Source organism: Sorex fumeus, unplaced genomic scaffold, assembly GCF_029834395.1.
Source record: "Sorex fumeus unplaced genomic scaffold, SorFum_2.1 ptg000041l, whole genome shotgun sequence".
Taxonomy (NCBI): Eukaryota; Metazoa; Chordata; class Mammalia; order Eulipotyphla; family Soricidae; genus Sorex; species Sorex fumeus.
Genome location: NW_026606098.1, coordinates 5229631 through 5501443, shown reverse-complemented (window position 1 = coordinate 5501443; position 271813 = coordinate 5229631). Strand labels below are relative to the sequence as shown.

The 271813-nt window shown below is 62.7% G+C and overlaps 13 protein-coding genes across 17 annotated transcripts; 6 read left to right on the top strand and 7 right to left on the bottom strand.

Moving 5' to 3' along the window:
- Positions 1-32375: 32375 nt before the first annotated feature.
- Positions 32376-37901, bottom strand: RRP1 (ribosomal RNA processing 1). The gene is made up of 13 exons (XM_056119234.1): positions 37741-37901; positions 37110-37192; positions 36324-36381; positions 35522-35607; positions 35344-35405; positions 34578-34707; positions 34417-34481; positions 34174-34313; positions 33868-33965; positions 33442-33539; positions 33350-33369; positions 32957-33070; positions 32376-32693 (listed from the first exon to the last, which is right to left on the bottom strand). Exons 1-13 carry the CDS (start codon positions 37871-37873, stop codon positions 32536-32538), a joined length of 1245 nt encoding a protein of 414 aa, XP_055975209.1. The 5' UTR covers positions 37874-37901; the 3' UTR covers positions 32376-32535.
- A 6054-nt stretch (positions 37902-43955) lies between these two features.
- CSTB (cystatin B) lies at positions 43956-45581 on the top strand. Its single transcript, XM_056119240.1, has 3 exons — positions 43956-44088; positions 45148-45249; positions 45358-45581. Exons 1-3 carry the CDS (start codon positions 44023-44025, stop codon positions 45484-45486), a joined length of 297 nt encoding a protein of 98 aa, XP_055975215.1. The 5' UTR covers positions 43956-44022; the 3' UTR covers positions 45487-45581.
- A 1235-nt stretch (positions 45582-46816) lies between these two features.
- Positions 46817-207863, bottom strand: PDXK (pyridoxal kinase). The gene is made up of 12 exons (XM_056119236.1): positions 207858-207863; positions 54382-54480; positions 52004-52058; positions 51489-51593; positions 51169-51252; positions 50867-50913; positions 49818-49903; positions 49413-49458; positions 48822-48933; positions 47607-47743; positions 47377-47443; positions 46817-47288 (listed from the first exon to the last, which is right to left on the bottom strand). Exons 2-12 carry the CDS (start codon positions 54466-54468, stop codon positions 47176-47178), a joined length of 939 nt encoding a protein of 312 aa, XP_055975211.1. The 5' UTR covers positions 54469-54480; positions 207858-207863; the 3' UTR covers positions 46817-47175.
- Positions 61281-71870, bottom strand: RRP1B (ribosomal RNA processing 1B). Its single transcript, XM_056119227.1, has 16 exons — positions 71701-71870; positions 68054-68136; positions 67160-67217; positions 66490-66575; positions 66252-66313; positions 66014-66143; positions 65754-65818; positions 65469-65635; positions 64900-64982; positions 64626-64723; positions 64127-64146; positions 63751-63876; positions 62929-63677; positions 62070-62222; positions 61805-61868; positions 61281-61537 (listed from the first exon to the last, which is right to left on the bottom strand). Exons 1-16 carry the CDS (start codon positions 71828-71830, stop codon positions 61344-61346), a joined length of 2268 nt encoding a protein of 755 aa, XP_055975202.1. The 5' UTR covers positions 71831-71870; the 3' UTR covers positions 61281-61343.
- HSF2BP (heat shock transcription factor 2 binding protein) lies at positions 72485-107448 on the top strand. The gene is made up of 8 exons (XM_056119643.1): positions 72485-72620; positions 72723-72873; positions 82450-82553; positions 86716-86865; positions 87086-87218; positions 93507-93624; positions 101842-101945; positions 107240-107448. Exons 1-8 carry the CDS (start codon positions 72585-72587, stop codon positions 107446-107448), a joined length of 1005 nt encoding a protein of 334 aa, XP_055975618.1. The 5' UTR covers positions 72485-72584.
- SIK1 (salt inducible kinase 1) lies at positions 117930-126007 on the top strand. Of its 2 annotated transcripts, none has more exons than XM_056119229.1 (14): positions 117930-117951; positions 119392-119553; positions 119772-119888; positions 121197-121260; positions 121357-121518; positions 121599-121723; positions 121867-121990; positions 122226-122446; positions 123014-123148; positions 123242-123349; positions 123441-123648; positions 123799-124077; positions 124287-124482; positions 124698-126007. In XM_056119229.1, exons 2-14 carry the CDS (start codon positions 119404-119406, stop codon positions 125032-125034), a joined length of 2226 nt encoding a protein of 741 aa, XP_055975204.1. In that variant the 5' UTR covers positions 117930-117951; positions 119392-119403; the 3' UTR covers positions 125035-126007. The 2 variants fall into 2 exon arrangements, with proteins under 2 accessions (XP_055975204.1, XP_055975203.1); XM_056119228.1 differs by lacking the exon at positions 117930-117951 and adding an exon at positions 118667-118785.
- Positions 153695-155184, bottom strand: CRYAA (crystallin alpha A). The gene is made up of 3 exons (XM_056119642.1): positions 155041-155184; positions 153990-154112; positions 153695-153898 (listed from the first exon to the last, which is right to left on the bottom strand). Exons 1-3 carry the CDS (start codon positions 155182-155184, stop codon positions 153695-153697), a joined length of 471 nt encoding a protein of 156 aa, XP_055975617.1.
- U2AF1 (U2 small nuclear RNA auxiliary factor 1) lies at positions 162204-168400 on the top strand. Of its 2 annotated transcripts, none has more exons than XM_056119238.1 (8): positions 162204-162324; positions 163324-163411; positions 165723-165789; positions 167434-167483; positions 167571-167669; positions 167745-167878; positions 167957-168049; positions 168134-168400. In XM_056119238.1, exons 1-8 carry the CDS (start codon positions 162281-162283, stop codon positions 168270-168272), a joined length of 714 nt encoding a protein of 237 aa, XP_055975213.1. In that variant the 5' UTR covers positions 162204-162280; the 3' UTR covers positions 168273-168400. The 2 variants fall into 2 exon arrangements, with proteins under 2 accessions (XP_055975213.1, XP_055975214.1); XM_056119239.1 differs by lacking the exon at positions 165723-165789 and adding an exon at positions 164984-165050.
- Positions 174259-183815, top strand: CBS (cystathionine beta-synthase). The gene is made up of 16 exons (XM_056119230.1): positions 174259-174291; positions 176506-176680; positions 177660-177766; positions 177890-178024; positions 178392-178471; positions 178586-178720; positions 178931-179000; positions 179632-179723; positions 180248-180373; positions 180633-180717; positions 181029-181134; positions 182069-182146; positions 182230-182364; positions 182435-182543; positions 183147-183231; positions 183483-183815. Exons 2-16 carry the CDS (start codon positions 176514-176516, stop codon positions 183581-183583), a joined length of 1611 nt encoding a protein of 536 aa, XP_055975205.1. The 5' UTR covers positions 174259-174291; positions 176506-176513; the 3' UTR covers positions 183584-183815.
- On the bottom strand, positions 188412-208537 carry PKNOX1 (PBX/knotted 1 homeobox 1). 3 transcript variants are annotated; one of them, XM_056119232.1, is made up of 12 exons: positions 208395-208537; positions 200712-200819; positions 196513-196619; positions 195749-195876; positions 194681-194852; positions 194177-194347; positions 193257-193353; positions 192516-192613; positions 189991-190119; positions 189677-189753; positions 189109-189281; positions 188412-188641 (listed from the first exon to the last, which is right to left on the bottom strand). In XM_056119232.1, exons 3-12 carry the CDS (start codon positions 196561-196563, stop codon positions 188430-188432), a joined length of 1308 nt encoding a protein of 435 aa, XP_055975207.1. In that variant the 5' UTR covers positions 196564-196619; positions 200712-200819; positions 208395-208537; the 3' UTR covers positions 188412-188429. The 3 variants fall into 3 exon arrangements, with proteins under 3 accessions (XP_055975207.1, XP_055975208.1, XP_055975206.1); XM_056119233.1 differs by having other exon boundaries at positions 193257-193356; positions 195749-195870; XM_056119231.1 differs by having other exon boundaries at positions 188413-188641; positions 193257-193356.
- A 9967-nt stretch (positions 208538-218504) lies between these two features.
- On the bottom strand, positions 218505-224489 carry NDUFV3 (NADH:ubiquinone oxidoreductase subunit V3). Its single transcript, XM_056119563.1, has 3 exons — positions 224358-224489; positions 223466-223586; positions 218505-218718 (listed from the first exon to the last, which is right to left on the bottom strand). The coding sequence occupies exons 1-3, from the start codon at positions 224403-224405 to the stop codon at positions 218555-218557; spliced, it is 333 nt and encodes a 110-aa protein (XP_055975538.1). The 5' UTR covers positions 224406-224489; the 3' UTR covers positions 218505-218554.
- A 3991-nt stretch (positions 224490-228480) lies between these two features.
- WDR4 (WD repeat domain 4) lies at positions 228481-234598 on the top strand. The gene is made up of 11 exons (XM_056119384.1): positions 228481-228593; positions 230515-230577; positions 231117-231260; positions 231738-231894; positions 231998-232110; positions 232359-232419; positions 232818-232916; positions 233179-233243; positions 233388-233571; positions 233648-233717; positions 233842-234598. Exons 1-11 carry the CDS (start codon positions 228505-228507, stop codon positions 234012-234014), a joined length of 1218 nt encoding a protein of 405 aa, XP_055975359.1. The 5' UTR covers positions 228481-228504; the 3' UTR covers positions 234015-234598.
- Positions 234599-236268: 1670 nt separating this feature from the next.
- Positions 236269-271556, bottom strand: PDE9A (phosphodiesterase 9A). The gene is made up of 19 exons (XM_056119382.1): positions 271413-271556; positions 258130-258200; positions 257079-257156; positions 256013-256056; positions 247703-247757; positions 246735-246805; positions 245542-245626; positions 243821-243902; positions 243253-243327; positions 242822-242908; positions 241566-241670; positions 241244-241326; positions 240835-240991; positions 240147-240260; positions 239446-239550; positions 238413-238541; positions 237599-237694; positions 236862-236990; positions 236269-236401 (listed from the first exon to the last, which is right to left on the bottom strand). The coding sequence occupies exons 1-18, from the start codon at positions 271479-271481 to the stop codon at positions 236901-236903; spliced, it is 1596 nt and encodes a 531-aa protein (XP_055975357.1). The 5' UTR covers positions 271482-271556; the 3' UTR covers positions 236269-236401; positions 236862-236900.
- Positions 271557-271813: the final 257 nt, after the last annotated feature.

The window sequence follows — 271813 nt, the reverse complement described above, 5'->3', positions numbered from 1 at the left end:
TGGCTGTTTCCTCACCGTCTTCGGGGTCCACTGTGGCCAAAGCCAGCCCCGGGGCCAAAGCCAAACCCCAGTCGTCCGGGTGAAAGGTGAGTGATAGACATGAACCCCGTCAGTTCTGACCCAGCCAAACCCTCCCTCCCACCTGCCTCCAGGTCCTGCTTCTCTGGGTCCTCGCAGTGGGTGACCCAGAACCTACCCCTCCCTGTGCCGGGGGCCAGGCCACCCCACCCTGAAAGTGACCCCAGGGATGCTTCGGAAGGGGCAGGGTCCTATCAGCCTGGAACAACGACCCCGTGTCTGCACTCAGCCCTGCGGAGCCTGCCCTTTCAACCCCCACACACTCACTTCCTGCGGTCGGCACCCCTCTCAGCCTCCCCCTGGGCCCACCACCTCCAGGTGGGGCCTGCCTCCCCCAGACCTGCCCCCAGAGCCGCAGCAGCTCCATCAGCCCCCGGGAGCCCCAGGACAGTGTCTTCTGTCCACCCACTGGCAGAGCCCAGGGTCAGGGGTCACACACAGCCCCCTCCCCCCCCGTGAGTTTCTGCATGTCCACATCAGCCCAGCCCAGTGCCGTGGCCGCAGGCACAGGTAATGTCAGAGCCCGTGGGGCAGTGAGCCACCCTGATGCAGAGGTGAAGGGGGTAAGCTGGGGCAGCCCAGACATGTGACCCCACCCTGGTCAGCCCTGGTCATTCCCCGGAACGACCAACACCTCCCTTCACTGCCCCCCACACACACACAGGCGACTTCTCTCCTAGGAAACAGGAACCCCTACTGACAGGCAGCAGCCTCAGGCCCCATGGCATCCCCACCACAGACAGACACGGTGTAGCTACCCCTGCACGTTGCAAGGGAAGTGAGGGCAGCTCCCAGGACAGTGCTTGGGGCTGTCCCATGAAGGGACATGCGGAAATGCCACAGGAAACACCACTCCCGGGCCTCTTAGAAGCTGGTCCAGGGAAAGACACACAGAAATGCCACTTGGGCCACTGAGTGACTTCCACAGATGGGACGGAAGGACCTGGGCAGGAGGGGCAGCTGCCTCCTGAGACCCCCATTCCTGAGCCTGGCTCCCTAAGGGATGCCATGGTCCCCCTCGAGCAGGAAGGGGCAACTCTGAAGCAGAGTGCAGAGAGGGACAATGGGGCACGAGGGGCCCAGGAGCAGAGGAGATCATGAGGACAAGTGGATACATGGCAGCAGCCCCGTGCTCAATGGCAGCACTGGCCAGCCCGGGGACCCGGGTATGGGGGGTGGGACACAGCGCAGGAGGTCAGAAGGGGACTTGCACGCCCGAGCAGCCTAAGCACCACAATCACCCGTGATGCCATATGCCCTCCTGCACAGGCAGTGACCGGTGCCCAGCCAGAGGACCTGATCCCAGAACCAGCCTGACCCGCTGCTAACCCCAGGAACTGCATATGAACCTGCCTTCCCCGTTTCCCTGGAAAGTGAAGTGGAAGGAAGTTCCCAGGCCTAAGGACCCAGCAGCCCTGGGACACAGGGGGCCAGCTGGGAGGGGGCCCAGACACAGAGGACGGGGCTACCCAGCAGCACCACGCCAGACTGGCACACCCACCAGGGCCAGGGTCTCTAGAACCCAGGTACTGGACCCAGGAGCTCGGCTCAGTCTCAGAAAGAAGGTCGCCCACGCCAGATCCGGGTCCGCCCATCACGCAGTGCCCCACCCACCAGGCCCCACCCAGGTCTAACCAGACCCCGCCCACTAGGCAGAGCCCTGCCCAGGGCAGTCAGGCCCCGCCCACCACACAGAGCCCCGCCCAAGGCAAAGCCAGGCCCCGCCCACCACACAGAGCCCCGCCCAGGGCATAGTCAGGCCCCGCCCACCACGCAGAGCCCCACCCAGGGCAGAGTCAGGCCCCACCCACCACACAGAGCTCCGCCCAGCACGCCTCACCTCAGCCGCTTCCCGGGTCCATTCCCACTGGAAAGGCCCCGCAGGAAGTGGGGGCCCCAGGTGGAGCCTCCAAGTGAGAAGACCCTGGCAGGCTCCCCACCCGGGCTCTCCCAGCCCCAGGCTTGCCAGGCTTTGCCAGCTGGGCAGTGGGGCTGGAGGCTCGTGAGAACTCCTGGGTCCAACGACTGTACAATACACATGGGACACACATGTGAGGACCACAGAACCTGAGTCAGGAGCCCGCGCCTGAGCAGACACACACGAACTCAGATGGGAGTGGCCGCAGCACACACACACATGCATCTGCACATATGCACACCCATGCCACACATGTGTGAACACGCGTATTTTCACACGTGTGGACACATGTGCACTTGCACATGCATGTGCACACGTGTGAACACACACCCACTTGGTCAGCTACATGCACACACAACATACATGCATACAACACACCTACACAGCGTGTATGCACACACTCAGGCCCGGGTTTCAACACACATAACCTTGTATGCACAAACTCGCATGAACGTGCACCCCTACCCAACTCCCACATGCATGAGCACATGCATGTACATGTGTGTGCACACCCATATTCTGCCCCAGGTTTGGAGGTTCAGGGGAGCAGCTGCTCCCTTTCCTTCTGTGCGTGTGTGTGTGGGGGGCCATACCTGGCTGTACTACAGAGCTCAGGGTACCATATGGGATGCCGGGGCTTGAACTTAAGTCAACCGCATGCAAGGTAAGCGCCTCCCCGCTGCACCATGCCCCGCTCTTCCCTTTCCCTTGGGGGTCAGCCCCTTCCCTGCCTCCCATCCACGTCTCCCCGGAAGTGGGGCAGGTCTGTGTCCAGGCAAACACCAGCCCTACAGTATGGGGACCCAGGTGCCAGGGGTGGCAGGTCACAGCATCAGAAGTGCCTGCACCGTCCCCACTGTCCCCAGGCCCCCTCAGGAGCCCCTGCATGCCAGACCCCTCCCCACCCACCTTCCTCCCAGCAAATGCGCTTCATTCTCCAGCTCTCCCCTGCTCGGCACCGCCCATACCGGGCCCGGTGCTGGGGAGTGGTGAGCAGCAGCCTGCAGGCTCCGGAGGGCTCCTCACACACTCATACACTCGCGTGTACACGCTCTCGGGGACAGACCTCTTCCTGCAACCATCCAGGCCCTCACCGAGGGAGGGCAAATGCCACCACTTCCTTCCTTGGATGACCAGAAAAACCATTGCACGGGGCCGGCTGCCAAGACACATGGGCCTGGGGGCCGGCGGCGGGGACAGCGGACGCCACTCGGGGTCTGGACCTCACCTCCCGGTCTCCACGCACCGCTCCTGGGGGGTCCTGGCCACCCGGGCTGAGCAGGAGCCTGCAGCCACAGCCTGGCTGTGACCGGGGACTTGGCCAGCAGGACGCAGGGACACGGGGACGGCCAGGCCACACACCACCTCCCAGCACAAAAATAGCCATTGGCCGAGCGCAACAGGCGAGAGACCAGGAGCCCAGCGAGCGCCCGCCCCCTCAGCCGAGCCACAGGGCACGGGGCGCCCGTGCTGCCAAGTGGGTGAGATGTCAAGGCCATTGCACTCTGCCAGCGCCTCCTGGGCGCCCAGGGCCCGGCCAGTCGGGGTGAGGGTCGGGGCGGCTCAGTGCACACGTGCATGCACACACACACATGCACACACACACACACACGCACACACACCTGAGCTCGGCACTCACACACATGCACACACACACATACACACACACACACCTTAGCTCAGCACTCACACACATGCCTGAACTCAGCACTCACATACCTGCGCACGCACACAGACACATAAACACACAGACACACACACACACACACACACACACACACACACCTGAGCTCAGAACTCACACACCTGCACACACAGGCAGCCCTGAGCTTAGTGCTCACACATGTGTGCACACACACTCACCCCAGCAAAGGTAAGCACACATGCACAGGTCACTTGGGGTCTGGGCTCCTCTCCGGCACCGGAACTTCAGGAGGGTCTTTGCCTCCAGTTTGCCCCTAGCTGAGAAGCAGAGGGACTGGTCAGGGCACGGCTCTGGGCACAGCTGACCCCACACTCCCGCGTGGGGCCTGGGCCAGCGGTGGCACCACACCCACAGGCCATGTTGTGGCTGATGCTCTCAGCACTGAGGTGCAGTGACCTTGTTCCCCGATTTCCCCAGAGACCACCCGACCTCCATGTCTCCCTGAACCACTGCCCTGTGGCCCCAAGATGGAATGCCTGCAGGAAGCTCTGTCCCCCCACAGACATGGGCCCTGTGAGGGAGGGGTCCAGGCCACGGGAGAGGGGTTCAGCCACAGGAGGAGGGTCCAGGCCATGGAAGAGGGGTCCAGGCCACAGGAGGGGGATCCAGGCCACGGGAGAGGGGTCCAGGCCACAGGAGGGGGGTCTAGGCCACGGGAGAGCGATCAGGCCACAGGAGACGGGCCAGGCCATGAAAGAGGGGTCTGGGCCATGGGGAGGAATCCAGGCCACGGGAGAGGGGTCTGGGCCACAGGGAAGGGTCCGGACCACTGGGAGGGGTCCAGCCACAGGAGGAGGGTCCAGGCCATGGGAGAGGGGTCCAGGCCACGGGAGGGGGGTCCAGGCCACGGGGAGGGGTCCAGGCCACGGGAGAGGGGTCAGGCCACAGGAGACGGGCCAGGCCACAGGAGAAGGCTCCAGGCCATGGGGAGGGGTCCAGGCCACGGGGAGGGGTCCAGGCCACAGGAGGGAGGGTGTCCCGTAAGAGAGGAGTCAAGTGGGAGCCAGCCCTTTCTCTCCTACTCTGCTGGGTCCTCAGTGTCCCCCAGCCCTTGCTCCCAGAGAACACCCCACCCCACTGTGCCCACCTCGTCCTAACTGGCCTGCAGCTGCCCTGGACTGACCCAGGGAGGAGGGCACGGTGGGCCCCGAGCAGGGGACCAGGCCCCAGTCTTGGTGGCTGCTCACTCACTACAGAGCAGTGACCAGGGGTGGAGGCGGGTGCAGGCCAGGTGAGAAACCACAGAGACCCCCCTGCTCCGGAGAAACCCCATTGCCTCTGAGAGACCCCACTGTCCCCTAGAGACCCCCCTGCCCCCGAGAAAACCCTCTGCCACCGGAGAGCCCTCTGCCCAGAATTGCCACCCTCCATCTCTGTGACCCTCTGGGTGGCTCTGGTGCCCCGTCCCCGGCCACCTCCAGCCGAGCCCCAGAGGGGATAGCTGGACGGGCAGATGGCTCCACACGCAGGGACGGCCCCCGCAGCCCCATGCCCACTCACCAGTAGAAGTAATAGGCCAGCGCCACGGCCACCAGCGCCACGCAGAGGCCCGCAAAGAGGCGCCCGCCCACGGCGGGGCTCCCACCCTCCAGCATCTCCCACCGCCGAGTCGGGCAGAGCCCAAGGCAGAGCCGGGGGTCCCGCACAGAGTCGGCCACCAGTGCCCACTAATCCAATAAGCAGCTCTGCAGCCTGGACAGGTGGCGCCCGGCTGAGCCAGGACACGTCAGCAGCCCTGCCCCCACCTGGCCGTCAGACTCTAGGGCTTGACTCCCCCCTCCCATGCACCAAATCCATATCAACCCTCGGACCCTCACCCCTCCCCAGGCCCCCCAGGCCTCCCCAGCCTCCCTGACCGTAGCTCGACCTCCTTGACCTTAACTTGACCCTCCCCTGACCTCAGCTTGACCCTCTCTGACCTTAGCTTGTCCCTGTCCAGCTCTTTGGCAGAGCCTGGTTCAGTAGACACACCCCATGGGGAGGGGACACGCGGGGCCCCAAAGGGCCAAGTGAGGAGCAGAGCCACTCTCGGACCCGCTGCCGGCAGGTGGTCAGGCCCTGAGGTCACACAGCCCCGCAGTGCGGCCGCGCCCCATCAGGACAGGCCATGCCCACCCCTGTGGCCACTCTGAGCCCTGAGCGCTGGACGGTCAGGCAGGGCCCACACGGGGATCTGGGCCCCGGGCAGCTGCCTCCCAGTCCTGTCACCAGCCACACGGGGAGCAAGGCAGCAGCCGGGACGCTCCATGGTCCTGCACAGTGGGACACCAGCAGTGAGGGACCCACCCAAGCACTGGGACGCGGCCAGGCCAGGAGGGCCTCGGACAGTCCAGGTGGACTGCACTGTCCGCAAGCTAGGGGCACAGGAGGCCCCACACAGCAGCCCCTCACCGGGCCTCACACGGCCCCACACAGGCCTACACGGGCCCCTGGGGCCTCCCAGGGGCCTCTCCGCCCTTCCGGCCTGTCCTTTGACCTGGCTCCCCACTGTCTGGGCCAGGAGGGGCCGTTGCTGGGGTCCGGCCAGAGGCTGTGGAAAGGCGCCTTGGTGTAAGCGCTGTGACTCCCACAGCCTCCCAGGCAGACCCTCCAGCCGCTTGGCATCCACCTGGACCCCTAACCTGGGTGTGCACCCTGCTTCCCCGCCCAGCCTCAGAGCCCGGGCACCCCTGCGAGAGAGGGGGCGCGGGGAGGGCCCAAGGAAAGCCGGACGCAGAGGCCCCCGGGCCTCAGAGGAAGCCCCGCGACCACAGAGGCCTCAGGAAGCAGCTGGACACTACCCAGGCCCCCCACTCTCCCACCCCCACAGCCTGCGGGGACAGGTTGGCCCCCCAAGCCCCACACCAGCCCCCAGACGCAGCCCCACGCCACACACAGCCCTGACCCCGCTCGGGGAGACACAGGCCTGAGACACGCGGGGACCCCTCGCATCCTCCTCCCTCGGCCCAACCCCCAATGCCCAGGGAGGCCATACTCGGCACAGAGAGGCTCCACCCGGGAACCGGGGCTCGTGGGCAGTGGGGGGCTTGGACTGTGCCAAGGCCACACCCGGGACACTGAACTGCTCACCCAGAGGCCACATTGGGCACCGGCCATCACAGGGCTGCTGGGCCCCGATTGTAGCCAGGCTGGGCCCTGCTGGCCCCGCACTGCCCATGGCAGGATGGATCCCAGGTTCCCTGGTGGCCCCTTGGACCCGACCCTGCCCCGCAGCGCCCAACCCCAGGGCCCCGGGGTCACTGCAGCCCTGGAAGGGTGGCGCAGCTCACCCAGCCCTGCCAGCCCCGCCTGGCGTCACCTGTGCTCAGGGGTGTCGCTCGCTTCCTCCCAGCTGGCGCTTCTCCCTGACCGTTTATCCGCACCATGCGCCGCGGCCGTGGAGACGCTGCCACGGCCTCACCGCTAACGCCCGCCCCGGCACCGCCAAGTCCCAGGGCCCAGCGCTCACCCTGCTGCCGGCCACGCTGTGCCCAAGAGGCGGGCAGGAACCGGCGAGCAGAGCAGGGCCTGCAGCTGATCACAAACACGAGCAGCTGCCCCCGGGGCCCACCGCGGGCTCTGGGGACCCGCCGACGGTGGGGGGCCGAGCCAAGGCGGCGGGGCCGGGGACAGCAGCCTCAGTGCCCGTTACCAGGCGAAGCAAACACGGAGTAAACACCGGGCGGGCGGGGGCCGTGGGGACGCGGGGCTCCCCGAGGGCGACACGGCCGCCCTCCTCCGGCCCCCGCTGTCCCCCGGGTGCTGACGGCCCGCCGGGGCGGCCTGGGCCACAGCCACATGGGGGCCCTCTGGGGCAGGACGCTGCCCGACGCCCGCCCTGGCCCCTTGCCATGGGCGTCTTTCCTCAGGTGTGAGGGCTGGAACTCCGACGCTCCCCGCACGCGTGTCCCAGGGAGGCCAGTGACGCGGGAGGAGGAGGGTGGCCAGCACAAGGTTCCGAAGGGCCAGCAGCGGTCACCCACAGCCCCACCCACAGCCCTCCCCCCCGCATGGATTCGGCGCCCTCCAGCATAGAGCAGGGTCCCTCCCAGAGCAGACAGTGGCCATGCAAGGCTCAGGGACCGTGGGGCCGTGGTCAGCGCACTGCCAGCCAGGACGGTCGTCTCTGAGCCACAGCGCGTCACCCACGGGCACGGCAAAGGTGGGGTGCTGAGTGGGGTTACTCGGGGTGCTGTGCAGAGTCACACGGGGTGCTGTGTGGGGTTACTCAGGGTGCCGCACAGGGTCACACAGGGTGCTGAGCAGGGTTACTCGGGGTGCTGCGCAGTCACTTGGGGTGCTGAGAAGCAGAGCAGTGGCCGCGTGTGAGGGGGCTGGACTCCTGGTCTGAGCAGCTGGGTCTGGGGGCCCAGTCCTTCTTCAGACGTGGAGCTCAGCGGGTGCAGGCTGGGCAGGTGGGTCTGGGAGATCCCCACAGGCTCCTCAGGGCGGCGGGGAGCGGCCGCCCCAGTTCCCATCTTGGGCATCGCTCAGCCCCCCACACTCTAGGAGGGACCCCCAAATGCCACAGGAAGGCAGAGCACAGAGATGGGGCCTGGGACCAAGCATGTCCAGCAAGTTCGGACACCCCTGAAGTTTCGAACCGCTGGGGACACCACCTGCCAGCAGCACCCCATCCACATGGGCCCACCTGGGCACACCCACACAGACTGGAATGAGGCCCAGAGAGGCTGAGTAAGTGGCCCAAAGTCACACAGCAAGGAAGGAGCAGGGCCTGGGCTTGAACCCAGTACCTAGGAGCCACGTCCAGTGCAGATTCAGGCCAACTCAAGCACGGCCAGGTTTGTGGCCAGGCCGGCCGCCAGCCAAGCCCCTCGACACTCATGCCTGCCCCTTCCCGTCAGCTGGGACCCCAAGGCCCCCCAAGGCCCAGTGTCCCACCCCAGAACCACGTCTGCAGCACCATCCATGCGCAGCCTGGACGCACCCGGCAACCGGCCACCCCCTTTCCCAGGGCCAGGCTTGGCCTAGAACTTTCCAGACTCCCGGGCACGGCCCTGCCCACAGGGGCGAAGAGGCCCAGGTGTCGCAAGAGGAGTCTGTCCTGGGTGAGAGCAGATAACGAGGCGGGAACCGTCGCAACAGGCAGGAAGGACGAGCGCCCGGGCCAGTGCAGCCCCGGACACCGGCCAGAACAACGACCCTGCAGGGACGGAGCACAGGGCGGCCAGCACCCAGCCAGGCAGACACGCTGGGGGCGAGGGCAGGACGCGCCCCTCAGAGCCCACCCAGGCCCTGCCCTGCACCCCGGCTTTCAATGCGCAGGGGCCCCCGGGCACGGGGCCTTACCGCACCCCACTCACCCCCTGCCCCCTGCTCCCCTGTCCCCAGGGCCCTGCGGCTGCGGCACGGCTGAGGCGTCCTTACCTGTCAGCTCCTGGCCTGTGTGCTGCGGCTGTGCCGCGTGCGGCCTGCCCTCTGCCCTCCCGGCGGGGCGGGCCCTGAGTGGGGCCATGTGGGGCGGGGCCTGGGCGGGCCCCAGGTTGTCCCTTCTGCCCGCTGCAGCCCAGGAGCCACTGTACAGAGGGATCTGCGGCCCACATGCCCACCAGGAAGCAGCGGGGTGGACGCTGGCTTCTCCCCAGCCACAACACACCATGACATGCTATGACATGCCACAATACGCCACGGCTCCCTCCCGCCCGGCTCTGCTGGACACTGCGAGCGTTGCCCACATGGAAGCTGTCCCAGGAGTTGTTGGTGGACAGTGCCAAGCTGCGGGTCCGGGTGGTCCAGCCACTCTCCCAGCGGGGGGCTGCTGCGTGGGGGCCCCATGCCAGCCTGTCCCGGCTGGGCATGGCCAGCACTGCCCCCGCCCACGTGGACGCCCGAGGACCTCACCTCCGGCCAGCGCTGCAGCTGCCCAGCTGCAGGGGTCCCTCGCCCCAGGAGGGGCTGGGAGGGTGGGGACAGGGCAGTGGCCAGCCTTCTCTCCTGCGCCTGACTCAGCCCCGCCCCCAGCGGCTCCTCCACCTGTTCCACCGGTTCCAGCACGGCCTCCCGCCCCCACCACAACGCCCCCCCGCCACGCCCGCCCCCGCAGGCTCAGCCCAGCCTTCTCGGCTCACCACAGAGCCAGACCCACCCACTCGGCTCCCCGGGCCCCACACACTGCTCTGCTCCCGTCTCAACAGACACAGAGACACAAACCACGTGTTCGTGTGCATGTGTGTGCACGTCTGTGAGGGCGCCCTGTGCCCCGTGGGCTTAGGGGGGCATGTGAGTCCATGCAGGTGTGTGCAAGTGTCTGTATGTGGCGTGGCTATGTCTGTACAGGTATGTGATGATCCTGGGGGCACGTGTGTGTGTGTGTGTGTGTGTGTGAGAGAGAGAGAGAGAGAGAGCGAGCGTGCTCGCATGGCACGGCATGTGATCATGAGTGCACACATGTGTGAGCGTGTGCTTGCAGGTATGGAGTGTGATTATGAGTGCATGCGTGCTCATAATGTGTGTGTGCTCACCTGGCACGCCGTGTGATTGTGAGTACATTCTTGTGTGTGTACTCACACCACATGGCATGTGATGATGAGTGCACGTGTGTGTGAGTGTGTGCTCACGTGGCTCGGCGTGTGATTGTAAGTGCATGCATGTGTGCACTCACATGGCATGGCATGTAATCGTGAATGAGTGTGTGCGCTCACGTGGCACAGCGTGTGATCGTGAGTGCATGTGTGTGTGAGTGTGTGCTCCATGGCACAGTGTGTGACTGTGAGTGTGCAGCCACACAGGCCCTGGCCTGTCCCGCATGTGCTCCAAGCTGGGAGCGAGGCTGCTGCAGGCCCTTCGCTCCCGTCCCCCGGGTGCTGTGAGGGGCTCTGTCCTCCGGACACAATGACCCTAACACTGACCATGTCCTGTCCAGGCCCACTCTTGTCCGGGCCAACGCTGTGTCCCACCGGGACAGGTGCCCTGAAGCTCCCAGGTAAGCTCCACCCGCACCCACAGCTCCTTCCAGCATCCAGGGCATGATCAGGACTACTGGGAGCAGGTGGGCCTAACACGAGGTGGGGGGGGGACACAGCAGCCCCCGGGGCCCAGCCCGACAACACCCACTTCTCCTGAAGGGGCCGGCCAGGCCGGCTGCTAGGACACGTGCAACCCAGGACCACTCAGACAGGCGCCAACTCACACCACACCTACTTCCCCATACTTGCTGTTCCCACACCTGTTCCCCCACCTGCTGTCCCTCACCTGCTATCCCCACATCTGCTATCCCCATGCCAACCCCAGGTCTGTGAGCTCAGGATGAGCCGGTGTCCATGCAGAACCCCGGGCCAGTGCACTGTGCCTGACAGCCCAGACAGGAGCCTGCGGAGACGCCCACGCGGGCCCGCCCCATCTCCTGAGGTCTGGGGTCAGGGGAAGCCAAGTTCACCAGGGACAGCTCAAAGGCTCAGCCAGCACGATTACTGATTAACGAGGAAGCGGAGCCCCACCCGGCACCCCACTCCCCAGCCCCTCGCACCCCCACACCCTTACGGGACCACTGACACACGCAACACCCCACACGCTACACACGATCCCACAAACACAGTCCATTTGCATTGGAACCACACCCCACAAGCTGCAAGGCCTGGCAGGCACACACAGGCGCAAACCCCTACGGGCTACATGCAGCCCCTCACACTCACACACACACAATTTCGCAGCACACCCCACACCCGTCAGGACCTCGGCAGCACGGCCACCAGCCTGGAGGGGGAAGCCAGCCCCTTGTCATAGGAGGCGCATCTCCAGGACGCGCGACACACCCCTGTACACACCACTCAGCCGGGCGTGTCCTGCAGGGACAGACATGCAGGTGGCAAGCAGGCAAGCAAGAAAGGTGAGAAAGGTGGGGTCACCGTGGGCACACGCGCCAGGGCCCCGGGCAGGCCCGCGCAGGGGCAGAGGAGACCAGCTACTAAGGCTGTGTGGGCAGGCAGGTGGGTGGGGGGCTGATCTTGCAGCACCCGGTCAGTGGGTTGACGCCAGAGGCAGGCAGCAGCATGGCAACAGCACCCGCTGCCCCCGCGGTGTCCTTCAGCAACAGCACAGAACATTCCAGAAAACACACAGGCATTGTCTGTCGGGAGAGGCTTCCCAGCCTGGGCCCCTGGAAAGAAGGACAAGGACCACAGGCAGGAGAGGTCGGGAGTGGACACATGGGGAAGAGGCCAGAGGCTGCTTCTTACACTGCCTCGCGGCACAAGCGTCAGGTCCAGACCTGTAATATCAACAGGGGAAGGGCCCCAACCTGGACGCAGGGCCACTCATGGCCCGGGCAGCACCGGCCACAACAGGCCAAGGCCACGAAGCCCATCCAGGGGTGAATGCTGCAGAGCTGGGGGGGCACTGACCCCCCACTACATCCATGCGTCCCTGTCCACGGGTCACTCCCAGACACAACCCGGCCACATCCACCATGTCCACGGACCCCGCCACACCCGTCACTGCCCCACCGTGTCCACCACCCCCACTGCCCATGGATGGAGGACTCGCCCGACATCGCCCTCTCTGTGTGCCACGGCCGCTGCAGCCACAGTCCCACCAATTGGCACGTCCACACGTGAGCGCCCTCTGTCCCCCTACAGAAGTAGGGCTTGTTCCTAGGTGCATGTGCACACCTGCACACGTGTGTGCGTGCATGATCCTGGCGTGCACCAAGAAGGGCTCTGGGTGGAACACGGGAAGTGAGCGGCACAGTGGAGAGACTCCGGCTCCTGGGTCCCTGCATGTGGACACCTGCCTGCTGGCCCTGACTCTGCTCGCTGACCAGACTCTGCTCGCTGACCAGACGCTGCCAGTAAGGAGATGCCCTCAGTCCAGGAGCCCCCAGCCCGCTGCCTGACCACGGCCTGGGGGCCCGGAGTGAGGGGCTGAGACACAGCAGAACAGACCTCCAGGCGCCCCCCAAATGAGCCCCCAGGAACAGGCAGACCCTGAGTCTCAAGAGCAGGAGCGACCTCACCCTGTGGCCCTGCCGCCAGGAGCGACTGGCATGAGGGGCCCCAGTGCGGCTCCCCCGGCCACGCAGCAGGAGGCTCAGCCCCTCCCACCCTGCGTCCGTCCATCTGCCTGTCCATCTGTCTGCCCCCCTGAGCAATTTCCGCTCTTCTGCCAGCTGAACTGCATGGGCCACAGGCCTTCGGACACGTGGCGTGGTGCCACAGCTGCACCGACGCTCGGCTTGAAGATCCAGGGTGGGTTTGGGGGCACTCAGGAGTGGGGGGCACCGGAGGCCGACAGCCCACCCTCCTCCCACCCCCGCCCCAAGGGAGCCTGGAGACCTGAGGGGCGGCTGGGGCACGGCTGCGGGCCCCTCACCAGCCCAGCCACGCGGGCACAAGATGCTCCACGGAAGAGTGCGAGGTAGCGCGGGGCCCCCAGGAACGCTTTGTAGCCCCCCACCCCGCTTTGTAGCTACTGAAATGTGCCAAGACGGAAGCCCCCAGGCAGCCCAAGGCCCGTGAGGCCCAGCAGAGCCCGCAGGCCCCAGGCCAGCCCACAGGACACCTGAGCCACGAGAAGTCATGGTCAAGAGTTGCCAGAGGAACAGGCGCAGGGGAGAGGGAGGTGGGTGGCAGAGGGGGACGCGGCCCCCAGGCATAGGGGATGCGGGGCAGTCAGAAAACACCCCCCCCTACCCCCGGAGTAGAAGCCCTGAGACGCTGGCATGCGTGTCCTTTAAGAGCCCCCGAGGCCAGGTACCTCCAAGGTCGGCTCCAGGCAGGCCAGGTGTGCTCTGACATGTGTCACACACTCACCCACTCCAGGGCCTCCACAAACTCACCGCAAACTCACCGGGCACTGGGGCACTGGCCTGAGGGGGGAGGGGGAGCAGGGGCGCAGGGCTGGGGGAGGGGCCTCCACGGGAAGAGCCTCCCCTCCCCGCTGCCTCCCTGGAACCGGCAGAGTCCCCACAGCACCTCCTGGAGGCTGCAGGCCGTCACTCCTTCCGGGCCATGGGGGGGGGTGTGGGCACAGCCCCCAGAGTCTCCCCAGGGGCCGGGCCAGCTGCTGGGAACCTCGGGTCAGGCCTCAGGCCCTCCCTCCAGCCTAAGACCAGTCAAGCGAGATGGAGCCCTCGGGGCTGGCAGGCGTCCCGGTCACTCCCACGCGCAGAGGACGGACACCAGCTCTCTGAGGGGCTGATGCGCCCCCCCCCACCCGCCTTCCCCAAACTCCCCAGCCACCCCAGAATAGAAGCCAACCCCATGCGACCTGGTGGCGGACCCCCGCTGTCCCCAGGGACCTCCTGGCAGGCCCCACACGTGCCTGGGGGGACAGTCACCCTGCGTGGTGTCCCTGGGGGGTCCCATAGGCGACGCTGGCTCCCGAGACCACCATGTTGTCCCCCACAGACCTGCAGGGGGCTGCCGTGAACGGGGTGAACAGGCTCACGCCTGCCCAGCCCCCACTTCGTGTCACCCGGGATCTAGCCCATCACTGTGGCAACCGAGCGAGCCGAGAACCAGCCGCCTTTGTCCCCCTCAGACCATTCCGGCCGTGGCCACGAGGTCCATGCAAATTTCCCATGAGCCTTGTAAATTTCCACTGGGTGCTGCCTTGATCTCTGACTCCCAGCGGGTTTATTTTCCGTGACATGCCTCCCGGAAGCCTGTGATCTTTAAGTGCTGCCCATCAAGGAACATGAGCTGTGACACCCTCGAGGTGCTGTGCCTCCCCCCCCCCCCAGAGCCACAGGCCAGCCCAAGCATTCTGCCCCTACCCTGCCCCAGGACAAACCTCCCTGTGTCCCCGCACCTGCACCAGGAGGTGGCGTTTCCATACTGGCTCTGGGCTCGGCGGTGGTGGCGTGCAGATGGAACTCTTGCACCCCTGCTTGCCCCCACCCTGCCCCACACCAAAGCTTGGGGTCCCGGCTCTCCTTGAACTGGGCAGACGGAGTCCCCTCGCGACACTGCGATGGGGTCCGACCACAGGGTGAGCCACAGAACTGTTAACCCACCTTGGTTAACAGCTGACAAGGTTGGGGGCTGCGGCCTCGGTGGGGTCACCCAGATGAGGTCAGGGGCTGCAGCCTCAGGGTCATGGAGTTCAAGGATCTCTAGAGAGTCACTTCTGGTAGGGTGCCAGCCACCCCCATAGTGCTCAGGGCTCACTCCAGCTGTGTCTGGGGCTCACTCCTGCTTACTTGGGGGCCAGCGCGCTCCTCCCGCCTCAGTCACTCCTTACACGGCCCCCTTGTTTCCTGCTTGTACCAGGCAGCTGCAGGCTGAGCGTCTCAGGGGCCCGAGAGTCCGGGGTTGCTTCTCGCAGCCATAGGCAGGCCTGCGACAGCTCCAGGTGGCCACTGGGACGGCGTCGGGCCGCAGGGCAGTGTCTGCCCCTCAAGGGCACGGGATGACCGGAGCCTGGGGACAGAAGCCAGCCCGCCCATGGGCGCTTCAGGGAGACCCTCTCCAGGCCACCAGGCTGGGCCCATCCTGCTGTTCCCCATCAGTCTGGGTGCTGCCCCACCCCCCAACTAACCCCTGAGCCCCTCTGCTCCAGCTCTGAGCCTCTCACGGTCATTCAGCCTTGCAGACGGTCCATCTGCTTCATTCTAGTTTCTGGCCACCTCTGTGTTAGTGATTGTTTCTCAGAGGGGGAGCCACATGCGGGTGCTGGTGGTTTCCTCTGGCTCTGTGCTCAGGAGTCACTCCTGGTGGGTTCGGGGGACCCAATGGGGTGCCAGGGATTGACCTGGGTCAGAGGAGAGCCTTCCCGCTGTCCAATCATAGGCCCTGGGCTAGTAAGACTTTTTTTTTTTTACTTTTTTTCTTTTTGGGTCACATCCGGCGATGCACAGGGGTTACTCCTGGCTCATGCACTCAGGAATTGCTCCTGAAGGTGCTCAGGGGACCCTATGGGATGCTGGGAATCGAACCCGGGTCAGCCACGTGCAAGGCAAACGCCCTCCCCGCTGTGCTATCGCTCCAGTCCCAGTAAGAAAATATTTTGTTTTGGGGCCACACCCAATGATGCTCAGGGGTTACTTCTGGTCAGGAACTACTCCTAGTGGTGCTCGGGGGCCCTTTGGGGGTGCTGGGGGTCGAACCCGGGTCGGGCTTGTGCAAAGCAAATGCCCTCTCCCCACATTACCCAATCACTCAGCCCCTGGGTTAGTACTTTCTTTTATTTTTTTGTTTATAGGGGGGCCGCCCCACCAGGGGCTCGGGACCCCTCCCAAGACTCACAGTCAGCCAGGCGGGGTGGTAGGCGCTGCTGGGACCCTGGGAGGGGTCACCTCCTCCAGCAGTGGTCGTGCCAGCCGCAAGCGAGGAGCACCCCCACCCTGACCTCCCGGGCCCTAGCCTCTGGTGTTACCCTGACTACAATCCCACTAATCGTGGTATCTGGAGCACTCCGTGTCCCAAGGCCACCGCCCAGTGTCCCCGCCCCGCCAGCACCAGCTCTGAGCGCTCCCACGCCCACTGTACCCTCTTAGCAAGTCCCGTCTGTTTTCTCTAGTTGCAGCTCTGTGATTTGCAGTACTGCAAGGACAGCTTCCCATGGGAGATCACTCTGCCCGTCCCTTCCTCCCGGCTGAGGACTCAGCACGGCAGCCTCTAACTACACGCACGCCACTGCAACTGTCCTGTTATGTCCTTTCTCGGAGATGCATAGTATTCCACTGTGCACACCCCCACCACCACCACTTCTCCATCCGTTCACCCGCAGGTGGGTGTACGGGCTGGCTCCTCACCGTGCCGAGAAACTCAGGTCCTTCCTGGCGGTGTTCTTGCGTTCGGGGCACGGATGCTGAGACGCAGAGAGGCCATGTGGGAGTTCTGTCCCACGTTTCCTGAGCCCCCGCCCCCGCGAGGTGGCTCCTCTCCCTGGTCAGCCTAGGGGACACCTCAAAGCTGCTGTTTCGGCCTCATTCCCGTTTCTGGCCCCAGGATCCTGGCGCTGGAGAACACCAGGCAGCTCCTGTCAGGCCTCAAAGCCTGGTGATGCGCCCTGCTGTCCCAGAGGCACCCTGCTGCCCCCACTCAGGCTGTGCCGCTCTCCCGGAGGGTCCCTTTCAACAGGCTGTGGGACCCTGCCCACAGGCAGTGCCGGGACCCTTCAAGACTGGGCAGTGAGAGCCTGCCCGGCGGGTTTGCCTGGCCAAGGCCGGCACCCAAGCCGGACACAGCCGTAGCGTCCCATCCTTCCTCCCGTAGCCCTGGCAGGTGGATTCCCTGCAGCCGCATGCACCCTCACACAGCTGCCCCCTCGACCCTACCCAGAGACCCCCACAGACAGGCTGAGTGGCCGCAGGAGAACCTACCCACCCGCTCGCCCCTCCACACACATTTACCCGGGGAGAGGTCGGCTCTGACCATGTCCACTGGGCCACTCAGTGCTGCAGCTACTGAGCAGAGGCAGAGACCCACGTCATGGGGATACTGGAGATGTCCACGGCCCTGCTCGAGGGAAATGGGCCACTCGGCCCCGCCATGCACCCCTGCAGCATCCCTCCCCCACCCGACCACACCCCCGCAGCACCCCTCCCCCATCCAACCGCACCCCTGCAGCACCCCTCCCCACCCCTGCAGCACCCTCCCACATCCGACTGCACCCCTGCACAGCTCCCTCCCCCACCCGATCGCACCCCTGCAACACCCTCCCCCACCCGATCGCACCCCTGCAACACCCTCCCCCACCCAAATCAGAGCGGTGGCCGTGGCCGCAGGAGAAGGAGAGCAGAAGGGGTGCGGCCAGGCGGCCCTGAGTCCAGAACGAGTTCTCACGCGCAGGAGGGGCTGTGTCCGCAACTGCAGAGCCCAGCAGGTTCTTGGGTTCTGGGGGAAGAGTCCAGCCTTCCTGGGGAGGCCACCACAGACTCAAAGGCTTGAAAAGGAAGGTGGCAGGAAGGGGCAAGGATCAGTAACAGGAGCAATGAAACAAGAAGGGGGAGGAACGAGGAAGTCGGGGTGGCTGGGACGTGCCGGGAAGGACAAGATGAAGTCCGGGTTGGGACGGGCTGCGGGTGGAGCCGAGTCTGGGGGGCACCCAGAGGGAAGGGGAATGACCAGGAGGGGCAGGGGAGCAAGGGACCAGGCAGGGAGGGCAGTTCCCAGATCCCCAGCACTGCACCTGGTCCCCGAGCCCCTCCGAAGCCATCCCCGAGCTCAGCGCCGGGAAAAAGCCTGAGCACCACTGGGCTGGAAACGGCAGCGTGGGCAGGGTCTGGCCCGGGTTCCATCCCCACCACCTCAGGAGAGCAGAGGCAGGAACAAGCCCTGAGCACAGTCGGCCCTGGCCCAGGGAAAACAAAATAAAAGCAAATAATCCACTGTGGGGCCCAGAGACATGGTACAGCAGGCAGGGACCTTGCCTTGTCCGCGGCCAATGGGGTTTCAACCCCAGCACCCCACATGGGTCCCCGAGCCTGCCGGGAGTGAGCCCTGAGCACCGCCAGGTGTGGCCAAGGAACTGAGGGCCGGCCCCAACAGCTTCCCAGAGTCCTGCTCAGGAAGGACAGTGGCAGAGAGCCAGCGGCCCCGCAAGAGGCATAAGGCGTTGCTCCACGGCGGCCGGGGCTGGCATGGGGCCTGGTGGCCACGTGCGTTCCAGGGCAGCCATGTGGGGGTGTGGGCATGTTCAGCCACTCAAGCTCCATCACAAGGCAGCTGGGCCAGTGGACACTGTGGCCCAAAGGCTGAGCATCACAGGGGCGCCCCCTGACCCCGCATCCTTGGGAGGCCACAGAAGTAAATCAAGGAAAGGCAGGAAGAGAACCAGAACATGCAGAGTCGGGCCCCCAAAGGACCATGGCCTGGATGCGTCTGACTATGGACGGACAGAGGGGTGACGGGGCGTGGGGCCGTGGGGAGTCTGGGGGGCACACGGTATGGGGGCACAGAGGTATGAGGGCACAGAGTGGGTGGGGGCACAGGGGTTCGGGGGTGGCTGCGGGGCACACAGGAGCAGGTAAGAAAATATGGGGAGTTGGGCTGGAGCGATAGCACAGCGGGGAGCGTTTGCCTTGCATGCAGCTGACCTAGGTTCGATTCCCAGCATCCCATATGGTCCCCGCAGCACAGTCAAGAGTAATTTCTGAGTGCATGAACCAGGAGTAACTTCTGTGCATCGTCAGGTGTGACCCAAAAAAAAAGCAAAAAAAAAAAAATATGGGGAGTCTGCCCACACACACCTGCCTGGGCCCCCAGGTGGCACCATCCCCGTGGGCTCCTGGGGAAACGTGTCACCCTGTCCCGGGGAGCATCGGCCGAGGCCAAGACCCAGCGCCCAGGGCCTGCAGGAACCGAGCCAGGCGCGGCCAGGCTTGTGCTGAAGCGGGCACAGTGCCCCCCTGCAGGGACGGGCACAGGGACAGGAAAGAGCCAGTCTGAGCTGTGTGGACACCCAAGCCTTCTGCAGGCTTGGGGTGAGGTGGCTGCCAGAGGGGTGCAAGGAGCAGAGGGAAGCCGAGGAAGAACTGTCCAGGGGAAAGGAAAGAATGTTCCAGAGACAAGTGCGTGTGGTCCAGCAGGGGGCTTGGTGGGTGGCTGAGAGGGCGAGGCAGGCACTGGGGGTCCTGAGGGGCGGGGACAAGTGACATAGGGTGTATGGGAGGGAGGAAGGTTTGAGGTCACCGAGGTCAAGAAGGGACAGAAAAGGGGCAGAGAGAGCAGACGGGCTGGCCTGAGAGGGCCTGGGTCAGGACACCCCCGGGGCCCGCCCGCAGGTCCTCAGGGTGACAGGGGTCACCCAGGGTGACGGCCCCCCATGGCTCTGCCTGACGCCCACGAGTCTCCTTCCTGCCTTCCCGGCGCTGACACCTGACAGGGCCGAGACCGTCTCTACCGCCCCCGCCCTCGGCACTACCTCCAGAGAGCTCCGCAGGGCTCCTGTCTGCATGTGTGCGTGTGCATGTTCGTGCATGTGCATGCATGTGTGTGCACGTGTGTGCGCCTGTGTGTGTGCGCATGTCTGTGCGTGCATGTGCATGTGTGTGCGTGTGTGCAGGTAGTGCCCATGCACATACCTGAGTGTGCGTATACACGTGTGTGTGCTGTGCATCACACTTGTGTGTGGCCTGCTGTGGGCCCCCGCAACCTCCGCACACTCAGAACAGCTGGAGCGTCCCGCCTCGGCCTCTCCGGGGCTCAGTGCAGCCCGGGCCGCCTCGCCGAGCTCAGCCGTCACGCATCTGGCAAGGCGGGCCCGGACAGCAGCCGGGCAGGGTGGTGCCGAGAGGCCCAAGTCTGGGTGCCACAGCCAGACTCACCCAGCTCAGCTTCACACACGACAGCTCCCCACCGCGGCCGAACAGACAAGGAAGACGGCGTACGGCCCGGGAGTACTCAGCTTGGGCTCAGAGAGCACCGCGCACATGGGCAGCTCAGAACACGTGAACGCCATTCCACATGGAACAGTCGGGAACAGCATCTGAGAAACCAGAGAACTTTGTTTGGGGCTACACCGGCTCTGCGCTCGGGGGCCACTCCTGGTGGGCTCAGGGACCCGCAGGGCCACGGCTCGGCCCCTGAGGACTTTCATTATCTGGAAGGCGGTGGGTGGAGAAGTGCGGCCTCTCGTGTTTGTGATTCCTCCTCCCGCTTCCACAGGGGGCCCTGCCTGGCCCCCTCCCTGCCGGCCGTACCCTCCCTGATGCCCGGCCACTGGGGCCCCGGGCGTCCCTCCTCTAAAACCCGCAAGAAGCACTAGCCGGGGAGCTGGGCCGCTGGCCCCGGAGATGGTGCCAAGTCCCCTCCTGCACTGAGCTGCGACACAGCCCGAGCGCTAGGAGCCTGTCCCGGTTCCCGGGCTCAGCGGGGGAGTTGCCCACCAGGTCCTTGTCCATCTGCACAGCCGCGACCCCCATGCTCCAGCCAGCAACCCTGCTCCCCACAGGACTCTGCTCACACACACACACACACACACACACACGCACACTCACTCACATACTCAGCTCTGCTCACACTCACACACACTCAGCTCTGCGCACACACGTTAACACTCAATAGCACACACACATATTCAACTCTGCTCACGCTCACACCCCGTTCGTGGCACTCAGCCTCACACGCACATCAGCCCCGGTGCCATCCCATCCATCCCAGCCGTCCCCATCCATCCCGGCCGTCCCCATCCATCCCAGCCGTCCCCATCCATCCTGGCCCGGACGCCGCTGAGTTCCCACACCTAACACCCCTAACAGAGAAGGCACATCCCGGCTTCTTCCACTCACTGTCTGGGGCAGCAGGGGGGTCTGAGAGGCCCCAGAACCATGAGGGCGCCTTGGTCCCCCCCGCTCCTGCAGCCCCAGCCATGGCCTACCCGCTCACAGTGAAGCCCAGGCCTGGGCATAGGCTCGAGCCCAGACTCCACCTCGGGCCGATGTGTCTGCGCAGCCCCGAGGAGCCAGGAACCCCACGCACATGAAGAAGACCTGCCGAGACGCCTTGCAGACGGACAGACACAAACATGGCACCTGGAGGCATGTACGGTGACTGCGGAGCGTGACACGGGCTATGAGCACTGCATAGCACTCTGGAAATCTGAGAAAATCTACACCAGGGGCTGGAGCGATGGCACAGCCCTTCCTCACACGGCCAACCTGGGCTCAGCCCCTGGCATCCCATATGGTCCCCAGGGAACTGCCAGGAGTGACCCCTGAGCATCGCCAGGTGTGGTCCCAAAACTAACAAAATCTAAGAACACAGGCAGCTCTGTACCGGCCAGGGGAGTGGACACTCATCCCAGACTGACCGCGCTGGACAGTTGGCTCTCTCGCCTTCTCTCTCGCTCTCACCCTCTTCCTCCCTCTCTCCCTCAACACCCTCTCCCTCTGTCCCTCTCCCTCTCTCTCTCCCCCTTTCTCTGTCCCTCTCCTTCTTTCTCTCTTTCCCTTTCTCTCCCTCTTTCTCTCTTTCCCTCTCTCTTCCTTTCTGTCCCTCTCCCTCTCTCTCTCTCTCCTTCTCTTTCCCTTTCTCTCTCTCTCTCTCTCTCCCTTTTCTTCTTTTTTTTTTTCAGTTTGGGGCCATACTTGGCAATGCTCAAGGCTGATTCCTAGTAGGCCTCAGGGAACCCTATGGGATGCCGGGGATGGAACCCGGGTCAGCCGCGTGCCAGGCAAATGCCGTTCCCCCCGCTACGCCATTGCTCCAGCCTGCATGTGGGACAACTTCAGTCAACAGCCTGACCAAATGTCACAAAATTTGAAAAGTGGATCTCCCACTACCGCAGGAAAGCAAGAATGACAGGCGGCCGCGTGGGGACTGGGTGCCCCAGAGTTTGGCCGGGGCGGGGGCGCAGGGCCACCCCACCCAGGGACATGGGGACACGGGACCCTGAGTGCCAGAGCTGTGGGGACTGTCTGGAAAACAGCCTGTGTGGCGAGACCGTCCTGCCTGTGCTGCCCTGCCCATCGTGAGTCCATCCGCTTCTGCCCTGCCCCTCTGTGCATCCATCCGCTCCTGCCCTGCCCTGTCCATCTGTCCATCTGCTGCTGCCGTCGCAGTTCCTACCAGCCAGTGTTCCTGGGGCCTCTCGGATCGGGGAAACCCGTCTCTCATCTCAGAACTCGGGAGGCGTTTGCCAGGCCCGAAGGGGACGACGGAACAGTGTCCGGGCTGGCCTCAGGCACCTCTGCTCTGGGACCCAGCGCTGGGGGGGCACACGCGGGCCTCCAGGGCCGGGCTCAGTGCTGGCGGGGGTGGGGGGCTGCAGGCCCAGGGCCAAGGGCCGGGGCCTGTGGGGTGCTGAGAAAGACGCTTGCTGAGGCTCCACCACCAACCCTTCTCCCCTCCTCATCCCGCCCCATCCTCCTCTCTTCACCCCTCCTTCCTCCCCGGCCCGTCTCACCCCTCCTTCGTCTCACCCCTCCTTCCCCTCTCCCCTCCCCCTCCCCTCCTCATCCCTCCCACTCCTTCCCCTCTCCTCCTCATCCCTCCTTCCCCTCCCTCTCCCTTCCCTCCTCATCCCTCCCACCCCTCCCCACCCTCCCCTCCTCATCCCTCCCTTTCCCTCCTGTCCTTGGCCCTTGCAGGTCTCAGCACCGCCTGCAACCCACTCCGCCCCAGGGCCAGGCCAGCTCGGCCCCCGAGCCACCCCCCAAACCTCCTATCTCACGAGCCAAGGAGGGGGCCCTCCCTTCCCGCCCGACTCTCCTATCTCGGGCTGCCCGTGGACACTCGCGTGGGGGTCTAGATCTTCCTCTGCAGGCAAAGCTGCTCTGGCTCTTTTGCTCTTTTGTTGTCAGTGCCTGGGCCACACCTGGTTGCTCAGCTGCTACTCCCAGCACAGTGCTCAGGCCCCTCCTGGTTCAGTGCTCGGGGACAGTCCCCGGCACCAGCCCACAGAGTGACCGCCCAGCCTCACAGGGCAAGTCGGTAAAAGAACGCTTCTCAGGGACGAGAGTGACCCCAGGGGCTGCCTGCCACCCGGGCCCGGGGCTGCTGGTTGCTGATGCGTTTCACCCGTCGAGAGAGGGGCTCTGGGTCTGACCTGGGCTCGGGTGCGACACCTCTGTCCTGCCATGTGCTTGGGGACGTGGGGACACGAGCGACAGGCCAGGGGTGGCCCCGACTCGGCCCCCGAGCCTCCACCCCACCTGGCCTCTCTGCTGGGGCATCTCCACTGGCCCCGGCTGTGGCTGCCCGCTGAGTGCCCACCGCAAGGGGCTTGGACGGGGTCCCCGTGCCCCCCGATGGGCTCAGTGACACTTCCAGGTGCCCACTGTGGCCTTCCCAGTGGCCACCCACGGCAGCACCCCAAAACTAAACCGAGTGGCCTGCACCCCTCTTCACCAGCCCCCAAAGCCAGGCCTGGGGAGTGGCGGAGCATTGACGCGTGGGCCTGGGGCCCAACCCCTGTTGTAGCTTGCACGGAGACCATTTCCGTGCAGTTCCGGTCCTGATGGCCAGCACCCTGGGCTCAGAGCGGTTCTGGCCATGTATGAGGGCCTGGGGGCCTGGCGCAGAGGCCTCCATCCACAGCCTGGAGCCGCTTATCAGAACCTTAACACCCCGCCAGCTCGTGGCCACAGCGCCAACCCCGTCTCCAGTGTGTCCAAGGAAACCCGTGAGCCCAGAGCCCTGACAGCGGCCAGCGGGACGGGCACGTGGGGCCTTGGGGCTCTGAGAACAGCACCCCCACTTCTCTCACCGCCTCGGCTTCCCACACTCCTGCCGCCCCACGTGGCCTGAGGAAGTGGACAGCTGGGTGGGCGCTGACCTGGGCTCCAGGCTGACCAGCCCCTCTGGGCCCCCCACGCGGGCACCGCACCTCTGCAGGTCTGGACCACAGGGTCTACGGCAGCCGGGCAGGGGACACACCCAGCAGGACCTCCCAGCAGGGCGTGACAGTCCAGGGCAGAGGGCCAGGCCTGCCTGAGACCCCTGCCCACCCGCCTGCCAGGTTCCAACCAGTGCTGTGGGCCCAGCCAAGGGTCCGGGGGGAGAAGCCAGTTTGCCTGTGAGGTCTCCGCAGCCGCCAGGCCCAGCGCAACGACCCTGCTGGGTAAGGAGGGTGGGCAGATCCCCCCAAGCCCCCAACCCCGGGACCCTGGGACCGGCAATCTGGGAAGCCGGGAATGGGCAACCCTGAGAGGCCGGGCAGGCCGCGGGCAGGTCCCTCCAGGCCGCCTGGGCAGCGCCTGCATCTCTGCCGGCCGGAGGGCTGGGAGGGGGCTGCTCCTGCGGGGTCTCCACCGCTCCCTCCCGGGGCACACGCCGCCACCTGTCCGGAGGGGCCTGGAGCACCGCGCCGCAAATCCCCCGATTCCGGCAACTTCTCCCGAAGTTAAAGGGACCGACGCGCATCGCGGACGCAGGGCGCGGGCGTCCCCGGGCGGCGGACGTCCCTGGGCGGGGGGCGTCCCTGGCAGGACTCCCTGGGCCGGGGGCGTCCCTGGCGGGGCTCCCTGGCGGGGGTCGTCCCTGGCGGGGCTCCCTGACGGGGCTCCCGGCCGGCGTCGCGGGCGGCGCTGCGCGGGGCGGGGGTCGCGCCCCCGGCCCGGCCGGGGTCTCACCTGCGGCGGGCGGGGTCGCTCCGGGCGCGTTCGGCCAGTCCCGGGGCCGCTGCTGGGCCGCCGGCCCGGGGCCTGCTCCGGCCTCACTTGCGCCGCCCCCGCCGCGCCACTTCCTGTGCGGAGCCCAGTTCCGGCGGGCGGGCAGGGACACGCGGGGGACACGGGGCGGGACACGGGCGGGGACATGGGCGGGGACACGGGCGGGGACACGCGGGGCACACGGGCGGGGACATGGGCGGGGACACGAGCGCGCACACGGGAGGGGACACGGGCGGGGGGGGGGGGGGGGGACGCGGGAGGCACACAGGGTGGGGATACACACGGGGGACACACAGGTGGGGTACACGCAGGCAGGGGAAATGCAGGGCAGGGGACATGGGTGGGGGCCACAGGGGACACGCAGGGCGACACATGGGGGGATTCGAGGGGATGCGCAGGGGGCGGGTGCAGGCCTGGGGGGGACACATGCGGGCCTCAGGGCGGAGGTACCTGTCGTTGGGGCATGCGGGGTGGGGGCAGAGGGTGCCAGGACAGGTGACTGGGGGCACACATGAGGGTTGCGGTGGGGCTTGGAGGTCCCACAGGGACGTGGGGTGGGGGACCTGTGGACAGGGCTGGCAGGGGTGCAGGGATGCGGGTGGGGGTCATGCAGAGTGGGGGGATGTGCAGGGACACAGGGGTGTGGGGGGGCAGCAGGGAGGGGAGGGCAAGGTGGGGGAAGGGGACACGGGTATGTGGGGAGGGTGCTGGGCAGGGAAGTGGGGACAGGAAGCAAGGAGAGGACATGGGGACAACTTGGGGACAGGACAGTGGTGGGCGCCCAGAGAGGGCTGAGGATCACGTGTGCGGGGGGGGGGGAGGGGAGCGCGGCCCCACCTGTGTTCCTGTCCCCTGGGGTGTTCCTGAGCCCCCACGGAGCCCTCTGCGGGACACGCCCTGGCGTGCAGGCTCTGGGCGCCCTCCTGGCCGTCCGGGAGACAGTGCCCAGCACCTGCAGTGGGGTGGGGGTGTCCGGCACCAAGCCTGTAATCACCTGAACACAAGCGCCCATGATCCGGTTACACAGGTGCCAGAATGTTTTTGGTTACCGCCACCTTTCACCTGACGCTTTCTAGCGGCTGAACAGGAAGGTTCTGCCTCTGCGTGGGGCACATTCTAGCCAGGGCCGGACCCCTTCTGTCCCCATGAGCAACGAGGGCGGGCTCGGCACCACGCTGGCCTGAGGCCCCCAGCTGGCCCCTGGCCCTGCCTGTGCTGAAGGACACTCCTGCGGGCACCCAGAAGAAGGTCAGGTGCTCCGGACCCCGTAGAAGAGTCCAGGGCTGCAGGGCAGGGAACCTGGTGCCTAGCCGGGCCCTCAGCTTGGTTCGTTCAGTTGTTTGGCGGCCACACCTGGCGGTGCTCAGGGATCACTCCTAGGGGCTCGGGGGACCATATGGGGTGCCGGGGATCGGACTTGAGTCGGCCCTGTGCCAGGCAAACCCCCACCCTCTCATACATACACACTGGCCCATCGCTCCCGCCCCTTCTTGTGGCTTCTTAAATTCACGGACAAGTCCTGAGCCTGTTGACCCTTGAAGAGTTCCTTTGTGCTTTCAGGAGCTGAAGTGATAGCACAGCGGGGAGGGTGCTGACCTTGTACATGATTGGCCTGGGTTCAATCCCTGGCATCCCATAGGGTTCTCTGAGCACTGCCAGGAGTGATCCCTGAGCATTGCTGAAGTGTGACCCAAATCCCAAAATGTTTGAATTTAAAAAATTATTTTTTCCCCAGGTTTGCTTGTGCTTTTATTCTGCTGGGCTGGAGGGTCTTGAGGGGTCTCTGTGCGGGCTCCACACACACGCACCCCATTCACCCGTGCCCATGATCACTTGGTCGCCACCCTGTGAAAGAGCAGAAGGAACAGCGAGCCGCCCCCCCCAAACCCGCCCTGTAGGATGGCCCCAGGGCTTGACCCCAGAAGCCCCCCTTCCCACCCCCCAAGTGCGTGGTCTCTCAGGACCCCAAGGGAGGACACCGTCAGGAGAGGGGCTTTCTGTGGAAGGACAAGGGTGCCCCATGCTACAGCAGTGCCTGGCCGGAGCAGGACTCAGCCCAGGCCGGGTAGGCGAGAACTGTGACCCTGGCTAAGGGTGTCCGGCTGGGCCTCACCTTCAGTTTCTCTCGCTGAAGAGCAGGTGCGGGCCGGACCCTGCTGGCCACAGGGGCCGCAGCTGAGTTCCCCCCAAACCAGATGCCCAGCAGCCGGCCGCCACATGTGGCCCAGGCTGACGTGCCCATGGGCGCCGGGACAAGCTCGGTGACTCCCATGGTAGCCCAACACCGGGCGCAGGGGGCCACCTGGAGATGCCTGACTGATGACTGAGCCCCCTGACACCCCGGGAGGGGGGGCCTGCCGAGAAACCTGGAGGTCAAGTCAAGGTCACAGGGTTGGGGGGCCAACCCAGTGCCCCCAGGGTGGGTGGGCTCGGAAGCGGGACCCCCACCATCTCTCCTCCTTCCGGGTCCTGGTAGCTCATCTCCAGCCCATGCCCGCACCTCGAGGTGCATCCTGGGGCCGTGCTCGGGCTCACATATGTCAGCCCCGCACCTTCCCCTCACTCCCCCCGCCACGCTTCTGAGGGCCCACCCTGCTCGGCCCATCTGAGGTGCCACCTGGCCGGCCTGGCCCGGCTATGCTCTCATGAGTGTCACGGTGTCCCCAATCCTAGGCACTCTCCATATCGGGTGCCCTTCCCTGCAGCTCAGTGGCTGGTGGGTGGGGGGTGGGTACCACAGGGATGAGGCCAGCTCTGAGCCTCTCTTCTCTCATAGGCTGACCCTAGCTCCCGCCCAGCTCTCTCAGCAGCTGTTGTTTTGGGCCTCACCCAGCAGTGCTCTGGGCTTACTCCTGCTTCTGCACTCAGGGGTCAGCCCGGAGGGGCTTGGGGGCCGTCTGGGGGTCAACCTGGGCTGGCTGTGTGCAAGGAAACAAACTCCCGGCTTCCAGGATCTCCAGAACTTTTTTTGCTTTTTTGGGTCATACCCAGCAATGCACAGGGGTTCCTCCTGGCTCTGCACTCAGGAATTACCCCTGGTGGTACTCAGGGGACCATATGGGATGCTGGGAATCAAACCCAGGTTGGTCGCATGCAGAGCAAACGCCCTACCTGCTGTGCTATTGCTCTGGCCCCTCTCCAGAACATTCTTAAAATCGTTTTACATTGTTTTGGCTGATTAGGAAAAGGAGGGGTGCAGAGATATCTCAGGACCCGAGCAGGAACGGGGTGAGCCCAGGGATCTGCTTCCTCCAGACACCCAATCTGGGCACCACTTGGACCCTCTCTCATCCCCCTGTGCAGCCCGGCTCCTGGGACAGTCCTCTCAGGCATCAGGATCCCCCTGTAACACAGGCTCCAGCTCCGGAAGCGCTGGGCTGTGCCCTGAGAGCTGGGCAGGGGCTGCACAGATCCCCCCGGCTCCTGAGCATGTGCTGAGCAGGGAGGGCTTGGCTGGGGCCCAGGTACCCCAGGACAAGCAAATACACACACACACAAACACACCCATACACACAGGTACACTCACACAAGCTCACTGCACACACATGCACTCACACATGCTCACAAGTGCATGCTCTCATACATGCATACATACACACACTCACGTGTACACTCACACACGCACACACCCAGCATGCTCAGGGATCTGACTGGGTTGGCTGTGTTCACGGCAAGTGCCTTCACCACTGAACCATTTCTCTGACCCCTTAACTTTCTTTCTTTTTTTTTTTTTTTTTTGCTTTTTGGGTCACACCCAGCAATGCTCAGGGATTACTCCTGGCTCTGCACTCAAGAGTTAGTCCTGGCGGTGCTCGGGTGGGCCATACGGGATGCAAGGGATCGAACCCGGTTTGGCTGCATGCAAGGCGAATGCCCTCTCTGCTGTGCTATCTCTCTGCCCACACCCCCCTTCTTTTTGTTTCAGGACCCGGGTTTAGAATACTGTTAATACCAGCGTCTCAGTGGCACTGTGCCAGCCCCTGCCAGGCAGCACCCCTCCAAACCTCCTCCCTCACACCCTTTATAAGTTCCACGTGGCCATGGTGGGGTCACACAGCCCTGTGTGGCCTAAGGCGGCATGCAGTGGCCTGGCCCAAGCATCCATGCAGGGAGCGGCTGCTGGGGGAGCCTGACCTGGCCACACGCCATGGACAGTGCCGAGTCTGAGACAGTCACCGCAGGCCTGGGGCCAGCACCAAGAGCCATCGCCTTGGGTCCCCGCCCGCTGTCCTGGGAGTTGCACCACAGCCACCACTTCACAGTCACTTGCTTCTGACACCAGACTGAGTCACGTCAGGTCCCAGGCTGAGAGCTTGGGGGGCTTCTCGGAGTCGGGGTGCAGACTCCCCGCCACTCCCACCACCCCAGTGGCCTTGGTGGCCTCAACCGTAGACCCTGAGGTCTCTGGGCCTTGTGAACTGGCTCCCTAGCTCAACACTGACCTCCCAGTCGGGGCATGGCAGGCTGAGGGGGAGAGAGATGCGGAAGCCACTAAAATGACACCGACACAGAGGCACAGAGGAAAGCCAGCAACAGAGTGGACCGAAGCCTCCCTGGGCTCCACGGCCCCAGGCGGGCAAAACATTTTCACATAGAAATGTTTCTCCGATATTGATTTAAATATTTTGTAATAATTTAATATTTAATATTAGAGCAATAATTGCTTCTATGTATGTTTGGTACAGGTACTTTCCATGTACACACGCTTTGCATGTAAGTGTGCACGTGTGCTTGCTGTGCAGGCCAGTGCATGCGCCAGGCTCTGGGTGGTGGCCGTGAAGCCAAATGGGTAGCCCCCTGCGGCCCCGGGCCTCCTTCCTAGGGCTCTGAGCAGGCGCTGCTCCCACAGGAATCACCAGGGTCACACTCTGGGCTGCACCTGGGCCCCGTCTCGAGGGTTCCAGGAAGGCAGCTGCGTCCACGGCCTCTTGCCCTCCCTCCCTTGCCCGCTAGGTCCCGGGAGGCAGGCTGACACCGGGCCCCATGGCATGAGTCACATGTTTGTGCCGGACGACACACGAGGCAGTTTTCCTCACGGAGGCATGGGCGAGCCCGGCCCCATGAGACCCTGTCGAGACCTGGCGAAGAGTGGCCCCAGGTGCCATGCAGGGATCCGCCCTGTGCCACCGCCTCCTACGGGACCCAGCACCCGCCCAGACAGTGACAAAGGGCCCGAATGCAGGACCCAGAGCCAGGAAACCCCTAGGAGGTTGGACATGTAAGATCTGGCCGTGATGGGGGACAGAAGGCGCCCCAGGACAAGTAGATTACGGGGCTGCCAGGGTTCAAAGGGAGACAGGCCTGCAGGTCCCAGGGTGGAAGTCTGTGCCCCAAACACGCTACCAGCAAACACGTAAAATATGCAAGTTAGCATGGGCTGTGAGGGCCGGGGAGACGGGACAGCAGCGAGGGTGCCCTCCCAGCACAAGGCCACTGTCCTGGGCTCCATTCCGTCACCAGGAGTGATTCCGGAGCACAGAGCCACAAGTCAGCCCTGAGCACCGCCCCCAGAACAAAATCAATTTGAAAAATAAATGGTCTGGAGTCAAGAACAAAATAAGATTAAGACAGGGTGAAGGCAAGATTAGACTTTTTCTCTCCAAAGACAAAAAGAAACAGCATGTGACCAGACTCTGAGCCTCGTCCCCCTCAGGAGCGCGGGTCCGACATGAGGGGCATCAGCTCAGTGACAACGAAAGCAGGTGGGGAGCCGAAGAGCAGTATCGCCAGATGGGAGCCCACCCCGAGCACCTCATGCCCCCACCCGAGTGGCCCCACAAAAAAGGAAATTTTTTTTTTGGGGGGGGGGGAAGGTCACACCTGGCGATGCACAGGGGTTACTCCTGGCTCTGCACTCAGGAACTAACCCTGGCGGTGCTCAGGGGACCGTGGGATGCTGGGAATCGAATCCAGGTTGGCCGCGTGTACCCGCTGTTGCTCCAGCCACAAAAAGAAAAATTTTAAATAAAAGAAATAGACCAGGGATGCTGCTCGCGGTCAAGAAAGCCTGCCTTGACCGTGAGGGCCTCAGTTCCATCCCCAGCACTGAGAGATTTCAGAGCCCAGAGAGACGGGCCTCTCCCTGTGGAGTTGGCTCAGCGGGCTGGAGCTCAGGGTCTGCAGCAGGACAGACTGCACAGCGCCAAACGCTGTTGGGAGCAACCGGAGCACTACCAGAGGAAAGGTAAATACCCAAGGCGGACCCAAAACAAAAAGAAAGAAACGGGCCTGAAGCCAGTGACACTAGTTGCCCCTACCTCATCCCCTGAGGCCCCAGGGGCCGCTGGGCACCGCAGGTATCAAAGTTGGGGGCAGCTGGGGGAAAGGGGGGCAGCTGGGGGAAGGAATGTGGCAATACTTTCTTCTGCTCATTTTTTCCTCTAAATCTAAAAGTTATAAAATAATCTTTTTGGGGGTGGGGCGGGCGCCAGGGCGCTCAGGCTGCTCAGGGCTCTGGGGCAGTGACAGCTCTGCCTGTGCAGGGTCCGGACAGGGTCAGCAGACAAAGGCCCAATAGAGCCTGTGTCAGTCCCCGCAGGGTCGGCCGAGTGGCCCCAACAGTGAAAGGGCGAAGGGGCTCACAGCTCAGTGGCCAGGAGCAGAGGGTGTGTCCAGCAGGGTTGGCGGGTAGGCCCGGCAAATGCTCCAATCACGGTCAGACACAGAGAGAACCTGACCAATCACGGTCAGACACAGAGAGAACCTGACCAATCACGGTCAGACACAGAGAGAACCTGATCAATCATGGTCAGACAGAGAGAGAACCTGAACAAGCACGGTCAGACACAGAGAGAACCTAACCAATCACGGGCAGACACAGAGAGAACTTGACCAATCACGTAAAGCGCAGAGAGAACCTGACCAATCACGGTCAGACACAGAGAACCTGACCAATCACGGTCAGACACAGAGAGAACCTAACTAATCACGGTCAGACACAGAGAGAACCTGACCAATCACGTCAAGCGCAGAGAGAACCTGACCAATCACGTCAAACGCAGAGAGAACCTTACCAATCATGGTCAGAGAACCTGATCAACCACGGCCAGGCAGAGAACCAGAACCGGAACACAAACTCCCCCCCCTCCACACACACACACAAACACACACTTGGTGGAACGCAGGTCTGTGCTCACACGCACACCTGGCAGGGGTCTGTCTGTTCAGGTAAGTCGTTCATTCTCTATCTCGGCGGCAGTCCCCTGATCCATTTTCCCACCGAGGGACAGCTGGACCGAGTGGAGACAACGCTGAATTAGGATTATAGGTGCCAGTGCTGCCCCAGATCCAGGCTGGTGCCTGCAAGTGGGGCCTCTGGGTGGGCTGGCCGGGGACCTGTTTGCTAGGATCTCTCTGCACTGCACCTGTGTGGGCAATCCCGACCCAGGAAGGCATTCGGGGTGCGGCATCCCACCCACCCCTGCCGCCTGTGCAGAACCCTCGTGTGAGGTCTGGGGAGGGCAGGCAAAACGGGTCCAGCCCGAGAAAGGGGGGGGGGGGGGACACACACATCCGAGTCTGTGCGGTGGGGAAACGGGCAGCCTCGGGAAAGGCTCCAAGTGCCCCCCCAGCACGCCCTGCACAGGGCACTCAGGTGCCCACGTGGTGGGTGAAAAGGGGAGCAAGCAAATGCTTCCAAGGCCAGGGCTACTCTCGGCAGAGACCAGCTGCATAGGGCGCTGCTTTATTCCACGCCACCCTGGCTACCCGCCCGCAGTCAGCATGTGCAGTCCAGGGCAGGCGATGGTGTGACCAGGAGGACATGGCCACTCAGCCCTGTCCTCTGCCTTCCACACACACCCAGAGTTCAGGAATGGGGCCGCTGGGGCTGGCCCGGCAACGTCACTTCCGGCCCCGCCGACTCTTCTTCCTCGGGGGCTCCTGTCCCCCTGCCTTTGCTTTCTTCCTGAGCGGCCGAGGCCTCCGGCACTTCTTATGAGCCCCCTTTCTGCCAGGGCCGCTAGGCTGCTCGGGGCGAGGCTCCTGCATCTCAGGGTCCCCTGCAACCGTGAGGCACGTGAGCTAGTGCCCTGCAGGGCCCCCAACAGCAACAGACCAGAGGAACAGGAGGGGCCCCCAGGGCGGGGTGATGGGGAGGGCCCCCAGGGCAGGTGGCGGGTGAGCAGGCCTGGCCTGTGGTTAGGTGGGGTCAGTTTCCTATGGAATATAGACCCCTCCTTGCCAGGCCCCTGGGACACAGGGCGGGGTGAGGGTGACCTCGGGAGGGGGAAGGTGGCAGCAGCGGGCACAGGCAGGGGCATACCGGAGTCCCGGGATGGCCGGGCCTTGGGCCGTTTCCTCCTGGCCTTCCGTGGCCGCCTGCCGGCCTGCAGCTTCTCATACACTTTCTCGGGAACGTCATCCTCTGGGAAGAGGCCTGAGGACAGGACGCTGCTCAGGAGGGTGACGGCGCCCCACAGTGGGCCCCCAGACCCCATGAGCAGGCAACATCACTGCAGATGCAGGACGTGACATACAACCCAGAGCAGCTGGAAGCGGCCCATGTCACGAGCACGTGGGGGCCGCCCAGGGTGCACTGGAACCGTCCAGTGGCAAGGCCGGTATCCCGGCCACACCGAGGAATCACGCTTGTTCCAGTCCACAGCACCACCACCCCGCTGCCCCGGGTCCGGACTCGTCGGCCGCTCACACTCACCTTCCGCCAGGTTCTGCAGCCTGGAAGGGGCAGAGAGTCAGAGAGGGCCGGTGGCACCCAACACCCAGCACCCACGGGGCTCACCCTCTCACCTGCGGACCACCTTGTAGAGCCGCTTCCTGTTGTGGGAGGGGGTGCTTGGGGAGCTGGCCATCTCGAAGAGTCTGTTGGCGACGGCCTCGTAGTCGAACTGGGGGGACGAGGTGGGTCAGTCTCTGAAGGGCCATTGGCTAGTCCTGCCTGGACTCGTCCCTCCCTAACACAGCCCGTCTCCTCGAAACCTCGGGTCTCAGCCAGGCCCTTGCCCCCTCAGCGGAAGTAAGAAACTTGACAGCAATACCCACTCTGGGGGTCATCCTGCAGCCGCCCTGCAGGAACACACGGGCCACAGCTAGCTCAGTTCAGAATCAGGCCCCCGCAGCGCAGCGCCCACGGGGACCGGTGACCTGGAGTGGGACCCGAGCGAGGGCCCAGGTGGCGGCCTCCTGGCCGAGTCTGGGCACCTCTCTGTCACCCACCTGCAGGACGGCCTCAGTGTCGTCCTCATCGCCATCGTCCTCCTCTGTGTCCTCTTCCTCTTCATCCTCCTCCTCCTCTGAGTCAGGTTCTGCCCCATCTGGATGGAAGGGGCCACACACTGAGACACAGCAGACAGACACCGGACAGACAGCCCAGAGAAGGCTGGGGACCCATGGCCAGAAAGGGGTTCAAGTGGGACAGAGATGGACTCAGCCCCCAGGAGGGTGTGGGAGGCCCCAAGGAACAGAGTGGGCTGCCGGGGCACGGTGGGGGGGGGGGGGGGGGGCAGGGCGCAGAACCCTCACCTGTAGACCACTCCTGCTCTGAGCCCTTGTCCACACCCTCCTGCGGGTCCAGTTCGTCCATCAGTGCCTCGATGGCCAGAGGGGCCTGCTCTATGATGGGCTCCAAGATGCCGCAGGTAACGTGGTGGAGGACCACAGGACTGCAGGGGGGGAGGGTGAGTGTGACCCTGGGAGCCACAGGGCCACCCGTGGTGTGCGGGTGACATGGGCATGAGTGCACCCGCCCCAGCAGCCCCCACGCACTCGCCAGTCTGGGCCGCCATCCTGCAGAAGGGCTCGATGAAGCTGAGGTTCTGCTCGGCCGTCAGCTGTGGAGACACAGCAGTTTCAGGGCTTGCCCAGCACCCCCGGGCAGGGACCCTCCCGCCCTCCCGCCCTCCATCCCTCCCAGTCCGTGGGCCCACCTCATCGGCGCCCACTTTGGTCAGCTCCTCCAGGAAGATGTCGAGGAAGTGGCTCTTGACCCCGCTGGGGGCCTGGCTGTCGGGGTGCAGGATCTCGGCAGTGAGAAGCTCTAGCAGCTGCTCCCTGGGCCTGGAGGAAGGCAGGCACGGTGCTGCCCACGGGCACTCGGGGGCATCGGGTCCACCCACACGTCACACGCTCGCCTCACGCCCCGCTCGAGCCCTGGTACAGGCGCTCTGTGGCTGGCGGCCAACACGCGGACAGCACAGACCTGGGCGTGGGGGGGTGGCCCAGAGCCAGTGGCCATCCGAGGCCGCAGCTTTGGCACACAGCCAGTTCCCATAGTGTCCTGAGCTCCTCCAGGCACAGACAAAAGGGCACTGACCCCCAGACAGTCTGGCGGGGCATGGTCACCATCCTCAGCTTCTCTCTTGCCCCTTCCACTGTCCTCTTGGTGGGGAACCAGATCCATTTCTTGTCAATTACCAATCAATTCGCTGCCTGCTTCTCCCCCACAGTGAGGAGGGTCCCCTGGCTCCTGTGTCTGATGACTGGTCTCGGTCCCACCCCCACTGCCCCGTAAGGCCGAGAAGCTGGGCTGCGGGACACTCACAGGGTCCTGGACTACTGGGCAGGCTGGCTGCAGCCCCTGTCCCCGCCCGGGGACACCTACAGGGTGTGGAAGTCCCTCCTCGGGGAGCAGCTGCCGCCGGGCCCAGCACAGCCACCCGCGCAGGCCGGGGACACAGACGGGGGTGCACGCACCTCTTCTCCCAGCCCTGCATCTGCAGCGCCTTCAGGGACTCGTGCAGGACCATCCTCATGAGCTGTGGTGAGACGGGGCATCAGCAAGTCCATGAGCGCGGCCCCCAGTCCCAAAGGCTTCACCCCCTGCTCCCCCAGGGACCCCAAACTTCTGGGTCACCAGCCCTAGGGTGCTCACCAGGTAGAACTTGTCCAGGCGCAAACGGTCGATCCCGACCCACTCGCGGATCATGGTCTGCCAGAAGGTCCTCAGGAACAGGTGCTCTGCGGAGAGGGGCGTCAACACTGGGGAGGGCCTCTGTGGTGGCCGCTCGGGGGTGCTGGGGCAGCAGGAACCTCGGGGAGCAAAGCCAAGGTGCAGCCCTTCCCCGAGACCAGGTGCAAAGGGCATAGAGACCCGAGAGGGCAGGGACGGGCAGCTGAACCCAGGGTATCCCTCCACTCACCAGGGCCCCATGACACTCAGTCGTCAGACACCCCAAGCAACAGAGGCCCAAAGGGCACCCTGGACTGCACCGGTCAAGCCCGGCCCCGATCCCGGGTCTTTAATGAGGGGCCAGACTCAGGCCAAGTACAGTGCTCGGGCCCACTGATCCTGGACCCCATTGCGGCTCCAGACACGCAGCCGGGTGGCTTGTGCCATGAGTAAGGCAAGGCCAGGGGCCGCCCCATGCTGAGCGGGCAGGGCAGGTACGGGCACCAGGCTTTGTGAATGGGTGGACTCAAGCCAGAAATATGACCCCCAGGATATAAAACCACAGGTGGCACCTCATGACTCCCGAGGGCATCACGCAGCCAAATGACGCCCAAGCAGCTTCTGATAGGCTGAAAAATGGCTCAGTGGCCTAAGAGCTTTGGCCACAAGCATGAGGCCTGGACTTCCTCCCTGGCACCACCAGTGGCTGCCCTTCTGCTACGGGCGGGCACGGAGCCCGTCCCACCGAAAACCGACTCTCAGGCGGGCCAGCGAGGGTACTCACGTGCCTCTGTGGTCTGGAAGGCATGGAGGAGCTGCGAGATGGTTTTCCCCAGGTCCTCCTGCAGGGACAAACAGACCCTCACTAGAGGAACCTAGAACAGACTGGGGGCTTGGGGAGGAGCGAGGAGCCTGGAGGCCAGCAGGAGGCAGCAGGCCGTTCTGGACACCGAAGAGGCGGAGAGCCCAGGATGGTACAGTCAACACAGACTCGGAACCACTAGGAGGCCGAGAAGGGGAAACCTCGGCCGTGCCCCCACCCCCACGGTTTGGCTAGGAACCAGAGTGTTTTTGTATTTCTGCAGCTATCTAGGTTTCCAACAACCAAAGGCAGGCCGGGATGGGGAGAATCCTGGTCTCATGGCACCCCATGGCGTCCACCGTCTCAGCCCTAAGCTTGCGGAGGCTGACAAAGCGAAGAAGTCCGGCCTCACCCAGGCCGCAGGGCCGTTGTGGAATCACTGAGATGTAAGGTGCAACAGAGCAAACTCTGGTGCTCGACAAAGGCCCCGCTCCCAGGCCGGGCACACACACACACGAGCCAAGTCTCAGGACGCATGCTGCAAGGCTGGGAGACAGCTCAGGGGAAGGCGCTGGCCTCACATGCAGGGGAGCTGGACTCATCCCCGGCACCCACAGTCCCCTGGGCCCACCAGGAGTGAACCCCGAGCATGGAGCCAGGAACAGGCCTGAGCACAATCAGGTGTAGCCCCAGACAGGGCAGAGGCCCTAAGCAGGGAGGCTCTGGGGTCCCCGAAACCCGTGCTCCCCGGGCAGGTTGCCCACTGACCTGCAGGAGTGGCTTGTCCTGCATCCACATGCAGTAAAACAGCCCTTTCCACACCTTCAGCAGCTCGTCGTGTGTGAAGCCACCTGCAAAGGGAGGCAGAGCCGGCCGAGGTCAGGGGCAAGGCGGAGAAGGGAAATCACAGGGCTGGAGGGAGCCGCTCACAGGGCCGCCCTCCTGAACCCCCGGGTACCCGGACCCACAGCCCTGCTCGACGGCATCACTGCAGAGTATCTAGGACCCAGCTGGGGGCTCTGCCGCAGACTGAGAACTAAGAGCTGGTCGCAGGCGTGGGCCCGGCCCGAGTGAAGCCTTACTCCGTGACCTTTTCCGGGTCACCGTTCCAGGCTCTTTCCTTTCACCGAGCCGAAGACACAAGCCCAGACCCCACGCGCACGCGAGAGCCAGCTCAGCTCCGAGCCACGTCCTCTGCCCCAGCTCAGCACCCCGCAGTGCCCGGGCTGACTGCGGCCCTACCCGCTGGACCACCTCTCTGGTCCCCGGCGAGCCGACGGGGGCGACCCCGCCCCGCGGTCCCGGGAGCCGGCCTGGCCGCGAGGGGTCAGCGGGCAGCGCGAGGGAGGCGCGGCCTCGGGCCACGTGGCGGCCCCGGGCGCGGAAGGCCGGCGCCCACCTGCGTTCTGCTCGGTCTTGGCGACGATGAACTTCCGCAGTCGCCGCACCGCCCGGTCCCGGGTCACCTGCTCGTTGCCCGCCAGGCGTTGGGCCAGCTGGATCTCGGGCGGCAGCTGCGTGCAGGCAGCCATGGTGGCGCCGTGACGTCAGAAGCCCGCGCCGGCTAGCCCGGGCGCGCTCCGCGACGCAAAACGCACGCGCCGCGCCGGCTCGCCCGGACGCGCTCCGTGACGCATCCCCACGCGCCGCGCCGAGCGGGCGCGCCAGGTGACGTCAGGGGCGGCTGGCCAGCACTGACGCCGTGCCCGCGGCCGCTTCCGGGCTCCGCCACCCACCCCGGTTCACTCCCAGGGGTCGTCCCGAGCAGCGAGCGCCCGAGTGGGGGTGTGCGTGCGGGCGGGACCCCCGGCCCTGGTCCGTGCCAGTCCCCGCTGTCCCTCTGGCCCAGAGCCCCGGAGGCCGCTGGACGTGGGGTCAGGGCCCGAGTGGGTGGGCCTGCCGCGCGGTGGCCCGGGGCCTCCCGCCCCCGCCACGGGTGCTGCTGGGCACCAGCGGTGTGGCCTCAAGAGACCACAGTAGTCCATCAGGCTGTGGCTGTTTTCTTGCCCTTTCCTCCCCTTGGAAATAGTTTGAGGCTGGAAATTCTGAGGGGAACGTGGAATTCCCCACCCCCAAAGTCCAATGGGTCAGAAAATCTGTGCCCTTGTTATGTCCTGGGAACAGAGTTTCGCTCACACACTGACCAGAGCAGACACGAGGATGCAAATGCAAGGCCCCTTTACTGCTAGCTCAAGCTAAGGTCCGAGTCTCATCTGACGCAGTGGAGTCTCAACCAGGACCCCAGCCCCCAATTTCCAGGGAACATTATATGGCATATGGTTACGTAAGCAAGCAACGTTGGCAGTTTCCCAAGAATTGCGAGGAGGCAGTCACAAGTCGAAGCTAACTGGTCATGCCCACCGGTAGTTCCCAGAGATGTCCTACTTATTCTAGGGCTGGCTAGAGGCGTCTAGGGGATTTCCAGCTTGGAACAAGGACAGTCTCAGGGAATTCTTGGCAGGGTGAAGGGGGCAGTAACTTAGGCTTACGGCTTGTTTTGCTGAAGTGCAGCCTGTTAGGGCGCATGTGAGGCTCTTTCTCAACCTCACCCTAGATTAGGAGCCTCTGGCATGTGCTGGGCAAAGTCGCCCAGAACACCTCCATTCCTGCTTTGGAATTAAGGTTTGGGTTGTGTGTTCAGATACCTATTGGCGGGAGGCGAGGGTGCAGTGGGCAGGGCCAGGGTCTGTGGCCTGGCCCCGCCTGCAAGGCCTGTCCCTTCCTAAAAGAATGTGTTTTCAAATACAAGGCTCAGTCAGGCAGGTTACACGATCAGAAGGAACACCATGACCAGCTGCTAAAGGTTTTTTTTTTTCTTTCTTTTCTTTTTGGGTGACACCTGGCGATGCACAGGGGTTACTCCTGGGTCTGCACCCACGAATTACCCCTGGTGGTGCTTAGGGGACCATATGGGATGCTGGGAATCGAACCCGGGTCAGCCGTGTGCAAGGCAAATGCCCTACCCGCTGTGTTATTGCTTCAGCCCTAGGCTGCTAAAGGTTTTAAAATTAGCTAGGCCACAGTCTCAGGGAGGGGCAGTTGCAGTTTCCCCAAAATGAGACAATCATCACAAGACAAACCTCGGGACCCAGAGGTGGGCATGACCAGCCACCGTGCGCCGAATCAGCAGCTTGTGTGCCAAGAATAACGGCTGTTAGACCAGAGTGTGTGCAACTTATGTAGCCATGTGCTATATAACATCCGCTGAAACTAAAGTCGGGGTCCTTGTCCTGAGGCTGGTGCGTCGGGACTTTGACCCTTGTTTTTGCATACCCGAGAATGGTCTCTTTCCTTATCCTGATTCCCGGCTCAACACTTCCTCACCCTGCTGTCACGGGAGTCATCTTGAGAGGACAGCGGGATTCTGTCATGGGACCCCCACCGGTTCCTTCACTCCAGGCCCATCCTAGGTGCTAGGAGGACCCCAGCTGTGATCTACTTGGACACAAGCATGAGTCAGCACCCAGGAAGTCACCCACAGACACGTGCCAGATGCAGGGAGAGGCCGTGGGATGACAGTTCAAGAACACAGCAGATTAGCACCCAGGCTTTCTGTGGGGCCCTTAGCCAGGGCCAGACTGTGCATCTGGTTGGGGCCCTGGGCGGCCACCAGTGAACAAGGGGAGCCAGGATGCAGATCCCAGCTGAGCCCCCTGCCCTGCCCCGTCCCTGCCCCCGCCTGGATTCTGGCTTCTGAGAGCAGGAATTGAAGTGCTGACTTCTTCCCCTCCACATGTCTCTGGATTTCTTTTATATAAAAATTATTTTGGGGGGGTATGGTGCCGCCAGCAGGGCAGTCTATACCTGTGAGGCGAGTGTATCAGCAGCCTCATGGCACCTTCAGGCTTCCAGATACCCCAAAATTGCTGATGTGCCCTTGGCCAGACCCCAAAAACTTGGGGCAAAATTTACCAAGAAAGTAAACGGCCAAAAGTTAGGTATGTGGGAAACACACCCACAAACCACCTCTGGCTCAGCTATATAATTGGAGGCATGGCCTCTCTGGTTCCTGATTGAACTGCTTAATGGCCATGATCCCAGAGACTCAGAAACAAATCTCAAAATCCAGCGGCTTTTGGCAGAAATGCGTCCGGTCCCTGCAGTAGGTTACCGTGCTGGGCCAACCCAGGTGGGAATAGGTTTTGTGCCTTAGCCTGTTCCCCTGGGCGGCCCAGTGGCCGCCATCCTTCAGAAGCCACTTGACAGTCAGGTTTGGGCCCCCAGTGACGAGACACGCAGAGCCTCACGGGATGTGGGGGGAGCTGGGCCTGTCCTCCCCACCCCAACGAGACCCCAAGTCATCGCCCACGAATGGCCTCTCTGGCTCCTGATCAAGCTGCTTAACGGCCATGATCCCAGAGACTCAGAAACAAATCTCAAAACCCAGCGGCTTTTGGCAGAAATGCATTCGGACCCCACAGTATGTTACTGTCGCCAGGCCACCCCAGGGAGGAAAGGTTGTTGTCACTCCGCATGCTCCCCCTTGGCGCCTCAGTGGCTGTCATCCTCCAGAGGCCATTGGACAGTCAGGCTTGGGCCCGCAGTGATGAAACTTGTTGGGCCTCACGGGATTGGGGGGTGGGGAGGGAGCCGGGCCTGTCCTCCCCACCCCAACGAGACCCCAAGTCATCGCTCACGAACGGCCTCTCTGGCTCCTGATCAAGCTGCTTAACGGCCATGATCCTAGAGACTCAGAAACAAATCTCGAAACCCAGCGGCTTTTGGCAGAAATGTGGCTGGACCCCGCAGTAGGTTACTGTCGCTGGGCCACCCCAGGGGGGAAAGGGTGCTATCCCTCTGCCCGCTTCTCCCTGGTGGCTCGGTGGCCGTCATCCTCCAGAGGCCATTGGACAGTCAGGCTTGGGTCTGCAGTAACAAAACTTGTTGGGCCTCATGGGATGGGGGTGGAGCCGGGCCTGTACTTCCCACCCCAATGAGACCCCAAGTCATCGCCCACAAACGGCCTCTCTGGCTCCTGATCAAGCTGCTCAACGGCCATGATCCCAGAGACTCAGGAGCAAATCTCGAAACCCAGTGGCTTTTGGCAGAAATCCCTCCAGATTTAAGTGTTAAAATTTTGGAATTTCAAGATCACGTGGCCCTACTGCAGCCATGCAACATCATATGTTTTTCATAACCAGCAATAGAACACAAATTGTCTACTGTTGCCTTTTCAGCAGATCTGAATGTTGGGGTAAAATCTCAAATAATAATGGTGGGTCTGGTGTCAAAGTATTGAATGTGATCAAAGAAGAGAGAATGTGGAAATCATCTGCCCCATAGGTAGGGGGAGGGCGGGGAGGAGTGGGGGTATACTGGGGTTTTTGGTGGTGGAGAATGGGCACTGGTGAAGGTACGGGTGTTTCATTGTATGACCGGGACTTAGACCCAAAAGCTTTGTAACTGCTCTCACGGTGATTCAATAAATAAAATTATAAAAAATGAAAAAAATTATTTTGGGTCAGAGCGATAATACAGTGGGTAGGGCACTTATCTTGCACAAGGTCAACCCAGGGTCAATCTCTGGTACCCCACTTGGTTCCCTGAGCCAGCCAGGAGTGATTCCTGAGTGCAGAGCCAGGAGTAAGCCCTGAGCATGCGGGGTGTGGCCCCAAAACAAAGGATTATTTTTATTTGCTTTAAAAAAAATCCTGGGGGGGGGGGGGCTGGCGCGATAGCACAGCAGGTAGGGCATTTGCCTTGCACATGGTCAGCCCAGGTTCAAATCCCAGCATCCCATATGTTCCCCTGAGCACCACCAGGAATAATTCCTGAGTGTAGAGCCAGGAGTAACCCCTGTGCATTGCCAGGTGTGACACACACATAAAAAGCCCTTGTGGCCGGAGCAATAGTACAGTGGGCAGAGCATTTGCCCTGCATGTGGCCGACCCAGGTTCAATCCCTGGCATCCCATATGGTCCCCCAGCACCGCCAGAAGTAACCCCTGAGCATCGCTGGGTGTGACCAAAAAGCAAAAAAAAAAAAAAAAAAACCTAAGTCTCTAAACCCATGTACTGCCCAGCCCAGAAATGGACATTTTCAGTAGCAAAGTGGAGGCAGACCTTTCTCTCTCCTTCCTCCTGTTCTCTTTCTCCCCGCCCCTCCCTCCTTCATTTGGGGCCACACCAAGATGCTTAGGGACTACTGCAGGCTCAGTCTGGGGGTCTTTTTTTTTTTTTTTAGTCTGGGCGGGTCTTATAGAAGTGCTTGGGGCAGCAGGAGCCTGCCATGCTGGGGACGGAACCGGGGCTCTCGCAAAGCCTGTTCCCTCGCCCTCCTGCCTCGGTGGGGGAAGTTGGCCCCCACTAACGGGTTCAGGAGGCCATGCCAGGTGATCCAGCCCTCTAGACTAGTGGCTCCAGGGGAAGCCGAGGATGGGGCCCTGGTCACAGACCGCCCAGAGCCCTCTGCAGTGCTCAGGACTCTGGGGAATTAAACATCAATGGCATTGAGGGGACCCGGGGCGCAGGTCCCCAGGCCCTTTGCTGTGTCCCCAGCACACAGCCCCGTGTTACAAAGAGCTTTCTGGCCAGCTGTGGGGAGGCCAGGGGTGTTGCATGTCCAGGGAGGAGCTGGGGAGTGTGGGCGCCAGAGCAGCGGCTGCTCCATGAGGAGGAACTAACTGGCTGGGCGCGGGGGTGAGTCAGCATCAGGACAGGGACAGTGGAACCTGCAGAAGCGGTCTCGGCCCTGCTGTGCGCTGGGATCTCGTGACAGCCCGGCGGAAGCCGAGACGCTGTTTTGCCATCAGACCTCATTCCTGCAGCAACGGACCCGAGTCGCTGAGCCCCGCGCCGTGAGCGGGGTTGCTGCTAGCACTCAGTAGAGCCAGGGCCCTGTGCTCTGGGGACAGTGCTCCCGCTGTGCAGAGGCCTCCAGTGCAGCAAAGACCCCGAGCTGGAGCAGTTGCTCAGGGAGGTGAAGCCCGGCAGTGCGCCCGCCCGCCCACCCACAGCATCCTGCAGGAGCCGGGACAGTGAGGGCGCTTGCATTTATGTGATGGATCCAGGTTCAATTCCCGGCACCCCACAGGGTCCCCGGAGTCCCCCCAGGAGTGACCCTTGAGCGCAGAGCCAGGAGTCAGCCCTGAGACCCTCCAGGTGTGTCCCCCCAACCCAACCTAGGAGATCTGTTCTGGCGTCCTCCCCGACGTGCGCGATGATCGGGGCGTCCAGGCCATCAGGAGCCCGGGCAGGGCCTGGGGCGGGGAATCCCCCTTCCCGGCACGTGCGCGAGGGCGCGTCTGACCAGTAGTTCCGGGACGTGAGCCCACCGACTCTCTCAGCATTGGGGCGGGGGTACTGCGTTTCCCAGCACAGAGAGGCTGGGCGAGGAGCTGCGCCACACAGCAGGCAGGAGGGCTCCGCCGCGGCCGGTCCACGCTGGCCGAGCATGCGCACCCCGAGGGCGTCTCCGGGGGACCCTTCTGCAGCTGGGCACTCTTGGTCCGCCCGGCTGGGACCCTGCCCGGCCCCGGGGCCGAGGGGACAGGAGGAGGCGTGTCCAGGAGGCGCGCAGCGGGGCCGGACTGGGCCGTACAGGCGAGGGCGCCCACGTGATGACGCCCACGTGACCGCGCCCACGTGACCGCGCCGCAGGCTGGGCGGGGCGGCGGCACCCAGTGGTCCAGCACGTCCCCGGAGCCCGCGACAGACCGCGCCCGCCCGAGCCCGCCGCCACCATGATGTGCGGGGCCCCCACCGCCACGCAGCCCGCCACCCCCGACACCCAGGCCATCGCCGATCAGGTAGGCGCGACCCCCGGGGGGCGTCAAGGCCCGGGTCCCGGCCGGGGTGGGTCTCGTGCCCAGGCCCCCATCGGGCCGGGAACCCCGGACTTGCCAGTCCTCCCCTCCCTGAGCAGTGGGGGCCGAGTCCGGGAGAGCCTGCCCAGCGTGGGGGCGCCCGCCTGCCCTCTGGGGCCGCGGCCCTACTCCGTGGGCTTAGTCACCCACATCTCACCCCAGACTATCCTGTTTTGTGCTCCTCGGGTCAGGGGTCTGTCTGCAGCCGGCCTCAGTTTCCCCCCTGGCCCATGTCCCCTTCTGTGAGGGACCCCAGGTGACAAGTCACACAAGTGGACAGCACTCAGCTGCCAGCTCAGGCCCATGGGGCCCATCCCTGCCGACCCTCCCTCTGAAGGCCCAGCCTGCTGGGTTCTAGGGCGCTCAGCTCAGGCAGGGACAGTCCAGCCTCCTCTCACCCCAGGACCACCGGAGGCAGCCCAGCCCTGAGAGCAGGACCCCAGGCCTCCAGCCCCAGGCAAGCAACAGCCTCCCTGCAGCCCCGTGGGCCCAAGATGACTGTGCTGTTTCCTGGGGTCTCCCAGCAGCGCCACCGGGCTCTGCCCAGCCCAACTTGGGTCTCCCCTGGGCCTGTGCAGGCCATGCATGCACTGCAGTCCTGTCGGCTCACACAGGCACGGGAAAAGCTGAAATTCCTGGGAACCCGCCCGAGAGACTCCTCCCGCCCCTGGGAGCTTTGCTGCTGCACTGCCCTTCGCTTAGTGAATTCCACTAATGGCTTGATTCCCGGGCACAGTGGGAGGCTGTGCCTTGCACACAACCCACCTGGGTCTGATCATGTGTCCTGTCTGGTCCCCTGAACATGCCAGGGCTGGTCTCGGAGTGCAGAGCCAGGAGGAAGCCCTGAGCACAGCTGGGTGTGGCCCCAAAAAAACAAATAAATCACTTGATTTTGAAATGAACTGGACTTGCTAAGCTAACAGAAGCGGGTATGGACATGTGTGCTGAATCATACCTGTGGAAGGACCCTGCGCCCAGCACTGCCGCGCTCTCTCTCTCCAGGTCAGGGCCCAGCTGGAGGAGAAGGAGAACCGGAAATTCAACACCTTTAAGGCCGTGGAGTACAAGTCCCAAGTGGTGGCTGGAAGGAATTACTTCATCAAGGTGCGCCTGGGGCGACCTAAAGGAGTGTGTGTGCGCACACGGGGAGGGCTCCAGGCTCTGCAGTGGCCAGTGGCCTGCCATCAGCTGTCCCTGCCCACCCCCTCCCAGGTTCAGGTGGATGAGGACGAGTTCGCACATCTCCGCGTGTTCGAGAGCCTCCCACACGAGAACAAGCCCTTGGTCCTGGCCAACTACCAGACGAGCAAAGCCCGGCACGATGAGCTGACCTACTTCTAGGCGGTGCAGCTGCAGCAGACACCCCCCCCCCTTCCCCCGCCATGTGACCTGCCCCGAGTCACTCTGATGCTGTGTTCCCACAAAATGCCCATTTTTTAAATTTCTGCAAATAAGTGAGGGTGTTTCCTTGTCTGGGGCCACAATCCCAACATGCGTGGCTGGTGGTGATGATGCAGCAACAACCGTCCCTGGAGCCCACTGGCAGCCCTTGCCCCACCTGGACATGGCCCCAGGAACCTGCTATCCAACATGCACCCACAGCAGCTCAAGTCGTCCTGTCGCCTGTCCCTGTCACACAGCATTCCAGTAACATGGCCCAGGACACAAGCACGCAAATGGTCACGGGGCTGCCTTTGGTAAGGGCCTTCTCGGGATGGTGCTTCTGGTTTCTGGAAGGTTATAGGACCTGTCAGTACTCAGGCCTGAGGTTGTCCTTGTGAGCCGTGCAACCTTAGGTGATGGCCCCCGGGCCTGTGAGGCAGCTTCCCCAGCGGGCAGAGGAGCTGGGGTCAGGGGAGCATCTGGTCAGCAGGAGCGTGGTCTGAGACTCAGGACATGCTGTCCTGCCTCACCCCAGGCTCCCACTCTCAGTGGTCACCACCCATTCCCCAGGACAGGACCCCACCCCCCAAGCACAGGACACGCATGTGTACCACTGACGTGTATTTGCACGATGGACAGGCAGCAGTCACCTTAGGAGCACGACACAGGGACTTAGAATTGATTTAGAAAACCACCAGGAGAGCAGTGAGGCGGGTCTGCGGGGGGGGGGGGGGGGGGGGGGAAACGGGCAGACAGACGGGTTTGTGTGCTAGCTGCAGGCAGGGCACCCTCGCTCCAGAATACACGTACGCAGACAACAGAGAAAAGACCGGTTCAGATTTGGCCCCCAACCTGTGTCAAAACCCAGTGCCTGGGACCGGGGGAGCTTCCGAGGGAGGATCCAGGCCCTGCGGGCAAGTGCATGCACGGGCCTCAGCCGTGCTCAGCTGGAATGTCGACAGGGTCACCCAGAGCCGAGCCCCGCCCACGGGACCCTGCATCCCACAGGCTCCATCCAGGAAGCCCCAGATCCTGTCTGCTGGAGGGAGTGGGGGAGGCGCCGGGTCCCCTTGTTGTGGGGAATACTGAAGAGACAGGAACCCCACAGGCTCTGTAGGGTGCAGGACCTCAGCCCAGAGCGAGGGGAATCTCACTGGAGCCACAGAGGACAGTGTTGCCCTAGTGGCCCCGCCCAGCAGCAGGCCACCCAGCTATGTGCGGCCCCCAGCAGGCTGCCCCTCCCGGTCCCCACACTCTGGTGGGTGAAGTACCCCATAAGTCACACCACCCCCCGCCCTTCGGGATCGGCCTGACAGGAAAGCGGAGACAAAAACCTCACGTGGGGCCTCAAGGGGGCCGAGCAGCCACCTTACGCAGGTCTGCCGGAGGCCACCAAGCATGAGCCGCGGGGAGTGCGGAAAGGAGCAGGGATTCCAGGAGCAGGGCCCTTGGCACGACCTGTGGAGGGGCGGTGGGGCCCCTGGATGGGCGGGGCGGGCAGTCTCAACACGCGTCTGGGGACTTTGGCTGGTGGAGGAAGCAGGACGGCACGGGCACAGTGGACACCTGCGACACTGGACACGCACGAGAAGGATCACGTTGTCGTCATGGCTCTGGGCGGACATCACGTGTGCACGGACACGGGGCTCACAGCACGGCGGCCTGCACCACGATCTCGGGGCTCTCGATGTCGCGCTTGCTTTGCACCATCCTGAGCTCCAGCTGCGCGGGGCTGGGCTTCTGCCCCTTCCCTGCCTGGGCTGAAGGGGGGTAGGCGTGAGGGGGCGCCGGCTGGACCTCCAGTGCCCTCCGCAGTGGGTATGTCTTTCCCCACCTCTGAGAGCATACCCTGGGCACACCGGATGGTCCGCTGCAGGACGTGATGCATGGCTGACAGGGTCTTCTCACAGGCCACCTGCGGGAATGATGGGTGGTGAGCATTGGAGCAGGAGCCTCGCAGGGCTGACCTGCCCCAGGCTCAGGCCCTCTGAAGGCGACCCAGAGTCCAGTGGGCTAGCCTGACCCCAGCCTCCCCGCCTCAGAGATGGAGGGCCAACACAGGGCCCAGGCGCCCTGACCTTAAGATTATTGGGGTGCTTGTGTGTCCAGGCCAGGAGCATGGCGGCAAAGAGGTCCCCGGTGCCCACAAAGACGGCGTCCACTCTGTGCATGTCCATGCGGATTCGCTCCGTCACCACCGAGCCATCAGGGTTCCCTGGGGGCAGAGTGCGTAGGTGGAACCCCAAACCCCTCGGCCCCGCACGGCTAGTCCAAGAAGCTCCAAACTCCATCGCTGGGAGCCCCCAGGGTACCTAGAGCCAAAGGAACCCTGGGGTCATGGGGGAGAGGGAGGTGATGAGTGCCTGCCTGTATGCACGGTGTGTGTGTGTGTGTGTGTGTGTGTGTGTGTGTGTGTGTATGCACATGTGCCTATCCACATGTGGGCACTGCATGTACCAAGGTGGGCGAGGGTGCATGTGTGCCTGTATGCACGGGGTGTGTGTGTGTGTATGCACATGTGCCTATCCACATGTGGGCACTGCATGTACCAAGGTGGGCGAGGGTGCATGTGTACCTGTCCACGTTTGGGTACTGCATGTACCAAGGAGGGCGAGCGTGCACATGTGCCTGTCTGCATGTGGGCACTGCGTGTACCAAGGTAGGTGAGCGTGCATGTGTGCCTGTCTGTGGGCACTGCATGTACCAAGGAGAGGGAGCGTGCACATGTGCTTGTGCACATGTGCATGGTGACACTTGTGTGTACTAAGGTGGCTCAGTTGTCAAGCACTTTCTCTGTGGGTTCCCTCTGGGTTCCATCCTGGCCCTGCAAAAATAAAAAAAAAGGGGGGGAGGTGGCCAGAAAGATAACACAGTGAGGAGGGCGTTTGCCTTGCACGCAGCTGACCCGGGTTCAATCCCCGGCATCCCATATGGTCCCTGAGCACCGCCAGGAGTGATTCCTGAGTGCAAAGCCAGAAGTAATCCTTGAGCATTGCCAAATGTGGCCCCAAAATAAAAACAAACAACCCTTCAAACCTCCGCAAAGGCCCCCTCAGACACTGTGGGTGTTGTGTGTGGGTGAGTGTGTGTGCAGGGCCGGGGGGTGGGGTGGGGGTGGGGTCTGCTGTAGGGGCAACAGGGGGCTCCGTGGCTGTGCTGCGCCTGTGGTGGGCTGGGGGTTCCTGGTCTCCAGGCCGGGTTTCTGCTGGGCTGTTCCTTGTGCTTCTGGTGTGCCCACGGTGGGATGTGTGGCGCCCGAGCCCCCCAACACAGGCCCAGTCTGGAGCACTCACGGATCCGCTGACTCCCCAGCGCCGTCAGGTAGTCGCTGCCCCGCGGGGACGGTAGGTCGGAGCTGGTGATGACGACGGTGTCAGGGCCCATGGAATGCAGCACATCCATCACCTAGACATGGGCAGGGAGCTCAGCACTTCCCGCTCCCCCAGTGCCCAGCAGGGTCCCACCCACCACCCTAAGGGACCCACAGAGGGGCTGAGGTGGGGACACCGAGAGTCCCCACTGGCATCCAGCTCCCCCAGCCTTGCCCTGCAGGTCAACCAGCACCAACCTGCAGTTTCCACTCCTAACCTGTAGTTTTGTTTAAACTAGTCCTAACCTGTAGTCAACCAGCCCTAACCTGCAGTCAACCAGTCCTAATCTGTGGCTAACCAGCCCTAACCTGCAGTTAACTAGTCCTAACATGTAGGTAACCCAACCTGTAGGTAACCCTAACCTGTTGTCAACTAGTTCTAACCTGCAGTTAACCTGCCCTAACCCATAGCTAACCAGTCCTAACCTATAACCAGTCCCAACCTGTAGTTAAGCAGCTGGCAGTCCATCCCCATGCCAGTCCTGCCCTGGGCAGCACCTGAGAGGCCCCTCACCTGCAGCGCCTCCTCCTGGTTGCGGATCTTCCTGCCGCTCAGTAGCCTGATAGAGAGGGACGAGATGAGCCCCCCTTTTGGTCCCCACCGGGACATGGGCCACCTGCTCTGCCTGCCGGGCTGGGGCAGGGTTGGTCCCGGGGGCTCGTACTTCCTGGGGAGCAGCTCCCGTGGCACTAAGCCAGTACCACCCCAGTGACAGACACCCCAACACAGTCCAGGGTCATGGGGTCAGCAGATAGCCTTGTACGGATGGACTCATTCAGAGAGTCCCCGAGTGACCCCATCCGGGACCAGCCAAGATGTAACAGCAGGCGCGAAGGAGACCCCCGGGCTGTGCTGGCCAGGTGCCTGTAGGTCTGGGGGCTGTGCAGGGCACCCGCGGGCCCGCCCAGCAGCACTCACTCGGCCTCGAACTGGTTGGGGGTGATGATGTCTGCCACGGGTACCACCTTGTCCCTGTAGACGGGCAGCAGGTCTTCAGGCACGTACTGGGCACAAGGAGGGCAGCGGTCGGGCTGACGGCACCAGTACCCCCAGCCCTCCTGTCCGGCATGCAGCCAAGGGGCCCAAGGACCGGACCCCGCGCTCCCACCCCGGCTTCCGGTCACAGGCCCCTCAGTATGGCCAGGGGGCCCCAGGGCCAGTGCCTGAGGATTACGGATTTGGGGAGGTCCCCTGTGGTGTGGGGGTGAGCTCAGGCCCCCCGCAGGGGATTCAGAGCCCAGGACAGTGACAGTCAGGCAGGATCCTGCATGTGGCTGAGTGCCAGGGAGGGCCGGGAGACAGGGAGGGGCAGGAGGGAGAGGGGAGGGAAAGGAGGGACGAGGAGGGATGGGGTGGGGCAGGGCAAGGAGCCCCTGGTCAGCGCAGGGTCAGTGGGACACACGGCCAGAGCAGGAGACTACTATGGAGGATGTTCCCGCCCCCTGCCCCTCTCCAGAAGACCAGTCACCTGCACGGTGTGTGTATGCATGTGTGTGCGTGAAAAAGAGTGCAAGTATGCACGTGTCAGTGCATGTGAGTACATGTAGAACTATGTACATGGGTGAGCGCACACACGTGACACGCACATACACGTGTGTCAGGAGCAGGGAGATGATGGAGCTGGGCAGATGGGCAGCTTGTGGGGCCTTTCACCCCGAATGCGCCCAGGGCCCTGTAACCCCCTGTCCCTGCTGCCCCCCCCCCCCCCAAGACCCCAGAGAAAGCCCATTGCAGAGATGCTGTCCCGGAAACTCGGGCCCTCGGACGGGGCAAACCCAGCCCGCAGAGGACAGTAGCCAGGCACCCGACCAGGGCAGTTCTACCGCCTTCTGCTGGCCACTGGTTCTGGGCAATTGGGCTCTCAACCCTGAGCCCGGCATGTGTGTTTGTTTGTGCGTGTGTGCGTGCGTGCATGCGTGTGTGCATGCCCGCCAAGGCCCCCGGCCACCCCCATGCAGGCCACTCACCATGGAGCCCTCGCCGTCCCACTTGTCCCCCATCACTGGGTCACACACTGTAGGGACACAAAGGATCCTGAGCAGTGGCCCTGGGGCCAGCCCTCAGGCCACGTCTTGGAGACCAGCTGAGAGCGGACCAACACCTGCCCTTAGGTGACCCCACCTCAGGAGTCAAGTCCCAGGGGCCTCCTCAGCACCGCGGTCCCCAGTGGGCACAGAGCCCCCCTCGCCCCGCTGCCCCCGACCCATCTCACCATGCAGAGCTCACCCAAGGGGCCTGCCCCAAAGCTGGGGCTGCAGGCAACACCCACCGTAGACTAGCCTGGGGTTCTGCTGCTTCAGTTCCCGCACAATGTCCACCACCATGGCCAGGAAGGACTTGTCCCGCGTGTAGCCTGCGGGGGCAAGCGGTCACAGCCCCAGGACCACCCAGGCAGGATCCCAAGTCCCCACAGGAAATGACATTTGGAGATGGGGACATAAAGTCCCTCATGGCCCCAGGCCCGTGGGCAGCCTTGGGACCCCCATGGGCTCATGTCGTGGGCAGGTCTCGGGACCCCCACAGGCTCATGTCTTGGGCAGGACTGTGGGCCCCCAGGGCCTCATGCGGTGGGCAGCCCCGGGCACCCACCTGTGAGCACGTAGTCGTACTGGTTCACCTGGTTCAGCCGCAGGCCCTCATAGAGCTCGTGCAGCTCCCCCGAGTTGAGCACCTGCCCCTTCCAGTGTGCGTACCCTGCGCAGACATGGGCACACGCAGTCACACGGCAGTACACGGCACCACGCAGGGAGGGGGTTCTGGCAGTCTCAGGCGTAGCCCAAGGACAAGGCCCCCTGTTCGGGGCTGTTCCTGCCCCCGAGCCCTTCGGAGGGGGAGAGCCGCCACTTCCGCCCCAACGCCCACTCCCTGGAGCCAGCAGGATCCTGGACAGAGTCCTGGGGTGGCTGGACACCGCCCACCCGCTCCTCCCTCCTGGGTCCCTCCCCAGGCCGGGGTGCCATTCGCGCTGCCCCTCCCGACCAAAGCCCGTTCCCAGCACAAGCCCAGCTCCAGCAGGCTGTGGGGGTGCAGCAGCCCTGGAGCCCCCACAGGCCAGGCCGTGGGCGGAGGTGGCTGAGACTTCCCGGGACTGAGCTCCGCCTCACCAGTGTGGTTGGAGAACTGGACGGAGTTCACGGCGTCGATCTCGAAGCCCAGCACCTGCAGGACAGTGGGCAGTGGCTGATGAGGGGCTGGACTCTGCAGCCCTCCCCCACTGCCCAGAGATCAGGGGCATCGCCCCCGCTCCGCTGAGGAGGAAGGGGAGGAGGAGGGGGAGGGGAAGCGACTCTCCTCAAGTGGGGGTGCAGGAAGGGAGGCTGGGAGGAAGGAGTCAGGAGGTCCAGGAGCAGCGGCGGACAGGGTGGCCATCCCTGGGAGAACACGACCCCCTTCCACTGCCTTCCCAGCCGCAGTGCTTGGACTGGGCCCACCCAGTGAGCCAGCACGCCCCCGAACACCCAGCCCGGAGAAGGGGTGCTGTTCTCCCCTGTGGCGGCAGCCCAGAGCCGGCATCTCACTGGTGTGGGGCCCGGCTGGGTCTTTGGCTTCCTGGACCCCCGCTGCCCTCCACTATGCCAGTCAGCCTGGCCCTGGGAGGGGCCCCCAACTCCCAAGGTCCAGGAGCCGGGGGCCCAGGAGCCAGGGCAGGGCACGGGGTAGACCAGCAGGGCAGGGGTGCTCCTCCCTCTTCCTGCTGCTCCTTCCCTCCTCCCTCGCTCCCCTCCCTCCTTCCCGTAAGTCCTTTCCTCGTCCCCTCCCTCCTCCTCCCTTCTTCCTCCTGGCTGTGCTCCTCCCCCCTTCCCCCCTCCCCCCTGCCACGCTCCAGCTCAGGTCCGGAGCCCAGGCTGGTTCGGCTTCTGAGCTGCGTGGGCGTATTCTGGGGGGGTGCCCTGAGCCCCTGCTTGTGCGATGCTCCCCCCCCCGCCCCCCCCCCCCCCGCCCTGCTGCTCACGTGTGCCTGCCACACCGTGTCCAGATACACACCCCCTGATATAGGGACACTGACACTGGTCCACGCTCACATACATGCACACGCATGCACGAGGCCATACCACAGAACACGATCGCACACACGCTTGCTTGCCACACGCACACGTGTTCTCACACACGCACAGAACACACCTCAGAACGTTTCTGCCTCTCAGCCCAGAGCAACACTCCTGAGCGTGCCCCCCCCGCCCCCCCACCCCTCCACCCTCCCCTGAGCCAGGCAAAGCAAGCCACAAGCCACTCCGGGTGGGCATGGGGCAGACATGGGGTGGCTGAGTGACAGTCCTGGGAGGCGGGGCAGGGCACAGCAGGCCGTTTTCTCTCTGGTCCTGGGGTCACTCCCAGCTGTCCCAGGCTCAGGGCTGAGCCCCTGGCTGCAGTGTTCCAGCCTGGAGCCACCCCCTGCTGGGCTGGAGCCATTTCCGCCCTGCATTTCCACAGGGACTCGAAGTTCTAGGTTCCAGGGTTGGGGGCTGGTCAGCAGACTGCAGCCCTCCCTGCTGCCCCTGTCCCCTCCCTGGCTGGGGGTGAGGAGGGTCCTCAGCTCCCGGCCGCACCTTCCCTCGGCCAGACGCACACCTGGAGTCCAGAGCGGACGGCGTGGGCGCTGGCCGTGCAGAACGGTTGCCGCCCTGAGGCCCCGTGGTCAGCCAGGATTTGTGGGCTGGGCCGGTCCCAACACAGACCCCGTCCTCACAGCAGGCCCGAGGTCAGGCTGAGCCTTGCAGAGCACTGGAACCCACGTGCTGCCCAGCCGCTGCCCTGTCAGCATGGGCTGGGATGCAGAGTCTCAGGCCCAGGACGTGGTCAGGCTGCTCTGGCCTCGCACCTTGAGGGACGCAGGCGCGCACGGCACATGGGCCAGGACGGGGCCAGGAGGGGGTCGGGGGCCCTGATGCTTGGATGGGGGTTGGAGGGGCGGATGGAACTGGCCCCGGGCACCCCACAGAGCTCTCTGCTGGGGAAGTGTCCTGTCCTGTGCCCTGGGTTCAGGGTCAGGGAAGGAAGTGTCCAACAGAGGAGGAAGGAGGGGCTGGGACAGTACAGCCTGCCAGCCAGGAGAGAGCCCCGAGCACAGAGCTGGGAGTCAGCCCTGAGCACTGAGTCAGAAGTGAGCCCTGAGTACTGAGTCAGGACTGAGTCCTGAGCACTGAGCCAGGAGTGCGTCCAGAGCACTGAGTTAGGAGTGTGCCCCGAGCACAGAGCCAGGGGTAAGCCCCGAGCACAGAGCTGGGTGAGCCCTGAGCAGAGTCGGGAGGGAGCCCTGAGCACTGAGTTAGGAGTCAGCACTGAATCAGGAGTGAGCCCCGAGCACTCAGTCAGGAGTGAACCCCGAGCACAGCCGCGTGTAGCCCCCGAAAGGAACCCCGAGGGTCGGCGTGCGGGGGGCGGCCCGGGGACTCGGCCCACCGCGCTGGGGCTCCGCTTGCAGGCCCAGGCCCCCGACCCCGGGCGGCGGGCGCGCGGCCAAGGTCGCCGTGACGTCACCCACCTGCAGCGGGAAGGCGGCCGCGCGGTTGCCCACGTAGCCGCGGACGACGTGGCTCTGGATGGACAGCACGCGGCACTCCGGCTCCATGCCGCCGTCCGCGCGCTCGGCCCGGTCCACTCGCCCGCTCGACCCGCTGGCCCGTCCCGCCCCGGCCCGGCCCGGCCCGGCCCCGCCTCCGCGCACGCGCCCGCCCGGACGCACGGACGCCCCGGGAGCGCGGGGCGGGGCCTCGGATCGGAACCACCCCCGCCCCAGCCCCGCGGGTCCGAACCGCCCCCAGCCCCTAACCCCCGGGGTCGGAACCGCCCCCGTCCCCGCCCCGCGAGTCGGAACCGTCTCCAGCCCCGCGGGTCCGGACCGCCCCCAGCCCCTAAGCCCGTGGGTCCAAACTGCTCCCAGCCCCTAACCCTGGGGGTCGGAACCGCCCCGAGCTTCGCGGGTCAGAACCGCCCCGCCCCCAGCCCCGTGGATCGGAACCGCCCCCGCCCCGCCCCAGGGTCCGAGCAGCGCTGCGTGGGGAGGGGGTCCTTTCCTTCCCGCCCACTCCACTCAGGGCGCCTGAACACGCACTTTTGGAAAATAAGGAAATTGGGGTGATTTTCGGGCTCTTCAGGGGCCCAAGGGCACGGAGACCTTGGACACGCGAGTTTTGAGCTCCCTAGGAAGGGAACTGAGGCACCCAGCCGGTGCAGAAAGCAGGGCTCCACCCCGGGAAAGGAGGACGCTTCTCGAAAGGAGGAACTGCAGAAGGATCATGAGGGTCTGAGCCGGGCGAGGGGCGAGGGCCGGGTTCTGGGACATACCCGGACAGAGTGTGTCTGGGCTTTCCCGGACAGAGTCCTGATTAATCCTGGTGGAAGCAGAGCTCCAAAGCCAGCGCCTTTGGAGGAACTGTACGAAACCCCCAGAAAGTCACCCGGGAAGGGGCTGGAGCAATAGCACAGCAGGTAGGGCGTTTGCCTTGCACGCGGCCAACCGGGTTCGATTCCCAGCATCCCATATGGTCCCCTGAGCACCGCCAGGAGTGACTCCTGAGTGCAGAGCCAGGAGTAACCCCTGTGCATCGCCAGGTGTGACCCAAAAAGAAAAAAAGTCACCCGGTCACCCAGGAGGTGCTCCGTCAAGCGCATATGCCCCTGGAGTGAGTCTCTAGGCCTCTTTCTCTTTCTCCTTTGCTTTTTCACGCTGATGTGGGCAGGTGGGCACATAGGGAAGGCCCCTCCCAAAGCAGGGGCAGTAAATCTCCTGGGAAGTTATCACCTGACCTCATGGAGAACGGGTGTCAGTCTGTAGCAGACACTGAGGAGGCTGGACCCCCCTTGACAGAAGCTCCAGCAGGAACCAAAGGCCAGGAAAGGAATTTCAAAGTGGACTATCGGCACTCCCAACCCTACCCCCATTGGCAACCTCCTTAGCAACGGACTCTGACCTGGCTAGAAGCCGCACGTTCCTGCTGCGGCAGGTTGGAGAAACCCTACAAAGGCCACCTTGAACAGAGGAAGGGCGCAGATGCTGTCCAAGCCCACGTGGCCAAGCACATGTGTCCCCTCCACATCTCACCTCGAGATGGGGACTTTCATGCTCTCCTGTCTAGTGCTGGGGTGTGTGTAGGGCTCTCTGCCCTCAGAGAAGCCCATGTTCTCTCTTGAGTGCATTAGTCCCCACTCTCTTCCACTTTTCCCTCCTTCCCTTCAAAACTTCCAAATAAAATCTGTTCTACTTCACTGCTCATCTACTCCTGAACCCAGTAACCCTGGGTCCCAGGTGGCAGAGGCAGATGGGGAAAAAGTGATCGTCTCTCTCCTCCCCGCTGCACATGAGCCCCCCGTGCCGTGGGGCTCCCCCGACATCAAAGTGTGTGCCCTCTCTCGTGTCTAAGTTTCGTTCAATAAAACTATCTTGCTTTACTTTACCTCCTTCAGAAACTCCTGAGGGAAGGTGATGGGGCTGGAACCCTGCTCCGAGCAGTTCCCAGGCTCCTGAGACCTGGGGGTAGTAGGGATCCAGGCATGTCCTGGGGCTACCTCGAGCTGGCACTGACCAGGGAAGGGACCCCCCCCCCCCACACATCAAAGCAGTGAAATTTCTGGGAAGTAATAAAGTCACTAGTCCTAGGCCGACCCACCTTGTGAAACCAGAAGCCAAGACCTGCTAAGACCTTCCCCAGCAGCTGACCCTGAGGAGACGGACCCGCCCTACAGAAAGGACCTGAGGGAAATCACTGAGACCCTCAATTCCTTCCTTTAATCTGACTAACCCTTGGCTCGGCTAGCCCAGACCCGAGAAGCAGGACCCACCCTCAGAGAAATTCGGCAGGAACAAAGGTCAGGAGAAGGAGTTTCAACGCTGCACCCAATTCTACCCACTTAGCAACAGCCCTAGCAACGGACTCTTACCTAGTCAGAAAGCCCCAGGTGGAGCAGGCTGGAAAAACCCTGTGAAGACTGCCTTGAACAAAGGAAGTGTGTGCATATGCCGCCGGAGCCCATGTGCTGCTTGTGCCCACATGGCCGAGCACATGTGTGTCGCCCGAGCCCATATGTGACCCGAGTCTCCCCTCTTGGGATGTGCACTTTCGTGCTTCCGTCTCTAACGCTGGGCTGTGGGGGCTCTCTCCGCCCCCTGGAGAAGCCTGGGCTCGCCCTTGAGCGTGTTGCTCTCTCACTTTCGCCCCCTCCTTCCCCTTCCCGAGACCCTACAACTGTTTTACTTCACTATTCATCTACTCCTGAAATTCTTTTCTGCAAGACGAGACAGGAACCCTCAAACCCTGCGTAAGGCCTAGGGCTGACTTTCCTGTAAGGAGCAAACCATCGCTCTAGCCTGAGTCCACGGCTCCCCGAGAAATCGGGTGGTGGGGATCAACCCCCGTGTCGAGAAGACCAAGCGGATATCAGGTATGGCTGGACGGGTAGTGGGGGGGCTGAGGCCTGTGCCCACCAGGGGCTCATCGCAGACTTTATCTGTCTTGGGCTTCCCAGCTGGTCCTGGAGTGGGAGATGCGTCCGTCCCTCTCCTTCCCGCCTCACAGAAGCTACCCATGGGGCCTCTGATTCGACGGGGCTGGGTGACTGTGCCTTGTAGGCGCTTGGAGCTGACACCACCAGTCTCGACACATGCCAGGCCTTTCCCAGAACGCAGGTGCCTGAGGTGAGTCAGCTAGAGGAAGAAACACTTTTCTCGACTCCCCCTCTCTTGCTCCCTACTTTAAACCAGCCCTTCTGCACCCTAGGACCCCCACTCCCCGGCACAGCTGGGTGCCAGCAAAGCACAGTGGGCGGGAGGCCCCGGGTGATCCTGGCCACGTGCTGCACTGGAATCAGCGTCGTTGGTCACAACCGGGAACACCTCTAGGAGGGGAAGCGGGAGGTTTCACTGTTGGGGCCTGAACCGGCAGCTGGACAGGCTGCACACACTTCACCTGGGGTTTGTTCCAAGCCACTCTGGTGCTGCTCAGTCACTCCAGACCGTGCTTGGGGACCATATGGATGCCAGGGACTGAACCCGGGTCAGAGCTTGGAAGGGAAACGCCTCCCCGCTGTCCTCTCTCTGGCCCCAGAGCACTTTTTAATTTTTTTTTGGCTTTTTGGGTCACACCTGGCGATGCACAGGGGTTACTCCTGGCTCTGCACTCAGGAGTCACTCCTGGCGGTGCTCAGGGGACCATATGGGATGCTGGGAATCGAACCCGGTTGGCCGCGTGCAAGGCAAATGCCCTACCCGCTGTGCTATTGTTCCAGCCCCCCCCCCCCCCCCAGCACTTTTGATATTTTTTTTTCTGCAATCATGAGACGAAAAGGGCACAGAATGGGGTTTACCAGTTGGTTGCATTGTGCCAATTCACTGGGGTAGGCAAGAGGGACACACGGGACTGTGGGGGACTGAGGCAGGAGACATGCGGCACTGTGACACTTAAGTGGGAGGGACACGCGGGACTGTGAGGGGCACTGAGGCGGGAGGGACATGTGGGACTGTGAGGGGCTCTCATCGCCGGAGTCTCTGTGGTGACATTCTGGCTTAGGTCCCAGAGACGCTGTTTCCGTGGCCCGTTCCCCTCGTGCCCGGTAGGCCACGGGTCCGGATTGTATTCTTTCGTAGCTGGTGATTTCCGGCCATCAGGGCGGCTTCCTGCGCCTGCTGACCGGCAGTGCGTCAGGCCGGGCCTGGCTTTGCTCCCAGGGCGCGGGCGAGCGGGGGAACTGCGGGCCACCTTCCCCAGCACACAGGACCTGCCCGTGGCCGCCCTGGGATCAGGCAGGTTGTGGGTCTGTCCTTCCCCTGGACGGAACCGGCCCTCCCTCAGGGATGAAGGTGTGAGGGCCGCTGCCCGCTTGTCGGCTCACTGCACCCGTGTCCACCCAGAATGAAGCCGGGGCCATCTTCCACGCTGGGGGTCCTGAACTCTCTCTGGGAGGCTTTCGGGGGACAGAGCACAGAGCCTGGCCAGCGTGTACAGGCCCATCCCCGGGAGGCCTCTTGCCTGACATGTGACCCACTGTGGGGACAGCAGGGGTCCCCTAGCCAGAGCTCAAAGCTGTGGGGTTTGTCCCACGTGCTGTCTGAGACCACTGGGGTCTGGCCAATGTCCAGGGCTGATAGGGGAGACCCTGAGGTCAAGTCAGCAGCAGAGTGGACAGCATGTTCCAGAGGCCGAGGCTGACCTCGGACATTCCCTCCTGCACCTCCACTGCTTCAGGGGCAGCAGCTGACCCCGCTGAGTCCATTTGAACTGGCTATCAGCCATTTTGGGGGGGATTTGCTTTCTGGGTCACACCTGGCGACGCTCAAGGGTTGTCCTGGCTCAGCACTCAGGAATGACCACCTGGGAGGTCGGGGATGTCCTGGCTCTGGCCCCCAGACCCAGACGGGCCGCTGACACCATGCTGGAAGGTCACTCAGACTCCTGAGGAGCCCTGGGGCCCCACAGGGACAGTCCTCAGCTGACCCACTGCGTCCACAGTCCAGCTCCCGGTGCTGCTCCGGCCCTGAACACACAAGCAACTTCCAGAAACTGCCATTGTGGGCACACAGGCTAGGATGACTGGGTGGCTTCAGGAGCCTGAAGCCTCGCGCGAACTTGTGCTCATTCTTCGGTCGCCAATGCTGGGGTTTAGGGATCAGCTCAGATGGCCCCTGGCACAAGCAGGCAACTTCTGGGTGTGGAGGTCCTGAGCCCTGCGTGTCAACTCCCGATGCAGGGGCTGGAGCGACAGGCAGCTGGCCAGCACTTGCCCTGTGGGTGGTGAAAGGGGCTCACTTCCCGCACCCCAGAGGGTCCCTAAGCACACTGGGTGGGTGTGGTCCCAACAAAAAGGTAGCAGGGCGGTGGGACCCTCCCGGCCACACACGGCATGCAGGACAGGCACGGAGGCAGCTTCAGCGGCACAACAGGGGCCTCAGTTGCCCCCACTTCCTTCTCCTTTCCCCAGAGATGGACCTGGCCACACTCACCTGCCCAAGCCCAGAGGCATGCTTTGACCAGGGTCCCCTACTGTGTGAGGGAACCCTGCCCCGAAGAGTTGCTGCAAGATAGGTGAGTAGGTTGGGGGTCTGACTGGCTTCCCCAGAGGACCCCCATCCTGTGTGCGTGACGGGAGCGTGTGTGGAGCGTAAAAGCATATGTTGCGAGTGCATATGTGCAAGTGTACATAAGTGTGAGAATACGTATGCACAGGCATGTGCGTGCATCTCTGCGCGCTGGCTACAAAGCCTCCAGGCTCACAGCTGGAGGCTGACTTTTGCCCAGCCCCACCGCCCTACTTTCTTGCACAACAGGCCAGACTAGCAGGTCATTCCTGGCCGGGTCCAGGGGCCCCTGAGGGGGGCAGCTCAGGCTTTTCATGCAGGCCCAGTGCCCGCCGCACTCTGGCTGTTGTCAGGGTTCTTATCAAGAGGAGAACCCGAGCTGAGTGGGAGTTGAGAAATGTTCTCGGGAGGGTAAGGGGGAGGGGGGGAGGCATGCAGGGAAGCTCTGATCGAGATTCCAGTTCTTCACCTTTGTACCTTTCCAGGCCGAGGGGGAGGCTGGGATTCCTGTCCTCAGGACCTGGGTCATGGATCACCAGCACCCCCCCCCCTTCTTCAGGCCACATTCCTAATCCTGCCTGCCTGCTCCCCTGGCAGGGTGGAAGAGGGACAGTGTTGTTGAAAGGCGAGATGGGAATGAAGGGGGAAACACAAGAAAGCAGTGTGTCCCCCTCTCTGCTGGACCAAGGGTCAGGGCTGCTGACATCGGCTCTGAGCCCCGGCAAGGCACAGATGAGCGCTCACCTAGCCAGGAATTGGCCCGTGCAAGGGGGGGTAAAGGCTGTTTTCACCCCGCACAGACTTTTGGGTTCTCTGCCTCCCTCAGAAAGAATTCAGGAGTTGAAATAGTGAAACAAAATATTTTTTTGGCAAGATCTAGCAGTGCCCAGGGGTCACTTCAGCTGGGCTTGGAGGCTTGTCTATGGTGCAAGGGGTTGAACTAGGGTCAGCTGTGTGCAAGGCAAGTGCCCTCCCTGCTGTCTACCATGCCAGCCTGCTGAATCTGCCAGAATTCAGACCTAGAGATGCATGTTCGACTCCGTTACCTCAGTCTACACAGCTGCCTTTGCCCCTGGGGCTCGCTCACAATGATGCCAGCCTGGACAGCTGGCATGAACCCTTGGACCCTGACTGAATCTTTGACCCTCCCAGGCCAGACTGTCTCTGAGCAGGGAACAAGCCAACCGGGCTCAATCCCAGCATCCCACCTGGCCCCCGAGCACTGCCAGGAGTTATTCCTGAGTTAGAGCCAGGAGCCAGCCCTAAGCATCAGCAGGTGAGAGATCCCCCCCCCCCCCCCCCCCGAGAGCGGGGACCCTGTGCACGCATTAGCGTTAACTTTGGAAACGTAATTCACAGAGACTGACAGGAAGTGAAAAAGCCCACGTGGAAAGTTATAATTTATACGCGACTGTACAAAACCTCAGTGAAAGGCGCTAGAAGAAGTCCATGGCCGTCGGCCGCCGCTGCGGCGTGGAGAGCAGCAGCTTCTTGGTGGTCAGGGGGCTGCTGGCCGGGGAGCTCGCTGGGCTCTTCAGCACCCCATGGAGGGGCCGCTGCTTGGGGTCGAAGGCCACTCGGGAAGGGCCCACGGGGCTCACCAAGATGCTCTTATCTGTCTTCTTGAACTCTGCCCCAGAGTGCAGACAGCTGAGGCGGGGTGGCCGCTGCAGACCCACCTGCCCCATGGCAGCCCCACGCTTGGTCATTTCCTGGGCTCTGAGGCCCCCACAGACCCTGCCCGGGACCCCTGCTTACTGAGCTGCTTCAGGAAGCGGCTTTCCGCCTTCCACGGGCCTGCTTCCAGAATGTTCCCTCACATTCCCCAAGACCCAGAACTCTGTCCAGAACTCTCACCCTCCCCGGGCCCAGCATGCTGACCTCTGGTCCTACTCACCTGCCGTCATATTTCTGCTCAAGCCAAACGTGACTTTCTTGGTGCCGGGCGGAGTTTTGCTGGGCTGTGGGATGACAGCGGCGTTAGGGCCGTGGCATGGGGACCGTGAGTGCAGGGAGACACGTGACTCGAGGCCCGGGGTGCCAGCCTGCACCAGACACACCAGGGCTGGCACAGGGCCAGCTCCAGACCTACCCCTGCCGGCCCCCACCCAAACTCTGAACCATGACCCAGCCGGGGCAGCCCAAGGCCGTGGGGGCCACACCTGCACGGAGGGGCGCGGGGCGCAGGGAGCCGCGCTGCTCTTGGCTTTCCGGCAGAAGATCGGCTTGGGCAGGGCGGGGGTGCTGAACCGCACGAAGTCCTTCTCTGTCCTCAGCTGCTTCTTCCTGGGAGGGCTGAGTGCCCCGCTGCCCCCCTGTGGGAGAGGGAAGGGGTGGTCAGCAACCACCTGGCGAGGAGGGCCACACTGCCGCTGTGTTCTGCTCTGGAACCGTTTCTGGAACCCGAAAGCTCAGCGCCAAGGGCTCAGGTGTGGTGTGGGATTTCCCCTCGCCTGGGGCCCAGTCTGCTTCTCTGCAACAGCCTACAGGGACCCCCAGCCGAGGCCTGCCGGCAACTCAAACCCTGCGCACGGCAGCCAGCAGGGACGGACACAGGAAGGCACTGCGCTGCCACCTGGGGTGAAACGGCGCCTTGCTCAGCAGGGACTCAGAGACCGTGGGACTCAGAGACAGTGAGGGGCTGAGGGAGACAGAGAGGAACTAAGACAGTGAGGGGCTAAGGCAGACAGTGAGATACTGAGGAACCGGGGGACAGAGTGAGGGACTGAGATTGAGGCAGAGATCTGAGAGACTGACACAGTGAGGGGCTGAGAAACTGAGGCCCGGCCTGGCGACCAAGCTGGGGCTGCAGGAATTCAGGCATTCGGGGAGGCAGCCTGAAGTGGCCAGACCTGGCACTAGACACCCACCCAGGTGCTGTCCGTTGTAGGCACTTGGTGGCGTGTGCAGACAGTGAGACCAGTAGTCACCACCCTGTCAGGCCCCGACCACGCTTGAGGGAGCGAGCACCCCTGGGCCGGGTCCACGCGGAAAGGCCGTGCCAGGACCGAGGGTCCTTACCAGAGACAGGACTACGGGGCCCTGCTGTCTGGGCACAGCTGCAAGTGGCCAGGACTCAAGTGTGGCTGTCACGAGCTTCCTCTTGGCCAGGCTGGCGGGTCTGGGGCAGGATGGGCTGTGCAGGTTGAGGGCGCCTGGCTCCCGCTTCTTCTTCCTCTTCATCTTCCCACCCTGCAGCGGGGGTCTCTGTGCATCGCTGTCACCCTGCGGCGGGGGTCTCTGCGTGACACTGTCACCCTGCGGTGGGGGTCTCTGCACGATGCTGTCATCCCGTGGTGGGGGTGTCTGTGCGACACTGTTGCCCTGTGGCGGGGAGCCCTGTGCCTCACTGTTGCCTGGGGGGCTCCCAGCAGGGCGGGACTGAGGTGAGGCGGAGAGATTGTGACCACTGGCTGGGAGGGCCCCGAGTCTCCGCTTCCTTCTGGGGACCTGGGCGCCCTCTGCCTGAGGGGTGCTGCTGGGTGTCACGTCCCCAGGGGTCCCGGAGTGCTCCCCCACAGCCTGCAGGCCCCTCTTCCGCAGTCGTTTCCTCTTCACGCGGACGGGGGGCGGCTCCTCCCCGCATCTCTTCTGGGCCCCGCCAGGCCCCGTGCTGGGTTCCTCGGCCCCATCGTGCAGGGGGAGCTCCCCCCCCACCGCCGTCTCCCCGGACCCGCTCTCAGGCTGGAGGCTCCTCCTCTTCCTCTTCCTCCTCTTCTTCCTCGGGGGGCCTCTTCCCGGCTCCTCCTTGGCAGTTGGGGGCGCACCTGCTGCAAAGGGACGGGCGGCTCAGGGAGGAGCGAGCCGCCTGCACCCCCGCGCCTCCCGTGGGGCGCCACTCACCTCCTGCGTCCCCGCTGCCCGTCCCCTCCTGCTTCTCTCCTCTGTCCACCTGCTGTCCTTCACGAAGGCCTGGGTCGTCCCCATTAGCAGGACCATCCTCGGCCAGGCTCCCAGGGGCGACACTGCCTGCCGGGGTCACTTGTCAGTCCCGGCGGCGTCGCCAGGCACAGTTTGGGGTCTGCTTAGGGGACCCTGGGCACCGGGGTGAAAGTGTCCTCCCGCCCTGCCCTCAGCCTGCAGCCCCGGGACTCTCCACTGCTCAGGCAGGACGAGTGCCCAGTGGCCACGCGGCTCCTAGGAGCCTCCCTTTGGGCCGTCCACACCTGCAGACACCCATCTCCGGCTCCCCCCTGCTCAGCCCTCCGAATGGCCTCACCTTCACAAAGGTCCCGGAACCTGGAAAAGAAGCAAGGGCATCCTTAACGGACCCTGCCTGTCCCGTACAACCCTGCCGGGAAGCCTGACGGAGGCCAGCCAACACAGGGACTGCCTGGGCTGTGTATATCTGTATATATGTGCACATGCACACACGTGTGTGAGTCTGCGTATACTGGGGTGGTTGTGATCCTGAAGGGGACTGACTGGGTGCCCATGACCCAGGCAGCTGGGGACACATGTGGCCAATGTTCTATCTGGGTACAATGGCCATATGGAGTTGAAGAAACCCACATCCTCAGTCCTTCATGGGGAACTCCTGCCCACCCTGACTGAACTCACGGCTGACGGGTGGACAGATGCCTGTGCCTATGCTTGCTGTGCCGCCCCACCAAGTGGCAGACTGAGGATATGGCACAGAGGCAGCTTCAGGGGTCCAGGGGGTGCAGCAAAGGCCTCTGTCTTAGGGGCGCCTGTGAGGGTCTTCTCCACATACTCACTTCTTGGCGAGCCTGGAGAGGCGCTTCCTGTTGAAGGGAGGGGTGTTCTTCCTGCTGGTCATTTCTAGGAGCCGGTCGGCGACTGCCTTGTAGTCGAACTGCAGGGCAGAGAGAGCACCTGAGCCCAAGCCCTGGTGCCCCCAAATAGCAGGGCCGGGACGCCTCTTGGCGCCTTATCTGGGGACTGGGGTGAAAAGCCACATGGCACAGAGAGCACGGGGACGCAGCTCCAGCCCGCGGTGTGGTGTCCTCACTAGCACTCGCGGCCACTGACCTGCAGAGGCGGCCCTGTGGCCTCCAGGCCACCGTCTCCATCTCTGTCCTCGGCAGTCCCGCCGGTCTGAGGGAGACCCTTGCCTGGGACGGGAGAACACGCAGGGCTGAGACTCACAGGCCTGTGGGTGCGGAGGGAACGAGCCTCCACACAGACGGCTGCCGGGGCGCCAGCTCCCAGACACGGGGAACCGCCGGCTGCCGGTCACCACTGTCACAAGGTCCCTGATCCCGCACCGGGGCTGAGGGGGACCACGCCCACTGCAGGGCCTGGCCGGAGGGAGAGGTGGGGCTGGTGAAACATCGTACAGCTGATCTTTCAAACTTTACCCCTTTTGGGTTTTTTTGGACATATTTGGTCCTGCTCAGGGGAAGGAACCTGGGCCCAGGCTCAAAGCATGTGTGTAGCCTGGCCCTTCCGCCTGCCCAGCTACAGAAGAGGCTGGGCATGTTCACAGGCCCAAACTAGGTGTCCCGGGGCTCCCCCTGTCCCCTTACTACCAGCCCCCAGCCAGGTCTCCCCGTCCCCCACGCCCCGCCACAGCCAGGCCTCCCCCGTCCCCGTCTTACTGGCTGCTGCGGCTGGAGGCCCCTCGCAGGCGGCTGGCTCCTCTCCGGAGCGGGGACCGCCCCCCGCCCTGGCACCGTGGTCCTCGGCGCTGGTGTCCAGTGCTAAAGGGGACCGGTGAGCGATGGCCTCGAATACGCCCCGGGCGATGGTCTGCACCAAGGTGTGGCTGCAGGGGACAGGGCCGAGACTTCCGGCAGCCGAGGGACAGGGCCAGCGCTCCCCCCTCTGCGGTCCCCAGGGAGGGGGCACCCGGCTACACTGAGGGGGGAGGGGCCCACACTCACTCTTTCGTCTTGGCGGCAATTTTGCAGAACGGATCAATAAACTTGAGGTTCTGATCCGCCAGAAGCTAGGGGAGTGAGGAAAGCCTTCCCGTCTGTGGGCGTCGGGAGCAGCACAGCCCCCCCCCGCAGGAAGCCCCAGGGGCCGGGCTGGCTGGAGAGCACGCGGGACAGCGCCCGTGGGTGCCCTTGCCTGTCCACGCGCCCCCCTGCCCCCCGCTTCCCCGACCCCCTGGCAAGCGTGGCTGTTTGTGCGTGCTTACCTCGCTCCCCCCGACCTTGGACAGCTCCTCCAGGTACACGGCGATCAGGTGGGACCTCACCCCGCCGGGAGAGCGGCTCTCGGGGTGCAGGACCTCCTTCATCAGGATGTCCAGGAGCGGCCGGATCCGGCTGCAGTGAACACAAAGGGTGCCGTGAGGGGCGGCCCAGGATCAGGCCACAGGCCGGGGACAGATGCGGGACAGACAGATGTGGAGGCCTAAGCCAGGCCAGACGCACCTTTCTTCCCAGCTGTTCCGCTTCAGGACTTCGAAGGACTGCCTAAGGGTTAGCCGGATGAGCTAGAGGAACAGAAAACGAGGCAGGAGTGCCTATCAGCTTGGCGGGCTGGGGACAAGGTGGGTGCAGCTCAGGGTGAGGCTGCGCCCAGGACCCCTGCCTGTCTGCACAGCGTGCCCTGGGACCACCCACCCGTCTGCAGGACTGCCCAGTGCCCTCTGCCCTCCTCGGCCGGTACCATGTGGTACTTGTCCAGGCGCAGGCGGTCCACTCCCTTCCATTCGCGGTTCAGGGTTTGCCAGAAGGTCCGGATAAGGAGGTGCTCTGCAGGGAAGAGAGGCGGTGAGCACACCGCCTCCAGACAGACGGACAGACAGACAGAGCAGGGCCGGGCAGCGCCAGAGAAACAAGCGAGGCCGTCTCGATGCTTCCCCGAGGTGGCGGGAAGGTCTGGCCAAGGGAAGGGCTCCTCTGGACAGGTGCGTGGGCTTCTTGGTCCCGGCAGCAGCTGGTCCTGCCCTGTCCTGTGCTGGCAGGAACTGGGCCACACTCCGTTTTCTCTTCAGTCTCAGGCCGCCAGCGCTTTCTAGCCGGGGCTCGCTCCTGCCCGGCTGCTCGGGCCTTCCTTCCTCCTGCACAGCTCCGGCACCCCTGGCTCACTAGCACCCGGGGCCGCCTTTGCTGGGAGGGTGGGAGCAAACCCTCCCAGCCCGGTGTCCGCCAAGCAGTTCCTTTGGGGCTGGAAGCGGCTCTGTCCTGCGCAGGCCCCTCCCTGCCCTTCCCTGCAGGGTCAGTGTTCTGGGCCCGCCCAAGGCGAGCGCCCATGAGGAGCCCCAGGACGGACACTGGAGGGCACAGGGTGGGTTCCGAGCAGACACGGCGCCCAAGCCAGGCTGGGCCGCACTTACGCGCCTCCGAGTTGTTAACAACGTGGACAAGCTGGGACATAGTGACCGCGAGCTCCTCCTGCGGGGCGGGGAGAAACGGGGTCGTCGTGGGATGCGCGGCCAGGACCACACTCCCCGCTCCTGAGCCCCAAGCGTCCGAGTTCTGTCCAGTGCGGATCCCCCCCCCACCCCGCTGCCCCGGCCCCAGTGCACAGCCTCTGGGTGGTGCCTCTGCTTATTCAGGACATAAGCTGGCCTCGAGGGGACCAGCCGTAGACACAGGGCTCTGGGGCCAGAATGCTGCTGGCCGTGAGCTGAGTATGGAGGGGACCCCAGGGCCGTGTGGTGGGGCGCTGCCTGACCCCAGCTGGGCCCATCTCACCCATGGCACTCAGTGCCCCGACCACCTGCCTTCTCCCCCTTGCCGCGGGGCCTCCCGCCCAGACCCACTCTAGACCCACCCACACATGCCCACTGGCACCCAGGCGGGGAGTGTAAGCGAGGTGCGAGGTATGTACGCGCATGGCTGCACCACCTCCACCTGGTCCCGTCCAGTTAGTGGCCAGGCCTGGGCTGCGAGATGTGTCCAGGCTGGCCACATGCCTGGCACCCAGCTGCGTCAGGGGATAAGCCGCGGCCTGGATGCCTCGCCAGCACGGCCACTAGGGGGCAGCAGGTGGCTGTGCACCTGTGGGGCAGCCCCCGGCTGGGCCAGGACAGTTGGCTTCTGTCCTGAGTGTCCAGGACAGTGACCTGGGGGCAGGAGGCAGTAGCAACCTCATATTTCTGGGCCTTCATGGTGAACTGAGCAAGAATCGGTCTCCCTGGACGAGTGCCCTCTCCCTGGTGGCCAGCCTCAACAGGTCATACCCTCCCATCCAGGCCAGCCCAGCCTGCCCCCCCTGGTGGCCTTACCTGCAGGAGGGGTTCGTCCTGCACCCACATGCAGTAGAAGAGCCCTTTCCAGATTCTGAGAAGCTCCTCCTGGGTGAACCCGCCTGCGGAGAGAAGAGCAGCCCGTCATCCCGTCTCCCTGCGGGACACCCCCACAGCGACCTCAGGGCCCGTCTCAGTCAGTTCTGTTTGACCACCTGGGTCCCCTCCCTCTGATGGACACCTTGGCACCGCCCTCCCCACCCCCCCGCAGCAGGAGGAAGGGGACACTGAGGGAGCCCCCACACAGCACAGCTGGTTCTCAGACACCTGCCCACGAGCGCCCATCAGGGCCAACACGAGGCTCATGAGGCTGCTCTCGGCCACCCCGGGAGTCCTCACGCCAGTCACCAGCCTGCACTGCGGCCTGGTCTGACATGAGGTCCACCCGGCCACGGGTTCGAGGGCAGGTGAGCCTCCAGGCAGCTTCCCTGGGCTGTGGGGCAGTCACCTCATGGGCAGCTCCAGGACGAGGCCATGCAGGCGCTTGGCTCAGCGGGAGACGCTTCTCGGCGCGTGTCCCCAGCCCCTTCTCTCCACCCACGATGCCCACTTGCTCTTGAGTCCCCCAGGCACCCACGCTCCAGGAGGGGACCAGCCCCTGCCCCCACAACCACATGGGGGCTCCCAAGGCGACTCTGAAGAACACAGAATCCCCATGGGTCAGTCCTCCGCCGACCCGAGACCATTTAAGAGTGACCGGCGGGAGAGTGTTCACAGGACACCCAGGAACAGCAGCTGACCAGGGAGAGTGGGAGCCCGCCAGATGCTGACACGGGCCAGGCAATCAGTCAGTCCGCTTCTGGGGTCAGGCGGGAGGAGCGGCCTCCAGTGTCCTCTCAGAGCAGAAGTATGGGGCCACATGCTCACGTGTGCCCAGGGGCCACCCCAGCACCCTGCTGCACTCCCCATGCTGATGTAGTGAGCCCTGAGCACAGGAAGAATCACAGCCAAGTGCGCGAACCCTGCTCACTGCAGCAGGGAAGGGGATAGGGGCTCCCCCAACACCAAGAACCAAGAGGGCTTGTGGTAGGGCCGCCCTGAGCAGAAGGCCTGGAGCACCGCTGGGTGTGACCCCCAAACCAAAGACAAAACCCCAAAGCGTGACCCTCGACAGGAACAGCAGAGAGGGATGTGAAGGACAAAGCCTTGGGCAGCTCCTCAGTGGAGCCAGCACCCCGAAGGAGAGGCCCCACCACTCTGGCTCCCCCGGGAACACCTTCTGCCAGACCTGAGGGCCCCTGCGGCACCTCACTGCAGGCGGGGCACCATCCACCGAACACCCCAAGGAGCTGCCTGGACACCTGCCCGTGGGGAACAAGGCGGGGAGCGTGCTGCCAGCCAAGCTCCTGTGCGACTCTGCTGCCCGAGCTGCCTGCAGAGCTCACGGGTCACGGTACAGCCAGACACGTGGCAGTGCACGTGACTCACGACACCCCATCTGCTTCCCAAAGCCGTGAGCCAAGGAGCACACGATGAGGGAGGTGTCCCCCCGCACATGGCCCACCCCGATGTGAGCCCTTGTTCCACACGTGGTCCCCAGGGCTCCACCGGAAGTGCTCCCCCAGCATGGGAAGCAACAAGGCCAAACACCCCTGCAAAAAAAATTCCCCAAACTAGCGTCTGAGACAGCAAACCGTGACCAGCGCAGAAAGGGCAGTCACGGCCCGCACGGGTGGTCATGCTGCACGGCTGCAGGTGCTGTTCCGTCTCCTGACTCCCTGTCTGTTGCCTGAGAATTGTCTTTCCAGATCTTTCCCTCCCATAAGTCCTGTGAATGGGGACGCAGGACTGGGTGTGGAATGTGGAGTACGGAAATCATGGAGGCGCCCAGAGAGCGTGGGGTCACTCACGCCCACACGGGCAAAGGGACAAACATGCTTCGGAGGATTTTGGAACATCCACTGACTCTAACCCAAACAACGGGGCCTGAGCTAGACAGTGGACTTAGAGTGGGAGGTGGACACAAGGCCACACGGCAGAGGAACCCACTGGGGCCAAGTTCAGGGAACTGGAAGCTCTGGCCTCCAGGTTCGGATAGGCTGACTGCAGGCTGCTGACCTTTCCCTTTTAAAGCTTTCAGTTTTCACAGCTGCAGAGAAATCCCTGCTTTTTGCTGGTAAGAAAACACTGTTCCTGCCACCTTCCAACGGCAGAGAAAGGTCCTCGGGATTCCCTGGAGCCCGAAGCACCTTGGCTCACATTCCTTCTCCATCTGCCAGGGAATTGGGGGGGGAGGGCATCATGTTTCTTACGGCAATGAGTTCCTGACGCCAGCCGTCAGGCCTCAGTCCTTCACAGTGGCTGGATACATGACTGCGAGGAGCAGAGCTGCGGTCAGTCAGGGACTGAGCACAGCCAACGGCCACTCGGCAGGAAATGGAGACAGGACCCATTTCAGAGTGGCAGTCTATCAGACCACCCGCCCTGATGCCCAAACGCCCACCATATGTCACTCTACCCACGGCTCTGGAGACACCAGCTGGAGAGAAGCAGCCACACTGTGGGACCACACCCACCATCATCACACAAAGGCCACAAGGTTGGTTTGAGTAGCTGTAAAGTGCTTCCAGATGCATTAGATGGGGGGGGGGGGGGGGGGGGCTTTGGTGTGGCTGTAGTCCCTGCACCAGAAAGGGGAGAGGATGGACAGCAAGCAGCGCCCTCCTGGTGGGACCACATACCAGAACGGCTGCAGTTTCAGCTAGCCACAAGGCTCCCTGCAGGAACCTGGGGCCAGTCTGCCTGCAGGCCTCCTGCACTCCATGTGCCTACGACTGGAGCCTGTGGGACGAGCAGAGCACGGCAGCCTGTGATGCTCTCTGAAGCCCTAGCATCTGCCCACGTGCTGGTGAGCTAAGGTACCAGATCAGGGATAACGGGTGCTAGCCTGGGCAACCTGCAGGATGCAGGGACGGGTGCACGCTGCACCTTCTGGGCTGCAGATCAGCAAAGGGTCTGCTGGTCAGTCCAGGATCTGCTTGCCTGCTTGTGAATGCAGCCAGGGATGGTTCCCCCCCCCCCCCCCCCCCCCGCCTGTAAGTTTCAGCTCCCAGTGACCAGAGGGGGGAAGGCTGGGTAACAACCAGGTAGGGAGGCCGCTTGTTCTTGAACCCGGCAGGCTGCGGGGCCAGGGCAGGCCTGGGGGGTAGGTAGGGTGGCAATTTTGCGGGGAGTGATGCTTAATTGGATGCTGGGAGTGGGTATCTTTTGGAATGAACAGACACTGGGAGGTGTGCGGGAGGGGCCCGTGTACTCTAGCTGCAGGCCTGCCCTGTTCATCAAGTGACCACATCAGAGGCGATTTAGGGGGCCAACCGGCAAGCTGGCTGCAAGGGGACGAGGTGTAAATGCCAGGTAGGTCACTCGGGGACAGCAGGGTGCGCCCGTGGGCGCCAAAAGCCAGAGCGAGAGAGGCGGGCGGTGGGGAGGAGAGGGGTGGGCCGCCAGGGGGACCCAGCTGGACGCGGGCCCCGGCCCGCGTGCGCACCCGAGGGCCTTAAGTCAGGCCCCCGGCTGGGCTCCCCGGGGGCTCGGAGGGCGCCGGGCGGGGCTTCCCGGGCCCGGGTCCCCGCGCACGTGCGCTGCCCCCAACCCACAGCGCGGCCGCGGCGGCACGTGGCGCCCACCTGTCTCCCTCTGGGTCTTGGCGCTGAGGTACTGGCGCAGCCTCCTCGCCGCGCGGTCCCGGATGCCCTTCTCGTGCGACGCCAGGCGCTGCGCGAACTGCAGCTCGGCGGGCTGCATGGCGGGGCCCATGGAGCCCCCGCAGCATCCCCAGCCGCCGCGCCCGCTCCGCCGCCGCGCCTGCGCACTCGACGGTTGCGGCGCGCGCTGATGGCGTCACAAAGGCGCCGGCCGGGGATGCGCGTGCGCGTGCGCGCTGGGCGGCGGCGGCGCGGGCGGAGGCGGCGGGGCCGGGCCCGGAGCGTCGCGCCTTCGCGCCTCCGCTGCCGCCCGGGCGCCGCGGCCCGGAACCGTTGACGGCGAGGTTAGCCGAGGTCGGGCCAGGCCGCGCGCCCGGCGCGGAGCTCCTGATCGTGTGCCCGCTGCTGGGCCGCCCCAGGGGCGGATGCCTGGGAGCAGGGCACCCGGCCAGGGTGCGATCGCTGCAGGCCCGGGGCTGGGACCTCGCGGCTAAGGCGCCTCGCTGGCCTCCCAGGGCGAGGCCCTACAGCCGGAACTGTCTCCAGGCCCAGGTGCCCCGAGGAGCCTGCGGGCACGGAGCTTGCCCCCACCCGGCCCCGCAATCTGAGGCTGACACCCCGCACCGCAGCAGGAGAGGCCCTTTCCCGCAAGCCCCCCGCGCCCCTCCGCCCGGGTCTGCCCTCTGATTCGCAGGAAGAACGTTAGAGAGCGCGACGCAGCGCCAGGAGCCCCTCGCCCGCGGGCCCTGCATGCCTGAGGGACGGGCCTTGAGCCTCGCGGCTCCCCGTACCGCGCGGGGCCACGTGCCCGCCCTGCAGGGGTCAAAGGGCGTCGCGCAGGCGCAGGGAGCGCGGCGTCAGCGGCCATGGGCGAGGCGGGCGACGCTGAGGAGGCCCGTCGGGTCAGTGAGATGGAGGCTGGCAGGGGGCGGCCTCGCGGGGCCCGGGACCCCCCACCTGGCGCCCTGACGCCCCCCGCCTGCCCGGGCCTGTCGCCGCCGCAGCCCGCGGGGACCAGGGAGGAGTTCGTCAAGGTGCGCAAGAAGGACCTGGAGCGCCTGACGACGGAGGTGATGCAGATCCGCGACTTTCTGCCGCGCATGCTCAGTGGCGAGGTGCTGGACACGGTGCGGCGGCTGCAGGCGCTGGAGGAGAGTGAGTGGACTGCGCGCCCGGACGGTGCCCGGGAGTGGCCTCTAGCACGGAGCCGGGAGAGACCCCGACCCCACCGGGCGTGGCCTGGACCCTGCCAGGAGAGACCCCGCTCCCGCCGGGAGTGACCTCGAACCCGCTGGGAGTGACCCTGAGCAAGAGCCGGGCGTGACCCCGACCCTGCCGGGAGAGACCCTGAGGTGGAGCCGGGCATGACCCCGACACCACTGGGAGTGACCCCGACCCTGCCAGGAGTGACCGCGACCCCACTGGGAATGACCTCGAGCCAGGAGTGAGCCCCAGATCCGCTGGGAGTGACCTTGACCCTGCCAGAAGAGACCCTGAGCACAGAGCCGGGCCGGGAGTGGCCCCCAATCTGGAAATCACTCCCTCAGCTAGATTCTGTTTTGGGGGTCGCTCCCATGCATGCCTAGCCCCACCGGTGACTCCTGCTCAGGAGAGCAGTTGGTCCAGCCCAGGGGCCTGCAAGTGGCGGCTACCCGCCCCTGGGCATGCCTGAGGTCAGGGTCAAAGGGGAGTCACAGTGGACACGCGCCCCGGTTGCTCTGCTGCTCCCGTGCCCTAAGGTTTAATGCGCTCTGAGCAAGGCAGGGCTTTTAACGGGCTCAGTGCCTCAGTGCTCACTCAGTTCGTTCCGGTGACCGTTCACAAGCTCAGTGCTCACTCAGTTTATCCTGGTGACCATTCACAGGCTCAGTGCTCACTCAGTTCATCCCAGTGACTGTTCACGGGCTCAGTGCTCACTCAGTTTATCCTGGTGACCATTCACAGGCTCAGTGCTCTCTCAGTTCATCCCAGTGACTGTTCATGGGCTCAGTGCTCACTCAGTTTATCCTGGTGACCACAGGCTCGGTGCTCACTCAGTTCATCCCAGTGACTGTTCACAGGTTCACTGCTCACTCATTTCATCCAGGTGACTGTTCACAAGCTCAGCGTTCACTCAGTTCATCCCGGTAAATGTTCATGGGCTCCGTGCCTCACTGCTCACTCAGTTCATCCTGGTGACCGTTCATAGGCTCAGTGCCTCACTGCGGACTCAGTTTATCCCAGTGACCGTTCACAGGCTCAGTGCTCAGTCTGTTCATCCCGGTGACTGTTTATAGGCTCACTGCTCACTCAGTTCATCCTGGTGACCGTTCATAGGCTCAGTGCCTCACTGCAGACTCAGTTTATCCCAGTGACCGTTCACGGGCTCAGTGCTCGGTCAGTTCATCCCAGTGACTGCTTATAGGCTCACTGCTCACTCAGTTTATCCTGGTGACCGTCCATAGGCTCAGTGCCTCACTGCAGACTCAGTTCATCCCGGTGACCGTTCACGGGCTCAGTGCTCTGTCAGTTCATCCCGATGACTATTTACAGGCTCAGTGCTCACTCAGTTTATCCCAGTGACTGTTCACGGGTTCCGTGCCTCACTGCTCACTCAGTTCATCCAGGTGAACCTTGGTCTGCTTCCACAGCTATCTGTGGAACTGTCTAGAAAGCTGCTGCTCTGACCTGCAGTGACTTAGTGAGCAGGTTTCATTAACTCAGTAGCTACGGCTTGGGCTTTACGGAGCGAGGGAGCACAGCTGCTGAAAGGAGGGCTGTTCTGCACTGCTCAGCTGTGGTGTCTGTGGACACGCTGCTTCCTGTTACCTTGGCACCTGGCTCTGGGCAGCTGGTACCCAGCCTAGTCGTAGGACGAGTTTTTGCTTCTCAGAGCTAGCTGCTCTGTGTTGTCTGGTGGTCCCTGTGGCTCTGCCTTGCCCGGGCCGGAGGGGTTCCTTTTTCCCTGGCACTGACTCCCCACTCGATCTCTGGGACCCTCTGTTGCCCCTCTCCCCCCTCCTCCCACCCCCACCCCCCAGCTGTCTGCTAGGAGATGCGTTTCCTGCCATGCATCCTGCATAACCTCTTCGGGCTCCTAGTTTGACCCAAACCTGCCTCCTTGCAGCTGCCCCCCACAATCCACTGTACACTGTAGGTTGGGTGATTTTTAGCAATTTACCGGCAAAGTTGGACCGCACCTGACAATACTTGGGCTGGTTACCTTAGGCTGTGCTTGGGGATCAAGATAGGACTGGCTGCATTCAGTGCCCAAATTCTAACAGTTGAGTTTGATCGTGTCATCTCCCTGCTGATGTCTTCAGTGGCTTCTCTCTGGTATTAAGATGAAGGAGACCAGCACACTAGAACTCAGCCATTCCACTCCTCAGTTCTACTGTACCATAGCGTAAGAGACTTTTTAAGCTTAAAATGCTTACTTTCCCCTAATATTTAACTTTCCCCCTACTGTTTTATCATATTTTCAAATTTTTTTAATGGAAACACGGTGATTTACCAATTTGTTCCGAATGTGGTTGTTTCAGGCCTTGAATGTTCCAACACTAATCCCACTATCAGCCCCACGACCAGTGTGCCCTTCCCTCCACCAGTGTCCTCCGTTTCCCACCCACCACTTCAGCCTGCCTCCTGGCAGGCACAATCAGATTTACTCCATATGGTCTGTTACAACAAAAAGGCAAAGGGGATTATCAACCCTTAGATCATAGTAGGCAATCTGTGATCATCCTTGCATCTCACAATGGTGTAACTGATGTCATCGCCTGAGGCTCTGCTGTGCCGGTTGGAGCTGGCTGAGCCTTGTGTGTGCCTGCTGAGGCTCCTCGAGCCTGGTGGGCTTCTGGGCAGCTTTCTCCCATCAGGTTTGCTGGGACCCTACTGAGCTGACAGGACTGAAATTTAGAGTTGTTGACTGTGTTCTTTAGGAGCTGTAGATCTGAAACAGGTTGGTGGCTTGGCAGTTCGATGAGATTCACGTGTGGAGCGGAGCAGGCCGTTTTTGTCAGAGGGTGCTGGGTATGATTGAAGGCTTTGCTCTGCCTCCAGACACAAAGAGTAATCTGGTTGCCCCATTCTTTTTTTTTTCTTTCTTTTTGGGTCACACCAGCAATGCACAGGGGTTACTCCTGGCTCATGCACTCAGGAATTACCCCTGACGGTGCCCGGGGGACCATATGAGATGCTGGGAATCGAACCCAGGTCGGTCGTGTGCAAGGCAAACACCCTACCCGCTATGCTATCACTCCAGCCCCTGGCTGCCCCATTCTGAGAAGGCCCCAGAGTTGTCATCCCGGACCAGCCTACCTGGGAAGATTCAGCGGTATCATCTTTTTTGTTTTTTTTTTGGGGGGGGGAATTTCCTTTTGTTTTAGTCTTTGGGTCATACCTGGTAATGCTCAGGTGTGACTGATTCCTGACTCTGAGCTCAGGAAGCATTCCTGGTGGTGCTTGGTGACCATATGGGGTGCTAGGATTGAACTCAGGTCAGCTGTATGCAAGGCAAGCGCCCTAGCCATTGTTCTATCACTTCTGGCTCCTGTCATGTGTTTTGGACACATGGTGCTGGGTCATTGCTCTTATAATTCTTTTATGGAGGTGCTGTGGTTTATATACTGTTATTGATAGCTTCACGCCTACACCCTTCCGGCCCCCACACCCCTGCCAGAGTCCCCTCTTCCTCCAGTAATGTGCTGATGGTCCTTCCTATCCCTCTCCTGCGCTGACTTGCTTCTGTGGAATTTCTCTTCATTTCTGTTGCTGTTGGCCTTTCGCTCTTTCATTGGGTGTATGTTCCACATATGAGAGAGCTGGCTCTGCGTTTCTGCTTTTCCTCCTCACTGACTTCACTCCTTAGCATGGTCCCTTCTAGTTCTATCAATGGAGTGGTAGCAAAATGCTTGATTTGGCCTTTTTACTACTGCATTGTTTTCCATTGTGTAAATACACCACAACTTTTTTTTTAGGGGGCACAACCAACAGTGCTCAGGGCTTACTCCTGGCTCTGCACTCAGGGAACAGTCCTGGAGGGCTCAAGGGACTATATGCGGTGGCGGGCATCAAACCTAGGTCAGTTGTGTTCAAAGCAAGTGCCTTCCGTGCTGTACCATCTCTCCAATCTGTACCATAATTTTATTAGCATCTATTTGTCATTGGACATTTGGGTTATTTCCACATTGAAAGGTTCTTTGATTCGACGAAGGTCCTTTCTTCCTCACCGAGATGGGTCTGCCCTGGTGCTCATCCTCAGACAGAATCCTTGAGCTTGACTGGCTGTCCCTGGTGTCTCACTTGGGGGATCGGTACATCCTCCCCCATGCAATACCAAGGATTCTTGCAGGCAGGGAGGGCCACGGCCCTGACTCAGCCTGGTTTCTTTGGGGAGGGGGTTGGATGGCCTCGGCTTTGATGTGCCTTTCCTCAAGTCAGGTGTTGGTGTGTTGTCCCCAAGTAGGAATGGGGCCTCCTTGCGACCTGGGGGAGGATGGGGCGGGTGGAGGCCGGGGGGGCATGGCACTGCCCGTGGCTCTGGCTGACATGACCAGCTCAGGGGGAAGGAGCCAGAGTGGTGGCCCACAGGCCTTCACCCGGGAGTGAGGGGACCGTTGCAGGGGCGCCCACTAGCTTTGATGCTGACCACAGGATGGGGTCCGAGGAGGGTGCCCTGTCCACACAGTGATCACACAGTGCTATTTCTCTCCCACTGTCCTGTCTGGTTCTGCTTCAGCGTTTGGGATGATGGACCATAGAAGTGGTCAGTCTCAGCTCTTTGGCATCAGTGAGAGCTGCAGGCTTGAGGTCAGTTGGGCTATGAAAGGACAAGGACAGCTGTGGGGCCTGTACTCGATGGTGCTGGTGGAGATGCACAAACCTGCACAGGTACCAAATCACACAGAACCCAGCCTGTACCTGAGCAAGTTGCAGGGAGAAATGGATGAGCTCAGTGCTGAGGACTGATGTCGGGGGGGGGGGGGTTGTTTGGGGCCACACTTGGAGATGCTCAGGGCTTATGAATCACAGCTGGCAGGGCTTGGCATCATATGGGGTGCTGGGGATCAAACCCAGGTTGGCCGCGTGCATAGTAATCACCCTCCCCACTGTACTATTGCTCCGGCTCAGTGTCAGACAATTTTTATAGTTGAATGAGAAACATTTGGAAAATACCATATAGAAATGACTTCTAAGTAGTGGTAAACTTCAGGGGTGCCCCCCTCCCTGTCCTCCACAGTATCTTCGAATAGGTGAGGAATCAGGTGGAAGAGGGAGAGGGACTTGAATGTCACGGGACGGGTGTGGAAGAAACAGCTGTGGGGGAGCAGGGACCCCAGGGGCCGTGTGTACTCAACTCCCAAGGATGGCCCCCTCTCTGTTTCTGCACACCGGGGTCGGCGAGGCTTTCCTGAGGTGGTGAGATGTTTGGAGGGTGGTGGGCACGCAGCGCGGGTGCCGCCTCCTGGCTGGCCCCACTGCCTGCTCTGCCGCCCTGCACTGGCGTTCGGGTCTGGCCCTCCTCCTCCGGGAGAGCAGGCACACTCAGGCTTACGGGATGAGCTTGGGAGCACTTTGTTAAACAGAGTGCTCCCCACCCTCTTCTCTCATTACTGCTTGGGCACAGTCTCCAGTGAGTGAGTTACTGTGTTTTTTTTTTGGGGGGGTCTCTGTGTGTTTTTGGATGTTGGCAGAGTGCAGGGAGCCAAGTTCAGCTGCGAGCCCAGGGAAGCCCTGACTTCAGGGGCTCATTAGAGGCTCATGACGCTTTCCTCGTTGCTGCTGAAGTGAGTCGGGTTGCAGCAGGCGCGGATACTTCTCTCAAGAGCTCACACAGGGGCTGGAGTCATAGCACAGCAGAGAGGGCGTTTGCCTTGCACGCAGCCGACCTGCGTTCGATCCCCATCATCCCATGTGGTCCCCCAAGCACCACCAGGAGTAAATTCCTGAATGCAGAGCCAGGAGGAACCCCTGAGCATTGCTTGGTGAAGCCCTTCCTCAAAAAAAAAAAATGCTCACAACGCTGAATGAAGGTGCTGCCCACTGGGCCGGCGCAGGTGTGGCCTGAGAGCGGCCCATGCATTGGCACTGCAGCGGGCCCATTGCAGGCCAGAGGCACCCATGCATTGGTGGTGCAGTGTGGGCCCGTTGCTGGCCAGAGGGGCCCATGTATTGGCAGTGCAGCGCGGACCCGTTGCAGGCCACGCGCTACAGGAGGCGAGGAGACCATGTGGGCTCAGGAAGCTATGGTTTGGGAAGCAGATTTTTGGCAGTGCAGGAAAAATGTGCTCATGTTGGCCTCCAAGTTCCCCTACTCCTTCCTTTGGTTTGTGTAAAACATTTGACAGTTAAAGTTTTTTCTTTTGGCTGCCTTAGAATGGCACTAGGATGTCAGATGCATTTAAACTACCCCCCCCGGGCCCCCCCAAAATCGAATCTTGGGATATCCTCCCTTTCACTCTTACTGCTTCTGATTTTGGCAGGCTGCCCCTGGCACCAAGGAAGGAAGCAATTAAGTTAAAATGAGGTTGAGGTGGGTCCTAATTTGGTGTGGCTGGTGTCCTGGTAGAAAGGAGTGATTCAGACGGGCACATGCGTGCAGAAGGATGGTGGGGAGGGACAGAGCCGGAGGCCCAGGGAGGAGATAGAATCTGCGCTCACTGACCAAGGGCCACAGGCTCCCTGTGCAGGCAGAGGCGGGAAGTGTGGCCTCTCAGGTTTTGGCCCACCACCCTCTCACTGTAGAATGCAGAGAAGGTGGGGCTTGCTGAGCCAGTGGCCTCTCTCACTGGGACAGCCCTGGGTGCTGACCTCGGCGCTCCAGGTCCTGTTGCTGGATGGAGAGGGGCCAGCGCTGTGTCTCATTCCAAACTCCCAGTCTGTTTAGGCAGCGATGCCGTCAGATTTGAGAGGCTTCTGTGGCTATTTTGATCAGAACCAAATCTCTCGTAACAAACTGATAATTTTTTCTTAGCTTGCCAAGTCATTAAAGGGGAAGAGAGCTCGAACCCGTTGGGAAGTTTCTGTTTCTCCGCTGTGTGTTACAGTACCAGCTTCTCAAGTTCTCCCCTGCTAGCTGCTGTTCTATGTATGCCGCCTGGAGTCGGTGCCATGTCCCCCATTGGGCTCCCCAGCCTGGGGACAGGGGAGCGTGGAGCAGAGCCCAAAGCACAGGCTTTACATCTGGGAGCCCCAGGTTCAGTCCCTGGCACCATACAGTCCTGTGAGCACCCTGAGTGTGATCACAAAACAGATTTTTAGAAAATACAGCTGAGAGGGGGCTGGAGTGATAACACAGTGGGTAGGTTGTTTGCCTTGAATGTGGCTGACCCAGGTTCAATTCCCAACATCCCATATGGTCCCCCGAGCACTGCCAGGAGTAATACTCGAGTGCATAAGCCAGGAGTAACCCCTGTGCATCGCTGGGTGTGACCAAGAAGCAAAAAATATATATTTTGTTATATATTGTTTTATATTTTGTTATTTGAAAATCTTACGAAGCATTATAATTTCTGACACTGTATAGATGTTGAAAAGACCATGAATGAGATTGTTTCTCTACAGTAAATCTTCAATGTCATGGATAGAGCCTTAGAAATAGATTGATTTTTCTTTTTGAGGGGGTGTTTGGGTCACAACCAGTGCTGCTCAGGGCACACTCCTGGCGGGGGGTTGAGCCAGGGACAGCTGTATGTAAGGCAAGTTCTTAAACCCCCACCCCCATACTATCTGCCCAGAAACTGATTATAGTTGAAATGAGATTAAGCCATTTCCCCCCACATATGTGGTTATATAAGTGATACAAACTAATTTTCTACAGTGACAACCAGAACGAGTTTTATAGATTTTTTTTGGAGGGGCATACCCGTTGAGCTTGGGAGACCATATGGGGTGCCCTGGAGCAAACCGCAGCCAGCCAGGTGAAAGGCAGGCACCCCACCTGCTGTGCTATCACTCTGGTGCTGAATTTCATAGGTCTCCATGGTCACACACACACACACACACACACACACACACACACATTCACCAGGCTTTCAACATTATTCATCCGCCTGTACTCCAGCCTGTAGTTCCCGCAGCGGTGTTTTGAGCCTCTTCCGGCATCTCGGCTCGAGGGCCCCCACTTGCTGACTCAGTGAACCCTGCCTTCGTGCTCTCCTGTGGGAAGAGAAGGGAGCCAGGTCCTCACCGGAAACGGAGGCGGTGTGGGCCACCCTGGCAGCCCAGTGAGCAGCTGTCAGGACGGAGGAGAGGAGTGAGGAGGTGGGAGCAGCAAGGGACACGCTGCCCTTTCTGTCCTGCTGCCAGGCTGGATGCAGCCTCCTCTGCTAATGGGAAGCCACATGCTTCTCTCCGGGGGATGGCAAGAGGCTGAGATGGTCACGGGATTGATTCCCATGAAGTGCCACTCTGCCCTATGCTGTTGCAGGCATCCTACTGGCAGGAAACAAAAGACTCCCCGCCACCCGGCTGTGTGGGCGAGGGTGCCCCTGCAGTACCCGATCTGGACGCTAGGTGGCGGGCTCCTACAGCAGACGGGAGCCAGCCCGGCAGCCCTGAGGCTGACTTTGGTGTTTGAGTTTTTTTAATTTTATTTTAGGACTGTGGCTTACAAAATTGTTACTTGCAAGGTCTTATACACAAAGCATTCCACGTCCTCCACCAGAGTGTCCACCTCCACCAGCGTCCCCCTCACCTGGCCTGTGGTAGCTCCCTGCTGCGGACAGGCCTGTCCCTTTGTTAGATCAGCCACACGCTGCTGCCTCCCCCCCACCCCCCCTGCAGTGGGTGAGATTCTGAGACACACGCTGTGAAGGCGTGGCCAGAACATTCCGCATAGTTTAGACTCATTTTCTCTTTACTGTGCCTGATCTTACAGTTTGCCAGGAGGTGAAAGATTGACGCTAACAGCAAAGAAATTTTATACCACAAATCATTGCCTCAGCTCCTTATTTTCTCCTTCCCTGGTGACCATCTTCCATACAGACCTCATGCATGAGCTAAGCAGTGCCTGGAATACACGCACGCCATCCGCTTCAGTGCAGAGACCACGTTGGCCTGGGAAGCGGCTACTTCACTGACGCCAACTTCTGGGGGGAGAGTTAGCGGCCCAGAGTAGCCCCTGCTGTGCCAGTTAGGCCTTGCACCCTGAGAGTATTCAGTAGAAGTCATTAGTTCCCCCAGTGCCTTTGTCCCCATTTTTGAGAGGCTGCTCTAAGCGTGGCAGCCCTCATGTTGGGTATCTGTAGGTAAAAACCAGAGGGGTCAGCCTGAAACCAAGGTCCAGAACATTCTCGGTTAACGTTCCCGTGCCTTGTGAATTCCAGTAGTGGGGGTGGGGGGCTTGGCATAATCTTTTTCTGTCAGTTGCTGTTTCTTTAAGACACACGCACGCGGGACTCTGGGATTTCTGTTAGCCTTTGAATCACCGAGCACTGGCGCAGAGGAAGTGTCCCCGCCCCATCTTCTCCTGGCCCCTGCTTGTCCCAGGGGTGCCTGCCGCAGCTGTCCTGTTGAGTCAGCCTGTTGGCCTCATCTCCTCCAGGGCTGCCGCCTGCTTTTTCTGGAGCAGAGACAAGTCTGAACCTTACCTCTAAACAGCACCTCCCCTAAAACCTAGAGTGCCAGGGTCCCCGTGAACAGCAGAACCCAGGTGTCCCCTGATACCCATGACCCCACTGAGGAGCAGGCCAGGTACTGGGGAGCATGCGAAGGGGGCAGAGTACTGAGTGCTGTGCCCCTTTCTTGTAGAGCTGGAAAGGAGAGAGCAAGAGTTAGAGCAACTGAGGATGGACTGCCAGCACTTTAAGGCCCAGCTGGAGACGCTGCAGGCCGACAGCATGAGGGAGAAGAAGGTGGGTCCAGTGTCGTTTCTGGCCAGGCACAAGCTGACAGACTGCTGTGCCTCCCCTTGGTGGCGGCATGAGGGCGGGATCTCCCACACGCGGCAGGTGCTCACTGGAGTCCCCCTCCTGTGGCTGTGGGGGCTGCTTGCACTTTGGCCTGTGGGGATGGCCCATTTGGGGGCTGTGGTGCTCCCTGCAGGGGCTACACGAGCCCTCTGGCACTGTCACGGCACGCGGGGACATGCCTCAACAGCAGGCGCCCCGCGAGCTGTGTTTTTGGGGTACAGCTGGAAATCGGTGGTGGTGAGGGGATCCCAGACAGCTGCCAGCATCGGCCTGTGGTTCCGCACGCGTGTGGGCTCCTCCACCACCAGGCCTCCCCCTGGGGCATTCTGGATCATAGCTACTTTGATGGCTTTGGGTCTGGTCAGATACTTGGACTACATTTACCGTGGGGATTATCTGCTTGGTGCCCTTTGATAGTCACTTTTATGTTTCAAAGGGCCCATCCCAGGACTGCAGAAATACTTGATGTGCGCAGCCTAGGCTGTGCTGTTTGACCCCTGGCATTGCACGGGCCCTTCAAGCTGCACCGGGACCAACCCCTGAGCCACAAGTAGCTCCTGAGGACTGCACTGAGTGTGACCACCCACCCCTGACAAAAACACTACCACCCCATCCCTGAATTAAGAGTTCCTAGTTCAAGGAGAGTCAAGACAAATGGAAAAGTAGTGACTCTCAGTCAGATATATTGAATATTTGAAGTTACTTTAGGGGATTATTTACTGAAATTTTTCAAAGAACCAATTTTATTTTCGTTATGAGGAGAGTTGATGGTATTTCTTTAAAACTATACATTTGTCTTTTTAATCGGCCAGTGTAGGGGCGCTGTGAACTTGGCCTGGTGCTGTGCGGGGGACCCCCACTGACAGCTCAGGGCCTTGTGCATCCCTACACAATAGTTCTCACTGTGGCATGCATGAGTGATTTCCTCTTGCCAGAAAAAGTGGCAGAGATAGAGCACTGGTCGTTATGGGGGCATCTCAGCCCCTTTCAAGCTCCCGACACCTGGTTCTGTGAGCGCCAGGTCACTCCTGAGCACAGAACCACAGGCAGCCCCTGACTCTCCAGGTGTGCTCATGCAGGTACTCCCCTCTGGAGACTGTTAAATCCTCCTGTCAGTGTGGGCCACATCCGGGCGTGGGTATCTTTTTTTTTGAAGAGTTAAATCGGGTGTCCTGAGCACAGTATTGTGGGCACTGTGGCTGTGTGGGGAGGCCACTCCTGGGCCCCGTCTTCTGGCCACTGGGGTCTGGCGGTGCAGGCAGCTGGGCATCTCTGCCGGGACATGCCCAGACCAAGGGCCTAGTGCAGGCACTGCACCCCAAGACGGGGTACAAACTCATCTTTCTATCCTCTCTCCATCCTCCCTCTCTCCTCCCCTCTCTCTCCCTCTCCTTTCTCTTCTCTCTCTTCTTTTCCCTTTCTCCATCTCTCCCCTCTCTTCCTCCCTCCTCCTCCCTCTCCCCCTTCCCTCTCTCCCTCTTTCTCTTTCTCCCCTCCTCTCTCCTCTCTCTCTCTCCCGCCTCTTTGGTGGTGGGGGACACACACCAGGCGATGCTTCGGGCTCAGGGACCAGGAGTGATTCCAGGGATTGAACCTGGGTCAGGCATGTGCAAATCTTTGTTCTTGACTAAAAAGCAGGAATATTTTAGGTTAACCTGTTTCCTGGTGCCAGCTATGTTGCCTGGCTGATAGTGCCACTAGTTGAGCACAGCCGCAAGCCCCTGTGAGCTTGCCAGAGCTGCCCATCCCTCTCTTCTGGGAAGCAGCATTGCCTTTTTGCCTTTCGTGCTCTTGGGTCGGGATGCAGGCCCATGAGAGTCCGACTTCAGGTGGAGGCTGTAGTGAGGAAGGTGAGAGTGAGCGGGCCGGTGTGGAGGGAAAATCAGACACAGGGTCACAGAGTGAGAAGGGTCACACGGTATGTGCACAGCACTCCCTGACGTGGGTTCACGTGGTATGTGTACGGCACTCCCTGGTGTGGGGGGTCACACGGTGTCCGTACAGCCCAGGTGTGGTGGCCTGCAGAGCCATGGCTCCTGGAACAAGGGCCCAGTTCGCCACCCTCTTGACTGTCTCTCTGAGTTTCTGCGGTCAGCCGGAGACGGGTTTGGCCTGCTCTCGGGAGATGCCCTGTGGCTCTGGCAGCCTGACCTGGGCTCCAGTTCCCCCCAGAGCTCCCCGGATGAGGCTGGCTGGCAGCATGTGGGGCTCCCGCGGCCCTGGGGGCAGCTGACCTGAGCCCAAGTCTTCGCATGGCCTCTTGGGGTGTCAGTGGGCCTGTGGTGTGGTTGGCGTCTTGGCCCCTGACTCCCCCTGACAGACTCTCCATGCCAACAACTTTGCAGAAGGAGCTTGTCGCAGACCTGGTGCCTGGTTAGGACACTGGTCTTGGGTTTGGTGTTGCTGGTTTTGGGGGGTGGACCTAGGTAACATGGAGGCGAAGACTGTGGTTTCTGTGGTTTGGGGGCCCGCTCGCTCATGGTGGGGCTCATGCGTGGGGGGCCAGAGCCACAAGGGGGATGGAACCCGGTCAGCAGCATGTGAGGCGAGCGCCCTGTCGCTACACCCAGAGACTGTCCTGCTGGCTGCCTGAGAGGAGGGCTAGCTTGAACTGCACCTGCGGACTGCCGGGACCTGAGGACTTGCTCGTACCCTGGAGCAGGCCCGTGCTCAGGCTAGGCCGCTGTTTCTCAGCAGCAGCTTCACAGGGCATGTTCGTGCGCCAGCCACACTCCCACCATGGGACAGTTAGGGCACATCTAGTTAAGTCCGTGTGACTGTCCAGGTGCCACCCCGGTGCCATCTGTGTCTGGCTCAGTCCTGCTACCCAGTTAGCAGAGCATATGGGGAGTGACTGTCTCTGACCCTCAGGAAACCTGCTACAGGAAGGCCGTGCGAAAGGGGCCCCGCACTCTGCGCTTCAGCACCCTGGAGCCCGGTGCTCCTCACCCCTGCAGTGCATTCTAGCGGGACGGCCCTGCCATGCGGGGTAGTGGTCGGCAGGTCCGATGGTGAATGGCGGAAAGGCCCGATTCCCCCACTCTGCCTGGTGTGTGCTGTGGCTGTGCTTGGGGTGACCAAGAGGCTGCACAGCTCACACCCGCCCTGCGTGCTTCCGTGTCCCATTCTCCCTGGCAGCTGCAAATGTGTGTGGGAGGCACACACGCATATGCGTCCCCACGTGCACTCACACCCTCATGCACACACGGCCTGTGGTGCCCATCGTCATCACCACACTCAGGGCTTGCACGCTGCAGGTACAGTGCTCGTACCCTCACTTGGCATTGTAGCAGGGTCATGAGTGCCACGTGGCCGCACCACATGGCACGGGCGTTTGACCCACCTCCACCACTCTCCCTCCCCAAATTGTTCTCCTCATAGCCTAGACCTCACTGACTGGGTGGTGGTTTGTTTGCTTAGGAGTCATTCCTGGAGGGCTCGGGGGACTAGATGGGGTGCGGGGATCGAGCCAAGTCAGCCACTTGCTGACGCAGGGCGCATGATTGCTCTCCTCTCTCTGACCGAGTTCTCTGGTGGGCCTGCAGGTGGAGGGGCCGAGTGGGACTGCCCTGGCAGGCTGCTGTTTGGGGTCCCACAGCCAAGAGGTGCGAACCCCTGGACTAGGAGTATGACCCTTGGGCCAGAAGGGGGCATGTGTGAGCGCGACTAAGAGTGAACCCCTTGGTTGGGTTTGTGTGTACACCCCCATCATTGCCCACGTCAAGCGACACGGAAGGAAGGGGGCAGGAGACAGAAAAGTTGATTTTCTCAGTTTTTCAGTCACATCAGTGGTGCTGCTTCTGGTGGTCCTGGGGCCACAGAGTGCTGGGCCTGCGCCTGGGTTTCTGGCAGGCAGGTCCTGCGTTCCAGCCTCTGAGCTACCTCCGGGAACCACCTTGAGCAGGGAGACGGGGAACATGGCTCAGAGCTCTGCCGTGAGGTCCTGGGTTTGATCCCTGGGCCCGGGAGCGGAAGTGACCAACCCAGAGCGTTGTCTGGCTCAGAGCAGTTCTTGCTTGAGTCGGTTCCCGAGACCCTGCGTTCAGGGAGGGCAGGTGCAGAGGGGGCACCGCTCTCGCAGTTCTCACAGCGTCTGTCCATGCAGGAGAAGCTGAGTCTGCAGCAGCAGCTGCACGAGGCCAGGCAGCAGCTCCTGCAGCAGGCCGAGTACTGCACTGAGATGGGCGCGGCCGCCTGCACCCTCCTGTGGGGCGTCTCCGGCAGCGAGGATGTTGTCAGAGCCATCCTGGCAGGGGTAAGCATGCGAGCACTCTCCCCTGAGTGCACCCAGCTGTGACCTGGGCATGGGGGCCTTGTGCTTAGTGAGTTTATGGGGCTACCAGGGCCACAGTCAGCGGTGGCAGCGCCTGGAGCCCAGGGCCTCGCCGGGCCAGGCACATGCCTCCCTGCCTGACTGGCACCCTCAGCCCGGGCCAGCTGCTGTCCCGGGAACACACTGACTCCCTGACCTGCAGGGTAAAGCTCCGAAATTCTTCCGCATCACGGGTCAGACCATGGAGAGTTTTGTGAAGTCACTGGATGGGGACGTCAAGGAGCTGGACTCAGACGAGAATCAGTTTGTTTTCGCATTGGCTGGAATTGTGACAAGTAAGTGATTCTGCCCCTGGGTACGGCCTCTTCTGGGGGGGGGGGGCGAGGATCTGCTCTCAGAGTTGCCACCAGGGCTGGGGTACAGAGAACCGGGGGAGCTGTCGGCTCTGGGTTGGTGATCTGCGGCCCTTGCGAGGTCTGGCCTGGGGGATGCTGAGGGAGCCCCTGGCCTCAGCTCTCCTGAGGGTGCCGTGCAGTGCCCACAGTCGCTCTGGAGGGGGCTCTCGGGGTAGGCATTGTTCCTTTTGGTGATGGGGCCCACAGCTCCTGATGTCCCTAAGATAGCAGCCCGGCCTTCAGACGGGCTTTCCTGCTGCCACCACTAGGGTTGGGGTCTTAGCGTGTCAAGGCACGGTGCAGCCAGTGGAGGGTGAAACCCGCTTGGCCACCTGTGCCCCACTGGGTGGAAGCTGGCGGGCAGTGGCATAACCGTTGGCCTCCTCGGTCTCTTCTCCTTAAGCCCTGCAGTTGGTTTTCCTCAGCTTTGGGAGTGTGAAGTGTTTCCATCAGCCCCGCCTATGTGTTTCCCTGCAGTGCTCAGCCCCTGGGGGCCTCTGGCCGTCCTCAACTGGCCTGTGGGCCGGGACTGGGTTTGGGCATCCCTGTGTTGCCCCGACTCTCCCCTTCCTCCCTCTCACTGTGCCTCACTGTCTAAGAACAGTGGTTCGCGGGCCCCTAGGGCTCCCCTCGGGCCCATGGACAGTGTGGACAGTCTCTGCCTGGGCAGCCCTGGCCGCTGCTGTGGCTGCTCTAGCATTGGCCGGGGAGGGGACGGGATTCCATTTGGGCCCCTTGGGGCATCCCCTTCAGAGGGGCGCTGCCGAGTCCCAGTGCCTGGGCGGGAGCGAGGGCCAGCAGGGCTTATCTGCCCATCCATGGTCTGTGGTCGGGAGCCAGAGAGAAGGTGGGGAGGCTCAGATGTGGGGTGCGGGAGGGAGGCAGGGGCTTCTCCAGCTCTGCCGTCCCCTGGATTGAGCCCCGGGAGCAACCCCCAGGAGGTCTCCGGACAGGCCCTTGCCCAGCCCTGAGTGGGCCTTCCCTTCCTGCAGTGAAGGCTTCGGGGGCCCTGTCTGCTCTTCAAGGGGGCTCGCTCCTCCAGAAAACCCTTGTGGTCTTTCTCTACTCTCTAGCGAGCACCTCCGGAAGCGCTGCCCTTTGTCCTCCTGTGGTGGCTGGTCCCTGATGTTTGGAGAATGCTGAGTGGGGCCTGGGCTCAGAACTCTGGTTTTGTGGGGCTGGAGGCTTTCCTTAAGCTCATATAATAACATGGCTTAGGGCCTTTATCTAGTGTGCGGCTGACCTGGGTTCAGTCCCCAGCACCATCTGTGATCCCCTGAGCACTGTGTGGAGTGGCCCTGTGAGCACTGAGCCAGGAGTAAGCCTCGAGCACAGAACCCGAACCTTGTGTCTTTTCTGGAAGCTTAGGTACACGCTGTTGACTGTCGAGTTTCCTGGATTCCTGGGTTGAGAGTGGTGTGCGCCCGCGAATTCTAAACAACTTGGATTCATATGTGAAAGAGAAAGTGCTGGGTCCCGCTGTGGGGATCGCTGGTTTTCCACGGGCAGGTCCTCACAGAATGGGACTCAAGAAACCGGGGCTGACTCGGCCTGGGCTGGCTCTAGGGTGGCCCAAGCGGGGCTGGTGTTGGGGGCCTGCCCGGAAGCAAATGGGGCAGCAGATGCCTTTCGTTCCTCCCAGATCATGGGCTAACCCAGATCCTCCATGTTGGGCTTCAGTGGTGTGAGGTGACTGGGTGGACTGGCGCGGGACGTGTGGCCAGTTTTATGGAGCGGTCACAGCCGGGCCACCTGTGGGTCAGGAAAGGACATCAGATGAAGGGTGAGGTGGAGCTTGTGAATTTGGGGACTTTTGCTCCAATTATTTGCTCTGTCCATGGAGCGTTTTCTCCATCGGGATTCTCACCAGTCCCATGGTTGAACTTGGGGATTTCTTGGATCATAACGAATGCAGATGCATCAGTGCTCTGTCAGCCTGGACTGTGAGGGTTGAGGGAGTTTTCTGGGGCTTCCCAGGCCACCTCTTTGGGCCATGTAGAGCCGCGCCCAGGGACCGCTACTCCCTGCTCTACTGGATGTGTGGGGGATGCTGTGGTGCCAGGAATCAGATGCACAGCCCCCGCCTGCACTGCAGGGTTTTGCTCTGGGCATGATGCTATGCAGGCCGTAGTGAGGGGCCCGGCTCCAGAAGCTCCCTCGGCTGGGAGCTCCCTTTCCAGGGGGGCACAGCGCAGCACTGGTGGGTAGTGAGGCTGCCACATGCCTCAGGCTGGCTCTTGTCTGGTCATATTTCCGTGATCTCAGGCCTGAGTGTCGGCCAGCTGCCAGATCAGAGTGACCGTCCTGTTTCCTCTCCTCCACCGAGTCTTTGAGGAGGTTACCTGTCATACACAGGTATAAGTAATGTTTTGATTTTTGTTTTTTTGGCTTTTTTTTAAAATTTTTGGGTCATTCCTGGTGGTGCTTAGGCTTCCTCCTGGCTCTGAGCTCAGGAGTCAATCCTGGTGGTGCCTACCCTAGTTGGCTGTATGCTTTTGGCCCCAACGGATGCACAGGGTTTAGGAGAGTTCTCTCAAACACAGCCCCAGATTATATCTTGCTCTGACTTAACTAAGCTTTCACAGAGAAATGTTTGATTCTGTGTCTTGTGTTGGCAAAATTTCAAAAGTGCTTCGACCTTATAGATTACTTGCAGGACGTGAGCAGTGTTAGATTCTTTGATTTACACAGAAATCTCTAAAATCTCAGTGAAAGGCAACATTTCAGATGCAGATTTTCATCAGGTTGAGGCATAGTTAAGGCCACAAGATGAAACTGGGCACTGCCCATTGACCGCCATGATCCTAGCCAGACACCAGCGAGACAGCTGTGCCCTGTGCCGTGATGGACTTCCTCAGGTGTGACGCTGGGGACCATCTCCCTGCAGCTTTGGGGATGGCACCCCGAGGAAGCAGAACATCCGTTCAGGATTGTGATGGCCAAGTTGTGCCTAGAGTCCTTGCGGGTTGTTGTTTGGTTCTGTTTGTTTTCGTTGCTTTTGAGCCACACCCGGGGTGCTCAGGGCTTACTCCTGCCTCTGCTCAGGGGTCACCTCTGGCAGTGCATGCAGACCGTAGGGTACGGGGGTTGAAGCAGGTTGACCGTGTGCCGGGCATGTGCCCCCGTGCTCCTTCACCGTGGCCCACACTGGCTTCTCTGAGGTGCTTTGCATCGCCCTTTGTGTCTTCATCGTGTTCTGGGGATGGCCTTTGCAGGTTCTCTGCCCTGCCCGGGGGGCCCCCTCTGTCTTATCAACATCGGGTGACAGCCCTCACTGTCCCGGCTGCCTTTTGCTGACAGACTGGGAGATTTGGCCTGGTCTGTGCTTGCCTGGGGGCTGACGCTCTGGACAGAAGTCTCCTAGCTCCCTGTCAAGGCTCTGTTCGTGCCTGGAAGTCAGGGTCTTGCCTGCAGGCCACACATCTGGCTCTCCGGCCCCTGACCACGTGAGCGCGCATGCCCCCTGCACAGCGATGACTGGTCTCACCCCAGGGAGCCTGTGCACCAACAGTGGAGCCGGGGCCAGGGCAAAACCTCTTCTCCACCCGACCCCACGCTCCCTGGCTTCTCCTCAGAAGTGGAGAGAAATGGAATTCTCTGAGGCACCTCCCAGAGGAACTGGGCATCCCCATGGCTCTGAGGGCGTTTCCAGCCATTGTCCAGAGGCGGCGCGTTCCCAGACTGAGATCACACTGCTTGGTTGGCCCAGCCTGGCCCGGCCTGGCCCGGCCGCTGAATAACAGGATTGACTTAAAGGAATAAAACCCACACAATAAAGTAGGGCAGCAGTATCTGAGGAAACTTGCTTATGTGTCTTTTCTTTTTTAAAATTTTTTTGGGGGTCACACCCAGCAATGCTCAGAGGTTACTCCTGGTGGGGTGTGGAGAACCACATGGGATGCCGGGGACTGAACCCAGGTCGGCCGTGTGCAAGGCAAAGGCCCTACCTGCTGTGCTATCGCTACAGCCCCGCTTATGTTTCTTTAAAGTTTTGGGGGCATTCTACCAGAGCTGATCCCTGAGCATGGCAGGGTGCAGGCCCCCAAACAGAAACACCCAGAATTGTGGGACAGTGTTAGTGCTGCAGATGAGAAACCTCCAAAACACCGTTGAGAATGAGCAGCAGAGACTGGCCAGCCCATCAGCTGTGGGAGCTGTATCTGTGCCGTTGCTTTCTTCTCAGCACCCTAGTGAAATATAGACCAAGCACGTTCAAGTGTGTAGTGTGATGGCTTTCGTATATTCGTGCATTTGTGCATCCATCTCAACAGTCGATTCTCAAATGTTTTCTTTATGCCCCAGGAAACCCCACTGCCCTTCACGTCATGCCCGTCCTCCTGTTCCCCAGCTGGAGGCAGTCACCGAGATGCCACCATGTCCGCAGTCCTCCCTGCGTGGACGAGCAGCCAGTCGCCCTCCCGGGCCAGTGGGGACATTGGAGTCAGCTTTTTGAAGGACCTTTGTTCCGCTTTAGTTATATTTTTTGGGTTTTGGGGACTTGTTCTCTTCTCTCCGCCCGGGCCCCTCCTGAGGGTGCCCAGGATTGTCTGACATTCTGACTCATCCCTTCCTGTCCCCTCTCTGAGCAAACTTTGATTTGTGCCGGGTGGAGTCTGCCTTCCTTTCTGTGCACATAGGTGTCTTAGCAGTGTCTGTTGAATGGGATCGCTCCTGGCAGGGCTTAGGGGACCATGTAGGGTGCCAGGGATGAACCCAGGTTGTCTGTGTGCAGGGCCAGAGGCCTCCCTGCTCTCCTATCCCTCTGGCCCCTTAGGCCCATCTTTGGTCCCTTCTCTGTTTGATACCCAGGCAGGTCAGCTCATCACTGTAAGCGTTTATGTGGGATTCTGAATTCCTCTGTTACCCTGGTCCCATGTTTATTCCTGCTATTGCCCTGGTCCCATGACTTTCTCTGTCTTTGGAGTAAGGGAGAATGCTCAGAGCCTGAAGCAGAGGCAGCAGACAGCACATCTCGACTTTGTATCTTTACCACGTACGTAATTTACACCAAAAAGAGATCTAATGTAAATACGTATAAGAAATATCAGACGCATTTCTTATTTATCTTTTTGTTTCATTGGTTTGTCTCAGGGATCAGTCCTGGTGGTGCTCTGGGAACTGCAGGAGGCCCTGGGAATTACGACCCAGTCAGCCGTATATGAGGGAGAGCCATCCTTCTGTATTCTCTGCGGCCTCAGACACAGCTCAGTGATAAAAGTTGGACTCTGTTACTATGGGTTTGGCTTGGGGCCACACCTGGCAGTGCTCAGGGCTTACTCTTGGTGGGGGTTGGCCTCACCCTATGTGGTGCCGGGGTTGAATGGGTTGTCTGTGTGCACGGCTCATGCCTTCCCCACTGTCGTGTCTATCCCAGCCTGGTCTTGATGGTTCCAGACCAGCAGGAAGTGGGGGAAAATGCCCTCACACAGGAAGGGGTTCCTTCTTCCAACTTCACCCTGAGTCCGTGGAGCATCTCCCTAAGAGGTGGTGGGGATAGGCGCCGTTCATCTGAGTCAGGTGTCTCAGTCGCCCCGACATCCCGGGGCAGCGCAGGACTCTACCACACCCTAGGAGCAGGTGGATGGGGACGGAGTGGTCAGCTGGGGGCTGTCTCATTCAGGCTGGTCTCCGCTGGGCCTGCAGGGGCTCGGGCACGGTGACCCCTGCACCTGGCAGGTGCCGTCAGAGGCAGGTCTCGGCTGCACCCTCAGGCTTCAAGGCCCGTTGGGGCTCACTCCCAGGTCACATGTAATTTCTTGCACTTCGGTCCAATTATGTCATCAGCACCCCCTCCCCAAACAAAAGGTAGGTGCTGAGGGGCTGGAGAGATAGTACGGTGGACGGGCACTTGCCTTGCACGTCAGCTCAGGTGGCCAACTCAGGTTCAATCCCCGGCACCCCATATAATTCCCCAAGCCCTACCAGGAGTAAACCCTGAGTGCAGAGCCAGGAGGAACCCCTGAATGTGGCTGGGTGTGGGCTCCAAAGCAAAAAGCCCAAACCCCAAATTGTGTGGGTGCTGGCTGTAGACTGTGAGTGCCTGTTGCTGGAGGAGCACAGTGAGCCCCGGGCGAGGGGCGGGTGTGGACGCGGTGGGCTCCAGAGCCCTGTCCCCCTCACAAGCCTTCGCTCTGTCGTCGTAGCTGTCGGGACTGTGAGTCCATCTGGCTCCCCTTAGTCCCTGGAGGCATTGGTCTCTCTCTCCCGACATTGGTCTCTCTCTCGCAGATGTTGCCGCCATAGCCTGTGGCCGGGAGTTCCTGGTCAACTCCAGCCGCGTGCTCTTGGACACCATACTGCAACTTCTGGGGGACTTGAAGCCCGGACAGTGCACCAAGCTCAAAGTGTACGTACGCTGGGTGGGGCGTCTGCACTCATCCTTGGGGGGGCATTGGCCATGCCCCTCTCAAGGATACCCCTCCAAAACGTGGGAGCAAGTCACTTGGAGGGTTAAGGGCTGCCCGCAGAAGTGCCCAACAACATGCACAGCCGAGGGATCTGGTCAGCCCCCAGGCATCAGGCGACCTCCGGGCATCTGCAGTGGCCAGTCCCCAGGCCCATCTCGGTGTCTCGGCCGCCTTGTCTGAGTAGCGGCTCTGGCTGCTGGGGCTTCATGGTGGCAAGGGCAGGGTGGGGCAGCAGTGTCCCCAGCCCCGTCCCCAGGTGCCTGGGTGAGGCTCTGTGCTGCGAGGGGCTTCCTTCCCCGTGGACCCCCACTGTCTTCGTGCCTGCCCTTGCTCCCTGTGAGCAGTGTGTGATACATTCCCCCTGAGGGCCAGGGCCGTCCTAGAGCTCTGCCCTGAAGTTACGTCACTCCCAGTGTTCTAATGGGGGTTCCCAGACAGCTGCTGAGACAGACTCAGGACCGCGTAGCTTGAGGCTCTGTTCTGTGAACTGCTCCTCTGCATGGTTTTCCAAGGAGAGGCTTGGGGTGAGGGCCGGTTTTCTTGCAGCCTCGCTAAGCTGAGCTGGTTTCTGGGCCCAGGTAAGACCACCCGCACACCTGCTCCGTTGAATGCAGTCAGGCATTCTGAGCAGCCAGTGGGGACCCAGACGGGAGCTGGCGGCAGGCTGGCTGGGGACGAGGACTGTCCCCCAGTACTGGGCTGGAGCACACTGCCCATGACCACAGCGACAGGACACCAGGTGCTAGTTGAAGCTCAGAACAGCAAAGGTGTCCCTGAGTGTTCTCAGGACCACATGTGTCCCTGGCTATGGCTGTGCATGTGGTGACAAGCGTGTAGCCCACGCGGGCACACGGGTCCAGCATTCCAGCGACAGGTGGGAAAGGAGCTGCAGGGGAGAGGCCAGGGCCAGGGAGTGCCAGGGTGGAGGTCACGAGTTGAGGAAGAGTCCTGGGAGGTGGCGTGTAGAGATGCCCCCTGCTGTCTGGGGCACTGGGCCTGGGGCTGGCCTGGTGCTGGTTGGAAGCTGCCAGCTGGCACGGCCCAGCTTGGTGCGTCTCCGACTAGACCGTTTTTGTGGCTCACACGATCCGGGGCTCCGGACAAGCTGCCACTCCCAGAGCCAGCCCAGAGTCACTTGGCACCCCAGTGTGGGCCTCTGAGGCCAGGATGAGTGAGATGTTGGAGCAGCCAGGGAGAGGTTTCCTGGGGCTGCTCCCCCATAGGAGGCATCCAGGAACGTTCTGGGGCGGTCTCCTGCTGCGGTTACCCCACAGGGTGAGGGTTCCCACAGCATGCCTGCCCCTTCCCTTCTCCCAAGTCTCCTCGGCGCTGGGCCGTATGGGCTGGCCTCCCAGGCTCTGTGGTGACCACGCGTCGTCACCTGGCTGTGCCCTGGCCGCCTTTACGCACAGACCTCAGGGCTGCCAGGCACTCGTCACAACTGGCAGCACGTGCTTGGACGCGCACCCTGTGCCTGAGGACGCGGCTCCGGACAGGGTGACCGAGACTGCTGTGGGCTGAGAATGTGCTGGAACGATCCTGGCCGAAGGATCTTAGGCTCATCCTGCGGTCTGCTTGAATTGTTTGGGTCTTTGTGCATCCCAAAGCCTTTGAGTGCTGCCAAATTTCCCCAAACCCCATGTTTGGTTCCACAGTTCCTTACGGGTCAGTCCTGTGGTAAGAAGCAAGTCATCTTCTGGGCCCCTGGAATGTAGTCTCCTTAATGACTGCTACAGGCCTTCACAATGCCTGTCACCACCCCGTGGTCTGCCTTGGACAAGCTCAGTGCTGAGGGAGCCAGCTAATTCCCTCTGGGTCCAAGACTCTCCGGTCTCCCAAGGAGCTCCTGACCCTTGCATGCTAGCCTGTTCTGGTCCACGGCGTGGAACATGGGATGAAGGGCCTTCAAGATGTCTCCTACCTTTCTGGGTGATCTCGTCTGACCCCTGAGGCTAGCCTGCTACCCTCCTCTGGGACTCTGGCTGCATCCCTGGCTGACTTCCCTTGAGTCCCTGCCTTTCAGTGGTCATGGCCTTTACTCCCTGACGTCCTTGTCCTCAGGGCTAATGCCCAGTCACCAACCCTCAAGAGCCAGGCCACACAGTTTGCCGGGATTTATGCTATGCCGTGCCCAGGTCAGCTTTGCTGTCACCCCATGATCAGTCTGCTCATGCAGTCTGATGCCTCAGCCGCAGAAGGTATTTAAACCTTCAGAGTCTGGGGAGAGAGTACGGGGGGGTCGGGGTGGAGGTGGCTTGCTTTGTGCGTGCTGAACCTGGGTTTGATCTTCAGTACCACACAGGGTCTGAGTCAAAAGTAAGCCCTGAGCACCGCCGGGTATGACCCCCCCTCCCCAATTTGTTTTTTAATGTTAAGGTTGTTTTTTTTTTCTTTTTGGGTCACACCCAGCAGTGTTCAGGGGTTTCTCCTGGCTCTACACTCAGGAATTACTCCTGGCGGTGCTTGGGGGACCATATGGGATGCTGGGAATAGAACCCAGGTCGGCCATGTGCAAGGCAAGCGTTGGAGTGTGCTATCACTCCAACCCCCTTTAATGTTAAATTTTTTGTTTTGTTTTGTATTTTTGCCTTTTGGGTCACACCAGCGATGCACAGGGGTTACTCCTGGCTCATGCACTCAGAAATTGCTCCTGGCGGTGCTCGGGGGACCATATGGGATGCTGGGAATCGAATCCGGGTCAGCTGAGTGCAAGGCAAACGCCGTACCCGCTGTGCTATCACTCCAGCCCCTAATGTTAAATTTTAATGTAAGAAATTGTTTTTGTTTGGGGACCACACCAAGTGGTGCTCAGGCCTACTCCTGGCTCTGCTCTCAGGAATCACTCCTGGCGGGTCTTGGGGACCTTGTGGGGTGCCAGGGATTGAACCTCTATCAGCATGCAAGACAACCACTCTGTCTGCTGTACTATCGCTCTGGCCCCAAAGGACATAGTTTTTTCCTTTATTTTTAAAAAAAATTACACCACCATGGTTTACAAAGTTGTTTCTCATAGTCATTTGGGACAATGTCTCAGCACCAATGGCAGCACAGGTGTGACTTTCCCTCTGCTGATGTCTAAAGTTTCCCTCCCACCCGCCAACCTGCCCCTTCACTGGCATATGACGGAAAGTGGCAAATGGAATTGTCAGGAAGTAGGTCAGTGAAAGTCACTTTGTGGTGATGGATAGTGCTGTGGTGTCCTGAAGCCATTGTCTGAGGATTTCCTGAGCTCATTGGTGCTGATGCGTCTCCAGTGTGACCATCTTCACTGTCGGAACCGTGGAACCTGGAGGTGTCTCGTGGCGTAACAGGAAGGGTGGGGCCTGCCCATTCCCGTTCCAGAAGGGCTCACGTCTTCATCCTGGGGACCCGTCTACCTGGAATGCTTGTTGCTTTGAAGGCTTGTTGCAAAGGGACTTACAGGTTGGTTTCAGTTTTACGAGTTTGAGAGGAAGAATTTGTCTTCATTTACGCCTGGGCCCCCCTCCTGGTCGCTCTCCCCGTTACCCGCACGGACACCAGAACGGCCGTTTATGGGCTGCGCTTCTGCTCCTGATCAGGACTGGCCTGCGTTGGAGTCCACAGCTGACAGGGTCTCCTGGGCCCGCACATGGCCGCCTCGTGCCAGGACGGCTGCCCTGACATACAGCCCTCTGAGCCCCCGCAGCCGGGCTGCCCGCCTGCCCATGCCCCGTCTGTCTGTTGGTGTTATTTCGGGACCACTCTTGCCTCGCAGGGGTCAGGAGAGGTGTCCCTAGGATGGCCTGTTTTCTGGAGAGGCGACCTCGAAGCTCCTGCGTGTGCAGCCGGGCCCCGCAGCCGTGGCAGCCCATTTCCCCTGCCTCCCCCAGGGAGGGCGTCTCCTGGGGCATTGCAGCCGCCAGTCACCCCGTTCTCCCGAGCATTCCTGAGCGCGGCTTACTGGCTGCCCGCCACCCCCTCCTGCTATTTCGAGTGGCTGGAACATCGCGGGAGATGATTCACTCGGCAGCCTAATGTCAAGGTTGCTCGGTTTTCTCCACTCCATGGCGTGATGCGCTTCGATATGGCCAGACCCTGGGCCTCATCATCCGAGTGACGCCTCCCCTCAGGGTCCCCTCCAGCAGCGCCCACGGTCCCCTCCGTGGCAGCACATTCGGCTCCAGTTCCCAGTGTGCCAGCCCGGGCCGGCCTCTTCCCCTCTGCACTGAGAAGGGGTCTGTGTTCAGGCAGGCCCCGCACCCCTGTTCCACACGGCTGAGAATACAACTGTTTCCAGGGGTTTGGGCTGCATCTGTCTGGGCGTCGGCTCTGCTTCTGCCTCTCCCCTTGGGGCCGGGTGGATGGTGGCCTGTCCAGGGGAGGGGCAGGGAGGTCCTGCGTCCACTCTTGGGTTGCAGATGGGGGATGGGAGGGCCAGGATTCTGCTGCACCCAGGCAGGTGGTTTGCTTGGGGGGGGGGGTGTGGGCGGGGGACTCTAACCCTTCAGTTCTTTTTTTTTCTTTTTGGGCCACACCTGGCAATGCTCAGGGTTTGCGCTCAGGAATTACTACTGGTGGTGTACAGGGTACCATATGGGATGCTGGGAATTGAATCCAGGTTGGCCGCGTGCAAGGCAAACGCCCTACCTGCTGTACTATCGCTCCAGTCCCTGATCCTTCAGTTCTGGCAAGTTCTGATGTCTGGTTGGGGTGAAGGTGCTGCTGCGGGGGGCCTGGGGGCTCATTTCTTAGGCTGTGTAACCTGCACCCCAAGGAAATGGCCTCCTGCTGGCTCTGAGCCCAGGTTCCTGCTCCTGCTCAGTCCAGTGAGGCTAGCAGGCCCCCGGAGGCACTCCTGCTGCTGGCGGGGCACTGGCCCTTCACACGGATGAGGGGGTGCCAGCTGGGCCCCGTTTCCCCATCTGCCTCAGCCCTCCATGCCCTGGGACTTCACTGCCATGTCCCCAGCACTTGGCAGGAGTTGGCCGAACACCGTTTCACATACTCCAAGTTTGAGGGCCCCCCTGCCATTGTAGGGTTCTTGTTCATTAACTTCTTCTCATTAGACCCTTCCCGATTATCTGTCCTTCCTGGGTAGGCCTGACACCCACTCTGGTGGCTCCCGAGGGCAGTGTCGGCCATGGCCCCCAGGGACCTTGAGTTCCTGAAGGGCCACTTGGCTCTCAGCAGGCAGCGGTGGAGGTGTGGGGGGGCCACAGTGTCCTGAGCTGCTGTTGGGCATATGGGAGAAGGGGGGAGCGGATCTTGGGGTCCGGGTTTGTGGCTACCCCAGCTGAGCCAGCCAGGTCCTGCACGCATGAGCCGCATGGGAATGACCGGGACGTGGCAGCATGGATCCTCTGGGGTGATGCCGCATGCTAGGACCAGCTTCTGAGGGAGAGAGCGCCAGTGGGGCTCCAGCTGGCCGAGGCCTCCGCTCAGGGGAAGGGGCTCAGTACTGACCGGAGGGGAATCTCCCAGCAGTGGGTGCCGCAGGCAGCTAGCGGGGCTGTGGGAACTAGTTGGTGTTTGGAAGATTGGAAGACGGAGGCGCAGGGGGGAGACAGGTGCAGCTGCAGAGCCGCCTCCCGAATCTCATGCGGGGCACCGGCAGGCAGTGCTTCTAGAATGTTCCCCCAACAGTTGGGCTTTGGGGGCGGGGAAGTAGGGTTTTCAGCCGTCACATGCTGAATATCTGTTGTTTTGGTCCGTACTGGGTGACAGCTGTGGGTCTCGGTTACCTGGGAGATGGTTTGGGTCTCATTGGATCATTGTCTGTACATTTAAAAATCCACGTAGGCTTCACAGTCACAGAAAGGAATTTTGGTCTGGAGGGTCATTCTGCCAGTTTGCTCCCCAGCACTGCCAGGTGTGCCCAGCAGAGGTCAGTAGTGTGGCACGCGCATATGCGTGAGTGTCCGTGGGGAGGTGGGATGCTGAGTGGAGCTGTCTCCCTACAGTGGGAGGGGGGGAGCCGGTAGCCCCCTGAGCCTGCCCCAGGTGCCCCGCCAAGGCAGCAAGCGGAGAGCGCTGTGCTAGGAAGCGCTGCCAACGTGCCAGCAGCCGACTGAGTCCTGCCTCAGTCCAGCCCAGGGCACAGCATCTGGATGGTGACATCCGGGCGCGTGGCGGTTCTCAGAGCCAGCCAGTAACACGTCCCTCGGCGCAGTGCAGGCTGCTCCTCACTTCCAACCTTCACATCTGCAGGAGGGAAAGGAGGTCTCTCTGGGGCCACTGAGGTGGAAATCAGAGCCGCGCTGAATCGTTGCTCGTGACTGTGGCCCTGCTCCTCAGCCAGTGAAGTGCGGAGCGGGTGGGTCATGACCGCCTTCCTCTGTGCCCGCTGCGTCTCGGGCGCATGCCCTGGCGTCCGCAGTGCCTCATCTGCTGGTTCAGCGACCTCAGCTTTTTGTCGGTTTGGACTGCTGGCCCCTGGCTTTTTGCTCCTGCGTATTCTTCTTGTTTCCTTCATTGCTGGCTCTGGAGTACTGGGCGTGTTTGCTCGTTGCTGCTTCTCAGTGCACAGGTGTGATTCTTCTCAGGTCAGGGATGAGCTTGATCCGCCACGTGCTTGTGCCTTCAGCCCCCTCGGGGGAGAGAGTGGGTTTCTCCTGAGACCTGTCTTGTCTGGACCTGGGCCATCTCACCGAAGGGGGCTCGCTCACCCTGGGCACAGCCCACAGGGCTTTTCCAGCCTCACAGTCTCATTCTCCCTTTCTCTCGACCTTGCTTGAAGTTTAGCCAAAATTGCGGACTGGGTGCCTGAAACGGGAGGGCTGCCCAGCAACATAGGGTTGCTTCTTGGGGCCACTGGCCGTTCTCAGGGAACCTCTGCTTAGGGGGCTTGCTGGAAGGGCAAGTGGGACCCCTGGCCTGTGTGTCGCAGAGGGGGCTCAGCTTTTGTGGTTGTGCTGGAAGGGTGCATTGAGTGGGCGGTCTCCTATGACTTGACACATACATATTCTTGTAGTCAGAGGTAAGTCTGGGATAGGAGACATTTGTATGGTGGCTTGTGAGGCTATAGGAGACCTCAGAGTAGTCTGGTCTTTGTGTCCTGTGGCACACATGGTCTTGCTGTTCTGTTTGAGTTGCTTACAGAGGCTGATTCTGACCAAATCAGACACTTCAAAGAGCCCTGACGACTTGCAGGTTGCTTTTGGCCCCTCACAATGAAGCAGCGAAACAAGCAATACAAAACAAACCGTCTAGCATTGCTTTCTCGGCAGGGTTGAGTAGTGGTGGGATTGGTGTTGAAATATCGAATGTAACCAAAGTAGAGAAGAGAGTATGGGGGAAATTGTCTGCCGCACAGGCAGGGGAAGGGTTGAAAAGGGGTCGGGGGAAGACTGGGAATTTTGGTGGTGGAAAATGTGCACTGGTGAAGGGATGGTGTTTGATGATTGTATGACCAAAGTGCAAACATGAAAGCTTTGTAACTGTTTCTCACGGTGAATCAAAACAAGGGGGGAGGGGAATAATAATAAAATAAAATTTAAATTAACATTCTGAGTGAAAAAAAAGTAATGTAAGTTCATGCCCAATTCAGTCAGCTTAATCAGTGGCTGAATAAATAGCAGTACTCCCATTAAAAAAACAAATAGAGGCTGGAGTGGTAGCACAGCAGGTAGGGTGTTTGCCTTGCACGCGGCCGACCTGGGTTCGATTCCCAGCATCCCATATAGTCCCCTGAGCACTGCCAGGAGTGATTCCTGAGTACAAAGCCAGGAGTAACCCCTGAGCATCGCCAGGTGTGACCTGAAAAACAAAACAAAACCAAAAAACAAACAATGACCCGACGGGCATGTGCTCTGCAGCAGGTCCCATTTCAGTGTCCCAGCCATGGATGTGGCCTTCTAGGTTGGGTTGGGCGGGGCGCTGTGCTGGCTGTCGGAGGTAGGGTGGTGCCCAGGACAGCAGACTGAAGGAGCAGGGGCTCCCCTGGGAGCCGGGAGGGAGCGACAAGAGTCACGGCATCCTGAGTGTGAACGGTGGGTCGGTGAATCTGCACTGGGCATTCCTGGGCGGCGCTCTGCCAGTGCCCCCTCATCCCAGCAGCTTAGGATGGCGGGGGACTTGGGTGGCACTGTAGCTAAAGCTCCCGGGCCCTGGAACCCCCAGGCACGGATACTCCATCGACTGGGTGCCTGGAGTGGGGGCCCTGGCTGGGCCGGCCTCAGCATCCTTGTCTGTTGCAGGTTAATGCTGATGTCCCTGTACAATGTGAGCATCAACCTGAAGGGCCTCAAGTACATCAGCGAGAGCCCAGGCTTCATCCCTCTGCTGTGGTGGCTCCTGAGTGGTAAGGAGGCACCTCCCCCACCCCCATGCGGCTTCCACCTGTTCTGGGCACAGGGCGCGTACCCCCACCGCGGGCGCGTGGAGTCAGCCGTCCTTGTCACGCATGCGTGTAGGGGAAGGAGAAGGAGGCTGGGGCCTGCGAGCTGAGAGAGGGGGCGGCGCCTGGCCTACTCTCCCCTCTGCAGTCCAGCCCGGCCTGTCTTATCTTTCCTGGCGCTGCAGAGCGCCCGTGTTCCAGCCAGATGTGCGAGGCCAGACTTCACTTTCCTCCGTGGTCTAAACCCGTCCAGGTTGGAGCTTGCACGGGGCAGTGCTGTCGGCACATGGCTGCTGAGTGCTGTGAATGAACCCCAGCATCCCCTCACAGTCAGAGCAGCCTATCGGCTCACCACCTCCGGGCACCACTTTCCTCTTCCCCCACTGCGGTGCCACGTGGGGGGTCGGGTCTGAGGCCTGCTTGAGTCTCTCTTGACACCAGGATCGTAGCTGCTGCTCTGTGGAGCTGCGTGCAGGCTTGTCTGTGAGGAGCACCCCCAGCCGGGGCTCCAGGCAGCTGGGTCGCGTGTGTGTGGCTGCTGGACCAGATCATCTTCCTCTGAGACTGGGCCCCAGGCCCGGGAGTGCTCCTGACCTCGGTCTGCAGGCCGTCTCTTGGGCACGCTGTCCCGGGTCCTGTGGAACTGGGTCCATTTGGCGGAAGCCCATGTGGAGTGGCCAGAGCGTGTGTGTGTGTGAGACTTTGTGGGCGCTTGCAGAGTGTTTCTCAGGAGAGCAACATGAGCCTCCCCCTTTTTTTGTTTTGTTTTTTGGGTCACCTGGCGATGCACAGGGGTTCTTCCTGGCTCTGCACTCAGAAATTACCCCTGGCAGTGCTCAGGGGACCATATGGGATGCTGGGAATCGAACCTGGGTTGGCCGCATGCAGGGCAAATGCCCTCCCCGCTGTGCTATCATTCCAGCCCCGAGCCTCCCTTTTAAAGGCAGAAACAGGCCCTCACTGAAGTAGTGTTTGAGGGCGCTTGAAAGTTGGGCCCAGTCCCTCCTCTGACCTCAGGGCCCTGGGCGGGCATGGGGAGGCCTGGATGATGGTCGTCCTGAAGACCCTGACCCTCTGTGCTTCAGCCAGCTGACCACCAGTGAGGCCCAGGGCTCCTGTTGCGTGTTTGTACCCCTTCTTGGAGGGCCGGTGGGTACGGCCACATAGGTGGGGCTGAGCCAGCCTGAGTGAAGGCAAGAAGCCCTCAGTGCCTCGCGAGGCGGACGGGCTGGGTGATCACACTGCAGAGGCCAGGCACTTGGCTGCTCTCGTGTGTTGTTTGGGCCACACGGAGCAGTGCTCGGGGGCTGCTCTGGAAACGCCTAAGGGCCCCCGTGGTGCCAGGATGGAACCTGGGCCTCCTGCACTCGGGAGGCCCCACATCAGAGAGGTGGGAGATGAACTAACCCTTCCGCTGCTTTCAGTTGCGGCTGGGAAAAGTCTCAGACAGACAGACAACTATGGTGTAGGGACGGTCACGTGACCTCTCTTACCAGCTCCCACTGGATCCGTTTTCCCTTAAGAGATTTGAGACAGTTAAAGAACATGAATTTTGGACTCTTAGACCCAAATCCAAATGGGAGTTTTTACACTGGGAACTTCCCTGACCCTTATTTACTCTGCTTTTGTGTACAAAGTGGGCGCCTGGGGGTCTGATAGTATTCCAGTGAGGTTGTGTGGACTGGTGACCTAATACGGTAGGCGTCAGATAGATGTGCTTCCTTTTCATTTCTAATCTCTTGTGCCACAGTGAAAGCTTGCTTCCTTCTGTTGGTATGACCTGAAGGTGCCGCGGATTCTCCAATCCGGCCAGGGCAGAGCCTGCGCTGTCCTCCCTGAGTTATCTCACTTCCTCTGACCTTGGCCAGACCCCCTGTCCCTTCCCTTTATTCAGCTCCGTGCCTGGCTATTTCCCAGGCTTTCTCCAGATTCTTCACATTCCTCTTGGCCTCAGACTTCTAGTGGGAGGGGCTGATGAAATCAGAGTGTGCCTGAGGGTGACGCATGTTCTAGAAGGCTCTGCCCATGTCCCTGCGCTAGTGTCATCGGCATTGTCCTCCACTCTTGTCTCTGTTTGGTTTAAGTGACAGAAACATTGGTCATTCCACCCGATCTCCCCCTCTGGCCCAGCTCTCTCCAAGTCCAGGCTCTGTATACTGGACATCTTTGTGTGCTACCTAACAGACACCGATTCTACACGGGCTCCTCACGGATACCCAGATGTGGTCCGTGAGTCGGCTAGGCCTCTCTAAGAGCGCGTCCTGCAGATGTCTCCGTTTGGGCATCCAGAAGACAGTCACGTCCACTCTGGCTTCTGAGAGACTTTCCACGTGGGACTCTAATAGAGACACAGATGTCTAATAGACACACGTGTCCACGTGGCGGTGTAACAGACAGACGTGTTCCCGTGGGCAGCCAACAGACACTCGGATGCGTCCCCGTGGGCAGCTAATAGACACTCAGACTGTTGGGGCCCACTTCCGCATCTCCTCCGCGTCAGGCCCGGCCCCCAGAATCCTTGATCCCAGCGCTGACAGCACTCCTTCCGCTCTCCGGGGCCTCTGTAAACAGGGGAATGTTCTCGTCTCCCCACACCCACATCCCATCTGTTACAGAATCCTCATGGCTCTGCTTTCAGAATCATTCTGCTTCAGCTGTGTGGGTTTCCTTGCCGTTCAGGGCTTAGTCCTGACTCTGCACTCAGGGATCGCTCCTCGCGGAGCTTGGGGGACCGAGCCCGAGCGGTTAGTCTGCAGGGCAGGTGGCTTCCCCGCTGTGCCTCGGAGTCGTGCTGCCACTGCCGAGTCTGAGCCGGGTCACCTTCTCTCAGTGCCGGGCCGGGGGAGGCTCAGACATGCCCCTCTGCGCCCAGACACAGTGTAAGTGGCAGCAGGGACCCCGAGTTCCTTCCCCATCGTGGGGGGCTTCAGGACACTCTCCTCTTCTGCTCAGTGACAGCCATTCACCTCATTAGGGTCCTAGCAGCTCTGCATCAGAGTCAGACCACCACAATGCTCCCCAGTGAGGCGGGAAGATCATCTCTCAGGAGCGGCTGCAGCCGACCACGAGAGTCCCGGCAGATGGGGTCCAGGATGCGGGAACATCAGCAGTGAGAAAGCCAAGGCTAGCGGCCTGCGGAAGTTTGCCCACGGATGAGCTGTCAGCTCTGACGGAGTGTGCTTGAGGGAGGGGAAGGGGGACTCATGAGAGTGAGGGGCCGGGACCAGAGGCAGGCCCCGGCGGACTCAAGCAGGTGGAGAGAGCAGTCATGGGACGGGCCTTCCCTCAGCACCTTAGTGTTGGGTCCACATTTCTCCCATCCTCGGGCATTCGCAGTGTGGAGCCTGTCCTCTCAGAGGGGCCCAAGGACCTGGGCTGGACCACAGCAAGCCAGAGACGCTCAGTGGCCTGTAGTTGCGGCTGGGAAGATGGGTGGGCATGGGGCAGCCTTGGTTTCAAGCCACAGTTGGCTTTTTTACTTACTCGTTTTTGGTTAGGGCTGGAGCGATAGTGCAGTGGTAGGGCATTTGCCTTGCGCGCAGCCGGCTCGGCAGAGCCAGGTTCGATTCCTTCGCCCCTCTCGGAGAGCCCAGCAAGCTTCTGAGAGTATCTTGCCCGCACGGCAAAGCCTGGCAAGCTACCCGTGACGTATTCAATATGCCAAACACAGTAACAACAAATCTCAAAATGGAGACGTTACTGGGCCCACTCGAGCAAATTGATGAACAACGGGAGGACCGTGACCATGGCCATTTTTGGTTTGGAGCCACACCTGGCCACACTAAGGGCTGACTCCTGGCCCTGTGCTCAGGGATCACTCCTGATGGTGCTCGGGGGACCACATGGGATACCAGGGATCAAACCTGAGTTGGCCGCACGCAAGGCAAGTGCCCTCCCCGCTGTCCTATCCCAGGTCAGTTTGACCAGCCCTCTGCGTTGTGTGTGTGCATGCCTGCACATATGTGCCTCAGATGAAATTAGATGCCAGGCGTGGGCCGGCACGTCTGAGTCTGTGTCCCAGCATGTCGGTGTGTGCCTGAGCATGTGTTAGACATGTGCCACTGAGTGCCGAATACGTGCCTGTGTGTGTCAGATGTGTGGCAGCCCAACCTGTACCCCCACAGCTGACATGGGCTCCTGCTGCATGTGGGTGGGTCCGTGTCTGCCTGGACAGTGTGGCATGTGGCACATGTGACCAGTGTCGGGCCGTGGCGCTGAGCCGGGGAGCTCAGGGCACCTGTGAGGGGTCTCACTGTGGGACCCTCCCGCCCTGCTTGCAGGAGCAACCGCAGGAGCCGGGCTGCAGGGAGGACGTGTTTCTCGGAGCATTTTGTGAGAAGTGCCAAGTATGCGCACACTGGGGAACACCAGGCAGCATTTGCTGCTGTGCCTCGATGGGCTCATGCTTTGCAGAGAAAACGGCGAGATTAGGCATGTGGCCCCGGGATGACTCCCCAGCATGGTGGAAGGGTGAGGTGCTACCAGCTGTAGCTTCTCTGAGAACCCCACACATGTCTCGGGCCCCTGTGCTGCTCGACCGGGCACTGCTGAGGGTGCCCCCCGGGCATTTGCCTTCCTGACTCTTAGCCTGTTGGTCTGTTGGAACCCTCTCCAGCATTTGCCCCAGACCTTCCTGTGCCCTGTGCTTGCCACAGTGGACGGTCTCAGCAGTGAATCCATCTCCAGTGCCTCGGCGGCCTGGATACAGGCAGACAGCTTCTCTTGCCTATCTGCCTATCTGCCTCTCTGCCTGCCTGCCTGCCTGCCTGCCTGTCTGCTGTCTGTCTGTCTGCCTTCCTGTCTGCTGTCTTCCTGTCTGTCTGTCTGTCTGTCTGCCTCTCTGTCTGCCTGCTGCCTGTCTGTTGGGCATCACGGCTGCTGGAGTCTGGCTCGCTGAGGGCTTTTGGTCCCTGCAGTGTCCTGTGCTCTCGGGGACCCCTTCACAGTGCTCCTCTGGGGCCATCACCTTGGGGCCCTTGTCGCCACAGTCTCAATACTCCCAGATGCTGGGCGTGTGTGGCCTCTGGGCAAGTGGCTTGAGTGCCTCAGCCCTCAGGTGCCCATTGTGCCTGCTCACCCAGGCTGTGAAGGTATCCTGGTCGCTTCTGTGTGGGACCCTGGCAGGCCCTGGCAGCCACGGTGCCCCGGGGCCCTCTGCTGCTTGACCGTTTCCCTCTGGGGGGACAGTGAGGACATGTGGCCGGGACACAGGGGCCGTTCTGGTGAGCGGCTCCGCTCTGACCACGCCCCGTCCCCAGATCCTGACGCTGAGGTGTGTCTGCACGTGCTGCGCCTCGTCCAGTCGGTGGTGCTGGAGCCCGACGTCTTCTCCAAGTCGGCGGCCGAGCTCTGCAGCTCTCTGCCCTTGCAGCGCATCGTGGCCATGACCAAGAGCCGCTCCCCACCCCTGCAGGCTGCGGCCCAGGAGCTGCTGGAGGACCTCCGCGGGCTGCGGCCAGATGCGTAGGACCCCCCCCGGGGAACCCCCTGTGCGGGGGCTGAGCCCACCCCGCCCTCCCAGCAGCCCCGTCTCCGCAGATGGATGGCGAGCACTTTCTTACTGCTCTCCAGGAGCGCCGGCCACAGCCTCCCGCGGGCCAAGGCTGCCGGCCAGAGCTCGCCGGGTGCTGAGCTCTTTCTTTCGTGCTTTTTAGTTTTCAATAAAGCAAGTTGCCAGCTCAGCTCTCGGCTCTTTCTGTGGTGACCTTCGTCCCCGTCACGTGTGGGGACACCCGGAGATGCCCACAAGCCACATGGCCTCTCCCACTACATGCAGGGCCACGGGGACAAGTCCACGGGATGGTGTCCCCAGCTCTCCTCACGTGCTTCCTCTACAGCAAGTCCATGGGCAGAGGACAGAGGCTGTGGGGAGTAGCTGCCGTCCTGGGCACCCTGAGGCCTGTGTCCCTGTGGGGCTGGGCACCAGTCAGGGCATGCTGCTTTCGGGTGGACTCTGTGCCCCGAGTTGGCCCCAGAGAGGAGCAGGTGCTGGTCTCGCCCAGGTCATGGCGTCAGAGGTGATGGGGACCCCTGGGAATCTGTGACCCAGTCACTGCACTCTGCCAGGGCCTGGTGGAGGCCTGACCCGTGGGGGGCTCGGGTGGGGGCCTGACCCTGTGGGGGCCTCGGGTGGGGGCCTGAACCCGTGGACGGCTTGGGTGGGGGCCTGGCTCTGTGGGGGCTCAGGTGGAGGCCTACCCTGTGGGGGGCTCAGAGGGAGGCCTGACCCCATGGTGGGGGACCTCAGTGCACCCTGGGAGCAGGGTGCATGGGCAGGAATGCCAAGTTGAACCTGGTGGCCGCAGTACAGTTCCTCTGGGCTGGGCGCTGAGCTGTGGCCCCGTTGTCCAGGTGCCGTGGCAGAGTGACCCTGGGCTCTGTGTTCGTCGCTGCAGATGAGCCGCAGGTGCTGTCACAGCCCTGCAGCTGCCCCCAGCTCTGCCTGCCCAGGGCCTGCTTGGGCCTGGATGGCGCAGCCAAGTTCCTCTGGCCGAGCTCAGTGCCAGGCACAGGGACGTGCTCTGACTTGACTTGACGTCCGTCACCTTGGAGAGCCCCTGCACTGACGTCAGCCTGTAACCGGACCCGGGCATCCACGCCAGCGCCCTCTGCCTGTGGGTGGCACCTGCCTCTTCTGTCACCTGCTCCCCAGTCCTGGCCTCAACCCCGGGGGGTCATGCTGGGAGGGCGGACATAGGTGCCCTGCTGTGGGGACGGTTCCCGGCTCAGCGCCACCCGCACCCGTGGTCCTGAGTCCGGGCCATCCCTCCCTCGCTGGCCTCACGCCCACTCTAGGTCTAGATGCTTCCTGGGGTGCTCCCTATCTCTCTCCCCTCTCTTCCCTGTACTCCTTTCTCTGTTTTTCCCATTCCATTCCCTCCCTCCCCTCCCCCTTCCTCCCCCTCCTTTTCCTTCCCCTCCCCCTCCCCCCTTCCCTCTCCTTCCTTTCCCCCCTCCTCCCTCCCCATGCGCTCAGCCTTCAGCACTTTCCTCTCTGCCTGTTCGAGAGTCTGAGTCCCACCTTTGCCAGGCAGAGCAGCTGGCTGCAGCGGCTTGGGGTGAGCGGAGAAGGGGCCCCTGGGCCACCCATGACACTCATGCCGTGCCCCTCCAGCCTGGGTTCTGGCCCTCCTCACCCCTCAACACTTTCTGCTGTACCTACATGGTGGTGATTCCCTGGGCCAGTCCAGATAGACCTGTGTGTGTTCCTGTGTGTCCCCGCATGTGCTTCTGTGTGCCCTGTGTGTCTGTATGTCCATGGCAGCGTGTGCCAGCCCCTCCCGGCACAACCCTGGGCCGCACGCCCCCCCCACCCCCCGGGCTCGGTGCTGTATTGGACAGGACTGGGCCTGGTGACAAGCCCCCAGAAGGGGCCCTTTGAGTTGTCACTGGGTCCTGTCGGACCAGCTAACCCCCTGCTTTTCGGAGGCCACTGAGGGATCCCTGGCTCTAGAGCCCAGGAAACGGCACCAGGCAGATGCCTGGACTGCCCCTTGTGACCAGGACCTGAGACCCATGATCCGGCCCTCAGACCCTGCATTGAAGGAACCCGCAGGGCCGAGCCATTCCTGGAGACCCCCGGGCAGCAGGGCTGAAGGAAAGGCCATGCGGGGGGGACCGCCCGGCGCCTGGTGTCACCAGCTCTTCCTGTTTGTCCTGCAATTAGTCACCAGGGCTCAGGGCCAAGACAGGGCCATCGCCAGCTCCCCACTCCCAGGCGGGCACAGTTGCGCCTCCGCCAGCAGAAACCACCCACGTCCCGCTCAGCACATGCTTCCTCTTTCTCAAGTCCTTCTGGAACATTCCAGGCCTGCATCCACTAGGCACCGCTCAGAGGAGACCAGCCCGTGACAGGCAGCTGCCGGGGCCATCAGACCGTCCTTGTCTAGAGGGCACTATGTGGCCTGGCCAGAGCCACCTTGCACAGACCCGCCCCTGCATGTCCCACCCCCCCCCCCTCCCCACAGGAAGCACAGATCCCCGAGCAGGGCAGCGGCTAGACCTGAAGCTTCATCCCCCGGGTGAGCCCCGCCTGCACCCCGCCTTTCCCAGCACCCGGTCACATCAGTGACCTCTGTTAACCCAGTTTCCTCTGCTCCTGGTGGGAGGCCCCTGGAATGTCCCTGAAGCTCTGTGTCCACCCCACCCTCTCGTTCTGTTCCCTCTGGCGAGGCAGGGTCTTTCAAGGTTCTGTTGGCCCACACCCCGCAGTGCTCAAGGATCACTCCTGGCAGGGCTCAGGGCCGTGTCAGGTGCCGAGGTTTGAACCCAGGTTGGCCGCATGCAGGGCTGTGCCCTCACAGAGCCCTGACTGCACCGTGTCACGGTGGAGTTGGCCTCCGTCCCAGAGCCAGGTGGCGTCGAGAGTCACCTGCACCGGCCCCTGAAGGCCGTCTCCTGCTGAGAACAGCGAGGCAGGCAGACTGCCCAATGGTTAGAGCAGACTGCAGGGAGCTCAGAGGAAAGGGGGCTCAGGGAACTGCATGCAGCCGTGCGGCACCCCGCCTCCAGAGCAGGGGCTCCCCGTCTTGGTCCTTCCTTTCTCCCCGGCATACATGGCGCCTGCTGCCAGCCAATGGGACTGTGGGGGACAGTTCTCCCCAGAAGGAGGGGCGGGGCTCCCCCCTCCCCCCCCCCCGGGCCTGGGAACACAGAAGTATGGGGGAGTGCCCAGGGGCTGGGCCAGTTCGCTCTTGCACCACCACCCCCCCGTAGGCCCAACACTCCTGGCAGACCCCCGCCCAGTGAGCCCCGCTGGCCAGCTGCGGGTGACTCAGATCTAGGGACAGCACCTGAGGCCTTGGGCGTGGGAACCCTGGCTCTCAGCGCCAGCCGAGGCAAGTGGGAGCAACTCTCCAATGCACTGAGTGTGGCCAGTGGCCCTTGGGGCAGGGAGCCTCCGACTCGCCGTCCAACCCCCGGGTTGTGCTCACAGGAAGCAGTGTCCATGGGGGGCGGGGCAGCCTGCGAGGCCCAGCTCCCTGGATGTGGGGTGCTCTGGGCTCTGCTATGCCCGGGACCCTCTGCTGAGCTGACAGCGCCCCGCCTCTCCCCCATTCCCAGCTTGTCCCTGGCAACACGGTGGCTTCCTGGCCAAGGCTTGGGTCCTGTACAGATGTGGGCCACCCTCGTGTCTCCGCAGTTCCACTCTCGGCCCAGCCCCACCGCTGTCCTGCGTGCGGACTCCCCAGCCCGGCCCGTGCCGGTAGCTCAGCCCTCACGGGATCTGCTTCTGGGACCCGCCCGGGAAGGGGTGACCTCAAGAGGGACACCAGCCAGGGGGCTCGGCGGGCGGGGTGGGGTCTTGGACACCTAAAGGCAGTGGCCAGCACAGTGACCCTGGGGCGCAGGTGCCCCTCGTGCCCTGGCTGCCCCAGGAAGGTGCCTCAGCTTCCTGGCCAAGGGCCCGGGCAGGGCTGGCCGCCTCTGGGGAGCGGGCCCCGGTTGCTGCCCCAGCTGCCTGCCCGGCTGCCTGCCCGGCTGCCTTGAGAGGGTGTTTCCTGCAGGACGCCTGGAGCAGCCTGGGGCGAGCACTGACCCAGTATCCCGCCTCCGATGGTCACCAGCAAGGGGACTAGGGGCCCCACAGATGGGCTCAGAAAAGGATGGGGGGCTCCATCCCCACTGTGCAAGGAATAGAGGCCCCAAGAGGCTGCTGTCCCCTCCCTGAGGTGGCACCAGGGCAGCCAGCCAGCAGCCCTGACCCAGCCTCAGGCCTTGTCCTGCCCTGACCATCTCGTAAGACATGACTTCCCTGACTGCATGGCCAGGCACCCGCTATGGACCCCTGTCGGGGTGCTGTGGGGACCCCACCATTCACATTCGCCATGTCCCAGCTCTGTCCCGGGCCACCTAGGTTGTTCGCTTGCCCAGGCCCTTTGCCACACGCCCTGCTCTTCTCTCCTCCCGGTAGCCCTGGCCTCACGACAGCTCTGCTGCTGTGGCTTTGACACCTCCTGCCGCTCAGGTGGGTGGTGGCTGTCCCAGTCCTGCTGCTGGGGCTGAGGGTGACAAAGTCTGGATGGCAGCAGGACCCTCCTTGCCACGACTGCCTCACTGGAGGCCCCTTGCAGGCTCAACTCCAGGCACAGGTCGGGCGTTTGGAGTATGAGATGGTGTAGGCTCTGCTGGCACCTGCCCTGCCCTCACCCCTGCCCGCCTTCGCCCTCGCCCCTGCCCTGCCCTCACCCCGGCCTCTGCCCTGCCCTCCTCCCTGCCCCTGCCCTCGCCCCTGCCTCTGCCCTGTCCTCACCTCTGCCCTGCCCTCGCCCTTGCCCTGCCCTCACCCCTGCGTCTGCCCTGCCCTCACCCCTGCCTCTGCCCTGCCCTTGCCCCTGCCCTCACCCCTGCCCCTGCCCCTGCCCCTGCCCTTGCCCCTGCCCTCACCCCTGCCCCAGCCCCTGCCCTCGGCCCTGCCCTGCCCTCACCCCAGCCCTCCCAGGCCCGGGGCATCCTGCTCACCTCCCTATGGGCTCCTCCTCTGTCTCACACACTCCCCAGAGCAGCATCTTTAGGGACAAAAGCCGTCTCCAGAAACATCCCCAGGGCCGGGAAGCCTGATCAGCTGCCTGGGCGTCCACAGCTGATAGAGTTGCCACACGGGATAGGCATCACGCTGGCCCTGTGTGCCACCAGCCCCCACACATCAGTGCCCTTCCAGGAGGCACAGAAGAGTGAACCCCGATCCCTGAGTGCCTGGCACCTCCAACTCATGCCCTGGGCATACGAGAAGCTGTGACTGTGGACAGCAGGTGGACAGGTGGCGATAAGGACCAGAGCCACGTTCTGGTACTGGATCAGCCCGGAATTCACTCAACCCCAGAGTGACCTGGGGATTCTGCCACTGCTGGGGGGCTCCAGGTGTGAAGGGGAACTGAGGCGGGTGTGAGGGGGACCTGAGGCGGGTGTGAAGGGGAACTGAGGCGGATGTGAGGGGAAGCTGAGGCGGGTGTGAAGGGCAGCTGAGGTGACTGTGAGGGGGAGCTGGGAGCAGAGAGAGGTGTGAAGGGGAGTTGAGGCAGGTGTGAGGGGGAGCTGAGGTGACTGTGAGGGGGAGCTGGGAGCAGAGAAAGGTGTGAAGGGGAGCTGAGGCAGGTGTGAGGGGGAGCTGAGGCGGGTGTGAAGGGGAGCTGAGGTGACTGAGGGGGAGCTGGGAGCAGAGAAAGGTGTGAAGGGGAGCTGAGGCAGGTGTGAGGGGGGCTGAGGTGACTGTGAGGGAGCAGAGAAGAGTGTGAAGGGGACTGAGGTGGGTATAAGTGGGGGGCTGATATGTTTGAGTGGGGACCAGAGGCGAGTGTGAAGAGGAACTGAGGTAGGTGTGAGGTAGGAGCTGAGGTGGGTCTTGCGGGGGGGGAGGGGCGGGGATTGAAGCTGGTGGAGGAAGATGAGGCGGGTGTGAGGGGAAAACTGAGGCAGGTGTGAGGGGGAAGATGAGGTGGTGATGGGGGAGGCTGATACGGTATGAAGGGGAATTGAGGCGGGTGTGAGGAGGGAGCTGAGGTGGGTGTGAGGGGACCTGAGGCATGTGAGGGGAAACTGAGGCAGGTATGGAGGAGAGTTGAGGTAGGTATGAGGGGTGAGCTGAGGTGGGTGTGAGCGGGGAGCTGAGGGATCTGAGGGGAGATCTGAGGCAGGTGTGAGGGGGCTCTGAAGTGGTTGTGCGGGAGCTGAGGCAAGTAGAGCTGAGGTGGGTGTGAGGGGGAGCTGAGGCAACTCTGCGGCAGGGCAGCTGAGGTGGGTATGAGAGGGAACTGAGGCATGTGAGGGACAACTGAGACAGATATGGATGTGAGCTGAGGCGGGTATAAGGGGCGAGCTGAGGTGGGTATGAGAGGGAGCTGAGGTGGCTGTGAGAGGGAACTGAAGCAGGTGTGTGGGGAACTGAGGTGGGTGTGATAGAACTGAGGCGCTGTGAGGAAAATGAGGGAGGTGAGACGGGGGAGCTGAGAGGGGTGTGTGAGGGGGGATTGAGGTGGGTGTGAGAGGGGAACTGAGGTGGTTCTGAGGGGGAACTAAGGCAGTTGTGGAAAGCTGAGGTGGGTGCTAGGAGAGAGCAAGGCGGGTGTCGGGGAACTGAGGTGGTGTGAAGGGGCAGTTGAGACAGGTGTGAGGGGAGACCTGAGGTGTGTGTGTGAAGGGGAGCTGAGGTGGGTGTGAGGGAGGACCTGAGGCATGTGTGAAGAGGAACTTAGGTGGGTGTTCAAGGGGAACAGGTAAGTGTGAGGAGGAAACTGAGGAGGGTGTGAGGGGGAACTGACGTGGATTTGAGGGGGGAACAAGTGGAGTTGGGGGGAGCTGATGCAGTGTGAGGTGATGCAGGCAATGTGCATGGAAGGAATGGCAGCTCGGGGGTGCTCAGGCAACCCCCAGACACCCCCTCTGCTCTCACCCAAGTTTTCAGGAGGCCTGCTTGCCAGAGTGCAGTGTGTGTGGGAATCGTGGGTCTCCCCACTCCGGGCTGCAAACTCTGGCCTAGCACAGTCAGGGCAGCACGATGGGAGGGAAAACCTGCTTCCTGCATGCAGGAAGCAGGCTGAGGGGTGATGACAGAGGAGGTGAGGGAATGCCGAGGTTCAGGATTGTCTTGTGGGCAGCCATATCCCCCATTCACCCCAACAAGTTCAGGGGATGGGGTGCTGTGTGGCGTGGGAGGTGGAGGTAAAATCGAGTTCCTGAGTCGGTGTCCCGGCTTGTTGGTCTCTTGTGGGGCTAATGAGCTGGGCTGTGGGTACCCAAGACAGTCTGCGGAGCTTAGGGTGTGCAGTATGAGCCTGGGCCACCTCCCATCTGAGGGGTGCAGCCTCCTGGCTCTCTTCCTCAGGGCCAGAGGCCCAGGACTGAAGAGGCACACTTGGGCCCTGATACTAGGCCTCGAGCGGTAAGAGGGATGGTGCTGGCGCTCTCAGGGTTTGGTTTTCAGTGAGAGATCTGACTGAGAAAGAATGCAGAGTACCTTCAAGGGCTATTCTGCGGTTAAGATGTGGTCAATGTGGGTTTCTGGCCCTGCGCAATCACACCAGAGCTCTGGAATGTTCCAGACCTCTGAAGTGTCACCTGGCACTTCTGTTTTCCTTCCTGATTTGGAGAGCAAGACTAACAAGCTTAAGAAAGATTTTTACAGACTTAAACAAAGGGATATTAGAGTATGTTTCTGAGCTAGTCTGACATTGGAGCCTGACAAGATGTCAAGGTGATGGAGATGTCCCTGTCAGGATGGAATACCCCGTCAGGATGATGGTGGTGTCCCTATCAGGGTGTTGGAGGCGTCACCTTCATTACCTGTCAGGGTAATGAAGGTGACGCTGTCAGAATGAAGGTGTCCCTATTAAGGTGACAGAGGTAACTCTGTCAGTGTGTTGAAGGTACCTCTGACAGAGTAATGGAGGTAGTAGCTGTCAGAGTTTGGAAGTAACCCTCTCAGAATGATGAAGGTGTCTCTGTCAGGGTGACGGAAGTGACCCTGCCAGTATGATGGAAACATGTCAGAGTGATGGAGGTGTTCTGTCAGAATCACTTGATCACTTGACTTCCCATTAATTGTCGATTTGCTAGAGCGGGCGCCAGTAACGTCTCCATTTGTCCCTGTCACGTGCTAGTGTAGCCCAATGGTGTCTGTTCGTTCTAGGAACACGAAGAGCCTCAAACCATTTTATTGGCCTCTTCTTTCTCATCCTTCACAATGCTGCCATATTGGTGATGCCTTCAGGGTCAGGGGAATGAGACCCATTGTAATTACTGGTTTTGGCATATCAAATACACAACGGATAGCTTGCGAGGCTCTGCCGTGCGGGCGGAATACTCTCAGTAGCTTGCCAGGCTCTCCGAGAGGAATAGAGGCTTTTGGGGCGGCCTCTAATTGCCCTTGTAGGTGTTACCATGGTTCAAAATGTATTTGAACACTATCAAATAAAATTTGAGCACTATCAAATCAGTCAGTCTCTGTCAGAATGATAGGGGTATTTCTGTGAGGATCTTGGTATCCTTTTCAGAGTGTTGGAGGCATCCCTGTGAAGGTGATGAAGGTGACCCTGTCAGGGTGATGGAGGTACCTCTGTCAGGGTAACGGGAGGGGTCCCTGTCAGCGTGATGTAGGCTTCCCTGTCAGGGTCATAAAGGCATCCCTGTCACAGTGACAGATTTCGTCAGGGTGATGGAGGCATCCTTATCAGGGTGGTAAGACCTCCCTGTCAGGGTGATGGAGGTGTTGCTGTCAGAGAGGACCCTTGCCTATCTGCCTGTAACACTGGGACCGAGATCCGCTGTGGTCTTTTTCTATGGAGTTCGGAGCCGTCAACTCCAGTTTCTGGGTTCCTGTTGAGAGAATTTGAGAGTGTAACTGTCCAGGTGCCTGGCATGTGAGGGTCAAGTCGGTGGTCCCACCTCCTATATGAGGGGTCTGCAGCCCAGGCCGGGAAACATCCATGAGAGCAGAACACCGCCCCTCCCCCAGGCATTCCCCAGCCCTCATGCACAGACACGTGCCTGCCTTGCCACAGGCACCTCCAGGAACGCCTCTGGCCACCACAGCGTGTGCGGCTGTTGTGAATGTTCTAGCTGTCCAAATGCAGGAAACTGGGAAGCAGGCAAAGGTTCCTAAAGGGCTTCTAGGCCCAGGACAAACTACGCAGAAACCCTGGCAGCAGAAATGCGTGTGTGTGTGCATGCGCGTGCGCACACACGCGCGTGAGGCCACCCCTTCCTCTGCCGTCCTGCCCTTCCCAAAGGACTTGGGGGTATTGCCCACACTAGCCTGGCCGCTGGGGGGTGCTGGGTCCGTTTACCCAGGAAGGTGGCGACCCATGTTTCCAACGGCTTCATGTTTTGCAATCCTGCGGGCCTTTCAAAGGTTACGGCTGACCTGGGCTGGGACTGGTGGGTGTTTGGGGAGCAGGGTGTTTGAGGGACCCCTTTGAGTAACATGGCCTTTACTCCCTGGGGAAGAGCTTCCCCCGCCCCTCCGGCCAGGGGAAGAGGGAGGGCAACCAAGTTCCTGGTTTTCTTGCTCTTCAAACAGGACCATGGGGTGCAGGAGCCGGGAAGGAGAGGAGTGGGGGGCAGTAGTTGGGAGGAGGCCCACCCTCACGGCTGGGGCGGGGCCAGGGCAGTGGCCCAGTGTTATTGAAACGCTCGGGCAGGTCCAGGACTGTGCACGTCCTTGGAAGTTTTTCCAAAACAAACTGACCCATGGCCACCCGGAGAGCAGGCATTGGGCAATTCGCAGTCAGCTGGCCACCAGCGTCACGACAGGCACGCAGGCTTCCGGAATTGCCCGGCCAGACCAGCCCCCTCTAGGTATGTGCCTGCAGGTATACAGGACACACACACGCCCGCAGCGTGCGCGCGCACACACACACACACCTGCTCACGGCACAGACACGGACACAACAGACAGGGAGGCACATGCACACACCTGCCCACAGCACACACACACGCACACACACCCACAGAAGACACGCACACACACACGCACACACCCACCCACGGCACACACACGCGCACCCACAGCAGACACACACGCATACACCTGCCCACGGCACAAACCCGCCACTGCGGACAGACACGCACACACCACCCACACAGACACACACCCACCCACAGCACACAGACACATGTGCATGCACTGTACACACACCACACATAATTGACATGAGCACACATGTATGCAGCATGTATGCACACATACACCTGCACACGGGACTTGTCAGTCGGTTTCGTCTGTGCTCTGGGCTTCCCCACCTCCTTCAAGGACTAGTGCTTTGAATTTAACTCTGGGACAAATGGTCTGAGGCTAGACGCAGCAGCCGGCCCGCGTGCTAGTGTTTAGGAAACACCATTTGCTGCACCCTCTGTCTTCCCTCCGGCGAGCGGGTTTCTGGAGAGGCAGGAAGGGACGGGAAGTGAGCAGCAGCAGCGATGGAAATAGTCGCCCACGGCTGTCCCTTCCACCCCCGCCCCGCTCCCCTAGCAGGAGGTGGGTGTGCGCCCCCCTGGGGGAGGTGAGAGGTGCCAGCGTGGGTCCCTGAGCGCTGTCCACGGGGTGGCCCTAGGGGTGGGGTCAGGGGGCCGCTCCTCAGCCGGGACCCGTGACTGGGAGGTTGATTTCGGCTGTGTACAGGGCTCACTTCTGGTGGCCACAGAGGGGCACGTTGGGGTGCTGGGCAGCGGGGTCCTGCGATGGGCCCGCGTGGCCAGCCGGGGCCTTTCCGAGGGCGCCCGGCAGGGGGCGCGCGCCGGTGGCGCGAGGGCGGCGGCAGGCGCCGGCGTCCCTGACGTCACCGCCCCGCGGTCGCCATGGCGACAGCCTCATCAGCACGCGCGTCAGAGCCGCCAGTCTCTTGGCAACCGCCCGATCTCCCGCTTTCCCTCCGCCTGGCGCTGGGCCGCGCGTCGCTCTGGCGTCAAAGCGACGTCAATGGGGCCGTATCAGCCGGGCCTCGGCGGCGGCGGCCCGGGGGCGGGGCCGGCCCGGAGGGGCGGGGCCTCTTCCGGAGGGGCGGGGCAGGAGGCGCGGTCTCCGCGCGGGGGCGTGCCTGGAGGTGTGGTGCCCGCGGGGGGCAGGGCCAGAGGCGTGGTCTCCGCGCGCGGGGCGTGTTCGGAGGCGTGGTCATAGCCCGCAGGGGCGTGCCTGGGGCGTGGCCTCCGTGCGCGGGGCGGGGCCGGCGGCGGCGGCGAGCGCGCCCGCGGGCCGGGGCTGACATGCGGCGCGGCCCGGGCGGCGGCAGCAGCGGCGGCGGCGGGAACTCGAGCGGCGACGCGGGCCGAGGGGGCGGCGGCTCTCGCGGCGGCCCAGCCCCGGCGCTCCGAGGTCGGCGAGGCGGCGGCGGGCCGGGGGCTGCCGGGGCTCGGGGCTCGGGCGGGCCCGCAGGGGCGCGCGCGGGGGTCGCGCCGGAGACGGCGCCGTTGGCCGCCCTTTGTTGTGGCCGGGCGGCGGGGCGGCCCGGGACCCGCGGTGCAGGGCGGTTCCGACCGCGCGGGGCGGGGCGGTCCCTGGACGGCGGTCCCAGGACCCAGGGCTCGGGACGGTCCCAGGACTCGGGGCTCGGGGCGGTCCCGGGACCCGGGGTTGGGACGATTCCGACCGCGCGCGGCGGGGCTGTCCGGGGACTCGGGTTCTGGGAGTCCGGGGTTCGGGGCGGTACCGGGATTCGGGATTCGGGGCGGTCTGGAGACCCGGCGTTCGGGGCGGCCGGGGTTCGGGGCGATCCCGGGATCTGGGGTTCGGGACGGTACCGGGACTCGGGGTTCGGGGCGTTCCCAGAAACCGAGACCCGGCGTTCAGGGCGGTCCCGCGTTCGGGGCGGTCCGGGTTCCCGGGTCGGGGCGGTCCCGCGCCGCAGTGCGGGCGCGGGGAGGGTGGGCGCGGCGGCAGGGGCGGCTGTGCCCGGCGCTGAGTGTCCCCCCCGCCCCGCAGGTGTCCTCCAGCATGGTGACCATGGCCGAGCTCAGCACGGCGCCCGCCGGCCAGGGCCAGCAGAAGCCCCTCCGCGTGGGCTTCTACGACATCGAGCGGACCCTGGGCAAAGGCAACTTCGCGGTGGTGAAGCTGGCCCGGCACCGGGTGACCAAGACCCAGGTTCGTGGGCGGATCAGAATAACCCGCCGCCTCGCCCAGACGTTTATTTAACTCGGACTATTTTAAGGAACGCTCTTGGTTACTTTGGTTATTTTCTCCCCTGACTTTCTGACCCTGGGGGGGGGGGGGGGCATGAAGTGCTTCAGAAATCCCCCTAGGGGAGATCGAGGCTTGAGGGGCTCAGCTGTCCCTCTCAACACAGGCTCTGTTCTCCCCAGGTGGCGATCAAAATCATCGATAAAACACGCCTGGATTCAAGTAACCTGGAGAAGATCTACCGCGAGGTGCAGATCATGAAGCTTCTGAATCACCCTCACATCATAAGGCTGTACCAGGTGAGGCCTGGCGACAGGGCGTCTTCTGAGCTGTCTCGCGTCCACAGTTCCTTTCCCGCTTCTGGAGGGCTGATTCACTGCCGCTCCGTTTAGCGTGTCTGCCCTTGAGTCTGGGCTGCTCCTTTGCACATCTGCCTCTGGACCACTGTCCTGCTCGGGAACCAGTGGCTCAGGCGGTTCTGGTGCCGTGATCCTGCAAAGGCCGCGGCCGACCTGTGTGTCTGGGTCTAGACTGTCCCCTCATCAACGGGGACGGGGGACACCCTGTCCTCGGGCCGAGTGCGACATTGGTGGCCAGCCCGCATGGGGGCGGCCCTTGCCCACTGGTTTTGTGGCCTTGGCGTGGCTATTCCCCTTGAGACCGAGAAGTCATGTCTTTGGGCGGTGAGATCTGAACCCGTCCCACCGGGGACAGCGTCCCGTCCTTCCGCATCCCCAGAGTCAATTGGGCGGAGGTGCTGGCTTCCCCGCCCGGCCCTCTGCAGGGTCCGTGAGCGTGCCGGCCTGCCTGGCCCGACACCCACGTCAGCAGCGCCCACTCTTGTTTGCTTTCTGCTGGCATGCGGCGCTGTCCCTCTGATAAGGCCTTTCCTCTGTGGCCACTGAGGTCAGAGGCGGGGCCTCCGCTGCCCTCCCCGTCCACCCGCCCGCCTTCCTGTCCCTCCGCTCGCCCATTGTGTGGAGGTGGCCGGTGCCTGGGCTCCCGGGCCTGGACTATGCCACTGGCCCTGGGTTCCTGCTGCCTGTGTCCAGCCAGGTCCAGCTGGGTGGGGGTCTGGAGCACACTGCCTGTCTGACAGCTGGCCCAGGCCCCAGAGGGGACACTGCCCTCTCTCCTAGAGGGCTCCCATCTCCTCTGGAGTGGGGGAACGGGTCGGCTCCCCACGAGCCGGGCGGGGCCCTGAGCGTTCCTGCACTCGCCGTTCTGGTTTGCTCCTGGGCCTCAACGGCAGCCGCCCTGGGAAGCCCCAAGCCGGGCCTCCTGTGGACGGCTTATAGCCCGTGAGTGGGTCTCACCCACCTTTCGCCGCTTCAAGGCTGTTGGACACGAGAGTGAAACTCCCGATCCGCTCAGCAGCCTTGAGGCCGTCAGACCTCAGCCAAGCCTGTCACCTGTCAGGACAGCTGCCCCACGCCCGCCATCCCAGCCCCCTTTGTGGGGTGCGGGGCAGTCGGGCAAGAGCAGAGAGCAGGACACAAGGTCTCCGGGGTCTCGGCCAGTGGCCCCAACTGCTGTCCCCTTCCTCTCCCAGAGGGAGAGCTAGCCGCCCCCCTCTTGGGCACTTAAACGGGGTCTCCTTCCTGTAGGTGATGGAGACCAAGGATATGCTGTACATCGTCACCGAGTTTGCCCAGAACGGGGAGATGTTCGGTAAGGGCCCTCCTCTGGGGCAGCCCCCGGCCCGCCCATGCTAGCCCCTCCCCGGCCCGGGTGCAGGCCTCTCTCTCTTCTCTCTCTCGCCCCCAGACTACCTGACCGCCAACGGGCACCTCAGCGAGGACGAGGCCCGGAAAAAGTTCTGGCAGATCCTGTCGGCCGTGGAGTATTGCCACAGCCACCACATTGTCCACCGCGACCTCAAGACGGAGAACCTGCTGCTGGACGGGAACCTGGACATCAAGCTGGCAGGCAAGGGCCCTCCGCAGGGAAGAGCGTCCACGGCCTCCCGGGGCTGCCCGCAGCGTCTCACTCCTTCCCTTGTCTCTCAGATTTCGGTTTTGGGAACTTCTACAAGCCGGGGGAGCCCCTGTCCACGTGGTGTGGGAGCCCCCCCTACGCCGCCCCGGAGGTCTTCGAGGGCAGAGAGTACGAAGGGCCCCAGCTGGACGTCTGGGTAGGAGCAGGGGTGCTGCTGGGTGAGCGGGAGGTGGGCGGTGGGTGGCCCCCATCACAGTGGGTTGGGGGTTGGGTTGGGGGTGGGCCAGCCGTGCCTGTCCGGGGTGCTGAGGACTGTCCGGTCCCCCCCCCCTCCCGCAGAGCCTGGGCGTGGTGCTATACGTGCTGGTGTGCGGCTCGCTGCCCTTTGACGGGCCCAGCCTCCCAGCCCTGCGGCAGCGCGTGCTGGAGGGCCGCTTCCGCATCCCCTTCTTCATGTCCCAAGGTGGGTGTGTGCCGCGGGCACTGGGTGGGCGCCGGGCAGGCATAGGGGAGCATGGGCCAGGTCCAGCACGGCTGCCTGGCAGACCTCACCCTGGGTAGGCCGTGCCTAGTTCCGGGCGCCTCGCCCGGCCCCCGCCTGCTCCCTGCCCCCCAGTGAGAGGGACCCTGCCCGGGGCTGTTGGGGGGAGCGGGGGCCCTGCCCGGCCGTGAGCTCAGCCCGCCTCCCTTGCCCCCAGACTGCGAGAACCTGATCCGCCGCATGCTGGTGGTGGACCCCGCCAAGCGCATCACCATCGCCCACATCCGCCAGCACAGGTGGATGCAGGCCGCACCCCCCCTGCCGCCCGCCGGGGCCCCGCTCGCGGCCCTCAGCTACAGCTCCAACCTGGGCCACTACGACGAGCAGGTGCTGGGGCTCATGCAGGCGCTGGGCGCCGACCGGCACAGGACGGTGGAGGTGAGCCGCCACCCAGCCCCGACACAACCCTGCCCCCCGCCCGCACCCCTGCCTCCCCCCCCCCGCACCCCTGCCTCCCCCCCATACTCCTGCCTCCCCTGCCTGCACTTAACCCCCCCACCACCCGCACCCCCCCTGCCCGCACCCCTGCCTCCCCTGCCCGCATCACTGCCTCCCTGCTTGCCCCCGCCCACACTCCTGCCTCCCCCACCTGTACCCCTGCCCCCCTGCCCGCACCCTTACCCCCCGCCCGCACCCCTGCCCCCTGCCTGCACCTGACCTCTCCAGCCCATACCCCTGCCTCCCCCACCCACATCCCTGCCTCCCCACCTGCACCCTGACCACCTCTCCACATCACTGCCCACATCTCTTCTGCACCCCCTCCTGCTCACCCCTGCACCGCGCTCACACTCCTACCCAAGCCCTCACCCATCCCCCTCCTATGCCCCTGCTTGCTCCCTGCCTACCGCCTGCACCCCTGCTTGGCCCAGTGTGAGTCCCAGCTGCTATGGCCCGTTAGGACCCTGCCGCCCCCTGAGCCTCATTTCCCTCCACCCCCACCCCCAGTCGCTGCGGACCAGTAGCTACAACCACTTTGCGGCCATCTACTACCTCCTGCTCGAGCGGCTGAGGGAGCACCGCAGCCCCCCGCAGCAGCCCACCCCGCCGCGGCCCCGCAGCTCTGACCTCGCGGCTCTGGAGGTGAGCAGCGGCTCCTGCACTCCCACCCTCAGCCCCCCGGGTCGGGGGAAATGAGCCACCTGCCCTCCCCGCTGAACCTGCCCCTGTGCCCAGGTCCCCGCCGACGCCTTCCAGACCTCCCAGCTGGGCACACAGCCCCCCAACCCGGGCCAGTCTGCCCTGCAGGCCGAGGTGGACTGCGACCTACCCAGCTGTCTGCAGGTGAGGGCCGGCCCTGGGGCTGGGTGTGCGGGCCCGGGTGCAACCGGACCCCCCGCCTCACTTGCTCACTTGCTCCCTGCCTACTTCACAGCCATGGCTTCTGCCCGTGGACCCCAGCTGCAGCGGCGCGCTCTGGCCCCGGTCGGCGTCACCCAGCAGCCTGCTGGACACGGCCATCAGCGAGGAGGCACGGCCGGGCCGGGGCCTGCATGAGGAGCTGGAGCCCCTGGCCGGCGGCACTGGCCGCAGGCACACCCTGGCCGAGGTGTCTAGCTGCTTCTCCCCATGCAGCCCTCCCTGTGAGTGTCCCCTGCTGGCCTCTCGCGCCACCTCGCCCCCGGCCCAGGGCTGAGCTGGGGGCAGGGGTGGGCAGCGGGGGCAGGTCCTGGTGGGGTGGGGTCGGGGCAGGGTTGCCTGCAGCCTTCCTGAGTGAGCCCTCTCCCCACCAGGCATCATCGTCTCCACGTCTGTGCCCCCGGCCTCTGAGGGCACCAGCTCCGACAGCTGCGTCCCCTTCTCTGCTTGCAGCGCCCCGCAAGGGCTCGGTGGCCGCCTGGCCGCCCAGGGGCTGCTGGGCACCTGCTCCCCACTGCACCTGGCCTCACCCCTGCTGGGGGCGCAGTCGGCCACCCCGCTGCTGCAGCGTCAGGGGGCCCCAGCCGGGGCAGCTCTGCTGCCCGTCAGCTTCCAGGAGGGTCGCCGGGCCTCCGACACCTCGCTCACTCAAGGTGAGTGGCCCTCCGGGCCGCGGGGCTGTCCCTGGCCAGGATCCCCGGGGTGGACCGCAGGACCCTGGCCAACGGGCTGTGCTCTCAGGGCGCCATGCTGACGGTCAGGGTGGACCCCGGCCATGGTGACCCGATGCCCAGGCCCTGCTCCCTCCCTCTGTGTTCCCACGGGGGACGGGCAGCCAGGCTCAGGCTCTGTCTCTGTCCAGGCCTGAAAGCCTTCCGGCAGCAGCTCCGCAAGAACCCCAGGGCCAAGGGCCTCCTGGGCCTGAACAAGATCAAGGGGCTGGCCCGCCACGTGTGCCTGTCCGCCTCGTCCAGCCGGGCATCCAGGGCCGGCCTGGGCCCCCTGCAGCCGCTGTCCCCGAGCCCAGGCCTGCTGGAAGCCGTGCTCCAGCAGCAGAGGTATGCTCACATTGCCATCCCCACCACTACCCCCTCCTGCATGGGTGTGCATGTGCGTGTGTGTGGGTGGGCTGTGAAGGTCCATGCGTGGGTGCCATATCCAACCCAGGGGGAAGGCTGTCAGGGGATCAGGGTCGCGGGTGTCCCCTTCCCGATGGACAGATGTGGACGACCAGCCCAGCCTGACCCCTGCCTGTGGCTGTGTGTCCCCGCAGGCTGCTCCAGCTCCAGCATCACCCGACCTCCGCACCCAGCTGCCAGCAGAGCCCCCCGTCACCCCCCACAGCGCTGCCCAGCACCCTCCCCGCGCCCGGGCTCCCGGAGGAGCTGGGCCCGCGGCTGCCAGCCCCTCTGCTCCCAGCCGGGCTGTCCCCGGTGGTCTCGGCGGCGCAGCTCCTGGACGCCCACTTGCACATCGGCGGCCCGACCTCCTCAGCCCCGCCGGCCGCCGTGGCCCCCAGCTTTGAGCCGGTGGCGGGCCTACGGCCAGGGGACTGTGACATGGAGGCGCTGAGCCCCGGCCGGCGCGGCGCCTTCGTCCTGGTGCAGTGAGGCTGCCTGTGGGCGCCTCTCTCAGCAATAATCTCGCGGCCAAGCGCGGCTCGAGGCCACCAAGCAATACGCCCTGCCTGTCCCGCCCCTGCAGCTTTGGTTTTCCTTTCCTCACACTGAGCCGCTGCCCCAAGCCGGCCACAGACTCGCCGAGGGGGGACAAGGACGGGGTTGCCACCGGTCACTGCACACGGGCTCATCAGCCACCGGCCACTCCCTGGACTGACCCGTGTCCAGACCCAAGCTGCTTCTCCCAGCAGCTCTGAGCACCCTGGGGCGGGGGGGCTTCAGGGAGCCCCGAGGGGCAGGGCACACCCCCCCCCTCCTCATCTGCTGCTACTTCATGTCAGACCCAGGAAGCACCGCCGAGGGATGGGGTGGACGCCTGCTCCCCCGCTACACTCCCAGTGGACACGCTCGTTGGGGAGGAGACAGGGGCTCTGCCTCCAGTCCCTGTGGGCAGCCCCCAGCCCTCATTCAGGTGCCTTCAGCCCCCACCGGCTCCCGCCACTCACAGTGTTAGTCCCAGTGGCCAGAGCACGGGGCCAGGCAGCGCTGGCCAAAGCCAAAGACTGGGGGCTGGTATCCCCGGGCCCACCCGGGGCTGTGCCCAGGTCCTCGAGCTGTCAGGCCTGGCCAGCGGTGCCTGCTCCCAGGGGGCCGGGACCTGGGGGCCACCCCCAGGCCAGAGGCCAAAGGCCTCAGCACCACAGCAAGCACTTTAATCATGGCCCTTCCGAGCCTGCGCGGCCGTGCCCACGCGTCCCCAGGACGCCGCCCCCACCGGGCCCAGCCTGGGGTGGAGATACTTTTGTTGTGTTTGTTTGTTTTGTTTTTTTACCACAACCGAAGTAGTTATTTCTTCTGTTACCCTGAGAGGTGTGTGCTGGATGACTCATGGATGCCTGTTTTTTAATTTAATATTTAAATAAAATATTTGGGGACAAACCCCTGGCCTCCACCTGCTCTGACACCGCAGCCCCTCCCTGTCACACCATGTGGGCCCCCTGGGTCCTGGACCCTCGTCTGTTACGTCCCGCACAGCCCCGACTACCGCCAGCACCTGTCCTCTCTCCCCAGGGTACTCAAGAGCCCCCAGCTCCTGGGCCCAGTGGGACTGGTGTCCCTCATTCTAGGGACGGTGGCCACACTGGCATCAGCTCAGGACAGCTGAGGGCGTGTGGCCTGTCATCCACTGTAGGGTCAGCCCAGAAGGGCAAGTGCCCTGGGGGACAGGGCAGGCCACAGGCAGCACCCCTGGCCAGCACCCCAGGCCTCCACAGCTGGGTTCGCGCCCTGTGTGATGGCTGTGGGCAGTGTTGGCTGGGAAGGGGACCAGGCCCGCCTGGGTCCGCAGGCTGCAGTGGGAGCACAGACCAGCGTGGATGGTGTGACCACGCCCGCCTGGCTCAGGGCCAGGCAGAACCTGACCCCTGTAGAGGCTGTGCGGGGGGGCCGCAACATGGGGGCCCAGGTCCCTTCCAGAACGTTCCCAGTGACTGGCGCATGAGCCTGCCCTCCACTGTCCGGGGGAGTCTTAGAAGGATGTTCTCCAGCTTGGGACTGGGGCTGAGACCCTGTACCCACTGGGCGCCCTCAGCTTCCCCTGCAGTGGGAGTGGGCAGTGGGGCGAGGGTCTGATGCTCCACACAGCTGCTCTGGCACCCAAGTCTCCTGTGGGGTCGTGGCATGCCTCTGCCCCCCGGACCCTCCTGGGCAGAGCTGCCGGGGTTCTTGTGGTTCAGGGGTGGAGCAGAGGCTGCACACTGCCCCCGCCCCCCGCCCCCGTCCTCTGTGGCAGTGACCGGATCGTTTGGGTCTGTGCCTGGTGGAAGCTGGCCTTGGGGATACTCTCTTCTTCCTGGACAATGTCCACGTGGTGCTGACTGTGACCCCTTCTGTCCCTAACGCAGGCTCCTCCTCGGTGCTTTTCCTTAAGGAACCAGCACGAGGCTTGCCAGCGCAAGGCCCTGAGTCCCACCCCCAAAGCTGCCCATGTGCGCTGGGCGTGGTCCCTCCTGGGACATCCGTGGGGAGATGGTGCGAGGAGGGTCCCCGGGGTCAGCTGGTGCGGCCTCTCCTGGGGTCACAGCCCTTTTCCTGTGCCCCCCACAAGCAACTTCCCTCCCTGAGACGCGCCCCCTTCCGGAATGAGTGGGGTGTTCAGGCCAGTGCGAAGACGCTGATGGGCCGCATCCCTGCGGGGGTAATTAATGTTCCTGAAATAGGCCTGAGGCTGCAGGAGGCCATAGGCAGCAGCGCCAGAGGGTGGCTGCAGCCCCGGCACCAAGACACAGGGGAGCAGGACCCCACAAGCCCCAGCACCTCCATCTCCACAGAGCCAGCCCCTGACCAATCCGCCTGACTCGGGGCACCCGGGCTGACGCCTGAGCTGGCGGGGATGGGGCAGGGGCCTGATGGGGCGCTGGCAGGGTGGGAGCAGTGAGCCCGTGGGCCGGGACCTGGGTGGCTCGAACCTCCCTCCTTGGATGCCTGGGGCTCCTCAAGCTCAGACCCAGGAGCCTCATCCCCAAGGGAGGCTGAGAGGGGAAACTGAGGCCTCCCCGACTGACCTGGGGCTGGGTGCAGGCAGGCACTGCTGCAGGGGGTCTGCCCCACAGGGAGGGCAGGAGGCAGGGGTCCAACCCGACCACAGGAGGGGCGGGGGCGACCCACGAAGACCAGGCTGGGTGGATGGGGTGCGTTGAGCCCTAACAAAAGGGTTCCCATCCCGCACCTGTGCCTGGCTGCCAGGGCTAGGGCTGACCAGTGAGGGCCCGACGGATGTGTTGGGGTGACCGGGGTGACCGGGGTCAGCGAGGAGAGGGAGGACAGCCTTTCTGGGCAATGGTGGGGGTGCAACAAAGGCCCAGCTGGCAGCCCTAAGGGGCCTAGGACTGGTGTGGGCGTGGCCACACTGCCTCGTCCAATGGGTTGCCTAGGACTGGTGTGGGCGTGGCCACACTGCCTCGTCCAATGGGTTGCCTAGGACTGGTGTGGGCGTGGCCGCGTTGGCCTGTCCAGCAGTGGGGCTTGAGATGGGGCTTGGCCGGGGGCGTGACCAGTGGGCAGGAGCCTGAGGCTCTGTGCCCAAGGCCCTGGGGCAGCTACTGGGCCTATCCCTTCCCCTTTGGCGGGCAGGTGCCCCCCCCCCCCCCCCCCCCCCCCCCCCCCCCCGAAAGGGAAATGAAACTGGGAGAGGGAAGTGGTTTTGCCCAAGGCAGGCGGTGAGGACAGGACATCCAGGGGCATGGATGGGGCGGTGGCCTTGCAGACCCACTGCTGTGGGTGCAGGTGGCCCCGCTCCTGTCCCGTTTAGGGGCAGCCTGAGAGGTCTGCTCTGTGCGGGCAGAGGCCCGTGTGCCGGATCGGCTGGACGCAAGCTGGAGGGAAGACGGTGTCCCTATGGCAGGTGCTGGAGGGTGGAGTGGTGGCAAGGGGCAGAGACGGCACAGTGACCCCACCAGGTCAGGGGTGCAGAGGTCAGGGACACTTCCCAGGCTCGCCAGTCCCGCAGCCCGCTCCTCCTGCTCCCATGGGTGTACATCCTCAAGGGTCTTTTGTGAGAGATGGGGCGGGAATGGCACAGGTGTACACGCACAGACTCATGCACACTTGCACACACAGCCTGGGCACAGACACACACACACACAGCACACACGCAGCCCTGGGCACAGACCCACTTACTCACCAGCCCTGGGCACAGAAACACGTGCACACACAGCCTTGGGCACAGACACACTTGCACACCAGCCCTGGGCACGGACACGTGCACAAGCAGCCCAGGGCACAGCCCCACCTCCCCTCTGTCCCTCTCCTGGTCCCCTGTGCGGGTCCCTCCCCTGTGCGGCCGCAGAGGAGGAAGCTGAGGTCAGGGTGGTGACTCAGGGCTCCTGACTTGGGCACGGGGTTGTGGGCATCAGGCTGGGTGTGCCCGTGACTGAGAAGAACTCCTGGCACTGGGGCCGGGGCTGCGGGGCAGAAGCGGGTGTGGGGATGGTGTGCAGGCAGGCCTGGGCTGCAGGCGGGCAGGCCGCGGAGGCCTTTGTTTCTGAGTCAGTGTCTCAGGGGGTCATGGGGATGGGATGATCCTGGGGGTCCTGGGGCTGAGTCTGCCCTGAGCCTGGGCTGTGGGAAGGAGACTCCGAGGCCAGCACCTTCAAGGCCAAAAGCAGCTGGAGTAGATGCTCGGCCTGCCCGGGGCAGGGCCTCCCAGTAGTCATCACGTGGGCACCGCCCCCAGCCCATTCAGGGGCAGCTGGGGATCACTGTTGCTCAGGGGCTGCCCTGGGCCAGTGTGGGGGCCAGGGGTGGAGCCGGGAGTGCAATGGCTACTGTGCTGGACCTGCCAGGCAGGAAATGCTTCCGGGCTGAGTCCCAGAGAATCTGCCTCCTGCCTTCCTGCTCTTGTCCAGCGTTCTCAGGGTGCAGGATCCCTGGGGACAGCCAGGCCAAGGGGAATGTCCACTGCCTCCAAGAAGGCCTCTGCAGGGACGCCAGGCTCGACCCGAGGGACAGGTCCCAGAGCCCAGGCACGGGTACCCAAGGACCCATGTCCTGGGCATCTCCCTCCCAGGGAGTCGGGGCCACTTCCTGTGGGAGGCGGTGGGCCTTGCCGCCCTCCAGTAGGCCTCCACGCACACATGGGGTGCAAGGCATGTGCGTGTACATGAGCGTGTCCATGGAGCATGTGTGTGTTCATGTGAGTGTGTATATGTGGACATCCATGAATGTGTGCACATGTGTGTATGTCAATGTGCCTGTGTGACTGTTGTGCATCATGTATGGGTGCTTGTGTGACTGCACACATGTGAACCTACAGTACTTCCATATTTACATGTATAAATGTACATGCATTGTGCTTGCATCTGTGCACACACATGTCATTTGTGTGCACATGGTTAAGTGTTCTTGTTCATACACATGGGTGGACATGTGCACATATATGTACATGCATCTGTATCTCTGTATGCACATGTGTGTATGCACACATGTATATGTGCATATGTGTCTGCATGTGGCTGTGAGTGTCTGTGTGTCTGTTCAAACGAATGTGTGCACACACGTGTATATATGTATGCCCCTGAGCACACACAGCATGTACCCACTCTCCTCTGTCTCTGGAGACCCCAAAGAACAGGACTTCACCACTTCCTGCTACAGGCTCCCGGGACCAGCCCCCCATCCCCCGTCCCCCACCCCAGCCCATTACTCTGCTCTCAGACCCCCTTGAGGTCGATGCTGGTTTCCCCAACCTCTCTGTCCTGTCCCCTCGCGGCCACCATCAAGGGCAGGCCCCGGCCCGGCCACTGAGCCCCAAGACAGCAGCACCCCTGGGACTGGCCCTGGGTCACGTGCCACCTCTCAGGCCCCAAACCCAGACAGGCCCAGAGGGGCCCAGACCAGCCTGGGCTGCGCCTGGGACGGTGGCCGGTCCCCGGGCAGGGAGTGGGGGACACTGCCCACCTGAGCCTCCTGGCCTGTGTGTCCTGCCATGACAGAGGGCCAGGGTGGCGGTGCCCCCACCCGCAGCCAACGGGTTCAGCCCGCCCACCGCCCCGATCTCGGCAGGGACACTGCGCCCGGGAGCCGGAGCTGGGGACCCCGAACAGGCAGAGCCGGCCCGTTTCCTCCCGCCTGACCGCCAAGCGCGGCAGATGGCAGGAAGGATGGTGGGCGGCTCCAGGCGGGCAGCTGGGGGCCGCTCCTGTCCGCCCCGCGGCTCCAGATGGCGCCACTCCCACTCCCATCCGCTCTGAGGCAGCGCCCGCCTGCACCTGGCCCCCGCCCCAGGGATTCCCCGCCAGCGGGAGCCAGAGTGAGCTCAGAGCCCGTTGGAAGGCCGGGAAGCCCCTGGCAAGGCAGAGAGCAACGGGATGGCGGCCAGGAAGGACAGGCGCGTCAAACACGGAGACACGTGACACACACCACCTCATACAGGCGCACGCCTGAGGACACACATACAATATCTTGAGGGGCACATAAAACCCCCACACCACACACACATGCCCCACACACACCACACACACACCACACACACACACGAGCCCCACACACATCACACACACGTGCCCCACACACCACACACGTGTCCCCCCACCACACACACGTGCCCTATACACCACACAGCTCTCCACACCTCACACACATGCCCCCCACACCACACACACACACCACACACACAAGCTCCACACACATCACACACACGTGCCCCACACACACCACACACACACGAGCCCCACACACATCACACACACGTGCCCCACACACCACACACATGTGTCCCCCCACCACACACACATGCCCTATACACCACACAGCTCCCCACACCTCACACACATGCCCCCCACACCACACACACACACCACACACACAAGCTCCACACACATCACACACACGTGCCCCACACACACCACACACACACGAGCCCCACACACATCACACACACGTGCCCCACACACCACACACATGTGTCCCCCCACCACACACACATGCCCTATACACCACACAGCTCCCCACACCTCACACACATGCCCCCCACACCACACACACACACCACACACACAAGCTCCACACACATCACACACACGTGCCCCACGCACACCACACACACACACCACACACACAAGCCCCACACACATCACACACACGTGCCCCACACACCACACACATTTGTCCCCCCACCACATACACGTGCCCTATACACCACACAGCTCCCCACACCACACACACATGCCCCCCACACCACACACGTGCTCCATACACACACACGTGCCCCATACACACACGTGCCCTCCACACCACACACACATGCCCCCCACACCACTCACACATGCCCCCACACCACACTCATGCTCCCCATATACCACACAACATACCCCACACACAACACACATGCCCCCCCACACCACATACACCACACACACATGTCCCATACACACCATACACATGTGCCCCACATGTACCACACACACGTGCCCCACACACATGCCCCACACACAACACACACATATGCCCTACACACGTGCCCCACATTGCGCACAGGGTCCCATATGTTGCACTCAACTCTGCCCCCAGCCCCTCCCGAGTCCGGGTGGGCCATGGCGTCCTGTCTCGCTGGCACTGGCGGCTGCTGGCGCTCTGATTTGGGCTACAGCCTGTCGGGTTCCTGTCCTTGGCCTGCCCCGACTCCTGCTGCCCGAAGTTGGGAACCCCTTTGTGCCACCACCTTCCCCTGGCAGCCCTGCCCTGCCTCCTCCAGCCTTTCCCCTCCCCGCCTGCACGTGCTGGGCTCGGGGGTCCACCCTACCCGGGACCCTGCTGCGCGTTCAGCCTCGGGTAGGGGCTGTTCCTCAGGGACGATTCACGGGTGACACCCACGGTCTCGTAGCACGGCAGACAGGTGCAAGGCCCGACCTGCTGTCCCCCAGACCCTCTCTAGGAGATTTTCTTTTTTATTTTATTATTTTTCGGGTTTGGGCCACACCTCACCATGCTCAGGGATCACTCCTGGCGGTGCTAGGGGGACTCTGTGGGACGCGTGGGATCGAACCCGTGCCAGGCCAATGCCCTTCCGCTGTGCTCTCACTCCACCCTCCTGAGTTTAACCAGCGCTGAGTCCTGCCCAGTGACCCCGGCCTGGGCTGAGCCTCCTTCATCCGTGCCCTCGTGTCCAGCACCCGTGCCTCTTTGGGTCACCGAGGGAGGCTGCGCCTGTCCCCTGGCTATGCCGCGACTCCCACACGGCCCTCAGGGTTCCCTCGAGCGTCACCCACTGGGCCTCCACCTCGGAACCGTGGTGCCAGGCCTCGTCCCACTCCTGATGTGGGGCCCCTCGGCCCGTCAGCACCCCACACCCCTGCACCCGCAGCCGCCTCCCCCCACTCACCCCCTGCCACCTGGCCTCTCATTGTTCTGTCAGTGACCCTCAGGTGTGGTTCTGTGGCCACACCCAAGTCCCAGGCCTCAGTGCCTCAGCCCTGGGATGATAATGATGCTGAGGACAGAGAACTCACAGCAACAACACAGCAGCCACCTCAGTGGGATGACGGCAGCTCAGGGTGCGGGAGCCGGACAGTGGGGGCGGTTGCTGGCCTCTGCTGGCTGCCTGACAGACCCACAGGGGAAGAGCCCACACCCTCACCCCTCAACCCTCCCCTGCCCCTCCCCCACGCCCCTCCCCCACGCCCCTCCCCCTCCCTATCCCCCCTCATGCCCTTGCCCCTTTTCAAGTGACTCTGATGCTCAGTGCTCACACTTGGGTCCCAGGAGGCTTCCGGGTCACAGAGCTGGGTGGAAGAGAGAGAGGGTCCCCCACAGATGGTTCCAGAAACAGGCATGGGGACCCTATTCCCGGGCACCGGCCCAGGGGCTGCTCTCGTGTCACTGTGCTGGGGTCCCTGACCCCACAGCCACTACAGGAGCCAGCAGCTGGGCCACCTGCCAGTGACTCTGCCTCAGAGGTGGGTCGGGACCCCCAGCCACTGCGGGCTCCTGCCCGTCCCTGCGCCCGAGATCGCACGCACCCGGGCCTGCGGCAGGCAGAGTATCACAGCCCCTACCGGCCCAGCCCTCTCAGCAGCCGGGGGATTCTGAGGCCACAGGTGGGACCCCCCAAGGAGCTGAACTCAGTACCCTGAACATCCCACACCGCATCCAACTCTGTTCCCGCAAATGTGTCTGCTGGGGGCTGGAGCAATAGCACAGCGGGTAGGGCGTTTGCCTTGCATGCGGCCGACCCAGGTTCGATTCCCAGCAACCCATATGGTCCCCTGAGCACTGCCAGGGGGTAATTCTTGAGTGTAGAGCTAGGAATAACCCCTGTGCATTGCCGGGTGTGATCCAAAAAGCAAAAAAAAAAAAAAAAGAGTGGCTGCTGACTGACCAGTGGACAGGAGCTGGGGCCACGTGTGATCCAGGAGCCTCGTGTCCCGGTCGACCCACCTTGGAGACCTTGTGTTCTGGGTGTCAGTGTGGGAGCAAGACCGAGGGGTCCTCAGAGGGCCTGTGTGTTCTTGCTAGAGCTGACGGGGGGGGGTCTGTAGTTCCCCCCACCCTGATATTCCACAGACGGGGCTGACCAGGACACAGGGCGGCTGCCCAGCCCTGCACAGCGATGCCCAGGTGGGCTTTCCTGGGTCCTGCCCACAGCCCCACATCCCACCAGGCAGCCGGGCCAAGGGTCCTTGCGAGGGCGACAGAGAACCAGCCCGGAGACCCAGCACATCCTCCCTGGGGGCTTCTCTGCAGCTGCTTCTGCCCGCACGGCCTCCGGGGAGGGTCATTCCCACCGTCCTGGGCACCGAGGTGGGGGCGTCACTCGGCCCCCGCCTGCTCCCAGCAGCCAGACCCCGATTCCCTCCTGCAGGAGCAGCCTCATGAATCATGCATGAGTCATTAGTCTGAATTAAAATGCAGACGTGTGGCTGACCTGCTCCGATAATTAAAGCCCGTTGAGGAACAAGCTGGAAGCTTCCAGGCTGACGTTCCTCTCTGCGAGCAGAGCGGCTGAGTGTCAGCTCTGCCCACGGTGGGGGCTGCACAGCGAGCGCGGGTGGAGGGCCCCCCCCCCCCCGCACACACGGTACACGCAGTACACACACAGGACACGCGGTACATATGCCCCACAAGGGAGGCACATGTTCATCGCACAGACACAGGCACACTGGCGGGGGGCGGCAGGGGACTTATGTGAAGCGGGGAGGAGAAAGACGGTCACTTTCTCCCTATCCGCCTCTGCCACCTGGGACCCGGGGCTACTGGGTTCTTGTCTCGCCTCGCAGAAAGGAATTTCAGGAGTAGACGGGCAGTGAAGTAAAACGGATTTCATTGGGAGGTTTTGAAGGGGAGGAGGGAGAGAGAATGGGAGTGGAGAGTAACGCGCTCAAGAGAGAACCCGGGCTTCTCCAAGGACGGAGAGAGCCCTGCACACACCCCAGCATCAGACGGGAGAACATGCAAGTTCTGCACAGCGATGCCCAGGTGGACTTTCCCGGGCCCTGCCCACAGCCCCACATTCCGCCGGGCAGCCGGGCTGAGGGTCCCTGCGAGGACGGCAGAGAACCAGCCCAGCGAGCTGGCACACCCTCCCTGGGGGCTTCTCTGCAGTTCTCAAGAGGGGAGATGCAGGCGACACATGTCTCGGCCACATGGGTACAAGCCGCATATAGGCTCGGGCAGCATCTGTGCCCTTCCTTTGTTCAAGGTGCCTTAATAGCGTTTCTCCAACCTGCCCCCGGACCTGGGGCTTCTAGCTAGGCCAACGTCTGTTGCTAGTTCCTTCCCAGCCTTTTGTTTCTGCTGGAGCTTCTCTGGGCTGTGGCTGGCCAGGTGAGGGTCTTATCAGGCCTGAGTTCCTGTTTTCTGCAAGGTTGGCTTTCGCAACCTCAGGACTGTCACATCCCTGGAAATTTACTGCCACTTTGCCACTGCCTTGGGAGGGGCCTTCCCTACCTGCCTGCCTGCCCACATCAGGCTGACACACACACACACACACATGTGCGCACACACTCTTGTGTGTGGTACACGCCTGCAGTACATGTACAAGATGGTCACCCACACACACCCGTACACGTGAACAGCGGCACACATGCACTCAGGGAGATGCTCGTGTATGCAGGCACCCTTGTGCACACGCGTGGACAAGGCAGGCGCTCGCGTGCACACACACAGCACACACAGGTCCCCGCAGGAACCCCTGCGCCACACCCGCAGGCTGCCAACTGGGAGAGAGAGGAGGAAGGAGATCCCTGGGATTTCCTGCGGCATGCTCACTTCCTGCTCGCTGGTCTCTGGAAACTTCCGCTGGGTCAAAGGGCAGGTGCGCCCACGGTGCCCGTTGAAGAGAGAGCCCTGCAAGCATCTCCTGCCCTGGCTGGGGCTTTCGGAGCTGCCTAGGGCCATGCCGGCCGGCCGGGGTGGACAGCAGCTGCTGTGAGGTGCCCTGACCCAGGCCCTCCCAGCACCCACCCTCGGCCCTCCCCAGCCCATTCCCACCTGTAATTTTGCCACTGCCACCACCGCGGGACCAGGCCTGGCAGCCGCAAGCTGGCACAACCCCCCCTGGTCCTCCAAGGCCCGACCACTCAGGTCACGTGGGCATGACGAGGCATGTGAGTGTGTGTGGAGCACCCAGGCCACCCCCACCCCCACCCCCGGCCTTCCCCGAGCCTCTGGCCTCCCGGTCCCGGGTCTCTGCCCACAGGTGGCTCTCACATGGGCTCTGGCTTGGGGTTGCATGTTATGATGTGCATGCAAGGAGGGATAGACTTGTGCCCCGGGAGCGGCCGCCCAGTGGGGTCCTCTGAACAGTGAGAAGTGGGCACAGTTGGGGGAGCCGGGAAGCCAGGGCACAGCTGTCTGCTGGGGCGGGTGGGGTTTGGGCAGTGCTGGAATCTCACACTCACCCTTTGGGCATCGGGAGGGCCGGGGGCAACTTCCACGCTGGGTTCCGGTGGACTCAGAGTCCAGAGGCCCCACAGCTGGTCCAGGCGCCTCAGTGACCACTACTGCAGGTGCCCAGACATGCAGGCAAACATGTGTGCGTGTACATGTGTGGGTCCTGTACACATGTGCACATGTATGGCAGGAGTGGGCCTGTGTGCATGTGGGCCCCACGCACATGAATGCGTGCATGTCAGGAATGAGCCCAGGCACATGTGCACATGTGTGTTGGTGAGCCCATGACCTTGTGTTGGTGAGAGCCATGACCTGTGCATTTGTGTGGAATGTGTACATGCATGCACATGCTGTGTGCACATGTGTTGTGGTGCTGTGTGTGTCTACGTGGCATGTACACACATGTCAGTCTGCATGTAGGTGAGGCTCTCTTGGGGGCTCTCCTGCTCCCGGCAGCCCTCCGGACTCACAGGCTGGGGTCTTGGCCCCTGGGCTCGGCAATGTGGGCTCTCAGGAAGGGTGTCGAGGTGCTGAGACGGACTCTCAAGGCACACCCCACTACAGAGCCCCCCTCGGCACTGCCCCCCACTGGCTGCTGAAGGCAGCGCCCTTGGGCACCTCAAAGGTACCCCCAAGCCCCCCCACACACAATGGACCTGAGGGTCCCCCGAGGGCCCCCATGAGGAGCTTCCACTGGACTCCCCCCAGGCACAGCTTTGGGGTCCCCACTCCAAGGCAGACCCTAAAGGATGGTTCCAGAGGCGGGATGGGCGGGTCCTGGGGGTCTGGGCAGGTGCTGTGGTGTGGGGGCCCGCTGAGGGGCCCATCCTGGGGGTGCACCCAGGCTGAGCCCTGGCCTTCAGCTTGTTTTCTTCTCATTTGGTTCTGGGAGACCCCCCACCCCCGCGTGCCCAGGGCTCCCGCCAGCCCTGTGCTTTGGGCGGGGGTCAGCGAGGCCAGCAGCTCGAGGGAGGCGCCCCCTGCTGGGCTTTTGTCAGGAGGGGAGGTTTCGGGGTTCCGGGCAGCAGTGCTCGTTACTAGGGCCCCTGGGCAGCCGGGTTCCTGGAAACTCCGCACAGGCGCTGGGCACGGCCAGCCGGGAAACAGGCCTGACCGGCCAAGCGGCCAGAGCCTCAGTTTCCGGTCGCCAAGGTCAGAAGGACAGTCTGGGGGACGCCAGCGCCCAGGGCCGTTCCACCTCGGGCTCGGAGCCTGGATGCACCACACAGACCCCAGTCCAGGCTGGGGGGCCCGGGGGACCCGTCAGCTCAGCCTCCACCAGGGGGATCAAGGCACTGGCCGCTGCCCTCGAGGCACACTCAACTGTGTGCACATGCGACCTCAGTGTGTGCATAGCTGTCCCACCCCCAAGGACACAGCCAAGAGCAGTGCCAAACCCCCAGGCCCACCCTCCCCTCCCTCTCCTACTCTTCCTCCTCCTCCTCCTCCTCTCCTCCTCCTCCTCCTCTACCTCCCCTTCTTCCTCCTCCTCCTCTTCCTCCTCCTTCTCCTCCTCCTCCTCCCCTACCTCCCCTTCCTCTTCCTCCTCCTCTTCCTCCTCTTCTACCTCCTCCTCCTCCTCCACTGCCTTTCCAGAAGCCTCTGGGATTATTGGGATCTCCATTCTGGTGTGTGGTTTGGTGGCTGGGTATGGTGCTGGGCCCTGTAGCGGGCAGGTCAGAGACAGGTGAGTATGTGTGTGTGTGTGTGTGTGTGTGTGTGAGAGAGAGAGAGAGAGAGAGAGAGAGAGAGAGAGAGAGAGAAAGTGTGTGTGTGCACATAGCTGTGTGTGAGAGCGTGTGTGAGTGTGTGTGTCTGAGTATGTAAGAGAGTCTGAGTGTGTTCATGTAGCTGTGTGTGTGAGTGTGTTAATGTGAATGTGTATTTTGTGCAGACACGAGAGCATCACCCTTCAGGTCAGGTAGGGTCGTGGTGGGAACCCCCACTTACACGAGCACACACACTCTACATGAACGCGCACACGAATGCACACTCACATGGCCGGCCCCACCCTCAGGGAGAGTGCCCCCCATCCAGAGGCCCCTCTGTCCATGATGGCCAAGAGCATCCTGGAACTGCCTGGCGCCGCCTGGCCTGTCCCTCTCCTGCTCCAGGGCCGTGAAGCAGAGCCCGCTGCCCCTGGGCGCACAGCGTGTCTCAGGGACCCCCACCCAACACCAGACCGATACGGGGGCTTCACCGCACGTCTGACTCCCTTCTGCCCGGGCAGCCCGCCTGGCACGTCAGCACCCACAATCACGGCGGGGCTCCAAGGGGGCCAGGGGACGGGGACAAAGAGCTGCAGGTGCCGTACCCCTGTTGGCCTCTGACCCAGGCTCCTACATCCCTCCTCCCAGGCTTGGGCTTCTAGAACCTTCCAGCACTGGGTGGAGGCAGGTTTTGCCCACTCAAACAGGCAGGGCAGTCTGTGGCGCTGGCACCAGGGCACACACTCCACTCAGAGGGCGGGTGCGGGGCGCTCCTTAAACGGAAGCACAAACAAGACGCCTGAGAAGCTAAGGGCAGCCTGAGCGGGCGCCCAGCCAGCCCCAGGCAGCACTGACCTCCACGAGAACAGAGGGAGAGGCCGCTAGCCTATGGGCTCTGCCCCTCCCCAGGTGTCTGCAGTACTCAGAACACACCCCTGCTGGAGTGTATGCGGGATACGATGGCAGGAATGGGCCCCTCACCCATCTCCCTTTCTCTGGCAAAGATGTGAGTGGGCACACGGGCCCTGTGGGGTCACATGACTACGTGTGTGCACCAGGGAACGTGCACACGTGCATTCATGACACAATAGTGTGCGGCATGTGCAGGTGTGCAGTGTGACTGTGGATGCTGTTGCGCATGTGTGCACGGGTGTCCTTATGCATGTCTGTCCATGTTCACGTGTTCTTGTGCCCATGTGTGTGCACTCCTGCCCTTGTGCACATGTGTCTATGCTGCTGTGTGTGCGCACACATGTCCACATGCTTGTTGTATGTAAGTGCTGCCTGGTGTGTGTGTGTGTGCATGAGTGCGCTGTGTGCTGCTGTGTCTGAGCTGGTCTGTGTAGGTGTGTTTGAGTGCAGGTGTTTTCAGGGGCTTTAGGTGCTACTGTGCCTGCATGTACATGCGTGAGCCTGCGTGTCCGTGCCTGTGGGCTCTGCTGAGGGCAGGTGTCTCTTGGGTGGCTGCGGGCTGGCCATGCCCATGGGGAGCCTGCTGGGGGGCTTCACCCCGGGCACCCACACACCTCACTGGACACCCCAGCTGGCCCCCTGGCCACTCCTGGGGCTGCAGAGCTGTGGCCAAGGACACGGCCCAGGATGGGTCTGTGCCAGGTCGTTGCAGCAGGGCCATGGAGCGAGGGGGGCAGCACATTCTCACAGGTGGGGTCCTGGGGCGACAGTGCCACATGTCCCACCCTGTGTGGGTCAGGCCCGGCCTGCGCAGCCTCCCCAGCTGCCGTGCTCAGGAGAGCAAGCTGAGGGGTCCGTCCTGAGCGAGGCCCCGAGGTGCCACACGGGAGACGGGACAAAATCTGGCCTCATCCCTGCAGACTGGTCTCGGGCCCCCACTGCCAGGGGTGACACAGAGAGCAGGACACGGGCTGTGAAGGCCGGGGGTGGGGGGGCCTTGGGGTGCCCCAGCCAGAGCCAGGCCATGCCCGTAGGAGCCGGCTGGGCCTTCGCCCCCGTGGTCTGTGCTCCCCGGAGAGCTGGGCCTCTGGGCAGGGCTGGGCTCCTTTCTCTCTGGGCATTGGAGGTCCCGCGGGGGACCCTGGTGTCTGCTCTCCATCCTGGATTTGGGGTGCCTGGGCCACAGTGCTCCCTACCACACATCTCCCGGCACCTACAGCCCCCCATAGAGCAGCAGGGACCCAGCCTTGGATGGCCCAGCAGGGAAACTGAGGCCTGTCAGGAGGCCAGGCTCTCTGGGCACCTGCATGTGGGCAGGGTCCGTCAGGGTCTGTTGGGGTCTCAGTGACGTGGCACTGCCCCCAGCTGGGCCACCCCAGGGGTCCTGGGGCCACTTGGACGTGTGGCCTGCAGGCCTGGGCAGATGGAGTGAGGCCTTGGCCTACCGTGTCTGTGGCCCCGTGGGGCCCACGGGAGCCCAGGGCTGCTGCTGGCGGGGCTGGCAGGCGGGTCTCGGGCACAGGGGTGGGCAGGAAGTTCCCCAGATCCAGTGACCGCTGCCCAGGGACAGCTACTGAGGATCGCTCTCAAGGCCTCAAACGCCAGACTCCAGTGTACCCGCCCGCGACCCTGGCACATGGAAGGTCCTGCCTTTCCCGTGCCCTTCCTATGCCCTTCCCATGACCTTCATGTGTCCTTCCCGTGCCCTTTCTGTGCCCTTCCCATGTCCTCCCTGTGTTCTTCCCATGTCCTTCCCGTGCCCTTCCCATGTCCTTCTCGTGCCTTTCCCGTGCCCTTCCCGTGGCCGCACTCAGGTCACTCATGTCACTGAGAGCTCCGTGGCAGCGGGGCCGCTGAGGAAGGTTCTGGGCTCGAGTGCAGGTCTTCACCCCCACTGCCCGGGGCTGCCAGGTTCAGGCCCGTCCCAGGGGCCAGGACAAGGCTGGCAGGAGGTTGGGGAGGTGATGGGGGTGACGGAGGTGATTCCAGAGAAGGGACCAGCCAGGCCCTGACTGCCCCTCTCGGCCCTGGCCGGTCTCCCCAGAAACTTCTATTCCTTCCACTGGCCCCTGTCCAGGGCCGTCCCCCTGCGGCCCTCATGAGCCCAGCATCCCTGACACTGGGCGGGGTGCAGATGCGGGGAGGGGGGGCAGGAGGGCGCTGGGTCCCAGCACTGTTCGGGGGCAGCTGCGGCCTCTGACCCGGCCCCAGGCCCAGCTGCCAGTGGTCACACACCCTGGCCACAGTGTGGGGCATCTCAGGCAGTTCTGGGGGCCCCTCCCTGCCCCTCCTCTCCTTTGCAAACCCCCAACTTCCAGGCCAGTCTGATCTGTCTCCTGGCACCCGCAGCCCCTACGCTGCCAAAGCCCCCTCCAGCCTGCCCCCGGGGCCACAGGGAAACTCTGGGCTGTAGGAAGCAGATGGAGACGCGGGGCCCGGGCGCTTGTTCACAGAAGGGTTTCAGAGTCTCGGCAGGGCTGTGGGAGGCGGAGGCCTGAGGGCTGGAGCGAGAGCAGCCTAGGAAGGCCCCTGGGCAGGGGTGGTCACCCCCACACCCCAGGCATGCAGAGGGCAGTCACCCCCATAGCCCAGGAGCGCAGAGGGTAGTCAACCACCGTAGCCCCAGGCGCACAGACAGCATCAGCTGGCCACAGCAGGGCGGCAAAGACAGAGCGACGTGGTTGAAGATGAAATGATGGGGGTGACGGCGGTGGAGGTGACCAGGGCACTAGAGGTGGAGGTGACAGTCATGGCCCTAACAAAGGTGGTGTGAGGGCGGGTGGCCCAGTGTCGGCACTGACCGTGGAGCCAGTGGCGGGCCCCAGTTCTGCAGACAACCCCCCTTTCCTACAGTCTCATGGCTGTGGCAGCTCATGGCCAGCCCTGAGCTCACTTTCCTGCTGCCATCGTCGTCAGCCCCATCTTCCCACCCCCTGCGGCTAGCGGCCTGCCCGCAGGAGCCCCTCCGAGCCGCCTGCTGCCCACCGCCTGGGGCTCAGGCCGCGCCTTGAGGAACCACACTCGCCCCTTGGAAAGGGGGCTCTGGGGGCAGGCGCTGCCCTCCTGCCCTCCCTGCCCCCATCACAGGGGTGAGGCCCTAGGGAGGGCCGTGGCGGTTCGGCTGGTGTCGACAGCCCACCTCGTGGCCACACACCCTCCCTTCCCAGCAGCACCTGGGTGTGACCATTCCCCATCTACACCGCAGGCTTCTGGCCCTGAACCCCTTCTGCAGTTCTCTCGGGAACTTGGAAAGTACAAATCCCATGGGTACGTGAAAGCTAGGCGGCCGCGCCTGTGTGCTATACGTCACCCTCACACAGCACACACACTCGCATGCACACACATGTGCACACGGGCTGCAGGGCTCCCGGGCGTCACCCCCTTGGCCGGGTCCAGGGACCCTCGGCCCTGCTTTCATGTGGACACTGGAGGCGGCCTGGTCAGCACCTGCTTAAGGTCAGGGTCACTCGGAGCCCAACCTCTTCCACATGGACGTCTGCAGACTGGCCTCTCCCACGTCCTGCCCCACGCTGGGACAGCAGTTCTGAGTGACCGCTACAGGGTCAGGGCTTGGATCCCTCCTTACACGACTCAGCCAAGGAGGACAGAGTCAAGCACGCCTTCCCCCCCCTCCCCCAACCGCAACCCTCTCCCGGCTGGGGTTCCCTCCAGGCCTGCCTCGGGCCCTGGCTCACGGTCACTCCTGCCCCTCCCACAGGGACACCTGTCCTCCTGCTACCCCAATTTGGGATCTGGCAGACCTCTTCCCTCCATGGAAACATCTGGAAGGCCTGCTTCCTCCAGAGCACATCTGGCAGATTTACTTCCCCACGGAGACAGCTGGCAGCCCACTTCCTGCATTTTGGTATCTAGTAGGCATGGGCATTTGGTAGGCCCGCCTCTCCGTGCGGCCACTGCTGGGCTGACCTCTCCACGCGGCCTTGGCAGACCCAGCAGAGCCTCCCCTGCCTCCCCCATCCTACCAGCTGTTCAGCTCAGACCCTCCTCTGGTCCCGGGAGTCCCCTTGCCTGTCCCTAGAGCATGCGGGGGCTGTGGCCTGTGTCCTGCGGCCTGCATCTGCCCCCTTGCCCCCATCTGCTGCAGCCACACAGACGCCGGGGAAGCCCGAGGTCCTCAGGGAGAGGCTGCCCTGGCTCAGCACCCCTCTCCACCCCCTCACCCTGCACCCCCTGACCCAGCACTTCCGGAACCCTCCTTCTCCATTTCCTCTCTGTTGCTCTGGAGTGACCCACCTGTCCCCTGGCCCACGGGAGGGGAGGCGGCCAGCCCAGAGGAGGTGCTTGGTAAATATTTGTGCAGTGAATGAATTCACGGAATGCGTTTCTATTTCCAGCCCCGCCACTGCGAATGAAGGAGCAGGAAGCAGGAAGCCGGGTCGGGGGCTCCAGGAGGGGCGTGGCATGCCCAGGAGCAGCTGGGCTAGGCTGAGACCCCCCCACCCCCAGCCCTGCAGCCGCTCCAGGCCCAAATGCCTGGGATTCCAGAATGTTGTCAGCAGCAGAGCCAGCTGAGGGTCTCGGGCCTCGGCCTTGCCCCGAGCACAGGCAGCCGTGGGGCTGCTCCCCAGAGCCCCCTCTCGCGGGTGCAGTGACCCCATGGCCCCTTCTGCCTGCCCATGCGTTTCCATCCCCGTCAGAGGCCATGGAGGGGGGGAGCGGCTGGCTTCCCAGCCTGGCCTGCAGAGTGGGGGTCACCCCCAGCCAAGCCCCAGGGGCAGGGAAGGGGCAGCGCTCAGGGGGATCACCCCATACCTGGGCTCCCCTTTCCCCAGGGTGAGGGATAGGAGCACCCCTATTCTGCCTGCCGAGGCCAGCTGAGACCCCCAAACCCCACCTGCACTGAGTGCCCCTGGCAGTGTGAGCTCTCGGAGAGAGAGCCGGGCAGTAGGTGGGTTGGGGGAGCAGGGAAGGTCCTGACACCGCTTCTGCTCTGCCCCCAGCCCAGGACACCCGCTGCACGTTATGGCTCGGGGGCTATCCCTGTTCTCCCCAAACACAGGGTCCAGCTGGGGTCCCACGCCCTATGGCTGAGGCCCCGCCTCTCCCATGGAACTCAGTTCTGGGTCAGTGAGACCTGTGACCCAAGCCTGATCCGAGCTCCATCGAGGGCTTCACTGGGACAGAGGAGACGGGGACGTTGGGGTCCCTGAAGGTGAAGCCCAGCTGGAGCAGTGAGAAGGTGTCAGGGAGTGCCTGAAGCCATTGAGACTGGGCTTTCCGGCCAAGTCAGCTGGCCACCTGCCCACAGCCCAGCCGGCCCTTCCGGGGCGCCTCACCCAGCAGGAAAAGTGTGAGAAAGAACACTGAGGTGCTGAGGGATGCTGAGGTGATCAGGAACACTGAGGGACATTGAGGTGCTGAAGGACACTAAGGTGCTAAGGGACACTGAGATGCTGAGGGACACTGAGGCACTGAGGGACACTGAGGTGATCAGGGACACTGAGATGCTGAGGGACGCTGAGATGATCAGGGACACTGAGGTGCTGAGGGACACTGAGGTGTTGAGGGACACTGAGGTGTTGAGGGACACTGAGGTGCGGAGGGACGATGAGGTGCTGAAGGATGCTGAGGTGATCAGGGACCTTGAGGTGCTGAGGGACACTGAGGTGAGGGACGCTGAGGTGCTACAGGGGAGAGCTGGCTGAGGCTCAGAGCAAGGTGACCTCTGTGCTAGACTGTGACCGGGCTGCCATGGACCTGACCTTGGTGGCTGCCACGCAAAAGGAGCATCTGAATGAATGAACCGTCTGCCCCCTTGGCCCGTGGAGACTTGGAAAATGCAGCCCAATCCCAGGCTGAGGAGGATGCGGCCTCTAGGGGCAGCATCCCCTCCCCCATGCCAGCAAGTGGGGTCAAGGTCTCAGTTTGAAAATGGGGGCTATGGTCTACACTCCAGCCCTGTGCCCCTCTCTACACTCCACAGGGGACTCAGGGCTGGTGTGTAGAGGGGCACAAGGCTGGTGCTTAGAGAGGAGTGTAGGGCTGGAGTATAGAGGGGCGCAGGGCTGGAGCGTAGAGGGGCGAGGGGCTGGAGCGTAAGGAGTGCAGGACTGGAGCATAAGGGGCACAGGACTGGAGCGTAGAGGGGCGTAGGGCTGGAGTGTGGAGGGGTTCAGGGCTGAAGCGTAGAGGGGCTCAGGGTTGGAGAGTAGAGGGGTGCAGGGCTGGAGTGTAGAGGGGTGCAGGGCTGGAGTGTGGAGGGGTTCAGGGCTGAAGCATAGAAGGGCTCAGGGTTGGAGTGTAGAGGGGTGCAGGGCTGGAGCGTAGAGGGGTGCAGGGCTGAAGCATAGAAGGGCTCAGGGTTGGAGTGTAGAGGGGTGCAGGGCTGGAGCGTAGAGGGGTGCAGGGCTGGAGCCTAGAGGGGTGCAGGGCTGAAGCATAGAAGGGCTCAGGGTTGGAGTGTAGAGGGGTGCAGGGCTGGAGCGTAGAGGGGTGCAGGGCTGAAGCATAGAAGGGCTCAGGGTTGGAATGTAGAGGGGTGCAGGGCTGGAGCGTAGAGGGGTGCAGGGCTGGAGCCTAGAGGGGTGCAGGGCTGAAGCGTAGAAGGGCTCAGGGTTGGAGCGTAGAGGGGTGCAGGGCTGGAGCGTGCAGAGCTCCTCTCCTCAGCTGGGCGGGGGGGGGGGGGGGCGGGCTGGGCTGCGGCACTGTCAAGTGCCCTGGGAATTCCGACTGCTCTTGGGGCGGGTCCTGCAGAGTGAGCCCCTGAATTTCCGCAGCCAGAACCCGAGCCAAGGGCGGGGCGGGGGGGGTGGGAGGGTCAGGCTGCCCTGGGAGTCTGACCCCCCAGCCTCCTGGCCTCTCTGCAGTGCCCTCGCCTCGCCCCCAGACCCTGGTGTCCCAGGGTCCCGGTGCCCCTGCAGCATCTCGAGGCCGAGGCTGCCCAGGGCTGCCCGTTGTCCTGACGCCCATGCCCCTCTGCTCGAGATGTCCAGCACGTGCTCGGGTCAGGCACCCACACGGGCCCCCAGGGTCCGCCCCAGCTTTGAGGGGGCCCTGGCCACTTCCACTTCCCCCACTCTGGAGGAGCACCGGCATGGCCAGGGAGTAGCCGCTGCGTCCCCAAGCCACCCTGCCTGCCTCACCTGCCCACGCCAAGCCCAGTGGGGCAATCGCTTTGCAGCTGTCACTGTCCGAGCCCCTGAGATCAGCAGGCCCTGCCCGGCCGGTGGCCCCTGGGGTAGGGCGTTGAGGGGACGCCCCGAGGGGAGGTGGAGGGAAGTGATACTGCCCAGGGGACCCGCCTGCCGCCTCCTCCCCACTCCCGCATGGGGCGTGACCCAGTGGCCTTTTGGGAGGGACCGTGGGCAGAAAGAAGAACCGAGACTCGCCCCCGGGGCATCAGAGCAAGGTAGGAAGGTTCACGGGAGGCCAGCAGGAGTGACCCGTGTCCCTGCACCCGGTTCTGGCCACACCATCCGCCCTCTCCCTCCCTCCCTCTCTCTGTCCTACTACATCATCTTGGTTTAAGTTCTCCCCACTCCCCCAGTTGCAAGACTCTGGGGAAAGTGCTCACAGAATTCCTGCCCCAGGTCCTCTCCTTCTTTTTTTTGGGGGGTCACACCCGGCAATGCTCAGGGGTTCCTCCTGGCTCTGCACTCAGGAGTTACTCCTGGCGGTGCTCAGGGGACCATATGGGATGCTGGGAATCAAACCCGGGTCGGCCGCGTGCAAGGCAAAAGGCCTACCCGCTATGCTATCTCTCCAGGCCCGGTCCTCTCCTTCTTGTGGGCAGTTATGCTGGCCAGTCCTGCAGATCTGTGGGAAGCAAAGGGGGCAACGGTGGTCTCCAGGCCCCGCCTCCAGCTCAGAGATGGAGCCCACGGGGCTGACACAGGTCCGACTCAGACCGAGCCCGCGGTGGGGGGGTAGGAGCCCGCCTGTGCCGTGAGGGTTAGCTCAGGGCTGAACACAGCCCAGGGCCTCTGCACGTGCACCCCGGTCACTTCTGCCAGGTCTTCTGGAACCAGGGGATGCTCAGGGGGAACACGGGATCCCCCCAGTAGGCTGGAGACCCCTCTGAGGCCCTCCTTCCCCGGGGTCCACCACAGGACAGAGGAAGCAAGGCTGGTGCCCACAGGACGGCGCCCCTCCAGTGCGCTTCCCAGCCTGCCCTCTGGCCTGCCCCGCCCCTGCCCCTTCCTTTACTACCCCTCCCCTCCCCCACCTCACCCCACCCCATTTCCCCCTCCCCTGCTGCCCCTCCCTGATCCCCCCCCTCCCAGCCTGAGGCCAGCCTGTCAGTGACCAGCTTTCCAGGCTGCGGCGGAAACCAGCCTGTCCTCTGGCTGGGCCAGCTCTGGGCCCCCATCAGCGCCTGGAATCTGTGTCCCGGCAGGCCCCGTTTTCCATGGGGCGGTGGAGAGAGGTCCTTCGGGTTGGGATTAAGACCCCTTAGACCTGGGACACGGAGGGAGCAGCCCCCCACTCTGAGCACGGGGCCTCCCCAACCCCTGGACAGACAGACTGCCCCCCCCATGGCCCCAGGAGAGACCAGAAGGGCCGGCTCTGTGATGGGGGGTCCTCGTGTCCCTGCAACTTCGTTTGCCTGCGGCTATATCCCTGGGGCTGTGTGTCCTTGGGGACTTGTGTAACTCGGGGCTGTGTGTCATACGTGTGCATGTGTCTCCATGTATGTCATGTGCATATATATATGTCTGTTTGCTTGTTCCTGTTTATGCATGCTCATGTGCATGGGTGTCTGTGTCTGAATTGTGTGCAAGTATGCACTGCATCAATAAATGCATGTTGTGAAGCTAGAGTGACAGCACAGCGAGAAGGGCGTTTGCCTTGCACGCGGCCAACCCGGGTTTGGTTCCCAGCATCCCCTATGGTCCCCCGAGCACCGCCAGGAGTAATTCCTGAGTGCAGAGCCAGGAGCAACCCCTGTGCATCGCCGGGTGTGACCCAAAAAGAAAAAATAAATAAATAAATAAATGAAATATAAATAAATAAATAAATGCTGTGTGCAATGTGAGCACATGTGTCTGTGAGTGTGCACTGTGGCCACGTTTCCATGTGCATTGTATGTTTGTGTGCAGTGTGGCCACGTTTCTGTGTGCATTGTATGTGTGCATGCAATGTGGTCACGTTTCCGTGTGCATTGTATGTGTGCATGCAGTGAGGCCACGTTTCTGTGTGCATTGTGTGAGCACAGGAGAGCAGAGGATGCCCCTGGCGGTGTGCCCAGGCCGAGCACCATCCGTCCTTCACCAGGCAGGTGTGAGGCTGAGCAAGCTGCTCCGGGGGAATCTCCCAGCCACGTGCTACGCTGCGTGGGGCCTGTTGGCTTCAGCTGAGCTGCCCCACACCCACAGGACTCACTTCCTGGGCACCAGCACCCGAGGGGGCCACCCCCCAGGCGAGCACCTGGTGGAAATGTTGGGGGGTGGGCTCAGCCCCGTGGGGACCACAGTGGCCATGACAGCGAGTGTTCCCCACCCAGCCCCAGTGGGTAACACCAGGCCCAGCCTGTCTTCTGACACGGCCAGCTGGAAAAGACATGGGCCGCAGGGTGGGGGTCCCAGGCCTCACTATCTCTCTGCCCTCCGCACTCCCTCGGGGCGCCTGGGCGGGTCCCTCCAGCTGGCATGTGGCAGCTGGGGTTTGACCCCCGACACCCCCAGCCCTGCCAGCTGTCACCCCTGAGGGCAGAGCCAGGACTCTGCCCTGAGCACCGCAGGGTGTGGCCCTAAAATGAAACAAAATTAAATGAAGGCGCATCCCCAGGGCTCCCCCAGCGCCCTGGGCTGCTCTGCTTCCCACAACAGCACGGCAGGGGGGCGGCCGCCCGTCTGACCCGCAGCCCAACACCCTGCGTGGTCATGGTCACGTAGGCTCACGTAGGCGAGGGGCGAGGGGCCGCCTCCCCGGGGGCCTCTGGAATGTGGCTTTGAGGCAAGTGTTGGACCCGTTTCCGGGTGGGCTGGATCTGGAATGTTCGTGAGGAGGGGGCAGGAAACGGCCCCAGGCAGGCTGGGCCCCTCCCTCTTCTGCTAGAGGAGGGTCCCCAGGTCCCCGGGGCCTGTCTGGAGCCCCCACCCCGGCCAGGGTCCGCAGCCCAGGATGACAGAAAGGGGCGGACAGAAACGGGTGCTGTGCGGCTCTGAGCTGCAGCCGTGCTACCGCCGGGGCCTTCCCAGCCTCCCCTGTGCGGGGTGAGAGCAAGGGCGGGAGCTGGGGTCTGAGAGAGGGAGGGGGCCCTGGGGGATTCCGCCCCTCCCCCTGCCTTTACCCCATTCTCAGGCAGGTCAGGGGAGCCCCATCATCAAGAGCCGCTGCGGGGCCCAGCACAGGCCGCGGTAGTCCCAGTCTCCTCCTCGGGGGCTGGGGCCACTGGCCGCACCCTTGCCACCAAACATGGCTCTGGGCCACACCCAGGGTGCCCCTCTAGACCAGAGCCGGGGGTGGGGTCCTGAGTGCCTCGTCACCCCTCCCATGGCCCACACTTGGTTTCCCGGGACTGCCACCCCCAGGTGTATGTGTGTGTGTGTGTGTGTGTGAGTGTGTGTGTGATTATGTGTTTGTGAATGTATGGGTGTGAGTGTTTGTGTGGGTGTTCCCACATGCAGGTGTGTGTGCGCGAGTGTGCAAGTGTGTGGGTATGCCTGCCTAAGAGTGTGTAGGAGTGTGTGACTGTGTGACTGTATGACTGTGTGAGTGTGTCTGTGTGTGACTGTGTGAGTGTGAGATTGTGAGTATGTGAGTCCATGTGTATGTGAGTGTGTGAGTTTGTGTATGACTGTGTGAGTGTGTGAGTGTGAGTATGTGTCTATGTGTGTGAGTGAGTGTGTCTGTGAGACTGTGTGAGTGTGTGTATGAGTCTGTGTGTGTGACTGTGTAAGTGTGTGTGACTGTGTGAGAGTGTGAGTATGTGTGTCTATATGTGTGAGTGTGTGAGTGTGAGAGTGTGTGTGAGTGTGTGAGACTGTGAGTGTGAGAGTGCGTGTGAGTGTGTGAGAGTATGTGTGAGTGTGTGTGTCTGTGTGAGTCTGTGAGTATGTGTGTATGAATCTGTATGTGTGCGAGTGTGTGTGTGAGTCTGTATGAATGTGTGTGTTTGTGTGAGTCTGTGTGTGTGTGAGAGAGCGGCCCTGCAGCCTGTCATGGCTCGTACTGTCTGGGCACTGTGGTGCCAGTCAGAGTTGACCACATGCCGGGTGTGAATGTGTGTGCGAGCATGTGCAGGAGTGTTGCATGGGCCAGTGTGTGAACATGCGTGAGCCCGTGTGGACATGTGTGTGTAGACTCCGTGCGCCCGGGCCTGTGCACAGTGACCTGGCGTGGCGTGGCACTGTCGGGCCTGTGGTCTAGCTGTGGGGGGGCCACAGGAGTGGCCAGGGCTGAGCTGATCACAGGAGCAGGACAGCGGGGCCACCCAGCCTTCCTGCTGTGCAGGTGGGCACCCTCCCCTGCCCGGGGCTCTGAGTGAGACCTCATAGTCTTGGCTGCGCCCAGTGCCCAGACCCCCAAGTCACTCCCAGCTCAGCGGCCACAGAGGCTCTGGCCAAGCGGCCACGGACGGGCGGCTGGCAGGCCCCCCCACAAGAGACGCACAGGCTGGACAGCTTGTGCGTCTCTCCAGACAGCTGCTCGAGGGGGTCCGGGAGGGTCCTGGCCTGGGCCGAGGGGCAGCAGGGCAGCCTCCTGTGTGGGTGGCATGGGCAAGAGGTCAGAGGCTACGGGAGGCTGCATGGGGCGCACCTGCCGGGGGTGGGGGGCGGGCCAGCTGCCTCTTAAGAAGCCCAGAGCAGCTGGCCCGCTCCCGGGCACTATTCCTGGGCTGCCTGACTCACAGGGACTCACCCGCCCCCGCCTCAGTGGCCCCACAAAGCATCAGCTGGGCCCCACTTGCCCCAGTCACCGCCTTCACCCCATGCTCCTTCACCACTCACCCCTTCCTATGCTCACTCACCCCTTCACCCATCCCTCATTCCCTCACTCACCCCTTCATTCATTCCCCCATTCCTTCATTCATTCCCTCATTCCCTTACTCACCCCTTCATTCACTCGTCCCTTCATTCATTCCCTCACCCCTTCATTCATGCCCTCATTCCCTTACCACTTCCCGCACTCGCCCCTTCATCCATTCCCTCGCCCCCTAACTCACTCACCCTCACGAACTCTCCCTTCATCCATTCCCCTCGACCCTGCACCCACACAGCCTCACAGTGCCGGTGGCCAGAACCCCCCATGCTGGTGCCCAGCGTGATCAGTATGGGCACCGTGCCCCCACCAGCTGAGGGCCCCAGCCAGTTCCGCCCAGCCCCAGGGGTGCATCTCCCGCCCGCCTGGCAGAGACAGCTGCAGAGGGAGACCAGAGCCAGTGCCAGCTTCTCCGGGCCGGGGGGTGGGGGGTGGGCTGAGAGGCCGCAGCCCCACCCCCAGGGACGCCCCCGGGTGGGAGACTCAGCCGGGAAGGCGGGAAATGAGAACACGGCTGAGTCATGGGCCCTTCTTCCTGCCGCCCCCTCCTGTCCCCAAAAAGCTGAGGCCGTGGGACTCGGGAATGAGATGAGCTCACGGTTGCACTTTGGGTCTTGGGGATCGACTCACAGGGGCTGAGCTGAGACTCAAGGTGCCCCGGGGGAGTGTCAGCTCTTGGCTCTGGGGTGCCTGGACGGGCGTCGGAACTCTGGGCCATCTGCTCGCTCCCACACGCCAGCCACCACCGGGCTCTCAGGGCACGAGCACCAGTGCTGCCCCACATCCCTGAGTGCTGTGTGCACACCTGCGCGTGAGTGTGCAAGTGTGTGCACACACGAGTGTGTGCATGTGTGAGTTTCTGCACGTGTGTGTGCAGTGGGCGTGTGTCTGTGTACTCTGTAAACGCACACGCACCGCCTCTGGTACTCGCCTGGCTGTGTGCGGGCACAGCTGGCATCACCCGCTCCCCCGCCATCCTGAGTCCAGTCGTCAGCTGGGTCGGGAACGGGGCCTGGCGGCAGGAAGCCGCATGGGGCTTCCCCTCCTGAGGCTGAGCCGCCCTTCAGGGCAGTGTCCCTTTGACTCCCGACCTCGGCCGGGAGCCTGGCACTGGGCCTTCCGCTCTGGCCCCTCGGTGGGCCCGCTGTCTCCCGAGGGGGCTGGGGGTGGGAAGGGATGAGGGTTGCCACATCTCTTTCTGCCTCAAGCTGGGCGCCCAGCACAGAAGCGCCAGCCGTGAGTGAGAACGTTCTAGAGAAATGCCCATGGCTCAGCTCCCCAGTCCAGCGTCCACTGGTCACTGGCTCCCCAGGACCCGGGTAGGGCCTCTAAGAGCCGCACCTGGTCAGGCCCTGCCTGCCTGGGCCAGGAAGGTGACCTTGGCCGCCCGTCCCGGCCCGGCCACAAGCCTGGGCTCGCAGCGCCCCCTGGTGGCCACACTCAGAACCGCGCCAGGCCCAGGAGCAGGTGCCCAGGAAGGTGGGCCGTGTGCAAACCCCTGGTTCTGGACCTGGAGCTTAAGGAAGCAGGGAGGGCGCTGGCCTTGCAGGGCACCCCCAATAGTCCCTGAGAACCGTCGGGGTGACCGTGAGCACAGCGCCAGGGGTAAACCCTGAGCATCACCCGGTGTGGGCCAAAAGCAAAAACAACCAAAACCGAAAAACCCAATATGGGTTGCCTGGCGCCCAGCCCCCTCCTCTCCCTCCTCCCTCTCCCCTCCTCCTCTTCCTCTGAATCCTCCCCCTCCCTCCCTCCTCTCCCTCCTCCTCTTCCTCTAAATCCTCCCCCTCCCCCTCCTTTCCTCTCCCCTCCCCTCTTCCCCCTCCTCCCCTTTCCCCCACCTTCTCCTCCTCCTCCCATCCCTCCTCCTCCCCTTCTTCCTCTTCTCTGAATCCTCCCCCCTCCCCCTCCTCTCCTTCCCCTCCCCTTCTCCCCCTCCTCCCTCACCCCCCTCCTCCCTCTCCTCTCCCTCCTCTCTTGCCTCCACAGACACCAGGGGCCTGCTCCACTGTGCCTGGTGGGCGACAGGCCAACTTGTGTGAGAAAGCTGTCAGCTGACCAGGAGGAGCTGGGGGCCCACCTGCTGCCCAGCTGGCAGGGCCCCCTTTCTGTACAGGCAAATGACCAGGGCTCCTGTGGGAGGGGGTACATGGGGCTACAGAGGGGGACAGTCAGTTGCCCCCGCCCACTGCCCAACAGGGGCACACCCTGGACGGGGCCACACCCCTCCCTGTCTCAGATGTGGGCAGGGGAGAGAGTGGTCCAGTCTGGTGTGGACCCCCAGCCTGCCTCCGGGAAGGGGCGAGCAAGGCCGCGGGGCACTGACTCAGGTACCCAGACACCAGGACTCCCCGGACCCCAGCTCCCTGTGGGAAGGCGCAGGGGTGGGGGGTACGAGAGGGGTCCCTCGAGGAAGGACGCTGGAAGCACCGGGGCCCAGCCCCTGCCCCCCAAGGCCCTGAAGACCACGCGGAGGGGCGTTGATGGATCTGGCTCTTTATTAGCACCCCAGCCCAGAGTGCCCGCGGGAGGAAGCGGGGAGGGGCCAGCACGGAGCCCAGGGCCCCCAGCCCGGCCCAGGAGGGCCGACCTCTCCTCCCAGCTACAGTTCCAGAAGCAGAGGAGCACCCAAGGGCAGAACAGACGGGCAAGACCCACTCTTGGGGTCCACACAGGAAGGGGCCGCCGGGCTGGGCCAGTCAGAGTGCGGGCGTGGGGTCGGGCATCTCCTGCCACTCAGGGGCTGGGCCCAGGATGGTGCCCGCGGCCTCGCTCGCCACCCTGGGCCCCGAGCAGATCAGCATCCCGTTGGAGGCCAGGGTGCAGATCAGGGCTGTCCGGTCCACGTCCGGGGGCAGCTGGTAGCGGTGGCAGAACTCTCTGGAAACACAGCCGTGGGCATCCTGTGCGTGGGGAGTGGTGGGTGACGGCCAAACCTGGGGGGTGTCAGCAGCAGGAGTGCCCGCCCTGGCCCACGTGGGTGCCTGTCCTCACCTGCCTCTCTGCATGGCGCCCCTGGATCTCCAGAAAGTCCCCCCGCACGCTCACGGCCAGCTCCTCTGGGAGGAAGTGCGTCACATCCAGGGATACAGTGAACCTACCCGGTTCGCTCCGCACCTGCAAGCAGGACCCAGCGTTATGGCCGACAGTGAACAGCTGGTCGGGGGAGCTGGTCATGCGACTGGTTGGGGGGGGTGGGGGCTTCGCTTAAGTGGGTTAGTTAAGGGTAGGTGGGTTGGTTAAGGGGGGTGGGTTGGGGCTGGAGCAATAGCACAGCGGGTAAGGGCATTTGCCTTGCACGCGGCCGACCCAGGTTCAATTCCCGGCATCCCATATGGTTCCCTGATCTACTGCCAGGTGTAATTCCTGAGTGCAGAGCCAGGAGTAACCCCTATGCATCGCCGGGTGTGACCCAAAAAGCCAAAAAAAGGGGGGGGTTGGTTAGAGACAGTTTATTGGGCTGGTTAGGGAGGGTGGGCTGGTTAGAGGCAGGTTAGTGGTCCTGTTAGGGAAGGTGAGCTGGTTAGAAGCAGGTTAGTGGGTGAGTTGGGGGGTGGGTTGGTTAGAGGCAGGTTACTAGGCTGGTTAGAGGCGGGTTAGTGAGTTGGTTAGGGGCAGTGGGTTGGTTACAGGCGGGTTACTGGCTGGTTCGGGCATTCACTGCTTAGGGGCATTGGCATGGCAGGTGCTGGGCAGGACCCTGTCCCTTCACTGTTCGGAGCAGCTGGTCCCCATGAGCCGGGCTCTGCCATCTTAGCTAGCTGTCACTAGCCGCCTCTCGGTGCCCGCTCAGACCCCCTGGGTGCTTCATGGCCAGAGCTGACACCCGACCGCAGGGGGACACCGGCCCCCTCACCCAGAGCGGTCAGCCTGGGGACCCCTCTGTGGGCTTCCTGAAGCTGCCCCCAGCTGCTGCAAGCGGGGGTGTCATTCCGGGATCCTACGCGAAGGCCCGGACCACGGGGTAGCCCAGGACCCCAGAGGCACAGATGCCCTGAGGGGACGCAGGGACAAAGGCAGGATGGGGGCAGGGCCAGGGGCTCACCTCAGACATGCCGGAGAGCAGCGCCAGGTGGATCAGGGCCCGGGGGAGGGGCACGTCCCAGGGCCCCAGCAGCTCCAGCAGCTGGCCGGGGGGCACTGGGCCCCGCACGCGCCGCAGCCCAGGGTGCTGGATGACCAGGTCCATGCTGCAGAGCCCGCGGGTCCGGCCTCTATATAGGCCCACCAGCTGCCTGGTCAGCAAGGCCGCATTCCCCGCCGGGGTCAGCCCGGGGCCGCGCCGGGCTCTGTGTGTGGGCAGACACGGGAGGAAACCGAGCACAGCACCCTCCATCCCCCCTCAGCCCTCAGCCCCCACTGCTGCTCCCTGTGAGGCAGAAGGGGGTGAACCAAGGAAAACCCACCAGAACACCAACAAGTAGAGGCTGGCCGAGCGCCAGAGTAGTGTCCTGAGGGCCAGACACTTCTGTCTCGTGTGGCCGGCCCACGTTTGATCCCCAGCACCCTGTATGCCTCCTTTGACCCCTGGGAGGACCCTGAGAGCAGAGACTGGAGTCAGGATGATGCTGCCGGGTGTGACCCCAAACAGACCAACCCCCCCCAAATGGCGAAAGAAATCCATTGAGCCGGAACCCCGGCCCAGTGCCCCAGGAAGGCGTCTCTTGGCTTCTCTCTCTTTCCTTCCCTCCCCCTCAGCCCTGGGGGGCACACCGGCCGTAGGCTGGCCTGGGGCGGCAGCCCAGAAACCCAAGGGTGCTGTGGAGTCCTGGCAGGCGACAGTCAGGCCGCGCCTGGCATGTGGGTGCTTCCAGGAGTGCAACTCCCCTGAGCGCCTAGTGGGGGGTTCTCCAGGCACCAGACTGAGGCCTGCCCCCTCCGTCAGACTGCTGGGCCCTCCATGGGGAGCGACTGTCTAACTAGAGCTGTGAGTGATTTGGGGGGTCCCAGGTCTGCACATGGCCTGGGCCAGTGCCATGTGGAGCCCCCACAGCCTGGACTCTGGCAAGCGAGGCAGGTACAGCCCTCGGTGTCTGTCACACAGTTCTCTGGGGCTGGCGCTGCCCTGCGCGAGCCGAGGGGAGGGATCCCAGACCCACTCGGGGACAGGCGGGCAGCCACGAGGGACACACAGCAGGGGCGAACGGGGTTCCCACGACGGGAGCAGCCGTGCAGGGAACCGCAGAACCCAGAGTGTGTCTGTGTCTGCCTGTGTGTGTGCGTGTGTGCGTGTCTGTGTCGAGGAGGTCGATGTGTATCTTGAGTGTGCTTGTATGTAGGTCCGTGTTTATCCCGTGTCTGTATGTACTTATACGTATACGTGTATGCATCTTGTCTGTGTGTGGGTCTGATGTCGGTGGGCCCCACGGGTGGCTCACGTGAGTCGGGAGGAGAGAGATGGTCACTTTCTCCCCATCCGCCTCTGCCCCCTGGGACCCAGGGATACTGCGTTCTTGTCTCACTTGCAGAAAGGAATTTCAGGAGTAGACGGGCAGTGAAGTAAAACAGATTTTATTTGGAGGCTTTGAAGGGGAGGAGGGAGAGAGAGTGGGAGAGAGTGGAGAGTAACGCACTCAAGAGAGAACCTGGGCTTCTCCAAGGGCGGAGAGAGCCCTGCACACACCCCAGCATTAGACAGGAGAGCATGAAAGTCCCCATCTCAAGAGGGGAAATGCGGGCGACACGTGTGCTCGGCTACATGGACGCAAGCCGCACAGGGGCTCGGGCAGCATCTGCGCCCTTCCTTCGTTCAAGGTGACTTAATAGGGTTTCTCCAACCTGCCCCCAATGTGGGGCTTCTACCCAGGTCAGAGTTCTTTGCCGAGGAGGTTATCTGGGGGGTCAGGAGTGGTGATGGGCTTCTTTGAAATTCCTTTCCCAGCCTTTGGTTTCTGCAGGAGCTTCTCTGGGCCTGTTGCTGGCCCAGGTGAGGGTCTTACCAGGCCTGAGTTCCTGTTTTCTGCAAGGTTGGCCTTTGCAACTCCAGGCTATGACTTCCCAAGAAACATCCTGCTGTCCCCTGGGGAGGGGCCTTCCCTACCTGCCCGCCTGCATCAGGTCTCTCAGGTGTCTCTCATGTCTATCTGTGTCTCATGTGTGTGCTTGTGTGTGTCGTGTGTATCTGTATATGGGTCCACGGATGTCTGTGTGCCTTTATGTGTCTGTGTCTGCCTGTGCGTGCCTCATGTGTGTCTGTGTCTTGTGTGTATCTGCTTGGATAGTGTCTGTCTGTGTGCATCTGTGTGCATTTCTGTAAAAAACTCTGAGGGTGACCAGGGGGTGACCCCGACGGCTCTTCCCCTGGCTGCCCAGGTTCTGGTGGGGCCTGGGCCACCCCCCCCCCCCCCCCAGTCGGGACGGCCTGGGCCTTGGGGCAGACGGCGGAGGAAGTGAGGGCCAGGCCGGTGGATTGATCAAATGCTGTTTATTCCATTCTCATCTCCATTCACTTCTCTCTCTCTCTCTCTCTCTCTCTCTCTCTCTCTCTCTCTCTCTCTCTCCTTCTCTCCTGGGCCCCAATTTGGAACCCCTCTTTCCTGGCTCTGGATCTTCATCTCGGTCTTCACCCCGCCAGCCCACTCTTACTGTCTCGTTAAATCCCAAAACCATGAGGAGCTGGGTTTACACATAGGTGTAGTCATAATTGATAGGGTTAAAGTTCTCTCCCTCAGGGGATGCTGCCTCTAGGACAGATTTTCTTTCAGCAGGAATCCCATGGGTGTGTTTCTCCTCTCCTTGTCCAACAAACATATAAGCATTCACAATATTAATCATTTTGTATGGATACAGTAAGAGATGCATTAAGCTTATAGAATTGCTCTCCTGGGATCATCCCAATCTCAGACTACAGTGCTCAGGCCAGATTAGTTTTTCCTATCCCTAGCAGGGTCCTAGTCTCGTCATTACTTTTGGATCATGACAACATTTGTCCACGATCAAACTTTTAACTTATAGTTAAGAATTGTGGGGGCTGGAGCGATAGCACAGCGGGTAGGGCGTTTGCCTTGCACGCAGCCAACATGGCCGACACAGGTTCGATTCCCAGCATCCCATATGGTCCCCGAGAACCGCCAGGAGCAATTCCTGAGTGCATGAGCCAGGAGTAACCCCTGAGCATCGCTGGGTGTGACCCAAAAAGCAAAAAAAAAAAAAAAAAGAATTGTGGCACTTTTGCCTAGCCCATCTCGATGCCAGGTTAGCACATAGCTTACCGCTTGCCCTGGTTCCATCCAGTCCCTCATTGGGACCCTGCTTTTGGGGGCACTAAGAAGTGAGGGCAACTGAGGCTTAAGTTGAGAAAGCAGATGCCGGAGAATGAATAATATTCAAAGCCAATTAAATCCCAAGTTACAAAAACATAATATTAATTGTCTTCTTGTGTCTATACAAAAGGACATTGCATTAAAGTAAACTATTCAAAAGACATAAGGAGAGAAGAAAGGCAATATTAACTTACAATACAAGTTCAGTGTCCTAGAAAGATCAGACCTTACAAATTAACAGAAACTGATTAGGGGAATAAGCTGATTAACTGGGGAAGAGAGCATGGAGAAGTGGTTACAGATAAACAAAAGAACGAAGAATGGGAGCACTTTGATGGGTGTCACCAGATAAACCTAAGCTCCTTGTGGCAAGGGAGAAAGGACAAAGCAATGTTATCTTACACATCTCTGTCTGTGTGTATGTATAGGGGTCCGTGTGTGTCTGTGTGTGGTGTGTGTGTCTGTGTGTCTGTATGTGGTGTGTGTATCTTTCTGCGTGTCTGTGTGTATCTGTGTGCCTGTGTGTGTCTATGTGTAGTGTGAGTGTCTGTGTGTCTGTGTGTGATGTGTATGTCTGTATGGTGTGAGTGTGCGTCTGTGAGTCTGTGTCTGTGTGTGGTGTGCGTGTCTGTGTGTGTGTCTGTGTGTGGTGTGCACGTCTGTGTGTGTCTGTGTGTGGTGTGTGTCTGTGTGGTGTGTGTGTCTGTGTGTGGTGTGCGTGTCTGTATGTCTGTGTGTCTGTGAGTGGTGTGTGTCTGTATGGTGTGTGTCTGTGTGTGGTATACGTGTCTGTGTGTCTGTGTGTGTCTGTGGGAGGGCGGGGCGCAGGTGGCTCTGACTGCTGGCCCTTCCTCTGCCCTCCCATATGTGGCCCGGGCGCTGGTGGCCAGGTCACTGCTGCTATTTCTGAGGCCAGCGCCTGCCTCAGCGTCCAGACCCGCTGCCCGCTGGTGCCAGCCTGCTGCCTGCTGTGCCTGCAGATTCCCCACAGGGCCTGGCCCGCAGCCCCTCTCCAGGATCGGGGGCAGGGGGGAGGGGAGGGGCGACGCCGCTCCTGCCTCCGTGGCGGTCCCGCTCTGGGCAGCAGAGAAGGGTCGGATGGGCCTGGTGGTCATCCCGGGGCAAGCACAGCAGTGAGCATGGCCAGCACCTCACGGGGATGGGAGGTGGCTCGGTGCAGGCAGTATCCCCTGTGAGGTCCCACACACAGCCCGGCAAGCACGCAGGGACTGCCGGGGGTCAGGCCTGGCCTGATGAAGCCCCCAGCGCTGCCCCTCACCCATCTACAGGCCCTGCCTCCCCCCGCCCAGTGGGCACAGAACAAGGTCCCAGCCCTGTCTACCTGCCCCCGTGAATTTCCTGCCCAGTCCTGAAGGACCCTGGGGGAGCTCCGGCTACTCTGGACACATACAGGGGCCAGCAGGGAAGGGCAGCAGCCACCGCAGGGCCCGGAGGCGCCAGGGAGAGGTAAGGACGAGACGGAACCGCCTGGGGTTGGACTAGCACCTTTGGGCCTGAGCCGAATGTCACAGGCTTGGTGCTGGCTGCTCCTGCGAAGGGACCCTCTGCTCAGGCAGAGCCTGACTCTCACCAGGCTGGCATGGACTCAAGGCCTCATCGTGTTGGGGTCACCCCGGGGGACAGAGATAGTAGCTGCTGTCCCTGGCCCAGAGGCTTCCCGGGTTCCAGAGTCCCATTGTCTTTATTATTATTTTTGTTTTGCTTTTTGTGTCACACCTGGCGATGCTCAGGGGTTCCTCCTGGCTCTGCACTCAGGAATCACTCCTGGCGGTGCTTGGGGCACCATATGGGATGCTGGGAATCAAACCTGGGTCCGCTATGTGCAAAGCAAACGCCCTTTGTGCTATCGCTCCACCTCCAAGAGTCCTCTTTTCTGCCCCCTCCTGCCTCTCTCTCATCTTATCCCACCTAGCCTCTCTTTTTTTTTTTTAATTTTTATTAGTGAAACACCATGAAGTACAGTTGAGACTTACAAATTTTTGTGCTTGGGTTTCAGTTATACAATGATCAAGTACCCATCCCTCCACCAGTGCCCATTCTTCACCACCAACAATCCCAGTATCCCTCCCATGCCCCTATCCCCCCCATCCTACCCCGCCTCTGTGGCTGGGCATTCCCTTTTGTCTCTCTCTCTCCTTTTTGGGTGCTATGGTTTGCAAAAGAGGCACTGAGTAGCAATCATGTTTGGTCTACAGTCTACTTTCAGCATGCTTCTCCCATCCTGGGAGGATCCTCCCAACCCCCTTTATTTGGTGCTCCCTTCTCTATCTGAGCTGCCATTTCCCCTAGTGTGTGCGCCAGCCTCTCCTCTTACTCCTCAGAGAGCCAAGCACCCCCAGGAGGACGCAGCCCCCCTGGGAACAGACTCCAGAGGTTGCCCGGGGAGGAGCCTGGAGCCAGGAGAGGAGGAAGAGCCCTCCAAGACGCGAGCTCAGGACCAGAGAAGCCAGGCTAGGGACGGTCAGCTTGGCCTCAGCAGCTGGGGACACATACCAGGGACGCGTGCGCAGGGGGGAGGTGGACAGCTGGACGCACAGACGGTGGTGGGCGAGAGGGCGGGTGCAGGTGCTGCGTCGTCGATGGGTAGGGGTAGGAATGGACAGTGAGTGGGTGATGACCGATACGTGGGTGAGCTCTGGGTGCCAGTCAAGTCAGTCTCTCATCCTTCTGGAGATGCCCCGACCTGCCTGTTACAGCCATATCACACTTGGCAGATCCCGCTGGCCTGCGCTCAGGGTCCCCCGGCAGGGCTCTGAGGGTCATGTGCAGTGCCCAGGGGTGACCCGGCTCGGGCAGGGCCAGAGCCCCAGCCCCTGCTCCTCTCCGGCCCCTTCCCAAGTCAGAGTGACCACAGTGAACCAGTCACAGGCCCCGGGTCCCACCCGTCCCCCCCGCCTGGTGGTGCCATAAGAACAGCCTGACACAGGCCCCCCTCCCCCCCAGAGGTAAGAGCCACTTTGTTTCTGACAGTTCATGAGAGAAACAACCGGAAATAAGTGTGGTCCTGCTCATGCAGCCTGCGGCTTCTCTGGGGCACAGGGTTCTGCCCTGTCCCTGGACCTGTCCCCTTCCCTAAGCTGCAGGGAAGACGTCCAAGGCACTCCCGAGCTGCAGTCACGCTCTCTCACCCCCCCAACCGTGCAGCTCCGTCTGGGATGGCGGTGTTGGCCTGGGACGCAGTGGCAGCTGGGTGGGTCTCGAGTGCCCAGCTCTGAGCCTCTCCCTGACCCTCGGCCCCTTCCCCTGTCCTATGTGGCCCGGCCTGGGCCTGGAGGCAGGAGCAGGTGCAGATGTCACCAGGGATAGTGCCTGGTGACAAAGTCTGGAGGCCACAGGCTCAGGGTTGGGGGCTGGGGGCCAACGTGCCCCCTCCCCCCCCAACAGATACATTCAGGAAGAAGAGGCTTTGCAGCAGGTCAAGCTGCAAACTGGCCCCTCATCTGCGAGTGGAGCCGGGGTGGGTGGGGGGGGTGGACACATCACCGCCCGTCCATCTGCGGGGGATGAGGACAGAGCACTCACTGCCCGTCCATCTGGGGGGTGGGGGGACATAACCCTGCCCGTCCATCTATAGGGGGGACACAGCACTGCCCATCGATCTGCGGGGTGGGGGACGCAGCACTGCCCGTCCATGTGCTGGGAGAGACGGGACAGCGTGGGCCGTCCGCGCGGTGTATGTGTGGGGGATCAGCGCGGGGCCGTGGCCGCCGGCGTGGTCTGCGGCAGCGGGCAGCGGGCCGCACGCTGAGCCGGCCGCGGGCGCGCGCGGCTTCCGGTCCGGACGGCTGCGCTGGCGGGCGGGCGCCGGCAGGGGGCGCCGGCGGGCGGGCGCGCGCGGGCCGAGGGGGCGGGGCCGAGGCCGCTGCCCCCGCCCCCCCTCGGGCAGCGCGGGCTCCGATTGGGCGGCGCGGGCGGCGCGGGCTCCGATTGGGCGGCGCGGGCGCGGGCGGCCGTCGCGCGCGGGTGACGTGCGCGGCGGCGGCGGGGCGGCGGCGGGTGGAAATGGCGGAGTACTTGGCGTCCATCTTCGGCACCGAGAAAGACAAGTGAGCGCGGGCCGGGCGGGCCGGGGGCGCGGGCGCGGGGGTGGGGGCGGGGGGCGGGCGGGGGACGCGGGGACGGGGCTGCCTTCGCCGCGGCCCGCGGGGCACCCGCCCGCCCCGGCCTGGCCCGCGCCCGAACCTCCCGGCCCAGGGCGAGGAATGGGCCGAACGGAACCGCGACCCCCCCGCCCCCCCCCTCCCCGGGCACCCGACCTCCCCGACCTCCCTGTCCACCCCGGCTGACCGGTCCCCGCCGAACGCTGTCCCGCCCCGCCGGCCAGGTCGGGCCTGGGGCTCGCGGCCACGCGGCGCTGCAGCCGCCGGCACCCCGGACCCCGAGAGCCCCGGGACCCCGAGCCCGGACCCCCGACCCCCCGGGACCCCTGAGACCCCGAGCTCCCCGGACCCCGAGGCCGCACGTGGCCGCGGCCGTCCCCCCCCGCCCCCCACACACACCCCGGGCCGCGGCGCGCCCCAGCCCTAACGGCCCCGCGTCGGGGTCGGGGGTCCCGCGGGCCTGTGGGGCGGGGGCGGCCGGCCGGAGGCCCCCCAGGATTGCCCGGCGGGTCAGCCCCCGGGTAGGGGGTGAGTGGCCGAGTCTGTGGGGATTAAGGAAGCCTGGGGGTTTTGTTTCTTTGGCTTTGTGTCTTTCGGCTAATCTGGGGGCCACAAATTAAAGCCCCGGTGGGACTCCGGGCTCCCTCCTGCCTTAGTCCTGGGTCTCACCCGCCCTGGCCCCTCAGCGCCGGGAGGTGGCGGTGGGACCCCTCCCGGCCTGGACCCAGCTCCTTCCCTGCAGGGAGCAGAGCAGCCCTGGAGTCCTGAGGAAGGGGAGGGGGTGACCCCGGCCCAGGGGCCTTCTGGGGTCTGGACCTGACTTCTTGCTCCGGGTCCTGGTTCCGCTGCCATTGTCGGCCCAAGACCCAAGGGCAGGGCCAGGATGACGTTTGAGGGCGTGTGCCAGGTGGCCCCGGGATAATCAGAGTTTCTTTCCCTTTTCAGAGTCAACTGTTCCTTTTATTTCAAAATTGGAGCGTGCCGTCATGGGGACCGGTGCTCTCGCTTGCACAACAAGCCGACCTTCAGCCAGGTTTGTTTGTTCACTCTTCTCCGCTTGCTGTTTCCATGCAAATGACCCGGAGTCGGTTCTCTGCAGGCCCGGTGGTTTCTGAGAAATCCCCCCCGTATCTCTGAGAGCCGCTGCTCCCTGGCCCCAGGGGTGATGGGCCTAGGCCCTCAGTTCTGCCCCGGAAGGGGTGAGGTGCTGGCCATTTTGTTATTGGCTCATTGGGAAAGAGACTAGGGCTTCCCTCAGTGATGGTTCAAAGAGGGACACTGGGCCCAGAAGCCCCTCGAAAAGCTCCTCGGGGCTGGACGCCGCTGGCCCAGCCCGGCACTGCTGACCCCACGCACCCCCATGGGCGTCTTCCTAGAAGGGTTTGAGAAACTGGGGCATGGGCATCTCTGTGGGGCCCCAGGAGCCACTGGCGAGCGGCCGCAGCTGCATCAGAGCATTGGCCATCAGCTTTAAACACACCGCCCCATTAGGAAACGCTGAAGTTGGAACTGGCTGGGCCGGAGTGTTTTTCACCCCAAGTCCTTTGATCTGCAGCCTAAATCTTCCCACGGAAGCCAAAGGTCGTGGACTGGGTGACGTTCAGGCAGCTGATGTGTCCAGTGAGGGCTCTGGTTGGGTTGGGGGGAGACCTAGAGCTGGCAGTGCGAAGGCCCTGCAGCCCCAGAGCTCTGGGCGGTCACTGCGCTCAGACATCCAGAGTGGACCCAGCCCGCGTCAGAACTCGGGGCTGAAGAGGCCGCTGCAAGTGTTCACTTGGGCCCCTGGTTTGGGTCTGGCTCCTCAGCAGCCCTAGACTAGACGCCCCAGTGGCGTGGACTGGTCACTCCCTGGCCAGGTGACCCCAGTGACCCTCCAGCTTTCCGTCCCGGGTGTCCGCTCTGCTGACTCTGCAGAGGCCGAGCAAAGTCCGCTGGCGACCACATCTGAGGGTCAGCTGGGCGCCTTGCCGCGCTCAGGCGTGGGAGGCCTGGTGGGGCGGGCCCTCCGGCGCTCCCGAGGTGGGGTTCTGGCTGTGCTTGTGATGTGGGCGTTAGGGGCCGGTCTCTATAGCCTACTAACTTACACATGGTTTGTTTTTTCAGACAACTTGATTTTAAGAAGAACGGTACAATGTAAGGTTTCAAGTCTGCCTGATCCAGTTTAAAGCGCCAGGGCTAGAAGGATTTCCCCCTTAGAGGAGGATTGGAGAGCGCCTGCTTTAAGCTATTGTATTATGTAAACAGAGACCCCTCCCCAGACCTGGGACTGCCGGCCCTGGGCCTGGCTGCCGGGGCCGCGCTCCGACCGCTGCCATCTGTGCGGGGATTGAGCGTCTCACTGGGCGCCAGGACGCTCCAGAGCGCTGCTCCTTGCCTTGGTGGCACCGCTCCCCACCGGGGACTCCTCAGAGGACGCTCGGTTGCTGGCTGACTTGGCGAGGCCCCTGCTCAGACTCTGTTTCCATAATATGATGGCTTGGGTGGACTGCAGAGGACGGGCGTCTGGCTGCGGGCTAGCCTTCTGCAGACAAGTCGTCTCTTTGCAGTTGTCTGGTGGATGCGCAGCAGCCAGTAGATTTCCCCTTTGTATTTTTTTTCCCCGCAGACCATCTTGATTCAAAACATCTATCGTAATCCCCAAAACAGTGCACAGACGGCTGACGGCTCACACTGTAAGTCCCAGAGTTGGAGAAAGTCTTTTAAACCCTGGTGGTCAAGAGCCCGCTCTCAGCTGAGCCCTGCTGGCTGCGGGCGTCCTCGGTGCCGGCCCCCCGGCAGGCGTCGTCCCAGGCAGGCCGCTGGTGGGGCCCCGCGGTGCCTTTTGTTAATGAGAGGAGTCCGCGTGCGCGCGCTGGGTCTCCCCGGTGCCCCCTCAGGTCTCTGTAGACTAGGCGTAGGAGGCACAGGTAAGTGGGCCCTTGGCGTCTAGGGAGCGCGAGGCCGTGCTGTGCGCTGTTGTATTTCTGGCGCCTGCCTCCGTGGGGGTCTCGGCCGCCGTTTGGCGTTCGGTGCGTGAACGGGCTCCCTTTGGGCTCATGGCCAGCCAGAGCTTCTCGCCCCCCACCGCCAGCCCCCGGCCCGAGTTGGCCTATTGACGTGGAGGCTTTTGCGCGTCCGTGAGCAGAAATACAATATCACATATCACGGGTCCCCCGTACCGCAGTGTTAGGGCGCAACAAGGCACAAGGCAGCCGTCAACTGGGACACTCCCGGCCCGGAGAGACAATAACCTGCTCTTCTTTCAGCCCCGCGTCGCCAACGAAGCAAGCGAGCGCCACAGGAAACCGGTGAAGTGTTGACGTTTAATTTTCCGTAATATAAAGTTGTTGCGTTTTGTATTTCAGACCATTGCCCTCTTGAACATTTACCGTAACCCTCAAAACTCTTCCCAGTCTGCTGACGGTTTGCGCTGTAAGTTCATCCAAGTTCCTCCCCGGGTTCCCTGGGCTTACGCGCCAGAGCTCAGGCCCCTCCCGGCCTGGGTCCCGCGGCAGCCCCGGGCCCCTTCAAGAGCCGGGCTGCCAGTCCCCGCGGTCAGGCTTTGTCTTCCTGCTCCGAAGGGGGAGCTTCGCGCGAGCCCCGGCCCGTGCTCTGGGGTCCCGGGTCGCGCCTGCGCTTGACCTCGGCCATCCGAGAGGCAGAGGCAGGTTCGCGTCCGGGCTTGGCAGCTCTGCGGCCCGGGGTCTCCTCGCCCCGCACGGCCCACCAGCTGGTACTGGTCGCGTCTGCTTTGGTTTGCTGTTTGGAGGAGTGTTTTCTTCGCAGACTTGGAAAGTTTTGTAGCAGCCCAGCTGAGGGTGAAGAGGGAAAGTCGGGTGTCAGGTTACTGGGTCACTCCTGTGAGTCCGGCTTGGCCCTGCCCCGTGGGCCTGGGCACTGGGCGTGCCCTACAGGCCGGGAGGTGCCTGTGCCCCGTTCTTCACTTGAACGTCTCCGTGCTCTTGGGTCGCGTAAAGTGTCAAGAGCTTCAGTGCCTGCTCCCCCAGGTCAGGGCCCAGGCCCCCAGCAGGCTCCGATCTAGTGAGGAAAGCAGTGGCCGGTTTCGCCGGCAGCCCTGCCTCGCCGAGCCCCCACACCGGGCGCAGTGTCCTGCCTACTGCGCTCTGCTTCCACGGCCACTGGCGGCCGACTGTCCAGAGCCAGCTGTGCCCTGCTGCCAGGAGGCGCCGGCTGCAGGTCACTTCTGAGGGAACAGGTCTTTCGCAGCGTGCCCTCCCGCTGAAGGGCCCGTCAGGCCTTGAGGTGCATTTTGTGAGCTCTGGTCTCTTCACCTGCCTCAATGATGAACTTGGGGGTTTCCAGCAGAGCTGGGAACTCGGCTAGGCCCTTTTCCGGTGGGGCTGGGGGTGGGGGGTGCTGGTTAGCACTGCCACCTCGGGCAGCCATGTTCTCTCCCCATTTTTCCACCATGGGTTTTTCGGCCGCGTCGGGAGAGCATGCTGCCTGGTCCTTCCATGCCGGCCTTGGGAACTGGGTCGCCACAAGAAGGAGTCGAGGGTTGTGTTTGGGGCCCGGGGCCAGCCCAGCCTGTGGAGGCAGGGCACCGACGCCGTGGAGAGCCTGCGGAGTAGAACGCATTTCTCGGGGGGCTGTCTGGCGGGGCACCCAGGCGTGGGGTGCTCAGAGTCTGAGAACTCCGGCTCCTCCCCCTTGGGCGTGGTGGCGCCTGGCGCTGGGGAGCGCGAAGGGAGCATCTGTTCCGTGCAGCCCGTGCGTTTTAGCCCAGCAGAAGCCCCTGCGCCTCCCGTGGCTGGCCCGCAGCAGTGCCGGCGGCGTCAGCTCCGCCGGGCGGGTCGAGGGACGTGGAGCAGCGGGCGCTTTCCTGACCTTTACTTTAAACCTTAAGGAAGAAAGTTTTCATCAAAAAACCTCTTAATCCGAGTCGCCGTTTCCTCCGTCCCGGAAACACGGCCCTTTGCTGCAGATGAGAGCTTGGTCTGCCGCTCAGCGCCGCTTGCGCGTCTGCACCCCGAGCTGGACGTGGCCGAGTTCCGCTGTGCTCGCGTGCCCACGCCGGCCGCCCCCGCTCACCTGTGCGCCCTGTGTTGTTGGCAGGTGCTGTGAGCGATGTCGAGATGCAGGAGCACTACGACGAGTTTTTTGAGGTGAGCCCTGGGCCGTGGGGACGGGCGCCTGGGCGCGCCCCCCCCCCCCCCGCTGGGCAGCGCCCCTAAGCCCACCTGCCCCCACAGGAGGTCTTCACGGAAATGGAGGAGAAGTACGGTGAGGTGGAGGAGATGAACGTGTGCGACAACCTGGGCGACCACCTGGTGGGGAATGTGTACGTCAAGGTAGGCAGCAGCGCCGTGCCCGGCCCTGCCCCGCCATCCACAGTGCGGGCCTGGCATGCGCTCCTCTCCTCGCAGTTCCGCCGTGAGGAGGACGCGGAGAAGGCCGTGATCGACCTGAACAACCGCTGGTTCAACGGGCAGCCCATCCACGCCGAGCTGTCGCCCGTGACTGACTTCCGGGAAGCCTGCTGCCGCCAGTATGAGATGGGGTAGGTGTGGTCGCACCCTGCTGCTGGGTGGGGGTGGGCAGTGCCCTGACCGCCTCTGACCAGCCCGTCCCTCCCCAGCGAGTGCACCCGGGGCGGCTTCTGCAACTTCATGCACCTGAAGCCCATCTCCCGTGAGCTGCGGCGGGAGCTGTACGGACGGCGTCGTAAGAAGTGAGTGTGGGCGGCAGGTGGGCGCCGGGGGGTGCTGGGCGGCCGGCGGGTGGCGCGGGGCCCACGGCATGTTCTTGTCTGCAGGCATAGGTCGAGGTCCCGCTCTCGTGAGCGCCGCTCCAGGTCCAGAGACCGCGGCCGTGGCGGTGGAGGTGGTGGCGGCGGCGGCCGGGAACGAGACCGGAGGCGTTCGAGAGACCGCGAGAGGTCGGGCCGGTTCTGAGCCAGTTTCTACCGCGAGTGCTGGGAAGTGTCGCAGTTGATCGATCACACAAGTTCATAATGGGAATTTTTTTTAAAAAACAACAAAAAAAAACAAAGATGGGTTTCTGAATAAAATTTGTAGTGATAGTGCGGTCTGATCTCTTTCCTGCCTGGGCGGGCAGCTGTGGGTGCGCAAGGGCAGCCCACCTGACAGAGGGTCCCGGTCAGGTGGGGACCGGGCCACAGGGCCCATGCTGACGCCTGCACTGCCTGCAGAGGGAGCTGGGGAGAGTGGGGGCTTCCACTCGCCTCCTGGACGCCCTGTCAGCGTCCTGCTGGGTGTGGCCTGAACTCTGTAGAGACCTGAGTTGGATCACAGTGGGGTGGGCTACTCCTGACCACCCAGGGGTGCGTGTGGCGCCAGAGGTGGGGCGGGCTGAGACACGAGGTGGCGTCTACCCCTGTGCTGTCTCTGGCTCTGCCGCGTTCCCACTTCAGCTGGAATCTTCCTGCCAGTCTCCAACAGGAGTGGAAACGATTAACACAGAGGGAGGGCGCACAGGTACAGAGCACCTGCCTTGATGTGTGGCTCACCCTGGTGGTCTTCCCACACCTCTACCAGGGCTCAGTTCCCGAGCCTCCCAGGATGGCCCAGGAAAGAGGAAAGGGAAAGGAGATGCAGGAGTGTTAGCCCCATCTCTGGGACGGAGGTCCCGGCACAGTGCTGAGATGCCAAGTCGTGGGGTGTGGGCTGTGTACAGGGAGCCCCCCCATCCCCCTCAGCAATGGCCCGTGGGGAGCAGCTGCCTGACTGGCCCAGCGTCCTGGCCCGTGGAATCTCTTGCACATGAGGAAGTGCCTGGCTGCCAACTGCCCTCCCGGCCCCGTGAGCTGCGTGAGCTCAGCGCTCTTGGCACCCACTCTGAAGCCTGCCATGGGGCCTGTACGGGACAGCTGCCTGCCTGGAAGCAATAGGCTGGAGAAGGGGCAAGGGCACCCAGGAGCTGCCTCCTGCACCCCCAGGAGTGTTGCCTCCCAAGGTTGAGGGCTTCTAGGAAACAGGCCCCAGGGCCTGGGAGTAGGGGGGAGCAGGAAGGAGGGTGACCCCTGAGACCACATAAGGTCCCCTGAGCCTGTGGACCAGACATGCCCAGAGATGGCCTTGGGGCTGTGGCGTCAGCTGCTAACTCTTCTCCCACAGCCTGTTCACGGGAGACAGGGTGGAGCCTGTACCAGCCCCAGAGGCGCTGGCCCAAACAGGCACCAGGCGTCCGTCCCTCCGGTCTTCAGGCAGAAGAAAGCCCCTTTCTTTTTGCAAGCTTGCTTTCATTTTTTTTTTTTTTTGAGTGGGGAATCATACCTATGGATACCTAGGGGATACTCTAGGTGGTGTTCGGGGGACCCGGTGGAGTCTAGGGATTGAACCCGGGTCAGCTGCATACAAGACAAACACCCTCCCCACTGCACTATTGCTCCAGCCCAGGAAGCCACATTTCAAGTCTGTTTTAGTTGTTTTAGGGCCGCACTGGGCTGCGTCCGGCCTTACTCCTGGCTGGCTCTGTGTGTGGAATCGCTCCTTGCAGGGATTGGGGGACCATACGGGGTGCCAGGGGGTCAGTTCCGATAGACACGTCAAGGTAGGTGCCCTCCCGCTGTCCCCTCCCTCGGACCACACCTGGTGAAGGGCACATGGCCAGCCCGGCTGCGGGGCCCAGTTCCAAGTATGGAGTCCAGAGGGAGGCAGCAGGCCATGCTGACGGAGTGTCCAGCGGGAGCCCCAGCTGTGACCCAGCACATCCGCTCCTGAGCTTGGCTGGTTTGGGGCCTTGAGGGAGGCTGCAGGGATGCAGCCGTCCCCAGCCTTGGGGCCCCCGCTGGGTGACCACAGCTCCCCGCTGGAGGCGATTCCAGCCACAGGACGCACAGGCCAACAGGCCCAGGAGGAGGACGAGGGGTGCTCTGAGCTGCAAAGGCCGGCATTCCTGTGCCCCCACAAGGCCAGTGCCTCCCAGGCCGGCCCCACCATGCCACACCGCCTGCCCCGGCCACGTCCTGGTCCTGCCTGCCGCTGCCCAGTGGGAGCTGGCCCCCCGTGCCAGAAGCTTCTCTGTGCCCTTTCTATCACTGTGGGTCTTGCTGTCCCTGAAGCTCTAGCACAGAGCTCATGCAGACCAGCAGGGGGACACTGGGCTCCCTGGACAGTGCCCCCTGCCAGCCAGTCTCTCAAGGGGAATTCAAGGTCTGCCCTCCACCCCCAGTGCTGGAAGCTGAGTTGACCAGGTGGCCACCTTCCCTTGCACCTGTCCCTGGACTCACAGTGGCCACGTGAGCCTGGAGTGCCCCCAGCCCCCAGCGACTGTTCTCACACTGGACAGCTCGGCAGAGACACCTACAAAGGGGCAGCAAAGGCCTCAGTGGACGTCCAAGGTCCAGGAACGTGGGCCTCCAGGAACTCAGTGCACAGACAGACCGATGGACAGCGAGTCTGGGCCCTGGGAGGCTGGGTTTGAGTGCCCGGGGAGAATGATGGAGGTTTGCACAACCAAGCTCCCAGGGAGACAAGAGGGCCGGGGTCCTCCCCAATTCTAGGCCTGGCCGTGACGCAAAGAAAGGCCAGAGCCTCCTAGCAACCTGGGACACAACCACAGGGGCTAGACACAACCCCTGGACACAACTGCAGGGGCAAGACACAACCCCTGGACACAACCGCAGGGGCTAGACACAACCCCTGGGACACCACAGGGGCTAGACACAACCGCTGGACACAACCGCAGGGGCTAGATACAACTCCTGGGACAAAACTGCATGGGACACAACCCCACAGGACACAAACCCACAGGGACACAATCGCATGGGACACAACCCCACAGGACACAAACACACGGGACACAATCCCATGGGATACAATTACCTGGTACACAGTCACATGGGACACAACCACCTGGGAAACAGTCACACGGGACACAACCACAAATGACATACCACACATGACTGCCACAGGTAACACAACTTCATGGGACTTAATCACACATGACAACTGCGGGGGACATCACATGTGACACAACTGCTGATGACACAACCAGCAACAATTGTGCATGACACAATCAGGTGACAGTCACACAAGATCACAGGTGATACAGTTGCACAGGACACAGTATCTGAGGGACCTGCTCCTGCCATGGAGAGCAGTGTGTATGTGTGCATGCATGTGTGTGTCATCTACGGGGGTGTGGGTTTGGGGTATGTGTGAGGGTGGAGGTGTGGGGGTAGGTGTGGGGACTATGTGGGGTGCAGGTGTGGGTCAATCTGTCAATCCTGGTGACCACATGTGGGGGTCGAACCCGGGCTCCCATCAAGGCCTGAGTTGCCACCCTCAGCCAACTCCTGGCCTAAAGTCCTCTACTGGTTTTTAGTTTGTTTTGTTTGGGGGCCATACTTGGCAATGCTCAAAGCTTACTCCTGGCTCTGTGCTCAGGGGTCACTCCTGGTGGTGCTTGGGCCGCCATATGGGGTGCTGGGGTGTCACATGCAAGGCAAGCTCCTACCCACTGTCCTATCATTTCAGTCCCTGTAGCTTCCCTCCTTAATCTTGTGTTTCTGGAAGCAACTTTTGTTTATACACAAAATATACATGAAAGGAATCAGGGCTTATGAAGAGACACCCTGCCCCAGCTGCTCCCTGCCATTAGAACAGGAGGAGTAAGAGAGACAGACCAAGGCCAGACTTAAACACACGTGTGCTCACGCGAACATGCATACACACGGACATGCACACACATGCATAGATATGTACACACAAGGACACACACATGCTCACACAAGGACATGCACACATACATGGACATATGAACACACAGCACACAGGCACATGCACACACAGACATGCACACATTTGCACACAGACACACACATGAACACACATGAACACACATAGACATGCATACACAGATGGGCACACATGGACATATCCACACAGATACATATGCTCACATATGAAAACTCACATGCACACACACATGCATGGATACATATACACATGGACGGACATGAACACATACACAGACACGCACACAAACACATGAACACATGCATGGACACACATGAACACAGACACACAAACAGGGACACACGGGTACACACATGCACAAGTGCAGACACAGATGCAACATGCATACACAGATATCCACATGCACACATGGATACACTCACAAACATGAACACAGACACATATACACACACGCACACACAATATACACATGCACACACTTGTGTACACCCATGAACACACATGCACATATGTGCATGCACACAAGCGCGAATGGAAACACACAGACACACAGACACACATGTGCACACACATGGACAAAGACATGTGGGATAGAGACAGAGAACAGAGGGGTTGAGAGACACACTGGAGAGCGGAATCAAACTTCCTGGTGGGAGCCTGGCCAGGTGACAGGCTGTTTCCAGGCTCTTCCTTTCAGCCTGACCCTCGTGCCCAGTTGTCACCTGCTGTCTGGGGCTGCTGCTTCCCTTGGCCTGTAGCTTCAATGGCCAGCAGGATCCAGGGCCTCCCTCAGGGCCCTGGGGAGGCTCCCCCTTCTCCAGTCTTCACTGTGGCCTCAGAGACCCACTTGCCAATAGTGCCCTTCCAGGCACCGCAACGGCCACTGACCCCTGGTGGGCCGAACAGGCCACCTGACCGTCCAGGTCTTCTTTGGCTGTCTTGGAGCTGTGTCCAGGGTCACTCCCAGCAGGGCTGGGGGGCCTAAGTGCCGGGATTGGAACCTGGGCTCCAACATACAAAGTGTGAATTGGGCCCTTGGAGCTGCTCGTAGGCCAAGTACAGCCTCAGGTGTTCACTCAGCCACCCAAGTCCCTGTGCACTCCCTGTCCAGGCCGGGTCATTGGTAACAGCTGTTTGGGGCCTGGATCAAGCTGTTCAGTTTCCTGACAGCAGGAGGAAGTCCTGCCCCTGGGTAGCCCCATGTCCTCTCCAGTCTGAGCTCAGGCAAGCCTGCTGGATGCCCCCAGGGCCGCCCTGTGGGTCTGGGGGACAAACATGTCCCCTGCCAGTTCCTGCTCCAGGCCAGGTAGAGCACATGTGTTAGTTCACTGCGGATAACTCTGGCAGGGACTCCTGCCTCGCACTCTGCTAGTCTGTGCCTGTGCGTGTGTGTTTGTGTGTGTGTGTGTGCGCATGTGCATATGCCTGTGTGTATGTGCACATGTGCCTGTGTCTATGTATGTACCATGTGCCTCTGTGTGTGTGTGTGCACATCTGCTTGTGGGTGTGTCCATGTGTGTGTACGCACCCATGTGTGTGTGTGTGCTCATGTTGGACCCTAACAGTGTGTGTGTGTGTGTGTGTCTGCACTCAACTCAGGGCCCGTTAGACCCAAACCTCTATCCTTTCGGGGGGGAACACCTGAAGGGTGCTCAGGGCTCTTTGAGGTGAGTGAGGGGGTCAGGGGCAGGGCAGGGCAGCCCGTGGGCCAGCCTGGCTGCGCCCTGGCCGGGGGACAAGTTCCGCCCCGGGTAGTGACGTTTTCAAACTCATAGATAAATAAGTCCAGCAGGGCGAGGGCTTAACCAAGCGAGACTGGAACATCAGGTACCCAGCGCACGCGCACGGAGCTGGCCCGGCTCCTGGCGGGGGTCCCGGGCCGGGGTGGGGGTGGGGGGGTGCAGGCGCGGGGGTCCAGGGCTAGGGGGAGAGCGGCGGCCGGGTCCAGGCAGGGGGTCCAGGCAGGGGTCCGGGACCGGGGGAGGGGCCGGGGTCGGGTCCAGGAAGGGGTCCGCGAGTGGGGGAGGGGCGAGAGCCGCTTGTGTCCCGAGGGCGGAGGTCGCGGGGGGAGGGGAGGGGCGGGCCGGGGGGCGGGGAGGGGCGAGCGTACTCGCTTGGCATTGGGTGGGACCGGCCTCCGCCCCCGCCTCTCGACCAATCGCCATGCGCCCCGGCCCCGCGCCCGCCCCCCGCCTTCCCGGATCCTGGGCGGGCGGCCGCGAGCGCTCAAGCTGGAACGCGCCGCGTGCAGGTGAGCGCCGGGGCCGTCGGGGCCGTCGGGGGCGTCGGCGGGTGTCCAGGGGCGCCGGGGTTGGGGGGGACGTCAATGGGGAGGCGGGGGGCTGCGCGGGGGGGGCGGGGAAGGAGCTGGGCTCGTGCCCGGGAAGGAGCGCGACCCACACTGCCCGGCGGGGTCTCACCCCGAGCTCCGGGGGTCGCGGCTCAGGCGGGGCCCGGGCCCGTGTCCTCCTGTGGCTCCGGGCTGAGCTGGCCGGGGGCTGGGATCCGGGTGGCCATGTGCGTGCGTGTATGTGTGCATGTGAGTGTGTGTGTGCGTGCAAGTGTGTGTGTGCATGCGTGTGTGCGCGCGAGTGTGTGTGCGTATGAGGAGAAAGAGAGGGAGAGAGGGAGGGCGGGAGAAGGAGTTGGGTTTCCTTGGGAGAAAGAGTGTGTGTGTGAGAGAGACAGTGAGTTGGGATCCGGGTCGCCTGTGTGTGTGCGTGCGAGTGTGTGTGCATGAGTGTGCGTGAGAGTGTGAGGAGAGGGAGAGAGAGGGAGTTGGGAGACCCGGGTGTGAGTGTGAGAGGAGAGAGAGAAGTTGGGTTCCCTCTGTGAGTGTGTGTGTGAGAGAGAGACAGTGAGCTGGGATCCAGGTCGCGCGCGCATGCGTGTGTGTGTGTTGGGATCTGGGTGTGGGTGTGTTGGGATCCGGGTTCCCTATATGTGCTTGTATGTGTGAGTTGGGATCCAGCTTGCCTGTTCGTGTGTGTGTGTGTGTGTGTGTGTGTGTGCACGCGTGACCGAATTCCTGACCTCTGGAGGCGAGTTTCCACAAAGGCGGGTGTGTGCCTGTCTCTGCGGGCTTCCGGCCAAGCTGCACCCAGCTCACCCTCAGGGCTCCTGGGCTGTCGGGGCTGTCCTGAGGGCGTCACTTCCCTGGGGCTGTGGCAGGTGGAGGAGTTGCACCCCCACTTTAAGTCCCAATGGTGCACCTCTGAGCGCTGCCCTGGGTGTCAGCGCTGTGCTTTGTGGCCAATTGTGTGTGTGTGTGTGTGTGTGTGTGTGTATGTGTGTGTGTGTGTGTGTGTGTGTGTGTGTGTATGAATCCCCAAAACATGCAGAAAATGCACATAGGGGCTTGTGTGGTGAAGGGGAGCTTCTTCTCCCCAACCACAGTCCCTGCTGGGGAGCTGCAGACATGGGATCCCCTGCAGATATGGGGTTTCCCCACAGATATGGGGGCCTCTGGAGTCTCCCTGCAGACATGCAAATATGGGGTCCCTTGCAGACATGGGATTCGGTGCAGATATGGAGGCCCCTGCAGACATGGGGTCTCCTGCAGACATGGGGTCCTCTGCAAATACGGTTCCCCCACAGATATGGGGTCCCCTGAATATATGGGGTCTCCCTGCAGACGCGGGGTCCTCTCGAAGTGCTCTCTGACATCTGGCACACCAGGCCCTCAGGGGCTGCTGGGCCGGTGTCAGCCACCAGGTGGCTCCTGGTGGTTGTCCAGTGAGCAAAAGGGGGGACTGGAACCTTGGCTGGTACTGCCAGTGCCCGGCCAGTACCCTGTGCCCTGTGTCCTGTGCCCAGTGCTTCAAAGCTGCCTTTGAAGCTTCTCAGGGAGCAGAGGGTCCCTCCTGCCTGCAGCCCTGTGCCCTGAGTGCCCTCTCTTAGCCCCAACACTGTCCTCCAGGGACCCCCTTTGGCCCCCAAAGCCCCAGAGTTCAGTACCCGGCAGGCGGGGGAGGCAGGCTGGGCGGGCAGCAGCGGGACCCCGTGCTGACTTTCTTTACCCTTGGATCTTTTGGGGTTTTGGGCCACACCTGCTTGTGATCAGGGCTCAGTCCCCGTGGAGCTTGGGGAACCCTTGGGGTCTCGGGGATGGGACCTGTGCCCACCTAGTGCAGGGCCCAAGTCTGCGTTGCCCACCTCACCGCCAGGGGCACTGCTGGCGCCAGAGTGACTGCACGCATCAAGGCCCTCCCTTGCCCACAGCCGGCCCTGGTTCGAATCCCTGGCACTGCCCAGAGTCCCCCAGCCCTGCCCATAGTGAGCACTGTTGGGTGTGCCCCCCACCCCCAGGGAAATAAAACCAAGTGAAACGCTTGGTGGGACTCTCATGGGGGCACTGCATCTACTCATGCCCACCACGTGCGGTTTGGCCTTGCTTTGGCGGGATTGGGGGGGCTTGTGTTCGGCCCCCCCCACTCCAGCGCCCCCTCATCTCTCCCCGTGCCAGACCCCAGCATGCCTTCTGAGACGCCCCAGGTGCAGGATGGGCCTGTGCGCTGCCCCCACCTCTCAGGGGACACGGAAGCCAAGGGGCGCCAGTGGATCCGGCCGGACACCCCCAGCAGGTGCTCCTGGCAGCTGGGCAGACCCTCCTCCGACTCCCCGCACCGCCACACTGCCCCGTAAGTCGCCCCTGACCCCTTTTCTCCAGCCCCGCCCCATGGCCACCGCACTCCGCTGCCCTGCTCTCACCCTGCTTGGCTCAGCGGCTTTGAGACTTGATGTGTTGTGTTGGGGGCAACACGCAGCAGTGCTCGGGGAGAGCGAGGTGCGGGGCTGCTGACCCTCCCAGCCCTGCCTCGTTGCTGTCTCTCTCCTTCTCTCCTGGGCTTTGCAAGTCCCCTGGAGTGTGGGCTGCGAGCAGAATTGCAGCTTTGCGGGCCTCAGGTGGTGCCTGGAGGCCCGGGGTCCCTCCAGCAATGGGGACTTGGTGCGCTTGGGCGCTAGGAACTGAACCTCCTTTGGGCACATGGCAGTGTGCCCTCTGCATAGTTCCCGGCCCCCACATTGGGGTTTTGTTTTGGGGGCCACACCCAGCTGTGTCCTGGGGTTACTCCAGGCAGGGAGGGGGGCCCGGGGGTGCTGGGGATTGGACCCGGGTTGGCCTTCCCCGCGGGACTGTCCCAGTACCTTCTTCTCATAGCTGAGTAGGTCCAGCATGTCTGAGTGCGTCCCATCTTCTAGAGTACTTCTTGTCGAGGGACCCCTTGGCTCCCCTTGGCTCCTGGGACGCAGGCTGGCGTCTGCCCCACTGGAGGTGGCTGGGGTGGGACAAGGGACCTCCAAGGTCTCTGAGCTTCTGGAGCCATCGGTGGCGGTCAGTGTTGTGGCCTCATACTGGGGTAGCCGCAGGTGACCCCCGGAACCACAGCGTCGACCCTCGGGCCCCTCCTGTGTCTGTATGGCTACACCCACCTGCGGAGAGTGGCAGCCACACATGCCACACGGCGACGCCAATGACAGGGCCATGGGGACAGCACAGGGCAAGTGTGTCTTCTGTCCTGTCTTGTGTGTGACTTTGGCGAGTGTCCAGTGTCTTCACTGAATCCAGGCTGGGGTGTGGGTGTGGGTCTCTAAATGATCACAGACACCCCTGTTTAGGGTGAGTCCCCCCAAAATCTTGCCGAACATCCTGCAGAAGATCGGGAACACGCCCATGGTGAGGATCAACAAGATTGGGAAGGACTTTGGCCTCAAGTGTGAGCTGCGTGAGTACCCGCTGCAGGCGGGGGTGGTGGACACAGCCTAAGCCCCTTCCCGGTGCAGGTGTGGGGGGCAGTGTGGGTGCGGCTGGAACCCCTCATTCTCCTGACGCCCCTGCCCGCTCTCAGTGGCCAAGTGCGAGTTCTTCAATGCGGGCGGGAGCGTGAAGGACCGCATCGCCCTGCGCATGATCGAGGATGCTGAGCGGGCCGGCACACTGAAGCCCGGGGACACCATCATCGAGCCCACGTCGGGGAACACGGGTGGGTCCCCCAGGCAGGCCCCCGTCTTTGCCCCCCAATCTGATCCGAGCAGAGGCCGCCAGTCCTCTGTCCCCTGGGTCCATGGTGGCTTCCTGCTGGCCTCTGTTCCTCCCTGGGTTCCAAAAAGCCCCCCACCTTTGCTTCCCCTAGGACCCTCTGTCGGGACACGTTACCCCCCCGACTGGGGGGTGCAGGTGCTCCCTACTGAGTGCTCCCCACTGTTTCTCCGTGAACACACCTGCCTTAGGTGTTCTCTCCACTCACCCCTCTCTTGATGGCATCTGGGGCCCGCCCCTGGGCTGTCCAGTGGGGGTCGGGCTACAGGGCTGATGGAGGGCCATGGCGACCTCACTGCAACTGTCCCCAGGCATCGGACTGGCCCTGGCTGCTGCTGTGAAGGGTTACCGCTGCATCATCGTGATGCCGGAGAAGATGAGCAATGAGAAGGTAGAGCCCTGTGCCCGGCCCCTGGCCCCTCAGCCCCCAGCCCCCCCTACCAGCTTCCCCCCGGCTCGTCCCTGCCCCAGCCCTGCTCTGCCCAACGCACGCTCTCCCCTGCAGGTGGATGTCCTGCGGGCCCTGGGTGCCGAGATCGTGAGGACGCCCACCAGTGCCAAGTTTGATGCCCCAGAGTCTCATGTGGGTGTAGCGTGGAGGCTGAAGAGCGAGATCCCCAACTCTCACATCCTCGATCAGGTGTGTCGAGGGGGTCCCCATTGGGGAGCCACGTGGCTGGGATTTGTGAGCCTGAGGCTGGGGTGGGGGCGTGGGTAGCTGGGCCGCAGTGCCCTTGGTGGAGGCCTGGCCAGACACCAGCCTCCCTGGCATTCAAAGCTCGGCCCGTGCCCGCGGCTGTGAACCGTCGGCAGGGCCTGGCCGGTTCGTGACTCCTCTCTGTGCCCACAGTATCGCAACGCCAGCAACCCCCTGGCCCACTACGACACGACAGCCGAGGAAATTCTGCAGCAGTGTGATGGTGGGTGTCTGCGCGACCCCCTCAGCTGTCCCCTCTGAAATGCCTTCTCGAGCGTGTCCGAGGGCACCTTCCTTCTGGGACGCTGCTCGGCCTCTTACCGGGCTCGGGACATACCATGGGGTATTATTTGTGACCCCGCAGACCTTCCCATAGGAGCTGCGTTCCCTCCTGCACCGTGCTCTGGCGTCAGTGCTCCCGGGGGTGGAGTTCCAGCCTGGGCTTGTCCGCGTTGACATGAGCTCACCCCTGAGACAGGACGCTCCTGGGAAGTTTTCCCACGAACTCATGCCAAGACCCGTGGGGCTGGCGGGCTTTGCCCAGACGCTCCCTGCTTGGAGCTGGGGGCTGGTGTGGACAGTGTGGGTCTGTGCCCGGGAGCTGGCACAGGGCTGGCCTTGCCCCCCGGGTGTGTGAGAGAATTCTCTGGCTCAGCAGCACAGGCCCTGTGTGTTGGCCTGGTGCCCACCCAGGCTGGGCTGTGTGCTGAGAACAGAGCGAGGGGTCCCAGAGGCAGCTGTAGCCACCTGGGCCCACCTTGCCCTGGCCCACCCCAGAGAAATTGTGGAGGCCTGGGTGTGGCCGGGGCTTCCTCGGAGTCTGAGGAGGGACACCTGGCGGGCCTCCCCTCCAGGAAAGCTGGACATGCTGGTGGCCTCGGCCGGCACCGGGGGCACCATCACGGGCATCGCCAGGAAGCTGAAGGAGAAGTGCCCCGGCTGCAAAGTGAGTGGACGACCAGGGCTGGCTGGTGGACGGGGGCGGGGCCAGGCTGGCAGCAGTGGACAGCGCTTCTTGGTGGTCCCTACTCAGTAGCCTGAGCCTCTGCTGTGGACCCCGTGTGTGCACCTCTCCCGCCACCTACGGTGGGGTGGCATGGACCATGTGAGTGCCTGTCAAGGATTGTTCCGAGTTTGGGTTCTGAGTCTGGCTCTGTTGGAATGGTAGGACAGTGGACGGGCGCTGGCCTTGCACGGCCTGTCCTGGCTCCATCACTGGCACCACAGAGGCCCCTTGAGCCCCACCAGCCGGACCCTGAGGGCAGCTTCTGTGTCTGCCCCAGGGGGACTGAGTGGGGTGGGAAGGAGCTTCCAGAGTTGTGTGGTGTGCCGGCTGTCACTCTAGAGTGCCGGCCCAAGGGCACCCCTGTCCATAGCCAGCTCGAGGCCGGCGGGGTGTGGTTCCTGGGCAGAGGGGCTGCGGCCTGCGGAACGTGTGGCAAAGACGGCCCTGAGCCCACGTCCCTTTAGATCATTGGGGTGGACCCCGAAGGCTCCATCCTGGCCCAGCCCGAGGAGCTGAACCAGACGGACCTGACAATGTATGAAGTGGAGGGCATCGGCTACGACTTTGTGCCCACGGTGCTGGACAGGGCGGTAGGTGGCAGCCTGAGGTGCCCAGTGCCCAGCACATCCTGAGAGGGCACAGGTGGCAGAGGAGGGTGGTGCAGAAGCTTCCAGGGTGTCATGGGGCCGCAGGGCTGAGTCCCAGGGCTCTGCAGGGGACACGGGAGGGACCCTGGGTTTCAGGGTCAGCCTGTAGCCCCCAGCAGGGGCTTCTCCTGGGCCTAATGCCTGTCCCGCACGCCGACTGTCCCCCATACCGACTGTCCCCCATGCTGACTGTCCCGTCTAGGTGGTAGACAAGTGGATCAAGAGCAACGACGAGGAGTCCTTTGCGGTTTCCCGCATGCTCATTGCCAAGGAGGGGTTGCTGTGCGGTGAGGGGCTGGCGGGGACCCCTGCTGGGGGTGAGGGTTGAGATGGGCAGAGACACCTCTCCCCGGAAGTGAGGGGGGGCAGGCAGGGACCCCCTCCCCCCGGGAGTGGGGATACATTGGCAGTGGATTTACCCCATGACCGAGTGGGCAGTGCTGGGCTGGGCTGGGCGCCACCTCCAGGACCTGCAGCCCCTTCACTCCAGGTCTGTGCGCTCCAGGAGGGTTTGCAGCGACCCTGAGAGCCCACCAGCCACAGGGGCACAGGGCCCTTGCAGGAGAGCGCGCTTCTCACGGGCTGTCCCCACACACAGGCGGCAGCGCGGGCAGCACCGTGTCGGCGGCGCTGAAGGTGGCCCAGGAGCTGCAAGAAGGCCAGCGCTGCGTGGTGATTCTGCCGGACTCTGTGCGCAATTACATGTGAGTGCCCTCGAGTGGTGCCCAGCTCCTGCCGGCCAGGCTAGACCGTGCCCCTGCACAGACAGTGGCCCAGCTCCATGCAAGTCAGGCCTCGCCCCCGCCCTGCGCACGCCCAGACCACGCCCTTGTCCCGCCCAGACCACGCCCTGTACCTGACCACAGCTCTTTTGGCCACGCCCCTAGTTCCATTTTCCCCGACTCAGGCAGCCCCCCCACGTAGCAGCTCACAGCTGCGCTGGGTCGCCCACCACCCACTTCACCAGGGCAGCAGGCCTCCGGGGAGCAGAGCTGGCACCCCTGTCCCCCTCTCGTCTGTACCCCAGGCTTCCTGCACTGGGCTCAACTGTGCTTGGGCCGCCCATGGGAGTTCCCAGGTGGGAGGGTTCACTCCTGGTGACTCAAGAAGCACTGAACTAACTCTACTGTGTGTCTCATATGCTGGGTCAGCAGGTGCACACATGTGAGGTGTGTGCACGTGTGAGTTGAGTGCAAGCACTGTGGGGCACTGGTGTGTGAGGTCAGTGAGTCAGTATTCACAAGTGTGAGTGCGTGAGCATACGTTTGTGAGTGAGGTAAGTGCATGTGTGTATGGGTGCATGTGTATATATGTGAGTGCATGCGTGTATGCAAATTTGAGTGTATATACGTATAAAATGCATGTGAGTATGTGTGTGATCATGTGTACGTGTGTGTGCATGTGCAGGCACAGTCGTGCTTTGCAGGGTGTTCTTGCTGCGTTGGGTGGGGAGGGGTCCCACCGGACCCCAGGGGCAGAAACCTGCCGTGACACTGAGCTTAGGAGCCATCCTATGTCCTGGTCACCAAGGCTGTCAGCCCGCAGGAGTCTGGTGTCCGACGGAGGCTCTCGCACACGGAGTGCTGTGGGGTGTGGGGGCAGGGCCGCAGGGTGGGCAGTGAGGAGCCCTTCCTGCAGGTCCAAGTTCCTGAGCGACAAGTGGATGCAGCAGAAGGGCTTCCTGGAGGAGGCGGCCCTGGCGGGGAAGAAGCCATGGTGAGCAGTCCCGCCCGTGCCCGTCACGACCTTGACCCTGCGCTCCCGGGAGGCCGCTGAGCCCTGTGACTGGTCTCCGGCAGGTGGTGGCACAGGAAGGTGCAGGAGCTGAAGCTGGCGTCGCCGCTCACGGTGCTCCCCACGGTGCTCTGCGAACACACTATTAAGATCCTGCGCGAGAAGGGCTTCGACCAGGCGCCGGTGCTCGACGAGTCGGGGTGCGTCTGGGGGGGCGTGGGGGATGGCGGGGGGCTGCAGGGCTGGCGCTGACCGTGTCCCTCTCCCCAGGGAGATTCTGGGCGTGGTGACGCTGGGGAACATGCTGTCATGTCTGCTGGCCGGGAAGGCGCAGCCCGGGGACCCGGTCCGCAGCGTCCTCGAGAAGCAGTTCAAGCAGGTAGGGGGGCTGCAGCGAGCGGGCCTGGTAGCACGTGGCTGGCAGGCCCACGTGCTGCACACGTGCCCCCAGCCCCACTCCCAGTGCCAAGCCCTGGCCTCGCCTATGGCCCTGCACACGCCTGGCCTCGCCCCCAGCCCCGCCCCCAGTGCTGGAACACGCCCCAGCCCCGCCTATGGCAAATGGTGCTGCTTGAGCTTCGGCCCCGCCCACGGCCCCCACACTCAAGCCTCGACCCCGCCCACAGCACCCCATGGAAGCCTCAGCCCTGTCCGAGGCGCTGCACACGAGCCTACCTGGCTCCGCCCATGGTGCACACGCACCTCAACCTGCACCCCACCCACAGTGCTGCACGCGAGCCTGGGCTCAGGCTCCGCCCACGGTGCTGCACGAGCCATAACCCCGCCCCCAGAGTGCACACGACCCTCCGGCCCCGCCCCCAGCTCTGCGCACGCGCCTCACTGCACGCGGCCCCACCCGGGTGCTGCGCACGAACCTCACACGTCTGAGTGTTGGGCAGGTTCTAGAATGTTCGGGGAGAGGCCGCATCACCCCCCGCGCCCCGGGTGAGTGTGAGCGGGCGTCTGACGCGGCCGTCCGCAGGTGCGGCCGTCGGACACGCTGGGCCAGCTGTCACGCGTGCTGGAGAGCAGCCCGTTCGCCCTGGTGCTGCAGGAGCAGATCCAGTGTGAGTGGGGCGCGGGGCGGGGCGGGGACCCTCAGCCGGCGCCGCCTCACGGCCCGGCCGGGAGAGGTGGGACATGTCCTCGCGGCTCCGACGCCGCCCCGCCCGCGTGGCCGGGCCCGGCGCTGGGAGGGCGGGCGGACGGACAGACAGGCGGACTGAGGGACCAACGGACGGACAGACCCGCGGGCGGGCGGCGCCCGGGGCGGGACGCGACTCCCGGCCGGCGCGCGGTGACGCCCACTCCCCTGCAGACACCCAGAGACACGGCGTGTTCGCGGTGGTGACGGCCATCGACCTGCTGGACTTCGTGGCCGCGGGCGAGAGGGACGGGAGCCGCCCGGGGAGCGGCTAGGCCGCCGGAGCCGGCCAGCCCCGGACCGACCCAGACCGACCAGCGGCGCTGTGGGGAGTCCGGGAAGCCTCGGGAAGCCTCTAGAAGCCTCTAGAAGGCGAAGGGCTGCGAGCGCTCCGCTGGGGCCGGGCGGGGCGGGGCGGGGCTTCTCAGCTGCGACGAGTGTGCGCGTCCCTCCGTGGGCAGCGCTGACCCACCCCTCTGTCCTCGGGGCCGCACATAAACGGATCTGCACGCTCGGGCCTCCGCGTCCAGCTCCTTGTCTCGGGACAGCCGCCGCACCCCGGCGTCCCCCGCTCTGACAGGCAGGGACCCTGCGCCCCCGCCCCGGCAGCGCCGCACCCCTGCGACAGGCGGGGACCCCGCCACCCGCACCCTGGCCTCCTGGCCTCGCCCCACTCCTCCCTGTAAGACCCCGCAGGCAGGGAGAGCACAGGCGGTTGGCGCGGGGTCTGGCCCAGCACCGCGAAGCTAAAGGACGACACAACAGCCCCCCTCCCGGCGCCCTCAGCTCCGGGCGCGGCTGCTGCAGCTTTTGGGCTCTCCCTAGCCGCTGCCCCAGCCTGGGGTGCCCTGCCCTGTGTGACGGCTGCTTTCGGCGCGCCTGGGGGGAGCCCCGGAACAGCTGGTGTCAGGGCCCCGACCTGGCAGGCTGCGACTCCCCGAGTGGCTTTGCTGCCTCTGAAGGGTCGTTTATGGGCTCTTGTCCCACACGGGCTTCGGCTTGCGGGACCACGTGGGTGCAGTGCGCGGCCAAGCCCAAGGCCTGTGCTGCTTCTCGAGTCTGAGCTGAGTCCCAACCCCCGACCCATCACAGTTCCAGAAAGACAATGAATGGGAAGAAGTGACCAGGGAGGCCATTTTGAGACAGGAGTGTCAGCAAGGCCCAGGGCAGTGGGGGACACTCCGGCCTGCCAAGACACCCTGGAAGGTCCCAGAATGGGGTTGGCCCAGCTTGCAGGTGCTTTGACATGGGGGTGGGGACAGAAGATGAACCCCGGAAACACCCGGAAGGGGTGCAGGCGTGTCCCCTTGAGAACGTCCAGGGGGCGGGAAGATGGTATAGATGGGAAGGTGTTGACCTGGTACATGCTGACTTGCTTCCGTCCCTGGCTCCAGGTCAGGTCCCCCAAGCCCCAGTAGGAGTGACCCTGAGCACAGCTGGGGGAGCCTAAAAACCAACAGCATCCTGAACATTCTATAAGGACCCTCTTTTTTTTTTTTTTTTTTGCTTTTTGGGTCACACCTGGCAATGCACAGGGGTCACTCCTGGCTCTGCACTCAGGAATCATTCCTGGCGGCGCTCAAGGGACCATACGGGATGCTGGGAGTCGAACCCGGGTCGGCCGCGTGCAAGGCAAACGCCCTACCCACTGTGCTATCTATCCAGCCCCTCTTTTTTTTCTCCTTTTGGGTCACACCTGGCAGTGCACAGGCTTGTGCACTCAGGAATTAGTCCTGACAGTGCTTGGGGGACCATATGGGATGCTGGGAATCGAACCCGGGTCGACCACGTGCAAGGCAAACGCCCTACGTGCTGTGCTATTGCTCCAGCCCCAAGGACCCTCTTCTGTTGTGTGTTGGGGTCACTCCTAGCAGTGGTGCCTGTGACGGCCCCATCCTGCAGGCAAGCCCGGGTGCGGTCCCTCCACTGTCAGTACCCTCTGGCTCTCGTGCCAGGGATCTATGTTCTTAGACTCCAGAGTCTGAACCCTCTGTCCCGCGCCCCCCCACCCACCCCATGTCCGAAGAACCAGAGCCTGGGAAGCCTCTGACCAGCCATCACTGTCCTGACCCCACCTGGTGCCCCTGGGCAGCAGAGCTCGGTGCTGCTCTGTGCGGGTCACCCTTTGCTCACAGCAGGTTATCTCCCTCCCCCCTCCCCCCGAGGGTGCAGCCAAATCCTCCGAGCCTGACTCAGTTCCAAGGTGACCGAGAAGCCCGCCCCAGCCCCTTCCCCTCTGCCCCCTCAATCTCTACCTCAGGACCGGACCCCACACAGCTGCCTGAGTGCCAGCCACTGCTGACGCTGCTACCAGCAAGCAGGAGGTCACCTTCCCTCCAGGGCATACCACAGACAGACCCCTTCTACACACACACTCCACAGACATGGACCCCTTCTATACACACACTCCACACAGACCCCTCCTACACACACCACAGACACAGACAGACCCCTTCTACACACACACTTCACACACAGACACACCCACACTAACGAGAGACATGCTACATACTACACACAGACTCAGACACATTCTACACACATACACATAGACATAGATCACAGATCATCCTGTTATTCGTCGATTGCCTCGAGCAGGCCCCAGTAATGTATCCTTCATCCTGGCCCTGAGGTTATATTCAAGGCTCTATAGGAGAATGAGACCCATCATTGTTACTGGTATTTGGCATATTGGGTGCGCCATGGGGAGTTTGCCAGACTCTGCCATGTGGGCAGGCTACATTCGGTAGCCTGCCAGTTTGTCAAAGTAGGAATGAGATGTCATAAGATGTCGCGCGGCCGCGAATGATATAAAAAACATAGGCATAGAGACAAACTTTATTACACACACACTCCACACGGAGACAGACACCCCTTGTACACACACACGAAGAGACAGACACAGACCCCTTCTACACACAGACCCACACTAACAGACATCCTATATACATTCTACACATAGACTCAGATACATTCTACACACACACACATTCTAAACACACTCCACATAGACACATTCTAGACACACGGACACATTCTACATACACACAGAGACCACATGGTGAGACATGCTACACACACACACACACACACACACTGGCTGTCCCAGGTACTGGCATGTGGTGCCTCTGGGTGACCCTGAAAACAGCTGGTCCCTGCTGGATGCAGCCTTGAGGGTACTCGACCGCATGCCCTGGGAGCCACACACAGCCTGTCCGCTCCTGCAGCCCTGCCCAGCACAGCAGCACCCACTATCCTCCATGCTGTTGGCCTTGTCCCAAACCTGTGTGGTGGGGGCTGCTGTCCAGCTTATCCCGCTTCAGGGAACTGCTCTGGTATGGGCGAGGTGGGGGCCTCTGCCCACAGGGGCAGGACGGGGCGGCCTGCGCTTAGGGCTGGCCCCGGGCTCAGCCCAGGAAGTCCAAGTCCGTCCCACCCTTTCCGCAGCCACGAGTCTAGGAGCTACTTGGGATGAGGGGACACCGTCTCAGGGCAGGCTAAGCACAGGCCAGGCCCCTGCCCAGTCAGGCTGCAGAGGGAGGGGCCCAGGGTGGGGTTCTAGGCTTTGGGCAGCTCCCACCATGGGCCCTGCAGGCAGACCAGAGTCAAGACCAGCCCAACCTATGGGGGGACAGGCTGGCATGCCCTGAAGGGGCCACTCATCCAGTACCCTCTGTCCACTGCTCACTCATCCACTCACTTGCCCGCCCACTCGTCCATTCAGCTGGAACACAGAGTGATGCGTGCTAGTCCGGCACCTGGCCCCAGGGCTGTGCACCGACTCTAGCCTGGCGTGTTTGAGCTGGCGCCATAGAGCAGTGCTGTGGAGTGCAGGAGAGGCTATCACAGGAGCTGCTGCCCACGACGAAGCCCAAGACCCCCTGTCCACTCCCAAGTGTGGCCGCAGTGGAGCGGCTTGACTGAGCATGGCTGTGGGAGTGAGGCGGCAGATCTGAACAGCAAACACGTGCCAAGAGGTGTGTTGGATTTTCGTGTTTTGAGACTAGTTGCTTCACAAACAAGAGGGTGGTTACAGTCTGCACGGCTGGCCGGGCCCTCCCGCGCCCAGCACGAGCCTCTCCACTTTCCTGACACATCCAGGCTGGAGGGAAATGAAAAGCAACTCGGGGTTCCCACAACAGCCCGTCTGGCCGCACCCCTCCTCCCTCCGCACCCTGCCCCGCAAAGGCATCCACGTGCCCAGCTAAGGAGCTGGTGGCTGGGGTGGCCGTGTTCTGATAGTCCGACCAGTCAGCTGAGATTAAGTCCGCAGGATGGGTGTGTGTCTGTCGGTCTGTCTGCGCTGACCAGGCCTGCTCCACGGGTCCTTCCAGAACAAAGTGGCTCCAGCTTAGCACTCCCCCTGCGCCCCACCCCATGCCCCTGGGGCTCCCTGGAGCAGGGGCACAGCCTCCTGGAGCCCCCTGACTCTACAGCTCTGAGGAAAGAAACCAACACCCAGAGTTCCTCTTGCCCCCGGGGCAGGCCAGCGCCGTGAGGCCGCTCGGAGCTGGGGGTTGACATCAGAGATTGTGACAGAGTCTACTCGGTAGCCATTCTGTCCTTGCGGGACACCCAGACAGCGCTCGGGAGTCGCTTCTGGGCCAGACATGTCCATCAGCAGCGCCCGGCACTCACCAGCCCGAACTCACCAGACGGCAGTTAGGCTCCGAGCAGGCGTGAGGCACCCTCTGGGAGGAGGGGCTGCAGGGCGGGCAGGGCCCCCCTGGCCAGCTGCCTCTGGGTGGGGTCTTCCAATGTGGTCCGCACAGAACATCCACATTGAAACTGGAAGCGCCTGTCATTTCCTCTCTAGAAATTTTATCCTCAATATAGTCATGATCCAATTCATAACCAATTTACAAAAATAGCTTTTTATCCAATAATTCCAGCAAGGTAAAAATAGGAGTTTCTTTTTACATACAGCAAATGGCAGAGGCTGGCGGGCGGGCGGCGTGCTCCCTGCACGCAGCCGCGCCCACTGGCAGTTTGTCCTAAGGTGCAGAAGCTTCCTTGGAAGCCCCGGGCCGAGCCCAGCCCTGAGGCCTGCTCCGAAGCCCGGGGCCGGGCACCCGCCGCCCGGAACCCCCCTTTGACTCTCCACCCCGCGCTCGGCCAGCGCTACTGCAGGGAGTCACTGTGCTCCAGCACCAGCCCGCTCATGTGGCCGGGGGTCAGCCCCGTGCCGCCGTCCCCCGTGCTGTCCTCTGACTCGTCCTCGCTCTGCTCCGCCATCATCACCTGCTGCACGGCCAGCGTGGCGCCGTCCGAGGACAAGGACTGCAGGCTGTCCACGCTCATGCTCACGGGCGTGGCAATGGTCACCACGGCGCCTGCGGACGGCAGGGCCAGCGCTCAGCGCACGGGGCCCAGGCCCGCCACGGGGCTGGGGGACACGACGGGTCCTGCTGAGCGGTCTGGAAGGTGTGAGGGTGCATGTGGCATGTGTGGGCATGTGTGGGCACGTGTGCGCGTGTGGGTGTATGAGGAGTGTCAGTGTATGTAGTCTGTATGCAACGGGGAAGGCTGTATGCGGGGGATGTGTAGGTGTGTACATGGGGTGTGTTCAGGTGGGCGTTTGGGGGGTGGGTCTGGGGTACATAGGACAGAGACTCTCAGGGAGAGAACCACAGGCCAAAGGCTGTCCTAGGTGGGGGGGCAGAGGAAGCCACACCGCCCCCAGAGGGGCTGAGGAGAGCAGCAGGTGGGCAGGCGCCTGGGGGTCTCCCCTAGGCCGCATCCTGGACTAGGATGTGCTGCATGGTGGGGGTCAGGTGGGTCCCACATGCCCAACACCCACCTTCCGACATGGCCAGGTCGCTGGGAGCCGGCTGGGTGGCACCAGACGCGATGGAGTCAGGCCAGAACCTCTGAACGGGCCTGTTCTGGGCTGTCTTCTTCTTTGTCTTCGGTGTCTCTGAGCAGCTGGAGTCCAGCATGGGCTGAAGGATGCGCCTCCTGGCATTGATGAACCTGGGCAAGCATGAGGACTGTCAGGACAGTGGCCACCTCATGTCACTGCTTCCCAGCCTGCCCAGAGCACATGCGCCCCTCAGCCCTGAGCAAAGTGATGCAGGAGGCCAGGGCAGGGATGATGGGGTGTGGGCATGAGGCTGCCGGTGTCACCACCTGGCTCTGCACCCCAACAAGGCACTTTACAGCATGAATGGGGTGGGGGAACAACTGGCCTCCAGAGAGAGGGGCCCCCCACACCCATGTGCAGCCATCACACACAGCCACGCAGGCGCAGCACTATCCGAGGGGAGCTGGGAACCGTCCAGTGGGGGCTGAGCGCCGTCTGAGGGGCTGAGTGAGTGGGGGACAGGCCTGTCTGTCAGCCGGAGGCAGTTGGTTGCTTTCGAGCTCACCAGTTGTTGACCTGGAGCAGCGTGAGGTTCGTCTGTGCCGCGATCTGCTTCTTCTCGTCCTCCGTGGGGTAGGGGTGCTGTAGGGAGGGGCTCACATTGCGGCCAGGGGCAGCGCATGCTGGAGTCGACCCCGGGGTCCCCGCAGATAGGGTCGGGAGGGGTGACTTCTGGCACCCCCCCCCGACAGCCCCCAACCGCTGTGCCCACCGCTCTGGGACAGCTCAGGTTCTGAGGGATGCCCCGGTGTAGACGGCAGGACACAGACAGACTGGGGGGTGCCGAGAGCCGGGCTGGCCCGCCCTTCCTGCGCTCACCCCGATGTGCTGGAAGAGCCAGGAGCGCATGACGTTGGTGGCGTGCTTCGGCAGGACGCCCCTCTTGTTCTTGGCCGAGCCGTCATCCTGCTGCAGGACACTCAGGTCCTGGTTCAGCTGTAGCTGTAGCTGTGCGGGGACACGTGTCAGGCCCATGGCCGGGACCTGAAAGCTCAGTCCCGCGGTTCCCCACGGCTGCTCCTGCCACAAGGGCCCCAGTCACGGAGGCCCCGGCCCCGACCTCCCCAGAGGGGCCCAGACTGGGCGGCCAGACTGCACTGGAAGCGGGGGGGGGGGGGGGGGGGGGAGGGCAGGGCGACACGACGACTGCAGAATAGCCAAGGGAGGGAGCGACAGGGGTGTTGGATCTCCCCATGACACAGAGGGACCGGCCACAGGGGGTGGGAGCACCCTTGCTGGGCAGGGCCGGGCAGGAGGTTGGACATAGCTGCCCCGGGAAGGGGCAAACACAGACACGGTCCTTGCCGAGCCAGGTGCGGGCACCCCAGACACTCCATGATGGCGGGAATGATGTGTCAGTTCAGGGCCAGCCTAGTGCCTGGAGCTGCCGCGGGACCCCAAGGACCCACCACGAGGGCTGGCTTGGGTGGCTGAGTGGCAGCTGGGTGCCTGCTTTGGGCCCAGAAGCCGCACCAAGACTAAAAACCGCCGGCTGCACCCATGGCTCAGCCGTTTCTCCCCCTCCCTGACTAGCTGGCTGCCCGCGGCATGCTGTGGAGGAAAACCTCCCTGTGCCAACCTTCTGGAGCCCCGGGATGGGCATGTGCCCCGTCAGGCTGGCTCTGTGTGGCTGCAGCCTGCCTGAGTGCCAGCCTGCAAACCGCAGCAGCCCTGGCCGTGGACCTGGTTCCTGCTGGGTTGCTGCCGCTATCACTGCCTGGGCCAAGGGGCACGCACTGCCAGCAGGTCAACCTGGACACGTCGGGCAAGGGCATTAGAGGCCTGAGGGCGCCTTCAGGCTTCTGGGCACCCCAGATCTACCACTGTGCCTCTGGCCAGACCCTGCAACTCAGGACCAAGTTTCCCGAGAAACTGAAGGGCCAAGAGTCAGGTCTGTGTAGCCACACCCACAAATGCCCACAAACCCCCTCCACTCAGCCCCACATGCTCACTTATTGGCCTTGCTTCAGAGACCCCCAAATAAACCTCCAAACAGATCAAAGTTAAACTCGGACCCGCGCAAGGCTGAACAGACTGGGGTAGATCAGAGGGGAGGGTCTGCCTGGTGCCCGCCCAGACAGTGCCCCGGCAGCCGCTTGCTCCCACAACCCAAATTGCCACCATGCCCCACCCAAACTCCACTCTCTTGGGACAGACCTCACCAAGATACAGTCTGCTGAAAATTTGGGCATGTGGGTTTTGTGACTGAAACCTCCAGGCCTCCTCAGAGTTAGAATGGGCTACTTCCCCCCACATCCCTTTTCCTCTGGAAGTCCCAACAGTCACGTCCACCCCCCAAAGCTGCCACCTGGTAAAAAAGGCTACTCCAGCCATACCTTCCAGATAAAAACATTGGACGCCCTGAACAAAAACAATCACCTCTTAGTACCATAGAGGCAGGCAAGGAAGGGGGGATGTAGGGGGATGGTAGCAGGGAAACTGGGGACATAGCTGGTGGGAAACGTACACTGGTGGAGGGATGGATGTTGTAACTTTGGATGACTGAAACCCAGTCATAAGGAGCTTTTGTGATGGTCTATCTCACAGTAATTCAATTAAAAAAAGAAGAATGTGAGTGAATGGGACTGTGAGTGTGTAAGAATGAGTGTGTGTGAGTGAATGTGAACATCTGAGTGTGGATTGTGTGTAAGAATGGGTGTGTATGAGTTCATGTGTAAGTGTATGTGTGTGTCAATGTGTGTAGGTGTGTGTGAATGTGAGAAGTGACTGAACCCTTGTGAGTGAATGCATGAGTGTGAATGCGTGTGGATGTGAATGCATGAGGCTGTGTGGGTGTGCATGTGACTATAGAGTGAAGTGTGCGTGTGTGAGTGTGAGAGTGAGTGTGAGTGCATGTGTAGGGGCGGGTGCACCTGAGGGTCTGAGTTGAATGTGAGTGTGCACGTGAGTATGGACGGATGTCAGAGAAGTGCAGGAGCAGGGGAGTACACATGTGAATATGTGAGAGTTACATGAGTGTGATGTCCCATCTGTGATGTATGTGTTCCATGCGTCTGTGCTGCATGTGCATCTTGTGTGGGTGATGTGTGACATGCCCACTAGGCCCAGGAGATCCGTGGGCCTCTCCAGGCCCCCTGGGAAGTACGCGTCTACGCAGCCCCCACTGTTTGCTTCTGGCTTCCCAGACCCCTCTAGGCTGCGCACAGAGGCAGAGCAGGGGAACTGGGAGCCCGAGAACCTAGAGCTAGACTGTTCCCTCCCCCGACACCGTGCTGCATGTCCACACCCCAACAGTTTCCATCCCGTGTCCACCCCCCCACAGTGTCCACACCCCCGTTTCGACCCCCCAGCGTCCACCCGCCCCACGCATCGTTCACAGACACCTGAGAGTTCTGGATCCTGATGGTCCCGGGCGACAGGGCCTGGGTCACAACCTGGCCTTGGGGCGTGACCACTGTGACGGGCTGGTAGACGGTGCTGCCTGCAAGGGAAGAGCCACTTCAGACCCGCTTCAGACCCTTGGCAGGGGTGTTGGGGAACTGGGCCCCTTCAGGCCTGGCCCTCGGGCAGCGAGACCTCACGGCCCTGGGTAGTTACAGGGCTGGAGTCAATTCCTAAGGGGCTGGGCAGGGCCTCAGAGGGTTGAGCACGTGCCTGCATGCAGGAGGCCCAGGTTTGAGGCAGGGTGGGCCCTGAGGCACCCCAACGCCTGGCTGGATTTCCTGGGCACTGCTGGGTGGGGTGCGATAGGGCAGGCGAGGTCGGGATGGCGAACTGGGTTGGGGGCCAGGGTCCGGGGTTGAGCCCAGCTGGCCATGTTCCAGATGCACTTCAGTGAGGGTCTCTCTGGTGGCTGTGGTGCCACATGGCGACCTCGGAACTGCATCATTAGTTGCTAGTGTCATCACAGCATGACTCCAGACACGCGGAGAACACACCCAGAAGCCTGGTCTGTGAGGACTCGTGAGGCCTCTGCTGCACCCTCATAGATGGGGTGAATGCAGTTCCCACAGCTGCGGCACTTGGGAGGGGCCCAAGCGGGCGCCCAGCAGCCTGAGACTGGCCGCGGCCAGCGATACCCTCCAACCCAGCGTGGGGCCCCCGCGAGAGCCCTGGCGTCCTACCTGCCACGGTCGCCATGGCCACGTTCCCCTGCTGCAGCGCAGACGCCGGCACCACGAGTCCCTGGGGGCTGAGCGTGCCCGTGATGGCACTCTGCAGCTGCTGCCGGGCAAAGCACGGGCAGGGTCACGGCGGGCCCCGCCTACAGGAAGGGTCGGCTGGCTGGGGGGCCCCTGGAGGTCTGCAGGCACCAAATGATGCCCAAGTTGGCATGGAAGGACGAAGGGCAGATAACTGACCTGACGCTGGGGCGGGAGAGAGTGCAGGCCGCAGACCAAGCCGATGGAGAGATGGGAAGGGAGGGAGGGGGGAGGGAAGGGAGGGAAGGGGGAGGGAGAGAGGGAGAGGAGAGAGGACAGAGCCGCCTAGCCAAGATGCCTGGCTGACTTCCCAGACGGTGCGGAAGCGTTTTGGGCACAGAAGGGGTGTCTCTGGGCCGCGGGCCTGGGCCTGCTGCGGGCACCAGCCTGCCCAGGACCTTTCCCCAGGAAGGGGAGGAGTGGGAGCTACAGAGCCCCAAGGTACTTTTAGCCTCACGTGCCTTCCCAGCCATGCTCCTTCAGCAGGTCACCCCAGCACTGCCAGGCAGGGAGCCTCCAGGCTGCCCCTCGGGCTACTCAGGGGACGGTGTGTGTTTGGGGCTACGCTCAGTGGTGCTGGGGGCTAGTCCCAGTGTTCAGCTCAGGTACGGCCCCTGAAAGGGCATCTGCACCCCGTACCCAATGGGGCCTGACGTCTAGAATGATCAGAGTTAGAGGCTCAGAAGGGGGCGTGGAGAGGGTGGGATTGGGTGCATGCGAGAGTGTGTGCAGGTGTGCGTGTGCATGTGTTATGTGTGTGCATTTGTGTATCGGTGTACATGTGTGCATGTGTGTCCAAGTGTGTGCATGCATGTACACGTGTGGGGGAGTGCTCCGCGCACCTGGGCCTGCACGGGGGAGTAGGGGCTGCCGGGCTCCCCGCTCAGCAGCGTCTCACTGTTCATCTTGGTCTTCAGGCAAGCGATGTAGCGGCTGCAGAAGTCCTTGCACAGCTCGTTCACCTTCTCCAGCTCCAGCAAGTGGATCCGCAGCACCTGGATGGCCTTCACCATCTGCAGGCAGGGAGCCAGGTCCGCTATGGGCACCTCACAGCCACAGGAGCTGCCTGAGGCCAGTGCCCCCGCCGGAGCCCGGGACTCCCCGGACAGTCTTCACCAGCACCTGGACACTTATTAGGGCCTGGACTCTCCCGTCAGGGCCTGGACACTCTCCACCAGTGGCCAGCACCCAGCATCCACCCACCCCAGCCGGCACCTGTTTCTCACGGAGGCCGGGGGCGACCCAGCCGTCTCAATGCTCAGGGGGAGGGGGAGCCAGGGGGTGGGGGTGGGAGACCCCGCTCTGGCTCCCAGTGGCAAGAACGGCTATTCCTCAGGTGCACTTACTAAGTTGTCGGTCTCGGGGTCCTCACAGAAGAAGGGCTTTCCCTCCTTCTCCTGCTTCCGCACAAAGTTTTCGATGTCCACATCGAAGCTGGCAGATGTGGTGGCCTCAGAGCCCTGTGTGGACTGCTCGCACTTCTCGAACAGCAGGGCCAGCAGTGGGAACAGGGGGTGCCTGCGGCAGGAAATAGGCGCCTGCACCTTCCAGGAGGTCTGTGGGGCGTGGTGGGACCCTCATGCCACACCCCGGCCCTCCGACCCCCCAGAGGCTCAGGCCCAGCTCCCCCATGCAATCCCCAGGCCTCCCAGCACCATGGGGGACCGACACCGCCCACGCCATGTGCAGACAGGATGGGACGGGCAGCCGGTCCCCAGGGGTCAGGGGCTGTGGGGACCCGCGAACAGTCCAGCATCCTGCGTCCCGGCACTGCCCTGCCTCAGTGCATCCGCCTGGCTCGGGCACCGTCTGTCACTGTGACAGGTCCCCCAAGTCAGGGCACTGAGTTGCTCCAGTTTATTTTTCAGAATCATCCCAGCGAGGGGTCAGAGACAGAGGGCAGTGGGAAGGGCACTTGCCAGACCCCTAAGAGTGAGCGACTCCTGAGCACAAGGCCAGAAAATGACCCAAACAAGCCCCAAGCTGCCCACTGTAGGCCGTAACTCTTGAGATGTGCTGGACCAGGCAGGCTCGGGACAGGGAGTCCAGTTGGCCAAGACTTCCATGGCCACGACCACCACTCAGGCCTCTGTGGCCAGGTCACGCTTGTCCACCGGCGTGGATGGCCCTGGAGGACACGGCCCTGCCTCCCTCCCTGGCGAGGCCTGGCCATCCACCTGGACACAGCAGGACGGGCCTAAGTGAACGCATTTCAGTTGGCCGACGTGGCCTCACCAGAGCTGGGCTGACTGGACAACACGTCCTGCCTCCAGTCCCAGGACAAGCGCCCCTGGTCACTCAGCCAGCTTTTGTATCTGAGCCCGAGGCTGTCCTTCCACACGCAGCCAGGGAGCCCATGGCACCCACACGTCCACCTGGCCCGAGGCCCTCTCACAGCCCCGGCCTGCACCTACCTGTAGATGGCCTGCTTGTCGGCGTCCATGGGGGTCTGGGAGCCCACGGGCGGCGAGCTTACGGCTTCCACATCGGGCTCGGAGCACGTGGGGTCCTGCTCTGTCTTCAGCTCTGTCACCACCTGCATCTGCGAAGGGCCCGTTACAAACCCCCTGCAGGCGTGTGCCACCCGGCTCCATCCCTGGCACGGCCAGGGCAGCTCGAACCCCAAGCAAGGACGCCAGAAAGGAGTCGACGGAGCACAGCCAGGTGGGCATGGGGACCCGCCACGTGCTTTGCCTTACCCCCGCAGGTACCCCGGTGCCCTGGGCAAAGACTGGCCACTGTGGGGGCATCTTCTGCTGGCACAGCCTTGTCTGGGTCGCCGGGGACAGTGGCTGAGCTGCGGCTGAGAGGCACAGCAGGCCCCAAGCAGGGATGTTAGGGACAGCATTTCCGGAAGAAAAGCACCCAGCCCTGCCCATGGCCTGCAGGGAGAGAACCTCCAGCGACTCCTGCTGGGGGCCTGATGTCTTCTGGGAGTGAGCAGGGACCCCGGAGTAGGAGGGGCCCGGGGGCATCGGTGCCCCTAAGAACCCCCCCCCCCCCCCGCTCCTCTGCTGGCTGCCCCTGGGGGCCACAGCCCAGCTCCAGCCTGTGGGCAGTATCACACATATGCCCCATGGCACAGCTAGTGTCCACTGCTGGCACAGGGCAGCAGGCCACAGGCAAAGAGCACAGAAAATGGGGCCCCACACGGGCACGGGGCCATGGCCGTGCCCACCTGCTGCCCGTCCTGGTAGCTGTCTATGCTCAGCGTCTGTGTTGCCATCATGGTGTGCGACGCCCGCGTCCCACCTCACATCATCGTGCATCCGAAGCACAAGGCATCTAGGAAACGAAACCCAGAGAGGGTCACTCGGCAGCACCAAGCACCCCCATGGCCTGCAGCCCTCGTCCCCTCCCCAGGACTCGCTGGCCTCTCTCTGCCCGGGGTATCCATCAGCACGTGTGCACACGGCAAGAGCCCGCGTGGACTGCGTGCTGTGCGGGTCAGACGAGTGCCAGGGCAGGCAGGCAGGGCCAGCAAGGGGACAGGAGGGCTGAGGAATCAGCATGGCGGAACAGGGGTGAAGGCAGAACGCAGGGCAGGCAGTGGGGAGTCTGGGGCGAGGGGAGGGTGTTACCGGGAGACACTGGGAGCTGAGGGAGGGTTGTGGGCGGGAGTCAGGCTGGTGTGCGGGGATACTGTTATGGGCGGGGTCAGGGTGGTGGGTGTGGACACTGCTGTGGGCGGGGTCAGGCTGGTGGGCGGGGACACTGCAGTGGGCAGGGCCAGGTTGGCGGGCGGGGACACTGCTGTGGGCAGGGTCAGGCTGGTGTGCGGGGACTGCTGTGGGCGAGGTCGGGCTGGTGGGCGGGGACACTGCTGTGGGCAGGGCCAGGCTGGTGGGCGGGGACACTGATGTGTGCAGTCAGGCTGGTGGGCGTGGACATTGAAGTGGGCAGGGCCAGGTTGGTGGGAGGAGACACAGCTGTGGGCAGGATCAGGCTGGTGGGCGGGGACATTGCAGTGGGCAGGGCCAGGTTGGTGGGCGGGGACACTGCTGTGGGCAGGATCAGGCTGGTGGGCGGGGACTGCTGTGGGCGAGGTCAGGTTGGGCGGGGACACTGCAGTGGGCAGGGCCAGCTTGGTGGACGGGGACACTGCTGTGGGCAGGATCAGGCTGGTGGGTGGGGTCAGGTTGGTGGGCGTGGACACTGCTGTGGGCGGGATCAGGCTGGTGGGCGGGGACTGCTGTGGGCGAGGTCAGGTTGGTGGGTGGGGACATTGCACTGGACAGGGCCAGGTTGGTGGGCGTGGACATTGAAGTGGGCAGGGCCAGGTTGGTGGGCGGAGACACAGCTGTGGGCAGGATCAGGCTGGTGGGCGGGAACTGCTGTGGGCGAGGTCAGGTTGGTGGGCGGGGACATTGCAGTGGGCAGGGTCAGGCTGGTGGGCGGGGACACTACTGTGTGCAGTCAGGCTGGTGGGCGTGGACACTGAAGTGGGCAGGGCCAGGTTGGTGGGCGGAGACACAGCTGTGGGCAGGATCAGGCTGGTGGGCGGGAACTGCTGTGGGCGAGGTCAGGTTGGTGGGAGGGGACATTGCAGTGGGCAGGGCCAGGTTGGTGGGCGGGGACACTGCTGTGGGCAGGATCAGGCTGGTGGGCGGGGACTGCTGTGGGCGAGGTCAGGTTGGGCGGGGACACTGCAGCGGGCAGGGCCAGCTTGGTGGACGGGGACACTGCTGTGGGCAGGATCAGGCTGGTGGGTGGGGTCAGGTTGGTGGGTGGGGACACTGCTGTGGGCGGGATCAGGCTGGTGGGCGAGGACACTATTGTGGGCGGGGTTAGGTTGGTGGGCGGGGACACTGTTGTGGGCGAGGTCAGGTTGGTAGGCGGGGACATTGCTGTGGGTGGGGCCGTGCACTGGAGTGTTCCAGTGATGGGTGGGGTCAGGGCGGTGGGCGGGGCTTCAGGTTGTGGGTGGGGTCCTGGCTCCCACCTGCTTGAGTCCTGGCCAAGCCACACCTCCTGCAGTGGGGCCCAAGTGGAGCAGCTTCTGGGGCCTGCAGGGGAGAGAGGGCACAGCTGAGGGCATGGCCGAGGGTCAGTGGTCAGGCAAAAGGAGGCTCTGGGAGGTGACAGTATCCCTGTGCCACCATGGAGCCAAAGGCCAGCTGGCCAGGGGTCCCCTGTGCTCCAGGCCAGGCCCAGGGCTTGGGATGACTGAGAAACGCCATCTCTGTCGACATGGTCTGCGCCCCTGACCGGGGTCTTTGGAATTGGGGGACCCCGGGAGACCAGAGTGATGCAGCCACCGCTGTGACACCCCACTCAAGCCCCCAGAGGGTCCTCCCCTCTGCCCGGCACCATCCTGAACTCTGGGCACCTGGATTCAGCCCCCACATGACCCGGCCCATGAGGGGCAGGGAGAGGGCAGCAGCTGGGCCCGAGGGGCATCTACGCATCACACGGGACACAGCCTGAGGCCGGGAGCAGCTGAGAGAGAGCAGGGCCTTCAGGAAAGGCCACCTGACTGATGGCAGGCAGATGGGTGGCCCTCGGGTCCTGCCCAGCACAGTTCCACCAGCAGAGACTCAAGGTCTCTGTCTCTGTGGAAGTCTATGCTCAGGACAGTTCAGATATCAGTCAACGAGTCTCTCCAGCTTTGGCTCCGACAGAGCCCCTCTGAGTGACTGACTGACATCCTTCTTCCTATGCTCTCTCTGGTGTGGCACAGTGACCCTGGGTCTCGCACACAGTGCTCACACGGCTATACTCATACACGGTGCTCCCACACTGGCATCTCACACCCTGGGGCAGAGAGTCACAGCACGGGAGCCAGGGGTTCCCCAAGGGTATGGCCCGTGTCAGCCTGGCTGTGCCTCCAGCGAGTGCCCTACCCATGGGCCCTCCCAGGCACCAGAATTTCTCTTCTGTCAAGTATCGCTGGGGGCCGACACTAACACAGCGCAAGAGCAGGTGTCCTGCACTCGGCTGAACTGGTTCAGGCCCAAGCACCCCACAGGACCCCCAGGCCCCACCAGAGGTTATTCCTGAGCAGAGGCAGGAGTGAGCCCCGAGCATCGCCGGATGTGGGCCTCAGGCCAAAGCAAAGACCCACTAAGGACTGGGGAGGGCTGTCTCCGCACGACTTCCAGCCGCTGGCCTCTCTGGGGCTGGAGAGGGCAGTGCCGAGACAGCTGCTCTCAGGCTGGACGCCAGCCTGAGACCGCGCTGTTCGCTGCTATCGGGAGCTCGGGAGTGTTTGCTCACACGCGCCAGGGGCTCCCCAAGAAGTGTCTGCAAGCCTGGAGATCAGATCACGGCGAGGAAGGGAAGCACTCGTCAGTGGACCGGTCAGTAAAACACAGGGTGTCCAGGTGGGCACCTCAGCTGCCCCTGGCACGTAAGGTAGTGGGTCAAAGAGCATCGGCAGGAAACTGGCCTCACAATGGCGGGAGTGCGGCCTTGTGTGCGGGGGACGCACAGTCCCCTCACACCGTGCTAGGGCACCCTCCTAGGTATTGTCTGGGCACCCCCAGACAGACAAAACCCCTCAGCTGTGGTCAGAAGTTTCATTTCAAAGGGGGTTGGAGACGAAAGGCGGCCTCCCCGTACCCCGCACATCCCGCAACCCTGGCTCTGGGCTCTCCCGGCACTGCCCAGCCTGGCCTGTAGGCACAGATATCCCAGAGGGCAGACACCAGGGCCACTGATACCATTGGGGCATGAAGGCCTAACTGCCAGAGCATCTCCTGGGGCCCCGGTCACCCCAGAACCTGCTCCCTCAGTGAGTAAGACGACCCATCCTGGGAACAGCAGACTGGCTCTGGTGGGAAACCCAGAGATTCAGCCTAGGACTGACTGGGCAGGCGGGACTGCCGGGCGGCAGGAAGGACGCTAAGCAGGTGGAAAGCGGGGAGCGCGCTGGCCTTGCACTTGGCCTATCCAGGTTCCACCCCGGACATCCCACAGGGTCCCCCCACACCCACCATGAGTGATCCCCACGTGCACAGCTGGGGGTGATCCCAGGATAGAGGCATACCCACGGCTGGGCAGAAGGGAGACCCACTGCGCCAGGGTGGTCCCGAACCAGCAAACAGCATATCTGAGGACTGAGGGGGCCACGAACAGTTCAGAGATCCCTCAAAGAGTAGAAAACCAAGCTGCAGACCTCACCCAGGGAGACACAGGAGCAAGCAGAACCAGCCAAGGACAGACAGACGGACAGCCACAGACTGCCAGGCCTGGCCTCGGGAGCAAGCCCAGTCAGAGCTTCCCTCCCCCGCGGGAAGGCGCTGGCCCAGCCTGTCAAGCCTGAAGGGCCCCCCTTCCTCCAGCGGGGAGAGTGTCTTCAATCTGCCCCCGTCCAGGGTATGGCCAAGGCAGAGGCGAGCGCATGAGACGGTTCTAGAAGCTTCGCTCCTACCGTACAGAGGCTGACGTGCTTGGACTTCGTGTGTTCAAGAACCTTCTATCCAAACCGCAGATTAGGAAGTGGGCATGCAGGGACTTGGTTCTAGAAGCTTCCAGCCCACTGCACTGTGGGTATGAGGACGGGTCACATGAAGAGGGGGTCTCCCTTGTTGGCCACCATAAGTGATCCCCGCGTGCATAGCCAGGGGTGACCCCAGGGCAGAAGGAATTTTCCTTGTTTCTGGTTTTCAGCCACTCCTGAAGGTGTGCAAGATCCTATGGGATGCCGGGAATCGAACCCAGGTCAGCCACATGCAAGGCCAGTGCCTTCCGCCTGGTGCTATCACTCTGGTCCAGATTTTTCATTTCATGATGTGGTGAAAGCTGCACTTTGCGAGACGCCTCTGACTCTCTGGGGCCACCGCCGCCAGCCTCCCAGGGGACACTGCTAGGCAGCCATGAGGCAAACCCTGGGGCCCATGTGTTGTGTCGCCAGAGTCTCAGGCTTCCTCAGAGAATGGGGGATGTTCTCAGAGTGGCTTCTCATGAGGGCCCCCAGGTGAAAATATGTCTACAGAAAGATTCCCATGAGGGAAGCTAACCCTGTGACAGTGACCCCCCATGTGAGGGTGATTCCCCCATAAGACAACCCTCTGTGAGGCTGATGCCCCTGAGACTAATCCCCTGTGAGGGTGACCCCCCCGCCATGAGGATGGTCCCCTTGTGAAGGTGACTCCCCTGTGAGGGTGACCTGTGAGAATGATTCTCCTTTGAAGATGGTCCCCCTGTGAGAATGACCCCCTCCCGGGAGGATGGTGACCCTGTGAGGATGACGCCCCCCAGGATGATCCTCCTGTGAGAGTGAGCCCCTGTGAGAATGATCCCCTACTTGAGTGACCCAAGCTTGAGAATGATTCGCCTATGGGAGTGAACCCCTGTGAGGATAACCTCCCATATGAGAATGGTTCCCCCTGTGAGGGTGATCCTCCTCTGAGGGTGAACCCCGTGAAAATGATCCCCCATTGTGAATCCTGTGAGTGATGCCTCGCTTGAGGGTGAGCTCTTGTGAAGGTGACCCCCTGTGAGAATTCCCCATGAGGGTGACCCCCATAAGGGTGAGCCCCTTATGACCCCCCCGGGAGGATGAGCCCCCTGTGAGGATGACCCCTCCCCAGGATGATCCTCCTGTGAGATTGAGCTCTCCCTGTGAGAATGACTCCCCTGTGAGGGTGACCCCCGTGAGGGTGAGCCCCTCAGTGTGACCGCTGAGGATGATGACCTCCTTCGGTGAGCATGATCCTCCGTGCAAGGGTGACTCCTGTGAAGCAAACTCCTTGTGGAGCGACCCTCCCTGGAGGGTAACCCGTGTGCATACTCTGTCATTCATTAAATGGTGCCAATACGCTGACAGTGCTCTCCACTGCAGGCTGCTTTGGGGTCACATACGTGCATATTCACACACATGAATATACACGTTGCATACACACCCCCCACAGGGCAGGGATGGAAGACAGGGCTCGACCCCTGCACCATACCCCCACCCTTGGGGTGTCATATTTGTCTTTTCCTTACCCTAAAAAGCTAATTTCCTAGCGATGTTGACACAGTTCCAAAATAACGATACGAGTATTATTTCTGAAAATTGGGATGCCATTGAGACTTTAATAATTCCTTTGTGTTCAAGATTTAGCTCAGCAGGATGTACAAACATACGCATCCGGAAGTCACTCGGGTTAACTCCCGCGCGGTGAAGCCGCAGCTCAATCCTGAGGCAGGTTTCTGGAGTTCTCTGTACCTCTGCTTCGGGGTGCTGCTCCCTCCTAACGCCCCACAGCCGAGAATGCACACCGTAGGCCCTGTCGGAAACCCTGAGCCACTCCTGCACCCTGTGCCCTGACTGTCCCGCATCCTGCCCGAGGGTGCCCCCATCCCAGTCCTTCCAGCGGTGCCGCCTGGCTGCTCACCAGGGCGCGAGAGGCTGCCAGTTCCCTCCCCTGTGGCAGCGGTGGGGGTCAGCCAAGGGCCTCTTGCACCCAGTGCCCACAGGCCAGACCCGACATGCTCTAGAGCGAGGAACCGGCAAGCGAGTCTGAGGCTCACTCTCTCCTCCCTGCCTGGAGACTTTGTGAATCTTTGGTTTTTGGCCCATCCCTGGCGGTGCTGGGGATGGAATCCCTCCTGGCAGTGCTGGGGAGCCCCGTGGGGTGCCAGGGATTGAACCCGGGTCAGCTACGTGCAGCCAAGGGCCCTCCCCTGTACTGTGGCTCCAGTCCAGCCTGGAGCCTTTAAGGAACCATCTCGACACTCCTCAGTTTCCTCTTCAGTCGCGATTTGCTCTGCTATGGAAGAGCACGGGCTCGAGAGCCCACCGCCAGCCCTCACCCCCCCGCCCTGCTGCAGACACTCTGGCTCCAACATTCCTGCCAAAAGCCACCTTTCCGCTGCTGGAGCAGAGCCACACGCTTGCCAAGGGCAACACCAGGTCTGTGCTTAGGTGCACCCGACAACTTCTCGAGCTGTGTTCATGTGATCTTCCCGTTCTCTAGGGAGCGTATTAAAGGCGATACATGCCAGGGCTGGGAACACACCTTGCACACAAGAGCCTGACTCGCTCTCCTGCACTGCACGGGCCCCTGAGCACTGAGTCAAGAGTAGTCCCTGAGCACCATTAAGCATAGCCCCAAGCAAAGACCTGCTGCATGGACAAGGGACTAGGCAGAGCTGGGCTGTGCCCCCATTACCCCCCTGGACTGGACAGAGCTGGGCTGTGCCCCATCACCCGGGACGGGAGGGGGGTGCTGCTCAGGGAAGCCGGGCTCCAGCTTTCAGGCTATGTGCCGGCAGTCTGTCACTCTACCGTCACCCGCCCCTCCGAAGCATGGTCTCTCGAGTCCTGCTCAGGCTGCCCCTGGCCTGCATCCAGCCTTGGTCCTCCAGGTTTCTGTGCTGGTGTCGGCAGTTCCAAAGAGCTGTGTGGAGTGGAGGTCCGCGTTTCCATAGCGGCACAATTCTGGTCATCTGGGAAACAGATCTTTTCGGATCAGGAAGGCTCCCGATGGCGGCAGCTGGCCCAGTCACTGTTGTGTTTGGTTTTGGGGCACATCCGCAGTGCTCAGGAGGCCGTATGTGGCCCTGCCCAGCTGTCCTCTCTCTCTCTGCTGCCTTCTTTTGTTTTTCCCTTCCTGGGGCAGGAGGGGACCTTCCAACAGTACTGGGTCAGACCTGTGCCCCCCACCTGGGTGGGCACTGCCCGAGCTCAGCCTCCACCTGGGGCCCGCAGGGCCATATGGCTCCTAGACCAGGCCCACAGCACTCTTGGGAGTGGCAGGGGTCTGGGACAAACCAGCGTGGGCAGCTGGCTGGGGGCAGGGATGGGCGAACACCCATCTGGGGTAACAAACACAGCCGGGGCCTTCAGAGCGTCTGTCTGAACCCCGAGTAAGGTCTGGGGTGTTGTCCCCTGTCCTCAGCCTCCTGGAGGAAGCCACACGCCTTGGGAAACATGAGGCCGCCGGTCCCGGGGACCCTAACGGCACATGAGCCATCACTGCAAACATTGGCATCTTGACTGTTCAAACCCAGAGCTTCGAAGACGTCTTTTGGGCATTACCTAAGAAATCAGTGTTTTGTGTATGATATGCTTTAACTTTGGAGGTGGGGCAGTTTGGGCCATACCTGGTGGTGCTCAGGGACCAGATGGGGTGCTGGGGACTAAACCAGGGTCAGCTACGTGCCAGGCAAATGCCCTCCCGCTGTAATGACACCCTGGCCCCATAATGTTATTTTCTATAGGAGAAAATCATGAATGTTTTTTATGGTTTCGAGAACAGAACAAGTTCATATTCCACCGCGTGCCAACCTGATCAGTAACTGATTATTCTCTCCACCTGGAACATAATTCAGAAGATTACCCCTCCCCTTTCATTTGGTTTGGGGCCACACGACGTCCTCAGGGCGAACTTGGGGATTCCGTGTGGTACTGATGGGAGCCAGGGTGGCCACAGTGCAATGAGCACTGTCACCCTTGTACCACCTCTCTGGGTGCAGAGAGCAGCCTTCTGAATACAAGCAGCAGCGTTGATGGGGCGACCCTGTGTCATAGGCACGATTCCAGGCAGGACACAGCCTCCAGAGAGGCCACGGAGCCAGCAGGAATGAGTGCCACCACTCAGAAGCCCAGGGCCTGGCAATGCCCAGAGGTGGCTTTTGACAGCACTGGCGGGGCCACAGGTGGCTCCCTCAGGCCCAGCCGGTGCTCAGCCCTTGGCCCGGTGCTTCCCTGCCACTTCAGGAGCCAAACAACATGTGAAGGAGGGATATAGGGTCTTAGGCCACTGTCTAGGGCAACCCTGCACTGCCCATCACAGCCCAGCCCTACCCAGGCCAGCCCTGCCCAGCCCAGCCCAGCGCAGCCCAACCTAGCCCAGCCAAGCTCTGCCCAGCCCAGTTCTGTCCAGTTCTATCCAGCTCAGCCCAGCCCAGCCCTGCCCTGCCCTGCCCAGCTCTGCCCAGAACAGCCCTGCCCAGAACAGCCCTGCCCTGCCCTGCCCTGCCCTGCCCTGCCCTGCCCTGCCCTGCCCTGCCCTGCCCTGCCCAGCCCAGCCCAGCCCAGCCCAGCCCAGCCCAGCCCAGCCCAGCCCTGTGGAGCCCTGCCCAGGCACACACTAGATCGATCGGCCGGCTGATCCCCACAGTGTGTCTATCTGAGGAAGCGCAGGCTCTGTGGGCATGGCTGGGGCACTGGGGCTCAGACGCTGTGCTCTGACGCGGGGTGCAGGGTGGGAGGGCGCCCCCAGTGCCACTGGGCAGCAGAGGGGGCAGAGGGAAGTGCCGTCTAGGCAGAGCTGGGGCTCTCTCGGCGGTCTCCCCCTCAGACCCTCCCCAGCACGCACAGCTCTCAGACAGCTCATTCCGGAGAAAAACACTTTTCTGCGTGCGAGCTAGGTCCAAATCCCCAGCACCACACTGGGTTCCCCGAGTGTGACCAAGGGTGACCTCTGAGCAGAGCCAGGGACAGCTGTGACCCAAATGCCCCACCCGCTTAGAGGAAGGCTGTGCACGGGGAGCGGCCAGGACAGCCCTTTGCTCCCGAAAGCAGCTGGGTTTACCATGGGTGAGACAGAATCTGGTCCGGGCAGCTGCCTGTTGAGGGTCACAGACCCCCACGCCAGGGGCCATGGCTGGAGGGGGGTCGCTTAACGCTGCAGCCGTGCCCCCACATTCTGATGCAGGACGCTGATGGACCCAGGAGCCTAGCCCGAGAGCTTGGCAGCCCCTCTCCCTCTCTGCCCTGAGATCCGCCAGCGCAGAGAAAATAAACAACGGAAGGAACAAAGTGGATGCGAGCCTCCCTGTTCCAGAGGTCCAGGAGCGAGGACGGGGAGCCAACAGGCCAGAGGACACGGGGCAGGTTGGTCCAGAGTGCGAGTTTCACCGCAGTGGCAAACGGGAACACAGGGTCCACACCCAGGGGACGCAGCCCAACAGCAAATGCCGTCCTAGAGCCGCTGTTCTCCCAAAGGGCTGCCTTCTGACCCCCGGGCCCTGGCAAACCTGAGGGCACTGGGGCTCTGCCATGGGCGAGGCCAGCACCTGCCTGGCCGGGGCTGCAGGGACACGGCCCAGCAGAACGCTCAAGTTCTAGACTGCTTCAGGCAGAGCGGGAGGGTGCTCCTGTGCAAGCAGCCCACAGTGGTTTAATCCCAGCACCCCACCATCCCCTAAACTCTGCCAGGAGTGATTGGGAGCAAGCCCTGAGCACAGCCAGGTGTAGCCGCAAAACAAAATCCTAGTTTTCTTCTTTTTAAAAAAAAAACAGCAGCCACTTTATTTATTTTGGTTTTTGGGTCACACCCGGCAATAAACAGGGGTTACTCCTGGCTCTGTGCTCAGGAATCACCCCTGGCGGTGCTCAGGGGACCATATGGGATGCTGGGAATCGAACCCGGGTTGGCCGCGTGCAAGGCAAACGCCCTACTCGCTGTGCTATTGCTCCAGCCCCCTAGTTTTCTTCTTTTTGACTTTTTGGGTCACACCTGGCGATGCTCGGGGGTTCCTCCTGGCTCTGCACTTAGGAATCACTCCTGGTGGTGCTCAGGGAACCCTATGGGATGCTGGGAATCGAACCCGGGTCAGCAATGTGCAAGGCAAACGCCCTACCCGCTGTGATATCGCTCCGGCTCCAAATTCCTACAATTTTAAGTGCAAAAAAGCCCCAAATTTTCATGGACTGGCTTGGTAACAGACCATCACAAGCCGGCTGAGCGTCCCCCCAAGGAACCATAGGAGCAGTAATTCTTGGCTCAGACTGTTCCGAAAAGTATGGTCAGTGTCTCCATCCACAGTCCCTCTGAGGGCCCAGAGCCCTGCGTCCACGGTGGACGCCTCAGCAGTCGCGAAAGCGACCCATCACAGCCCCGTCCTGTGGGAGGGAGGGCAGGGCCAGCAGGGCGGGCAGCGGCGCAGCTGTCCCCGACGGCGGACCTCGTCACCAGCAGCCCGGGCCCCGCCCGGCTGGCCACACTGCCCACGCACTGACCCCCGCCGCCTCACCCCGTCCCCCTCCTCGGCCCGTCCGGGAGCAAGCCTGTCCTCGGAACAGGGCGAGACCCCGCAAGCACGACCGAGGCACAGGTGGGCCCAAGCCCCGGCCGCGGCCGCGCAGTGCCCTCGATGCCCGCACCCTTCTTCCCGGAGACCCCGGCCGCCGGCGCCGTGGAGGGTCCCAACCCGCACCGCAGGCCAGCGCCGGGCTGCCGGCGGACAAAGGCCAGAGAGAAGAAGCCTGCCCCGGGCTGGACTCACGGCCCAGGGATTCAGGGCAGAAGCGAAAGTGGCCCTCCGCAATGCCTGACCCGGGAAAGTGAAAGCGGGCGGCGGCAGCCCCTGGGCACTGGGGCCGCTGGACCCCCCGGGGCGGCCCGACACAATGCAACAAAGCCGGAGCCGGCGGGCCGCGGGCCCAGTGGGCACGGCCGCTGCCCGGGCCGCGGGTACAAAGGACCCGGGGGACGCGCCCGCCTCAAAGGCGCGTCCACGGCGGCCGGAGGCAAGCGTAGGCCCTGGCAGCCCCCGGGGCGCCCCCAGCCGCCCCCTGCGGGCAGCCGCCCCGAGCAGGGCCGGAGCAGCACGCGCGCCCCCGCCGCCCCGCCCCGCGCGCGCCCCCGCCCGGCCCGCGCGCGCCCCCGTGGCCCAGGGCCCCCCCCTCCCGCCAGCGCCCCCCGGGGACCCCGCGCCCTCCCCGCCCCCAGGGGCCCCGACAAACCGCCCCCGCCCGCGCGCCCCCGTGCCCGCGCGCCCCCGCGCCCCCCGGTGCCCCCGCCCGCGCCGGGCGCGCGCCGCGCCGGAGGGACGGTTGGGAGCGCGCGCCCCGCTGCGGGCCCCGCGCGGCGGCGGCGGCGGTGGCGACGGCGGCGCTTTCCAGAAATTTCCGTGGCCCCGAACCCCGCCGTGACACAGAGGCCGGGCGCGCCCCCGCCGGCCCGCGCCCGCGGCGCCCCCCGCCCCCGCCCGCGGCCGCTCCCCTCCCCCAGCGCGCCCCTCCCGCCCCCGCCGCGGCCGGCCGGCGCGGCCCTCCCGCGTCCACGGCCAGCGGGCAGCGGGCAGCCGGGCGGCGCGGGCGGCGGCGGCGGGGCCGGCGTGATTGATAGGGACGCGGCGGCGGAGCGGCGGCGGCGGCGGAGCGCTTGAGTGACAGCTTACCTGGGTGCCAATCTTCATCACACTGACAAGCGGCTGCAGCAATCGGGACCCGCAGTGCCGCGCCCGCGTCCAACCGTCACGCCGACGCCGGGCCACGCGACACAGCCTCGCTCAATGGGAGGAGGGCGACGCCGGCGCGCGCCGCGGCCCGGCCAGCGCGGGGGCGGGGCCTGCGCGCGGGGGCGGGGCCCGCGCTGGGGCGGGGCCTTGCGAGGGGCGGGGCTGCGTGAGGGGCGGGACCGGAGGCGGGCCTGCGCGCGAGGGCGTGCCCCGGGCGCTCGCCACGCCCCTGGGCGGAGCCGCGCCTAGAACCACGCCCCCTCGGAGCTCCGCGCGCCGGGCTGCACCACCGCGCGGCCTGGCGGGTTCGGGCCGTACCATCGCCGGCCCCGGGGACCGCCTGCGCTCCTGCCCCGCGCCGAGCCGAGGGGGCGAGCCCTGCCCGGGGCTCCGGCACCCTGCGGGGGGACGCTGCCCCGTGGCCGAGGTGAAGGGCCTGCGGGCTCCCGCCGACCGCGGGCGCTCTCCCGCACCCCCCACCCTGCACCCACGGAAGCCGCACCTGCTGGACCGGGCTGGACCCGACCCCCGCATCCTCCAGAGACCGCCCCACCCCTGGCGGGGTGTTGGTGAGACTCTCTCGCTGAAGTGACAAAATACGACCAACGGCGCTGGCTGCTGTGGCCAAGGGGTCACCCACCCGCTGGACGGCCACTCTCTGTGTGCACTGCCAGCTGGGGAAGGGAGCCCGTCTGCTGACGTGGACTCCAGCGTGCCTTGCCGAGAAGTGAACAGCTTCGGTCCCCCCAGGCCGGCTGTCCCCGCCGCACAGCGGGGGCCCACTCTCCCCTTCCTGGCCGGCAGGCGGGGACGCCTGCGTTGGGGAGCACGTCTGTTCTGGCCATCCCTGCGTGGACACGCAGGTCGACCCGGCCCCTGGTAGCTGAGTGTGGGCCGTGAGCAGGGGCTGAGAATCTCGGCCCCACTTCCTGCTCTCGGTGCTTTGGGGGACAGGTGGAAGAGGAGTTGCTGGATCACACGGGAATCTATTCTTAATATCGGGGGCCACCACACCCTTTCTGGAGCAGCTGCCCAGGTCCTGCTCCTGCCAGCGCCACACACGGCTTCACATCTCTGCCTTCTCTGTCTCTGCATCTCTGTGTCTGCATCTCTGCGTCTCTGCATCTCTGCATCCCTGCATCCCTGCATCTCTGCCGTCTCAGCCTTATCATCAGCACGGGCCAGGGTTTTGGGGCAGCCAGGGGGCTAAGGTGAGCCCAGGACTTTCCAGACCACTTTGCTTCCACTTTTCAGCTTTCTCTCCCCTTCTGCTCCCTGTAGCACAGGCACAGAGAACTGCCCACTCGATGGGCGTTCCTGCCAGGTCCCGGAGCTGCAGGAGCGGCCATCACGGGACCCCAGACGCGCCCAGTGCCAACCCCAGTTCCCCAGAGCATCTCGTAGTTGAAATTAAAACCAGAACAGTTCGAAATGATCATTTTACTTTTACTTTATATGATAATACAGAGACCAGAGACATAGTACCGTGGGCAGGATGCTGGCCTTGCACACGGCTGACCTGGGTTCGATCCCTGGCACCACATATGGCCCCTGGATCCCCTCCAGGAGTAATCCCTGAGCACAGAGCCAGGAGTAAGCCCTGCGCACCACTGGGTGTGCCTCAATAGCCAAAAAGTAAAATGATAATAAAATGACAATACAGGGGCCAGAGCGATAGTACAGTGGGGAGGGCACTTGCCTTGCACATGGCCAACAGGGTTCAATCCCCAGCATCCCATGTGTTCCCCTGAGCATCACCAGGACTGATTCCTGAGTGCAGAGCCAGGAGTAAGCTCTGAGCACTGCCAGGTGTGGTTCAAAAGCTTAAAATGCCGAGGTGTAGACCATCCCATGTCTGGGGTTCCAGCAGGTGGGCACGTTTTCTGGACGGTATCTTCCCAAACACTCCGGAACAGAGAGTGACTTGGACTTGGTGATTACCTCGCAGACCTCCCTCAATAGCAGGCCACCAGCTGGGGTCTCCAAGGTTTGAAGGGACATCTGGGTTGCGGGCTGGCCACTTCGACCTGGGGACAGTTTACCTGGGCACAGTGACCATCCTTGGTGTGGTTTGCCTGCAATCTTTCAGCCACTCACAGTGGTCCTCAGGGGCTACTCTCAGCTCAATGCTTGGGGATCACTCCCGGAGGTTGTTTGGGGGATTCTGCCTTGCAAATTCAGGGTTGAACCCAGGCCCCCACATGGAGTTTGCGCCCTTCTTTTTGGCTCCCAGCTCTCGTGGGTGTTTCTTTTTTTTTTTTATAATGTAGGAGTACTGCTATTTATTCAGCCATTGATTAAGCTGATTGAATTGGGCATGAACTCCACATTACTTTTTAAATTCATAATGTTAATTTAATTTTATTATTATTCCCCCCCCCTCCATTTTTGATACACCGTGAGATACAGTTACAAAGCTCTCATGTTTAAGCTTTGGTCATACAGTCATCAAACGCCCATCCCTTCACCCGTGCACATTTTCCACCAGCAAAATCCCTAGTATTCACCGCTCCCCATTCCAACCCTTCCCCTGCCTGTGTGGCAAACAATATCCCCCATACTCTCTCTCTACTTTGGTTACCTTCAATATTTTGACATCAGTCCCACCACCACTCAAACCTGCCAAAAACCCAATGAAAGACAATTTGTTTTATATTGCTTGTTATGGATAGAATATAATGCTCAGGAAATTCTGTGTCGTTCTCTTCTGGGAGCTTTAGTTTATAGTCTCTGGGTCTTGGCTATGAATGGGATTACATGGCTGGGGGCAGTTTGTGGGTGTGACTGCCAAGCTACTGGAAAACTGGGGAGGGGTGGGGAGGAGGCCCAATCCCCATCTGAGCGGGCCTGGATATCTCAGTCATGGCTTCCCGCTTACCTCTGCGCCTCCAGCCCTAACTGCATCTTTTGATCTCTTGAGGTTTATGGGTCTCTGAAATAAGGCCAATAAATGAGCTCATACAGCTGAGCCAGAGGTGGTTTGTGGGTGTGGCTCCCACATACCTAACTTTTGGCTGTTTAATTTCTTGGTAAACTTGGCCCCAAGTTGTTGGAGTCTGGCCAAAGGCAAAGCAGCAATTTGGGGGTGTCAGGAAGCCTGAAGGCACCATCAGGCTGTTGATGCACTTGCCCCGCAGGTACGGGTTGGCCTGCTGGTGGCATCCCCTCCCACCCCCGTGGGTATTTCTTAAAGGCAGGAATCAGCCAGGCGCTGAGGAGACATGGACAAACCTCCTGTCCCTCTGAGCCAGCGCCCACAGCCACTGTGGGGTCCACGCTGCGCTTTGTGACATGTCTGGAAAGTGCTGTTTCTCACACACAAGCCGGTGTCCTCGGCACTGGCACAAGCCCTGGACATTCTGCTTCCGGAAGTGGCCACGTTCCCAGCCATAGCCAGGCTGGGAACGTGGCCCATGCCCACACTGTGGCAGCCCTGCGCACTGCCAGGGATGGGGCAGGAACCAGCTCACCAGGGAAACCAGGATCAGGTATAACCGGCTTGTGGGTGGCCTGGGTGGTTGGGGGTCTCCTGGCATTGCTGTCGAGGGTGCGGAGGATATGGACGTGCGTACAGGCTGACTCAGGGTGTGGGGCCCTGGACAGCTGCTGTCTCGGAGGGGGAGACGAGAGTGTCCTCCCTGGACATGTGCCTGGGGCTGAGCACATGACCCTCCAGTGCTCTCACAGCCTGACCCCACCGCCATGGACACAGGCCCTACCCCACTGTCACTTGACCTGGGGGTCAGAGGTCTGTCCCTGCCCAGTGCACTGCTGGCACAGGGACTGCAGTATCCCAAGGGTCCCATGGCGGCATCCCGGAACCCAGGCAGTCCATCTGCAGAGAGCTGGGGTCCTCGCGGGGCTGGGGAGCGGGGCCCTGGGGCACGGGCCAGACTGAGAGTTTGGGGTTTCCGTGCCTCCTCTCACGAGCACAGAGCAGGGCCGTGGGGGCTTCCACAGCACCCGAGGGCGCCATGCTGGGAGGGGCATGCACACACTCACACTCACGCACGCACACACATGTGCACACGTGTCCCCGCCCGATCCTCATGAGATGGTTTCCTTCTGGTTTGGTTTTGGGTCGTGCCCAGCAGTGCTGGCTACTCCTGGCCTAGTGCTCAGGGGTCAGTCCCGGGGTGCCAGGGTGAGCCACCTGAGAGCAATCTCCGGGATGGTTCTTCCTCTCTCTCGTGGGCCACTCCCAGCACTTCAGAGCCCACCACAGCTCCCCCTTCTAGACTGAAACATCCTGTTACAGGACGGGCTAAGTTCACCCTTGGCCTTTTCTTCTTTTCTTTGGAGTAAAACAGATTTTATTTGGAGGTTTCGAAGAAGAGGAGGGAGAGAAAGTGGGAGAGAGTGAAGAGTAACACGCTCAAGCGCGCACACACACACGCACACACGCGCACACGCACAAATGCGCACACACACACGCACACACACACGCACTCCCGGGGCCTCAGTTTCCCCATCAGCACCCACTACCTGCCTCGTCTTGTTTGTCCACCTTGGTCCCTGGGCTGCACATGGACTGGCCTTCCTCCTCCTGGCTCGAGTCCCTCTTTTTCTGGCAGGGGCCACGTGTCGGCCCTGAAACAGCGGCCACTCGAGGCAGCATCTGGCAGGGGGTGAATCCGACTCAGCCTCAGGTCCCGACACAGGCCCAGCCCAGAGCGATCTCTAGCTCGTGATGGCCTCACCGCAGTGGCGACAGCTTGAACAGCTGAGTGACCAGGGGGAGCAGAAGGACGGAGCAGGTGACCCCATGGGCCCTAAAGATCTAGGGGCGGAGGGCAGGCTGGACCTGACCCTGGGGTGCCCCCCCAGGCGCTCACCCCCAGAGATGGGGGGGGCAAAGGAGTCGGGCATGCCAAGGCTTGGGGCCCTCGGACGAGGCAGGACGCAGTCCAGAGTCCAGGCTGGGGGTCTGGGCAGGGAGCTCCTAGCCTTGAGACCCAGCTGTGAGGGCCAGGTCCAGAGTGGACGCTGTGGTACCAGTATCTGCCTACATGCGGGGACTTGGGGAGAGCCTGCTGCCCCCAGTATGGCCGTCTCTCTGATCGGGCGGCATCATGAGACGAGATTCCCCCAGGAGGAAGCACTCTGTTGGCCGCCTGGCCCCATGGATGCCGTGGGTCCTCCCACCAGAGTCTGCCAGGATTTCCTGCCGCAGGCCTCCTGCCCTCAGGCTCCAGCCCCTGGCGATCAGATCCTCCCACCTGCCCCCACTGGGTGCTGGTCTCTGCACCCATCTTACCATCCATCTATCTGTCATCTTTCTTTCCCTTTTGTTTTTTGTTTGGGGGTCACCCCTGGTGGTGCTCAGGGATCACTCGTGGGGGATTTGGGGACCCTGTATGGTGCCAGGCGGTGATCCTGGGTTGGCTGTCTGGTGCCTTCCCGCTCTGTATCTATGGCCCATGATTGCCCATTTGTCTATTTCAACCATCTCTGACCTTCCCCTCTCTGATCGATCCATCCATTGATCTCTCCCACCTTCCCTTCTCTGATCGATCTCTCCACTGATCTCCCGATCCTCCCCTCTCTGATCCATCTTCTCACCATCTCATCTCTCCCTTCCCTGTGACAGGTCTGCCAGGCCGTCTCTCTGACCTACTGCTGTTCCGGCCTTGTTCTGCTGTTCTGGGGACCATCCCCTCATGGAACTCGCTCCCCCCCCCCACCCAGCACTGCATCCCGGGAGACCAGACTTATGTCACCTCCCAGCCATGTGGTTTCCACCCTCCCTGGGGTGGGGGCGGGGAATGCCCAAGACTCCAAGCCCCTGCTTCCCCGTGCCCCCGTGTCCACCTGCCCAGCAGCAGTGTCCTGGGGGACAGCACCTGCCATGGGCACTCCAGGCCAGAGGTTAAGGAGCAGCGGGGGCAGAGGGGGGCCACTGTCCCTCCCCCAGCCCGTGGGACTCAGGTGCTGCGGGGCATCTGGGAAGTGGAAGTGGTATGCCCAGGGCAGTGGGTGGCCGGGCTGCCCTAGTGGCCAGTGGGGACGGAACGAGAGGGGCTGGGACTCATCCCTGTCCTAGCCCCTCCTACTTGGTGCTGGCAGGAGCTCTGGCTGGGTCTTGGACGGTCAGAGGAGGACAGAACAGCTGCCTGGCAGCCCGTGTTCAGAGGAGAAATCCAGAGCCAGGACCCGGCTGGCCGCGGAGGCTGCATCCCTGTCCCCTCCCAGTCTGTGCCCATTGCACATTGCACCCGCTAACAGATGCACCTACTTTGTGGGGGGGGCAGAGGGCAGGGGGGAGGCCGCCAGGGCCAGCAGAATGTGCTGGTGGGTTGTGGCCACAGTCCCATCTGCCAGGAAGGTCCCACGCCCACACACGCACCTTTTGAGGCTGTCAGGAGGCTGGAGGTTAGAATCAGAAACCAGGGGGGAGCATGGGGCACTGTTGTGCCTTTTCTCCCAACGTCCAGCTGCAGCCTGGTCAGCAGCTCCCATGGCCTCGCATGGAGCCAGCAGCTGGTCAGTGTCCTCAGATATTGGGGTCTCGAGCAACGTGCCCAGTATTGGGGAACAGTGAGGAGCAGCCTGAGACCCGCCGACCAGTGCCACTGATCACAGTCCACTAACCACTGACACATGCCTGACTGGAATTGACAACAGCCTGCTGGGCACATGCCCACTGACCCATGTCCACTGACCACAGCCCACTAACTAACCACTAACACATACCCACTGACCACATTCCCACTGCCCGCTGCCTGCTAACATACCCTCTGGCCAGTCTCCATTGACACGTGCCCACTGACCACAGACCACTAATTACAACTCGATGACAACTGACATGTCCATTGATAACTGTCCACATGCCCACTGAGGCCACCCAATGGCCACATATACGTTAACCTGCCCCTCCTAGTCTCCCTCCCTTATAACTAGTCTCTCACCTTGTAACTAGTCAATCCTCCCAATAACTAGTCATTCTCCCTGTAACTAGTCACCCTGTTACTAATTTCTCCTCCCTGGAACTAGCCCACCATCCTGTACCTATCTCCCTAATTATAACTAGTCCCCCTCCCTGTAACTGGTTACCCTTACCATAACTAGTATATCTCACTAATATACTTGTGACTAGCCTCCCTCCCTTGTGACTATTCTCCTTCCTTTTAACTAATCCTCCTCTCTGTAACTAGTCTTTCCTCCCTGTAACTAGTCACCATCCTTGTAACTAGTCTTCTCTCCCTCTAGTCTCCCCTCCCTATAACTAGTCCCCCCATTTCTGTAACTGGTCTTCCTCCCTGGAACTAGTCCCCCTCCCAATAACTAGTCCACCTCCCTGTAACTAGTCACTATCTTTGTAACTAGTCCCCCATTCCTGTAACTAGTCCTTTTCCCTGGAACTAGTCCCCCTTCCAGTAACTAGTCTCCTCTCCCTATAACTAGTCACTATTCTTGTAACTCGTCCCCCATTTCTGTAACTAGTCCCCTTTCCAATAACTAGTCTACCTCCCTGTAACTAGTCACCATCCTTGTGACTAGCCTCCTCTCCCTGTAACTAATTTCCCTCCCTGCATTTAGCCCCCCTCCCTGTTCCAGTCCATCTCCCTGTGAGTGGGCGCAGTGACCCTGGGGCCACCTTCTGTGATGACTCCCCAGCAGGCTGGGCATTTCCTGTGCCCTCAGCCACAGGGAGCTGGGCAGGGGAGAGGTGTGGCGGCCAGGGCAATACGGAGAGGCCAGTCCCCTCTCTGGAAGCTGCTCCCAGCACTCAGCCCTTCCCGCTGACCAGGCGCTGTGTCTACTGGGGCGCCCCGAGCAGTGCCAAGGCTATTTATTAGCACAGGACCAGCTGCCAAGGCACATCTGCCACCACTTGGGGGGTTCCTGATGGACAACGGCCGTGGGCCCACAAAGTCCAGCGGTCAGCACAGACCCCCAAGGCCAAGCTGCTGGGGAGACCTCCTGCCTGCCCGCCGGTGGGAGTGTCTGCAGCCCAGAGGGTCCAGCGAGCAAGATGGGGGTGCAGGGCCAGCTCACCCCTGCGTAGGGCAGGAGGGTCCTGCTCAGGCATCCTGTGTCCTGCCCGTGGCTTCCACCCACCCCCTTGGCCCCTGCTTGGCCTCAGGGCCCAGATTCACTTTCTGGGACCATAGGGGCCTCCAGCAGGGTGATAGCAGCCCTGAGCAAGGAGGGCAGCACAGTCCTCCCAGGACCTGACAGGCTGGTTGGGAGGAGCCTGCGGGAGCACGGGGAAGAGGGAGTCCCACAGACTCGGCTCCTCCCCAGAGGCATGTCTTCACCCCCTGGCACAGTCTGGCAGAGGAGCAAGCTCCAGTCTAAGAGACAAGATGACCAGATTCTTTCCAAAGGATGCCTTAGGGAGAGCATTCTCTGTTTTGGAGCCGTACTCCTGGCTCTGCACTCGGGTATCAGCCCTGATGGTGCTGGGCGTATGTGTGTGGGGGTTGGGGGGGTGATATGGGATGCTGCAATCAAACCCAGGTCACCCCACCTGCTGCACCCTGGCTCGGGCCCCAGCCCCCCAGGGCATGGCTTTTGGAGAAGGGGGCTCTGTGCAGTGAGGGCCCCCCTTGGAAGAGGCCCCTGTGGGCCGGAAGTAAGCCCGCTTCAGCACGTGGCTCTGGCGGCAGGGAGTCAGGACTGGCCAGCTCAGAAGTGCCCCCTAACTGCAGCCCCGCCGTAGAGACAGGATGTCTCCTCAGACTCCCACTCCCCGCCCCCCCACCTGCACCTCCAGCTCCTATGAGGGCCAAGTGCATGCCTGTCCCCCTCACTCCAGCCATGCTTGGCTCTCCGTCGATCTTTCTGGAAGGCTGCAGGCTAAGAGCAGTCTCCCTGCCCTGTGGGGCAGAGACATGACTGGCCAAGTGCCATATTGCCAGGCTCACAGAGGGGCAGTTGCTCCCAGGGACCCCTGGAGATTTTCCAGCCTGGGTGCCTGAGCCCCCATGGTGGGTGAGGGTTGCAGTCAGAGCACCCCTCCCTCCACTTCCTGTCCCAGGAAGGGGGCCTCAGCAACCCGTGCCAGCTGGCACCTCCTTGGCCTCCAGCTTGGCTGCTGGCTAGGCCAGACAGTCCTGAGGGGCTCCCCCGCTCTGGGCCAGGGGGGTAGGTGACTAGGGACTGGCACCCAGACATCTCTGGCCACAGGGTGGCTGGCCGAGGGAGGGACCTGCGAACGGGCAGGCCAAACCCAGTCCCAGCAGCTCTAGCTCTGCTCTGGGCCACAGTGTTCAGGGTCCCCTTCTGGGAAGGCTCGGGGACCATTTGTGGTGCTGTGGAGGGGACTCTGGTGGGCCGTGCGCAGGCCAGCAGCTGGACCTCCTGGTGTGCGGGCGTGTGGAGAGCAGGTGCAGGCTGAGCCAGTCTCGCCTGCTTGCACTGATGACCCGATGGTCAGCAGGGGCCAGGCAGCGGCTGCTCTGCTCGCCCCTTCAGTGCAAGTGACCCAGGGGGTGAGCGCAGCCCCAGCCCCGTCCCCCTCGGCTCCTTTGAGCAGGTGACAGAATGCAGCGGGCAGGAGCCGGGCCCAGAACCAGGCCAGGGGCACCTGAGGCCCGCTCCAGCTGGACACGAACCCCCGACCTTAGCACAGCTGGAGTTCAGAGCCACATGGTGGCAGGGCCCTGCAGGGGATCCCCCCCCCCCCCCCACCCGGGTCCTCAGCTTCTGCACAGACCTCAAGGTCACAGCAGCTCATTAATGCAAGAATACAAAGGGGACGATGGCCCAGGGCACCCCAGCTGCTTCCCCAAGCCCTGCCAGGAGTGACTTCTGAGCACCAACCGGGAGACTGGTAAGGGACAGTGTGTTCAGCTCTTGGCAGTGTGCAGGGAGTCCTCCCCCTTAGCCCCCAAGACCTGGAGAGTCCTCTCTCCCCCATCTAAGATCAGGGCTAGGCTGGGTTCTGAGGGGCCAGAGTGCAGGGAAGCAGGCAACTGTCTGTCAGATTGGGTGTGTCTGGTGAGCCGGGACCCTCAGGGACTCTCTAAGGGACTCTCTCAGGCGGGCCTTGGTTCTGGTTAGACATAGACAGCGGAGCCGTGGCAGGTTCCCGCTTCTCTTCAATCTGGATGTTAAAGCTCAGCTTTATTGGGGGCCATCGTGCCCGTGGACGCTCAGTGGCGTGGTGACTCTCGGCCCGAGGAGGGCTGGGGCAGCCGCTGCTTGGCCAGCTGCAGGTTGACGTCCAGGAAGGTGTAGACCGTGTACTCGTGGTGCTGCAGGTTCTTGTAGGTGCTGTTGTCGAAGGGCTCAGGGGCCGGGGGCGGGGGCGCCGGCTCTGCAGGGAGAAGAGACGCGTGAGTGGGAAATGGTGTGGCACCCCTACCCTGCCAGCGCAGGAAAGTCCAGGGAAGCAAGGTGTCTGTTAGCAACACAAACGAATTAGCCGGAAGGAAAGGAACGTCAGCTGTGGCGCGGGAACCCCGGCCCCCGCCTCCTCCTGGTTCTGGCAGGCTGTCGGGCCACTGCGGGGGGCTCCGGGGTCCCGTCAAGGTCCAGGAAGAAGGGTCTGCTCGCAGGTACAGGTTAGGGGCCTCTGAGGGGCAGCAGTGCTATTGGGGGCTCCGGCCCTGCTGCCCTATGTATTCCTGTGCCCAGGGAGGGACAGCGCTGCCCACCAGCACAGGCCCTCCTGCCCTGCTTTAAAGAAACGGAAGGACAAGAACGCGGACTCCCACGGGGCCACATGGGCGTAGAGCCACAGAAGCCATGAATCACTGCAACACCAGGCGGCTGGGACCAGCAGGGAGGCTGCGGGCAGGGAGGGACACTGGCTGGAGCTGCTGCCCACTGAGAGACTGCGGTGCCCTGCCCTGGGGAAACACAACCCACGTTAGGCTGGTACCTAGTGGCCAGGTGTCGACACTGCCCAGTGTCGGAGCAACTCCCCTCGGCCACCTGCCCGTTGCTTCGCTCCAGGATTCTTTTCTGGCCTCGGGGCACTCAGGGCGAGCGGGGAGAGGAGGGGCCTGGGGAGTGACAAGGGCTGCTCTAGAGGACCGTGGTCACAGCCAAGCCCTGTCTCCATGGGAAGCTGGGCCCGTCTTGGGCGGGATGGGGGAACGCAGCTCGCGGCGGCCAGCGGTATCAGCCAGGCACATGTTAATGCAGGACAGACGGGACAGGAGAGCTTGGCGCAGGTGGGCGGGCACGGGACAGAGCAGAGTGAGGCATAGGCGAGGGCCTGACCGGCCCTGCAGACAAGGCGCGGCTGCACCCCGGACCCCCAGCTCCTGGCCAAAGGGGCTCCTCCCCATTGGGCCTCAAGATCCAATACCCGAGAAGCCCGTGGAGGCCTGGACAAGCAGGCGGCCACCGAGGTAGTGGCCAGGACACCTCACCCATCCTGGACTCAGCCCTTAGCCTCCTTGAGCAGGAGCTGTGGCCCCAAGCTGGATGCCCCGACGTTCCCCGGGGGCAGGGGCCAAGTGGCAGTTCGGGTCTAGGAGCTGCAGGAGGGCCACGGGGTGCTCTATGGACCAGCCCCCATGAGCTCGCGGCCAAGGTGTACCCTGAGTGCTGCCAGCCGCCGCCTCCATGCCTCCAGATCTCTGCTCCGCCGCCACCGCTGCCGCTGTGTCTGTGGAAAATCCTTCACGGGCGCCAGGAAGCGGCCGCACACCTGGTTTCGGTGCACTGGCCCAAACCTCGCTGGGCGCCTCTGACCCACCCGCCACCTGCCTGGCCGGCCCTGCAAGCGGCCTGGAGCCAGCGTGGTCCTGTGGCCGTGGGGTAGCCCCGTTTGCTGCGTGTGGCCCCCCGGGCCCTGGGTCCAGGGAGCCTCTGCCGGGCTTCACCGGCTCCTGGGCCAGGCGTGGCGGAGCTGTGGTGGCCTCGGCGCTGGCGTCCCGGCTGCCCTTTCTCGTGGCCTGCAGGGGCTTCTCTGGAGTGCTGATGTGTGGTGGGCGCATGTCTGCTGCCGAAACCCCATCTCGGGGTGCCCCCTTTCCATAGGGACGCGGGGCCGCTGGCTTGGGGGCCCTGCCTCTGTCCTTGAAGTCACCCTCTTCGTCCGACTCTGAATCGGAAGAACTGGAAGATGAGGAGGAAGAAGAAGAGGAGGAGGACGTGTCCCTCCCGTGCCTGCGTGGGGCTCCAGAGCTGGGATGCAGTGGGGACGGGTCTCTCTGAGGAAACGCTACGGTGGTCTTTGCTGCAGCTGCCTTCGGCCCGACCATCCTGCCTATGGGCTCGAGCGACGGGCTCTTGGTCAGCTCAGCGGCTGCCAGGCCGGCTGGGGGCCGGACCCTCTCCTCTGACTTCACTACATCTGGGAACAGCACAGAGAGGAAGAGTTTAGCATCGAGCATCGGAATCACCCAGACGCAGGCTCGCCTGGGGTGAGGTGGGATGGGGCATCCTGAGAAACCCACATTCTGGCGAATCCAAGTCACAGGGAGAGGGAAGAGACAGACACAGACACGAACAGGCTGACCAGGTCCCCTTGCATGGCCGCGCCCTCGCCCTACCAGAGGCTGGAAGCTGAGCAATCTGCAGAGGAGGCTTGCAGGGTGGACAGTGGCTCAGCGAGCACTGGCCTCCACGGGGGCGGGCGGGGGGGGGGGGGGGGCTGGTTACTGGTTATCCCCTGTAAGACACACAGACACACACGTAGATGCACACAGACACATATACACATACACAACACTCACATGAGCAGACACATACATAAAGCACACTTAACACAGACATGTAACACACAGAGCCATATGCCTAACATACAAACACATCACACACGGATGTTCCCAGACAGACACGCAGACACTGACACACTTCTGCTGACTAACTGCCACAGAGGGGCCGTCACCCGCGTGCACAGGGCCGCGGGCCGGCAACCAGGGTCACTCCTCCAGTCCCCAGAGAGTGCTGGACAATGAGACATCTGTGTCATGCCATCTAAAACTTTCTGAAGCCAACAGTGCATAGAGGTGGCGCCTGGCCTGGGTCTCCACAGACACGTGTGCAGGAGGTGAGGGGCTCTCTGGTGCCCATGCAGACTCCCACTGGACCCCCAGAGTCCAGAGGTGGAAGGGAAGGGCATTTCCTGGGGTAGACCGCCGGCTCACGGAGTTCTCTCCCTAGCAGCCTGTCCCGCGGGGACTCGTGTCACCGCCACTGTCCCAGGGCCGGTGGGCGCCTGGTGTGGCTGTGGAAGCGATGTCATCGGGGACCCCATCTTCCAGGGCCCCCTGCCTGCGCATCTTGGCCGTTCCTCCAGGCCGAGTCATCAGGCGCAGGGAGTGCCTTGTGGGGCAGTTCTGTGGCCGGCCTGGTGGCCCCCAGTCTCCAGTGCCCGTTGCTGCCAGAGACCCTCCACCCACTCGCCAGGGAAGCGAGGGCCTGGCGCAGGGTGTGTGGGGTCCCTGCCCAAGGTGAGAACGACTGTAATACTTGAGATGGATCTGGGGGTGCTGGTGGGCTCAGGGTAGGGGGTGGCTGGCCCACAGGAAGCCTGGGCTTGACTCTGGCACTGCCAAGACTCAGCGGCTACTCAGGAAGGAATGTGTCAAAACAAGCCGGCTGGAGCTACAGGCCAGGGGCTGCTCGCTGGGCCTGGGGCCATAGGGACCGACCAGCAGGTGCTACAAGCTGGGGCTGCCCACTGGGCCTGGGGCCACAGGGACGAAAGGGCAGCGCAAGGCTACTCGCCTGTGCCGGCAGCTCTGAGTATAAGGCTTCAATGGGAGATGCCAGAGCGCAGGGGGAGCGTCCACACCCGGCCCCGCCCCGCCTCCTCCAGATCACTCCCAAGGGCCATGGGGGAGGGGAGAGGGCGGCCAGAGACCCGTGGGAGGAGCCACAGACGGCCACCTGCCCATCAGCCCATAGCCTGGCGGACACAGCCGGGCTTTACAGTCCTGGGCAGAAAGTGCAGCAGGTGAGCGCTGACTGACCCATTCCCGCTGCTAGGATGCAGCCACTGAAGGAAGGGGCAGTGGGGCTGCACCCGAGACCTGGGGGAGAGGTGGGCAAGGTGGGGGCAGCACCCAGGCACCCCATGCTCACCCAGACCCACACAGCCCACCTGCAGTGCACATGGGGACTCTGCTCAGAGAAGCGACCTAAAGCCCCTCGCAAGGACTGAAGGGTTGCCAGGAGTGGACACTGACCATCCCTGAAGGCAGAGGGGACACGGACCATCCCTGAAGGCAGAGTGGACACGGACCACCCCTGAAGGCAGAGTGGACACTGACCACCCCTGAAGGCAGAGTGGACACCGACCATCCCTAAAGGTAGAGATAGTGGACGCTGACCATTTCTGAAGGTAACTTAGGGTCCACCAAGGTGAAGACTCAATACAAGGAGCCGAGTGGTGATTCTAAGCTGGGCCCAGACAATGAAAATCCCCAGAAGGATCTGAACATGCATCGTGGTCTCCATCCTGTCACTGAGGGCAGGTGACAGGGGTGTGGGGGGACAGTAAGGAAAACAGCTGGAGAGCCAGAGTGCTAGTACAGAGGGGGCAGGCACCTGCCGTGCACACGGCCAACCCAGGCTGACTCCCGGCACCCAATAGAGTCCCTCAGCACTGCCAGGAATCAGCCCTGAGCATCCCTGGGTGTGGCCCAAAACAACAACCAAAAATGAAAACAGGCAATAAAAATCAAAGTGGAAATGACCCAGACATTGTCCCTCTTACTCCCAGGAACCACAATGGGGAGGGTGAGGGTGTGCTGCGCCAGATCAGGAGGGGGCAGGGTCCACTGCCACCCCCGGCCTGAGCACCCAGCCTTGGTGCTCCAAGCCAGGTGGGATATAGAGAAAACAGCAAGAACGTGCTGGGCAGAATGTCCAGCTAGAGGCCTGTCCTTCTGCCTGTGTCCACTCATGGCATGGGTACCCCTGGGCTGGACCCATCACCTGTGAACACTCACTGCATGCCCCCCCCCAGCCAGATCTACCACCTGTGTCCACTCACCATCCCCACCCCCGCCCAGCCAGACCCACCACCTGTGTTCACCCCCCGCGTGGGCACCCTGAGTGGGGCCTGCTGCGCCCCGGCATCCTCCTTCCCAGCCACTTACTCTTGGGCGGACTCTGCTTCTTGGGGCCAGGCGCCTGCCCCCTGTCTGTCTTCCCGGACTCCGCAGAGAGGGAGATAGTGGACCCAAGGCCTCGGATCCCGGGGGCTTCTCGGAGAAGAGTCTGCAAAGAGCAAACACAGTGGGGTCCAGACCTGTGGACAGTGAGCGGCTACCCGAGCGGCTGGTTCCCACGTGTGCCAACTGGACGCTCTGCGCCCCTCACCCAGACTTTCCCCTGAACCCTTCGGGGATCTCTAGAGAGATCTTAGCGCGCTGTTTATTTAGGCTTTCTGGGCACACCCGGCGGGGCTCACTCCTGGCAGCGTCCCGGAGGCCGCACGGGATGCCAGGGATGGGGCCCGGGTCTCCTGCATGCCTGGTGAGCACCCTCCCCGCTGCGTCCGGGAGGACAGCCATCCCGTGCCCACCCGGGTCCAGCTCCCCTCACCACATCAGCGGGTACTGCCAGCGGGCCCCCACCCTCACTCATGCCCCTTTTCCTCCCGGCTCCCACCCAGGAGCACTGCACCGAGGCAGGGGAGGGCTGGAGGGGGGGCGGGTGTCAGTGCTGCCTTCTGAGTTCATCCGGGCCCCATCCGGGCACCCCGGGGCGGCCGGCCAAAGCTGGTCAGAGGGTCAGCTGCGGCCGGCATCGGGCAAGCACGGGGCTGCTGGCGCGCTGTGCTGCTGGCTTCTGTCCCACCGCCCGCGTCGGGGTCGGGGCTGGCCGGGTTGGGGTCGGGGTCGGGGTCGAGGCCAGGGCGGGGGTCCAGGGCCGTGTCGGAGCCGGACCGGGGTCGGTCAGCGCAGGCAGCGCCCGCCCCCGTGGCACTCAGTCGGGCCCGGAATCCCGCGCGCGGCGCCGGGTCCCGGGAGTCCCGCGCTCGCCCACCTTCAACGCCGCTGCCCGTCCTTGCCGCAGCAGCAGCAGCGCCGCCATGGCGGGGTCACGGCAGGGTCGGCTCGGCGCTCCCGCGCACGCGCACTGAGAACCGGCGGCGGCTGCGCGCGCACCCTCGAGGCCACGCCCATCGGCGGGCGGAGCGCGGGTGCCGAGCCAGGTCGCGCCCACCACCGCGAGAGACGCCCGTCTAGGGGCGGGTCTTCGTCGAGGCGGAGTCTTGGACCTGCGCGCGCACCCTCGGGCCCCGCCCCCTCGCGCGCAGCCAATCCGAGGCCAGAGGGCTCCGGCGCCGCGATGGGGGGCGCGGTCACCGCGCGGAGGTCGGCAGGGCGCCGCCTGCCGGACACCTGCAGCTACCTCGGGTTTGGGCCCCCTGGTGGGTGAGGGGCTCAGCGGGAGGCCCGGGGTCAGCCCCCTGCATCGCCCAAGGTCCTCCGGCGCTGCCCGAGCCGGTAAGGGCTCTCCGGAGCAGCACAGACAGGCGCCCCGGCTCCGGTCAAGGGCTGCAGCACCGGACTGCAGGGCATGTGCTGACATTCACCCCCAGCCCAGCACACACAGGGCAGGTCGCCCTGGCACTCAGGGCAGTAGTCCCTAGTGGGTGGGAATGGCTCGTGTGCGGCACCACATGGCCTCCCGTGCAACGTCGTGTGGCTCTGCCCGCCGCTCGGGAGGTCCAGCACAGGCAGACAAAAAGGAAATCATGGAACTGAAGTGGAGGAAGAACATCCAGAATGGAGCTGGGGCCCCATGGCTCAGTCACCTGATGCACCACCACAGCTATCACCACCACTAAGTTAGTACCCTGGTCCCCCGGAAACGGGGTGTTTGGAGATGGGCTGTCAGTCTATCCACGGAAACCAACAGCTGCAAAAAAGACCTTTCTCTGAGCTGACAGCCAGGCTCAACACATGCGCACACACACCTGCTTACCTGCACACACACACACCTGCTTACCAACACAAACACCTGCATACCAAATACACACACACACCTGTTTTCCAGCACACACCTGTTTACCAACACACACATAAACACCTACTTACCAACACACACATCCCTGTTTTCTAACATACACACATCTACTTATGACACACATTTTACAACACACACACCTGCTTTCAACATATCACACACATGCACACATCTCCTAATAAGATCTGGGAAAGCTTTGATGTTCTCACTCAATCGCATGCACACACATGTGTGCGCGTGCACACACACACAAACACACACACACACACTCACACGCACGGCTTGCTGGAGCAGCTACAAGTTCAGGGCTCATTTCGTACTGCACAATCTCCTGACCCTGCAGTTGGGTGACAGCCTGCCGGGAGAGCGACCCCAGGAGGGTCTTCCCCAAACTAGGCCAGTCGGTGTGTGCATGGGAAACAAAGGTAGAATGTGGCCCAGTAGGTGGGGTTCCCAGTCAGAGTGGCTGAAAGGGGGGCTCTTGGTGAGGAGACGCGGGGCCTCTCCATGGTGTTCACAGGAGCTTGTTCCTGAGTGTCAGATGTGGGCAGAGTCTGTGGCTGGAGGCGGGTAAGGTCAGGAGCAAGAGGCACCCACAGAGGCCAGAGAAGGGCTCTGCGGTATGGAAAAGGGGTTCCAGGCCACAAGGTCCCCATCCTATGGGCGGGAGCTGGGGCCAGGACAGGCACCAGCTTTGCACGCACCGTCCCCTCATCTGCTCCCCGACCGTCCGGGCCCTCTCTCTTCATTTTCCCTTGGGACCACAATAACTTGTGGTTTGTGGTGCTGGTAATCTATGGCTCATATCCCCTATTCGAAGGGCTTGTTTTGGGGGGCCAGGGGGACCACGGCCCACTATGCTCAGGGCTTACTCCTGGCTCTGTGGTCAGGGGAGTGTTTATGGTGCTGGGAATCCAACTGGGGTCAGCTGTGTGCAAGGCAACTGCCTTTTTCCTGAACCATCTCTCCAGCCCCTTAGGTTCTTATTTTCCAATTCACAAATTCTCTTACTTGATCCGTTCTGCTGATGGTGCTTACTGTATTTTTCCTTTCATTCTATCGATCTCAGTTGCAGATTTTCCTTTTGATGATTTTGTTTGCTGTGGGGCCTCACCCTTTGGTACTCAGGGCTTACTCCTATGAGGGCTATGAGCTCAGGGGTCATTCCTGGCAGCCCAGGGGACTATAAGGGATGCTTGGGATATACTGCAGCCCGCTATGTGCAAGATGAAAGCCCTGCCAGCTGTACTATTGCTTCGTCCCTATTTTTATGATTTCTGTTTCTTTGATAAAGGTGATTTGATTCATTGTTTCCCTGACCGTATGGAATTAGCCTTCTGTTTCATTGTAACTCTTTGAATTCCCTTAAGATGGCTATTTTGAGTTCTTTGTTGCAGGGATTACAGACCTCAACAGTCTTTGGTTGTAGAAAGATCACTACTCTCTGGCAGGATCTTTTTTCTTGGTGTTTTCATGTTCCTTTAAGGAATTCTTGAGGTTGTTTTACTGTTTTACACGGACATCTTCAGAAGAGGCACCGCCCACCCTGCTCCAAGATTCTGCCTCTCTCTGCAGCCGAATTCTTTTCCCTCTCGCTTTGGTGCCACACCCTGCTGGTGCGGAAGCAGGACAGTTGAGGGGGCGGGGTGTCCTTCCTCGGCAGGGCTTGAGGGGCCATATGATGCTGGGGATGCTTCCTGCATCCAAAGCCTGGGCTGCAGCCCCCAAGCGCTCCCTTGAGGTCCAATTCTGGCTTGTGTTTTGGGTTCTCCTAGCAGTGCTCAGGAGCCTTGAGTGGTGATGGGGCGAAACAGGAATGGTTGCTTGGGTACCATCTCGCCACCCTGGAATTCTAAGGGTCACATATTTGTTCTCCATCCCCCAGAGCTGTCTGTGCCTCCGCAGTTACCCTACACCTGGTTTGTGGCCTCCTGCTGGCCTGGGTGCTCCTCCTGCCTCTGCTCCCGGCTCTCTGCCACTTTTCTCTCCACGCACAGGGCGGAAGGGATGTGGTGTCTGTGTGTGTGGGGGGAGCACCTCCTGGCTGGCAGTAGGTGGGCCTCTGCTCAGGGAGTAGCTCCCAGGTCCTGTCCAGCTGCAGCCCCCACAGTGCTCAGCACTCAGCGGGCTACCCCTCCCTGCAGTGGGGGATGGGGTCCACCTGGGGCTCCAAGCAGTGCCTGCAGAGGGGAGACCACAGGCCCTCCTCACTGTCTAGCCTAGCCTGTGATGTATGTACTGAAGCTTCCCCGCCAGCGCCCCTGATGCTCTTGTCCTTGGTGCCTGCCTGGGGGCAGCTGAGAAGGGGCCTCGGTGAGGGCCGGGCTGAGCTCAGTGTCAGCCGGCCCAGGGCGCTCACTATAGGTCCTAGGCGGACAATGGCGGCTTCTGGCCCGGCACGCAAACGTTTCACGGGAGTCAAAGCTATAGGCCCAGTGGTCAGGGCGCTCACCTTACATGTGCTAGTTCCACACCCTGTCCCCATATGGTCCCCGAACTCCCTAGAAGTGATCCTGAGCACAGAGCCGGAGTGACCCTGAACACAGAGCCAGGAGTGACCCTGACCCCGCTGGGAGTGACCCGAGCACAGAGCCAGGAGTGATCCTGACCCCGCTGGGAGTGACCCCGAGCACAGAGCCAGGAGTGACCCTGACCCCGCTGGGAGTGACCCCGATCACAGAGCCAGGAGTGACCCCGAGCACAGAGCCAGGAGTGATCCTGAGCACAGAGCCAGGAGTAACCACGAGCACAGAGCCAGGAGTGACCCTGAGCACAGAGCCAGGAGTGATCCCGAGCACAGAGCCAGGAGTAACCCCGAGCACAGAGCCAGGAGTGACTCTGAGCATAGAGCCAGGAGTGACCCCGAGCTCCCCAGATGTGACCCTGAGCACAGAGCCAGGCGTGACTCTGACCCCGCCAGGAGTGGCCCCAAGCACAGAGCCGGGAGTGACCCCGACCTCGCCGGGTGTGGCCGAAAAACAGACAAACAGGAACTAAACGTTCCCGGACTCGGACCCGACACGACGCGCAGGCGTCACCTCCGCGGCGGCCCGTCTCCCACAGCGCGCGCCCGGTCGGGGTAACGTCACCGAGACGCCGCGTGACGTCATCTCCCGGCGCCGGAAGAGCGGCGCGGCGCACGTGGGCGGGGCGGCGAGCCATGGCGGGCTCGGCGGGGCTGGCGCTGTGCGGGCAGCAGCTGGTGGTGCACGGCGGGAGCCGCTTCCTGGCCACGTCCACTGCGAGCAGGTGAGGCGCTGCGTACCCGCACCCCGACCCCCCCGCGCCGTCGCCTGCCGCAGCTCGGACCAGGCGAGCCGGCCGTCCGGGTGCCGTGTCCGCGCCGGGCGGGCCGGTGCGTGGACAGCGCGCGGGCAGCGGCCACTGCTCCGTCTCGGGCGGTCAGGTCAGCTGATCCCGGCCGGAGACCCGGCGGTCTCGGGCGGGTTTCACGCCCGTCGTGATGCTTCCCTCCCAGTAGATGGGCTCTTGTCCCACCGCCTGTCCTGTCCGTTCGGGCCAGCGTTTGGCTGTAGTAATCCGCTCCCGGTTCTGCTGGGTTTCGCCGAAACCCTGCGGGTTCCGGCCCGTGCCTTGCTTGGCCCCTGTGGCTGCGCTGGAGAGAAGTTGTGTGCGATCCGCCTGCGGGAGCCTGGGGGTTCTAGGCCAGCTGCCGTCCAGTCTGCTGAAGCCCCGAGTCTGGACGTGGCATGGTGTGGAGACAGTGTTTGCTCTCCATTCGGAAGGTCCGTCTGGCCTGAAACACCGTCCCCTGCAGAATGTGGCCCAGGGATGGCCCGAGAGTTCAGGGGCTGCCAGGGGAGGGGAGAGGCCCCTTCCCAGGCCCCTACCTGCTCTCTCTCTCTTCAGGGACTGGTTTACAAAACGTAATGCTAGAGTTCCATGCATACCGGCCTCTAGCAGCACTCCATTCACCAGACTGTCCCAGAGTGTCCACTCCCCTCCACCACTGTCCAAGGTCCTTTGGGCATGCTTTTTTTTCTTTTTGGGTCACACCCAGCGATGCGCAGGGGTTGCTCCTGGCTCATGCACTCAGGAGTTACTCCTGGCGGTGCTCGGAGGACCAGATGGGATGCTGGGAATTGAACCCGGGTCAACCGCGTGCCAGGCAAATGCCCTACCTGCTGTGTTATCGCTCCAGCCCCTGTTTTGTTTCTTGAGCCTACAGTGCTCAGGGCTTACTCCTGCTCTGCACTCAGGAATCACAGTTGGCGGTGCTTGGGGAACCATGTGGGAGGGGGGCATCCAGGGTCGGACCTGAGTTGGCCGTGTGCAGGAGAAGAGGTCTCCCCTCTGCCCTCTCTGGCCATGTCTCCGGGCACTCTTCATTCCGCTACTGTCCGTATCCCACAGAGAGACTGTTGTCGGTCCCTCTGAGACCTCACGCAGCGCAAGACTCTCCAGTTCCATGCACGCCGCAGCAAATTACACGGTTCTATCTTTTCCTACGGCCAACGGGTGTTCGTTATGTGTATGGACCAGTTTTCCTTACCCACTGAGTTGTTCTCGGACACCCGGATCCTTTCCAGATTCTGACTGTTGTGAATGGTGCGGCCGTGAACATGGGTGTGCAGATACCATTTCTGAATCAGGTTTCTGGGCCCTAGTAGTAGACACTGAAAAGTGGAATTGCTGGGTGATATGGGAGCTTGGTTCTGAAATATTTGAGAAATTTCCATATTGTCTCTGAAGAGATTGGACCAAGCGACATCGCCACCAGTGGTGGCTGAGGGTCCCTTTCCCCCAGCTGTGGACCTAACCAGCTGGGGGAAAGGGAATTTCTAAGTGTGGGTGCCAAGACCCCACCAAAGAGGGCCTCAGGGCAGTTTCCTCTGTTCCCCTCGGGCCTATGCGTGTTCCTTCCTGTGGTGTTCTTGTCTTCATTGCTTGTGCGTACATGTGTGTATGTGTGTGCCCGCGTTTGTGCATGTATGTGTACGTGTGTGTATGCGCGCGTGTGTGTGGCACTGCAGCTGGGCACCATGAATCTCCCTGAAGCAAACCAAGCTCCTGAGCTGACCCCTGATGTGACGACCCCATGGCAGTTCCCTCTGCCAAGGGGTGGGTGAGACCCTCGGCCTCAGGCCTGTTGGTGGCAGTAGGGGAGCGGCCTCCTCCGTTCACACCCCCTCGTCTTTTTGCTTTGCAGTGTCAGTGACATCCCTTTCACGTACGACTGCAGGACCGCAGAGAAGCCCCGTGAGAGTCAGGGGTGAGTGTGGAGGGGCCCTGGGGGTCTGTGCCCTGGTGGGGACTGTGGCTGGAGGGCAGGGGGAATGCGGGTTTTTCAGAGCACTTGGTGCCCCTGCGCGGTGGCTGCCCCCGCTGTTGGAAGCAGTGCTGAATGGGTATGCGGGCCGGCTTCTGGATGAGCCCTTGCAGGCTGTCAGGCGGGTCCAGTGATGTGTTTTGGAAAAGGCGCGTGTCCAGGTATTGTGACTGGGGTCAGACCGAGGCTACACCCAGAGCACCTGTGCTGCGAGGCCGTGTCTGGCCACTTCTCTGTGTTGTTTCGTTTCTGAGCCATACCTCTCAGTGCTCAGGGCTTACTCCTGGCTCTGTGCTCGGGGATCGCTTCTGGCAGTGCTGGGGGACCCTCTGTGGTGCCGAGGTTGGAACCCAGGTGGGCTGCGCCTTCCCGCCAGAACTGTCCCTGCCGCCTGCAGCCTTCCTGCCGGCCTTGCCAGGTCCCGAGTGAGCTGGTCTCTGCCCGGGCAGGGCTGCAGCCCCGTCATCTTCCTCTCTGCCCAGGGAGGACAGCCAGCTCACGGACAGAGGGAGTGACACCATCCTGGCCTGCACCTTCTCCACGTCGGGCAACTACTTCGCCCTGACCGATGACAGTAAGCGCCTGGTTCTTTTCCGAACGAGACCGTGGCAGTGCCTGAGTGTGAGGTAGGGAATGTTGCTCGCGGTGGCCGTGGCCAAGGCAGGCTTCCGGTCAGCCCTCGTAATGGCCCCGGGGTGCAGCTTCGTCCCCGCACCACGGGTTCCCAAGACCGTTAGGCCACGTCTGTTCCTTTGGGGCTTTGGGGTGCTCTGTCGCTGGGGGAAGCCATGACCTCTCGTTTCTGGGGGCGCCTGGAGACTGTCCCCAGGGAAAGGAGACTTGTAGCCGGGCAGTGTGGGCAGTGGGGCGCCGGGTGATGGAGTGGACGGCTTCCGTGCTGGGCTTGTGCCTCTGTCCACGGCGGTCAGCCAGCGCCAGGAGCTCTGGTCCTCCTGGAGCCACCCTCTGCCTCCCGCAGGCTGGGCCATGAGCTGCCCAGGGGTGCCGGGCCCCTGCGTCCTGGCCCTGGGGGCTGGCGCACACCTGGCAGGTCAGGGGCCTATCGCAGCCCTGGTCCCGTGGCTGACGGCAGGTCCCCCCAGGAGCGTGGCGCGGCGCTGCACGGCCCTGAGCTTCACGGCGTCCGAGGAGAAGGTCCTGGTGGCCGACAAGTCAGGGGATGTGTACTCCTTCCCCATCGGGGAGCCGGGCGCCCCCGGCCGCCTGGAGCTTGGCCACCTGTCTATGCTGCTGGACGTGGTAGGTGGGGCACCTGGCTGGGGTCCAGGGGCTGAGAGAGGCCGAGGAGGGGTGACCTCGGTGTGGGCTGAGAAGGTGGGGACCGTCCATCTCTCCCACACAGGCCGTCAGTCCTGATGACCGCTACGTCCTCACGGCTGACCGGGATGAGAAGATCCGGGTCAGCTGGGCCAAGGCTCCACACAGCATTGAGGCCTTCTGCCTGGGGCACACTGAGTGAGTGGGTCGGGAGCCGGGGCCAGGGTCTGGGGGCTAGGTGGAGCTGGGTGTTGGCTGGAGCCCACAGAAGGGTGTTGCCCCCCCAGCACTGCCCCCCAGGTCATGGGAATGTGGGACCCGGCTGTGCTAGGGGGTTCCAGGAACACTCCTGCCCCCCCCCCCCCCCGCCGCAGAAGGTGCTGTGGGGTGGGGGTCTGCGCTTAGCCCCTCCCTGCAGCTCCCACAGCCCCCGCCCCCCCCAACAGGTTTGTAAGCCGCATCCTGGTTCCCCCCGACTGGCCTGAGCTGCTGCTGTCATCCTCTGGGGTACGTGGGCTCCGTGCCCAGTGCTCCTGGCCTTCCCCGGCGGGCACTGGCTGTGCTGTGACCCCCCCTTCTTGGCTCTGTAGAGGTCCAGGGGGGTCTGGGTGATGGGGGCCCACATGTGGGTGTCTGCTGCCCTGCATGCTCCTGAGTCTGGGACTCAGGCCCACCCAGGAAGGCGTGTGTGTGTGTATTCTGGGCCTGAGTATGCGTGTGCACATATGTCCTGCTCTGGGCCTGCACATGGTACTTTTGTCAGCCTTTGTGGAGCTGCCACTCTGCTCTCCTTTCTCTGGTACCCTGGAGCTGGGTGCTGACCCCTGCGTGCTGACACCCCCCACCCTCGTGCTGACCCCTGCGTGCTGTGTGTGTGCTGATCCCCATGCCGATGCCCACTGTAGGATGGCACCCTGAGGCTCTGGGAGTTCCAACGAGGCCGTGAACTGCACTGCTGCCCCCTGACTGGCCTGCAGGAGCCGGCCAAGCCTGCAGAGCCCCAGGTAGCTGCTGGACACCTCTCCGGGGCTCTGCTACTGGGCCCCCTGTCCTGCCCTACGGTGGGGAGGGGCATGGAGCCCGGGCCCCTGGGAGGAGGCCTCCCCATGTCCTTGCTTGTGGGCAGGGCCATCCTGAGGGGCAGTTTCCTGGGATGCGCCCTGGACATGGGCCTGGTCAGCTCACCTGGAGAGCCTGGGAGGGGCAATGCAGCGTGGGCGGCTCTGGCCGGGCTCCCTGCCCACGGTGTCCACTTTCCCCTTGCAGCGGGTGGCCGCCTCAAGGCTCGTGTACTGGCGCCAGGAAGCCTGCGTGGCGCTGCTGTGTGAGGGGTGAGTGCCACCTGCCCGCCCCAAGCCTTCCCACGACCCTGAGGCTGTGTTGGTTCCTATCCCCAGCCCCTGCCCCCAGCCCTGTCACCCCCCTCCTGGTGGCAGTTCTGTCCGCGCCCGCACCAGCCTCTCCTCTGTGCACAGCCTTCCTGCCGTGTCCATCTTCCGGCTAGATGGCGCGGGCCGGCGGCTGGCCTTCTGGCAGCAGCTCCCATTGCAGCACCGCGCGTGGGACCTGGGCCTGGAGGAGGGCCGGGGGCTGTGGGTGCTGCAGGACTCCGAGGATGCCCCCCTGCTGCTCTGCAGGCCAGTGGGCGGCCAGTGGCAGGTGAGGGGCGCTCCCAGGCCCAGCCTGTGTGGGTGGGCGTGGCCCGGAGGTGTGACCCGTGTGCTGTCCTTCACAGCTGGTCCCTGACGACGCTGTGCTGAGCCGGGTGTCCAGCCTCCTGCGCGCACACTGGGCCGAGCTGGGTGGTGAGTGGGGCGGGGTGGGGCAGGGCCGAGCTGGGCAGTGAGTGGGGTGGGGCCTAGCTGGGCGGTGGGTGGGGGTGGCCTGGCCTCTTCCCACAGCCCCGTGGTGACTGCTCCTTTCCCGCAGGCTCTGCTGGTGAGCGCCCTGGCCTCCAGGGCCTGTACAAGGCAGCGTGCGACAATGTGGCCGCGTACCTGCACAGGAAGCAGCAGCGGTTACTGCAGAGGAAGCGGCGGGCGGTGGACAGTGGGCCGGCCAAGCAACCACACGCTGGGGACACTGCCCTGGGCTGCTCCTAGGGACCCATGGATGCCTGGGGACCCGGAACGCCCCATGGCGGGGAGAGGTGCAGCGGCCAGAAAGGCAATCTCGGGCCCTGGCAGGACAAGTGGTCACAGGCTCTGGACGGAGGCATGGGGTGAGGACTCACCCGGGCTGGACACTGGCCCCCATGGGAAGTGAAGACATGACGGTCAAGGGCGGATGGGGGCCCCCAGGAGAGCCGCCAGCACCCAGGCGGCTTCCAGCTGAGCTGCCGGTGGGGCCGTGTGGCCACCAGGGAGCCGTTATGATGGTCTGGGACAGACTGGCCACTGCGTGTGGCCTGACCCGCTTCCGGAGGTGGCCGCGTGGGAGCATTGGCGGGTGTGTCTGAGCCAAGTGCCTGTGTGACTGTGAACACCCCCAGACTGTGAGTGTCATGAGCCCCGAGTGCTGGTCTGTGTGGGACCTTGGCGTGGCCGCCCGCTGCTTCTTGGAATAAAAACGCAGGTGTGAGAAGCACGACAACGCCAGTGCAGGCGCCCGGCAGCCTCTGCTGGCCCAGCTCACCCCCTCTGGCCCAGCGACAGGACAGGACACGCGTCGTGGGCCTCTGACCCTGTTGGGTCAGGTCCTTGCAGCCATGGCCTTAGAGGAGCTGCTGCGTGTCCCCCTTGGTCACTCTCTGGCCAGCTGCCTAGACCCGCACTCGCTGCTCTGTGGCCGAGGCCTCCCTGCTGGGTGGGAGCCCGTAGTACCTGATGACTGTCCGGGCTCAGGGAGGCCCTCGTGTGAGCCTGAGCCAGAGTGGCTCCCAGCCCCGTCCCAGCCAGGCCTGATGTGCACCCATGCAGCCCCCAGCCTCAGCCCTGCACTGATAGGGACAGCAGCTGGGGACTCGGCAGGGCCTGCGGGACTGGCTGCTCCCGTCACTGGTAAAGGCAGGCTGGGTTCTCTTGGTGCCTCACTTGTGCCCCATCTGACTTGGCCTCTGCTGGCCCATGTCCCTAGCTGCTGGTGGCTGTTACGATCCCCACAGAACTGGCCCACCCTGGTTCCCAGGCTAGCTGCAGCGCCCCTATTTGCTAGGCTAGGGGGCAGCGCTGACATTTGTGCGGATGCTCACCGGAGCACCAGCCCTGAGGCCAGCGGTGGGTGTCCCCAACTGCAGAAGCTCCCGTGTGGATGGGCACAGGGCTGCCCAGGCCCGGGGGACAGCCCGGCCAGTGGGCATGACGGGCCCCTGGCAGTCAGGACGGTTTTGGCTGAGCACGTGTCAGAAGGTCCAGCAGAGAGATAGGGACGTGAGTGTGTCCCCCAGCACCGGCCCTGTTGTCCATGGCCGCCGGCCTGGAGGGCAGCAGACCCCACACTTGTGCCTCCGAAGACCTGCCTGGCCCCCTCTATCCCATGGCGGGAAATAAGCGGAAGTGGGTGCCTTGGACAGGGACCAGGGGTAGCAAGGCCCAGGCACTTGCCTGCCCGTGGCTGACCTGGCTCAGTCCCTGGCATGGCCTAGGGGCTTCCGGCATCACCAGGAGCGACTCCTGAGCTCTGCGGCCATTCTGGGCCCCTGAGGGCCTCCTTAGTCCAGCTCTCGGAGGAGGGAGGAGGGAGGAGTGGGTACAGGCACCTGACATGGGCACCTCCAGTCTCAGGGCAGCTGGGGCAGCTTGGCTCAAGGTGTTTCTGCCCAGCCACATGCACTCCAGGGAAGATGACAGCGTGTCATCGCTGTTTGCTGCCTGTCCAGCGTGGGGGTGGGGAGGGAGTGAGTGGGTCCCTGGGGGAGCTGGGGACTGCCCAGCCTCTGCCCAGGGATCAGCCATGGGCATGGGGTCGGCAGGGGTGGCCTCTGTCACCCTCTCTAGGCTGCCCTGGCCTGGCCTCTCATGGTATGTAGCGATGTGGCACTGGCCTTGGGGTTAATGGCTCAGGGCTGCGTTGGAAAGGAGTAGCCAGCCATGGGCTCCCCGACCTCCCCCTTCGGGCAAGGGGCTGCTCTCCTCGGGGTCCCAAGTATCCCCAAAGGAGAATGGCAGACTGTCCTCTGAGGGGGCTTCAAATGTCCCTCCAGACCATCAGCCTCTGGGTCACTGGCCAGTCCCGGCTTCTCTGCAGGTGCCCCCATGACCCCGGGCCTCCTCTGTCCCCTCCCCTCCATAGACGCTGGCAGGCTCTAAGGTCCATCCGGGTGAGGGGCAGCATCCTTGTCCACACGGGGGCCCTCTAGCAAAGAAAACGGCCAGCACCCGTGTCTGTATAAGAATAGATGATTTAAGACTGTTTAAAAATAAAAATTCTGTGCAGATCGTGGAGCCTTTCTCGAGTTGGCCGAACGGGATGGGTCTCAGGAGGTGTGGTCCACAGCCAGTGTCCTTCCACCTGGGCATCCCGCATGGCCGCAGGTCGGAACAGGAGGCCCCTTGCTCGGGAAGGAGAGCTTGTGGGTATGCGGCCTGTGGAACTCTCCAGAACAGCACTGACTCACAGGCTGCGTGTGCTGTGCGTGCAGAGCTGCGGAGTGGCAAGGCCACAGGAGTGACACCCGTGGGGTTTGGGGGCGGCAGGGCTGGGAAGGTTTGCAGGTTCAGGAGGGAGCGTGAGGGCGGCAGGGCTGGGGCCCCTGGTCCTGATGGTGGCTGTGCTGGGTGGGACCCAGCACCCCCAAACACTCCATCCCCACCCACTGCAGCAGGCCGTGTGTGTCCTCGCTAAGGCATGGTGAGGCCAAGGGTGCTGTGGGAGGCCAGGGCAGGAGAGGAAGTCCAGCAAGGGGGAGGGAGAGCTGGGGGAGGGGAGAAAGGGAGAGGGAGAGAGCGTGCACTTGCATGAGCGTGAACAAGAAGCAGCCAGGCCCTGGCACGCCTCTGCCCTGTGCCCACCTGAGTGCTCTGTCCCGCCGTCCGGCTATACTTGGAGGGTCAGTTCGAGAGCGCGTCCTTTTCCTGGCTCTTCCCCTGGCCCTTCTCTCCAGATGGCTCAGTGCCCTCGGAAGCCAGGGACTTGGCCTTCTGAGGGGCAGAGGGTGGCCGAGTCAGACTGGGCTGAGTTGGGCATGAGCCTCGCCTCTGTGAGCCCGGGGAGGCCCCGCCACAGCCGCGGCCACCACTGGCACCCTCACTTTCTGCCCCACCCGTCAGGCTGCTGACACCAGAGCGGGAGGAGCCCCTGCCCAGCCTCCGCATGGGGGTCCGGCACACGGCATGAGTCTCCCAGAACAGCCGGCTTGGGGGCTGGGGGTCCCCTCTTGGGCTGGCTGCGTGCCCCTCCACTGCCGTGGCGAGCATGCCCGTCAGCCCCCTCATGGGCTCTGTCTGCCCCTCTGGGGCTGCCCCCCACAGCCCTCCAAGTGTGGGCCAGCCCCGCTCATCAGACCTTCGGCACCTGGACCCGGCAAGGGGACCCAGCTTGAGGTGGTTGTGCAGCACCCAGGGAAGGCTGGAGACCCGGAGAACAGGCCCGTCTGGGGGCAGTGAGACGTGGCCAGTGGTCAAGCGATGCCCCGGGGGCATCAGGTGGGGGCCCGAGGGGCTGTGGGGATGGGGGCACTGAAGCTGCGTGCCCAGTTGCCTGGGGCAGTGCCTGCTCTGGGGTCGGAGCCCGGCGCTGGGCAACTCACCTCCTGGGCCGCGTCGTCCATCTGCTTCAGCAGCTCGTACCGGCCCCGGGACTCCCACAGGGGCCGCAGCATGAGGTCCCCGACTGCGGGGAAGAGCTGGGGACCACGGTGGACAGAGGTGGGGGGCAGCCCCTCTGGGTCACCTGCCGGCCCCAGCATGCCGCCTCGCCCCCCATCAGCACCCTCAGCCCCAAGAGTCTCCGCTCTGCCCTCACTCCGCCCTGTCCCTCAGGCACTGGTCCCCCATGTCCACGCTGGGGAGGTGGGGCCGGGCAGCATCTCCTGCCTGGGAGGGGGGTGGGGATTCTGATGACAAAGGCGTCCTGGCTGGTGGCCCTGGTGGGGACGTGGCCCAGAGCGGGTGTTTGGGTGGCCACACTGAGGGGATGCAGAGGTCCAGGTCGAGCTGCCACGTCCCCGCAGGGACGTCCGGGAAGGCAGAGGCAGAGGGCTGTGAATGCTCAGTGTCAGGTACATGGATCCTCAGAGTGTGGACACACGTGTGCATGTGGTGGGGGTGAGCGTGCACACGCATGCAGGCATGTGAGCATGTGAGTGTGCGTACGTGTGGCTGAATGGACCTCCTCCTGCACAGCGTGTGTGCGTGCACATGGCCAGATGTGTGCACCTGTGTGGTACGTGTGTCTGAGTACCTGCACAGGACAGGCGTGTAAAAGCAAGTGTGCATGAATGGGAGTATGCATGTATGAGCAAGTGTGCACAATGGCCGGTGCATGCGTATGGGGTCTGGGTGCCCCGCGCTGTCCCCTCGTCCCTGAGGCTCAGTCCCGGGCTGTCCATGCTGCCCGCTCACCTTGGTCACAGTCTCGAACATGGGGATCAGGACGAACTCGAGGAAGCCAATCTGGGCTGTGGCTTTGGTCACTTTGTCTCGGTCCATGAAAGGGGCCACAGGAAGCCCCTCCGACTTCTCCCGGTCACTCTGTGTGCCAATGCAGGGTCAGCGTCAGAGTGAGCTGGGGAGGGCTGAGGCCCCCATCGCCGAGACGGAGCGTGTGTGGCTGGGGGCAGGGCGGGAGCCAGGGCTGACTGATCTCCTTGGGCAGTGCAGCTGCTGCGGCCCATCCACCCCTGCTCACCCCTGCGGTCCAGGCATCCCTCTCCACTATTTCTGCCTCTCCTCTCTTCCCATTTTGGGGCCCCAGCCCTGGACCTCGGCCTGTGAGACCCACACTCGCCTGCCCCACCCCTGAGGTATTCAGCTTTGGGGCCTGTGAAAGTCCTTCCTGGGGTGGGTGCCAACCCCACCCTGCCCCGTATGCCAGCTGGGCCACCGCACTACCCACGGGGGCTCAGGTTTGCAGGTTCACGAGCCTGAGGCACATCTGCCCGGTGGCACCTGCCCAGCCAGGAGCTGAGGTCGTGCCCATTCGCAGTAGCGGGAGGACGTCTGTCAGTGTGGGGGCTACAGGCGGCGGGGGCCCATACATGCACATGGGGAGGGGCGTTCATACGTGCATGCGGCCATGAACGGGATCCGGGGAGCCACAGCCACACGGGCAGGTGGGGCAGGGCAGGAGCTTTGCCCCGAGAGGAATGAACCAAATGCCACACAAGCTCTGTCCTTTGTGGCCGGGCCAATGTGGTGGGGGGCTGTTTGACGGGCGCGGGGCCTGGGGCTTGTGGCGGGCGCAGGGCTGGGGCTGCGTGGTGGGCACATGGCTGGGGGCTCGGGGCCGTGTGGCCAGGGCTGTGTGGTGGGTGTGGGGCTGGGGGCTGCGTGGTAGGGGGCTGTGTGGCGGGCATGGCTGGGGGTTTGTAGTTGGCACGTGGCTGGGGTGCTGTGTCAGGCATGTGGTCAGGGGCTTGTGGGGGGGCACGGTCACCTGCATGAAGTACTCCTCCAGCAGGCAGTCCACCCAGGGCTCAGCCACCTCCATGGGCCGCACCTCGTTGGAAATGTCACAGCATTTGATCAAAATCATCTTGAGCTGCAAGGGCATGTGTGGGGTCAGAGGTCAGCCTCGGGAAGCTGGGGGGGGCCACAGGGGTTGGGGCTGATCCACCCACCCCCATCACAGCCCCGTAGGCCTCAGGGTCTGGCGCCAATGCTGTCTCGGCTGTCTGAACAAGAGACAGGGCCAGGGCGCAGGGGATCCTCCGTGACCCCAAATCAGGGTTCAGGACCCACAAAAGGTCCCGTGGGGTGGACAGTGTCCCTGCCCCTGCCTGTCCCCGTGGGAACCTCCTGGGGGGTACATGGCTCCCGGTTCGATCCCATCCACCCCCAGCAGCAAGGAGGGCGGCCATGCCCTCCACGCTGTCTCTCCCAGCCCTCCCTGGCCCCTCTCGCCACCCCTCTGTCCGTTCCCACACACTGTCCCTCTTATCCTCTTGGAGGGGCTCCAGGGCTGACCGGAGCTCAGGCCCCTCCTGCTCTGGGTCAGGTGGTCCTGGGGGTGGGGGCCGGGACCTACAGCACCTTCTCTCTGGAGTCAGGGTCCCGTGCCAGGCGGGCCGGGGTGCTGTGGCCCTGCCCGGGGGCCTCCCTGGCACCCCGCAGCCCATCCCCTGAGACGCATCTCACCAGCGTCCTGTGCTCCTCGTTGCTGAAGTCGAAATTGTCCAGCTTCTCCTTGAACGCGTCCATGATCTCCGCATGCCGCGCCATGTCCGTGGCCAGAATAAGCGTGATCATGCCCTGGGGACAGCCCGCGTCCACACGCGTTCACATAGGGAATCTACCCGCACCCCCACTCTCCACACGGGGACCCCACCCACAGCCTACTCTGCGTGTTGCAGGCCATCCTGTGCCCTGCCTGCTCCATCCCTGGAAAACATGTCCTGCCTGGGGACAACAGGGGCGAGGGTAAAGTGAAGAGGGATTTGGCCCCAGGGCTGCCTGTGGACCTGGGACCCAGGGAAGAGGGGACAGACCATGGGGTTTCGCCATGTCCGTGCCCTTCACCCATCCTGGGGTGGTGTCCGCCTCACCCATCTGAGCTTCCCAGGGCCGTGCCCGCCCACCCGTCTGAGCTGCCCAGGGCGGTGCCTGCCTCACCCATCTGAACTGCCCAGGGCCGTGCCTGCCCACCAGTCTGAGCTGCCCAGAGTGGAACCTGCGCACCCATTTGAGCTGCCTGGGGCAGTGCCTTCCTCACCCATCAGAACTGCCTGGGGCCGTGCCCGCCCACCAGTCTGAGTTTGAGCTGCCTGGGGCTGTGCCCGCCCACCCATCTGAGCTGCTCGGGGCGGTGTCTGTCACCCGCCCGCACCTGTCTGAGTTGCCGGAAGCGGTCAGGTGGCAGGCTGCAGAAGATGTCGCAGTGCGGCTGGGCCAGGATGCGGAAGGCCACGGCACAGTGGTGGTTCTCCAGGGGCGACGTGTCGTTGTAGCGCAAGGCCAGCTCTGTGCGGGCGTTGATCTGGTACCTGGGTGGGGAACGCAGGGGCTCAGCCTTGCCTAGAGCGGGGCGGGGGTGCAGGGACACGTGGGCACACCCTGGGTCCAGGGCCCTGCGTCCCACCGGGAAGACACGAGCCATGCTTGGAGTTGGGAGACGGGAGAGCCCAGCCTCACTCTGTCACAGGCTGGGGAGGCTGCTGGGAAGCCCAGGGGCAGGGTCCTGACAGTGGCCTCGCGGCCGGGCCTGTCCTGCAGGGGCTGCAGAGGGGCCTGCATACGTGTTGTTGAATCCAGGGTGGTCCAGGTCGTGACACACGGCGGCCGTCATGAGCACCAGGATGTCCATCTGCGACAGCTTCTCCTGGTGGGGACGGGGCAGGATTCAGAGCGTGTCCTGGGGGGCAGGCGGGTCCAGAGCCCTAGAGGGGAAGGGCTGTGGGGAGGGGCCATGGGGAGGCCCCCAGTGGCCTATGGAGTCAGGTGCTGTTCTGGGGGAGGCTGGCGGGGAGGGGCAGGGAGGTCCTCACTGGGCGGGGGGCGGTGTCCCTAGGAGGCTGTCCCCAGGTTGGCGTAACCCTTCCTCCCCGCAGGGGCGCCCACCTGCAGCCCACAGAGCCAGACCATGCTGTACATCATCTGGGTGACGCAGAAGCAGTGCCGGAAGTTGTGGAAAGGGTTGTTCCTGTAGTTGTGCTGTACACAGGCCTACAGGAAGGGGCGCAGCTGCAGCCTCTGCCTGGGTCAGCAGGGCCACCAACTCTCCACCGGCCCCGCCCTTCCACTCCTGGCCCCGCCCACCCATGCTCAGCTCTGCTCTCATCACGGACCGCCCATCCATGCTCAGCCCTGCCTCTAAGCCCCGCTCAGCCCCGCCCACACGCCCAGCCCACTCCTCTCTGCCCGCCCCTCCAGACCGGGCCCACACTCGGCCTCACCCCTGCCTCTCCACAGGGGCCCCTCCTGGCTCCCAGAACCCCTTTATGTCAGCATGGCCCTGTTGGAAGCAGAGGCTCACGGGAGGCCTGAGTGTCGGGAGGAGGTCCCCAGGGGCAAAGCAGGCCCTGGGTGTGGTGGGGCTGGCCCCCCTAGGGGCCCCCAGCCAGAGTCTGGATGGCAGGGCCCTGCGGGGCTCTGGGTCCTGGTGCCAGCAAGGCCACCACAGGCTTCTCCAACTTGGTTCTGAGCAACACCAGGCTGGGGGATCTGCCACACACATGCACACATGCATACACACAAGAGATCTGCCACACGCATGCACACATGAGTATCTGCCACATGGACACACACATGCGCACACACAAGGGTTCTGCCACACACACACACACACACACACGAGGGATCTGCCACACGCACACATACACACAAGGGATCTGCCACATGCACACACACATGCAGACACACACAAGGGATCTGACATACACATATAAGCACACAGACACACACACACGGTGAACTGTCCCATCCTGTCCCACTCACACCTGGCTGCACATGCACCCACATGCATATAAGCTCACTCCTCTGCACACATACACGGTGCACCCACATGTGCACACATGTACAGCAGGTGTACCCATGCCCTCACACTCATGGACACACACCTGCACACAGCTCACATGAGCACATAATCACATCCTGAGAGCCCACATATATGCACGCATACAGCTACACACAGATGCTGCGTTCATACACTTGCACACCTTTACACAAGCATGCATCCACGTGCACACACACTATTCACACACGTGCACACACACTGTTCTACAGCGACAGGGCCTGTGGCAGACCCGGGCGCAGTGAGGCTCGGGAGGGGAGGCAGGGAGGGGCCCCGGTGCGCGCCTGCACCCTCCCCTACTCACCAGCCACCTCTTGAGCGTGATGGGGTTGATGTCGAAGTCCCTGACCAGGCCCAGGTCGTGGTACATGTGCTCCAGGCAGCTCAGCATCTGGGGAAGGGCCGCTCTCGTGGACAGCGTCCCGGCCACCCTGTCCACCCCACTCCGCTGGGCCCTCCCCTTCCGTGCCCTGGCTGCAGCTGCCGGCTGGGGGGTCGGTGTCCCCCAGAGAAGAGCCCACAGGGTGCGGCGTGGGGGCTCTGCTTCCTTCCCGGCAGCGTCCATGCCGCCTGGCCTCGGGGGTCTGGACTCTGGGAACCCTTCCTGCTGCCGGGACAGGCCAGGGTGTGAGCAGTCGCCCCCGAGCAGCGGGGAATGCATGAGCGGGAAGGCTTCCAAGAGGGTGGTCCCGGCCCCCGGACCCCTGCAGGGCTGGAGCCAGGTTGGGGGCTCACCTCGTTGGGGTCCCAGAGCCACACGTCGAAGGTGGGCTTGCGGAGGGCCTCGATGGTCTCCGGGGACAGCAGGTACTGGGAGCAGAGGAGCGGGGGAGGGGGGTCACCGCGGGCCCTCGGGGGCCGGGTGTCCTTCCCACCCCTCCTCCTCACCACACACAGGTGTCGGGGCACAGGAACTGCAAGCCCCGGGGGGCCCAGAAGGTTCTGGGGGAGGAGTGGGGGTGCAGGGCAAGGTTCTGGGGTTTCATTTGTTTTTGATTTTTGTGTGTGCTCAGGGCTGACTCTGGGCTCCGCACTCAGGGGTCAGTCCTAGCGGGGAGGGGTGTTCATGGGGGTACCGGGGACTGAAGCTCGCCGGGCGTGTCCCTCATACCCCTGGCACCCAGGAGACCCCATACTCAGTCCTCACAGTTAGCTGCTGGACCTGGTCAGCCTGGGGCAGCCTAAGGAAGAACCCCCGGGACCGGAAGGGCAGCTGGTCAGAGCAGCCACCTCGGTCGGTGGGTCAGTGGGAGAGCAGACGGGGCCCCACCTGTGGCCGGGCCTAGCTGCGCCCTGAGCTTACCTTGGGGTAGGTGAGGACATCGCGGCACGGGGCCAGCCTCTTAGTGTCATCCAGGAAGCTGTACTTGCAGGGGCAGCTGGTCCTGGGGACACGGGGACAGGGCCTTCTCGTGGGGCTCCACGGGGGCCAGTGTGGGGCCAGACCAACACCCGGGGCCAGCATTCTCCCATGCGCCCCCCATAGACAGACAGACAGACACAGACACACACATACACACACACGTGCACACACGGAGCAGCACAGGGCGTGGCGGCCATTCGGCACAGAACCACAGGACCCAACCCAACGGGTCTGTGTGTTGCCCTCTCTACCCAGATGGGTTTCTGATGTGTCCCTGCATGTCCTGTGGTCCCCCCCCCGCCCCCGAGAGATCTGGGGAACTGCCGCCCCCAAGGGGAAGCGTTCCTTTCTGGGAGCCCCTGGCACGGGCTGGGCATGGGTGAGGCCTTGGGTTCCATCCCTGACCCAGGTGCCCGAGCACTGAGCCGGGAGCAGCCCTGAGGAGTAGGACTGGCCCCACTCCCCGAGAAAGGGTGACAGGGGGCGTCAGAGCACATGGACAGAGGGGCCTAGGACAGAGGGGGGAGGCATGGGGGCGGCATGGAGGGGGAGGGCCGGGCTGGGATGGAGGGTCTTGGGCCCCCGCAGCCCAACCTATGGGCTGACCCAGCAGCCTTGGCGTGCTGCAGACCACTGTGCTCCTTCCTGTTCTGTGGAGTTTCCACTGTTCTTGTTGCCCATTGAGGTGTGTGTATGGGGGGAGGGTGCATCATCCAGGCCCTGGGCACCGCTTGCCTCAGGCTGGAGACTGGACACTGGGTTCAGCCTCCCCGAGTGGTTGAGGGGCTGAGGGCCCGGCTGGGCAGATGGCACTTGGTGTGAGGCCACCTGAGCCAAGTGAGTCGGGGCCAGGGACACTGCACTGTAGCTGCCTCTGCCCAGGCATCAAGGGCAGCTCCCGTCCTGGCTTGAGGGGCAACCCACACCGCCAAATGAGGCGCAGTCACTGCTGTTCACTCAGCACTCAGCACTTGCTCGGCACTCAGCATCACTCCCTCAGCACTCCCCCGTCTTCTCTCTTTCCCCCCCCCCCACCTTCCCCGCAGTCACCGCTCACTCCTTTCTCCCTGTGTCATGGCGCCTCTGCTTGCTAAGCCCCGACTAACCGTCACCTGTGAGGGCTGTGGCCCCTGCAGTCAGGCCCGGGGCTCTGTGCCCAGTGGCTTCTCCCGTGCCCAGGGTCCAGGCCGTGTCCTGGCTCCCCTTCCCTTCCAGACCCAGCCCACCACGAGCCTCAGCATCACCCCGGCAGCAGTCACCACTGCTCCACCCCAGCTCTGTCACCGTGCTGGCCACCTCCAGCCTCTGTCACCATCAGTGTCCCCATCACATCTGCCCCGATCCCCATGCCTACAGTGTCCCCGCATCTCTCTCTCTGCTGTTTCCATCGGAACACGGTTCTGCCCCTGCTGCGGCCGGTCCCCGTGGCTGCCATACAGAACCTCCTCTCGTGGGGCTGGTTCTGTCTGCAGCCGGGTGGCCCCAGCTGGCCCGGCCTCCCTCTGCGGGGTGAGGCCAGGCACTCGCAGGCCGGGACACAGCACTGAAGCCGTGTGCTGGGGCTAACCTGCAGGGAGCACAGTGCCGCGGACCTGCCTGGCTGGGGGAACGGGGGCCAGCACGCCCAGCTGTGCCCAAGTGGCCCCCCAGCACAGACCCACCTGCTGCTCCGGGCCGCCAGCTCCTCCCTCATCTTCCTGATGTCGCTCTTGCATTTCTCAATCTCCACGGCTTTCAGGGCCTCCACTGGCAGGGCAGAGACGGATGGGGTCACCGGGAGGCACGCGAGGAGCCCGGGCAGGGGGGTCCTGCTTCCCGCCCCCGCCAGTGGCCAGGCAAGAGCGGGCCCTGCCTGGATGGTCTGTGGGTCAGTACCCGCCCCCTCCCTTCTGCACCCACTTCTTCCCGCCCCTATCCCACCCCCAGAAAATACAGGACAAAGGAGTCTTCACTCCCGAAGAAAAGCTAAATGGGATCAGGTCAGGGGCCGCAGGCACTGAGATGCTGGTGGGTCTTGGGGGGCTGCAGGTGCCGAGGGCGGGTTTTGGGGTCCACTGGCAGCCCAGGGCACGCTGGGAAGAACCCACTTATCCCTGAGTCCACCTGCTACCCTCCTGCTGGGTCCCCAGTGTGGGACCTTCCTCACTCACAAATGACCTGGAGTTTCCCCCACTTCTTTGGGTCACACCCAACAACCATGCTCAGCACTGACTCCTGGCCCTACCCTCGGGGGTCACCCCTGGGGGTGCCAGGGATCGAACCGGGTCAGCTGTGTGAAGGCCAGCACCCTCCCCGCTGTCCCGGGGTCAGACTCGCCATGTGGGACGGCTCACTGGGATGAAGCACTGTGTTTGTTCCCGTGTTTTGGCCCCTCAGTTTCACACACAGAGACATGCCCAGTTAGGGCTGAAGGTCCCCAAGCCTCAGCACACTCATGAGGGCCAACATGGGCCGGGGTCAGCCTCCTGGGATAATTGACCATGTCCGCGTCAGCTGACCACTTCCAGGTCAGGGCCAGCTGGGCCCAGCGGCTCGGGGCTCGAGGATGCGGGTCTGGTCCTGGGACCTGCTTGGTGCTGAGTGCTGGGCAGATGCGGGGCCGGGAGTCGGGGGGCTGCAGCGGGTGGAAGTGGCCCTCTCCAGCCTGGCTTGCTGAGTGGCCGGGAGGTTGCGGTGGCCCCGGTGCCACGGGAGGAGGTCCAGCTGCTGATGCACCTCACCTGCCCGCCGCCCTGCCCAGGCCTCCCAGCGGGGTGCCTGCCCCCTACTGCTCCCTGCATCCACTCTTGCCTCAGAGGTCCCTGCTGGACCAACCCATTTCCCAAGGGGAAGGTGGCCCCCCGCCCGCACTCACGCTGCACGCGCCTCTCCAGCCCGGCCAGGTGGTCGGCCACTTCCGCTTTCAGCTCGTTGATCTTGAAGGCCCTGCGAGGGGTGGGGGAAGACGAGGGCTAAGGGGGCCCCAGAATCTGGAGCGTGAGGGTGCTTGGATGCCCCCTCCAGTGCGCCCCTGGGGACGGAACTGTGGGACTGAGATCTGGGGTCTGTCCAGGGGCACTGCCCAGCCCCCTCCTGGGACCCTCCGGGTTGAACACTGAAGTCCCAGCACACTGCCCTCACCACCCCTAACTGAGTTCTGTGTTGATCTGGGCCACACCAGGCTGTGCTCAGGGTCACTCCTGGCTATGCTCAGGGCTGACTCCTGGCTCTGTGCTCTGGGCTGACTCCTGGCTGTGCTCAGGGCTGACTCCTGGCTCTGTGCTCTGGGCTGACTCCTGGCTCTATGCTCAGGGCTGACTCCTGGCTCTGTGCTCTGGTTCACTCCTGGCCCTGTGCTCTGGGCTCACTCCTGACTGTGCTCAGGGCTCACGCCTGGTGTGCTCAGGGCTCACTCCTGGCTCTGCGCTCGGGGGTCACTCCTGGCTGTGCTTAAGGCTGACTCCTGGCTCTGTGCTCAGGGCTGACTCCTGGCTCTGGGCTGACTCCTGGCTCTGTGCTCTGGGCTGACTCCTGGCTGTGCTCAGGGCTCACGCCTGGCTGTGCTCAGGGCTGACTCCTGGCTCTGCACTCAGGGGTCACTCCTGGCGGTGCTCAGGGAACCATATGGGGTGCTGGGCACTGATCCCGGGTCAGTTGCACGCAAGGCCGGGCCCTCCCTGCTGTGCTCTCTCTGGCTCCCGTTTAGTTTACTGGGGGGCCAAACCCAGGGATTCTCGGGTTTGCTCCTGGCTCTGCACCCCCATTTCCCTGGCCTGAGGGGGGCATTTGGGCAGTTGCCAGGTGGGGCCATGAGTGCCAGCCCGCCCCCCACCTCCATGGTACCTGGACAGCTGCTCGGCCACCTGGCTCAGCGCGCTCTGCAGCAGCTCCTCCTTCTCTGTGGACAAGAGGGAGGCGCGTGGGGCCCTGAGGCTTGACCCGCTGGTCCCCAACCCCCCCAGCCCTAGGCCCTTGGGGAAGCGGCACGCTTGGGTGCAAACACGGGGCCTGGGGCCTGGTGTTGGTGGACGGGCAGACGGATGGACAGCGGCAGGCAGGTCACAGCCAGGCACGCCGGGCTTCCTGAGTCTGCACAGCCCAGGGTTGGGACCACGCGACCCCTCCCTGACCTCCGCCCTGCCCACCCCCACTCTGAAACCCAACAAAACTAGACCGGACCAGGGACCAAAGACAGCAGCAGGGGGCCGAGGTAGCCATGCGTGGGGCTTTCCCCCAGACTGCAGGGTGCCCTGAGCACTGAGCTGGGAGCAGCCCCGAGCACTGAGCTGGGAGCAGCCCTGAGCACTGAGCTGGGAGGAGCCCCAATCACCTCTTGCTCCCGCCCCGTCAAGCAGGTGACCAGACCAAAGTGCTCCATCAGTGCCCAGTCCAGGAATCTGGATGGTCTCCGGGAGTGGGTGAAGGGAACACGTACATGCCTGAGCTGGGTCCAGTTTATAAGAAAGAGCCACGCCCACAGTGGAATGGGTCAGACGGATTCCCCGCTGCCTACCGCAACCACATTTGGCTGCAGAAAGTGCACGCTGCAGATGCTGGTGGCCGCTGGAGAGGACAGATGGGGGAGGCACTTGATGTCCATATGCCTGAATCAGGTTCAGTCCCCGGCACTGCAGAGGATGCCATGAGCCTTGCCAGGAGTGACCCCAAGCACAGAGCCAGGAGTGAGCCCTGAGTACGGAGCTGGGAGTCAGCCCTGAGCACAGAGCCGGGAATGAGACCCGAGCACCAATCCAGGAGTCAGTCCCGAGCACAGAGCTGGGAGGGAGCCTGCGCCCTCCGGGCCCTGCCTCTGACAGGGCAGCTGTGGCTGTCAGGCCTGCGGCCCTTACTGGTGTCTCACGCTCCCCTGCAGGGGTCTGCCCTGTTCCCGACTCTCTGCTGACCTAAATGGCCCCGAGGTTGGCCCTGTGTCCACCATCACCAGACTAAGTCCCTGGGCAGAGACGGGAAATGGTGCCTCCCTGTGTCTGGAACATGCCGGTACAGACCCCCACAGCGTGGAGAAGGGGTCACCGAGGGCCTGGGTCTCACAGGCCCCCCTGCAGGACCTCAGGTGATTGAGCTGGAAATCCTCAGCCAGAGTCGTGCCTTAACCAAGAGCTGGTGTCCAAGTCTCGAGAAACACTCAGACGCCACCAGATCAGGGACACTCATGGCCACTCCCATCATGGGAGGCCCGCAGTCTGCAGGGGCTTACAGAGATCTGAGATAGAGGGGCCCACTAGAAATGCGGGGGGGGGGGGCGAAGAGAGGGAGGGAGAAAGGGAGGGAGGGGGGAGAGAGTGAGAGAGGGAGAGAGAGGGAAGAGGGAGAAGAGAGAGGGTGGGAAAGAGCGGGAGAGGGAGAGAGAGGAAGAGGGAGAGAGAGAGGGGCAGAGGGAGAGAAAGGGAGAGGGAGAGAGGGACAGAGGGAGGGAAAGAGGGAGAGAGACAGAGGGAGGGACAGAGGGAGAGGCAAGAGAGGAGAGGGAGAGGGAGAAGAGAGAGAAAGAGGGAGAGAGGGAGAGAGAGGGAGGGAGGGAGAAGGCAGGGAGCAATGTGGGGTTCCCAGGAGTGACTGGCCGGGGACTGGGAGAGCTGTGCCTTCAGTGACAAGGGCCCACCGGCCAGAGACCTCCCTTTGGCAGAGGCGAGACCCAGGTATCAGCACAGAGCGCAGGGGCGAAGGCAGAGGGGGCGGGAGAGGGGGCATCAGGCGGGAGTGGGGCGCGGGAGGCGAGTGGGCTGTCCTGGGGTCTTGGTAAGGGAACCAGTGTGCCCGCAGCCTACGGGGTGGCAGGGGGGCAGCACCCAGTTCCCACCCGCCCAGGCTTGACCCCCGACCCCGGGAACTGGCTCAGCACCAACCCCCCCCCCCAAAAAAAAAGGCCTTTTCGAGGGCAGCTGGTTTCCCCGGAGACGCACTACAGCGTGTGAATTCTTCAGGGGAGGCAGTTCCCGGAGCTGCACCCTCCCCCACAAAGCAGCAGCACCCAACCCAGAGGACCTGAGACCATCTCTCAGCCCAGATTGGATCCGGAGAGAGGGCATGGCGGGCAGGACAGAGCCCGGGCAGGGCCAGACACGGTTCCCTGGTGCCAGGGCGGTGCTCAGGGGTCACTCCCGCGGGCTCCAGGGGCCTTGGGCTGCGGGAACAGCCCAGCTTAGCTGAGTGCTGACCTCCCGTGTTCTCTCTCCAGGCTCGAGGCTCAGGATGACCCCCAGGCAGCCACAGTCTCTGAGTGTGTTTGAGCGCATGGGGAGTGTGGACGCAGGGTGGGGGAGGGTCAGTGCAGGGGAAAGCAGGCCCTGGTGCAGCTGAGGGAAGATGCCGCTTCCGCCCAGGGCTGAAGCAGATTCTCTGGCAGAAAGACAGCCAAGGGGGACAAAGGGGCTGCGGAAATGGGCAGGAAGGGGCAGGAAGACCTGCGCCACTGGGACCCCGCTGACGTGAAGGTGAATGGCTGAGTCGGACGGCAACGCAGCCACAGAGGTGCCAAGGAGGCGAGGCTGGAGCCTCAGGGAGGTCTCGGGATGACCTGAACCCAGGACACTGGACCCCAAGGGCACGGGGCTGGCAGGGGCGTGGGGCTGGCAGGGGCATGCAGCATGGAGGGAGGCCACACACACATACACACACACACACACGCAGACGCACACGCACACACACACACGCACATGCACACGCGTGCACACACCCCCAAACGCACACACATGTGTGCATACAGACACGCGCACACACACATGCCCCTTGAAACGGCAGGGCTTCCCTGCAGGACCAGCAGAGTATGTGGAAGGCAGAGAAACCCACCACATGATCTCCCTGTGTGCACACAGAAAATTCTAGAGCAAAAGGCGGGAGAACGAAGGGAAATCAGATCCCACGTAGCTGACGGGGCCTGGCCATCCCAGGAAAGGGTTCAGCAGTTCCTGAAGCATCTGTGGACTGGGGGCCAGCACAGGGCCGAGGGTGCCTCCTCGCACAGCCCTGGGGTCTCCTGGTGGACCCTGCACCTGCCGGGAGTGGCCCCCACCAGAACAGCTCCATCAGGAGTCCCCAGTTGGCCCCGAGGCCGTGCCTGCCTTCCCTGAAGAGCCCGCCACTCGCATCTGGGTGGGAGCACGGTGGATGCCCACGCTGGAACCCCACAGTCCAGCCCCCACAGGGCAGTGCTCAGCCCCCAACGGTGGGCATGCAGGCAGGGACGGGAGGGGTGGACGGTGGAAGGACAGGGATCCGGCTCGTCGGACTCCCCTCGCATGCCCTGTGGCTTTCGTCATGGGGAGGACCGGGGGTCCGGCGGCCACGGGCTGGACAGCTTGTGTGTGTGATTGAGATGGGTTCTGACTAGGAGCCCCGCCCTGCGCCACCATGGGCCCCTGGGCACCTGTGGCTTCTAGGAAGACAGAGGACATGTCCATGCAAGTAACCGCCAGTCACGGACATGGCGGCAGGCTCTGGTCCTCAGCCTGACCAGGGCTGGGCAAGCAAGGCCTCAGGCTGGCATTAGGTCAGTGAATGCCCAGATGGACAGGTGGTCAGTGAGTGCCCAGATGGACATGCCGTCAGTGATTGTCCAGATGCACACACGACCCGTGAGTGCCCAGATGGACATGCCGTCAGTGATTGCCCAGATGAACAGGTGGTCAGTGAGTGCCCAGATGGACACATGGTCAGTGAGTTCACAAAGGGACACAAGACCAGTGAGTGACCAGAGTGACCAGGTGGTCAGTGAGTGCCCAGATGGACCCATGATCAGTGAGTGCACAAAGGGACACATGACCAGTGAGTGACCAGATGGACATACAGGTGGTCAGTGAGTGTCCAGATGGACACGCTGTCAGTGAGTACCCAGCTGGACACACTGTCAGTGATTGCTCAGATGGCAGGCGGTCAGGAATACCTAGATGGACAGGAGGTCAGAGAGTGTCCAGGTGGACACACATGGTGAGTGCCCAGAGAGCGCTGGGTCTGCGGAGTCTGTGGCCGCCTCCTGTTTTGGGGGTTTCTACAGGACTGGGAACATCTCCCTCCCTGAGCCCCTTCCCGGCCAATGTCCAGTTTCAAGGTGCTGCGGAATCAGGCTCTGGGGCCCCCTGGACCCTGCTTGGCACAGGCCGTCCGCACAGGGGCCCTGAGTGCCGTCTCCTGGGTGGGGCTGGGGGAAGCCCCCCCCCCCCCGTGTGCCCAGATGCCAGGCAGGTCCGGCCCCGACCCCCACCCGTGTGCACGGAACCAGCCCCCGCCTCCGCCTGCCCGGCCCTTCCTGCAATTGTCCGATGCTCCCGGCCGTCTGAGCGCAGCCGCTGAACGTGAGCTGCAGGGACCCAAGGCCCAGCCTGCCCGAACCCTGCTCAGGGCCAGCAGCGAGTCACTGCCCCCCTGCTGCCCTCCGTGTCCCTGTCGAGTGGGAGGGAGATGGCAGCTCGGCTCCGCTCCCCTGTGGCCGTGTGCGCCTCAGGCTGGCACACAGGGCAGGGGTGCGGCCCTTGGGTGCGATGCTGGCACGGGCAGCGTTGGGGGCATCTCTCCTGATCAGGGCTGGGGGTGCTCGCGCCTCCCTAAGCCACAGAGGAGCAGGTGGGTCTCCCCTCACAGCCCCTGAGGCACGGCCCGCTCCCCACCTCATGGCAAGGGCGGGGGGTGTTACTCATTCCTGGGCCCCCAGGAGCCCAGAGCCAGACTACAGGTGCCAGTGCCCCCCCACCCCGTGTCCAGGGGAGCAGAGGGAGGACTCACCTCGGCACTTTCCTCTCAGCTGCCTGTTCTAGCAGGGACACAGCAGGGCACAGCCCTGGCCATCAACGGGTTTATGGCCCCATAAAGCAGGAGGAAGGAGCGGGCAGGGCGTCCTTAAAGGCACAGACGCTGCCTGGCCTCCGCCCGCCGCAGAGGGGCATCGCGGGGCTGTGGGGGGACGCAGCAGCTCAGGCTGGGGTGGGCTGAGGAGGGTCCTCCTGTACTCTGGAGAGACTTCCTGCCTGCAGTTCCGGGGGCCCGGGTGTAGGGGTTCAGGGGACGCGTGCGGCCTGACCTGGCGGGCACCGTGCCGAGACTTCATTTCCATTCAGGGGCGTGGGATGGGCCGTGCTCTGGGCTGGGCCTAACCGGCTGTGCCTGGTTCACCCTCCCCATGACCCCAGGAGGCCACAGTTCATGCTGGGGTGCTGACCCACTCAAGGGCAGGGTCCGTGCCTGGTGGGCTGCAGGCAGGCCCAGGTTCTACCCCCAACCCCCATGCTCCTAGGCACGGCCCCGAGAGCCCCCACTTAGGGGTGGGGGTGAGACCCTGGGGGCTGAGCCCGACACCCAGGACAGTTATTCAGGGTGGAGCCGGGTGGGCTGGCTCTGGGCTTCTTTTTTTTTCTTTTTGGGTCACACCTGGCGATGCTCAGGGGTTCCTCCTGGCTCTGCACTCAGGAATCACTCTTGGCAGTACTTGGGGGACCATATGGGGTGCTGGGGATCGAACCTGGGAAGGCTCTGGGTTTCTTATTGGAAAATAAATGTTTGGTTTGTTCTACTTCAGGGTCACACCGTGTTGCTTAGATGCTCTTTGGGACGTGCTCAGGAGCGACCCACAGTAGTGCCTGGGGTTCAAGCCAGGGTCTGCGCCCTCTCCAGTCTAGCGAGACTCTGACGAGTGGCTCGGGACCCCCAAGGCTGCTACCGGGACCACCTGCTGGGGCCGCCACAGCCCCACACAGCCAGCACCTCACCTCGGAACCAGAATCTATCATGGGGAGCGGCCAGCAGAGGGGCCTGGGCGCTGTCCACATAGAGGCCAGGAAGCCAGGCACTGGGGCCTGCTGTGTGAGGCTCCACCCACAGTGCTCAGGGTCGTGAGGCTCAACTCCCAGTGCTCAGGAGTCACGAGGCTCCACCTGCAGTGCTCAGATCCACAAGGCTCCACCCGCAGTACTCAGGCAGGGGTCATGAGCCTACAGTGCTCAGGGCCATGCCATGCTGAAGATGGAAGTTGGGGCTCAGCATATCACTCCTGGCAGTACTTGGAGGACCCTCAGTGGTCCTCGGGGATCGAACCGGAGTTGATGGTATTGCCCTGCAGTCCCTCTCCACCCCTGCACAGACCCTTGACCTATAACCTGGGGGCTGGTGTGTTCCTTGTATTTACCTAACGGTGGGGGGCACTTGTTTCTACACTCAAACCCACACGGGTTTTTGCAGATTTGTTTGTCATTAAGGGATATGGGAGCAACTGAGAAACGCTTCACCAGGGAAAAGAAAAGCCACCGGCTGGCCTGTCCAGCGGGGGCCGCCTGTGCTTCCGCAGAGCTGAACCAAGCCCTGCCTCGCACCTCGCCTGTGGGCGGCTAGAGCCCCTCGGAGCGGGGGAGGATGGCTGAGCAGGGCAGGGGGGTGGGAGGCTCTGGGCGCCGTGAGACAGTCAGGAGCCAGCCTGGGGCCCTGCCCCCCCCACCCCCAGCCACCACATTCCACACTCAAACAATAAGAAAGAAACAAGTCTGAGACCCGCCAGGGAGTGGGGCCCACTTCACCACACGTCGCCGGGAGGGAGAAGCCACAGGGAAAGGCCGTCTGTGGTCTAATTCAGGGGCGATGGGCAGACGGACAGACGCCCGGAAAAGCAAGGACAGTGACGGGTGGTGCCGGACCCGGAGGGAGGAGGCGCGGGCGGTCACGGGACAGGACGGCCTGCAGGTGGACACGGCGGGAGTCTCATGGACTCCGGACTTTGGCAGCGCCGGGAGCGGCCGCGTGCCGGGAGGGTCTGCTGGGAACTCAGCGTTTCCTCCATGTTATGGCCCTAAAACTGCCGCTAAAATAAGGCCGCGGAGGGGACGAAGTCCAGGAGGAAGGCCAGACGCCATGGAGGGCACCGCGCAGTCTGGCTGACCGGGAACAGAATGGGGACAAGACCAGCGGGAGCTGGGAGGGGAGGGGTTCGCGGAACCAGGGCCAGCGAGCCTGGGGTGGGGGGGAGGGTGTTCCACCAAGACTGAGCAGACGCCGAGCTGGGGCCAAAGGGCAGCCTGTGGGACCCTTGGGAGGGGAGGGGCAGCCCGGGAGGTCAGCCCGAGTGTCACCACCCTGGGACTCTGACAACCTCTCCCGGGCCAGCGCCCACTGACCACCACCTGGACATCGGCTCCCGCTGCCGGGCCTCGGGCACACACTGTCCCTTCAGGCACTGAGTGTCTTCCTAGGAGAACTTTCTGGAAACCGAGAGGGCTGTCTGGGAAAGCCAAGTTGTGTGTGTGCCCTGAGCCCGTCAGAAACATTGTATGATTGTAACTCAGACATGAAAGCTTGTAACTGTATCTCACCGTGATACAATTAAAAAAAAAAAAAAAAAAAGCAAGTCACTGGCTCAGCAGGGGAAGAGAAGTCTGCCCCCGGGGGCAGGGGGCTGCTGGCCTTGTACGTGGCCAGCCCAGGTCCTACCCCCAGGCCCCCATTCAGTCTCCGAGTGATCCCTGAGCAGCACTGAGTGTGGCTTCACACAAACACCCCCCACAAAATGTCATGGGACAAGAATGCCAGGGGCCCCGGTGGGGAGACCGAGGGCTCGGAGGGAGATGGTCCCGTCGTCCCCAGAGGTGAGAGGCGACCCTGGCAGGGGCATGCCCCTCTCGTCGCTGTGGCCGGCCTGGAGGCCTGGCTGGGGAGAGAACCAGCGGCAGATGGACGGCCACCATCTCCCCGAAGCTCCAGGCCTCCAGCTGCACGCCAGGCCCCGGGCCGGAACCAAGCGGCCAACATGGGCACGGGAGGCACCATTCCCGCCTAGAAACAGCCGCAAACAGCAACGCCAAGAGCGGGCTTGGGAACACCCGGGCTCTGTGGGGATGTTGGGGCGGGGGTGTGCCCCGTCTGGGACCAAGGGTCCGTCCGCCTGTTGGGGGGGCATCCAGTGGCACCCTGACACTCACAGAGGTCTTTGGGCACAAACAAACAACTTGGTTCTTTTTGCTTGCTGGGGCCGTACCTGGTGGGGTCAGGATGTCCTGCTGGCTCTGGGCTCAGAGGTCACTCAGGTGGTTTGGGGGACCCTCTGGGGGGCTGGGATCAAACCCAGGTCGGCCCTGTGCAAGGCAGAGCCCAGCCACTGCCCTGTGTCTCCAGCCCGACCAGCTGGTGGTAATTTGCGGATGCGCAGAGGGGACTTACCGGTCAACTGCTTCACAGCCACGGGCCTGACTTTGTAGGGGGTGCTGCAAGAGAGAAGGCAGTGTGAGGGGTGGCCGGCGACCCGCGGGAAGCCACGCTCCTAAGGACTCTGTTCTGCGCAGCCCTGCTCAGAAGGATCCCCACGCACTAAAGCGCCCATTTTATTGATTCTGTTTGGAGGCCACGCCCGGCAGTGCTCAGGGCTTGTTCCTGGCTCTGTGCTCAGGACTCACTCGGGGGGTTTGGGGGAATCTGGTCAAGCATGTCCTCTGCTTGGCTGCTCCCAGGGGGGCCCAGGGACAGACCCCAGCAGCACTGCCCAGGGAGGCGGGCTCTCCTCTGGGGGCCGTGCACTGCCCACCGAGAGAGGCTGAGGGAAGTGGCCATCTCCAGCCGAGCGGCACCAGGGGCTGGGCGCAGGGCTGGGCCCCAGAGACCCCAGGCCCCGAACACGGCCTGGTACAGCACTGCTGTGGGGGGCCGGCAGGGAAGGGCACCTAGCCTGTCCCCCAACACTGGGCTTGGGGTGACCAAGGCGGCAGAGAGAGAGTCCTGTCCCTCCCCTGCATTGTCCTGGGCAGCAAAGACGTTTCTTCTCTCTGCCCACTTTGGCCCATGCTAGGGGTCAGCGTGATTGTTGGGGGTCAGTGGGAGTACTGGTGTGCCTGAGGGCAGGATGCAGCCTCCCAGCCCGGGGGGAGGGCTGCGTGCCCCCCACTGGCTGGCTGCTTCATGTTCCCCGACTCTCAGGTCCCTCCTCTGGGCAGTGACCGGGCTATCTCTGGGCACTCAGTCTGAGTGACTGAGTCTAGAGGCTGAGTTTGATTCTGCCGTGAAGCTTCTGCCTCGGTTTCCCTTCCTGTAACCAAGTGCGACTAACAGTTGCCTCGCGGGCAGAAGGGCCTGTGGGAGTCTCCCGAGGTCTCAACACTGTCTCCTCTGGACAGTGCCCGAAGAGGTGGCAGCCCCGTCACTGCTCCCTGTGCGCCTCTTGTCCTCGCTGGCTGGAGAGGACCCCGTGGCCACGAGGCACAGCCAAGTGCCACCCCGCTGCGGAGCTGCTCACCGTTCCGAGTTGGTGGGCATGGTGGGGTCAATGGAGACCATGGCGTCGTCCGTGGTGAGCAGGGAGATGGTCGTGTTCCTGTAACAGAGCCCGCGTGAGCGCTGCCATTGCCACCCCCAGGGGCCCCCCAGGGGCCCCAGGGCACCACGGAACAGCACCCCCCTCCGCCCTCATGGCAGGCAGCCCTGCACCCGGTTCTGCGCCTCGGCTAATGCGGCTTAAATATGCCCCAATGAGCCCAGGGTGTTCTGCACGATCATACATGCAGCAGATATCACCCGTGACTGTCACACACATAACATGAGAAGTTTATATGCATTTATGTAGCAGGCGTCATACATGACAGCCATATGTATAACAAAAAGTTACATGTGCACAATGGACAGGGAATGTCAGACATAACACTCACGTGTAGCATGAAGAGTTGTCTGTAACATGTGGGTAGGTGTCATATGACAGCCACATGTAAGCAACACATGTGTCATACACGGCCACATGCATGACATGAACAACTACATAAGCAATGCATGTAGTAGCTGTCCTATAGATAACCACTCATATCACAAGAACCACATATGCAAACAATACTATGCAAGATACATAGTAGTGACAAAGGATGTGAAGATGTATGTGTAGTGATGTAGATATAGAAGATGAAATACCATACAGAACATGAATGACATCAATACCACACATAAATATCACATATGTAACATGAACAAACGTATGAGTGATATACATAAATTCACGAACAATCACATAGACACTTGAAAGAACCATATGTGAGGTATATGACAGCATATGTGATTGCCGATGTATGAATGGTGGAAACAAACATACGTGATCAGTGGCACATACAAGTCACATGTAGAAAGCCTGGTGTCTGTAACTTGCTTATGTAACAGATAGTCTGTGCACACGGAGGGGAAGGCCCGTGGCCATGCTGTGTGAGTGACCTCTGGCCCTCGTGTGGGCGATGCTGTCGGTCACCCCCATCTCTGTCCGTCCGTCTGTGGCAGGGGCTATGGACAGAGTCCTGGTGGCGGCTCACCGTGGCAGGCCAGTGGCGATGCAGAAGAGGTCCATGATGTCGCTGGAGTTGCAGTACTTGCTGAAGACCACCTGCGGGCCAGAAAGGGGCATGAGGGACGGCCGCGCCCCTGTTGCTGCATGGGGGATTCACACTGACACACTGTGCCTGCGCCCTGCCCCACGCAAAGCAGGCGCCTGTGAGTGCCTAGGCCAGGGCTGTGGCCCCACTGACCACTGGGCAGACACTTCACACTGGACCCCCGGAGAGGGCCTGGCTGGCCTGGACAAGGGCGGGGCTGCATGCCCAAACTGGGCTGACCCGAGACAGGGCCGGGGCCCAGAAGCTTCCTGGGGGGCCTTAGGGCAGGGCCCCTCCTTGCCACAGTGGGCGCCCGTCCCTGACACACCTTTCTCCTGTGGCTGGGCTTGGAGCGGCCCCCGCCTTCATCCTGGGGCCACACCCTGGTGTGAGCTGCACCAGCCCGCACCCCCGGACACTGCCCTCCCCCTTCCCCTGCGAGCTGCGGGATGTGCCGGGGGCACAGCAGGCGAGCGGGCTGTGTGGCCCCCAGCACAACCCCTCAAACGTTAGAAGGGCCCCTCAGCCTTCCGCTCTCTGCAGCGTTCACGGCTGAGAAAGTTCTGGTTCCTCCCAGGATGGGAGATGCGTGATGAGAGTAGACTATAGACCGAACATGATTGCCACTCAATGCCTCTTTTGCAAACCACAGCACTCAAAAGGAGAGAGAGAACAAAAGGAAATGCCCTGCCACAGAAGCAGCGTGGGATGGGGGGATGGGGGGTGGGAGGGATACTGGGATCAGTGGTGGTGGAGAATGGGCACTGGTGGCGGGATGGGTGCTCAATCATTGTATAACTGAAACCCAAGCACAAAAATTTCTAAGTCTACAGCTGTACCTCATGGTGTTTCACTCATAAAAATTAATAATAAAAAAAGAAAGTTCTGGAAACCCAAATGGGGCACACCCAGCGGGGCTCAGGGAGCAATCGGAGGGGCCCTGGGAGCATCCTCGGAGGGGGCTGGGGAGCACAATCGGAGGGGCCCAGGGAACACTCTCAGAGGGGCCTGGGAGGACTCTTGGAGGGGCTCAGGAGCACTCTCGAAGGGACTCAGGGCCAGCGGGGTGGAGGTAGAAGCCGGCCAGCTGAGTGCCACCCTCTTCCGTGCCCTCCCTCTACCTCGCAGTCTGCGTCCTCGCATTTGCTATCCTCAGCTGATGCAGAAGCTCGTCAGCGAGTCCCCACCCTCCCCGGTGCAGCCGCTGTGTGAGCCACAGGAGGTCAAAGGCTGACGCCAGCAGAGGTCAGAGCAGTGGTGGTGGATGCGGACGTCCCCATGGAACCTGCCCTACACCAGGACAGCAGCTCTGGGACTACGTGGAGACCAGCCGCAGGCCACACCTGCATTCAGACATCAGGGAGGGCCCAAGGTGTGATGAGCACAGAGCAGGGAGCACTGGGGATGGGTGGGAGGTCACAGAAGGCAGAGTCGGGGTGGACAGTGTGGCTGCCTGGAGTTGCCCCTCTCAGGGCCCGAGGGGTGGGTAAGGGGGCCTGAGGAGTCACCGAGCTGGGGGGCCTGCACCCCGCCCTTCTCCTGTGACACCCAGGATGCTCGAGAGGGTGGGACGAGCAGCAGCCACAGCCAGGGCCCACCAGCCTTGGGGCAGCAGGACGTGTGTCCGATTCCAGGAACTTCTCCTGGGAAATGATGACACAAGCACAGGACGGAGCATCCACGCCAGCCGTGTCTGACACGCGCAGAGCGGGAGACCAGCAGCACTACAGGACAGGGAAGGGGATGGGCGGACGCGCTACCGGCTCAGCGGGGCAATGCAGGACAGGCACAGGAAGGACGGGGATGGGCAGGACGGGCACTACAGGACGGGGACAAGGACAGCCCTGGAGGCTGAAGCTGCGCTGGAAATGCTGCCACTGGGAGGAAGGGGAGCGAACAGGAAGGAACGTGGAGAGAAAGCACATGCCTGCACACAGGAACATGTCTACATATGGGAACATGCCTATACACGGGAACATACCTGCACACGGGAACATGCCTGTACACGGGAACATGCCTGTACACGGGAACATGCCTGCACACAGGAACATGCCTGCACGCAACTGTGCGTGGTTAACCAAGCCGGTGCCCCTGACACACACATACAGATAAACACAGGCACACAACACACAGATGTGTCCACATGCATGCATACATGCACACAGACAGTGCACACACAAAGACATACAACCCCTGGTACACACATATACACATGGAGATATGCACATACACATGGACACACACATGCACAGAGGCACACAGACATAGGCACACAGAGACACATGCACAGACAGATGGACACATGCACATACAAATGCAGATATACACGAACACATGCAAACACGTAGACAAGTGAACAGATACATGGACATGTGCACACATACATGTGGCCACAGATATAGGCACACATGTGGACACAGCTTTGTGGACATGTGCACACATAAATGTGGACACAGCTACATTAACACATGCACACATACAACAGGATGCAGATATATGGACACATGCACACATACATGTGGACGTAGATATGTAGACACAAGCACACATGCATGTGGATGCATCTACATGGACATGTGCACACATACATTTGAGTGCACATATGTGGATATGTATACACATGTAGGCACAGATTTGTGGACATGTGCACGTCTGTACACAAACACGCAAAACTCAGATGAATATCTATACACATGGACATGCTATGCACAATGCATAAGCTATGGACACACGTAAACATATGCAGACACATGCACAAATATGTAACTGTACACACAGACACAAAGACACACACAGACATGGACACAAATGTGTGTACAGGGGAGCATCAAAACACACGCTCATGGGGTTGGAGCGATAGCACAGAGGGTAGGGTGTTTGCTTTGCACGCAGCTGACCTGGGATCGATTCCCAGCATCCCATATGGTCCCTGAGCACCGCCCAGGAGTAATTACTGAGTGCAAAGCTGAGAGAAACCCCCGGGCATCACCTGGTGTGACCCCAAAAGCCAAAAAAAAATCCACGTTCATATTCTGTGCACTGCATGGGCATGACCACGAACACACACAGGCATGGACACGGGCACACAGGACACGGGAGGACCCATGGCCAGAGCTGAGCGTGGCACATTCTCTCTAGGAGGCTGGGCTCATCGGTCCCCTTGGCAGCCTCCTTGTGTCAGAGACTTGCGGCAAGTCTCTGGCTGTGTGAGAAGGGGACTGGGGTCTGAACGGTGGGACAGGGTCAGAGGTCAGCCGGGAGCAGGGCACAGGGCAGCATCCCACGTCCGTGGGCGGGGCTGTGTCTCCACATGTCTCTGCAGAGCCTCCACTGGCAGCTGCAGAGAGGGTGACTGTTGCGAAGATAAAGGCAGGGGCGGGAGGCGGCGGCGAAGGATAAGCCGACTTGGGGGGATGTGGGGACATGGGGACAGATGCGGGCACGGTGCAGACGCGGCACAGGGGCTGGGCCAGAACCGGGGAGAGCACCAATGCTCTGGGCCCAGAAGGGGGCCTGAGAGCCAGGAAGGGTAGGGTAGGGGTGGGGATGGGGTCCTGAGAGCCAGAGGGGAAGGGAGGGGTGGGAGGTCCTGAGAGCCAGGAGGGGAGAGAGGGGTGGGGGGTCCTGAAAGCCAGGTGGGGGAGGGGAGGGCACTGAAGAGCACCTGGGCCCCGCCCCACAGACAAGGCGCTATCGGAACCAGCAGGCCTGGCCAGGCCTCCTCCTGGTTACTGGGCGCCCGGGCAGCTGAGGGACATTCTGCTGACCAGGACCATGGGCGGGTGGGCCTAGGGACATGCCCAGTCATGCCAAACCCCAATTTTTTCTTTTATTTTTAATTTGGGGACATAGCCGGGGTGCTGAGGGCAGACTCCTACTCTGTGCTCAGGGACCCCTCCTGGCGGGCTCAGGGGGTGTGGGGGTGTCGGGATGCACCCCAGGGCGGCCACGTGTGAGGCAGACATCCTCCGCTCTCTTACTGTTCCGGCCCCAACCTCGATTTCTTTCTTTTTTAAGTCTTTTGGGGCACAGCCAGTGATGCTTGGGGCTTCCTCTTGGCTCTGTTACCTCCTCCTGGCAATGCTCAGGGACCATATGGGGTGCCTGGTATGGAACCCAGGCGGCTGCGGGCCAGGCTGGCACCCCGTGTTACTGCCCCGGTCCCCCTGCTCCCTGGTTTCCTCACAAGGGTCTATGGATTGTTTGGACACAGCCGGCACCCAGCCCTCAGTGTCCATGCCTGGAAGGACAGGCGCCGGCCTTGGGTGTGGCCCCCAGAGCCCAGAGATGGGTCAGCCACAGCCGCTGAGGGCTGGGGACACACTGATGGGGACACGCTGACGGGGACATACCGGCGCTAAGTGACAGCCACCGAGGCTATTGCTGCTCTGGCCCCCGCCCTGGCCCCTGCCCACACAGCTGCCCCCTCCAGCTGCTGACCACCCCGGGTGCAGGAACCTGGTTTCCGGGGCCCACCTTCACTGCCTGTGTGGCGCCCGGCAGGAGGCTGGGGCCATGGGGTCGAGTCTAGATGGGGGTGGGGGGGGACAGGAAGGTGGACCCTGCAGCTGTTTTCGGCAGGCACCGGCCCAGGACGGGAGTCCCGCCCTAGGTGCCCTGCTCTGGGGGGTGAGGAGCAGACAGTCCTCCATGCCCCCCAGGGACAGGCCCTCCTCCGAGCCTTGCCGCCATGGGCAAGTCCTGCCGGGGAGCCAGCAGGCGGGCCTCTGAGAGCGCAGTAGGGGGGTTTCATCCTGAGCAGCAGCTCTGGGGGTGCTCAGGGCCACCAGCACTGACCCCCCACCCCCAGGAAGGGCTACGCCACCACGTGTCCCTCAGCCTGCAGAGTGGACCCCGGCAGCGGGAGATGCGCTGGCTTCAGAGCGGACTGGGTGGGGCCCACACTCAGTGCTGTGACCCCCGGGGGGCCGGGCCTGCAGGGAGGGAGGGGCTCGGGCCACCCGCCACCAGCGACGGCACCGGCACTGTCACCCCACCAGCCGCCATCCCCACACAGCCACGTCCTCTGGCACTGCCACCGTCGCCTCAGGCACGGCCTCAGCTGACACCATCACGAGTCACTGTCACTGTCACACTGTCACTGTAACTGTCACCTTGTCACCCCTACTGTCACTGTCACCCTCATGCCCACTCTCCCCCCACTGCCACTGTCCCCCTCACTGTTACCTCATTGCCATGCTTACCCTGTCACCATCCCTGTCCTCCTCACCCTCCCCTCATGTCACCGTCCCCCTCACCCTTACTGTCCTCCGCACACTGTCCCCCTCACTCTTGCCGCCCCAGCGCTGCCCGTCCACCTAAGGGGCACAGATCGGAGCTTCCCAGCACGGGACCCCTGGGTCCCCAGTGAGGCTGGGCAGTGGAGGGGACGCCCAGCTGGCACCAGCAGGAGTGCCCTGGGCACAGCGAGACCCTTGGGTGTGGAGCTGGGAGAGGGTGGTACAGTCAGGGCAGGGCCCCTGTGCTGAGTGCTGGCCTGGGGGCCCACAGTCTTGGGCATCTCTAAGGGCTGCAGGGGCTCTGGGCCTAGGAACTGTCTCTGAGGGCCCAGGGGACTGTCTCTGATGGCCTAGGAGGCTGCATGTCTCCCGGTGGTTCTCAACCTGGCCCTAGCTGCCCGTGCAGGGGGAGGACGGGTCGGGTCCCCCACCAGGGGAAACGCCTTCAGTCCCGCACTCGGCCTCCTCCATCATTCCTGCCTCAGCTCTGCAGCAACGGGCCTCGGGGCTCACACGGGCCTCACACAGGAGAGCATGACCAGGGGGGCTGTGACCCCAGGGCGCTATGACCCTGGGAGGGTGTGACCTCGGGGGCCTATGACTCCGGGAGGGTGTGACCCTGGGAGGGTGTGACCCTGGGGTCATAGCCCCCTGGGTCTCTCCCAGCCCCGCTGTAGACCCGTCCTTTTCCTCTCTAGGGGTTCAAAGGACAGTTTCTGTGGCCTCCCAGCACCCGAGAAACACCGTGTTTGACACACAGAACACACACCCAGGCCGTAATCCCATGTTTCCTGGCGAGATTCCCGCGCAGGGGCCAGGGCCTAATCATGGGTGAGAAAGACGCGGGTCTCTGTGTGCCCGGCTCTGCACGCCTGTGGTTCCTCGGCTGAAGGGAAGGACATGGTGGGGGGGACCGGGAGGCCGGACGCTCAGGCGACCACAGAGACGCAGGGGCGGAACCGAGGAGGCCAGCAGCAGCATCCCTGCTCGTGCCTTCGCTGAAGAGAACTGGACCAGCTCAGAGACCCTGAGGTCTCCAGCACATGCAGCAAAACGCGGGCACGCACACACACACGAGCACACGCATGCACACGCGCACACACAAGTACACGAGCACACATGTGCACACGCATGAGCATACACATGAACACGCATGCACACACTCACACTGAAACACACGTACACACACAAACATATACTCATTCACATATGCACACACATATGCACTCGTACACACATGCACACACTCACACAGTGACTCTGATGTGGAGGGCTGAGGGGGGACACACTGCTCAGACACGAACCGCTGCCCACACCCACCCGAGCTGCCACCTTGCCCGCAGCCCCTCCCCACTCTGGGTGTCTGGAGGCTCATCGAGTCCCACCTGGTCTCCGGGGCATGTCGCTGTGGGTCTGCAGTGTCAGGTGTCTTCCTGGCACACACACAGATACACACATACACACACCACACACATACACACACCACACACATACACACACACAAACATGGCCTGGAGCTCTGCCTGTGGATCTCGAGAGAAAGCCCACCCGTCTCCCACGCGCAGAGACACGGCAGGGACAGGAGGTTCAGGGACATTGGCACGCACAGTGTGAGGTGAGGTGTGAGCTCTTTGTGTGTGTGTCCAGATGAGTGTGACTGTGTGCATCTGAGTGCACATGGGAACCTGTGCACGTGCACGTCTCTGCCTATATGTCTCTGCAAGAGGGTGTGCACAAAAGTCTGTGTATGGATGTGCATACATCTGTGAGCACGCATGTCTGCATGTGCACACGTGTCTGCATGTATGCGTGACCATGTGTTTTTGCGCATGCGTTTTTGCAAGTATGCACATGTGAGCAGTCTTCATGCACGTGTCCCTGCATGTCTGTGTTGCATGTATGTGCGTAAGAATGTGTGTACATGTATCTCCGCATGTGCATGTCTCTGCCATGTATGTTCATGAGAATGCATAGAACTGTAGCACTGTCCTCCCGTTGTTCATCGATTTGCTCGAGCAGGCCCAGTAACGTCTCCATTGTGAGACTTGTTGTTACTGTGTTTGGCATATCGAATACATCACGGGTAACTTGCCAGGCTTTGCCGTGCGGGCGAGATACTCTCAGTAGCTTGCTGGGCTCTCTGAGAGGGGCGGAGGAATTGCGGAGGAATCCAACCTGGCTCGGCCGGCCGGCTGTGCGCAAGGCAAACGCCCTACCGCTGTGCTATCGCTCCAGCCCATGAGAACGCATATGTGTATGCATATATTTCTGTGTGTCCCTATGTGCACATGTGTCTCTGCATGAGTGCATATAAGTATCTTCGTATATGCATGTGCACATGTGTGTCTTGCATACCACGTGTGTACACGTGGGTACTGTGTAACCACATGCCTGCATATGTGAGCGCACGCATGTATACCTGCATGTGTGTATTGCAGGCACGGGCCTCTGTGTGCATGCATTTGCACATTAGCATGTCTATGCACACACAGATATGTATATATATAAGACACGGGTGTATGTGTACAGGTATCTGCATATGTGTGCAGGTGTGCATCTCTGCATGTCTCCATGTACGTGCATGTCTCTCTGCATATGTGTGCAGGTCTGTACATTCTCTCATCATCACATGCATGGGCACATATGCGTGTGCTCACACTTAGGCTTGGTGCTGCTGTGGGGGTGTCTAGGAACAGTGCAGGCGAGGCAGGAAGCCCGCTGACGCCAAGCATGATGCGGGTACACGCATCATGCCCTCACCCCACAGACGCCACAAGTCGCCCAGGAACCTGGGGCCAGGTATTCCTTTCTGTGGCCACTACCCTGCAGACCCCGGGTCCAGGATTGCGGTTATCTGAGGGAGCGCTGAGTAAATCCTCAGGGGTCAGGGGTCAGAGGGAGGAGGGCAGGGCTGCCCGGGATGCTGGGGCAGCCAAGGGCAGGTTCGCTGGGAGCCAGCGTTCTCTCCCCCGCACCCCTCAGACCAAATCGTATTTAACCCTTAAAAAGGGCCTTAACTCAGGCACAAAGCTGAGGTGGACCAACAATGCCCAGCAATGTCCAGGGGGCAACACCTGAGCACCCAGCCAGACCCTCAGCAACAAAGGGATAAAGATGAAATCCCGAGAGCAGGGCCAGAGACAGCAGCGGGCAGGGCCAGACAGACAAGGAAGCAGGCAGGGAGGGACAGACAGGGCAGCGGGCAGGGATGGAAATAGCACAGTGGGCAGGGCACTGGCCTTGCCCGTGGCTGGCCCGGGTTCCATCCCTGCACCCCACAGTGACCCTGGAGTTCGCTAGGAGTGATCCCTGAGCACCGCTGGATGTCCCCCCCCCCCCCCCCCCCGCCAACAAACAGAGCAGTGGACACCTGGGCCTTCAAACAGTGTGCCCAGGGGTGGGAGGTAGCTAGGCGGTGGCCTCAGCACTGCCATGGGGTCTGCACTGGCCAATGCCCCCTTCCACTCCCCATCCCCTCCCGGACACCTGGCCATGCCCTGGCACTGCCCCTGTACACGAGACCTGATGCCACAGCTAGTTCTGACGGCACTGAGGTGGCCGCAGAGCAGAGGGGGCAGGTAGCGGGGTTCGGTGCCCAGAGCCGGCCCTCCCGGGGGCACCCATCACCCCGGCCTCTTGGGTGCAGCCTGCCTGTGTTCCCCAAGGGGGCGCGGGCCAGAAGGATGGGAGCCCCTGCCCCCAGGGCCGGTCCCCCGGAACATTCCGGACTGCGCCGGCAGCACTGCCCATCTCTGGGGGCTGGGGGTCGGTGTCGGGGTGCCCAGGGCTATCTCTGGCCTCTGCGTGTTCCTCAGGGTGGTCTCTTGGTGAGAGCAAGGCTTGGCGCCCAGCAGCTCCAGGAGTACGGAGGGCAGACACCCCAGAGCCCCTCAGCTCTGCTCTCCAAATCACCACACGCATGACCCAGGAGTGCCTTTCCAGACGCCCACAGAAATTTCCAGAATACCCCCCCCTCCCCGAGCAAACAGCCCCACACGGAAGGCCCAGGGGGCCATGGGTAGCCCCAGCAGCACGTCCCAGCGTGACCCCCTGTCCCCGCGGACTCAGTATGTGGGCACAGGGGGGCAGCTCCGGGTCAGAGAAGGCTGGGGGCTCCAGGTCCGGAGCACCAGGCAGTGGCCGCATGCGGTGTTGGGGTGCTTTCCACCATCATGTCCAACAGCCGGTGGGACTGGGGGATGGTCAGCACTGTGGGATTGGGGGGGGCAGCACGGCCAGCCCTGGGAGAGGGCTGCTCCCTCCACAGCCTGGAGGAATCTGCTGGGGGTGACAGAGTCCGGGTGTCCCCCCTCCGCACTAGGACAGCCCCGGGCAGGGGAAGACCTCCAGAGCCCCCATCTCCCCATGGCGGGGAGCCCAGAGCCACAGTCTGGGTGGGGATACTCATGCCGCATCGCTCTGTGGAAGCAGAGGGGTCTTGGCCATGCCAGGAGCGATGGCCGCACCTCCCTTCTCACACCGACCCCCAGGGGCAGGGCCGACTCCTCTCCACTCCTCCGGGCGCCAGTGACCCACATCAGCCCAGGGGCCTGGAACGTTCCAGGACTAGCAGCAGCAAGCGGGGCCGCTGAGGAGGGCGGGGGTTGGGAGGTGAACTGAGCACCACAGGCGTACGAACACGCGGGGTGGACCCGCACGCACGGGGACGCACACTCCCTGGCACTGACATGCACACACGCAGACATGCACACGCCCCAACAAGCAGGCACGCACGGACATGCTCATGCAGCGATGTGCACACCCCGACGCGCGGGCATACACGAAAACGCGCCCATGCACACCCGCCGATGCGCAATCGTGCTCATGCGTCTCGGCCTGGGCCTGGCCCAGGGTTCAACAGTGTCCTTCGGATCTTCCGGGTGTCCGTGGCTCAGGGGCAGTGGCTGGTCCCGGGCCCTGATGGCCATGGAATGGAGAGGCGTTGAGGGGAGACTGAGGCCTTCAGGCCATAGGGGTCCACGTTCTTGCTGCCCGCGTGGGACTGGGCACAGGACCCCCAGGCAGCTGCCTCCCACCCTGGGCACGGTTTCCCCGTGCCAGAGGCCGTGCCCTCTGGCCTCTGCCCTGAGTCTTTACCCAGGGGGTGGCAGGGGCCGGCCCATAACTAGGTGGCCCCACCCGCTGCACCGGGAAGGACAAGGCAGGAGTGGACAGGCCCCGGGAGCACAGCTAGGCTAGGCGCAGTGAGGGGCCCACCTCAGGAGCCTCAAGGACAGGTGTACCGGCCTGGGGCCAGGGGCCAGCAGTGACCACGGCTGCACCCCCACGGCCGCCCTGGGCTTCTCAGCTGCCCCCAAGCAGGGGCCCAGCCGCCCCAGGCCACACAGGGCTTTGGAACCCGGGCTGTCCACAGGGCTGTGTGCGCCCCAGCCCCACCCCTGGGACCCCCACCTCCAACCCAGCTCCTCAGGGAGGGCTTGGAAAACCACGTTTATCAGTCTCTGGGAGCTGCGTGCAGGCATGCACATGCCCACTGCAAGGAAATGTTAGGGCCTGTGCACACGCATGCAGGTGAGGCACATGCTCTCAGTGCGTGCACGTCCTGTGTGTGCCTGCTGTGGGATGCATGTGTGTGGAGGCTGTTGGTGCCTTGAGTGCACGTGTGTGGCGCATGTTGCATGCACATGGCTTGTCCACCACAGGGTATGTACACATGAGTATTTTGCACATCTATGTGTGTGTGTGGTATGTTTGTGTGTGTCTGTATGTGCATGTCTACCTGGTGTGTGTCTCCATGTGGTGTATCTGTGTGTGCGTGTCTACGTGGTGTGTCTTGAGCATGTGTCTGCATGTGTATGTCTGTGTGGTGTATGTGTGTATGTTTGCGTGTGTGCCTGTGTGTGTCTGTGCGTGTGCCTGTGTGTGTGTCTGTGTGGAGTGTGTCTCAGCGTGCGTATCTGTGTGTGTGTCTGTGTGTGTGCCTGTGTATGTGTCTGTGTGTGTGTGCTTGTGTGGTGTCTGTGTGGTGTGTGTCTGTGCGTGTGTTCGTTTGTGGTGTCTGTGTGGTGTGTATGTACGTGTGTGTAGGTGTGCGTGTGCATGTATGAGTTTGCGTGTGTACCTGTGTGTGTCTGTGTGTGTACCTGTGTGGTGTGCGTGTGTGTGTGGTGTGTGCGTGTATCTGTGTGTGTATCTGTGTGGTGTGTGTCTGTGCGTGTGTGCCTGTGTGGTATCTGTGTGGTACGTGTGTGCGTGTGTGTTACATGTGCATGTGTGCGTGCGTGTGTGCGTGAGTTTCTGTAGGTGCTGGGACAAGGACCCCCGCAGCTGCGTTCCCTCGGGCAGGCTGCTGAGGCCTGCGCTCTGGGCTGCTGTCGAAGTCCTGGGCTGACCTGAGCCCAGAGCCACTCCAGCTGCCCGGCGCTGATCAAATCAGGGCTGACCCTGTCCTCCGGCCTCCCAGTCCCCGTGATTCCATTAAAGCCGTGACAGCCTTTGCCTGTCACCTACAGGAACCCAGTGGAGTGGGGAAGGGCTGGGGGCTGAACTCTGTCACCAGGGAATGTGGTGCCCTGGGCACTGGGGAGCGGGCGGCCAATGGGGAGGGCATCTCTGCACCCTGCCTGCTGGAGAGGGGCATTTCTGCACCCCTGCCTGGTGGGGAGGGGCGTCTCTGCACCCCTGCCTGGTGGGGAGGGGCATCCCTGCACCCCTGCCTGGTGGGGAGGGGCATCCCTGCACCCCTGCCTGGTGGGGAGGGGCATCCCTGCACCCCTGCCTGGTGGGGAGGGGCATCCCTGCACCCCTGCCTGGTGGGGAGGGGCATCCCTGCACCCCTGCCTGGTGGGGAGGGGCATCCCTGCACCCCTGCCTGGTGGGGAGGGGCATCCCTGCACCCCTGCCTGGTGGGGAGGGGCATCCCTGCACCCCTGCCTGGTGGGGAGGGGCATCCCTGCACCCCTGCCTGGTGGGGAGGGGCATCCCTGCACCCCTGCCTGGTGGGGAGGGGCATCCCTGCACCCCTGCCTGGTGGGGAGGGGCATCCCTGCACCCCTGCCTGGTGGGGAGGGGCATCTCTGCACCCCTGCCTGGTGGGGAGGGGCATCTCTGCACCCCTGCCTGGTGGGGAGGGGCGTCTCTGCACCCCTGCCTGGTGGGGAGGGGCGTCCCTGCACCCCTGCCTGGTGGGGAGGGGCATCCCTGCACCCCTGCCTGGTGTGGAGGGGTGTCTCCGCTCCCCTGCCTGGTGGGGAGGGGCGTCTCTGCACCCCTGCCTGGCTTCTGGTGCTCCACAAGAGCTGTGAGCTGAGCTTTGGAGCTGGGTCAAGGGCTGAGCTTTGGGGGTGCGAGTCCTCATTAAATCTTTCCCAAGGGGGATTTCTGGGGGTGCTAGAGAGACAACCGGCCCAGCTCTCACTGTCCCCCTGCCATTGAAAACGCTGGAGAGGAGACAGGGTCTTAGTGGGGAGAGGCACCGACCAAGCGGGTGTGCATGAGCCTGTCAGAGTCTAGACGTGGGAGCCCGAGGTCTGGAACAGGGGGCTGCAGAGAGGCCCACCCAGAAACCAAGGCCCAGTTGCCGCGTCCCCCACTCCTCCCCAGCACTGGGCCCCCAGCCGTGTGCTCCCGTGCGCGCGTGTATACGCGAGTGTGCATGTGCGCGCGTGTGTGCGCGCGTATGTGTGCGAGTGTGTGCGTATGTGTGCGTGTGTGCCCATGAGCGTGTGCGCGTGTGTGTGCCTGTGTGCGTGTGCGTGTGTTTACATGTGTGCGTGTGTGCGCGCGAGTGCGTGTGTGGTGTCAGCCCGGATGTGAGGGGCTCGGGTATCGGCTCGGCCCACCGCAGCGGGCCGGGAAAAACACCCATGCGCCCCGCCCCGCGGGACACCTGCCGCCGCCACGCGAGTTGCGGGGGTCGCGGGCGCGCCCTGGAACGCCCCCCGCGGCTCCGCCCGGCCCCGGACGCCCCCCGCGACCCCGCCCGGCCCCGGATGCCCCCCGCGGCCCCGGCGGGGGCGCTACCTTCTGGATGCGTCCATCGATGTCCAGGTAGATGGCCTTGGGCCGGTAGGTGGAGGGGCCCGAGCCCATGGCGCGCGGCCGCCGCCTGGACTTTTACTGGACTTTCCCGGGCGGCCGCCGCGGAGGGCGGGGGCGGGAGGAGGGGGCGGCGGCGGGAGCACCGTGGAGCAGCCAACCAGCGCGCAGCCGCGCGCGCCCGCCCCGCCCGCCCGCCGCGCGCCCCCACCGCGCGCCCCCGTGCCCCGTCCGCCGCGCGCCCCCGCGACTCCGCGCCCCGCCCGCCGCGCGCCCTCCCTCCCCCACCCCTGCTTCCGCGCTGCCCCCGCCCTTCCTCCCTCCCCGCTTCCCTTAGCTGGGGGGCTGCAGACTCAGCCTCCCCCGGGTGAAACGGGCCCCGTGCC

Excerpts from the sequence above, each read along its gene's own strand:
- PDE9A (XM_056119382.1), bottom strand. The coding sequence starts at position 271,481 with ATGGGCTCGGGCCCCTCCACCTACCGGCCCAAGGCCATCTACCTGGAC. Across the intron at positions 256,057-257,078 it reads ATGCCCACCAACTCGGAACG|CACCCCCTACAAAGTCAGGC; the intron begins GTGAGCAGCTCC and ends TCTCTCTTGCAG. Across the intron at positions 241,671-242,821 it reads TCACGCTCAAGAGGTGGCTG|GCCTGTGTACAGCACAACTA; the intron begins GTGAGTAGGGGA and ends CCCTTCCTGTAG.
- PKNOX1 (XM_056119231.1), bottom strand. The coding sequence starts at position 196,563 with ATGATGGCAACACAGACGCTGAGCATAGACAGCTACCAGGACGGGCAG. Across the intron at positions 195,877-196,512 it reads GCTACCAGGACGGGCAGCAG|ATGCAGGTGGTGACAGAGCT; the intron begins GTGGGCACGGCC and ends GGCCCTTCGCAG. Across the intron at positions 188,642-189,108 it reads CGACCTGGCCATGTCGGAAG|GCGCCGTGGTGACCATTGCC; the intron begins GTGGGTGTTGGG and ends TGCCGTCCGCAG.
- CRYAA (XM_056119642.1), bottom strand. The coding sequence starts at position 155,184 with ATGGACCTGGTCATCCAGCACCCTGGGCTGCGGCGCGTGCGGGGCCCA. Across the intron at positions 154,113-155,040 it reads TGCTCTCCGGCATGTCTGAG|GTGCGGAGCGAACCGGGTAG; the intron begins GTGAGCCCCTGG and ends TCCTGCTTGCAG. Across the intron at positions 153,899-153,989 it reads GGCGCCATGCAGAGAGGCAG|GATGCCCACGGCTGTGTTTC; the intron begins GTGAGGACAGGC and ends CCCCACGCACAG.
- SIK1 (XM_056119229.1), top strand. The coding sequence starts at position 119,404 with ATGGTGACCATGGCCGAGCTCAGCACGGCGCCCGCCGGCCAGGGCCAG. Across the intron at positions 122,447-123,013 it reads ACCGGCACAGGACGGTGGAG|TCGCTGCGGACCAGTAGCTA; the intron begins GTGAGCCGCCAC and ends CCCCACCCCCAG. Across the intron at positions 123,649-123,798 it reads CTCCCCATGCAGCCCTCCCT|GCATCATCGTCTCCACGTCT; the intron begins GTGAGTGTCCCC and ends TCTCCCCACCAG.
- NDUFV3 (XM_056119563.1), bottom strand. The coding sequence starts at position 224,405 with ATGGCGGCGCTGCTGCTGCTGCGGCAAGGACGGGCAGCGGCGTTGAAG. Across the intron at positions 223,587-224,357 it reads GACGGGCAGCGGCGTTGAAG|ACTCTTCTCCGAGAAGCCCC; the intron begins GTGGGCGAGCGC and ends TGCTCTTTGCAG. Across the intron at positions 218,719-223,465 it reads GAAGCAGAGTCCGCCCAAGA|AGCCGGCGCCCCCGCCCCCG; the intron begins GTAAGTGGCTGG and ends TTCTCCCTGCAG.
- RRP1 (XM_056119234.1), bottom strand. The coding sequence starts at position 37,873 with ATGGCTGCCTGCACGCAGCTGCCGCCCGAGATCCAGCTGGCCCAACGC. Across the intron at positions 34,708-35,343 it reads ATGCAGGGCTGGGAGAAGAG|GCCCAGGGAGCAGCTGCTAG; the intron begins GTGCGTGCACCC and ends GCCTTCCTCCAG. Across the intron at positions 33,966-34,173 it reads AGAGCAGGAGTGGTCTACAG|ATGGGGCAGAACCTGACTCA; the intron begins GTGAGGGTTCTG and ends CCTTCCATCCAG.
- CSTB (XM_056119240.1), top strand. The coding sequence starts at position 44,023 with ATGATGTGCGGGGCCCCCACCGCCACGCAGCCCGCCACCCCCGACACC. Across the intron at positions 44,089-45,147 it reads CCCAGGCCATCGCCGATCAG|GTCAGGGCCCAGCTGGAGGA; the intron begins GTAGGCGCGACC and ends CTCTCTCTCCAG. Across the intron at positions 45,250-45,357 it reads GAAGGAATTACTTCATCAAG|GTTCAGGTGGATGAGGACGA; the intron begins GTGCGCCTGGGG and ends ACCCCCTCCCAG.
- CBS (XM_056119230.1), top strand. The coding sequence starts at position 176,514 with ATGCCTTCTGAGACGCCCCAGGTGCAGGATGGGCCTGTGCGCTGCCCC. Across the intron at positions 178,721-178,930 it reads ACTCTCACATCCTCGATCAG|TATCGCAACGCCAGCAACCC; the intron begins GTGTGTCGAGGG and ends CTGTGCCCACAG. Across the intron at positions 182,544-183,146 it reads TCGAGAAGCAGTTCAAGCAG|GTGCGGCCGTCGGACACGCT; the intron begins GTAGGGGGGCTG and ends GGCCGTCCGCAG.
- RRP1B (XM_056119227.1), bottom strand. The coding sequence starts at position 71,830 with ATGGGCCCCGCCATGCAGCCCGCCGAGCTGCAGTTCGCGCAGCGCCTG. Across the intron at positions 64,983-65,468 it reads GCCTCCAGCCGCAGCAGCCA|GCAAGGGTCTCCCTCAGACC; the intron begins GTAAGACGGGGA and ends CTCCCGTCCCAG. Across the intron at positions 61,538-61,804 it reads GAGCAGAAATATGACGGCAG|AGTTCAAGAAGACAGATAAG; the intron begins GTGAGTAGGACC and ends ACTCTGGGGCAG.
- PDXK (XM_056119236.1), bottom strand. The coding sequence starts at position 54,468 with ATGGAGCCGGAGTGCCGCGTGCTGTCCATCCAGAGCCACGTCGTCCGC. Across the intron at positions 48,934-49,412 it reads ACCAGGAGGAGGCGCTGCAG|GTGATGGATGTGCTGCATTC; the intron begins GTGAGGGGCCTC and ends GCCCATGTCTAG. Across the intron at positions 47,744-48,821 it reads GCTGGGGAGTCAGCGGATCC|GGAACCCTGATGGCTCGGTG; the intron begins GTGAGTGCTCCA and ends CTCTGCCCCCAG.
- U2AF1 (XM_056119238.1), top strand. The coding sequence starts at position 162,281 with ATGGCGGAGTACTTGGCGTCCATCTTCGGCACCGAGAAAGACAA. Across the intron at positions 162,325-163,323 it reads TTCGGCACCGAGAAAGACAA|AGTCAACTGTTCCTTTTATT; the intron begins GTGAGCGCGGGC and ends TTCCCTTTTCAG. Across the intron at positions 163,412-165,722 it reads ACAAGCCGACCTTCAGCCAG|ACCATTGCCCTCTTGAACAT; the intron begins GTTTGTTTGTTC and ends TTTGTATTTCAG.
- WDR4 (XM_056119384.1), top strand. The coding sequence starts at position 228,505 with ATGGCGGGCTCGGCGGGGCTGGCGCTGTGCGGGCAGCAGCTGGTGGTG. Across the intron at positions 230,578-231,116 it reads AAGCCCCGTGAGAGTCAGGG|GGAGGACAGCCAGCTCACGG; the intron begins GTGAGTGTGGAG and ends CTCTCTGCCCAG. Across the intron at positions 232,111-232,358 it reads TTCTGCCTGGGGCACACTGA|GTTTGTAAGCCGCATCCTGG; the intron begins GTGAGTGGGTCG and ends CCCCCCCAACAG.
- HSF2BP (XM_056119643.1), top strand. The coding sequence starts at position 72,585 with ATGGGCGAGGCGGGCGACGCTGAGGAGGCCCGTCGG. Across the intron at positions 82,554-86,715 it reads ACAGCATGAGGGAGAAGAAG|GAGAAGCTGAGTCTGCAGCA; the intron begins GTGGGTCCAGTG and ends CTGTCCATGCAG. Across the intron at positions 87,219-93,506 it reads ATTGGCTGGAATTGTGACAA|ATGTTGCCGCCATAGCCTGT; the intron begins GTAAGTGATTCT and ends TCTCTCTCGCAG.